The sequence below is a fragment of the Felis catus genome, chromosome D3 (assembly GCF_018350175.1).
Source record: "Felis catus isolate Fca126 chromosome D3, F.catus_Fca126_mat1.0, whole genome shotgun sequence".
Lineage (NCBI taxonomy): Eukaryota > Metazoa > Chordata > Mammalia > Carnivora > Felidae > Felis > Felis catus.
Window position 1 is genome coordinate 73649560 of NC_058379.1, and position 288358 is coordinate 73937917.

The 288358-nt window shown below is 38.9% G+C and overlaps 2 protein-coding genes and 1 long non-coding RNA gene across 9 annotated transcripts; 1 reads left to right on the forward strand and 2 right to left on the reverse strand.

Annotated features, from left to right (window-relative positions):
* Nucleotides 1-3720: 3720 nt before the first annotated feature.
* RAB27B (RAB27B, member RAS oncogene family) lies at nucleotides 3721-151472 on the forward strand. Of its 6 annotated transcripts, none has more exons than XM_011288174.3 (7): nucleotides 3721-3985; nucleotides 4118-4192; nucleotides 134754-134925; nucleotides 136541-136626; nucleotides 141100-141203; nucleotides 144004-144127; nucleotides 145225-151472. In XM_011288174.3, exons 3-7 carry the CDS (start codon nucleotides 134773-134775, stop codon nucleotides 145412-145414), a joined length of 657 nt encoding a protein of 218 aa, XP_011286476.1. In that variant the 5' UTR covers nucleotides 3721-3985; nucleotides 4118-4192; nucleotides 134754-134772; the 3' UTR covers nucleotides 145415-151472. The 6 variants fall into 6 exon arrangements, with proteins under 6 accessions (XP_011286476.1, XP_019670870.1, XP_019670868.1 ...); XM_019815309.2 differs by lacking the exons at nucleotides 3721-3985; nucleotides 4118-4192 and adding exons at nucleotides 95375-95503; nucleotides 131153-131236; XM_019815307.2 differs by lacking the exons at nucleotides 3721-3985; nucleotides 4118-4192 and adding exons at nucleotides 95385-95503; nucleotides 115394-115466.
* A 7447-nt stretch (nucleotides 151473-158919) lies between these two features.
* CCDC68 (coiled-coil domain containing 68) lies at nucleotides 158920-208437 on the reverse strand. 2 transcript variants are annotated; one of them, XM_011288173.2, is made up of 12 exons: nucleotides 208267-208437; nucleotides 196966-197061; nucleotides 193634-193764; nucleotides 192444-192530; nucleotides 188811-188951; nucleotides 187475-187600; nucleotides 185651-185779; nucleotides 180270-180352; nucleotides 173099-173204; nucleotides 171692-171775; nucleotides 162408-162484; nucleotides 158920-160111 (listed from the first exon to the last, which is right to left on the reverse strand). In XM_011288173.2, exons 3-12 carry the CDS (start codon nucleotides 193748-193750, stop codon nucleotides 160054-160056), a joined length of 1008 nt encoding a protein of 335 aa, XP_011286475.2. In that variant the 5' UTR covers nucleotides 193751-193764; nucleotides 196966-197061; nucleotides 208267-208437; the 3' UTR covers nucleotides 158920-160053. The 2 variants fall into 2 exon arrangements, with proteins under 2 accessions (XP_011286475.2, XP_006938983.2); XM_006938921.3 differs by lacking the exon at nucleotides 208267-208437 and adding an exon at nucleotides 204331-208260.
* On the reverse strand, nucleotides 169730-171028 carry LOC123381445. The gene is made up of 2 exons (XR_006588425.1): nucleotides 170966-171028; nucleotides 169730-170855 (listed from the first exon to the last, which is right to left on the reverse strand). It is a non-coding gene; the product is annotated as an uncharacterized LOC123381445 (long non-coding RNA).
* Nucleotides 208438-288358: the final 79921 nt, after the last annotated feature.

Below are 288358 nucleotides of genomic sequence, written 5' to 3' on the forward strand. Positions count from 1 at the left end.
CTCCCCTGCCTCCACACAACCACTGATCTGATTTCTGAAATCATAAACTAATGTGCATCCTCCAGTAGTTTATATAAATGAAATCATAATATGTACCCTTTCTTGTCTGCTTTTTACAAGATTCAGCATAATGATTCTGAGATTCATATATGTTGTTGCATGTAACAACAGTAAATTCCTTATTATTACGGAGTAGTATCTTGCTGTACAGATACACCACAATTTATTTCACCATTGATCTCTTGACAGACATTTGAGTTGTTTCTATTTTCCATTGGTACAACTAAAGCTCTATGAAAATTCATATGAGACTTTGTACTGTTGTTATCTTTTTTGGACAAATACCTAGGCGTGAAATGGCTGGATTATATGATAGGTGTATGTTTAACTATTTCAAAAACCAAAACACTGTTTTTTTTACATTGTTTCTTTTCTCTCTCTCTCTCTTTTTTTTTTTTTTTTGAGAGAGGGGTGGGGGATAGGGGCAGAGCAAGAGAGAGAATCTTAGGCAGGCTCTATGGCCAGCCTGACACAGGGCTTGATCCTAGGACCATGAGATCATGACTTGAGTTGAAATCAAGAGTCTGATGCTTAACCAACTGAGCCACCCAGATGTCCCATTTTTCTGAGGTGTTTCTCAATGAATTTTGTGCCTTCTCTCTTTTATCTTTAACCACTCTAGCCAAATATTTATGTTTCATTAACTTTCTGAAAAGTATCTTTTTCACTTTGTTGATTCTTCCTGTTTTCTATATTTCTCTAGTAGATTTGTTTTCTATTTAATTGATTTATTCTATAGTTTTTATTATCTTTTAATTTTCTGTCTTTTCATTTGCTCATATAAGAACTTGAGACTATAGATTTAAGTATGTTTTCATAGCCTCCCATAGGGAGTATTTTAATGATTATATGTTTCTAATTATTTTTAAATTTCTGCATTCATTTTGTCTTTGGTCAATGAATTATTTAATTCATTGTGTTTATTAATTTTTAAGAGAGAGAGAGAGAGAGAGAGACAGAGTGTGAGGAGGGAAGGAGCAGAGAGAGAGGGAGACACAGAATCCAAAGCAGGCTCCAGGCTCTGAGCTATCAGCATACAGCGTGATGTGGGGCTTGAACTCATGAACTATGAGATCATGACCTGAGCTAAAGTCAGACGCTTAACCGACTGAGCCACTCAGGCGCCCCTAAAAGTGTCGTTTTATTTGTCAACTGTATAGGAATGATTTATTTATCATTCTGTTACTGACATCAGCAATTGCACTCTGGTCAAAGAACATGGTCTGTGTGAGACTGATTTGTTAGAAGTTTTTGCAATTTGCTTTATGACCTAGTGCATGATCAATTTTGATAAATATTCTATATTTGTATAAGAAGAAGGCACATCCCCTGTTTTCCTTTGTATCCACTAGATCAAGATTGTTTATTGTGTTGTTTGCGTCATGTTGGTATATATATATATATATATATATATATATATATATATATATATATATATATATGGTGATGTGTCTCTCAGCAGCCCTAAGCTTCCCCCCGTCCACCTGTATCATGGCGCAGGTCACATGTCTGTGTATATCTGAGGCCCGGCCATGGACACGGTGCATCGCTCCCCAGGAGGCTCTCTAACATCCATAAAAATCAGTGGCTACAAGGACATCTGTGGTGAAGGTGCACTGCCCCTTCATGCCAGCCAGAGTCCCTCCTTTGCTGTGTCTAGTCCATGCAGCTAGCATACTTACCAGCATCTCGAGAGGGTACTCTGTGGTCAGTCAACTTTCTCTTTTTAAAACAGAATCTCCTTTCAGAAAACATGCTGAACTGAGAAGTGGAAAGAAATGAAACATACAAATGAATCGCAGTTTGTGGACCGAGCAAAGCAATCCTTCTTTCATTGAGACAAAATTACTCTGGCTTAACTTGACTCTCTGGATCCTTGAATCTTAAAAGGCATCAGTGCCCCTCATTGATGTTCTCAGACTACCTGCATCGATTGGACTCCACTTCTCCTATGAGAAAATCCCACCTTGAATGCTCCATGAGGGCAGTCTTATCTTGATCTTCAATCTTTCTCTCTCTCCCCCTTGATCTTCAATCTTTCTCTCTCTCTCCCCTCATGGCATCTGAATCTCTGAGCCTCAGCCTTGACAGCATATCTTCTTACCAGCCATGGTGCCTTTCCCCTGGCTTCCAGAACTCACCAATGTGGTCTAATGACACAGATCACTAAGTACGAGCAGTCCCTTGCTCCTCCAGAAGGCATCTTTAGGTGGATGCCGGACCCTGCTGCCGACTCCCTGCCAATGTGAGGCTTTGATCCCAAGCCTGAGAACCTACCTGCCTGCCTTTCTGTTCTTCACCAGTGTTAGCACCCGTATTTGCTCTGTTAACAAATCTTACTAGAGTTCACTTTCCAGATTCTGGCACATTTTCAACCAACCTGCATAAAACCAACCAAACTATAACTATATACTTGGAGAGGTGGCGGGGAGAAATCTGTTGATTTCTCAGACCCAAACCCCTGGCTCCACACCATACCCATGTCAAAGCACAGACACCCTCAGCACGTATAGCACATGCAGACTTAATATTGTTCATTCTCTTATGGCAAATAGTATATGTACACATAATTGTTTGATTATACACGTATATTAATTTCTTTTCTCTACCTTTACGTTGTAAGTTTCTTAAAGGTTAATGTATACTTAACACAGTCCTTAAATAAAATAGCTGCTCAGAGAGATATGCTAGTTGAATTTAATCAGTTAAGAGATTGACTTCTGTATTTGTGTTCTGTAATGTAATTTCTCAGTTTACTGTCTAGTTTATTGTTTCCACAAATATGTGCTGAGTAATCTCCCTGGCTACTTTTTCAAAGTAAATAGAACAGATTCCTTCATAGATGTTATGTTGCAAGGGGAGAGTTAGAGAAAAACTAAATTAAAAAGCATGAATTTGTTGGGGAAAGGTGCCACAAAGAAAAAGCAAAGGGGCAAATGAATAGAGGTGGAGGGTAGTATTTATATGGAATGGCACAGCCACACTTTGCCTCTCAGAGAATAATCTTCTGAAAGCCTTTATTTTTTTTAATTTTTGCGTGTATTTTAGTTTAAGTGTTTGAATAGAATATGCTATTGAACACGGAGCTTTTGGGCCTTAGACACTTTTTACAAATGCTAAGAAAATATATCAAACTTTAAAAAGCCCCCTGCTTCTTTATTTTTGTTTCCTTTACATTTTAAATGTGCGCAGAGGACGGGCACATGGGTGGCTCCGTTAGTTGAGCATCCAACTTCAGCTCAGGTGATGATCTCACAGTTCATGAGTTCGAGCCCCACGGCAGGCTCTGTGCTGACAGCTCAGAGCCTGGAGCCTGCTTGGGATTCTGTGTCGTCCTCTTTCTCTGTCCCTCCCCCGCTCATGCGTGCTTGCTCGCACACACTCTCTCTCTGGCTCTCTCGCTCTCTCTCTCTCAGATCTCAGAAGTAAATAAACATTAAAAAAAATTTTTTTTTAATGTGCCAGAAGAACAGGATAAAGAGATGTGGTCAATATAGTATACGTGCACACAGGTGTCTTTTAAAAAGCCCTCTCTGGCTTTAAGATTTTCAAGAGCACTGTTTATTTAACAGACAACATGATCTGTAATCCTTTCTGGTTTCAACAGCAGTGTCTGGAAATGTTGGCAGACCCCATTTGCTACTGATCACTTTTCCCAAACCCCACCTCCGCTGCCCTGATGCTTAACAAGCTGATGCCCCCGAAAGCCCTCGGTGAGACCCTCTAGGCAAATCGCAGGAAGCAGGGAAGCTCTTCAGGGTTACCTTGTGTGTAATAACCTGGAGCAGGCACTAGGACCGCCCCGACGCCGATCGGCAGCCGAGCTTCACAGCCTGTCAGAGGGACTGAGCCGCCTTTGCTGTTACACAAGAGAGCCGACAGCAGCAGTAGCTCAACATCCTCCCCCCTTCTGGCCCCTTGGAAGGTATTTACTTGCTGTTTATCATTCAGATTTTGTACACCGTCCGTGTGCCGTTAGTGTTCACTTAACCGGATGCTCTGGAAGGCTGTCCAGCACTCACTGGGTTACTATATTATTTTATGTTAATTTCCACAGCTGACGGAAGCAACAGTGCCATAAAGAAATGGGCTAGATATTTCCAGAGGCTGAAATCTGGAGACATTTGAAGGTGTAAGTACATTGGCCACAGATCTCTAACGTGCTGGCTGTGCTAGTTGTATCTCTTGACCTTCTTCTTCTTCTTCTTCTTCTTCACGGAAAGAGCTAATGTAAAATGCCATTTGCATATTCCATTCATGAAGGAAAAGCACCAAGACAGTGACAGAAACCACTAATGATGGCCCTGTAGCTCCAGTTTGGAGTGGCTGTGGTTCCCTCTCCCAGCCTGTGGGTTTGCAAGAGGAGAAGCTGGATTTGCAACAGAGTTTTGATGGGGAAGAGATTTTGCTGGGGGGGCTGCAGACTGCTTGCTGGCTTTCTGCTTTCTGTTTTCAAAGTTAAGGTTGTCCTTTCTGATCATTGCCGTGGTGCAGTGTAGGAGTCTTTTCATGCTTTCTTTATTTCTGCATTCCGAATACTCCTCCTCGATGTGGGCTACCAGAAAGCTGTTACACCATTCTGCACCTCTCAGTGCAAAGCCATTGAGGAGAAATTGAGTTTGCTTTCTTTTGACCACACTCCACTCGATACTACAATTAGCGGGTTACATGCAGAAACGTTTAAAAACTTAATTATCTAAAGTTCCCTTTCCTGTTCAACAATAAATCTGGTTATGTGTGATAAGGGAGTAGTTTGCTACTGGAAAACCCAAATGAAGGTAACCCCTCAGAGAAAATTGGACATTCTCTGTAAGTATTACAAATCAACCGCAAATGCTTTCGCTGGGCCTTGATGCCAATTTCATGCATTAAAAGCTCTTTACAAACTTTAAAGCCTTGTCACATTGTTAGGTTAGATTATTACCTTAGAAATCAGATCAGATTTAGGTGTCTTAGACCAATACGAAATACGTAAACGTATTTATAAATGAATACAATGTTGAGTCATATTAATGGTTAATTGATGGGAAATTTTAAGATAAACAATGGCATTAAACTTATTTCAGGAAAGAAAATATTAAACTGAGACCCAAAGCAAGGCATCAACATTGAAAATGTGACTTTAATGTAAAGTATTTTTTAAAGAATTTAAATATACTTTTAATAGTTCAAAAATTATTTTTTTAAAGTACTTATCTTTGATATATTGAAATACCATAAATGAGATTTAGAATTGTTTACGTATTAAGCTTCTGTAAGTATACCTATATTTCTCCTAAAACTATTCGGTATAAAAAAAGAGGAGCAGAGGATATGAGGGATGGAGGGATTAAGTCTTATTTTACTGTTCTATACTTTTTTATATTTGAACATTCTGATTGAATGTTTACTATATAAATACTACCTATATTTTTAATGTAACAGAAATTATAAATTGTTGTAATAATTAATATGTAATATCCTTAAATGCCAATGAATATAATCATGTAAAAATAACATGCTAATATTGCTCTATATTTCTTTTTTTATAAATTTTTTTTAATGTTTATTTATTTTTGAGAGAGAGAGGGAAGGAGAGGCAGAGGGGACAGAGAGAGAAGGAGACACAGAATCCGAAGCAGGCTCTAGGCTCTGAGCTGTCAGCACAGAGCCTGACGTGGGGCTCGAACTCATATAGTGCAAGATCATGACCTGAGCCGAAGTCAGAGGCTTAACTGACTGAGCTACCCAGGCGCCCCTGCTCTATAATATTTCTTTAACAGGGAATATCTTTTTTGAAAGCAATGCCTTGCTTATGGAGAAAGTTGGGGAAATAAGAATGGGGGCAGTAATAGATTTCCAAAATTTTGTGAAACAAAAGAAATGTTTTGCATTTATTTTTAATTGGTATAACAATATACTACATAACTCCATGAGCTTTATGTTTATAAATTTTCTCCCTTTCTCTTTTAAAAAAGTGTTTCTATTTTCTCAATCTGGGAAGATGACTCAAATCTTTCCAATTAAAACAACTTTGAGAATTCTTGCCCAGCATGTGATTTGTAGCCTTAAACTTTAGTTTTATGTCATATTCATCAGACACGCCTTACCATAAATAATCTAATTATATATGGGGTCTAAAGATTGATTGAATTCAATGATGAGAGGGGAAAAAAAGCCCCGAGAACATAGATCTTATTCAGAATTTGATACTCTTTTCAGAACACGAACTTTGTTGCTGAATTTAAGTCCTGAAATTAAGTGTACCAGCTAGACCTAATTGAGTCTAAGACCTAACCTAACTTGGCACAATGTTCGGCCAAAGTCCAGAATTGCTGGCAAACATGTGGGACTTAAGCTGCAGAATCCAGCGCAAAGCTAAAACTAATTTGTTAAAGTGTGAAAGTAGTGATTATCTGGTGATTTTTATCCCTGAGGATAATCTGTTCAGGCCTTGAAAAGTCTGACTACCCAGGAGATCCAAGTGGATATCAACATTATCTACATTTACTGGATAATGTTAAGGTAGACATTTCTAAAAGATTAATTTTAACATACAAGTTTTCATTTAAAAGAGGTTCAGCAAATAGCAAATCTGGTTACACCGATTTCACCCTCAGTAGTGCTTTTTTTTCTCCTAAAGGACATAAAATAATCCAAAATAAGGATTCTCATGTGAATAGGGTACTTAGTAAGACATTTAAGAAAGAGATGAAAAAAAGATAGCTTTTAGATTATGAAACCACCCGGAAGGAGCTAACGTAATGGGAGAAGGGGAGCATCGGCAAAACTTGTGTCATTTCAGTTTACTTTTCTTTTGGTTTTCTGCTTTGAGTAAGAAAAGAAGGTCTCCTAGTAGAAGCCACAGAAAATGCAAAAAATGGTCAACGCTGTGGGAAGCACTGAGTGTTTGTTGAAGGGATAAAGAAGCAGCAGAAAGAAATGACAGATAGTCCTTGATATGCCCTGAAAGGTGATTACAGTGCTAACAGGAATGTTTGCAAACCTGTTGGCCACAGTGAACAGGAATTATGTGGAACTTGGGAATTTCCTTGAAATCTAATTGTGATCTTTTTCTTATTAAATGAAAGGGTTAAAGTAAATGGAAGGAGAGTATGTTTGAAGCATGCTGTGTCCACATCATACGTGCCTGTATGAACCAGGAGGGACAACACATGTTTCGTTGGAGTTTGGCAAAAGGGAAAAGTTACTATCCATATCGTTTTGGGAATAAGCTTTTCTCAAAAGCAGAGGTTTTGTTTCCAAAACTGGTTTTACTTAGAAAGAAATAAGTTTGTAGGTACAGCAGAAAGCTTTTAAATAGGTGAGATTCAGCCTTTGGGTGTTAAAGACCAATTAGCAAAATGAAATGTGAGCCATGGATTACTGATAAGCAGTTTTATCCAAAACATTGTTTCAATTATCCCTCCTGGTTCACCCACCTATAGCTGATGTGAACAAAGGACACTCATACTCTCTTGCTTCCTTCCACTTGCGTCTTTTGTTTAATAGGGAGGAAGTTAAAACCTTCTTCTTAAGGAAACTGTTGATAAATATTAATCATGGGGTGCCTGGGTGGCTCAGTTTGGTTAAGCATCTGACTCTTGGTTTCAGCTCAGGTCACGATCTCAGGGTTCGTGAGTTCAAGCCCTGTGTCAGGCTTTGCGCTGTCAGTGTGGAGCCTGCTTAGGATTCTCTCTCCCCCTCCCCTGCTATCTTTCTCTCTCTCTGTGTCAAAATAAATAAACTTAAAAAAAATATATTAATCATGATTCTACGGAATCATGTTTAAGTTGCAAATGAGCTTTGCCATTCATACTCTGGAATTAATATAAGATTTTATGGAACAGCATTTAATTTCTTTGGATTATCTTTATTTAATAGATATTTGTCAATTTCTCACTGTATGCCAGGTATGAAAGTGAGACCAGTAAATAAGATATGTCCCACCGTTCATGGACTTCATCATTTTGTAGAGGGAAGTAGGTAACAAACATTATAAACCAAATACATTTTATTAAAATTCTTTCTAAATTGTTCTAACTTATTACAAATTAAACCAGAATATATCTAATAGGTACTAACTTGAAAATTGGAAGAGAGTAGTGATATGGGATGACTTGGTGGCTCTTTCAGATGTGGTTGTTTAGAAGACTCCCCTAAAAAGTGACAGATCATCAGGGGTCTGAGTGAGAGAGGCAGCCAACTAACGAGCAACAGTGTGCTGTTGCAGAAAGAGTGCAGACTTCATTAGGCAATTTAAATCCATTCTAGGTCATTCTTAAGTCTTCGAATCTTGAGCATTTTATCCCATTGATAAAACTTTACGGAGTTTTGAGAAAAATGAGGTAACATATGTTGAGCGTCCATGACAATATCTGGGACAAATTTAATTTCCATTCTGACTTACAAGTGTTGTTGCAACTTTATGAACTAACTTCTTTGAATACATAGTCAAATAAACAAGTCTTAGACTTGTGTCTCTCCTGAAAGTCTGTGGTGATTCTGTATCACACAGTTGTGGGAGGAGAGAGAGCTACTCCCATAGACAGCAGAAAGAGAGAGCATTGTTCCCAAATCCTCTAAAGGCCGAGTTTCAATTAGAAGCTTTTATAGGTGCAGTTGTGGTACATTTTTGATCGTCTCCTCAGAAACCACCAACACAGTGGTTGATTAATGGACGTGCTGTTCCTTCCGGGGAATGCTGGAGAGAGAGGACCAGCTCCAAGGAGATTGACACACAGCCCCTGACAGGACTGTACTTCCTGGCCTTGGCCTTCAAACACAGCTTCTGGAGAAGTTCAGTGAGGTGAACATGACACTTTACAGTGCACACCACAGGGTGCTTGCTCAAGTTTAAGAAGTGAGCTCATTGATAAAGAAGGTAGTTTAGTAATACTTGGAGTGACTGACTCATGTCTAAACACCTTGGAGCTTTATCATTTCATCAGTGCACAGCCATAAAATATATACTTGCACTCAAACAGCCACATGTATTTCAAATGTGTGTGTGTGTGTGTGTGTGTGTGTGTGTGTGTGTGTGTGTGTATGTATGTATATATTCCTACACATACATACTGGAACATATATATTTAGTGGAAAATTGTGGTGATTTTTCAGTATTTCCCCTTCATAGATATTGACAATACAAGTAGGGATAGTAGCAAAATTGGTCAACAATATGTTCACCTAGTCCTTTCAAAGGAAAACCTTAATCCTGAGTGTTATCAGCTGGATGTAGCTGAAGCGACTTTATCATCAGACAGAATCCAAAATAGAAAACTAAACTAAACTAAACGCATATGCAAGAGGCTCACATTGAAAAGAAGGGGAAGAAAGTCCCTGACATGTCAAGATTTGGTTTGGTTACATTCCTGATCTCATAGAAGGAGATGGACTCCTCTAGATTGGCCGCCACAGACAAATTTGCAAACTCAAGACTAAAATCTCTCCTTGTGCAGGACCAGTAAAAAAAGCAAACGCCGTTTGCTGAGGGTGAAGAAACAAGTTGAGAGGGTCAGGACAGGAGGTAGAATTCAAGTTCATGAGATCTTGCCCTGCTAATATTTAAATTTATCTGTAGCTCTGTCATGCTCCAATTGTGTGTCCTTGAAAATACAACTTTAACTGTTTAGGTCTTAGTTTCTTTATTGCAAATCTATTGAATTTTAGTAATAAATCAATACCACTAAATGAGGGAAGAAGGTAATACATAAATATCTAAAACACAGATACTACATAAATATCTAACAGGCAGATAATTACTAAATTACATTTTAGAGCAGAAAGCATAATTAAAATTTAAAATGGGGTGCCTGGGTGACTCAGTCGGTTAAACATCTGACTCTTGGTTTTGGCTCAGGTCATGATCTCATGGTTCATGGGTTCAAGCCCCGCATTGTGCTCTGCGCTGACTGTATGAGCCTGCTTGGGATTTTCAATCTCTCTCTGCCCATCCCCTGCTCTCTTTCTCAAAATAAATAAATAAACTTAAAAAAAACAAAAAATAAAAGGGTTGGTAACTAATGATTAAATGTACAATTCACCAGTAAGGTATATCTATCCTGAACCTATAAGCACCTAATGACAGAACCTAGAATAATATAAACAAAGTACATAAAGCTAGGAGGAATTGATGGATCCACAATCATAGTAAGATTGTGACAAAATTCTCTCACATGCTGGGCAAAAGTTAATATGAATAGAAAATATCAGCAATACGATGTATAATTTCAATCTAAGAGACATATATGAAAACTGCAACCAATAAAGTTATTCTTTTTAACATGCATAAACATTCTTTTTATGCATAAAAATTTAGTATCACAAAATACAAAGCAAGTCTCAACAAATGACAAAGATCAATGTCATGCAGTTAATGTCATTTCATCACAATTTAAAAAACGTTTTTGTTTTTGCAGCAGAAACTTATACAGTTTAATTTAGCCATATATAATACAACAGATAATATAATTCAGACTTGAAAATGCTGAAAATAATGTCCAGATTTAAAAATAGCTATTAGGGGCGCCTGGGTGGCTCAGTCGGTTAAGCGTCCGACTTCGGCTCAGGTTGATCTCACAGTCCGTGAGTTCGAGCCCCACGTCGGGCTCTGTGCTGACAGCTCGGAGCCTGTAGCCTGCTTTGGATTCTGTGTCTCCCTCTCTCTCTGACCCTCCCTCGTTCATGCTCTATCTCTGTCTCAAAAATAAATAAACATTAAAAAAAAATAAAAATAGCTATTAAATCTCATTTGACCTCATTAAAAAATTTCACTTTTATTCATGCATCTCATTGAGATTATTTCTAATTAGGCACATTTAAAAATTTTTACCTTAGGGTACTGTGTAAGGGTTTAGATAAAATAACCAGATTTCTCTGGGCATCTGGGTGATTTAAGCAGGTTAAGCATCTGACTCTTGATTTCAGCTCAGGTCCTGATCTCATGGTTTGTGAGATCGAGCCCTGCATTGGGCTCTGTGCTTTAGTACAGAGCTTGCATGGGGTTCTTTCTCTGCCAATCTCTCTCTCTCTCTCTCTCTCTCTCTCTCTCTCTCTCTCACACACACACACACACACACACACACAAAATAAATAACAAATAAATATTTAAAAAAAAAAACAGATTTCTGAACACTCTTAAGATTTTCCTGTTCAACCACATCTGCATGATGACCAAATAAATGATTGGTTTAAAATAAATCCATGATGCTGATTCTAAGGCCAAATTTCTCCTGGGCCTACTCTGATAACTATCATGTCCTATAGGTAAATCCTCATTTTCAAGGTTAGAATTAGCTCATAATTGGACTTTAGATGGTCTATATTGCAATAGCCTGTATTTTCTTAGTAGAGAAAATATTCCAAGCAAGACCATTAGTGATGAAATCCTAAAATGATTCAGCTGTCCCATGAATATTGCAGGTGTTATATTTTTACCTATGTTGTTTTAATTATTATCATGCCTTTCCCTTCTTTTACAAACTATTTTTTTAAAAGCCTTAAAATATAGCACTTTTTATGACCCTTAGACGACCATTCCGATGCCCTTTTGGAAAAGTTTCAGTTATTCACAATTTTCTACTTGTCTAAATTCAAATAAAATCAAAATTTCACTTGAGATTTATAGCAACTTCACATTCAGTATGAAAAGGGTGTGGAGACTTACTATCTGAACATTGCATATGCTCTCTGAAAAAGAATGACCCTATTTTATGCCTTGACAAGAAAAAACTCTAGGAAAGATATAAATCTTGTATCATTCTATGTGTATGTCAAAAGTTATCTATCTTAAGAACAAATAGCTCAATTAAAGAGCAATTGCTCCTGGCAAAGGGATCACTTGAATGGTGCTTTTTCATTTTGAGTGGATCCCTTTCGTTGTTACTGGAATAAAAAGCCTTAGTGTATTCCAGGTCTCTTTGAGTTCTTTTCAGAATGTTAAAATTTCTTTCTCTCAATAATATTCTGTCTCTATTGATGTATGAAAACTGTCAGTTTTAGAATATTTACAATGAAGTTTGGAAGGGACTTTCAAATTCCTTGTTCAGCCACCTCCCTTGTAGAGATGATGATCCTGAAGTTCTCAGTGTTCAGGTCATGTTGTGCCAGAGGTGGAAGGAACATCTTGTCTTATGATTTTCACCCTGGCTTTTTATATCAGCATATAGTTGTTAAAGTGTAATTTCAGAATGCAAAATCATTAGCTCCCAGGCAAATATGAAATGAACGTGTGTAAAAAATTTTCTTTAATTCATTAATTAGTGAAAGATATCAGTAAGCAGGAATGAACAGTTTGAAAAGCACTTTAAGAAACTATATATGCACATGTAGGAAATTTTCAAAAGAAGGGTTAGGATATGACTGTGGAATTAATTTTAAAAAGGGTTTATCTTTGGGGTTATCTGTTCTATCAGGCAAAAATTGTTTGCATTTCTTCAGGATGAAAGCCTGCAAGTTAACAAGTAACTTCACTAAATCTGGGACTTTTAATCAATAGTAGACAATGAGATGAACTAAATATCTTCTCTTAGACATCCTTGGATGGTCTTTGTCCCCATGTGTTACTGAAAGTACTTTCTGCCCTGTTTTTGCCTTATTTTTGCAGTCTAGATCAGGGCTTGACCAACTAAGCCTGTGTCTCAAATCCAGCCCATCACCTGTTCTGTAAGTGAAGTCTTATGGGAGCACAGGTTTGACCTGATTGTTTCCACAGGTGCATAAATTAATCAGGTAAACTCTCTGGAGTTTGCAAATCTAGGATCTTATAGTATTGATTAACTGCTACAACCACAAAATTTACGTCTGTCTGAAATTTTCATAGTCTCGAGTTGGACGTTTAAATTCTTTTAGTACCTCTCCTATCCTAAGTCTGGGAAACCAAGCCCCAAACACCTTCTCCACTAGATTTCACCTGCTTTACCTATGAATTTAGGTGAAATTTTTCCTTCCCTTCTAGAGATTCCTATCGTCCTTTTGGAAATAACCTTTGTACTACCTGAAAGGCAGGGACTTAGGTACTAGACCAATTTCCTAAAAGGGTTTCGTGGGCATCCACTCCATATATGTTCCTTACTGATGAAATGCCGTACTTTATGAAACCAGAATTTTTCCCGGAAATGACGCTCCAAGCATAGACTTGGTTGCAACACAGATTTGTGCTGTTACATCCTGGTAAAAAATGTGGACACACTGGTATTGATCCTATGCAAATAACCTATTGCCATGGAAAGTAAAGAGATGCAGTGAAATATTTGCTTTTGAATTCCTAGTGGGTCAGTGACACTCAGATATCATGACATTAATTTAATAATCTAAGGTTAGGACTAGAGATAGTTTAAGAAGAAAGAGAAAGGGGTTCCTTACACATTTATTAAAAAATAGTTAAAATAATGCCAGCCATATTCCAGACAAATAACAATTAAATATTCCTCATGAACTCATTCCATCCTGATGATAAATACTTGTTGCCCTGGACATAGGGGCCAGCATTCTGCTTTCATGTAATGTGTCTACCCCTGGACTACAGAGAGGTCAGCAAATCCCTGTCTCATTCCGCTGGTCCAGCCTGAAAGTTGTCCAAGCCTTGTTAGTTTAGAAGCTATCCCCAGGAGTCCGCTCTTTGGAGAGAACTTGGTATGTCTGTTTGATAAGGCTCTGGGGCTGTACTTTGTTAAAAACACCAATTCTGGCCTACAGTTTACAGCAGAGCTCACAGGCAGCATCAACAGAGAGCTGTTTGATGATAAAACTGGCTGTGGTTAATTTAGAACAATACCCAACGATGTCACAATTGAGGGGAGTGAAGTTTTCTAATAGGTTCTCATAATGGTTTAACCAATGTTTTCCTTGAGGGTAAGAACATATTATGGAAGGCATTGAAGAATCTCCAGGGCCTTCCCCAAAAGCCTCTAATTTCTGAAATATTTATATTAATTATGTTTTACTATGTAAATTAGCCTAAGGAAGTCTGAGCCTCTCTCCTGATTTTATAATTCTTCCCATGTAGCTCCTACAATAGTATTGAACTAATGAGTAACTATGGAGCCACCAAACCTAATTGTTTCTTGCATCTTTTCTCTGTCTCTCTCTCTTTTTTTTTTTTAATAAAGTAAAATAGAAAATCTTTGTGATTTCTCAGGCGCTGTCTGAGAAATCTCAAAAATAATTTTATGGGGAGCCTGGGTGGCTCATTCAGTTAAGGGTCCAGCTTCAGCTTAGGTCATGATCTTAAGGCTCATGAGTTCAAGCTCCGTATCAGGCTCTGTGCTGACAGTTCAGAGCCTGGACCCTTTGGATTCTGTGTCTCCCTCTCTCTCTGCCCCTCCCCTGCTTGTGCTCTGTCTCTTTGTCTCTCTCTCAAAATTAAACATTAAAATTTTTTTTGAAAAATAATTTTATGAGTTAATTTTGAGGGCTATTGGGGGTCACCTCCAAAAATGCCAAAGTCTGATTTTCAAATCATGACTCTCTGGTAAATATACAGTGCACATATGTAAACAATTTTCCATAACTTATTAATGAAGAAGGGAACTAGATGTTATGACTGCTACAGAGAAAATATGAGAAATATGTATATATAGGCAATTTAACAAAGATGTGTTTGGATAAGATCACAGATTTTAAAACTTCCTAATATCCAGCAGACCATAAATATTTAGAGATATTTGTCCCACTGGGAGAAATTTTTTTTGCGTATTTAATGGAAAAATTCTACAAATTAACAAGTAATTTTACTCAAGCTGGGATTTTTTTTTATATATGAAATTTATTGACAAATTGGTTTCCATATAACACCCAGTGCTCATCCCAAAAGGTGCCCTCCTCAATACCCATCACCCACCCTCTCCTCCCTCCCACCCCCCATCAACCCTCAGTTTGTTCTCAGTTTTTAACAGTCTCTTATGCTTTGGCTCTCTCCCACTCTAACCTCTTTTTTTTTTTTTTTCCTTCCCCTCCCCCATGGGTTCCTGTTAAGTTTCTCAGAATCCACATAAGAGTGAAACCATATGGTATCTGTCTTTCTCTGTATGGCTTATTTCACTTAGCATCACACTCTCCAGTTCCATCCACGTTGCTACAAAAGGCCATATTTCATTTTTTCTCATTGCTACGTAATATTCCATTGTGTATATAAACCACAATTTCTTTATCCATTCATCAGTTGATGGACATTTAGGCTCTTTCCATAATTTGGCTATTGTTGAGAGTGTTGCTATGAACATTGGGGTACAAGTGGCCCTATGCATCAGTACTCCTGTATCTCTTGGATAAATTCCTAGCAGTGCTATTGCTGGGTCATAGGGTAGGTCTATTTTTAATTTTCTGAGGAACCTCCACACTGCTTTCCAGAGTGGCTGCACCAATTTGCATTCCCACCAACAGTGCAAGAGGGTTCCCGTTTCTCCACATCCTCTCCAGCATCTATAGTCTCCTGATTTGTTCATTTTGGCCACTCTGACTGGCGTGAGGTGATACCTGAGTGTGGTTTTGATTTGTATTTCCCTGATAAGGAGCGACGCTGAACATCTTTTCATGTGCCTGTTGGCCATCCGGATGTCTTCTTTAGAGAAGTGTCTATTCATGTTTTCTGCCCATTTCTTCACTGGGTTATTTGTTTTTCGGGTGTGGAGTTTGGTGAGCTCTTTATAGATTTTGGATACTAGCCCTTTGTCCGATATGTCATTTGCGAATATCTTTCCCCATTCTGTTGGTTGCCTTTTAGTTTTGTTGGTTGTTTCCTTTGCTGTGCAGAAGCTTTTTATCTTCATAAGGTCCCAGTAATTCACTTTTGCTTTTAATTCCCTTGCCTTTGGGGATGTGTCGAGTAAGAGATTGCTACGGCTGAGGTCAGAGAGGTCTTTTCCTGCTTTCTCCTCTAAGGTTTTGATGGTTTCCTGTCTCACATTTAGGTCCTTTATCCATTTTGAGTTTATTTTTGTGAATGGTGTGAGAAAGTGGTCTAGTTTCAACCTTCTGCATGTTGCTGTCCAGTTCTCCCAGCACCATTTGTTAAAGAGGCTGTCTTTTTTCCATTGGATGTTCTTTCCTGCTTTGTCAAAGATGGGATTTTTAATTAATAACAAAAAATGAGGCAAACTAAGTAGTATATTTATCTGGACCTGTGCTGTCTGGTAAGGTAGCCACTAGTGATTTAAATGTGGTTATTTAAACTTAAATTAATTAAAATTAAATACAACAAAAACTTTGGTCTCTCAGTCACGCTGCCCACTTTATACATGCTCAGTGGCTACACTTGCCCAGTGGCTACCATATTGGGCAACACTTCCATCTTTGCAGAAAATTCTTCTGAACAGCGTTGTACCTACCTACACAATCCTCAGGTGGCCATTGACCCCGTACGATATTAAAGGTGTATTGCCCACATTTTTGCCTCACTTCCAAGTGGCAGAGAATTATTCTGATAGTTTTGTGATAGAATTTATAACCATCTAATAGTTAAAATTAGTAAATGCCTACTATTTGAGTAGGCTTTACATGTATCATGATCATGCCCAAATGGAAAACTATATGAGTAAAGCAAATGATGCATGGTATATTTTGGTATTATTATTTTAAAAAAGGCTTTAGAGCAAGTGCAGTTTTTTAAAAGTATAACTACCAAAATATATTATGTATCATTTAGTTTACTCAAGTTGATTCAATCAACTCCCTTAAAAAACCATAGACATTGGGATATAGTGAATGGTTTTGGTCAAACAGTAGGCTCAAAACAGAAAAGATGTGAGTCAGGGCAACCAGGGTATCTAAGGAAATTTCTATAGCTTTTTGCTTCACATAGAATTTCATTGTTCTGAGCTCAATTATAATAAATTGGAATTGAACATATTAATGTAAAAGTAACTTCCATGTTAAACAGAACCTATGTTTTATAATAACACTCAATAGTGCAGTGAGGAAATAGGACATGTATCAAATAGGATGCTATTTAAAAATTACGAGAATTAATTTTATAGTAGAGAACTACTTTATCTGGGATTTCTCATTAACAAAATGAAAGGATTATTTCCCTGGATTTACTTATTGCTTGTAAATTTCACCATTTATTAAACAAATAGCTCTGAGGTGCCTAGAATACAAACAAGTTAGAAGCAGTGTCTGCCCATATGGAGGGTGCAGACTGGAATGGAAGGCAGAAAATAAACATATAACTAATTCATTACAAGTTTTATGAAAAAGTGCTTATGACAGGAATCCTTTCCTAGTCTGTTGGGATCTAAGCTGGTGTGTTTAGGGCAGGATAGAGTCAAGAATGGCATCTCCAAGAAACTGGCATTTAAATAAGGATCTAGAAGGTATGTAGAGATTTCCTAGGTAAGGGAGGGTCATGGAGGGAGTGGGGTGGGAAACTTCGGAAAGGAAACATCATCCATCATCCAGGAAGGAGGTCTTGACAAAGGAAGCAGCACGAATGTTTGAGGTTTTTTTAAATTTTTAAAAAAAAAAATTTTTTTTTCAACGTTTATTTATTTTTGGGACAGAGAGAGACAGAGCATGAATGGGCGAGGGGCAGAGAGAGAGGGAGACACAGAATCGGAAACAGGCTCCAGGCTCCGAGCCATCAGCCCAGAGCCCGACGCGGGGCTCGAACTCACGGACCGCGAGATCGTGACCTGGCTGAAGTCGGACGCTTAACCGACTGTGCCACCCAGGCGCCCCTTGAGGTTTTGACTACATAATGCTTATACTTGAAAGAATTGTGTTTTAATGTTATCATTTCCTTTTTTTTGGCAAAAAGAAAGGGAACATATTGGCACAGGGTACTTTCTTTTATCAAACAAATTATATAAGTGAACATAATCCTAGTGCCCAAGTTCTCATTCAGAATTGCCAAACATGTTTCTGTGGGAGAAAGTTGCCCATATAGTTACCCTGACTTTCCACCAAGGTCTGAATGGAAGAGGTCAGTTTCTAATATAATTTCCTAGTTCACCTTTTAATTTTCTGGTTCACCATTACCTCTCTGGGCTGTTAATGCAAACAAAGTTTCTTTCTTGTAAACAAGAGAAAAGACGTGGATGGGTTGACTGACTTCAGGCATAGCTGCAGGTACCTAAGTAATCAGAAAGAGAGGGTTACTCTCCTTGGCTGGGAAAATCACCACAGTTTTAATGCCCAAATGACCCAACCTTTATCTATAGTATCAACTGCAGATCATCTACATTCTGACATTAATGACATTAAATCTGACTGTAAAAATTTAGATTAGCTAATGAATAGAAGGATCAAAATTTTATTTTTGAATGTTATCTGGTACTTTATCTTGGCATCATCTTTCACCCTTTCCACACCTCTCATGATGTATTTATCCTACCATTATAAATTTGTTTTGCTATATTTGATTTTCTTTCTAGAATCTGAACCTATAATAACGTCTTGTCTGCAGCACTTAACATAAACTTGGCAAAGGGAAATGTTCCTTATGTGTTCATTGAGAGACTAAGCAAGTGAATACATGAATGATCCTAGATTTATGAATGTATCAAGAGAAAGGAAAGGACCTTAAATTACCTGGCTGAATCTCTTAAATAATTCTTTTTTCATTTTATATGGAAGTAACTTGATAATATCTAAGTTATTTGACTAAATAATATTGATGAGGCAAGAAATTTTCAAAGATGAGGACATCAATATTATCAACAATATGTTGAACTTTTATCGAATGTTTCCTCTAAACAAATCAACCATTAAAAAAAGAACAGATATAATTGTTGCCTTCTAGGAATTTGAGATAAATTTAAAAAACAAGAATGTATGCTTAAAAATGCAATGACTAATACAGGAAATGTGTGCTAGGTACCAAATGGGTACAATAAAAAAATAACAAATACCAGAATTGGGAAAGTAAACCACAAGGGTATTCTAAAACCCTGGTCATATAATAAACCACAAATGAAGGAAGATTTCCATGTAATACCAGATCCCTTTCATCGTTCTTAGATGACTAAACATTGACTTCTAATTTTGTCCTTCTGTGTATATTTCTCAGATTTTTTTTTTTTTTAGCTGACTGCCTTTGAGGACATTACTTATACTTTGCACATAAGAACAACTGGAAAGACAAGAGTGAAATTAATATTGTTTTCTTTTCTTTTATTTTGTTTTTTAAATTTTTAAAATTTTTAAAATTTTTTAATTTTATTTTTTATTTTTTAAAATTTGCATCCAAATTAGTTAGCATACAGTGCAATACTGATTTCAGGAGTAGATTCCTTAGTGCCCCTTACTCATTTAGCCCATCCCCCCGCCCACAACCCCTCCAGGAACCCTCAGTTTGTTCTCCATATTTATGAGTCTCTTCTGTTTTGTCTCCCTTCCTGTTTTTATATTATTTTTGTTTCCCTTCCCTTATGTTCACCTGTTTTGTCTCTTAAAGTCCTCATATGAGTAAAGTCATATGATTTTTGTCTTTCTCTGACTAATTTCACTTAGCATAATACCCTCCAGTTCCATCCACATAGTGGCAAATGGCAAGATTTCATTCTTTTTGATTGCCGAGGAATACTCCATTGTGTGTGTGTGTGTGTGTGTGTGTGTGTATATATATATATATGTATATATATATACACACACACACACACAGATGTGGTACACACCACATCTTCTTTATTCACTCATCCATTGATGGACATTTGGGCTCTTTCCATACTTTGGCTATTGTTGATAGTGCTGCTGTAAACATTGGGGTGCATGTGCCCCTTCGAAACAGCACACCTGTATCCCCTGGATAATGCCTAGTAGTGCAATTGCTGGGTCGTAGGGTAGTTCTATTTTTAGTTTTTTGAGGAACCTCCATACTGTTTTCCAGAGTGGCTGCACCAGCTTCCATTCCCACCAACAATGCAAGAGATCCTCTTTCTCCGCATCCTCGCCAACATCTGTTGTTGCCTGAGTTGTTAATGTTAGCCATTCTGACAGGGGTAAGGTGGTATCTCATTGTGGTTTTGATTTGTATTTCCCTGATGATGAGTGATGTTGAGCATTTTTTTTCATGTGTCAGTTGGCCATCTGGTTGTTTTCTTTGGAGAAGTGTCTATTCATGTCTTTTGCCTGTTTCTTCACCGGATTATTTGTTTTTTGGGTGTTGAGTTTGGTAAGTTCTTTATAGATTTTTGGATACTAACCCTTTATCTGATATGTCATTTACAAATATCTTCTCCCATTCTGTTGGTTGCCTTTTAGTTTTGCTGATTGTTTCCTTCGCTGTGCAGAAGCTTTTTATTTTGATGAGGTCCCAGTAGTTCATTTTTGCTTTTGTTTCCCTTGCCTCTGGAGACGTGCTGAATAAGAAGTTGCTGTGGCCGAGATCAAAGAGGTTTTTGCCTGCTTTCTCCTTGAGGATTTTGATGGCTTCCTGTCTTACATTGAGGTCTTTCATCCATTTTGAGTTTATTTTTGTGTATGGTGTAAGAAAGTGGTCCAGGTTCATTCTTCTGCATGTCGCTGTCCAGTTTTCCCAGCACCACTTGCTGAAGAGATGGTCTTTATTCCATTGGATATTCTTTCCTGCTTTGTCAAAGATTAGTTGGCCATACGCTTGTGGGTCCATTTCTGGGTTCTCTATTCTGTTTTGTTGGTCTGAGTGTCTGTTTTTGTGCCAGTACCATACTGTCTTGATGATTACAGCTTTGTAGTATAGCTTGAAGTCTGGGATTGTGATGCTTCCTGCTTTGGTTTTCTTTTTCAAGATTGCTTTGGCTGTTCGGGGTCTTTTCTGGTTCCATACAAATTTTAGGATTGAAATTAATATTGTTGATCACCTACCATATCCCAGACATTAAAAGCAGATTTTACATAATGTATATATACCTTTTTATTTATTTTTTATTTTTTATTGTTTTATTTTAGAGAGAGAGCAAACTGGGGAAAGAGGCAGAGAGAGACAGAGAATCTTAAGGAAGCTCCATGCTCAGTGCAGAGCCTGAAGCGGGACTCGATCCCACAACCCTGGGATTATGACCTGAGCTGAAATCAAGAGTCAGACGCTCAACCAACTGAGCCACCCAGGCGCCACATAATGTATATATACCTTAAATACTTTTTTAGAACATGAACACATTCACGAGATTTTTAAAAATTTATATCTGCATCTTCTGCTGTTAGAGGGACAAATCTTGATCTGAATCAGAATATTTTTTCATTAAACAACCTTGTTGTGCCATACTCTGCACACAACAAACTGTGTACTCCTATATAATCATGGGTACAATCAAGATAGAGAATATTATCACCTCCAAAAAGTCCCTTGATGTCCCTTTGCAATAAACTCTAGCTTTAGGCTGCCTCCAATATGCTGTCACTGTAAATTTATTTGCCTTCTCTGGCATCACATGTAAATGGAATCATACAGTACGTACTATTTTGTGTATGGCTTCTTTCACTCAGTGTAATGTTTCTGATATTCACCCATGACCTTGCATGTATCAGTAGTTCAAGATTTTATTTTAAAAATTTGAATAGTATTCTATTTTATGGATATACTACAACTTGTTTATCCATTCTCCTACTGATAGGTAGTTTTCCATTTCTTTGGTTACTAAGAATAAAGTTGCTTTGAACCTTGATTTTTCAAGTCTTTGTGTAGAGGTATGTTTTTATTTCTCTTGGTGAATACCTAAGAGTGGAATCGTTGAGCTATGCAAGTGTACATTTAGCTTTGTAAGAAGGTGCCAAATAGTTTTCCAAAGTATTTTCTGCTTAATACTTTCCCCAGAAGAAATACAGGAGAGTTCTAATTTCTCCAGATTCTCACCTGCACCCGATATTGTTAGTGTTTTTAAGTTTGTTTCTTCCAGTGGGTGTGTAGTGGGATCTCATTATGATTTTAATTTTCATTTCTCCCAATAGACTAACGGTTTGAGCATCTTTATATGGGCTCATTACACATGCGTGTATCTTTTGAGAGGTTCAAATCTTTTGCCCACTTTTGTATTGAGTTACTTCTCATAGAATTGTGAGAGTTCTCTATATATTCTGGATACAAATCCTTGGTAAGATACTTGTATTACAAATATGTTCTCTCATTTGACAACTTGTCTTTTTTCTTAAAGCCTTTATTTTTTTAGAACAGTTTAAAATTGAGAAGAAAGTACAGAGATTTCCCATATAGCCCATGCCCTGACACATGCACAGCCTCCCCCAGGAGTGTCATCTGCCTCCAAATTAGTACGTTTGTTACAATTGATGCACCTACACTGACACATCATAATCACCCAAAGTCCCTAATTTACCTTAGGGTTTGCTCTCGGCGTGTACATTCTGTGGGCTTGGACAAATGTATAATGACATGTACCCACCACTATGGTTTCATACACAGTATTTGCCCTAAAATTCTCTGTGCTTTATCTATTCATCCCTCCCTCCTCACTCCAACCCCTGATATTTTTACTTTCTGCATAGTATCGTCTTTTCCAGAATGTCATACAGTTGGAATAAAATAGTCTGTAGACTTTTCAGATTGGCTTCTTTCACTTAGTAAAATGCATTTAAGTTTCCTCCATGTCTTTCCATCGCTTGATAGCTCTTTTTTAAAAAAATATTTTATTTATTTTTGGGAGAGCACAAGTGGGGGAGGGGCAGAGAGAGGGAGACAGAGGATCTGAAGCAGGCTCTGCACTGACAGGTTGATGGCAGTGAGCCTGATATGGGGCTTGAACTCACGAACCGTGAGATCATGACCTGAGCTGAAGTTGGACGCTCAACCGAATGAGCCACCCAGGTGCCCTGATAGCTCTTTTTTTTTTAAAGTGAATAGTATTACATTTTCTGGATGTGGCCACAGTTTATCTATTCATCTACTTGAAGGACATCTTGATTGCTTCCAGGTTTTAGCCATTATGAAGAAAGCTCCTATAAACATCCTTGTGCAGTTTTTGTGTGAACATAAAGTTTCAGTTCACAGGCATAAATACCAAGGACTACGATTGCTCAATTGTATAGAGAGAATGTGTTTAGTTTCTTTTTCATTTTTATAAGTTACTGAGAGCAATAGGCTTTGCTTTTGATATAGTCCCATTTACCTTTTGTTAGTTTGTAACCTTGAGAGTTCCCAGGTGAGATCTGAAGCCGGCTCCTGCACACAGAGGGCAATGAGACCGCAGGCGGGCCACTCCAGGTTTCTACAAGCGAGGGAACTTATACATGAGGCTTGTCCTAAAACAAGTAGGTGTCCGCACCCACCTGCCAGAATACTAGAAGTTTCCATCGAGGTCTTAACTGTGTTCAGTATGTCTAGAGAGTTTCAACAACATGTTGCTCTCGCAAGGTGGCCTCCTTGAAACTGGCTTCTAGTGTGAGAAAGGCGGATAGAACATACGTTCCCAGGACAGGGGAGGCGGTGAGGAGCCTCCAATTGCCTGGGTTCAGCTCTTGGGTCAACCAGTGGTCACATCCTCTTGACGACCATCTCCAACTTCTCTAACACTTTTTTTTTGTCTTTTATGGTTTCTGCATGGCCTGGTGACAAGTTCATGTGACTGAAGGAAGCATTCATCCTATGGCTCATATTATTAAAGTTCCATTACTTGATTGATTCTACAGAAGGCACTATTACTGAGGATCTTTATAAGAGTGATTTTATCTTATGCTTTTTATTAACTAGTCCCCTGAATAATGAAATGATTCATAGACATTGATGTCTAAATAGAAAGAATTATAGAGCCTCAGGGTTGGGAAGGAAATGATAAGACATTCTTTCCATCCATTGGATAAACATTCTAACAGATCATTTTTCTAACGCACATTTCCAGAACCTATTCTCATTATAGGCAGCAATGTAGCATAACTCATCTGGATGTTAAACAGGAAAGGAAAAAGAAACTTGTTTAATTTTTTATCTATAAGATGCCTGCCTGAATTTTCTCAGCTTAGCAGTCAAACATCTCCAGTCAATGTATTGCTTACTTTTTTTTGTTTGTTTGTTTTTAAAAAATGTTTATTTTGAGAGAGAGAGAAAGAGACAGAGAGAGAGAGAGAGAGAGAGAGAGAGAGAGAGAGAGAGAGAGAGTGGGTGGTGGCAGAGAGCGAGGGAGACCCAGAATCTGAATCAGGGTCCAGGCTCTGATCTGTCAGCACTGAGCCCGACGTGGGGCTCGAACTCATGAACTGCGAGATCATGGCCTGAGCCGAAGTCGGAACCTTAACTGACTGAGCCACCCAGGTGCCCTGAATCACTTACTTTCCATGCCTTGGGAGTGGCTAAAAAGATGCTATGGAAAGAGTGAGAGCTTTCTAATCAGGCAGAACTAGGCACATACATGATTTAGCAATGTGGGCAAGTCACTTAAATGTCCCTGGCCACATCTTACCTCATCTGTAAAGTGTAAAGGTTAGGACATATACACCAGAACATGTGCCTTTCACTAAATGGTAATTTAAAAAAAATGATTAGTGATAGAGATGATGAAATGCAGAGAGAGAAATATTATTTCTGGTGCATTTTTATTAATAGAAGAAAGAAAACTGAGAAATTCAGCAAGAAAAAAAAGTGGTAAGATTAAAACTTGGACTTTATTTTCCATAAATCCTACCTAGGGTTTTGGTCACGATAAATATCTAATTGTGGTCTACTTTCTTAAGAAGCATGTCCTTGGAAGTAATGGATATTGAATAATATCCTTGACATACAAAACCAAAGAACCAAGTGCTATTATAATTATTTTCAAAGATAAATATTAAGGGAGGCTCTATCTCCCTATGGCACCTTGTTTTGAATAAGTAATAAATTTTCATGGTTCAAAACTCAAACAATAAAGCTACACCAAGAAGACTCACCTACCTTACCCTCCTCACCTGTCAAGTTCCCCATACTTCTGCTCCCTAAAGCTAATTGATTCTATTACCTTCTTAGTATTTCTCTGTGCCAATTCAGACAAATATAAATGTAAAGTCTTTTTTCCCTTTTTGTTACACAAAAGTTTATATACTACATGCACTGCTGTCCATCTGGCGCATATATATATATATATATATATATATATATATACATACACACACACACACACACACACACACACACATATGGCTGGCATTCTGCATAGCAGCTTAGCATGGAGCCTTATGAATTAGCATATCACCTCTACAGAGTGGCCATGCTAACCTTCTATGCAGAATGCCAGCCTGAGTGAATACGCTGAAGCAAGCCCTTTTGCTAAATTAAAAAGTGACCCACCTCTCAGCCTTGATGGCTTGGTTTTCCTCTTGCCTACAGACAGAAGGTGGCAGTTGGTAAGGACTCAAGGCCTCTATAAATTTTGAAGACATATTCTAGCATTTTTAACCACTCATGAAAATAAGCTCCGGCTATTCTGACATTCTTCCTTCTGGCAAAATCAGTCTTGAGGGACTGATTTAAGCCTGAAGGTTTGTGATACAAATAAAGGTATGTTGCAACATCAAAGTTCATGTAGCTTTTCATTGAAGAGTGAATGTTTTCACATGTAAAGCTTAAAAGGACAAAGGGATCTAAAGCAGTCTTATTTTCTGAGTAGGGCAAATGACCCAGGAAGAAACCTTTGTAAGGCAATTGCTTATAAAGGTGACTTAATTGTCACCCTGGAGGAAACTATAAACTTGGAACACTACCTCCCAAGAAAGAACAGGAGAGGCCCTTCTCTGAGTCATAATGGTGGGTGGAGCACAGTGTTGGAGTCACTGTCATGAAAGCACTTTATCTTGTAGCTAAAATTTCTGGATGTAGTTTCATCTTTCTGAGTTTATAAGCATCCCAGCTTGTTTTTTTTAAAACTAAAAGAACATGTATAGAGTTATCTGAATTTATAAGAATGGAAGGCAGGAAGACATTAGGGTCAATCAAATATACAAATATTAAAAAGTATAAAGTCACTTAACTTGTTCATAATTTATTTGCTAAGAATTCACTTGCTATTTCTGCAAAAGAGGCACCTTCATTTCTGTGTTTTGCTACTGCTAATAATCAAGTGTATTTGCATTTTCTGAGTACAAAGCAAGTAATTAGGAGAACAGGTGTCCTGAAGACAGCTGAGTGGTAGGTGGAAGCCAATCTGGCTTGCCCATTTTCTGTGTTTCTAGACTGTGAGAGAGAACACAGCTAGTCCTGGAGTCAAGCCAAAGGAGGAGACTGACGACTTGAATATCAAGGCCAAAGGCTCCAGTTGTATAACATTCTGGTTTCCTCTGCAGATGGTGGCCATACCCAGGACATCAATGGTGGGTCTCATCTCAAAAATGTCCAAGACCACCCTATAAATTCTGCATCCATGCCAAATCAGATTGTGGGAAGAAGATTTCACAGGATGTTCAAACCCTGGACTACTTTTGGAAGCCTGTGAGAACGGGCTATCCTCGAAAGAGCATCTCCCAATATGGGAAGGGATTCTCAGCAATCCAGACAGAAGCAGAGAAACAGAATAATTTTCCTCCCAGGCCCTATATAACATAATTTTAAGTATGCAAAGACATCAAACTTATTTTCGATGCCAGTTATGGCACATCTGACCCTTAGTTCTACATTATTACCACATGGCATATCACTCAAGCATTGTGCTATTTAGCTTTCATATGCTATAGTTTTCAACATTTTATATCCTCTTAACATAACTGAATTGTAAGCTTTTTGGTTTTTTTAGAAGAGGTATCCCATTATTTATTCAGTAGATATTTATTGAGTGCCTACTATGGACCAGATGCTCTATTAGGGACTGGTGATAGAATCCCTGTTATCCTGGAGTTCTGGATAGAACACCAAAAGTATACAAATGCATCTATGGTATGTTGAATGGGGATAATTAAGGAAGACCAAGGGCTGAGACAGCCTGGGCTGATTTAGATCGAGTGGTGAGGGAAGGAAACTCTGACCACATGGACCTTAGGCAGAGACTTGAGTTCAATGGTTCAATGAGCCACACAGCTAACAAATGCAGAAAAGAGCATATAAAGCAGAAGAATTGTAACTGTAGATGGTAGGTGCCCTGGCCCTTGCATGGGACTGTGTTTGCCATGTTCAAGAAGAGCAAGGAGGTAACTATAGAAAAAAGAGCAAGGGGGATAATAGGAGGTGAGATCAGATACACAAGAGAGCCATAGTGGACAGCATGAATAATCTTATGGAACTCTGGTCTTTATGCCCAGGAAGATGGGAAGTCATTAGGGGAGGTGGTGAGGGCAAGGGAGTAAGAGGAGAAGCAGGGACACCAATTCCAAGGCCGTCAAGATAGTCCAGATGAGAGATTCCAGACAAGAGATTATAGTGGTTAAAATCAGTAGCTGGAGGAGTAACTTCAACCTAATTGATATGGTAAACATCTCTTGAGAGAATTTGTGCCAAGAAGTGTGCCTGAGTCTATGCTTTTAACCATTGTACTGGCTCTCTTAAAACAGTGAATGTGTGTTATGTTAATGAAATAGATTGATTTCATTCAGTTGAAGGGTTTTGAGCCATGGATACATGTACATCTTTTTGCAGCTCATATTGGACCCAGACAGGAAGATCAGTAGATATGGATCTTTAATATTCCTTTTCCTACCTCATTTCAGGGAAAAGTTTTTAGTTATTTTTATTTCAAAACGTGGTAAAGAAATCATCTAAGAGAAGATTTAAAAAACCCACTTTTTCCTTTACGATTTGAACTCTACTGATAATATTAGAGTCATGAGGTGCAGATCCTAGGTGACCCTGTATCTCATCACCCGCAATCTAGGCTTATTACTTATTTCCTTTTACTGGAAGATGTATAGAATGTCAGGGCCCATGTCCTCCGATGAAACATAATACTTCAAAAGGAGTCATTAGAGCCATTCATTCAGTTGGTTTGCAAATATTTATTGAGACACAGCGGTGAGTTGACCACCATGCTGGTGAAGACAGCTACAAAGATAGATACTGCCGTCGGCTTGGTGCAATGGCACATACTCTACCACTGTATAGAAGGACGGTGGTGCACGGTCCACAGGATGCGTATGTGCAGAACGCTACGGGAGCATAGCGAGGGGAGGTATCTCACTGTATGTGGGAAACGCGTGTCAGAAGATGTTGATGTATGAAATGAAGCTATAAGGAGATTGTTAGGTGGATGAGGAAGTCCGTTGACTAATTTTTGTCTTGGAGAAGAGTGAAATTAGTAGGGCCCATTCTAAAAAAAATATAGTCCCCAACTAGGAGAAAACTTAAAGAAATATTACACCCTGGTTATTAGGTGGCAAGAATAACTTTTATTTAGGTCCCAAGTATTAAGAATTTTTAAATTTTTTTAAATATTTATTTGTTAGAAAGAGAGAGAGTACAAGTGGGGGAGACGGACAGAGAGAGAGAGAGAGAGAGAGAGAGAGAGAGAGAGAGAAACAGGGAGAGAGAATCCTAAGCAGGCTCCACGCTCAACACAGAGCCTGACCAGGGCTCAATTTCAGGACCGTGGGATATTTACCTGAGCTGAAATCAAGAGTTGACACTTAACCAACTGAGCCACCCAGGCACCCCGTATGTAGTTAACACCCTAACATTCTTAGTTTGGGGAGGCATTCTAACGTGCAATGAAGACAGAGGGGACTGGAGAAATCAGACTTGAGTGTAAACTTTTGTTCTCTCACCGACCTGCTAGCCTTGCTTATATGAATTAGCCTTTCTTTTGACATCTGAACAACTGAGAATAACAATACCATCATCACAGGGTTATAGTGAAAGAGAAGTTAGTATATGTAAAACACTTAGCAAAATGGGTAACATATGTTGTTTACTGCATAACAGTTACTATTATACTCAATCCCCAATTTGTTTTTTGTACGTCTCTATTTCCATGATGGTTTTGTTCCAGGTAACTTATTCTCAATGTTATAAAATAAACCAACCCTTATCTAAGAATCCTGGCTTGGAGGACAGGAGGAAAATGGCTTCCTAATAGCAAAGGGAAACAGTACAGAGATTCAGTGTTTACCTAGGAGTAAAATAAAATCAGTCTCTCCTTGAGCTGCCCACTTCTCAGGTCCCCATGGAGATGAGAAATGTGTGTCTGCTTCATATTCCCATGTTACATTCTATCAGACCAGTCGAGACAGAATTTTCATGTTTGGCTATGGTGTTCCCAACCTACTTCCTATTTCATAGCACCCACCTCTCCACAATCACAAATCCTTTAAGCCTCAAGCTACGCCTGAGTTGACTCTATTTTTACTTGTAAGAGGGAGACTGCACCCTGTAGATTTGTTTTTCTAATACCAATGACCAAGGTTTGCTGGCCCAATGTCTCTCGGTCTTATTACCTTATAAACAAATGCAAATTAATATAATACCGGTAGTTAATATTCATGAATTCCTCCTTCCAGGTAATATAGTTAAAAGCAGCAAAAAGCCTTTCTAAAAATGTTTATTTATTTATTTGGAGAGAGAGAGGGGGGAAGAGGCAGAGAGAGGGGGTGGAGAGAGAATCCTAAGTGCTGAAGGCACAGAGCCCAATGTGGGGCTCAAGCCCACAAACTCTAAGATCATGACCTTAGCCAAAATCAAGAGTCAGATGCTTAACTGACTGAGCCACCCAGGTGCTCCCAGCAAAAGCCTTTTCATACATAGATTTCAGTTTTAGTCTTAAATATAGAGTAAAAATAAAAATCCTTATCAAAATGGATAAGACCAATGCCATGTTGCCATGAATGTGAACTATGTATTGAGAATGATAGCTTGTGGTGCTTTATAGATGACCACAATGGATGACACAGTCTAAAGAATGTAGGAGGATTTTTAAACAAAACTGAATGACAGTTCTTGGTGTTTCAGTGTATGTGTGTAGTGTGTATGCATACACCCATGTATGAGTTCATTTAAGTTCTTTTTGCTTCCCACACCCTGCCTACCAAATAATTGTGACATTCCAAAACAATGCATGGATTTCATAGCTAATGCTAGTTATTAGTTGTGAAATTAGAATTTCCAGCTTGACTATTTTGTATTCTCTTTATTAAGACTTTGTCAGTGGTTGACCTTATCCTCTTTAAAGTTATAATGTATTACATCCACAAAATCGTCTCCGTTCTCATAAGGATTCACATATTTTCTGTGAGGCTGGCTCGGAGGGTAAGTCTTTTGCGTGCTCTCTGGAAACGTCAGAGGAACCGTGTGGGAATCCAATGGATTCTGGGGAATCTGGATTCTCCCAGAATTTCCTGGCAGTTCTCATGTCTGTGTCTCAACACATGTTGAGATTCACTATGTGGAATGTCACAAGTAGTTTCACGTTAATAAAATGCAAAAGTTCCCAAACGCATTACCTAATGTAAGCAGATTGAAGGCTCTTGCTAAAATAATGTGGTTCTTTTCAGTGGGAGGGAAAGGGGCTGTAGGTACAGACATTTGGTAAAGGATTTGGAACAGATATTTCTAGACTCCAGCATGCCTCTGAATCTTCTGGGAAGATGAGTCAAAATCAGACTCCTGGGCCCTCCTTCCGAATAATCTAATGTCACAGGTCGGGTTGAGGCACAAATTAGCATCTTTTAAAAGCAGTCCAGGTGAATCTGACACTGGTGGGTAGAGATGACATTTTCACAAACAGCAGCTGGACTTCACCAAAGGCAGTCAGTCTCAAACAGATCTCATGACTTTCTTCCAGCCTGAGTGCCTTGTCCTAGCTCACAGTCTAAGACTTGCTGGTATGCTCTCAGTCACCAGGGTTTCCCGCTCACAGACCCTAACTTCCTATGACAGGTGCTGACAGCCGCCAATTCCTATATGAGTCACCCTCCTCCTCCAATCCACTAACAGAGATTGTAAAGGGCTTCTGTAAAGATAGTTTGCTTCCACCTACAAATAATAGCACAAAAAACTGGAAAACATTTTTTTCATTTAAAAAAAAATGGTTAATAGGTAAAATGTCACTAAATGGGTGAGATTAGAGAGTCCAAAAAAACTAAAATTAGGAGTGACTTATCTGGATGTGGAGAGAGATGACAGGGAAGGAAGAAAAGAACAAGAGTTTCTAAGTATTTATAGCATTCAACAGCAATGCTACAAACAATAATAGAAGTTTTTTTCCTGCTAGCTATAACAATGTTAGCTAGTATTTTCTTACCAACTAATACTTATTATTAATTATTCTCTTTGCTTTGAGCTTTAAAAAAAGTCGTTTGGGGCACTTGTATGGCTTAGTCGGTTAAGTGTCCAACTTCAGCTCAGGTCATAATCTCATGGTTTGTGGGTTTGTGCCCCACATCTAGCTCTCCACTGTCAGCACAGAGCCTGCTTTGGATTCTCTGTCTGTCTCTCTCTTTCTCTGCCTCTCCCATACTCTTTCTTTCTCTTAATAAATAAACATTTAAAAGTATAAAAAAAACTATTCTAAAATACCTACTGACAAGCCTTTTAAAAATACCTATTCTTCAATCCCTAATCAGTGAAGATAAATGACTGATGCTGCATTTATATACAATGGAAGTTCCATTTTTTTTCCTTAGCCATTCTTTCAAGTATGTCTCTGTCCATTTGTACATGTCCAGGGAAATATTTCCTTCAATTTTCTATCAATGAAATTGACGATCCCTTTCAGAATCTTATGATGATTTAACTCTGGAATACTATAAGACAAATATTCTATTTATAATCAGATAGGTGAAGATACTATTACTCAAAGCTTCAGGAAGATTTGTTTCATTTGTTTTAGTAGAGAAGTGAAGGATATTATCACACATTTTGCTTAGATTTTTAATGTTAAAAGCTTTCAAATTGTTTTGAATCATTACATGATTCCAAAAGAAGGATTGGACCTTCTTTTCCTTCCTCCTTTCTTTCAGTCATCACTGATTAAGCACCTATTCACATTCAGGCCATACGGTTAACACCAAAGAAATAAAGATGAATACAGAACTGTCCTTGACAACTCTCCTGGAGGTAACAGTCTGGTTGAAAAGGGAGAGGAAGAACAGAATAAATACTATACAAGATAATACAGACTGTGGAAGAGGTATATACTGAGTAACATGGAGGTATTCATAATTCACAATGTTTCTTTGAGTGCTAGACTCTGTCTAGCTGCTGATGATAGAGTACAGTCACTGAATTCAAGGAACTTACATTGTACAGAAGGAGCAGGAGGAGGATTAATTTCAGTGACAGAAAATTGCACAGAATATTATGAAAGCAAAGAAGAACCTGGGAGGCAATGCGGACAAGTGCACTTTCCTGGAAGAGCATGTAACATATGTGAGTCTTAGGTGATAGGCAGGAGTTAGCTAAACAAAAGGTAGAGGGCTAAAGGCACAGGTTACAAAGCAAGTTGGAGGGATTTATCATCTCTGGAGAGTTGAGTCCTAGACAGAGGCCAACAGAAGCTGAGTGGAGGGAGACACAGGTGCCAGTCCACGGAAGGATCCAAGGCCAGTTGAAGACACAGGACTTTATCCTGTCCTGGGGATATACTGTGAGTTACGAGGTCAATGGAATGGCCAGGTTTCCACGTTTATACTCTGGCTGTTTCTTGGTGATGCATCTGAGAAAGACAATACTAGAAGCTTCAGGCATTGTAGTAGTACTTTTCACAAGAGATAAGAACCCTTACCTGGGGCTGAGGTGGGAGCCTTGAAGAGAATGTCAGGAGAAATACAGAGGAGATGAGATCAGTAAGACTTAGTGACCAATTGATGTAGGAAGTAGTGATACTAGGAAAATCAAGAATGACGCCCAGAGTTCTAGCTTAGTTAACTGGATCGAAGGTTATGACGCTAAATGAGAATTTAGGGGGGCAGAAATAGGCATGAAGAGGAAGATGATCAACTTGGTTTTGGACACCTTGATTTTGAGGTGCCTGGATTACTCTTGGAGGAGCCACCACAGGTAATTAGATATTTGAGAGGGATCTAGGCAGGGAATATAGATTTGGGGCTCACCAGACTCTAAGGGCAGTTGAAAAATGCTGAGTTCAGTTTTGGGCACAATGAATTTAAGGACCCATTGGATTGTGGCAATGTGAGTCTAAAACTTCAGAAGTGAGACTGAGTGAGACACATGTTTTGAAACCAGCAACTTATGTGTGGATTGTATTTCTCTCTGATTACACAAAATATGATTAATGATGTGGTTAAATCTACCCAAGTGCTAAAGGGAAGATGTAAAAGATGAAAGCAAATTAACAAAGCACAGAATAAAGAAGATCCATAAAAACTGAGCATCACATCCATCAGGTTTGTGAGAAGGCAATTGGGGAAGTGGCACAGTAATTAGAGAAAATGCTGAGCTGGGAAAATCATTCCTAAAGTGGACATTTCTCTGGTTGTCACTTTCCTGGGGCTTCCAAGTAAGAGCTCAGACTAGTTGGGGGTTTTTAGTCCTCAGTGGTCCCATATGGCTCACATTCTAAAGCTTAAATTGTGAGGTTAGGATGAGAACATGGTTCTAGTCAAAGAAGTTATTATTGCTTACAACCATTCATTCAACACCTCATAACTTGCCATTGTATATTTTTCTGTGCTCAATTCATGTGTAAATGGCAGGGGAACCTAGTGAGTGATGGGCCCGCTTCTGACAATAATTCTTTAAACTTAAACCATGAACCTCTCTTCATCCAGGCTTCATAGCACCTCTGGGCCGTGGCTACCCACTGGAATCATCTGGGCAACTTTACTGACGCCAGATGCATTGACCCACTCCCTCAGACATGACGATTTAATTGTGGTGGGTGGGACCCAAGGATTCGAGTATTTTCAAAGTCCCCCAGGTGATTCTAATGTGCAGACAACATCGAGAATCACTGCCCTCAAGTAGGGAAACACCTGCTTTGCCAAATCAGAGTAGTGGGGAAGGAACCAAATAAGAGACATCATGGATCTGCATGTATAATCACATCGTAAGAGGGTGTTGAGGAAGGAACTAGCAGAGTCCTAAGAAAGCAGAATTAAATGGTTGTTTGTTTTGTTTGTTTGTTGTTTTTAACCTTAAAAGATCCCTGCGCTAGGGTAGGAAATGGCTCAGGCATAGAGATCTAGACATTTCTATGCTCCATCTAGCAGCCAGATGTCTGCGAAAGCCCTCTTGCAGACTGGAACAGAGATGCCTGCTGTACTAGACATTTTACTCAGCTCCACCCACATGGATGGAAAAGCTATGCTAGATGTGTATTTATAATCACTTCTCTTGTGATTTTTGTACTCTTTTCCTGGTTTTTCCAAGCTATCCACTTGCCTTCCTACTTTGTGTATGTATCTCCAGGCAGCACATTCCAAGACTCATCGTAACCTTGGCTACTTAATAACTACTTGGCTTTGGGTATTTTAATTCCTCTGGCAACTGTTTCTTCGTCTGTGCCCAAGTTGGTTGTGAAAGTTGAATGAGGTAATACATCTGAAGTGCTTAGCATGGTGCTAGACAGATTGTAAGCTCCTGAAAAACTGGGTAAAGCCACACTGCAGTTATTTGTAATACATTTTATTGTTTATTTATTTATCATAGCCTCCCCTAGGTTTTCCCCTAAAACAAAAAGCATTTCTATAGGCATTCACAGGTGTCTCCATCCTGCTAAGCACTTTGGCATTTACGTTCTTCAGAGCTAAGGAGAGCCCAGATAAAACAGGCCAAGGGTATGGACTGCAATCCCTCACTGAGCCATAGTTTTATTGTGCAAATGCCTGGTCTGACCCCACCTCCCCAACTTTATTAACATTTCGTTTGAGTCCTGGTAGGGAAAGCCAATAATAGCAAATGTCCCTAGTCCAACATAGCCATCAGAGTTCCATACACCAAATGAGTCTGTAAAAAATAATCTAGATGTCCATGGGTAATGGTTGAAGAGGACACTGAATGTTACATGGAAAGCAAATAACAGTGTCACTATAATCTGTTCTTTGTCCAGAGCCCTGCATGAAATAAAAAACAATGAACTCATGGAGACCTCAGTCCATGAATACAGACTTTGCTTTGGTTGGCCATTTCAAGGTGCATTTGGTAGTATTATCTATCTGCGGTTTGTCTCTATAGGAAAGTGAAAACATCTGTCATTGAGTAGTAAGAATGACAACTGAGTAGTGTTAACAATCCACTGAAAAAAGTGTGAGATGATAATTGATCTCTTGGCTAAATCTATTTAACATGACATCTATTGTACAGGATTCAACAAGAAAGATCAAGAAGTTACCAACCTCTAGTAATCTATATCTATATCTATATCTATATCTATATCTATATCTATATCTATATATTATATATATATATATATATTTAAATAGCAGAAGTATAACACGAAAGCACCATTTTGTATTTCCTTGCAGTCACTGATACTATTTCTGCTTTTTCTTTATGTCTACTGTCTGTTTTTCTGTCAGCTGAAAGTGTTTCCTTTCTATTCCACATTGCACTTGATTAGGTCTCTTACATTATTTTAAGTGACTCTACATCATATATTCTTTCAGAACACTGAATGCTGGTTCAGTTTTTCCAGACCCTAAAATGTTGCTTTTTTTTTTAAGCATGGAAATCAGCCACTCTGTTATTCAGATTTACTTGTTCAGTGTGGCAAGTAAGGAGATATGGTGGGTCTTCACTCCAGAACTGGTGCTCTGCTCCATTGTGGGCTGAATGTATTTACAAGTCTGGACAAAGGCTAGCTTCAGGCCAAACTGTGATGTAAATTTGTCCAGTTGATCTCAGCACTTTGCTAGATGCTCATGTTAGCTTGAATGAATGAGTAATGAAGGTGAAAGAGAAATTACTAAGGTCAGTTTGAGAAACTTCATTTTGCTTAAGAGAGGATCAATTTCTTGTCCTCGTCACCTTAATTTTCATAAATTTCTTTATTTCTAACTAATGATTCATACTTTGTATAAGTAAAAAATTACTAGGGTAATCCTCATTGAGACAGTTCAGCCTGGTCTACCTACAAGATATGGCCAGCTCAGGGGTGCCTGGGTGGCGCAGTGGTTAAGCTTCCGACTTCAGCCAGGTCACGATCTCGCGGTCCGTGAGTTTGAGCCCCGCGTCAGGCTCTGGGCTGATGGCTCGGAGCCTGGAGCCTGTTTCCGATTCTGTGTCTCCCTCTCTCTCTGCCCCTCCCCCGTTCATGCTCTGTCTCTCTCTGTCCCAAAATAAATAAACGTTGAAAAAAAATTAAAAAAAAAAAAAAAAAGATATGGCCAGCTCATGGTAAGGGCTTCCAATATGGTGGTTTCTGCAGTAGTCGCTAGGGGTCAGGATAGAGCCAAGAATCAGATGGGCAGAGGGCCATTAGTCTCCATGTGGCCAGCTTTGAGGGGAGCCAATACCCAGCAGTCCCAGTTTCAGAGCAGGGACAGGCAAAATCTCAGGACACATCTACAAATATCAACACATGAACCAAGAACAGAATAGGAAAGCAGGCCAGTCACAAGTATTAAAAAGGACATCAGAGTTGGAATAAAACAGAGATCCTGGAAACCCATGGATACCCAAACTAGCGTCAGGGAAGTTCGGAACCAAAATTTGGAGACAAAATTAGAACTTTGTGGGGATAGGAAAGGGGCTATTGCTCTAGCAACATCTGAGTGAGTTCTAACCACTACAACTTGTCTGTTGGTTATTAATTAAAGGATTATTTCCTTATAACATTTGTGGTTAGTCATACCTTTTGACCATAAGATTTTTCATCTTAATTTGAAAGACAGTGATGGATAGTATAATAATAAAAAAGGTAGTATGAAATTCAATCCACTTTTTCCTGAGAAAGTTGTGAATTATATAATTTTATCAATTCCAGTATCTTTTGTTGTGCATACGAAAAATCCTGATGGGACACCTGGGTGGCACAGTTAGGCGTCTGACTCTTGGTCTTGGCTCAGGTCATGATCTCCAGGTTGGTGAGGTCAAGCTCCACATGGGGCTCTTCACTGATGGTGTGGAGCCTGCTTGGGATTCTGTCTCTCCTCTCTGCCCCTCCCCAAATTATGCTCTCTCTCTCTCAAAATAAACGTAAAAAATAATTAAAAAAAAATCCTTATATATGTCCACTAAAAGCTGAATATGAACAAACTGTGTAAATTGTAGCAAGGACAATGTAACTATTACTGAGGAAGAGTGTTTTGATGGCATAGAGACTGAAAAGGGTTATGTATTTATTTTTCTTTGCAAATATATAAGAACAAGTTAGTTCTAGTTGAAATAATCCTTGTAATAAAAGAAAGTAATAGGTTTTGTGGGTCCTGAAGCTTGTAATTCTGAGGGAGAGCCTCTTTGATTTGATTATAAATTAATTAATGATGAATACAAAATTCAATACGGAAGCAAATAATTATCTGAAAAAAAAAATCACAAGAAATTACATATTCTTCTAAAATCTGAAAAATACAAGAAACAGAAAACCTGGAAATATTTTTATTAATAAATTGTTTCACATACTTCTAAAATACCTTGTTTTTCTATGAGTTTTTTTGGGCTTCATGTTCTTTACATGATAAAGATTTGTAAGATCTTTTTTTATGAAAAGAATAGAAATATAATTCATCTGTTTTAGCACAATTGGTCAGAATCTATATGTGTGCACACACTGGCATGTATATACACATGCATTTAACTTATTGATTATTCAGAAAAGGTTTTTTTCAGCTTCATACCTTTTTGGTAGCGTGATAGAAATTTACAGAATTGTAGACAAATTTGCAAAACTCTATCAGATTTCTCTTATTTATGAACTAGAGTTTTTAAGATATTTTAGGTTTTCTTGTGCAGTATCTAATCTTAAGTGCTGCTTAAATTGATGATACTCACGGGGCACCTGGGTGGCTCAGTCGGTTAAGTGTCTGACTTCGGCTCAGGTCATGATCTCACGGTCTGTGAGTTCAAGCCTTGCATCAAGCTCTGTGCTGACAGCTCGGAGCCTGGAGTCTGCTTCAGATTCCGTGTTTCCATCTCTCTGCTTCTCCCCTGCATGCGCTCTGTCTCTCTCTCTCTCTCAAAAATAAATAAAATAAAAAAAAAATAGATTGATGATACTCATTTAGCAGTTGTAATGATATACACTGCATTTTATGTTATACTTATTGTAATCCATATTTTGTATGAAATCTAAAAATGAAATTTAAATCTTTTTCCAATATTCATGGATTTATACTTCTTCATTAATTAAACTATCAAACTATGAAGAGGATTGATTCATTATTTTTCTCTAAAAGGTATTTCCTCTTAATAAGTTATTGCTTTTGGCAGATAAGTTTTTTCATTTGACATTTTGTTACAATCCTCTTCTTGATTGATTTCATCATGATCATTATCACTTTTGTTTAATTTTCAGTTAATTTTTTATCTGAATATTATCTCAGATCTTTAACAAATGTTGTGAAGGAGATAAAAGAAGCCGCTTTTCATATATATGAAATCAGGACTATGCAGATACTCAGACCATGTAAATTGTGGTTAAAATGGCCAATTTTCAACTCAACATTCCCTTATCAGGGGCCCAAAATACTCATGGCCACCTGTATATGTCTGATATAAGAGGAAATGTGACAGAGGAAAAGTCATCATGGAAATTGACAGTGTTTTTAACCAATGGCAGCTAAAATAGCATATTTTTATATATTTAGCAAAAAAATGATGTTTTGATTACCCCAGGCAAGTAAGGGGGCCTGAAATTTATGCTCCATTGGCTTTGTGGCAAGTCTTCTTTTAGATGACACTTAATATACACGTATACAGTTTGTGTATGAAATTATGAAGTATGACCCAATTATTTAATAATCTGGATGACACTAGGTAATACACACAAAAAATCCTAATTTCCAGTTGAGAAAGACATGGTCTTCTAAAATTTTTTTTGCAAGCAATTATATTTGCATTGGTGCTTATAAATATATTGATATAAGAACTAGGGAAGAAACAGTAAGATACTTGAAGAACAATGAAATAAAAGCTATTTATACCTCACATGCATATACACAGAGTGACACAGAACGGGTTTAAAATACCAATAATGTGACCTGCTTTGGAATATTATGAAGAAATACTAGCCAACCATAATTTGATGTCTCTTAACCCCAGATCTGGCATTTTTCTAAAACTTGCCATGCATGCTTACCATATTATACTTAGGAAGGTCCATTCTAATTTGGAATATGAAGCAAAAAGAGTGAATGATTATCCCTTGGGCTCTATCCCTGGCAAATAGCTATACAGATTATACCTTAAACAGAGCAGAATCTCAATAAACATTGGCTGATTTTTATTGAATTAATACTTATTTTAGGGACTACTATCTATTTTTAAGTGCAGCCAGTGTGTCATTGTTTAGCAATCTGACTCTTAGACACTCAATTTGCCCAAATCTTGTGTCCATAAACTTGACCCCTATCACTAAACTCTCAAGTTCTGGTCTTACTCTTTTTCCACACTTCTTTTTTTTTTTTTTTTTTCATTTTGTTTTTTAATGTTTATTTTTGACAGAGAGAGAGAGACAGAGCATGAGTGGGGGAGGGGCAGAAAGAGAGAGGGAAACACAGAATCTGAAGCAGGCTCCAGGCTCTGAGCTGTCAGCACAGAGCCTGAATTGGGGCTCGAACTCACAGACCGTGAGATCATGACCTGAGCCGAAGTCGGACGCTCAACCGACAGAGCCACTCAGGCGCCCCTCTTTTCCCACACTTCTAATTGAATTGCTTCCAAGTTATGTGAAATCAGTAAAGGTTATTGGTATCATCTAAAGCGAAGAATAAAGCATAAAGCACATCTGAACTGAGGAATGATTCTTTTTTATAATGTTCAGTACGTTAAAAGCTGTTGGACATTTAAATCAAATTATTGTACCTGCCAGAAAGAAATTTAAATTTTGTGTTAACTCAAATTGTTCCCCAAGGAAATGCAAAAGCTCACTAGTTTGAATGATTTGATCTAAAACAAAATTTAGTGCATTAAAAGCTCTGGTTATTTTAGTTAACCAAACGTGTATGATCCTTTAAAAATATTTTTATACTTTTGATTCATTTCTTTCCCTAACCCATCAAGTTGGTTTTTTTGAATGTTCTCACTGGAGTGTCAGTTTGATTATATACCAAATTCTCTTACTCCCTTCCCTACCCCTCCAAAGAAATAACAATGCCAATTCCTTCAGAAAAGACAGCATGCTTTAGGAAAACCAATACAAATCGAGAATTGCACTTTTCTGTAACTAATCTTGTCATTCCTTTGGAACAGAGAGAAATCCTTCTGTGAAACAAGTTGTGACTCAGTGAGTGTGGAATCTTTCCTTTCTCTGGGGAATGAGAAGGATTTGCAAGAATAGTTGTTAGGTATAAGATTAATGGATATCTTATAACCTAAGTTCTTTTCTTGTGTTTTCTAGACAATTCTTTGGCCTCTATTAGGCCACGTATTCTTAAGTCCAATTTCTAGTTGGAAGCATGACAATTAAGATTGTTATCTATTCCCTGGCCTTTGATTCAGAAACTTCCTTCACTGTAATTTATAATTTATGTGGATAATTTCTCACGAGTTCCATTCAATTTACCAAATACTTAAGAAGATCATTATATGTATGGTATTGTGTTAATAACTGTGGATGATATGAAAATAGAACAGATAAATGTTTTACTTTCAAGGAACTGACAACTCAATGAAGGAAATTAAATAAACACCCTAATAAATACAATACAAAATTCAACAAGAGAAATAACTAAAATGTGTTATAAACAAATATTAAGAGTCAAGAGGGAAAATATATGTCAAGTTTGGGAAGAATCAGGAAAGACTTCATGAATGAAGGATCATCTGAGCTGGGTCTCAAAGGTTGGGGGTTCGGTAGACCAAAGAACCTCTCTTGAGCTTGCAAATGACCAAAAACAAATAAAAAAAAAAAAACAGAGGAAGACAGTATAGCCAAGGGACCCTGTTGGATTCTAATACTAATTTTTGCCATAAGTTCACTCTATGTCACTCAGGACAAACAAATTATTCTCATTTACCTTGTCTCTAAAACAAAGATATTGGACTGATGATTCTAATGTGCTCTGTAGTGTGCTGAAGTATGGACAAATATCAAAGCAGCAAACAGGAGTTAGTGAGCGGTCACTAATTAGCTTTGTGACACTTCAACTGCTCAGGCCTTGATGCCTCATTTTGAAGTGAGTCTGAGGGGGTCAGAAGACTTCAAAATTCTCTGTATAGCTCTGGAAGTGTATAATTTAATACAAACTCAGCACCAGTTTCTATTATCATATTTTGACCAGAGGAAAGTAAACATTCCATCAATGAGTAACACGGATATTGGCACACTGTAGTTGGTCAATAAGTTCTTTATCAGACAAATTACTTATCATTAAGATTCTTCCCTAAGGTTTTATCTTTGGCTTTCATTTGAAACATATTCCTCTGTTTCCTCCTTTTGCTTAACTCTCTGGGTTTATTTGCCTATGTTATTCAAAATCACTACCTCTCTCAGTCTTGGAGAAGTGGCCTTGTGTAGGAGATGAAGCTTACAGTTCAACCTTGCCCTAGTTCCTGGTTTTCTCTCAAACATTTGTGATTATTGAATCAGCCTGATTTATTCTTGATAGATCACAGCCGTTGAAGGGTATGCCAAGACCTGCCAATATTCCAAAAGGAGGCATCTCAGTCAGCACCTAGTTTTAGGCTGATTGGAAGCCTGATCCTCCAACAGCAGCTTTTAAAGTCTGCAAATATGTACAGCCCTGTGGGACTATAATGGTAAATTCTGCTAACCCTGCTGAACTGTAAACCACCTGCTTTGGAGATGCCCTCTAGGGACAGATATGTGGAGATTTAACAACATGCCAATGGGTCAACAAAAAAATCAAAGGAGAAATAAAAACACCTTGAGACAAACGAAAATGGAAATACAACATATAAAAATGTATAGGATACAGGAGAAGCAGTTCTAATAGGGAAGATGCAGTCCTACACCAAGAAATAAGAAAAATCTCACATAAACGGTTTCACTTTAACCTAAAGGAACTAGAAAAAGAATAACAAATTAAGTTCATATTTAGTAAAAGAAAGGAAAAAAAAAGATCAGAATAGAAATAAATGAAATAGAGACTAAATAGACAATAAAAAAGACCAATGAGGGCTGCCCGGGTAGCTCAGTCGTTTAAGTGCCCGACTTCAGCTCAGGTCATGATCTTGTGGTCTGTGAGTTTGAGCCCCGCATCAGGCTCTGTGCTGACAGCTCAGAGCCTGAGCATGCTTCAGTTCCCTCTCTCTGCCCCTCCCCTGCTCACACTCTGTCTCTCTCACTCTCAAAAATGAATAAATGTTTTTTAAAAAAAAAGACCAATGAAACTAAGTACTGGTTCTTTGTGTGTTTTTGTTTTTGTTTTCCTTTTCAAATTTTTATTTAAATTCTAGTTAGCATGCAGTGCAATATTGGTTTTAGGAGTAGAATTCAGTGATTCCTCATTTATATTCAACACCCAGTAAGAGCTTGTTCTTTGAAAAGATGGACAAAATTGACAAATCTTCAGCTAGACTTACCAAGAAATAAAAAGAGGGCTCAAGTAAGTAAAACTGTAGTTAAAAGAGAAGTTACAACTAATATCACAGAAATAGAAAGGATCATAAGAGACTACTATGAACAATTATATACCAATAAATGGGACAGCCTAGAAGAAATGGATAAATTCCTAGAAATATACAATCTTCCGGGACTGAATTATAAACAAATAGAAAATCTGATTAGACTGATTGCTAATAAGGATATGAAAACACTAATCAAAAACTTCCCAACAAACAAAAGTCCTGGACTAGATGCTTTCACTGATCAATTCTGCCAATCATTCAAAAGTTACACTTTTTTTTTTTAGAAAGACAGTGCAAGTGGTGGAGGGGCAGAGAGAGAGGGAGACACAGAATCTGAAGCAGGCTCCAGGCTCTGAGCTATCAGCATACAGCCTGATGCATGGCTCGAACTCACAAACTGTGAGGTTGTGACCTGAGCTGAAGTCGGATGCTTAACCAACTGAGTCACCCAGGTGCCCCAAGAAAGATTACACTTCTAAAGTCATTTCACAAAGCCAGTATTACCCTGATACCAAGCCAGACAAGAACACCACAAAAGAAAATTATAGGCCAATATCCCTGATTAAGATAAATGTAAAAATCCTCATCGATATTTTAGCTAGCTGAATTCGGTGATACAGTACAAGGATCATACAATATGATCAAGTGGGATTTATTCGAGAGATAAAAGGATGGTTCAACATTTGCAAATTCATCAACATGATGCAGTATATTAACAAAACAAAGGATGAATTTCATATAGTCATCTTTATAGATGTGGGAAAAGGATTTGACAAAATTTAGCATCCGTTCATGATAAAAACTCTCAACAGAGGGGTATAGAGGGAATGTAACTCAACATAATAAAGGCCAGATATGACAAGCCCACAGCTAACATCACACTCAACATCATACTCATCAAAGCTGAAAGCTTTTCCTTTAAGATCAGGAACACAACCAGAATGACCACTCTTGCCACTTTTATTTAGCAAAGTATTGTAAGTCCTAGTCAGAGGAGTTAGGCAAGAAAAAGAAATAAAAATCATCCAAGTTGGAAAAGAAGAAGTAAAACTGTCACTATTTGCAGACATGATTTTATATGGAGAGAAAGCCCCTAAGACGCTGTGCAAAAATTGTTAGAACTAATAAACAAATTTACTAAGTTGCAGTGTATAAAATCAGTATACAAAATCTATTGTGCTTCTATACGCTAACAATGAACTATCAGAGAAATTAAGAGAACTATCCCATTTAGAGTTGCATAAAAATAATACATAGTAATAAAATAAACCAAGGAGATGAAAGACCTGTACACTGAAAAGTATAAAGATATTGATGAAAGAAATTGAAGACACAAAAATGGGAAGATATCCCATGGTCATGAATTGGAAGAATTCATAATGTTAAAATGTCCCTCTTACTCAAAGCAATTTACAGATTCAGTGCAATCTCTATAAAAATTCCAGTGGCATTTTCCCCAGAAATAGATCAAATAATTCTAAAATTTGAAGTCACAAAAGACCTCAAATAGCTAAAGCAACCTTGAGAAAGAATAACAAACGTAAAGGCATCATGCTCCCCGATCGCAAACCATATTACAAAGCTAAATAATCAAAACAGTATGGTATTGGCATAAAAACTGATATGTAGATCAATAGGGGTGCCTGTGTGGCTCAGTCGCTTGAGCATTCAACTTCATCTCAGGTCATGATCTCACAGCTCATGAGTTCAAGCCCCGTGTCAGGCTCTGTGCTGACAGCTTGGAGCCTAGAGCCTGCTTCGGATTCTGTGTCTCCCTCTATCTCTGCCCCTCCCTCACTCATGCTCTGTCTCTCTCTCTCTCTCAAAAATGAATAAACATTAAAAATTAAAAAAAACCAGATATATAGATCAATAGAACAGAACAGAGAGCCCTGAAATAAAGCCGTGCATATATGGCCAATTAATTTATGACAAAGTAGGCAAGATTATGCAATGGGGAAAAGGCAGTTTCTTCAATAAATTATGTTGAGAAAACTGGAGAGTCACATGCAAAGGAATGAAACTAGACTATTATTTTACACCATACACAAAAATTAAGTCAGAATGGATTAAAAACTTGAATGTAAAAACTGAGACATAAAAAGTTTAGAGGAAAACAGAAAATAATTTATTTGACATGATATTGGTGATGAATTTTTGGGTCTGACTCCAAAAGCAAAGACAACAAAAACAAAGATAAACAAGTAGGACTACATCAAACTAAAAAGCTTCTACACAGCAAAGAAAACCATCGATGAAATGAAAAGGCAATGTACTGAACGGGAGAAAATATTTGCAAATCATATATTCGATAAGGGGTTAATATCAAAAATATATAAATAACTCATACAATTCAATAGCAAAAAACAAAAAAAAGGCAGTCTGATTTAAAAATGGGTAGGGGATCTGAATAGATATTTTTTCAGAAAGGACATACAAATGTTCAGTGAGTACATGAAAGGATGTTCAATGTCACTGTCATCAGGGAGTGCAAATGAAAAACCACAATGAAGCATCACCTTATACCCGTTAGAATGGCTATTATCAAAAAGATAACAAATAATAAGTATTGGCAAGGTTGTCAATAAAAAGAACCCTTGTGGGGCGCCTGGGTGGCGCAGTCGGTTAAGCGTCCGACTTCAGCCAGGTCACGATCTCGCCGTCCGTGAGTTCGAGCCCGCATCAGGCTCTGGGCTGATGGCTCAGAGCCTGGAGCCTGTTTCCGATTCTGTGTCTCCCTTTCTCTCTGCCCCTCCCCCGTTCATGCTCTGTCTCTCTCTGTCCCCAAAATAAATAAACGTTGAAAAAAAATATTTAAAAAAAAAAAAGAAAAAGAACCCTTGTGTACTCTTGGTGGAAATGTAAATTGGTGTAGCCACTATAGAAAACAATATGGAGGTTCTCACAAAATTAAAAATAGAGCTACCATATGATCCAGAAATTCCACTTCTGGGTATTTATCTGAAGAAAAATGAAAACATGAATTCAAAAATATATATACACTCCTATGTTCATTGCACCATTATTTACAATAGCCAAAATATGGGAATAACTCAAATGCCCATTATATATATATTATATAATATATATATAATGGAATTCTACTCAGCCATAAAAAAATAACAAAATCTTGCCATTTGCAACAACATGGGTCAAACTTGAGGGTATTATGCTAAGTGAAATAAATTATACAGAGGAGACAAATACCATGATTTCACTTACATGTGGAATGTAAAAAACAAGATAAATGAACAAACAGAGCAAAACACAGATACCAAGAACAGAATGGTGGTTGCAGAGGGGATGTGGTTAGGGGAGCTAGAAAAATGGCTGAATGGGGTCAAGAGGTACAAATTCAAATTATAAAATTAGTAAGTCATGTGGTTGTAATGTACTGCATGGTGACAACAGTTAATAATATTGTAGTGCATATTTGAAAGTTGCCAAGATAGTATCTTAAACATTCTTGTTACAAGGAAAAAAAATGTTCTATGTAAGGAAATGGATTGTAACTAGACTTACGGTGATTGCTTCACAACATATGCAAATATTGAATCATTATGTTATACACCTGAAATTAATATATTGTCATAATCAATTATACTTCAATTAAAAGAAAAATACTTATAATAAAGATGTTTCCAATTAGCTACTTGCAAGCTGCTTTCAGACCAGTGTTTTTTTTAAGTGAAAGGAAGTGATATCCATACTGTAATGCCTGTAGTGAAGTATTAAGAGGATGCCATGTTTGGAGGGACATTGAATGTCTTTAACTGGAGCCCCCTGAGTTCTCTTTTGAAAAGAGGACAAAGTCTGAAAATTAGATAAGAGGTCTTTGAATGCCAATCTTAAAAAATGGAAGAATATTCCTTTGATAATAAATAACAAGAGACCATTGTTGAATCAATAGGAAAGGTCCATAGAGAGGCAATTGTTAAATAAGGGACTTGCTTGGTCTTTATTTTGTACTGAATACTGAGAAATTTGCTTGAGGATCTGATACCACAATGGGGATAATTTATAGTATTTCATTTCCTTCATTCTTCCTGCATGTCCTATCTCCCTGAGGTTATAGCTTGGGAAGTAAATCAAGATTTCAGCTGTAACTGTTACCAAAGCACTTAGAAGTTCATATTGATTCTCATTATTATTTTTCCAGCTAAGCCCAACTCCTAAGGCTCTTTTAGTTACAAGCCTGCTTTCTTAGATGGGTGGGATCAGTTTTCTTCCCTAAAGAGAAATATTTCCATGCAAATAGATGCAGTGAATCAGAATATAGAGTTGTTTTGGTTCTAGGGTTTGCATAAGAAATGTAATACATTTATCTATCCCTGCCATGTGACTGTATTTCCTGTCCTTAGAACAATTTAAGGTTAATCTTTGTCAGTTCAAACCCATGTTGTTTGAACTGTGTGCAGTCCACTTGTACATGGATCCTTTTTCAATAAATACAGTACTGTAGGTGCATCCTTCCTTATGATCTCTTCCTGATGATTTTTTAAATAATATTTTCTTTCCTCTGGCTTGCTTTATTGTAAGAATACAGTATATAATACATATAACATGGAAAATAGTGTTAGTCAACTGTTTATGTAATCAATAAGGACTTCTGGTCAACAGTAGGCTATTAATAATTTTGGGGGGAGTCAAAAGTTATACCTGGATTTTCAACTGGATAGGGATCAGCACCCCTAATCCCTGTGTTCCTTAAGAGTCAACTGTGTTTATCTTTAAAATTTTGCTTTATTTGAATTGCAACAAAATATATTGTCATAAACATACTTAATAAGAAACACGAAATAAGAAACACTGAATACTAAATCTGGAAAACTTCCTCTGCCTACATACAATTGTTTGTAAACCATAATTTGGGTTTATCCACTATTTACAGCAGACTCAAACAGGCAATAACTACTGGGCTGCCACATAACTCTTTCAATCCAAGCATCAATGTTTCTCTTATTTACAAATCAGTGAAGAAGAAAAACCCAGTAAATCATAATTCTATGTGTCAATAAATCCCATTGGCTGTATTAAAAATATATCTTCTTACCACCTCCATTCACCAACTCAAGCCACATGATCCTACAAATGGATTATTGACACCTGAATGGCCTCCCACCTGCTCTTGGTACTTCTTGCTTGCTTCCCACAATAGGTTAAATATTGTCTCCACCAATTTATGTCCACCTAGAACCTCAGAAGGTGACCTTTAAGGTCTTCACAGAATTAATTAAGGTAAGGATTGAGATGAGATTCTACTGGATTAGGGTGAATCCTAGATCCAATCCAAAGGAGAAGACAGAAACGCAGAGAAGGAAATGTGAAGATGAATGTAGACATTGGCACCATGTGTCTACAAGCTAAGGAGTGCCAAGGATTGCCACTGATCACCAGAAGCTAGGAGAGAGCCATGGGATGGTGACATCTTGATTTTGGACTTCTGATAAATCTCTGTTGTTTTAAGCCACCCAGTTTGTGATAATTGGTTATGGCTGCCCTGGGAAACTAATATACTCCCTTACAGTCTATCATTATTCCCTTCTACTGTTGCTCACTCTGCTTTAGCCTCATTGGTCTCTTTGCTCATCCTTTAACAACCAAAGGGCAGTTCTGTTTTGAGCCTTTACACTTGCTGTTCTGTTTCTTGGGAATAGTCTTCCCTCAGATATGTGCATGGCTTATCCAGTGATTTCCTTAAATACTTGAGTCAAAGATTACTTTATTGTTGAGGTCTTCCTTGATTGTCTTATTTAAAATTGCTCATTTCTGGGGCGCCTGGGTGGCACAGTCGGTTAAGCGTCCGACTTCAGCCAGGTCACGATCTCGCGGTCCGTGAGTTCGAGCCCCGCGTCGGGCTCTGGGTTGATGGCTCAGAGCCTGGAGCCTGCTTCCGATTCTGTGTCTCCCTCTCTCTCTGCCCCTCCCCCGTTCATGCTCTGTCTCTGTCTGTCTCAAAAATAAATAAATAAAAACGTTAAAAAAAATTTAAAATTGCTCATTTCCCAAGGATCTACTATGAGACCTAAAACCATAAAGATCCTAGAAGAGATCACAGGCAATAATTTCTCTAACATTGGCCATAGCAATTTTTTTTAAAGATATATTTCCTGAGGCAAGGGAAACAAAAGCAAAAATTTTTGAGACTACATCAAAATAAAAAGCTTCTGAACAGCAAAGGAAACAGTCAACAAAATTAAAAGACAACCTACTGAATGGGAAAAGATATTTGCAAATGACATATCCTTCCAATAAAGGATTAGTATCCAAAATATATAAAGAACTTGTACAACTCAGTACCAAAAAAACACATAATCCAATTAAAAATGGGCAGAAGACATGAATAGACATTTCTCCAAAGAAAACATACAGATAGCCAACAGACACATGCAAAGATACTTAACATCATTCGTCGAAAAGGAAGTATCAGTTGTAACCACAATGAGATATCACTCATACCTGTCAGAATGGCTAAAATAAAAAAAAAACTAACAACAAGTGTTGTCAAGCATGTGGAGAAAAAGGAACACTCATGCACTGTTAGTGCAAGCACTCTGAAAACTAGTGCAGCCACTCTGGGAAACAGTATGCAGGTTTCTCAAAAAATTAAAAAGAATTACCATATGATCCAGTAATCCCACTACTGGAAAGAATAAGAAAACACTAATTTGGAAAGATATACCCACCCCTATGTTTATTGCAGTATTATTTGCAAAATTATGGAAGCAGCCCACATATCCATTGATAGATGAATGGATAAAGAAGAGGTAGCGTGTGTGTGTGTGTGTGTGTGTGTGTGTGTGTGTGTGTGTGTAATGGAATATTAACTGTGAAAGGAATGAAATCTTGCCATTTGCAACAACATGGATACAGCTAGAAAGTATATTGCTAAATGAAATAAATCAGAAAGACAAGTACCTTATGATTTCACTCATATATGGGATTTAAGAAACAAAACAAACAAGCAGAGGAAACAAAAGAGAGACAAACCAAAAAACGGACTCTTACCTTCGAGAACAAATAGATGGTTACCAGAGAGGAGATGGGTGAAATAGGTAAATGGGATTAAGGGTACACTTATGATGAGCACTGAGTAGTGTACAGAATTGTTGAATCACTATATTGTACACCTGAAACTAATATGACTCTTCATGTTAACTGGAATTAAAATTAAAAAAATAAAGACCCAGAGGAGAAAGAAAACCTTAACAAAAATTAAAATTATGCATCTCCCTCTTCCCCTGTCCACTGCTTATCCTTCCTCCTTCCTTTATTATTCTTCCTAGCACTTATCACTCTTTGGCAAATATTTCACTCCTTTATTTGCATATTTTATGGCTCCTTCTTCTAGTCTGTAGGCGGTGTGGGTGGGGATTTTTACTGTTTCTCTCACACCCATGTCCCCAACACCTATAATAGTGTGTCACAGCATGTCCAGGCGTAGAAGAATAAATGCTTACACTAAAGGTTATCTTACTTCACATTTATTTTTCTGATTAACTAATTAATTAATCAAATATTTATTAAGTCTCAATGCTCAATGCTTTGATGAATATTATGATCCATCAAACTTGGCCCTTGCCATCATGGAACTTAAAACTTAAAAGGGCCGGGGCGCCTGGGTGGCGCAGTCGGTTAAGCGTCCGACTTCAGCCAGGTCACGATCTCGCGGTCCGTGAGTTCGAGCCCCGCGTCAGGCTCTGGGCTGATGGCTCGGAGCCTGGAGCCTGTTTCCGATTCTGTGTCTCCCTCTCTCTAGGCCCCTCCCCCGTTCATGCTCTCTCTCTGTCCCAAAAAATAAATAAAAAAACGTTGAAAAAAAAATTAAAAAAAAAAACTTAAAAGGGTAAATAATATATACAAAAAAAGAATAAATGAGAGTAAGGGAAAAGCTCTGAAGTGAAAGTACCATGGTTCAAATATTTATCTGCCATTATTTGGGGCATTTAAATTGTTTTCATAATTCATATTTTTATGGATGATGTTTTTCTGAAAAGTCACAGTACAGACCTGTGAGTGTCAGTTTTTTTCTAAACACAAAGAGCTAAAGAGCTCAGAAAGGCAGAGATCATTTTAGGCAAAGGTGTTCAGGGAAGGTGTCCTGGGGAAGGTAGTATTTGAACAAAACTATGAAGGTATGCCTGATTTTGGTTGATGGAGATTATCGTAATGCACTAGAATGCACTCCCAAGAGCATATAATACTGTAATACATGATGTAATGATACACTGATCATTGTGTGATGGTCACAAATGATCACAAATGTGCAGTGTGTCTGGCTTTTGTGGGAGAGAATGCTGGGAGGCAAGTGATAAGCTGGAATACCCTGCATATCATAATATTTTTATTTGATTCCTCTAATTGTGTTTGGCAGAGGGAGAAATAGGAATAGGAGGAGTCTGTCATTCAAATATATTTGAAACATTTTATGATTCAGTCTTTTGCCCTTAAATCCCTATGCATCATTTGTTTCTTCTCCCTCGGCCCCATCCGTTTTAAGTACTAAAGCCCCTTACTCATTCCAGGACTCCAGGAACAGTCTGGTCCTAGTAAAAACTGAAAACATGGACGAATAAGAGGTATTAGTTGAGCATGTTTTCCATTCTTGGTTTGCCCAAAGGGAAGAATTATTGAGAAGGGAACATTTTCTGAGTTCTCACTCCCTGGTTGTGGCACTTGTCACCTCTAATTAAACCATCCTCTTTGCCAGTACTGACATCTGAAACATGGTACTTTCTTGTTTGTACCTTCTTCTTTGGTAACTATGCCCTGTCTTTGCATGTAGTAGGTATCATGAAACAGTAGGTAACTTGGTTTCTACTTAATTTGGCTTGTTTATTGGTTCCTCTCACTTCTTCAACTTTCCTAGATGTATATTCTTGAACCTATGCTTGTCATCTTTCCATTCCCTCATTGAGGTCACAGAGCCATGCATATTCAAGGCACCCAGTTAAAGTTTATCCAATAGAACTCAGTTCTCACAGAGTAAATGCTATTTTGCTATTCCAATGCCCATATCTATGTGAGCAAATTTTAAATCTTTATCTCTGTCTGGACAGTTTCTTTCAATTCTATATCCTGAAATGTAATAGTGTAAAAGAACATGGAACATAAAATCAGGAAATAGGGATTAACGTCTTGGCTATACTCCCTGCTGAGAGTATGTTTTTAGAACAAAATCTGATGTTTCTGCTACTCATTTTTCTCATCTGCAAAATAGGGGTGGTAAGAATCATATCCACACCTCACTGGAAAATGAGCTAAGTTGGATGAGTGTGTTGCAAGCAGTTCTGTTCTCCTATGTCACTGTCATAGTGATGGGACATCTCCTGCTGGACTTTTGCCATAATGCCTCAGCACTTAATTCTTCTACAAGGTCTATTCCTCTTTGGAATTTTCCTTTGTCTATTAATGACACTGTCAATCTCTTAGGTTTAAAGTTGGCTGCTATTTTCTACTCTTTGTTTATTTAGTTGCTCTTCAGGCTTATTGATTCTTCCTTCCAAGTGCATTTCAAATTTGTCCATTCTAGGGTAGAAGTTTGTCCTAAAACTCCTGCCTTTGTCCTCTAACCGACATAGACTGTCTGTGGTATCTCACTACCCCCACTTACCCCAAACGTCACCAATCAGATTTATTTTCAAAAGCAGCTGCTTATGTCATCTTACTTTCCAAAGACAGATCCTTCAGGTGTTCTCTGTTGTACTTCTTTCCCTCGTGCACATTCGTCTGTTCTTTTAACGAACCAACATCTTTTAAATGTGTATTTCATGCCCAGGCTGTGCACAAGATGCTAATGATGAATAAGGAAAGGCATGCAACTTCAGGAAGACTCTTGAATTCTCATGAGAATAAAGATTTTTCAATTCTGCTGGTATTCTGCCACTCCAGTCTCAATTTCCTTTCTGCTTCAGCACAGTGCCCACCTCTGGCCCACTCCAGGCAACGTAGATGCTTCTTCATGACTAACATTTTACATTCCATTTGAATTTAAGGTATTGCTCGTGCTGCTTCCCAGTCCAGAAAGTCCTTCATTTGTTAAGCAAACATGTATTGATCACTTTAGTGGAAAGCACTCTCCTTTCTGTGTATGTGTGTGTGTGTACATATATACATATGTATATATCAGGGTCTAATTTAAAATGTACTTTGACCCAGTTGTGTTCCAAGTCTAAAATCCTAACACCTTCATCTGTGCTTTATGGAGATACTGGATGCTGAACTATTCACCGCCTTATGATTTTGCTTATTTGTATGTTTGTCTTATGTATACACAATGAGATTATAGACTCAAGAGGTCTAGAGTCATTGTTAGCTTCCTATACCTTCTCCCTGCCTCTCTGTTTACCTACTTCTGCCATATAATGGGCTACCTGCAGGAACATTTGTTGATACTTTCCAATAAAATGAAATATCAAAAGATGAAATATTACTCTACACCCCATTGCTCACTGTGATAAGACAACTTACTAATGTTTGTTCTGTGGAAGAGTAGTTCTGACAGAAACTGGTGTTAGGTACACACATGGAAAGAGCTTCCATATTCAAATATGTTTGATAAATAATGGGTTAAGTAAAGTTAAACTCATTTATTTACAGCAGGACTTCTCAGATCCTTTAACGTACTAGTAATAGACATTGAGTTCTTCTAGTGGGAACTGTACTCTTTGAAATTCATTTACGATAAAACTCAAATGTTTTTGTTGTGGCTCATTTTTAGAATTAGTGTTCAACAATCATACCTCTGGAATTGCCAATTTTAGACCTCAGTACATCTAAGAATGACCAGAGTTCAGCTCCAGATTTGTAATAGCTGCACAAAGTAACACGTGGCTTTATTCCATTGCACCATTTTATAATCTACGTGATGTAATTTCCAGAGAGTATCAAAAGCAGCAAATAACAAAAAGAAATGTAAAGCAAAGCAAGCATGGAACATTATAAATGTGGTCATTACTGATGAATAAAAGGGGAGTGATGACTTTATACATTTAACTTAGAGAGGGTGTTTAATGGGTTGAGTAGAAGCAGGTAGGCATATGCAAAGAGCACCAGATTAGGATTTAGGACACTAGGGTTTCATTCCTGACTTTGCCCTCAACTGCCTTATGATTTCAGTAGGTAATTTAATGTGTTCAGGTCTCATTTCACCCCCATTTATAAAATGAATTGATTAGATTAAATAAGTGCTAAAATACCTCCTAGACCTAAATGTCTATGTTGGTGTAATGCATGCTCTTTATATTTCATTTGTGTCTTACCTGTGCATAGAAATCCATGAAATACGCCAAAAGGCATCACAAAGTGCATGAAGTACTAGAGATCTATGTAAGGTAACGTGCAGGTGACTGGCTTATGTTTCACACCCTCACTGGTAGTTTGTGTGCTGGTTTCCCAGAGATAAAGTACTCAGTTTGTTGGTTTTGAAATGTCATTCCAGTTATGCATTCTGAAGTAAAGAAGCAATGACTGCCTAGGGAATTTTCAATGTAAATCACGGAGCTAAATCATCTCTAATGCATCATGATGTGACTTTTCTAATGGCTTCTTCAGAAGGTTGTTAGTAGTTCATTTTTGGCTCTTCCTTTAATTGTGCCAAATGACAAGAAAAGAAGTATTTGGCCACAGCTGACACACTTCCAATTCACTTAATTTGTGAATGAATACAAAGTTGGATGCTAGACTCAGAGAAAGTGGGAAAACTTTAGCCTATGACAAGGTTTTCCCCACTGGAAACCAGAGATTTTTTTCTTTTATCCTGTACTTTTAACATATTGCTTAAAGGAAATGAAACACTAAACTACTTTCTTCATTTCCTCTCTGAAATGTTTGCTCTAATACTCCCCAGGCAGGTTTTCACATGGGTAAATAGCCTGGAAGAGTAAATAACTCCACACATAACCAAGGTTTACTCAGTGGCTCACACTGATGTGCAGTACGTAGTATTGATTTTTCAGGAGTTGCCCAGCTGTTCCAACAGCTAAATGGTTAGAATTCATAGTATGGTGCCCTGGAAAGATAACAACCATAAGGGCATTTAACTCCAATAGTCATTTAGCTCCTTGTATTTCTGAAAGAATTTCTGAAAGTAGATGGTGACTGACTAATGGTCTTTCTTGAAAACAACATACATCTAAAAATATTTGTATCAAGGAGTCCACAAACACAATTAGGCAATCACTTTGCTTCTATATTTTAGACACTGACCCAGAATACTACAAAGTCCATGAAAATTGTTTATCTTCCTGTTTTTGTTTTATTTAATATACATTTATTTCATTTCATGTAGTTAATCCTCAAAACAGCTGAAGTCAGACCTTGGTTCTTTTGCAAATTTGTTTCCCACAGATCACCTAAGAGCACACAAGATAACCACAAGTACCACCCTCTGCATGTAGAATGTTGCTGTTATTGTCTGATTGAACTTTACTTATTGTGTGGACACAGCAAGTTCAGCCTTATCTCCAATAGAGTAATCAGATTGTAAGGGAATGTTTTGCTAGAATCATTTCAGAGAATGCCTATGTTGAGGGAGCTGGTGGGAAGATGAAATGATGATCAGGAATATAATGTTAACTAAGAGACAATCCTTTCTTCTGAGAATCCCCAGGCTGATAGAGATGTAAGACAGGTAAATAGTAATCATCATACTATTGAGTAGTGGCCTGCAGAGTGAAGACAAGGAAGGTATAGAGGGAGTGGATGGACATCCTGGAGGAGGTGACATGAGCTCATATTGAAGGATAAGTAGAAATTCAATGGGGAATTAAAGAAGAAATCCTTTTAAAAGAAAATCCAAAGAAAAGATAGGGTTAGAGAATGGAGCATATATAGGAATGGAAAAATGTTCCCTATGGAGAGAGCATGAAGGTGTTTGTGAAAATGTACAGATATGACGCTGGAATAATAGGCAATGGTGAAATAGTGAAGAGCTTTGAATGGCAAACAATTTTTAAATGTTTTTAAAAAAATTGCCTTGGGGTGCCTGGGTGACTCAGTCGGTTGAGCGTCCAACTCTTGGTTTCTGCTCAGGTCATGTTCTTGAAGCTTTGTGGTTTCCAGCCCCACCTGGGGCTCTGCACTGGCAGCACAGAACCTGCTTGGGTTTCTCTTTGTACCCCTCCCCCACTTGTGCTGTCTCTGTCTCTCTCAAAATAAATAAATAAACTTAAAAAAAAAACTGCCTGAACCAATAAAGAGCCATCGAAAACTTTAAATTCTCTTTCCTGCATTCAAAATACACATAATTTTCATCTATGCTGCAAGTGAACACATACAGTCTTTCTGTATTTGATTTTTCCTTTCCTCTTACATTCTCATCACCAAACTGTGCACTTGGGACAATCAGCGTCGACAATCTAATCTAACCTTTTTGGTTTTTCTCATGGTTCATACAGTCATATACAAATTTGTAAAAACACACAGACGTACATAGATGGGGCTGCCACTGTTTTATAAAAATTTGCTCATATCGTATACATTTTTCTGCATCTTGCTTTTCTTAATGCCTCTTTAAAATTCTTTCGAGTAAGCTTACATTTTTATGTCTTCATAAAATGTCAAGGCACCACATTCCCAAGTTATTTAATAGTTTGCCTCTTCATCTATTTGTATGTTTTTCTTTGTTTCTAGGATAGATACTCCCATACATATGCATATATATCCTTACAAACTGGTGTTTCTTCTTCTAGAGTAAAGACCTAGTTTTAATAAACTGCCAGATTACATTCCCCGAAGACTGTAACAACACACATGTCTGCTGACAGCATATGAGAGTACTTTGCTCCACAACTCTTCCAGCACTGGGCAATAGAGTTCTTTTTTGCTTTGACAATCCATTATGTACCCAACTGCATCACATTACTACATAAGAGCACTAACTCTTATATTCATCTACCTTTTAGGTTTGCCTTTTTGAAAGTAACTTCTTTCTATTCTCCTTTTTTTTTCTATTAATTTTTGAGAGTTCTTTGTCTCTCCTCTGCAATAATAATATTTATTCAAAATCTATTGTTTGTCTAGTGACTTTGTTAGTAGTATGTTTTGCCACACAAAGGATTTAACTTTTATGTAGTATCTTTTAATTTATAGCGTTGGATTTCTAGCTGTGGTTAAGAGGGTCTTTGTTTCTCCTATGTTACATATGCATTCACTGGGACATTCTTGGACGATTTTGTGGTTTTATATATTACAGTTAAGTCTTTAATCCATGTGGTATTTATTTTTGTATACAATGTGTGTTAGTGGTCAAATTTCATTTCTTTCTAGTAATCCTCATTGGGCCAACACTATGTATTAAATAAATTACTGTTTCCCTCACTGCCTTGAAATAAAATACCTTTATCATATCCTTAGTTATCCTATATTCTGGGATCTATTTTTGGATTTTCTGTTTCCTTAATCTATTTTTCTATCCTTATACCAATACCACGTGTTTTCATAGTAGCCACATGGTACTTTCTACTATTTGATTTGGTAAGGCTTATCCTTCCCTTGACACTCTTTTCCAAAGTTTTCTCTAGCATTTATTATTCCATATAAATATTGGCATCATTTGATCCAATTCAAATAATCTTATTGGGGTTCTAATGAGAATTGCATTATAATTTATAAGTTAATTTTGGGGCAGACAATATAGTTTTCCTCATTTAAGTTCTGTCCCTTTTCTGCTAAATGGAAGGATCTTCAGCAATTGCTGGACATGATCATATGGATATATATTTTTTAATGTTTATTTTTGGGAGAGAGAGAGAGAGAGAGAACAAGTGGGGGAGGGGCAGAGAGAGAGGATGAGAGAGAATCCCAAGCAGGCCTTGTGCTACCAGCACAGAGCCCAGTGTGGGGCTCAAACTCACAAACTGTGAGATCATGACCTAAGCCAAAGTCCAAAGTCAGATGCTTAACCGACTGAGCCACCCAGGTGCCCCTCACATGGATATTTTAAAGGTTTAGTGCAGAATGAAGGACAGTTCAGACTGCAGTTAGACCGGAGAAGGGGACCATTGTGTAGTGGTTGCCACCATCCAGAAAATGCTGAGTCCTGGCTAAGGCAGTGACAGTCTGGTTGGTCAATTGGGTACTGAAAAAACTTTTCTGCAGGTAAAATTCAACATTATTTTTCAATGGAACTGTTTCAGAAATTTAAGGAGACATAGGAGTATTCAATGACTCAGAATCTTAACTGGATTGAGACTAGATTCATGTGTGTACCACTCATAAAGAGAAGTCAGAGTAAGGGAAACATTTCTAACAGTAGAGAGGCGATGAGCTCAATCTTGGACACATTTCATTTTGAAGTGCCTAATAATAGATATGAATTTAGAGCTGAGGTGAGAGATCTGGGTTACAAATAGAAGAGGAGTATGATAGGGGTGAAGCTGATAGTTGAGGAGTGTGTGTGTGTGTGTGTGTGTGTGCGCGCGTGTGTGTGTTTAGGGGTGATATTGCCCAATAAGACCATGCAAAATAAGGTAAAAGTTCATTAAAGGAACTCTTCCACTCTCAATTTGAAACATCATATTTGACTTCATGCTTGGCATAGTTACAAAGGATATTTCTTTTTGTACAGGAGCCAGACTGAGGAGAAATCTTCACTCAGTTTTCCCAAAATAGTTAGAAGGAAGCATGAAAACCCAAGCAATCTTGGACACTGTGATCTGAAGGCTGCTGGCAAGAATAAATATTTGCTTTATTTATGGTGTTGGGGAGGTCTAGTCATGAATTTAGGCAATTAAGAGAAAAATATATCATCTATATTACTTGGTGAAATAAAGGCCCACATTTGCACTTAACACACATGCAAACCCACACCCTGGTTTATTTAAAAGCTCCTCTTTAATTTCTTCATGTTGCTTTTGCTTTTGATAAGCTGCCATGTTTGTTTCTAATGATGAGTTTCTTTAAGGAATGTGTCTCTTCACCTCCAATGATAATATTATCAGTATAGTCACATAGAGGTCCTGGATGGGGACTGCTTTGTTAAATGACATTTGGCAGCTGGCTGATGAGGTTTAGCCAATTGCTATGCCAGATATTTAGTAGCATAATGTATCATGGGTTGGATGCCAATGGTTCTTGGCCTATTTCCTCTCTGTGCTTACGTGCTCTGGACCCAGGGGGTGACTAACAAAGTGGCACGCTTTATTCATCTGTGAATAACAGCATGTGCAAATGAAGCCTGGGAATAAGGGCTCTCCTTCCTCTGCTGGAGAAAAGAGAATGTTTTGGTGTCTCATCCTTAATTCTGCACTGGCCTCTAGGCTTATCCGTATTGATTGCTCCCACATTTCCATGCAGCAATTTGAATCAAAATGTGAGATCTTTCATTTTAAAAGTTGTGTGCCTCCAAATTTCAAATAGACACCCAGTGTGAGAATAAGAGATATTTTGCATTGAACTAATTACACTAAAGGACAATTAAAATCCTTACTCTACACCCAGTCCCTTTCCTAGTTATTGCAAAGCAATACTTAAGATATATTTTATAATGAATTTGTTGCATATTTAACGAGCGATGCTTCTTACTCATTAACCTATTTAACACACTGTTGTTAGAGATATACTATATACGATCACCAGGCTAGATGCTATCCCACTGTATGTGCTTTATTACATTTGCTTCTCACTGCTTTCGTTTGTTTGCTCATTTCTTCATACAACTTTCCCTTTGCTGTCTGGCAGAATAACACTGGTTTTCTTCATAATTTGATTCCGTGCTCTTTTCATGCATTTTGTACTTGATTACTTTTTTATGTGCGACTGCAAATCCAATGTATTTTCAGAATTAAAAAAAAAAAATCTGTGGCCCAATTGTCATGCCTGTATCTCCTTCTTTATCTTCACCAATCCTATTTGGTTCACTTGCCAAAGATCATGTCATATTTTGTCCTGAATTTAATTGGATTGAGTAGACATTGGCTTTGAAACTTCATTCTCTAAACCACAAAAGAAAATGAATGTTTTTATGAGTCAAGCAAGCAGAGGGATCAATACTTCCCTGTCCCGAAGGCCATGATTCAGTGTAGCAATGCCCATCCTCAAATGTTCCTGGGTGGACTTTCTAAATTGAAGCTCAGCTCCCATGGCTGGCTGCGCTATAGAAGTAGCTAAAGAGGCAGGGGAGGTGGGGACCCAAAGGGGGAGATGACTTGGGCCTGATTTTCCCCAAAGGAAACATACCATGGAGGCTCTGAAGAGGAAGGAAAAGGGGGTATGGCCATGATGGTGAGCCCAGGTTCCATTCCATACAAGCGTGGCCTAGTATAATGGCCTCTGTTCTATCACTGTGGCTATTGTTTATGTATTCCTTTCCATCATGCTGCTCAAGACAAATTAACCTTATCTTCCAAGCACTTAACTCTGCTGGGCTCTAACTTAGGTGAATAAGGAAGAATCAATTAGGAAGATTTTCTTACATAAGAATGCACATTCTAGCAGGGGATACAGACACATGATGCAAGATAGATGCTACTTCCTAAGGCCAGAAAGTGCCAATTAATTGGACTTCTGAATAGTAGGAAATATATATATATTTTTCTAACATATCATTGCCTTCCAATGCTAACCAGAAATGTCTTTAAGAAATTGTGTGTGAATAGCTAAAATATACACATGGTATCTCCACCTATCTGTGCTTTCAACCAAAACTTTACTTTCCCCCCTAAAAAGTGAATGCTACAAGAAAAAACAATCATGTATTACTGTTCAGAAATAATTATAACCTCGGAAGGCTGATTTTCATGCTGGGAAAAACTTCACTGACGAGGTTGCCATATTAATAGATAACTTATACTGAACATCTATCTTATGTGACTGGCTCAGAGCTAAGCACTTTGTAAGTGTTGTCTCATTAACTCTTCCAAGGGCTAACAAGAAGGGACTTCTATTATTCCATTTTACAGACGAGAAAACAGACCTGGAGAGAGAAAGTAAGTGGCAAAGCCTATATGGACTTTGAGGAATGAAACCAAAACTGAACCAGGAAAGTTGACAGCATTCCAAATTCTAATAGAACTTAATTTCTATAATGGTCTTACCCCGCCCCCCATCGTAACATAAGCTACTGATTATTGGCTACTTGCTATATTCCAGAGTCTTTTGTAACTACATTGCATTTAATTCTTGTTACAGCCTAGAGAGATTGAGACTATTCAGTTCTAATTTACAGCAGAGAAATGCTGTTCAATAATTGCTCACGACTCTAAAATGGCATCTTTTGTTGTCATTCTCTATCTCACTAGCCTGCTTTATTATTTTTCTGATTGAACCTACTTCCATCTGACAGTTTTATATTCATTTGTATGTTGTCAGTCTCCCCTCCCTCCATCAGTGGCTCTTTGTGTTTTGTATCCTGCATCCCCAGAGCCTAGCACTGTGCTTAGAGACACTAGGCCCATACCAAATATCTGCCCAGTGGTTGAAGAAATAAATACAAAAGGCACCTATGTACCTTTCAGGCTGTCAGTTGTTGCTCTTGCATCCTGGGAGGAACTTGGCCTTTGTCCTTCCCGTTGCTTCTTCCAAAGACCTGACCTTGGAGCAGGTGGTTCAGCTTTTCACCCAGCCTCAACCTGGGAATGTGTCTGTCATTCCCCTTTTATATAGCTTTGGCCTAGAGGAGGCAATGATCACAGTGTCAACAAAAGGCAGCTCTGAAATCATGTAAAGCCCAGAAATGACGTCTGGCAAATTTTCAAGCTCCCATTAGCTAAATGATGGAACATAGCAGCTGCACTTTAGACCTTTTCCTTGAGTCTGGAATTAATGCCAAATTAACAATATTCCATCCATAACTCTTCCAGAGAACAGGCTGAATTTCTTGGCCTAATGTTTGTCATCCTGGCATCACATTGCCAAGGAAAGAGTATCTAGGGATTTGTCTCCAACAAGCTGCTGCCCCAGGCAATGATATGGTCCTTCCAGCATCCAGAAACTCTCCCCATCTCTTTCAACTGCCAAGTTTTGTATCCTGGCCTTTGGGATGCTACTAATATATGTCGGCCACATGGAGTCTGACCCCAGAATAACTGTTCTGGTGAATTGAATCTGACACAGTGTCCCCTGAAGTCTAGCCCTCGTCTATTTCTTTATCTTCATCTCCTGCCACCCCCTGATGTAGCTGCTTTGTGTTAGCCATGCTGCCTCCACTCCGCCTTTGATCATGCTGTCTCTTTCCTGAAGGCCCATACTGCCCCCCTCTTTGTGACCCAGCCAGTTCCCAGTGTTCCCAACCTCTTCCCCCACCCTCATATGAACCCCCATAGGAGCAGTGTCGTCCCTCATCATCACATACTTGGCAGAATGCCAAATACTGAGGAGCATGGTGATATTGTAAGGTAACTGTAGGAAAATGCTATGACCTTCCAGCATTTCCACAGGTGGCTTCTTGTGGAAACAATACTGGAGTTAATATACTGTGATCATAGCGCTTAAGGAAGTTACTCCAAGATTTAGGCACCCTTTCATCAGAAAATAGGCTGTATGTGGCACAAAGACAGAACAGGTAGTATTTGCAAATCTCTTGGTATAAATCCTGTTTATTTGCAAACTGAAATTACCTGACTGGAGCATTTAAAAAAAAAAAGAAAAGAAAATGGCCCTACAGTGTTTCCAATGAGGAAAGAAAGTTGCTCATAATCTCAGCTTTGAGGAAAGAAGGTTAGGACCCGTCTCCATCTTGGAATGGTTTCCTTCTCAGACAAGCCATTCCTGGCTACAGGCAGAGGCCCTCAGCCACTACTCTCCACACACCTTGTATTTCACCACAAAGAGCAAGTGAACTGGCCATTCTCAGTGGCCTGGAACATTCGTAAAATCAGGTCCCTCCCCTTCAGAGAGCAGGGGCAGCCTGGGTCCTATGTGAGAATTACTGGGCCCTGCAATTTTTAGACAATAGGAGTTGATAAAGCTCAAATGGCTGCTTTCCATCCTTAGTTTTCTGAAACCTCCATCTCCTGTGGTTGAGTGAATCACAGGAAGGACAACTCAGAAGAGAGGTGTCATTGTTCCTTTTGGGAGATTGTAAGACCAGCAATGAGCAAAACAGATGACTTCCTTACACTCCTGGAGGAAACATTCCAGTGAGTGTTGCCATGATGCTCTGTGCAGATTTCTATGTAGACGTCTTCAATATAGGTCTGCAATTGTTGATTTATATGCCTGTCTGGGACTGCGAAAGCTCTGGAGTCTTACTCATTTGTGTCCACAGTGCCTAGAATAACTCCAGCTCCCAATTAGTCACACAAGTCTATTTTTTTTAAGTTTATTTATTTATTTGGGGAGAGAGAGCACAAGAAGGGGAGAGGCAGAGAGGGAGAGAGGGAGAGAGAGAATTCCATGCAGGATCCAAGCTGTCAGCATAGAGAGAGCTCAATGTGGGGCTTCATCTCATGAATCGTGAGATCGTGACCTGAGCTGAAATCGAGTCAGACGCTCAACTGACTGAGCCACCCAGGCGGTCCACATACATGGCATATTTGATGAATGAATGAAACTGATTACCCTAACATAGATTTACATATACAAATGGGGTATTTAGAAGCATTCTTTATTCAGTTTGGAGGGAGAAGTGTTTTGGGGAGGTCTTTTTTCATACATTTTGTAAGAAGTGAGAGCATTGCTTCTATTCACAGTATTTTTCATACGGTGAAGGAGTCTTACAGCAATGAGGAATTTGAGCTTTGGTCCGTAGATGTAAAGGAGGCAAGAATGATAGACGGTGAATCAGGAGAAAGAAGAGAAATGGTGTTCAAAATACTTGCCGACCAGCTGGGGATGGGGCTGGGGGCTGGCAGCGAATGAGGAAGTGTTATAGAAATGCATTGCTGTGAAAACTGATTTTTACAAAGTGAGAAATGAGGGCAGTATTTCAGCAACCCAGCATGCCTGCACAGTCTGATTGTGCTTTAGCTACACTTAAAAGTCAGTGGAAAGTCTTCCAATAAAAACTGGAAGGATATAGGAGAAATTTCGTAAGCAGCATGGAGATAGCTTACCTATTGTTTAATTAATCAGAGAAAAGATATACTGATGTGGTTTGTGTACAAGAAGTATATTATTTGTGTTCTTAGCTCTAGTTCTTTAGGGTGACTACATTCAACATGAAGTATTACCTTTAGTTTGTTTGCTATTTGTCTTAATTTTCCCTTTTGCCTCCTTAAAGATTGATTTAAATTGCAAACTGTATTTCCTTATTTCCTTCATGATATAATAAAAAGAACAAGATTCCTCATAAATGTAATTAAGAATTGACTATTTGGTCTGAATGTACTTCTTTGGCTGTAATAGAGCGATATTTGTTCCCCTTCCTCCCCCGCCCCCTTCTCTATTGCTCCCAGCCTAGCTCTCGCTTCTATTATTGAGTCTGGCAAAAATATATAAAATAACAAGACTGTGTCAGACAAGGAAAACTTTTAAAAAGAGTCAGCTTACCACAAAAGTCAGTGTACAGGCGAGGTCCCTCTCCCGCCAGTTTGCTATGGCAACTTACAACTTTTCAGCATCATAAACTTGTGTGTAGTTTTTCTCTCAAAAACTTTCTGAACAATGTTGAAAGGTGTGGCAATTTCCCTCTGGCCAATAAGTCACACGCTCTGTCTCTAAATACCTCACAAATGCTATCATTGCCATTGCTTTTTTTCTAGGTGCTTCTAGAGTTTGCACGTGGGCATTCTGCCACCACCTAGAACCAAACACCCTGAAAGCCCTATTCATCACCTTTCTCCAAAATGGTTAGTTAGCCTGAACCCCAGCTGCCCCTGCTCAAAATCCTCACTGTTTCCCCATTTCCTGATGGATCAGAATTGAACGCTCATTAGTTTCTCTTATTTTTTAAAAGTCTTTCAACAACTTTCTTCAACATCCTTTTTTAGAAAAATTGTAGACATTAAAACATCTTCACTATAATGAACATAGATCTTTCAGCCCTTATACACACTAACTCAAAAAAAAGAAAGAAAAAATCCATTTGTGCATTGACATTTTTTCTTCACTTATTTACCATACTGATAGAGCAAATACAAATTTAGTCTAAATGTACAGACTCACAAGCAATGGCGTGTACAGCCTTTCTTCATCCTCCCTGCTAAGAGATAGAAGATGCTTTTTGCAACAGCAATTTAGTGTGTTTTAAATGCTCTAAGAAACTTCTCTTCCTACCCTTGTCCTTTCCTTCTTCTCTTATATAAAACAACACTAAGGCATAATGTCATGGCTATTCTGACATATATTTATCATTGATGGTCACATAAATTCCAATTTAATTTTCAAAATTATTATTAAATCTCCAATGATTCTTTAAATTTGATTGTAAAATATAGACTGTTAATACATGCCCTACTTTCTGAATAGTAGTGATGTTGACTCTTATGCAACTTCAGAAAACCATAGAAACAAATCAGTAAATAATAGCTAGGGAAGCATATTTTTTAAAACTGGAAACATGCCATGCGGTACTTAATGTGGTTCCATTGTTGAGGTAAGTAGAAAGTATCAGAATCCTGTATGAAAACCAGAACTAAATGTGCAGCTGACACAATGATAGGGTCATTGTGGATTTCTTAGGATAACATTGACAAGATTCTTAGGATAACATTTTAAATTGCTTCTGGGAGCACATCAAGCTGATGATTATCATTATCACAATTCCTTCAGAGTTTCAAGAATGTGTTTTATCATCTCCCCTACTGTGATTTTGCAACTCTGATATCCATTTTTAAAACGTATTTTGAATGGGGTGGCTGAATTAGTAAATATTTTGCTTTCAGCTTTAAAATGTTAATTGTGGAGCTGGTGGAGATATATAAATAGATATTTACATATTTACATATGCATATATACACACAGTGATTATTGTACTTTTAGATCTTTAGTTCTTACACCAGGTTCTTAGATTAAAATTTTTTATTACATATGGTTGTAACTGACTCTAGCTCACGGTGAGGGAAAGGTAATGTATTGTGACGATACAAAGGTGTCTAATGGAAATCAAGGAAGCTGGACTACAAAAACCTCCTGGAAGCAAGTATGCCTTCTCTCTCCGTCTCTCATTGCCTTGCTTCCCTCTGGACCTGGGTTTTCTTCTTCCTTTTCTCTTGAAACCAAATTTTCCCACTTCAAGTCTCCATGATGGAAAATGGATGCCAACAACACCTTCCAAGCCTACACCTGTACTCCTCAAGAGAACAGCCAGACTCTGTCTAAACTCTCTGAATTATACATACTCTTGGGGAGAAGCCCATTGGTCCATCTTGATCTTGTGCCTAGCCCTGAACCAGGCTTTTGTGACCAAAGGCAGAGTCACATTATCTAAATATGCTTACCCATGAAAATATGAGAAAGAAAGAAGGCAGGGGGCCAGTTCCCAGAAACCAGAGTACTGGATCAGTTATCCGTAATGGGTATAACCTATGCCAATTGGACTGACGTTTTCCAAAAACACATTCTCTTTCTACATTTGTGTGTGTGTGTGGCTCATCTGCCTCTTCCTTCTCTTCTTTTTTTTTCTTCCTTCTCTTCTTCTTCTACTTTCTCTTCTCCCTTTATATTTCCCACTTATCTTCCTCCACTTTTTCATCATTTTGTCTTCTGCAAAATAGTTCTTCCTTCCTCAGACGACATGATCTTTTCTCTCTACTTTACAAAAAAAGACAAAATTTCTTTCTTTGAGTCTTTTCAGAATTACTCCAACCAATTCAAAGTTCTTGCAAAAAAAATAGTATCAACAGCAACATGCCTTTGACAACATTTCCTCCCTCCCCAAACCTGTTCTCAATTGTCTTTCTTTGTATAAATCTCAGCTTAGTAATAACAGAAGTCTACTGAGAGCAGCCAGGACCCAACCTTCATTTCTGCCTGAATCCCTGGTGATGCTCTAACACATTACTTGGTTTTGTATACAAGTCAGCAATATGATATATCTATCTGAAGAATGTCCCAGATGAAACACCATTGAAATACCAGGTTATATTAGGGTGCCTAGGTGGCTCAGTTGGTCGAGCATCCAACTCTTGATTTCAGCTCATGTCGTGATGTCACTGTTCATGGGATTGAGCACCATGTCAAGTTCTGAGGTGACAACGAGGAGCCAGCTTGGAATTCCTTCTCTCTCTGTCCCATCCCAGCTCACATGTTCTCTCTCAAAATAAATAAATAAAAACAAAAAAAAAAGAAAAAGAAAAAGAAATACTAGCTGATATTAAATAATGTCTTTCAAAACTTGATTAAAAAACACCTAGAAACACATATCGCATCTTTAACATATGCCATGAAAGCGTGTGAGAATAGTCTTTAAGTTATTCTATAGACCAATGCCATTTGAAATATTAACGTAATAAAAGTTTGAAAGATTTAAAACTGAATATTTCAATTAATTTTTTTAACATTCTTGAAATATATTTATCTAGAAGTGAAGTACAGAAAAACCTTAGATTATGAGCCCCTTGTTCTGCAAGCGTTCTTCCACAAGGCGAGCAAGCATTTCTAATAATTTTAACTTGATAAACAAACGATGCCTTGCAACATGAGTAGTATGTGATGCCAAATGTCACATGATTACAACTGAGCCAATGGTTCTTGAAATTCGCTTTGATATACAAATGCTTTGGATTACAAGTATGTTTCTGAACGAATTATGCTTGCAAACCAAGGTTTTACTATATTTGAAGTTTGACAACAACAAGTGGAGGAAGTGTGTTCATAAGTAAATTAAATGAAGTTATTAAACTATGACAAAGTGGTCTTATGATTTATTGCAAGCTGTTTGTATGCTGAATAATGGTATTTAAGCACATCTCTCTGTATGAGCAGAGATTAGTACAATTCTGTTGTGCTCATATACATTGATTAATTAGAAATTGACTCGTTTATTTACTTTGCTTAATTTATCATGTCCATGGCAATTTAATATTTTAAGATACAATGAATATGTTCAATAGTGAAGCCCAAGGACTTGGTTCCAAAATTGAAGATGGGGTAGGAGGTATGTAAAATAAATTCTTAATAGAAAAAGAGAAGAAAAGAGGTAAAAGTTCTCTAGTCCTGTGTTAGGACACCCCAGAAAAAAATCTTCCCATTAACTTTACAATCTGAAAGTGAAAACAAGAGTTGCCTTCTTTAGATAACATCAAAATATTGCTTTAACAGTCTTGCATTTCTCACAAAAGCAAGAGTTCTGAAAGATTTGGGAACAGAGTGAGTTGCAAAGAGGATGGATTCACCATCTGAAATTGTCATTAGGGCTTCCTCAGTCTCTCTCCATATCTGCTCAGTTCTCCTAGGTTGGCTCTATTGATGAGCAGTTTTCTGGCTTGCGGGGGTGGGGGGCAAAGTGGTTGCTAGCTGTTCCAGGTTTATCACTTACTAACACAACATTATTCTAGAGCTGTCTCTCATTTCCTATAATCCTTTGGCACTGGATCATGTGCGCATTCTTGATTCTGCGTAAGGTTCTCTTTCCACAAGAGGTGCGTGCTCTAAGAGTGGGCAAAGGGTGATTCTCCAAATATAATTGCAGGGTTGTTATTTTCAGAAGGGGAGGGAACTCTGAGTAAACAAAAGCAACAGACATTCACCTTACTATCATATGGGTACTTCTAAGTAACTCCTTGGTGAGAAGAAACGGTGAGGATCACATTGCTTCCTGTTCAGAGAAAAAGCATTATCTCTTGCTTAGCAGACAGAAATTTTGACTTGCACACACACACACACACGTACACACACATACATGGAGACAGAGGTAGGATAAAAAGAAGGCAAAATCTAAGAAATAGCACTAGCAGATTAAACTTAAAGAGATACAATAAAAGGTAGAAAAGTCTATAAAGATCAGTATAAGATTCCAGAAGAAAACATCAATTGGCTAAAAAATTGCTAACAACTTGTCACTCCCTAATGAGTTGATGAAAATCAGGTTCATAACTAAGTAATGGCTTTACCCCTATATCTACATGCCTGAGTTAAGTCTTCTTAACTTGTGCCATATAACCTATCCACATTGATTCTTTAAAAATCTATTTAATTGGTCTAAAGTTCTAGTTGAAAGATTCCATTCAAGCAATGTTGAACTAAAAAGATATTAATCTAAACGTTCCCCAATTTTCACCCAGAAGTCACTACGCTAGAATTCATAAGAGACCAACTTTGAGTGTCTAGAACCAGCTGTGCACATCTGTATATTTGGTATATCTCTTCCTGGGTTAAGTGGAAGAAATGCAGATTGAGAGAGACTTTTAAACTCTCCAAATAGTTCTCCTTGTAGGCATCATTGCTGATTCTTCATAGTGTTAAAATGTGGTGGTTCAGCTGATTTTTTAAGAGCATTGAGATTATAACCATGGCCCTTCAGAATCTGTTAATTTTACCTCAGGCTATCTTTCTTATCCTTAAAACAAAATTACGAAGGAAAAAAACCCAGAAAACACAACACATTTTTTTCTTCTGGCCTCCTACCCTGACTCTTAGATGTTTCTTACTATTCTGGCAGCTGTCCACAGTTTCTTCTCTTTCCAGCTCTGATCTTTAGCATCCTCACGATTCAAAAAAAAAAATCCTATCCCAATTAGTTTTTTTCCCCCTCTTGGAATTAACAGCAAATGGAGACTAAATAAAAGGAATAAACTGCACAAGGAAATTCGCATTCAAGAGTTCAGCCACTCAATGGTATCTCCCAATGGTGTCATCTGGAAAGGAGCTATTTTTCAGTAGTGGCCTCTGTTTTATCCCCTATGTATCAGGGAGTAAAACATAGAGTTGATCAGCTTCTTGCCCCTTTGCTTGAGTTTACATCCCAAAGAACTTAGTAACACAGGAAAGGTCCCTGAAAGAGTGTGTCCTAGTTTTTCAGAGTACCTACAAGAGGTCACTGAAACTGCAAAGTATGAAATCTACAACTTTGGTTTAATTCATGTTTCTGAGTAATTGTGACTTTTTTCCTAACATTTTTTATTTTAGATATTGGCCATGATTATCGTGCCAATAGGGAAATTTTAGTTGACAAAAAAAAAATGTTGATTTTAATTCCAACTTTGAGGTTAAAGAAATATAGACCATCTGGACTAGAACTATAAGAAAATTTTCAACTCCTATTTGTGGTGATATCTGTAGCATCTTTAAAATAATATTATGGGGGGGACTGGGTGGCTCAGTTGGTTAAGCGTCTGACTGTATTTCAGCTCAGGTCATGATCTCATGGTTAGTGAGTTTGAGCCCCATATCCGTGTCTGTGCCAACAGCATGGAGCCTGCTTGGGATTCTCTGTGTCCTTCTGCCTTCTCTCTCAAAAATAAATAAACACTTAAAAAATAAATAAAATACTATTATGAACTAGAAGAGCACATCAACTTTGAAACATTTTATGTTTATATTCATACCAATTACTTTATTTCATGTTAATGTATCAATATCACTAATTTGAGCATATTTTGGTATGCTTTCAGTGAAACCCATCAATATTTTTCTATATTGAAAAATATAGCACATATACATATTCTATATTGAAAAATATAGCAATTATTTTTTAAATTATAGGTAAGTAAAATACAGGATGCCGTTTAGATATTATTGCCTCAATAATTTATAAATGATGGATATTTGAAAAGTCACAATAATTTCATTGTGCTATGTATAAATATTCATCTGATTATATTATTGCACAGATATAGTTTTCAGATATCCTATCTTGAAACTCTTTTTCTGTTTTCTACCAAGGAATGATGTTTTAGATTTGAACTTAGTAGGATGCTATAGTAAAGTTTTACATTTGAACTTAAAAACAAAACACTACAAGTGGTTTTTCATATCTTTTGCACGGATTTTTAGATCAAATAGTTTCTGTATTGTAATTAACATATCAGAAGGACTGGCCATGTTTAAATTCAAATTACCTTCTGCTTGCTTCCTATTTCATTAGCAGAATTGAAATTAAATACAACGATACAATCTGTTACTAGGATTTTTTCATGTTGACATTCCAATCCCACCCCAGTCTATTTTACGTTTACTAAGATTTGGTTTTACATTCAAGCAGTGGACCATTTTGATTAAATTTGAGATCTATTGCTGTAAATTGTTCTTCGACTAAATTGTCTAGTTGTTTTAATTGACCCATCAATTCATTCAAAGTGATGGATTTCATAGCTCTTTTTAGACATAGCTTACCGCGAGATCAACTTCTTATTGAAGGAAAAGTAATGAAGTAGAGAAATGAACCACTGACATCTGGTCATTTCATGTTTGTCAGGAAAGGAAAGACAGTATTTAAATATATCTTCACTTTGTTAAAGAAATACACTATTTGTTGGTATTATAAAGGCTTATCTCCATAAATGAACTACATTAAACTAAGTATGAAGTATGGCTTATTTAAAAGAAAAAATCAAAAGACAGGTACGTATATAAACCAGAGTGAAACTTGGCTATGGTGTTTAAAGGCAGTCTCTAAGAAACATTTGAAACTGTTTTCAAAAAAGATAAGCATATCTGTGACAAATTATTCCTTCCCAATTACTCTGAATGATCTTCATTGGCCACTGCCATTACTATGTCTGCATTTATTTTGGATGTTGACTATATAAAGACTATCAGTGATTTAATCACACGGGATGCTAGAAGACAAGCACATTAAGATTGTCTTTCATGTTAACATATAGAGGGGGAAAATGAACAGCTAGATTATCACAGAGCCGGGTAATTAGCATATATTCTTACAGGTGTATTTTTCAACAAAGAGAAAAATTCAACTTTTCTTGGAGATGTTTTTGTGTAATGTGCCCACAGTCTTAAAACGCTACCTAGAGATGGCTGTAATATTTCTTATTGCATAATAGCTATTTGTAGTATTTTTTAATTATGTTTTAAGGAGGTATATAAAGAAATTCAGAAGATGGCACACTGGAATATTCCATGCAGGTAAAGAACAGTTACAGATTCATCCTATATAATGCATCACAGGAATGCATTCCACCTGAGATTTTGCTCTAATTTTCATGGTGCACCACTACACGTGTTTGTTGCTTTTTTGGCTATTCTCTGCAGAGACTATAGGCAATTATTTCAAAATGAGGCCCTTGGCTCCTAATGGCGGCATGGCAGGCTGAGACTGTCACCAGCTTCCCAAATTTCCCATTCTTCTATCAGAGGGGAAGTTGAGCTTTAGAGTGATTTTTAATTTTCCACTTCAGGCTAATGTTGCAGAATTTGTGAAGCTGGCCATGCTGTCACTTGCTCATTACAGGCCTGAGTCAGTAAAATTGAAGTACAGCTTCAAGATCCCTTGTTCTGAGACTAATGCTTCCAAATCTGGTCCTAAATTCAAAATTGTTAATTAAATTGTTGCTTTATTACTGTTCATATCATCATCATCATCATCATCATCATCATCATCATCACCATCCAAATGTGGCCGTACTTCTAAAGGAAAAAATATGGAGATTCATTGATCTAATGATAGATGAAATGTAGTAAGTTTGAGGTCTAATCTTTTTTTCAGTTATTTTAAATAATCAGCGATTAGAACTCTGTGAGAATAAGTTATCTTCATATACTCTTCCAGGTTACACCAACAGTTTAGACAAACTGTACTCATGAAGGAAGTCCTTAGTAGATCTGAGTCCTTCCAGTAGATCTGAAATACAGAATAACCGTGTGGTGGTTGTAATAGCAGCTGCATCACAAAGAAGTTGGCTCTGAGTAGACACAGAGACAGATAATGTTCTAAAACATTAGAGGTTAAGAGGAAACGTTACAGTCTTTGCTCCATGTCAGAAATAAGGAGGTAGAGTTTTATCTATCCTGTTCATTTCTGATGTGTCTAACATTGAACTCTATTGACATCAAGAAAATACATTCCCAACCCTATCCACGTAGTGCACATGAATTGTGTATACAGAAAGGCAATCACGCATTTGAGTGTGTACGTGTGCAGGCCTTTAAGAATTCATAATGAGTTATAGGGATCCATAGCTTTTCAAAAATGCAAAAACTTTCACTCATTTCTTCTTTATTCAGAATAGTTGAGTCTAAATTATAGCCTTTCTCATTTATGGTGACAGATTAAATAACAACTCTCTGTCCCTATTTCCCAATGACCTAAGTTTCCAATGATATAATAAGGAGCACATACTAAAATATGCTCTGGTGGCTCTCCACTCTGGCTGCCCAACAGACTCATTAAAAGGAGTGATGTGTAGTTTCTTTATAAACCGAGAACAGTTAACATTTTTTAGGTTTGTAGATTAAAAAAAAAATAATTTCCATCTGCATAAGGATATTTCTGAATGTATTTATTTCCTCTCTTTCTCAAATGATACTTTCACCATCATCTTGTCTTGTGATTCTCAATTCTGTCTATGCAAAAGAAGTACCAGGAGTTTTATTATTTTAGTTCTTCTTTAAATATCCAGTCCTAGCCTGAAAGATTCTGATTTAATTGATTGCAATGAGGCTGAGTATTTTGTTCAAAACTCTGTAGGTGGCTCTAATGTGAAAATCACTGGCCTATTCTGTAACCTAATTGACTTATCTTCCCATTTCTCTCTTCTGTCTCTTCTCTTTCCCTTTAATGCTTCATACTGAGAGCTCATTTCTCCTCCTTATTGTTCAGCAATTCATCTCCTGGGAAGCCTGACTACCCACCACAGAGCAGGTGAACCTAGGGACACCTCTCCTCAAAGGCCGAGAGGCGTTGAGAGAAAAACCTAAGAAATCCAGGATTAAAGCATATTCCTTCCTGGATCTGCTTGTAGAATCATGGAGGGTTAGGGCTTGAAGGGACCTTAACTATCATGTTGCAGAGCTGTTCATTTTTCCGACAATGAAACGGAAGCATGAAGATGCTGGGATCAAAGAACTAGTGATAGCAGAGCCTAGATGAGAACTGAGGTCATGGGGCATGTAGGCTCACTCTGTCTCCACTCCATCCTGATGCCATCCCTGTTGTAGGAGAATAATGAGTACCTCCAGATAAGTGTCACAGAAGAAGAAAGTCATGTTCTAAGTCAACCTACACTTGTGAAGTTCCTCTATGTGTCAGACCTTCAAAGCAAATAGGAAAAAACATGGCCGAGAGTGGCAACATTTCAAAGTACTACTTGCTTTGAAAAGGATAGACCTGGTAAGTTTTGAAACTTCTAAGTTGCTAACCTTCAGTTATATGTTAGATCATATTCTATGATCCAAACTTATTATCAAAGAGTTACTAGTTGTTTGAATCCTAATTAATATTATTTATGACCATTGTCCTCACTCATGGTATCAGAGAGTAATGTAATGTATCTCCAAGTCTTGTAAATTAAAAAAAAAGTTAAATTCACCAAGAGGAGTAGAGATGAAAGCAAAGATCAAATTGTACAGTTTTTCAAAGTTTCATGCCATCACTCCAGGATCACTCACATAGAAAAGATCAAACATAGGCCCTATGTGAGAACCACAGCCTGAGTTTAGGGCCTCTAATCTAGACTGTTTAAAACATGTTGAAGATATGGGTTCAGGCAGCAAATGGTCACTTTACTCCATCCCTACTGAAATGATCCCCCCTTTTACTGAGTGTAGAGAATGGCTGCAGAGAATGGAGAGTCAGATTGAATCTGGGACCTGTGGGCACAAGGAGATGGAAAGTTAGTAGACTATCCTTCAGAATACATATGCCAAGAGCCGTCCATAATTGGGTGTCCTGGCCCCTCTGTCTTCCCACTAAGACACTGATCGCTGGATTTCCTCAACAGCGAAGCCTCCATTTCTGTCAGCTGCATGACCATAATGAGTAAAGCCAGGGGTCAGTTATTGAAGGTGAAGGTAAGCCAAGCCCTAGCACTGTTCACAGCAGCCTATCATTGGCTTTTCCAGCCATATCATTGGAAGAGTGTGCTTTCCCTTCGGCAATACTTACTGGTAAGTGGTAGGGAAGATATTCCCAGAGAGGTAGAACACTAAGGTTTTACTCCTGGGCTAAGTTTCTTCCTTTGTTTCTCTGCTTTGGCAGACTGAAGTTAGCTGGTGCTACGGGCATTGTCATTGTTCCCTTAGGCTTTCTGCTGGCCTTTACCCAGGGTCTCAGTGCCTGCTCTTGCATCTGGTATGTGGTAATTCAAGACTTGACTTGAAGGAAACCTCTTCATGTATGTTCCAGGTGTGTCCTTTCTTTTCTTGACTGGTTGTATAAACTGGTCAGCGTGGATCAAATTTTCTCTTGGGCCAAATCCATTATTTTAATATTCTCTTGACATTTTTCAAGTTTCTTATTGAGCTATTTTACCCTTTTCTGTTTATTCTAAGCTGCTATAGATATTTTCTTACTTTTAAATTCTTTAGTTATTTCAATGGAATATGGGGCAAAAGAAGTTTAAATATATAGGCTCAATTTGCCAGGAGAAATTCCCTGACTGGTGGGGGACAGTGGGATGCCTCCTTTGAAGATTATAAAATCTGGTTGGACTAGTATGATTCTGCAAAACTTTCATGAAGATCCTAAACCTAGCAAGAGGAATAGTCCAAGGGCTACACATCATTCAGTGTCATTCCCGTCTAAATTCTATGTTGATTGAGAATTTGCAGATTTGGAAAGGAGTTGTTGGTGGTGAGCAATCATGTGAGAAGTGGTAGCTTTACTAATTCCTCACTGGCTTACATAAATATTTTGATTTAGGGGGGCACTCACTTATTCACTTTTTCATTTATTTATTAAGTTAATATTTATTGAGTGTGTATGTTATGCCTGACACTGTAGCTGAAATACATAGATAAAAAATACAGTATTCCTTATTTTATGAACTTATACGAACAAGGGGAAAGAAACACAGAGCAAGCAAGAAACTAATTAAGTAACAACTTTACATAGTGATGATGCTTATGATGAAAATAAAGAAAGCGGTAGAGAAGTACAGAAACTGGGGAAGGAGGCTACTTCAGATAAGGCAATTGGAGGTCCTCACAATGGATGGCTTTTGAGCAGAGGTCTAATGATGGGAAGTAGCAAGCTATGCAAAGTTCAGGATGAAGCATATCCAAGGTGGAAGGACCATGGAGCTTGGCCATCAGAGAAAAAACAAAGAACCAGTATGGATGCAAGAGTGGGATGTAAAAAGTCACACAAGTCCTTGTGAACACTGAAAGGAGTGTGGATTTTGTTCCCTTACTGTGATAAGTAGACATTAGAGGTTTTTAAGCAGGGGAACCTGGCTTACATTATTTTGAAAAGATGACCCTGGTAGCTCTGCGTAGGGTGACAAGAATGCAAGCAGTGAGACCAGTTAGGAAATAACGTTAAGTGGTTCAAAGAAGAGGTGATGCATTGGGAGGAGAAGAGAAATAGAAGTGAATGTTGGAATTAGACTGGGAGCTGAGCAAGACAGAAGAATCAAGGGTGTCTCCTGGGTTTTGGAGTTCAACTATGTGACTGATAGAGCTATTCACTAAGATGGTGATCAGGAAGGTTTGGGATTCATTTAGGGATGGGGGAAATCAGTTCTGAAAGGTTCTGAAAGGTTGGGATTTCTGGTGTTGAGATAGATGCAGTGGAGCTTGGTTGGTGAGGAAGGGCAGGGGGTGGTTCTGGCAGCCTCACTTAAACCAAGAGTGCCTTCCTTCAAATCTCAGCTACTGGATGGTGAAGCCTTACCAAGTGCACAAGGCACTCTGCGGGCGTCTCACACATTTTGTTCTGAGTGATGTCACGGGCAGAGAAGGGGGAGTCTCATCAAGTCTCTGAGAGGTACCAAGACAAAAAGCTCAGGTAAACCTGGAGGTCACCATGGCCTTCAGTCCTGAAAAGGCTGTGATAAAACATCATAGAAACATTTGTAACTCTAGGTCCTTTTTTCTTCTGGTTCATTTTTTCCATCAATGAGTGTGTAATGTTCAAAACTTTACACTTGTCTCCTCCTGTACTTGTAGTAATTTATGTCTTTTTATTTAAAATTGTCAGGGTACTATGTTCATTCTGTCTCCAAAGCACAAATACAATTGTCACAACCATAAATGGTAATGATTTGGTCCGTTTACATGGAGAATCCATGAGCTGGTTTGTCTTTATCCCGAGGTTGTTGAAGTCTTCCCCTTTTGAAAAAATGGCAATCCAGTAGTGTTGACTTGAGGATCCCAGCATAGGCAATTTGTAACTTTAGAGACAGTGTGTTGTCATGCCCCGAAATGAAGGGCAGACAATTCTTAGAAAATATTAATAGAGTTGAAAGCAATCTCAAACCTGACTCAATAATCACCGAGCAGGTATCCTTAAGTTGTTTGAAACTTAAGCTCCTAAATCAAAGATCAGGTTTCAAGAGCCTGGATTTCATGTTGAGTAGTAAGTAGTAATGCTTCAGAAAACTGTTTACTTTTTTCTTTACTGGAAAATATAATAAGGTCCCTAGACCTTATATTACTCATAAGTTGGGACAGACCCATTTCCTAGGAAACCACGTGCTCATTTCCCCCAAATTGTTCTGTTATGAACCTCTGATTTCACTGCTTGATTGTGACTCATTGTAATGAAAGTGAATGTTGTATTGATTTCACTTAATTTGCTTCCAGGTTGTGGGGTTTCCTTGAGAAATATGAGACACTTTACTGCTGATTCCTCTTGTTTCTGACGCCTACATTCTGTGCTCTGTGGAGAGTCAGTTTTGAAATAGGTTGACGGCCGTCACAGATAAGCAAGGTACTTAGCCTTAGGTCAATGACTAGAAACTGTGCTGGTATCTGAATCATCTGCTTAACTCAGAACCCACCTCTTAGGGAGATGAAGCTAGGTATAACATGGAGGCTATTGTGTGTTACCCTGTGGGGGGGCTTATAAGACTTTGATTCTCTTTTTATCTCCTTGCTTTGATATTCACTTTGATATCAAGTGTATACAAGTATAAGTATCCAAAGGATAAATGAAAAACACTTCCCAACACTCCTAGATACCATTTCTTTCCCGTGCATATTTCCAAAAGCTTAAATGTTTGCCTAACTTAAAAGCTATTATTATAGGAATTATCACAATGAAAATTATCATAATAATGGTTCTTTAGTTTAAGCTCTTTCTTTTTTGTTAGGTTTAAATAATTCAGATGTGAAAAAAGCATACTTTCTTTTCATCAGTCACTTGAAATGTTTCTCACTTCCAATGTGGCCTAAGCATGGAGACAATGTGTTAGAGACAAGGTTGCATTTATCCGCACAGACCTGAGGAAGTATAAACACATCTCTGAGACTTCTATCGAAGAGGGGAAAGTTATGAGGGACCAAAGCAGTGGCTGATGGGGCATACTTTTATCACTATCTGACAGTCTCTGCTTATTCAATGTATTGTGAAAAGTAGTCAAAGTCTGTTTACCTTAACTGTTTCTAAAACTGCTTACTTAATAAAATAGCATAAAGCACCACTGGTTGTTTCTGTTTCTAGAAAACAATTTTTCTGCTGAACTAAAAGGCGTTAAAATACTTAAGAATCTGTGGTTCCTTAATGGTGGCTTAATGATAAGACTGCTGATACTAATGCAAAGTACCTGCAGATTGAAAATTCTTAAAATAAGAAATGTGTGACTCTCACATAGCCATGTCAACGTACTTCATTTTGAATACCCTTGGCTCTTAGCCACTATGAAGCAACTGTGAATATCCCTGGAGTCTGAGGGAACCATTGACAACTAATGCTGATCTGTGACTTTTTCTCAGGTTAGCTAGACCAGGCTCTTGAATCTCATGTGTCTCAAAGGAAATTCCGAGTTCCATTTTGCAGTCATTACCTCAAGAAATGGTATTCATTTAACGACTTTTTTGCTTTCATCTACTCCTCAGTTAGGAACTTGGCATTCTCCTTCCAGTCGCTAACTCTAGGGAAAACAAGAAGTCACCAGGATGGCTCTTGCAATCAATGAACCCACAAACAGTGGTGAAACCAATCTCTGTGAGTTCCCGGAGGCCTTGCCAATTATACATACTCTCTAATACAACAACAACGAAACCCAAGCATCTTTATTTTGCAGCTCATCAAGGAGTTGGTTGAATATCTCACTCTACCTGCACACCAATAATCAAGTTTACGAGGGCATACAAGTCCCCTACTCTTCTCCCAGTACCTGTTTGTAGGAATTCCCAAGTTACCTCTGTGAATATCTATATATAACCCTTCTCATGCTAGGACCTTATCTTGCTTTCGAGGACCTTACAATCTGGAAGGTGAGGAAACACGAATAAACCTGAAACAATTCAGGTATTATATGCCCAATAAATTCAATGAGATCAATCCAACATAAGGTATGTTGTTAGATATATTTTTCAGAGAAAACTATTTGAGAAGGCAGCACTTGATCTGAGGTTATAGGAATATGTGAAGGATTTGAATTAGTCAAACAAAGTGACAGGTTTGGTATTTCAGGAGGGGAAAGCAATTTGAACAAAGGCACTGAAGTGGAAAGGAATTTTCTCTAACAGACTTTGAGGAAATTGATTTGATTGGTATGAAGAACTTACATTCGAAATTACTAAATATGAAATGTTAGATTATGGAAGTGAGGCAGAAATGTATATTTAGTGCTATAGGAATTAATAAACCCAATTTTGAGAAGGGGCAGGACATGTTAGAAAACCCTCACTTACTTCTACATTAAGCTATAACTGAAAGAAACTATACTGGAAAGTTTAGACACTGTATGATTCCATTTATTTGCCATTCTTGAAAAGGCAAAACTAGAAAAAAAAACCCCTAGAAAACCAGAAAACAGATCAGTAGTTTCTGGGAGGTTGGACTCAGGGCAGGGGAGGGGGGAAGTGGAGGAATTTTTTGAGATGATGGAACTGTTCTCTAATTTACATTTTTTAAAATGTTTATTGATTCTTGAGAGACAGAGCATGAGTGGGGGAGGGGCAGAGAGAGAGGGAGACATAGAATCTGAAGCAGGCTCCAGGTTCTGAGCTGTCAGCACAGAACCCCACACGGGGCTTGAACCCATGAGCCATGAGATCATGACCTGAGCCGAAGTCAGATGCTCAACCGACTGAGCCACCCAGGTGCCCCAGGAACTGTTCTCTAATTTGATCATGATACTGATTAATGACTTTATGCATCTACCAAATTTGCAGAATTAGACACTAAAAATGGGAATTTTGCTGTCTCCACATTATTCTTTTAAAATATAGAAAAAAATCTTAAGGGCAAAGATGGGTTAAAAATGGGAACGAATGTTGACAAGAACAAATCAAAGGAAGAATTGTTAAAATGTAATGCCTCAGTATATTAATCAAAAACTTTGAAGTTTCAAACTTATCCAAGGAGATAACATATGGAATCACATGTCTGAGGACTATATAAATGTAATTTTACAGCATCTTTCAGAAGTGTAATGGCCTAGTTAGATTAGCGTTCAGGATATTCTGTTAGCTACTGTTAAGCTGGGATGGCTAGTTGGATAGGAAGCATGACTCATTAACAGCATGTTTAAACTGTTAACAATCAGCAAAAATAACTTTTGAAAAATTAAAGAATTATATCAATACCAACGTGCTCAATATCAGAAATATTCTAAATCTCTTAAAAGCAAACATGAGTAGGTTTGAGCCAGTTAGATTGATGAGAAGATACTGAGCCCATTCTGAAATGTTGGACCCTTTTATGGGGTTTGGTTAAATTAACTGACATTTAGTTTTAGTTTCGCTTTTCTTTTCCTGCTTTGAGATATCACCCATCACGGGCAGTCCCAGTATTTAGAAAAAAAGGCTCTGAATGTTTTTATGGCTACTGAATTTGAGGCTAGGCATTTCCTGAGGGCTAAACTTTTCTTGTAGGAGTTGGCAAGAGGCAGGGCTGTTGGCCAAGTTTTGTAGAAGTCCTCACCTTTTGCCTACGAACATAACCCCCTCAGGAACCTGAAGCTTTATAGGGGTGACTGCAACAACCTGACTTACCCCCTCGAAGCCCCTGACCTTTGACAAGACCAGCTAATTGTTTAACTCAATCAATACATGCATCGTTTGACAGCAGCTATGGAAACAAGCTGTCTCATTGATGGTGAACGTGTGTCAGTAGTGGTATCTTTGCTGGGTTTAAGTACCGCCTGTAATGCTTGTTGGTATGTTTTAATAGTTTTGCTCTTGAACATTCAGTGGGGAACTGACCAAGTCCATGTACACCTGTACTCACAGGTGAGTTCTGAAAATCAGATAGCTCCATGCTGGCAAAAAACCACCCATATCTTACCCAAGGGGAAAGATGTTCAGAAGATAAATGAGACCTTAAAATTTGCTTTATTACTTTCTTATCTCAGGGGTGTATCAACTGTCTCTGAATACAGGAATACATGGTACTTGATCTTGGTCTTTGAGATCTTTTTCTTGACCCCAGTCTGTTTGTATCTTTTGCACTAGTTAAGCAGTGCTAAGCAGTGATTAAAAAAAAAGTTAGCCAAAAGTCGGAGGAGTTTCCATTATAATTAAGATAGTATCTTATGATAACGAACAAAATTGGTTACATATTATGCCATTTTATATTTAAATTTAATATTTAAATTACAAAAATTTTGTTCACTGTTTACTACATAAGGTACTGTTCATCTTCTGTACACATTTGGATGAGCTCAGTAACGCTATGGCAACAAGAAATCTTATCTAAGTAGCTTATTTCCTGGTCATCTATAGTCTAGGTGACCCTGCAGGGCAGCTGTCGTCTGTGTGGGGGCCTAGGGTTCTAGCCTCCTAAAGTCTCAGACGTCTCCATTTTGACCCATGGTTCCAAGAGCACTGAGGTGAGCATGTACCAGCTCAGAAATGTTTCACTCTGGAAGTGACACACATCACTTATGTTTATATTTCATTTGCCAAGACCAGTCATCTAACCAAAGCAACTTCAGAGGATGAGAAAGTGCAAACTTTCATTGACACAGAAGTAGAGACCTGGATATTTGGGAACACGGTGGGTGCCTGGGTGGCTCTGTCAGCTAAGCATCTGACTCTTGATTTTGGCTCAGGTCATGACCTCATGGTTTGTGAGTTTGAACCCCACATCGGGCTCTGTGCTGACAGTGAGGAGCCTGCTCGGGATTCTCTCTCTCCCTCTCTCTCTGCCCTGCCCCTGCTCTCTTTCTCTCAAAACACAAACAAACAAGCAAACAAAACAAATCTCCACCAGTCATCCACAAATAATGCCATATGTCAACCTGTTCAAATACAGCCAATATACTAGTAAATTATGTTTTTAAAATATATTAATTCATGATTAATAATACAGGTCTTTACTGCCCAAACTGAATTGAAGATCAAGTGCCCACAGTGTACCCCATATTGAGTGGTTAGATTTGGAGGGGGAGGAGTTAAATAAGACAACAGGTGCATGTCTTTAAAGGATTGATAAATACGTCCAGTGTGATTTTTATGTTCCTTTTTTAGATGGCTTTATTGAATTTTAATTGACATAAAATAAGCCACATGTAATTAAAGTGCACAGTATGATATGTTTTGACATGTGAATATACTGATGAAACCATCCCCGCAGTTAAGACAGTGACCACATCTATCATCTCGAAGGCTTCCTCCTGCCCAGGTATAATCCCTTCCAGATACCCTGTTCACTTTTGGTAAAGTGAAGCTTTTAGGTTCCATTGTAAAATCTCAGGTCTCTCATTTAGTAGGTTCCCAATAAATTTGGTTAAACAATACTTAGTTCTAGGGAATACTGTGCTTTCTTACATATATATTTACCAGAAATATCTATCAAAGGTTTTTTCATGTATGCAACTCTATAAAGTGGTTACTGTTATTATTAGCCTTTTTAAAAAAAAATTTTTTTTTAATGTTTATTTTTGAGACAGAGGGAGACAGAGCACGAGTGGGGGGTGGGGCAGAGAGAGAGGGAGACACAGAATCCGAAGCAGGCTCCAGGCTCTGAGCTGTCAGCACAGAGCCTAATGTGGGGCTCGAACTCCCAGACAGTGAGATCATGACCTGAGCCAAAGTCAGATGCTTAACTGACTGAACCACCCAGGCACCCCATAGCCTTTTTATATAAAAGAGGAAATGAGGGATTGGAGAGGTTATGGAATTGGTTCTGAAATTTAAACATAAGACCTCATAAAGTTTGTTAGCGCTCACTCAATACCTCTTCAATGAATGGTTTAAAAATCAGAAAAACCTTGTGAGCCCTTTGACTGTAGTTGTTAATCCCTTAAGACCAGGAATAATGGCTTTCCTTAAATTTTGCTGTTAAGTAATCTTTGTATCCCCAGGGTCTAATCCATTGTTTTTATATAGTCAGTGCTCAATAAGTATTAGCTGAAATTAATGCATTTCCTATGAAAAAAAAATGAATCATCAGAAGAATCTAAATTGTTTTATTACTTTTCCATGAGCCTTTCTGTGCTTCATTACCCACTGAGTCACTTAGAAATAGTTATTTCCTAAAGTTTGGTGGGAGAGGAGGTACTCTACATGGAGAGTTTATTCAATCCTTATATTTCAGCTTCATAGCCACCCCCTACTCTTTTATAGTACTTCGTGTCTCCAGAGAATGGGTCACTCTTCTCCGTGTCCCCAGGCATGGTCTTTTCTTTTTTATTTTTTTAAGTTTATTTATTTATTTTGAGAGAAAGAGAGAGCATGAGTGCATGCGCAAGTGGGGGAAGGGCAGAGAGAGAGGGAGAGAGAATCCCAGGCAGGCTGTGCACAACTCAGCACAGAACCCAATGAGGGGCTCCAACTCACAATGAGATCGTGACCCGAGCCAAAGTCATACGCTTAATTAACTCAGGCACCCAGGCACCCTTCCACTCCCACCCATTTCGGGGTCTTAGTGGGTGTTTCCTCCACCCTGCTAAGGCACATTTCCATCTGTTTGTCAATGTCAGAATAACTGCTGTACCTTTGTCTTGCTGTTTTCTTTACGAATTAATGCCATTCTAATTCCTTCATTGCTGTGTTTTTGAGATTTGGGATGAAGAGGAAGTAAACATATACTCTACAGGACTTTGGGATCTAGGATAACATTTTGATCAATGGTTGGCAAACAGAAACAAATTGAAGATAGGAGTTGTGGAGTTCACTGTTTTGTCATACTCAATTACATTTCCTCATCTACAGAATGAGTGAATTAAACTAGTTGAAAACTTGCAGATGTTCTGGCAATAATACTTCTAGGAGATGTTCAATAGGAGTTTTATGAGTAAAGAAATTTTATTGCCAAATTACTTTGGATAAGACAGGCTAAATTAGACTGAAGAAGTTGCATTACTACAGAGACTTCAGTATGTTAGCACTCACTTTGTGAACTTTTTTTTTTTTTTTTTTTTAAGTAGGCTCTATACCTAACGTGGGGCTTAAACTCATGACTCTGAGATCAAGAGTTGCATGGTTCACCAGGTAAACCATCCAGGGGCCTCACTCATTGTGAATTTTAAGAGGTGGTATCAGAAGCAACATGTCCCAAAGTAGTCTGACCATGGAACCTTTCTTATGCACACATAGTTAATATCTCTAGATGTAGTGTTCCTTGGAAGAGAGTTTGGGAAATTCTGACCTAGATGACTGCTTTTAAAATTTGAGTTTCTGTGATTCTGAATTAAGTGACAAAGACATTTTAGGAATTACTTTTGTTATTAACTTTCTTATTTCTAGTGGTTTAAAAATAAAAGAAAGAAGAGTTTAACCTTTGGTATAAGGGAAAGGTGCATATACATCTATACAGATATGTATACATATATACATACACACAATAAACTCATATGAAATAATGGCAAATACAACTAAAAAATATGACATATTTATTTACCATCTTCTTGCTGCAAATGATAATTCTAAGTCTCAGCATGGGGAATAGAATGAGTAAAGAAGTCTAGGTCCTCTGTCATTCTCTGCAATTATGCCTTTAATTGGCATAATTCGGAGAAGAAACCAGATGTCATGGCATAGGAATATGCTAATACCTCGTTCTCATGTTGCTGTCAGCGGTGGCTCCTTCCTCTAAGCCTCTGTGGCCCTTGTCTGTCTCTGTGATGAGAATGGCCTTGGAAGGCTTTTCTTTAGTCCTTTCTATATCCCATCTGCTTGTTATTAAAAGATCTTAGATCCCTACGTGCAAGTTTGGGCAGTGTATTTTCTGATTGTTACAAATCCGGTTTGGCCACTCATGAGTTGAGGCAAGGCTGAGGGTGCTCCGCAATAGACAGGGCATTTCTGTGACTTATTTATCTCGTTTAATAGTAGGAGAGAGAGTTGCCAATATGTTTACCTTGAATTGTGACATAAGGTTATAGTAACTACCGTGAGAGAGTCAAAGTTTCTCATTGTAATTTTCGTTGAGGAAAAATACACACATGTATAGCATTATGCCTCAAGGAGTTTCCTTAATTAGCTACTGGCAATTTTATTGCAAAGCACATTTACTTTGAGAGTCTGGTATATAGTGCTTTGAGTCATTTTCACAAATATTTTTTCCAACTTTTAACGTTTCAATTATGAAAAATCGGATGTGCTGAAGTATACAGCACAGAATGGATAAGAGACTCCTATCCCTTTCATTGAAAAGTTCCTTGCTAAGGATGTCAAGGGAGTGAACAGATTCCTTTATTTATTGACACATTCAGCAAACATTCATTCTTTGGACACCTATAGGGATATCAGACGTGTGAAATTTTCATACGCAAAAGAAATTATTTTAAGACGCTGTGTATTCAACATGTAAGATCCAACACACCTCCATTACAAATGTCTTTTGGCAGATCTTGAAGTAAAACCTCAGCCTTTTGATTTAGAATTCTTGCTCATCTTACTCTATCCAGAACATGGGGAAAGCCCCACTTGTATAATTTTATACACAGAGACTTCCAAAATGATCCCTGTGCTCAGAAATGCCAAAGAGTCTAAGAGCACCCTATTCTCCTCCAGATAAATCTTTCACCATATAAATCCACTGGGCAGACAGGACAAGAAGCAGAAGCACTTTGTCTAAAACTGAATCAAATGGGGATCCTTGCAGGCAATTCAGTATGTAAATGACTTAGAGCCACCTGCCAAGTATACCGAGTATATTAGAGTCTGTACCCCTTTGATCAGTTGCATTAAGCAAAATGGAGGTCACCATCTGATTAAGCGTATACATGTTCATTGTCATTATTGAAGATCCATTTACCCTCTACATAAGTCAGTGTAGAGAATCAGGTGGAAATGTGATACGAATTATCTTCTTTATTTACATCATTCAAACCCATAATAGCAAAGTGACACTAATATCTGCAATTTGTTCCAAGAACAACTATCTCTTTGGATATATTCTCTAAGTTTGTGTTGCACAGTTTCAGCATCAGGAATTCAGAAATTAACCTTTCATCACATTGACCTTTAATCTAGAGGTTAAGGGAAAATTGGCAAAATAAACACAGGACGGATTTGAGATTCCTATTGAGCCTACTGTGAAGTAGAATGTGATTAAGCCATACCTGGACTCTAATCTTTGACATGCACTGACTTTTTGTTTTTCAGTCATTAGTGACACCTCAGAGTCAATGCTCTATTCCAGAAAGGTTCCTATTCCCCAGTGCCAATTATCATGGAAAATAACTACCTGATCTTTTGGGAAAATGTAGGAAAAAACCATTTCTGACCGTATTCGTAATGTTGCAGTTTCCTTCCTAGCGAGCAAGGGTGGTTCTTTGAATTAAGATAGGGCTTACTCTAGGTTTGAATTTCATCAAACTGAGAAAACAATTATAAGCCCTCTCAATCAAATTACTACATTTTATCCTGGGCATTCATATTCATCGATTTATCCTGTTCTAAAATTGTGCTGCTTCTTCTGTGGTGCCATCACCCTTAGAGTCCATTCCTATACATATTTTCTCAGTTTTTTGCTTCTATAAATTAGCAAGTTCCCCATTTCTTTTACTTGTAAGATTGCTTTTCTTCAGTTTGATATTTTGTTGCCCACTGTAGGGCAAGCTGGTTTAGGACTAGAGTTACCAGCCTAACCACATTCAGTCATGTGATTAGAATGTTACCATTAGAACCACTCTAGGCTGTTGCACACAGACCCTATATCCTGTCCTGAGTATCTGACCCCTTTGACTTTTTTGGACTCTCACCAAGACATGCACTGGTTTGAATGCCTTCTATCAAGAAGTTGACTAAATATTTACCACCATTTATAAGTGGAGAAATGCAAGAAAATGAGTTCTTATTAATTTTGTATCTTCATTCTGATTGTGTATTTATTTATTTATTGGTTCCTTTTTTTTTTTAATGTTTATTTATTTATTTTTGAGAAAGAAAAGGAGAGTAGGTGAGGGACAGAGAAACAAGGAGAGAGAGAATCTCAAGCAGGCTCTGCACTGCCAGCACATTGCCAGATGCAGGGCTCGAACCCACAAATCGTGAGATCTGACCTGAGCGGAAATCAAGAGTTGTAGACGCTTAACCGACTGAGCCACCCAGGTGCCCCCTATCGGTTCCTTTAAAACATCTTCTCTCTCAAGACATACCAAATACATGACTGTAAAAATAATTGTGTATAGTTTATTTAAGATAGGCTAAATATTTCTAACAAAGCCTGTATTTTATATGAAGTATGCACAGAGTTTCTTCCATTCTCTCAATCTGCAGTAGTAATGAAATCCTTAGTTCAAGGGGCGCCTGGGTGGCTCAGTCGGTTAAGCATCTGACTTCAGCTCGGGTCATGATCTCGCGGTCCATGAGTTCGAGCCCCACATCGGGCTCTGTGCTGGCAGCTCAGAACCTGGAGCCTGCTTCGGGTTCTGTGTCTCCCTCTCTCTCTACTCCTCCTTCACTCATGCCCTGTCTCTCTCTATGTGTCAAAAATAAATAAACATTAAAAAAATTAAAAAAAGAAATTTGTAGCTCAAAATTCCACAGAACTGGAACAACTTAGTGTTTATGGCAGTGATGCATATTTCAGGAGGTATTGTATAGCTGTGGTACTTAGCATTTTCAAGTCATTTTGGAAATAGAACATTTAAATATATATTATGAATATAATGAAAATTTGTTATGGTCTTAGAAACTTTACCCTATTGATAAAAATAGATCATGTTTCATTTAATTATAATGTAAGATTATTTCTTAAGATAGTCTGGAAAACATACTTTTGAAAAGTAATCACTTAGCAGGGGATTCTTTGCAAAGACCAAATCTTCATTTACTAATTGTTGTTTTTGGGGAATTATCTTTTAATATATATGATCAAGCATAAGGGAACATCATTTCCCAAATTATGCCTTGGAAAACATATGTTTATCTTACATTGGTGTCATTATAGGTCTCTTTTAATGGAACATTTAGGAAAGTACTTTGCTCAAAAAAGCCTTTTAGGAGGAAACACATATTTGCCTGAAATTACATCAATCAATGTTAGTCTAGAAGCTTGGGAAAATTACCTGAACATTGGTTAAAAAAAGTTAAGAAATAATTAATTACTCCTGAGTGTATGGGATCACAATTTGAAGTGTTTGCAGGTAAAAAGCAGCAGAAGTTGTGAACAAGAACACTGTTTTTTGGTAACATGTTCTGGGAAAATGAAGAAATAAGCACATCTTTGTTTACACTTACATAGTAGGCACATATAGCATTTTATTTTGTGGCTCATTATAAAGCTAGCATTAAGCAAATATATATATATATATATATATATATATATATACTTTACATGTGCTTGTATAAGACTATACTTACATTTGCACGATTGCACGTGTTGATATATGACTATATTTATGCGCATGGATATGTGTTGTTATATTCTTTCCTATCTGTTTAGTTTTATTAAAATTGATTTATTTTTCCTTAATTTGATAAACGAATTAAATGAATTAAATTAAATTTCGTAATTATGTTCATAATTATACTTACAACATTTTTTTTGTTTATAAAGGGGTTCAATACTATTTATATATAGAAACATGGCTTACTCAGCCTACTGTGGCTTCTGTGCAAGTCAGGGCTTGTGTAAAGGCTAGATGAAAACATTACACATGAAACCATTTGGTCTTTTCCCATAAAATATTCCTTTAGCATAGAAAGAAAGAATTAGATGGAGTTACAGTAATTTTCACATAAGGTCCCAGTGTATGTTCATTTCACATTCTAAGAAATTGATGCAAAATGAAGTTAGAAGTCAGAGGTTAAGAACACACCATAAAGAGGGGCACCTGGGTGGCTCAGTCGGTTGGGCGTCCGACTTCGGCTCAGGTCATGAGCTCACGGCTCATGGGTTTAAGCCCCGCATCGGGCTGTGTGCTGACAGCTCAGAGCCTGGAGCCTGCCTCTGATTCTGTGTCTCCTTCTCTCTCTGCCCCTCCCTTGCTCGCGCTGTCTCTCTGTGTCTCTCAAAAGTAAATAAATGTAAAAAATAAAAATAAAAAAAGAAAACACCATAAAGAGCAGATGCTCTATGTACAATTATGTGAACAAGTCCACTTTGATGCCTAAAATGGGTCTTGACGTGTTACATGTTTAGAGTATTTTGTGAGTAGAAAGTCACTTAAGCATATATATTTCTCGAACTTACATGTTTAAAAGTAGTTGGAAAAACTGGCATGACCTGGGTGTCCAGTCTTGTGACTTTTAGTCATGCTGCGGAATTTCCTCAAACTGGGGAGGGGTTGATTTTTATTTGTGATTAGACAGACTTAAACGAACTAAACATCAGCAGAGGTTGAAGGCAGACCCGTGCATGACTACTTGGCAAAGCCTTCCCTGTCATCCCGGGAGAAGGGTGAGTTAGGAAACCTCTGATCTCATCAGTGTGAGGTTCGAGTTGATAGACAACATGGCAATTTGTAAGAGTGTTTGGAAGGATGGGGAGGCAGTCTGTTGCCCAGAAAGTTAAATCAGTGGTTCATGTCACCAAGGATAAGAGAGATGAAACCACATATGTTTGGTGTTTACAGCTTTAAAATCATTTTCTCATAGAGCACCTTATCTTTTTCCTTTGTGGTCTCCACTTTATCCCCCCTGCCTGGCACAGTACCAGGCATACCTTATGGAATAAATGTTTGCTGAATGAATAAATGAGTGAGCAGACCTCTCACCTCCATTACCAGGCTGCACCCCAAATTCACTCTCTCCACTACTACTGGGTTATTACACAAAAATATATACAAACACTTCAATAAATTGTAATGTTTTCTCTATTAAAATATTGTTTCCCTCTCTATATTTTAAGACTACTTTAATACTAATTTTATTTTTATTGAGGTAATACATCTCATAGTTTCTAAAAAGTGGTGTTAAAATCCTTATAAACCAGCACAGATCTCCTCCTAAGTCCCGGTCTCAATCCCCATAGTAAAAATTTGACTCTTATTAATTTTCATTGTACTTATATATTTCTAAATGGTTTGCTTATTCTATTTCTTTCCTTAGCAATTTTGCACATTGTTTATTGACCATTATCATAGTTGAGGATTTAATTGCCTTACACATGTACATAGACCGCCTTTCCTTATCTCCACTCTGTACACATATTTTGGGAGAAAAGACATTATTTACCTGAATTTACATCAATCAATGTTAGTTTGGATGCTTGGAAAATTACCTGATAATTGGTTAAAAGGCAGGCAAAGAAATTCAAGAAAGATTTAATGTTTCTTTTCTAAAGTTTCTAAATTTATTTTGAGAGAGAACAAGTGGGGAAGGGGTGGTGTGGGGGGGAAGAGGGAATCCCAAGCAGGCTCCACACTCAATGCAGAGCCCAATATGGGGCACAAATGAACTATGAGATCATGACCTGAGCTGAAGTCAGATGTTTAACCAACTGAGCCACCCAGGCACCCCAAAATTTAATTGTTAATTATTATTCACATCGTGGTTCATGGTTACTCTGTTGTCACTGTTCCCATGATTCTGATCATATCTACGTTGGGACAAAGTGGTATATTATCATTATGTATCTTTCCTCTCAGAGCCGTTTCTCCCCCTGGAGTTAGTTATATTCTTTTTCCAATCTGTTTTGTAAACTTTGTATCTATTTTAAGTTATTCACGAATGGTCTTTCAAACAGTAACAGTCAGAATAGTCTAACTGCTGTTGCAAATAAGTCCAAAAATCTCAGTGGCTTTATATGGTGTAAGTGTATTTCTCGCCCCTGTCATGTCCAATGTGTGTGGTAGCTGGCTGGGGCTTCTGTGCCGTCAGGGATGGCACAGTATGGATCATTCAGAGCCATACTTTCCTTTCATCTCAGGGCTCTGTCTTCTAAGGCTGCAGAGTTCTTTACTGAGCGTTGTGTCTGGATACTAATAAGGAAAAAGGGAAGGCATGGAGGGTCTCATAGGCCAATCCTGGGAATGGCCTAGAAGTAGCATACATCACAGCTGCCCGCATACCATTGGCTAGAACTCAATTACATGCCTCTCTCCCTGAAAAGGGCTAGGAAGTGAAATCTAGTCGGGTGCTCAGCAAAAAGAGGACAAGGAATCAGATGAACACTTCCAGTCTCCACTGCACACACATTTATCAACAATGTTTCAAATACTCTTTCTGGGTACAAAGAACTCTTTTCTGGAACTCTCTGGGATTCCCATTAGTAAGAAAAATTTCCCCTTTCTCCAATTGTTCTATTTCCCTAGGCTTTTTGTTCTGTTTTCCTGAAGATTTTTCAACATAATCTTATAACCTGTCTGTCAAATTCAAAAACTTTTTGAGTGTATTTTCAATTTTGAGAGTTTTTTTCCTGTCTTGCATGTAAATTTTTTTTAATTCATCTTCTATAGGAGCAGAGTGAAAATACGTGTTCATCTGATAAACCACAAATTACTCTGGTTTACTTTCTCCAGAAAACAAACTTCTCATCTCCTGGAGGCTGGGTTGAACAGATGGAGGAGCTTATGGTTGGTTGATTGCACGGCAGTGGGGAAGGAAGCTTTGGGTCCAAGCATTCGGTATACAGACGTCTAAGCAAACCCCTGTGTTCACCCTACCACCTGGCCTCCTTCTATGGTGGTATTTCTGCCTCTTAGGCCTGAGTCGCCCAGGCTAACGCACAGAAAATTGTCCTGTTTCTTATCCATAATCTCTCCTCCAGGCAAGCAGTGTGTAAACTCTTCTCTTCCAGGTCAGTTACGAGTCTGCATCTGATTTAGGTTCTTTCAACCATCTACTGCAGTTTATTTTGTCTTTTGAGGTCTTCTCTCCCTTGTATTTGTCTTTATGACTCCATAACATTTAAAAATCCATTTATTCTCATGTTAGAGGAGTTTGGGGAAGACGGGATGAAACACATGCGATCAATTTGCCATTAAAATTTTTTTATTTTTTATTTTTTAGAGAGCAGGAGAGAGAGCACGTGTGGTAGAGGGAGTGAGATAATCCCAAGCAGGATCCACAATGTGGAGCTCAATGTGGGGCTTGATCTTACAACTGTAGATCAGGACCTGGATGGAAATCAAGAGTCAGACCCTTAACTGACTAAGCCATCCAGATGCCCTCCATTTGTAATTAAAAAAAAAATTTTTTTTAGTTTATTTATTTATTTTGAGAGACAGACCGCATGCGAGCAAGCAGGGGGAGGGGCAGAGAGAGAGGGGATCCCAAGCAGGCTCTGCACTGTCAGCACAGAGCCCGATGCAGGGCTTGAATTCATGAACTGTGACATCATGACCTGAACGGAAATCCAGAGTTGGATGCTTAACCGAATGAGCAACTCAGGCGCCCCTGCCATTTCTAACTAGAAATGTACATGTACATTATGTATCTGTTTGCCTTAGGGCTGTATTTATTGATTGATAAACCTATTGACAATTTATGTCTATATAATTTGTGGTACATAAACTTAAGGTACAGGAAGGCAATTATTTTTTAAAAATGTTTATTTATTTTTGAGACAGAGGGAGAGATGAAGGGGCAGAGAGAGAGGGAGACCCAGAATCTGAAGCAGGCTCCAGGCTCTGAACTGACAGCACAGAGCTGGATATGGGGCTCGAGTTCATTAACTGCAAGATCATGACCTGAGCTGAAGTGAGATGCTTAACCGACTGAGCCACCCACCCACCCCGGCAGTTATTTTTGATTATGACACATAATGCTGTCACTTTGTTTTCACTGGTTTTGCGTGGTCTTTTATTCTGCTCTACCTCTAGTCAAAGTGGCCTTCATGAGATGGTCCAGAATCATTTCTTTTGTTTTCCCACCACCGTCTCCTCCTTGGAACCTGTCTTCCCACAGGGAAGGAAAAGTTCCACCACTCTCAAGTGGCTGAGTAGAATCACTATGTAACACTAATGCCTCTGAGCCTCAGAGCCCAAAGACAGGACTTAAGCGGCAAGCTACTCCAGGAGGGCTGTCCCTGCAAAAGTGGACCCATCAGGCAGCTGGCACGCTTATCTGGGGAAGGGTGACAAGAAAAGCAGATGATAAATGTCTATTAGACTTTCTCACAGCAGGAACTTTTTCTAGAAATACTAGGGAGGCAGCACTGTGTGGTGACCACCGTGAACCCTGCCTTTGGGATCTGCAAACCTGAGTTCTTTCTTCTTCTTATTTTTTTAATGTTTATTTATTTTTTTGAGAGCGGGGGAGGTGCAGAGAGAGAGAAGGACAGAGGATCCGAAGGAGGCTCTATGCTGTCCGCAGACAGCCTGATGTGGGGCTTGAACTCATGAACCGGGAGATCATGACCTGAACCAAAGTTGGACACTTAACCGACTGAGCCACCCAGGCACCCCAGCAAACCTGAGTTCTACCTTTATGGATCTTCATGATTCTGGGCACATTGTTGGGACTTTCTCAGCCCTCATTTTCTTCCTTTTTAACATGGGAAAAATAAAAATAATACATGTTGTGTTGTGAAAGCAACAAAGCAGTGTTGTGCAAGTCAAATGAGATAATCTCTGGGCAAGGCTTTTATAAACTCCATATGGGAAATAATAACTATTAGGATTAATGTAAGTGAATACATAAACTGGGTGAAGAATTCATATTTTTCACTGATTAGTACAGAGAATTATTTATTTATTTAGAATCACTTTAAATTAATATGCTGCATACAATGGAATAAATTCAGACTAAAGTTCTTTCTTTTATCTCTCTCCAGGCCCAGGGACACATACTTGTTATATACTCAGATATTGCTGATGGATGGAAAACAGATTTACCATAAATATTCCCAGCATACATATTTTGAGAATGTACAACCCAAACCTCCTATACTTCCTCCTAGTAGATCAGAATAATTTTTATTAATCAGGCCTTTGGGAGAATGGAGTAAATGAGTGCTACAAAATAGCACGTACGGACAACATGTATATAAAATTTATCTTGCCAGACACTATTGTATGTGCTTTGCTGATATGATCTCATTTACTCACAATAACACTAGTCAGGCATTTTATTATCCCCATTTTCAGGATAAGAACATTGAGGCACAGGAAATAGGACTTCCACGTTTTCCTAATTGAATAGATAGAATCTTGTGCGACCCTCTAATTTCTCCCATTGTCCTCTCTCTCTCTTTTTTTTCAGTTTATTTATTTTGAGAGCGAGACAGAGACCATATACACATGTGTGCGCAGGAAGGGAAAAGAGAGGATCCCAAGCAGCCTCTGAGCTATCAGTGAGCTCAATATGGGGGCTCAATCTTACCAACCAAACTGTGAGGCCATGACCTGAGCCCAGATCAAGAGTCTGACTCTGGGGCGCCTGTGTGGCTCAGTCGGTTAAGTGTCTGACTCTTGATTTCGGCTCAGGTTCTCTGAGTTCATGCCCTGCATCGGGTTCCGGGCTCCACACTTGGAGCCTGCTTGGGATTCTCTCTCTCTCCTCCTCTCTCCCTCTCTCTGTCCCTCCCCTGCTTGTGCTCTCTCAAGAAATAAATATTAAAAAAATAAAAAGAGTCTGGACTTGCATTTGGTTTTGGTTTGGGCTCTTCCTTCACCTCCACCCACAGTACTTCTCAGCAAGATGCTCCCCAGCTGGTAATGGCTGTGCCTCCCACACCGTCCCTTAAAGCACCCTGCCAGAACTGGGTCAAACAATTAAAATTTAAATAGCATCTCATTGTTTACGAACAATGGTTCGGAACTTTGAAATTTTCTTCACAGAGGACTAATTGAGGTGCTATTATATGTATACAACCTTGGTTTCTTCACAGAGGATTAACTGAGCTGCTGTGATATGTATACAACCTTGGTTTCTCCCTCTTACCACCAGTGGGTTACCTAGGGATGTCAGAGTCTGTCTCAAATGTGACCTCAGGAGAGCCAGCCAGGAACTTTGTTGTGGACAGAAGGAGCTGGAAGTCTCTAGAGCAGGGTCTGCCACAGAGTAGGTACTTAACCCATATTGGTTCAGTGAATGGGTATGCTCTTGATTTCCTTTGACCTCACAGACATGACCTCTATAATTTACTACCCTCCTGATCTCTGAAGTGACGTTAGGAGGATGGTGCGAACTGATTAATGCCTTCACAAGAACAGGTTCTAGCTTTTAAAACACTGATTTCATTAAGTCCCCTTTTATTTCCCGGGGCCCTTCTCTGTTCTCCACCCGCAATTCCGTGCTCTCCCCGCAGCTCATGAGACTTCCCCCGGGAGGAGAAAATGCGATGCGTTGGAAGCAGTTCTCACAGTGCCCTGGGCGCTTTGAATGAGAGATTATCAGAGAAAACACGGGAACGCAGAGGAATAAAAATGAGCTCGCTGCGAGGGCCTCCAGCCTGGCAGTGTGGGGAGCGTTATCCAGAAGCCCAGAGCCTTTGAGTCACCGGCAAGATCTGCCCTAGGTGAGCTCCCGGCACATCCGCGTTAGGACCGGGAGACACGCCTTCTTCTCGCCCAGACCTTGCAGATCCCCGCGGCTCGGCCGACCCAGGGGTGGTGCTACCAGTCCTGCCACCGGCAGTCCCGACGGGCAGGGGCCGGGGACCCATCCCGAGCCACAGGCTGGAAAGCGGGGAGCCGTCCCCATGAGTGGCGCCCGGTAGAGCGGATCCCGAGCGGCCGCTGGCGTGGACAAGCCCCGGGGCTCACGGGCTTGGGGAAGGGAAAGGAGATTTCTGAAACCCGACACCCGGCCCTCTTCGCGAGGAAACTTCGCCGGCTGGTGAGTTGGGCGAGCCGGGCTGTTCTTGCAGGAATGCGATCCCACCCAGTCCGGGTGTTCTCGGCGGCGGCGGGCCGGGGAAAAGGAAGTGAGACGTGGACGGGAGGCGGCAGGCCCCGAGAGGGGCGAGCCGAGCCTGCAGGGTATGCGCCTTGCGCGCGCCGGGGCCGGGCGCCAGCGCGCGGGTCTGCAGCCGCCGCGGGGACCCGGGGTCTCGGGGACACTCGAGGGGGCTGACCCTGGCTGTTCCCGTATCCGACAGCTGGCTAGGAGTGAACAAACAGCATCCCCTCCCCAAAAAAACCCCGGGCACAGCAATGCCATTTTCTTTCCATTTGTAGCGCGAAACCAGGCAGCATAATCATAATCGTAATCGTAGTCATAACCATAATATGCTTAGAGTTTCATTGAAGGGGAAGTCATTTAGTGAGGCAAGCCAGGTAAGTGATAGGACATTTCCTTGCACTTCCTCAGGTGTAGGTGGCCGCAGAGAAATCAAAAGCAATTTCTGTCTTCCAGGTTTTGGCTCACTTATTTCCAAACCTGATCCAAGCGTGGCAGCTACTAGGGCGTGTGTGCTTGTTCAAGTGGTCACAGGACCTTGGCTTCCAAGAGTTTCCCACCCAACACAACATTATTTGATCATTCGAAAGCTGTTGAAGCAGGTGACTAGCGAAAGCTGGAGGCTGCATTCCTGGGGAAAAGCTGTGTTTGGTTAAAGTCACCACACCTGGAACATGTTTACTGGCTTTTTATTTCGAGAGCTAAAATTAAGAGTATAAGGTTCCAGGTGATTTAAATGATACATTATTAAATTAAGCCCAAATTAATAAATGTCCTTCCAAGGTCATTAGCAACAAAATTATTATCTAAGGTAACAGTAGCTATGAATTTTTATTTAGTTCTATTTTGTTAAATGTGTGCCGTTCTTAATATTTAGTTACAGTCGTGCATATTCAGTGATATAAATAAATAGATATATGCATGGTTGTATAGTGCTGAATTTGAGAAGTTAACAGAAAAGATGGACTTCAGCATTATAGCCTGGTGAATTCTCAAGTTATTATAAAGTCTACATTGTAGTATGAAGTGAGAGTCATGCTTGGCTTGTGCCGTTCCACCTAAATAGTTATTTTTCATAGTTTCTCAGCACGATCCTCTACCCGGATGGGATCAGCCCTTCTTTACGGCAAGAGGAGATTCTTATGGATGACCAAAAAAGAGTGATCTTGACAGGCAGTTTAATATTAATAAGACTTTTCTGCTTAAGAACTGACTATGGCCTGCCATAAAATGTTACCATCAGTACTTTCGAAAGGAAGACAAAACATTTCAGATGAAACTGGATGAGCCTGTTCTGATAGTTGCCAAGAAGGGATAAAGGGAATCTGTCAAATGTAAGCAAATGACAACTCGAACCGACCATTTCTGGAATAGGCATATTTGACCTGATAGGGAAGGTAACCCTCGTAAATTGGTCTCAGCTCCTTGGCGCACGGGCTTTATTCTAACATGATCTGCTGGTTTCTGAATTGCTTTTCATTTATTTAACTGTTTTTTTTTTTTTCTGGAAAAGTGGAATTTATGCCAAACTCCAGGTGGTTTAGAACAGAAATCTGCTCTTTTCCCACCCTCCTGACTCTGGGAAGTTTCACGTTAGGTTTTTGGTCTTTCAAATTAGTAGTACAGCATGAAACGTAGACCAACTTTTCACATAAAGCTCAGCTCACAATCAATCCAGTTTCTTGAGTTGATTCATCAGGGTCGGTTAACCAATTATTCAGCTGTTAAGCAAGTAATTGTAATATCGAGATGAAGGAAAACAATTATAGTAGACAGGACAAACCAGGTGTTTCCCATGAAGAGAATGTCACTTTGTAGAGTTCGTGGCTAAAGGAGAATGCTTTTTAAAAAAAAAAAAAATTAATGTTTATTTTTGAGAGAGACAGACGGACAGAATGCGAGCAGGGGAGGGGCAGAGGGAGAGGGAGACACAGAATCTAAAGCAGGCTCCAGGCTCTGAGCTGTGGGCACAGAGCCGGATGCAGGGCTCAAACCCAAAAACCATGAGATCATGACCTGAGCTGATGTCGGATGCTTACCTGACTGAGCCACTCAGGCGCCCCTAAAGGAGAATGATTTTTTACTCATTATTAGGTGTAGCTAGAGATGAAGTTCATTATATGGTAATCGGAAGTAGCAACATTACTAAGCATAATAAAAGCCTATTGTAAAACTCATAAATGGAGTTGAGAGTATTACTTAATTTGTTTCACACAATCATTATTCATGTTCTCCAAATATTAACCTTCTCTCATAGAATGAAGGAAACTTGTCTAGGTTACCAATAATGAGATTAAAGCTCTGTTTAACACATAATCAAGCAAATCTTTAATTAGTTGTCTTTTCTAACTAAAAAAACTGCTCAGTGTTTTAAGAAAAGGGATGGAAGTTTCTTATTCATTTATTCAACACATATTTCTTGATGTCTAGCACTAGTCTGGGCTCTGTGTGGACAGGGTTGGACAAAGCAGACAAAAGCATCTTTGGCCCCACAGAGCTTACCTTTCACTGGGGAAATAGAGAGTAAACACGATACACACCTGTAATATAAGATATAGTATATTATATCAAATACTATGTTGACTCTATTAGAGATAAGTGCTATTAGAGATAGTGCTAGGAGATAATCTATTAGAGATAAGTGCTAGGAGAAAATATATAAAGCAGAGGAGGCATGCAGAAAGTGTCAGTGGCATGGCCCAGTGAGTGTCGAAACTTTAGATCAGATGCCCAGGGACAGCCTTCCTGAGAAGGTGATCTTTGAATATTGGCCTGAAGGCAGTCAGCAGGTGAGCATGTGGTTATGAGCAGGAAGAGTTCTCCAGACAGAAAGGATAACTAGCAGGGGTTTGTGTGGCATCTTCCAGGAACCAAAGAAGCCTGCACACCTGGAGGAGGGGGAGGGGGCAGCAAGAGATGGGGGAGCGGCGATCACGGGGCCAGGTCACAGAGGGCTTTGAGAGTCCTAAGAGACATGTTGAGTTTTGATTTGTATTCTGGATGAGGTGAGAAGACACCATGATTTAGACATTGTCTATTGAAAATTCATTCAACAGATACTTAGCATACTCTGAGCCTTAGTATATTCTTCTAAGTCAGTGGATAATAGAGGTTAATATCATGGAAATTACATTCTTGCTTAGTGAGACAGACATGTAAGTCAATATACAAATTATCAATTATACAACTTTCAGTACTGTTTAAAAAAATTTAGTATCAAATAATGAGAATGACCTGGAGGGGTAGGAGAATGCTGTACGATTCAAAGGAAGCACCTCACAGGAGGCCATCTTTCTAAAAGATCGCCCTGGCCTCCTTGAAGAGAAGACACTGTAGGGCCAGCAGAGAAGAGAGACCAGCCAGGAGGCTATTCCAGCAGATGACAGTGGCATAGATCGGAGTTGGAACAGTGGTCCCGGAGAGAAATAGATTGAGGAACTGTTTGAACGCAGAGCTAACAGGCCTTGCTGACAAATTGGATAAGGGATGGGATGAAGAAAAGGAAGGACCAAAATGATCACCAGACACTGGAGAGATGGTGAGGATGTTTCCTAAGGTGGATAATACTAAGTGAAATAACAAAACCCGAAGGGAAATGCAGAATTCCTTTTTAGCCTTTTGAGGTATGTTTGAGGCACCCATGTGACAATGTCAGATTGGGCTTTTGGACATAGAATTTGGAGCACTTGGAGGAAGTCACAGCTGAACATAGACATTTGGCAACAAAGAATCTTTGGATGCTGGTTAGAGCCCTGGTCTTGAGCATATCACCTGAGGGCTGTGCTCTGGCTCATTCTCACACTGAGGGATCTTGAAGGAGCCAGTAAAAAACTCCCTCCTCCCCCAGAAAAGAGTATCATCATGGAACCCAAACCAGGAAGTGTTTCCAAAAAAAAGGGAATGGTCACTTGTGTCAGATGTTGCTAAAATGCAGAGTGTGATGAGGAGCAGGGAGCGATAATTGCCTGTGGCAATTTGGAATCACTGGTAACTTTGACAAAAGACAGAGTTCTTAAAAATAAGACATTCGTATAAACTAACTTTAACAAATGCTGGAAAGAGCATTTCACTTAATCCCTAAAGAGAGACCGCTAGGGAAACTTTAGTTAGTTGGCTAGGGAGTCTCTAGCCAAATCAGTTTTGAAAACTGGCTCATAGAACAGATGAACAAAGGAACATATAATTAGAAATGCTCACAAAGGTGTTGCATGAGCTGTAAACATAGTAAGAAGAAGAGTAAAAACAGAGTGGGCTGAAGCCTGGGAAAATGCTGAGGAGAGCCAAAGATTCTAGCGTAATTTAGAGCAAAGCAGTGAAGAAGGAAGCTATTGGATGTGAGTGAAAGTAGAATTACTCAGTTTCTATTGTGCTTCCCTCTTCTTTCTACATAAAAGAAAATAGTGTTCCAAAAGGGGAAGGAATGGACAACACCGAAAGAGAGTTAGAGTCAAAGGGTGTCGAGAAGTTATTGTGATCACGAGTAACTTCTTTCAATGGGAAAGAATAATACTGGGATTGGCCAGGAAAACTTGTTTGAAGAAATTGTGTTTCAGTTGAAACTGAAGGATGTCTGGATGCCAGTCAGATGGACAGTTAAGAGAAAACAATCCAGACAGAGCAAAAGCACCTGCTGAGTTCTTGACCTGGGTAAGAGTTTGGTGCATTCAGTAAGCTGATAGAGGGTTTAAATGGAAGGCAGGGGGTGGAGAGGGGCACAAGGTGAGGCTGGAGAGACCACTTGGGAAGTCATTGCAGAGACTGGATAAAACCAAAGACCAGAGAATGTGCCACTTTAAGACTTATTTGTTGCAGAGATGGCCTATACTGGGAAGTTGAGCCAAATGACATTTATTACCCCTTGTATCTTATCCTTTATTTAATCCCTTTTTCTAGTTTATTTATTATTTTGAGAGAGAGGGAGCCCTACGCAGTGCTCAAACCCATGAACCGTGATATCATGACCTGAGATGGAGCTAAGAGTCGGACGCTTAACCAACTGAACCACCCAGGCGCCCCATATCTAATACCTTTTTCTGGGGGATGAGAGCATCCCTAGATAAAAGTGAGGGTGAGATGAAAAATGGAGGATAAGGACCTGTGTGTTGTCCTCTGATGGGGAAAACTATACCAACCCCTGGACTTGGTCTCCTCTCAAGACTTGGAGAGGGCCTGGTGTGCATCTGTTTCCTGTGCAAACTGGGAGGAATTCTTTGAATTCTGTGTTGTGTTTTTTTCCTATAAAACAACTATATGATAATAACTGAGTTGGTGCAAAGATGAATTTCCTTGAATCATAATGTTCTCCTTTCTAATTTTCAGCAGTGTTTCTAACCAAGTGTGGTCTTCATGGTTCTGACTCCTTATGGTTTTTCACTCTTTCAAAGTACACTTTGACATTTAAAATAAACGCATGCATGAGGCCCAGGAAACCAGAAGCTAGTTTCCTATCAGTTCTTGGAAAGTGTTGAATTAGGATGATTTTAGTGACTAAAACCTTGAAGTCTGCTGTAATCAGTCTAAAGTTGTATCAACATTTAAGAATGTTGATTCTTAAAATCAGTATAGTAAATATCCACACACAAGGATAGTCTTGGCATCTTAAGGATGGAGAACTAATACAAAAGAGAAAAGAAACAATTTGAATTCATAAATGTTGACTATATCCTTAAAGCAAGAAGCCATGTTTGCATCATAATGTTTTATAACCAGCAGAAGCATTTTTATCTATCTTATTTTTCAGGAACTATGTTTTTTAAAAGTGTAGAAATTGGAATAGAAGGATTAAAGAAATAGTTGAGAACTCCTTTCTAATTAGTCTTTTTTATTTTTTATTTTATTATTACTGTTATTATTTTAGAGTAAACATGTTATTGTGCATGATAACTTGATCCAGAAGATGGAAATGAGAACACGAAGACAATATTATTGACGTTCTGTACCTGGATAGCATAAACTTTGGAGAAAATGCCATTAGTTAAGTCAAAGTTGACAGTGGTATTTGTTTCAATAAAGATCTGCTCACCATGTTAAAACTGATAAGAACAATTTAATCTCTGGCATAATTTTTATATATCTGAATTTTTTTTATTGAAAGAAGTCACAAAGTAGCTATTATGTGTCAGCAGCATATTTGGTATTTTGGTTGTAAAAGATGAATAAGATAATTCCTGTTCTTGAAGGACTTAGAATCTGGTATGTTAGAGAGATTCATGAACGACAAGTTTAGTGTAGCCAGGTAAGGTTTAAGCTAGTGGTTTCGATGCAATATTGTGATAACAAATAGGAAGATAAATTTAAGAGGGTTAAAACTGTAGAGAGATCAGTTAGAAGTGGGAAATAAAGAAAGACTGAAGTTAGCTCAGTAATTGTAAGGTTGGAGAAGAGACGTCAGGTTAGAGGAGTAATTAACAAGAGTCGCACTGACCAGACATTGAGAGAGAAGAGAAATTTTTATAAAGTCTCAATTGCTGGTTTTGAGGTAAGAGAAGAATGAATAGTGGTCCCCCAAACTGAAATTAAGTATAAAAAAGATGAAGCAGGTTGGGGGAGAAAGACATACTACACTTGGGGTAGCTGTGGTCGTTGAGTTTGATATGTTCAAGGAAATGGCTTCCAGAATCTGAACCTCCTGGGAGAGGTCAGGCTGCTGACAGCGGCTGGAAAATGTTGCTAATCCACAGGACCAGGTGCCATCCCTCAGGGAGAAGTAGTAGCTATAACATAGGACTCATGATTTTCTTCTGTTTCCATAAGCACTCATCAGCTTTGACTAATAAAGGTATGTGTGTTCTGAAAAGACTTAAGGGAAATGTAAGATTACATCTAATTATATATATTCATCATCATTTTTATCATTGTTAAACCGGAAGAATATATTAAATTTGCCTTTAGCTATTAGTTTATGAAGATGGCATCATTATCCCTTTTTGTCAGGCAATCGCTTCAAGTAACACTTCCTTTTTCTGTAATTCCGTCCTGTATTCTCTCCCGGCCCCACCTTGTGAAAAATGACTCCTGTCTCGTTAGGAATGTGTTCTAGTAGAGAGAATGGAAGACTTAACAGAACTCTAAAGGGATTGAATCTATTGATTTTGGCTCATTAACATCATGCTGTAATAACTGATAGCCAGCCAATAGCAATTTTAAAACAAATTATTTCCCATTTCTTTATTTTTTTCGGTAGCTTTCTTTTAGCTCAGCTGTGACTGAACTTATGACACATTTAATCTCGAGATCTACCTACCAAAACATAAAATGCATCCTGATGTTGTAAAAGAATAATTCTCTAGTTATGATTACTCTTGCAATTTGCAACAGTATGCAAAATATTGTCAAATGTAAATATATGGCAAATGATTGACCAAGTTTTAGGGAGAGTTATTCTTTCTCTCCTACCTCCCCTTTCCCATCCATCTCCAACCCCATGATAATAGGGTTTCCGGTTCACTGTTTGAAAAAGTCTTGGAATATTTTTATTACATTTAAAAACATTCTTTGTACTACCGTATGACTGCCTCTCTCCATTTCAAGTATTTCTGAGTATTAAGTAATCAGTATGACAGCATTCTTCATGCTCCCTTGTCCAGTTGAGGTGTTATCTCCATACCTTCTGGATTTCAGGTATGTAAAGCGTTCTTTGTTATGGATAACTCATTTCCGACACCAAGTTCTGGAAAAATGTGTTTTTCGTAAAAGCTGTAACTCACAATGAAGATCACTTTGCAGATCACTATCAATTATAACTCGGATACTGTCGTCGAGGGTGAAAAATTGCGTTGATAATGAGTCCTTGATTAAAGACTGACAACAACCACCATCATTTTCAGTTTGAAATATTACCACCTAAGGAATGCCTTCACTGAATGCACCAGTTATCAAATCTGGGTCACTGTGTAAGAATATCAAAAGCTTGATCATTTTCATTTTAATGGGCACAGTTTTGCAAATTCTACTTTTTTCTTACTACTGCTTTCTGTTTGGGATAATTGTTTTACATATGTTGTGTGAAGATTTCAGGCATTTAGACAGTATAGATGCCAAAATATGAAAAAGACAAAAGAAGGTTAAAGTAAACAAACATGTCTCCCATCCTAGCCATAATCTTTATGAGTCTGGTTCCTTTTAACACAATTGCCAAAATTAGCCCAAGGAATGAACGATTTAGAGACAAAATTGAACTCGATGTGGGTGACAGTGAGGTCTCCAAACCACAGGGTGCCATGGAAAAGGGTATTATAAAGGCAGAAGTGAATTTTTTTTATCTATTAAGGGTTTTTCTCCTGGCCTGATGTACTCTCTCGTGCTCCCAGATGCTAAGAACATATATCAAATCCAGCACTCATGAAGAAAAGTCTACAGAGTAGACTGGCTCTTGAATAATACCTTTTTTCAATTTTAATTTTATTTTTATTCAAATATATTTAATATACAGTGTTCTGTTAGTTTCAGGTGTATCATATAATGACCCCACAGTTCTATACATTACTCAGAGCTCATCAAGGTAAGTATATTCTTTATCCCCTTTATCTATTTCACCCATTCCCCCCCACCCGCCTCCGCTCGGCAACTGTCAGTTTAGTCGGTCTCCGTATTTAAGAATCTGTTTTCTTTGTCTCTTTTTCTTTGTTCATTAGGTTTTTTTTTCTTTTTCTTTTTTTTTTTTTCAACGTTTATTTATTTTTGGGACAGAGAGAGACAGAGCATGAACGGGGGAGGGGCAGAGAGAGAGGGAGACACAGAATCGGAAACAGGCTCCAGGCTCTGAGCCATCAGCCCAGAGCCTGACGCGGGACTCGAACTCCCGGACCGTGAGATTGTGACCTGGCTGAAGTCGGACGCTTAACCGACTGCGCCACCCAGGCGCCCCGGTTTTTTTTTTTCTTAAATTCCACATCTGAGTGAAATTATATGGTATTTGTCTTTCTCTGATTGACTTCTTTCTTTTACTTAGCATTGTACCCTCCACGCCCATCCATGTTGTCTCAAATGGCAAGATTTCATCCTTTTTAATGATGGGGTAATATTTTGTTATATATACACAGTTCATCTTCTTTAGCCATTCATCTATGATGAACATGGGGTTGCTTCCATATCTTTTTTTTTTTAAGCGGCAAATATCACTTTATTCCTGTTACTTTAAAATTATCCTGTTTAACTGGATCTGAAATGAATTGGGGCTAGAATTAAAAAGGAGAGTAAATATTTTTATCATAATCATTCCAGTGTTGAGTTGCCAGAAGTACATTTACACTATAGCAAGGTGTCTAAGGTAAATCCATAACATTCTTAAGAATAGTTGCTTTTGTCTTGAAGCTTTATTAAGAAAGAAATGAAAGATTCTTTTTTGCAGACATTTTAGAGAAATGATATATTCTCAGCTTCTCCTATATAATTGGAAATAAGGAGGCTTTTTATAAAGCCAGGTTTTCCCTATGGCCCCTAAACTCCTACCTGGACAAAAAATTTTATTACATAGTCTATTTTGTCATAGAGGTAAAATTGTCTGCTTGAGTCTTTTTTTCTTTGATACTCATTGAAAGTGGAGCAAAGAACTTTCTTTTTAGTACAAGTCAAGGGAAAATTATTCCTTGTCAGAACTTTATCTCAGAGTCCATTTTTCTCTGTATTGATAGTTTGTTGCTTCCAAGATGGGAAATTAATGGCTTGTTGACCAGTCTTTCTGCTGAATGAATTTTTGTTAATGTAGGTATGACCGAAAACAGCTAATGAATTACTCTGCCCAGTGAGCATATTTACTTTATGTAGCAAAAATCCAAAGGCAAACCTAATGTTAGAAGTTGCAGGCTTAAGAATAGTATTGTAGGAGAATAATTTGGGGCAAAAAAGAACTTTATAAATAAAAACTAATGTGGCCCAAGTGGATGGTGATGATATGGCCTAGAAATCCTGGAGCAGCTACCATTTTTTTAAATGTTTATTTATTTTTAAGAGAGAAAGAGAGAGAGGCAGAGAGAGAGGGAGACACAGAATCTAAAGCAGCCTCCAGGCTCTGAGCTGTCAGCACAGAGCCTGATGTGGGGCTCGAACTCACGAACTGTAAGATCATGACCTGAGCTGAAGTTGGACACTTAACCAACTGAGCCACCCAAGTGCCCCTAAAATCTTCCATTATTAAGGGCAGACCCTGGGTTAGATAAGTGTTCAGATCGGCAGTTCTGAAAATATAGTCAACGTCCTTTTGTAGAAATGGTCATTGGTATCCTTCTACAGAGTCTCCTAAGTCAATCCTCAGGAAGGGAACTCTTTTAATAGAGTTTGAAGCCTGCTCACCATTGCTGACCATAACACTTGAGTGTGTATTCTTTAAAAATTTGTTTGTTTATTTATTTATTTTTGAGAGAAAGAGAGAGCACAAGTGGGGGAGGACAGAGAGAAGGAGAGACAGAATCCCAATCAGGCTCTGCACCATCATCGCAGAGCCTGATGCAGGGCTTGAACTCACTAACTGTGAGATCACGATCTGAGCTGAGAATATGACCTGAGCCAAGATGCTTAGGAGTCGGATGCTGAACTGACTGCACACTCCGATTGTGTATTCTTGACAGTAAGTTCTTGGTTTCCTGTCTCATGGGTAAACATTACAAACATATGTAAGTAGACTCAGGTGGTAAGCTGGCAGACACCGTGGTTAGTCTGCAGACTAAAGTCATTGTAATTGATTAACCAGCCTAAGCATTTTTCCGTCAGGAATGATAGCATTTTTATGAGCCAAACTTAGCCAGCTGCTAGTGTAAGAGATAGGCTTGTGAACGGCTGTACAATCTCTAAACAGGTCCAGGCCCACAACTGCAAACTAAATGGCCAACGTTTTAGATACGTAATACCAAAGATCTCTCGGTTGATTGCATCTTGGTAATTTTAGAGTGACCGTTAAAACCATTACTGCCCTCTGAGTTGTTATCCACAGAAATAGATGCCAGTATACTATTCAGTCCAATTTCTAACCTGTCAGTCTAGAAAAACAGACTTATTACATAAAATAAAATGGTTCAGAATTGAAGATTTAAACAATTCACAGGAACCACAAAGATAACAGTTTGACTTTCCTTAGAGATAAAAAATATACCTATTGATTATAGGAAGCAAAACAGCGTCCCTTATTTGCCACATTAACACATTTGGAAGTGTGGTCAAGCAACAAGATAGGTCAGATGCCTGGTAGCAAAAGGCAGCTATATAAGAAATAGCCTTAAAGTAAACTAATTAGTTCATCGTGGGAAAATTTGGACCTGGTGTTCTATCCGTACTTGGCTTATCTCCAAATAATAATTTCAAGTCAGTGAAATTTAGAAAACTGACATGGAAGTTGTTGACCCACTTGTCGTAGAAAGGATTATGCCGGCAGTCTTCTATTTATTCTGCCATAAGAAAAACCTAGGTCAGTTAACTACAGGAATTTTTAGAAGGATTTTATGGGACTTTTTTTTTTTTGGCAGAGCTACTAGAACACTTTATCAAGTGCACTGAATTCATTTCCAGTCTCTTCTTAATGACATGAGTTTTTGAACTATTTTTCAGAAAAATAGGTCTATAAAACTTTACGTTTGAATGGAAATTTAGATAGCTACTTTCAACTAATTTTTAGGTATAATGTGATTTATGAGGACAGTCCAAGTCCATCTAAGCTTAGATGATAATACCAATAAAGACAAAGAAAATAACCATTGGGAACATAGAAATAGGATAGGTAGAAATTCTTTTTCCTATGGTATGGGTCCAAGCCAAAATCCAACCACTGATCACCATATAGTTTAAGATTTTTTTTTTTTTTTAGTTTAAGATATTTATCACTGTTAGGTTTTATCTTTTGCTTTTAAGAGAAAAATGCCTATTTAAAATATATTCTTAGTCTGGGGGGTTTGCTGCAACAATTTTACCTTAGATTTGCTAGTTTCAGGCAAAAATATTTGTTAAGTATCTTCAATTCATGCTTTTGTATTATATTTTAATGAACAGAAACTGTAAACCTCTATAAAGTCAATCACTGTCCCTCAGATTTACTTACACCATTTGTCCCTGGGGATTATGTCAGCAAGTAGCTTAATCTGCCCGGAATTTGTGCTACAGGTTTTTCTGATGATTGAGGTTCAGAAAGGCACTAAAATAAATTAGCACCATGTACAGTGTTTAAATATTTTATATTTTAATATTCCTATTTAGTATTTAATATATTTATTTAATATATTTAAATATTTTGTATTTCATATTTATTAAAGCTTTGTGGTAGTAGTATACCTATAATTTTAGTTTTTTAAGGAAATTTGTTTTAGTAGTGCTAAATTACCTTAATTAAATTTTTTTTAAGTTTACTTATTTATTTTTGAGAGAGAGAGAGAGTGAGCAGAGGAAAGGAAGAGAGAGAGGGAAAGAGAGAGAATATCAAGACACGGGACTTGAACTCAAGGAACCATGAGATCATGACCTGAGTCAAAATTAAGAGTAGGACGCTTAACTGACTGAGCCACCCACGTGCCTCTAAGCTACCTTATATTAAAAATGTGCTTCTGATAAGAGAACTTGCACGTGAAGTAGTTTTAAAAATAGCATCAGGGATGTAGTCATACTCACTCTCTTGTGTCCTCTCCTGGTTCTCCAGGGACTAGGTATAATGCTGAACACATTGAACAGCTAGCATGACACCTGCTGACCAGGAAGAATAATAGGAACATTGAAGCCACAGTGGTGTGCCTGCTGCATATCAGCAGAGCCAGGGGACCAATGTTAAACTACCTTGCAAAAAAGCAGAAAAAAATGGCTTATTTGGAAATCAGATGCATCCTAAGCTTCAGCTCAGTGTACTTGATTCCAACATGTTAAAATACCGTACGGTAACGACATGTCTATTATTTCCATTTCTATTATTTCTGTTCTTCTGAAATGTAAATGTTGTAAATGATGAAGTCTTCCTTGAAATGTTTCTTCAAAGTCTATAAACGTTGACCAAACTGGAGCTATCCACGTTTCTTCCTTTTCAAATAATCAAGATTAAAATAGTTTTTAAAACTGTGACTATTAGAGCAACCATCCCTCATATGCTGGAATCTGTACGTAAATTGCCCATCCAAATAGGTTTAGGGCCACAGTCCAAATGAAGGACAGGAAGTGCAAGTGCCACAGAACTAGAAGGAAAGCCGGGCGATGGCTGCAGTGTCATAATAATCAGGGCTGGGTCTGAAATAACAAGGGTGTGACTGCAAGAACCAAGCCAAGTTCATGAATAAAACCCAGGTACAAATATAGGTTTAATATATATCAATATTTTGCACAAGAAATAACCTTATAGAAAAAGACACTGACTTGGTCATAAACCATGACAGATGGCTGCAGTTGAAATATCTACAGGGCTGGCTGGTGCAAATATTCCCAGTCATTTTTTCAGTGAATGAAAGATCCAAGAGGGTTTATTACTGTTGGTGATAAGCCAAGTAGAGATGGAAAACCAGACTGAATTTTCACTTCGTGAGCTAATTAGTTTTAATTTAGAGATACTTCTAACATAGTTAATCCCTGGAGGGCCTACTGTGTGCAGCATCCTAATTGGACAGACTGATATGCTTTATTGCTAGTCCTACAAAATTCACAAGGAACTTTCCCAACCTGCCTTTCTACCAGTTTTTACCTAGTGTGTGTGTATGTGTGTGTGTGTCTTTATACTGGTATCATTGGGGAAGATGGGAGTGGCTGTTCTGAGTTTAGTATCAACTAGAAAGAGGAGTCTCCCCCTGAGAACCAGGTGTTACAACTTTAACTAACAATTTGGCCCAAATCAGCACATTATGTATTAGGCCTCTTTTCCCTCAGACATATTCACATTACAATACTTGGTCATATGGCCTGACACATTTTTCTAAGTTTGGGGTAGGAATCTATTGGGGGAGAAAAGAAGTCCCCATGACTTCCCCTGGCTAAGCAATTATGGGTATAATAAAAGGGTCACTGCGATAGGAAAAAAGTACAGTTGTGAAATAGGTTAATGCTATGTTCATTTCAGGCTCACTATGCTTCTCCTATACTTGTCTCAGGGACCTGAGTCCCTCGTGGGGCTCTCTGGCTGCTCCCCTGGGACCTGCTCCTCCTGCCTTTGCTCTAACCTTTCTCTCATTCCCACAAGATAATCAAAGTGTACCTGTCCCTGGTCCCCATTCTCTCAGGCCCCTCCTTTCTACTCCATAATCTGATATTCTAATGGTGTCTAATGCTCTAATTGGCCCAAATATAATAGTGTTAATTTGGGGAAGTCATATAACCAATCCTCACAATTTGCCAGTTGTCTATTTGTGCATTTTCCCGCTGGCTGAAATTTATTTTTAACTCCAAGATGTCAATACTCCCGGTGTTTTTTGTAGCCGTTCACAAGCATGCATAGACATGGGGAAAATTTTGAGTCTCCTGATGTGCTTGTTCCCAGCTGAGGTCAAACGAGTGGACACTCTACTTTCTTGTTTCAGTTTCCTACCTTTCAGTTTCTCATACTGTAAACAAGTGTCCTTTTCACAGTTTATTTAGTGCCATATTTTCCCCAGTTTTGTGCTTTTAGGTAGTAGTTTTTCTGTTTAAAATGTGCCCCGAGCATATTACTGAAGTGATTAGTGCTCTTAAGTGCAGGGAGGCTGTAATGTGCCTTATGAAGAAAATATATGCATCAGATAAGCTTCACCCAGGCATGAGTTATAGTGCTATTGGTCCTGAGTTCAATGTTTATGAATCAACAGTAATATTAAGTAAGGCGTCCTTAACAGAAATGCACATAAAATGAGGTTTAAATTGATCAGGTGATGAAATATTGGGACCAGAGGCTCACGGGAAGTTTATCCTGTGTTTCCCCTGGGAAAAATGGCTCAGTGTTCACTAAATCAGTATTTACGGTGACTTTATAGAATAAAACTACCATGAAGTAAGAGAATCAGCTGGGTTTACTTCCTCCCACAGAAGGAGTGCAATAGTTTAGTGCACTAAAGGAACAGTTTACTGCAGTAAAGTTTAGTGCAGTAGCTAAAGGAATAGAAAAGACAAGAACAGAGTTCTGTAGTTGACAAGTAGAGAGAGGTAAGGTAGTTTAAGCAGGGCACCTTTGATCATTTAAACATTAAGGAAAAAAAACTGAATTCTGATCTTCGAGGTAACAGAAACAAACACAAATAATGAGTACCATAGCTTTTCTTATTGGATTAAAGAAAGTGTATCAGTTTATTGGGAGAGACACATGTCTTTTTCTATCATTGTTCTAATAGTAACTTTACTGCACAAAGCCCATTATGGATAATGTTTTTAATTGTAGTTTTGTAAATAATGTAGAAATAGATTTTATATGATTGCTTTTATATTGGCAATAAAAAAGTCTGAGACACTAATCCTATCTCGTTCTCTGAAGGATTTCCCTGGGGATCGAAAGTTCTGTGTGTTACTGGGATGTGGTATTATCACACATGTTTTGCTGACATTTACATTTTTTAAGAAGTTCAGATAAAATTATTGTAGTGACAGAATTACCCAGTTTCCTAGTAAACTGGAGGAAGAGGTATGTTTGAGCAGGATGTTGTTTTTGTGCTTGTAAAATCACTGTAGAAAGAGAACAATATGTACTTATTTACCTGTGGATTAGAGAGTCAACATGGAAATGTTGAAGGCTATGGCCTCCAACCCATCCTAGACTACTCCAGCTAAGAACACGATGTTAATTAGAAATATCACGTTGATTACGAGGTTAGATATACCTGAAACTGGCCTTGTAAGCCTGTCTTTTTTAAATATCGGTGCTCACTTTTACTTACTAATTCATCTTACCACTGGTGCTAAGACTTTTCTGATAAAATTTGGAGAGAGTTATAAGGTATAGGCTCAAATAGTGAGTAAAGAAATGTTAAAATAAAACTTATTTATAAATAAACGTACATGTATTTCCCCAGACTCTAGGTAAGGACACATTTAGGTAAGAATAGGCTGTTGACTTACAGGGGGGAAAAACAAGAGGTTTGGAAAACTGAAGGAAAACATTTTTTTAACCATCATAGTTTATAAATGATGTAAACAATTCAATTTCCCTATTTTTAAAATGAAGAAGAGTAAACAAAAAAAACCCCATTGATTCAATTACATATAACAAATATAATCAAATGGAGAAACAATTTGATTTATTGGAAATAACACGAGTTTTATGCGGATTAAGTACTGGCAGTCCTTTACCAGAATGTAATGCATTCTGGAAAAGATGTACTGTATCAAATATGTATAAATGTAAAAAATAAATAAATTTCACGGTATGGTATGGGATGGTAAGGGTTGAGGAGGTGGAAAGCTGTCTGTTTCCAGGGAACTGAAAGTAATATAAAATCTTCAATTACTCATAGCTATTTAGATAAAATCGTTGATGGTGTAGATCTAGCATTTTATACACATTCTTTCATTTTGTTCTTTCAAAGAAAGTGCTCCCATTTATAGGGAATAAAGAGGAAAATTGAATATTAGATGATGGCACCAATACTGCTCTACCGAGATGGCAACCAACATTGACAAATGGAGCTATTGCCTGGCCAACAACATCTCTGGATACGGCTTTGAATGATCATTCCTGAGTTGATTTTTTCTGAATTAAGAATCATAATACTGGGTGCTCAGAAGAGTTGATGTAATATGGAAAGCGCAAAGTTTGAACATGGGGAAGTCAAGTGTTGCCTTAACCTCAGGGCGATGCTCTGGTTGCCCTTGGGCTGGAGGGGACAGTTACCTGCCTTACACCACGCCCATCCCAACCTCTGACAGAAATCCTGGCAAGTCTGTGGCTCTCATCTTAAGAAGGATAGCTTTTGGTCAACTGTTTATAAAATTACTAATTTTAAAGACTCTTGAAATATTAATTTGCCTTTGATCATCAATTCTAACAGATAAACCCTTTTCTCCCCCACTTCCTACACATTGCCATCTAAACAAGGCAGATCATGGGAACGCGTAAGATGTGTACAGAATAGATTTGAGGGAAATTTCGTAAAAACAATTCACAATAGAAAACTAAATAGTCCTCTAGCATATTCCTGTCTCTGATAAACTATGATAAAAGTACTAGTTTGATAAGTTAAGTGGCGTTCTGCTTCTCCATAATAAATATTTACTCATGCTTTTTTAAAAAAAATTTTTTAATGTTTTTATTTATTTTTGAGAAAGAGATAGAGTACAAGTGGGGGAGGGGCAGAGAGAGAGAGGGAGACACAGAATCCGAATCAGGCTCTAGGCTCTGAGCAGTCAGCACAGAGCCTGACGCAGGGCTTGATCTCGTGAACCGTGAGGTCGTGGCCTGAGCTGAAGTCGGACGTTCAACCAACTGAGCCACCCAGGCGCCCCATACTCATGCTTTCTGAACACTAAATTAGCTAACGGTAGCCTCAAGTTAGAAAGTTAATTTAACTGACTAAATCCTTTGTAATTAAGCGAAGTAGCCTCTCCACATGTAAACTGTCAGTCATGTTTTATATTAATACCACAACTCTGAAGGACGATTAGCAAACTCTTAGGCTATCCGATTTTGTGCCCTGCCCCAAAACAACGGAATTGAGTTCAGTCATATTTTACACACTTTGTTTAAAAAGCAGACTTCCAGTTTTACTCTAAATATGATTGCATTTGCATAAATCTCATTTATAAACGACCGTCCAGGACCACAAGCATTGCCTGAAGTGAGGTGTGTCTATTTACCAAAAAAAGGAAATAGTTCCCAGGGTGTTGTGTTTCATAGCTTGGTGCCTCACGCTGATATATGAGTTGTGCATTCATTGCTCTTCCTTTTTGCATTGATTTTCATGTCCAACTGCAAATTTCCTGACTTTGGGAATCAACATGCTGGAAGACAGTACAGTAATTGTCTTGTGTTTAAAAGCAACAAGCTGTGGATTCTGACCGACCTGGATTCAAACCCCAGGGCTGCCAATCATTCGTTGTGTGATTTGGGCAAATTAATTAACCTTTCTGAGTTTCAGCCTTTTCCTTTGCAAAACCCCCGAGGGTTATTCTGAGGATTAAATTAGCCAAAGTATGTAAAGTGCTTAGCGTAACAGCATCTCAACAGGAGGCTGCTAATATTAATTCCAATTATAATCTGGCAACTCAACAAGTGATTGTTACTATGAATTCTATTTATGCCTACGCTGAAAAACCAGAGTCTAATAGAATAAAGTGTTTTGACAGATTCCTATCACTTTTGTTTTCTAAGTGTATCGTATGTATTGGTTATGTCTCCCTATATTGATCCTTCGCTCCCCTTAGAAATTATTTTTAATTTTTATAATTCTATTTGTTTTAAAAATATGTAATACTTTCATATGGTTCAGAATTTAAAAGGCACAAAAAGTGTACAGTGAAAAGTATCCTTCCCTTCCTTGCCTCCTATCTAGTTCCCCCTCCCAGAAGCAAAACTTCAAAATCCATTTTATACATGTCTAATTAAACACTTGGATACATATTTTCTTCTTTCTCCTTTTTTTTTTGCACCAAATTTATCTTACGGTTCAGTTGCCGGATGAGACACATGACATCCAGTTAAATGTACAGTATTTGTGATGCACTTACACTACTAAAACATTTTTTAATTCCAAATTCCAATTTAACTGAGTGTCCTGAATTGTATTTGCTAACTCTGGCACGCTCTTTACTCGTCATGCTGTTTAGCAGCTTATTTGTCTTTTTAGTTTTTATTTATTTTTTCTCACATTAGAACCCTCTGAGATGGTTTTAGAAGTCTCTGCCCCCAAATCACACACTCCAGAATAGTTCATCAACATCATTCAGGATTGTACTCAGGCAACAGCACCTTTTTTTCCCCCCAGTGATTGTCTTCGACTGAGGGATAATTTACCCCACAGTGAAAAATGCACCCATTTCAAGTATACAGCTCAATGAGTTTTGATAAATACATACTGCATACACGTGTCTTTACCTAATATATTTTGGTGATCATTCACAAAGCAGTTCTTAAATGGTAAACTCTTTAGAACATTACATTTTATGCTATATTTTCACTTTTTCATAGGGCCCAAGGCATTCCAGAGTCCTTTACCGCAGTCACAAAATGAGAAATATTATTAATGTTTGCAATTGCCACAGTAATTACAAAGAAATGCAAAGATTCCAAAGAAATTGTTGCTGATAGTGCTTTATACCGAGATCATTTTCACCTACTCAGTGTCTCCCCATTGGCTAACCAGGTGCTTTACACATACTGTATGACCCCATTTCCACAGGAGGGATGTGAGAGCCAGGTTAAATAATTATTCAAACTACACAGCTGGTAATTAGAGGAAAGGAATTTGAGCCATGTCTGACCCCAAAGTCTTGTTAGGGTCACATCTCAATCTGACCTAACTTTGAGATTCCACTTTTCTTAACACTATTCAGAAATGCCAATTTTTAATTTGGAAAACAATTCAGAACAGCTGTTTCTGTTCCTCAGCGGACAACCATCTCCGCTAAAATGGCCGCTAGAGAGAACCAGCTGAGAGAAACTGAACAGGTAAAATTCCTTGGGGTTCAAGTTTCTTTCATCTCTGTAAATCCTTTACAAGGTAGTTCTGGATTTTGCGCTTGTTGGTTCATCTGCCTTGAGTCACCTGAGCATGAAGGGCTTATGAAAAAGACTTGAACAGACATAATTATGTGACTTAGGGGGAAAGGGAGCAGCGTTTCTTGCTAAGAAATCTTATTCTGCTTGAAGTGTGTGTATATCATACCCATGTCTTCATGTGTAAATGAAAGGACTGAATTAACACGAGGGGTGGATGTCTACTCCCGCATATCCCAAATATTTTTTCTCCCCCTTTGTAGATGTGTTTTATGGAATGCATGATGTAGAGACAGACCACAAAACCATTCTAGTTACTGTCACAGAGGACACGATGTGAGTATCTGTTTCAAGATCTTTTCCTGATAATGGTAACTTTTGAGGGACAGATCCAGGGAGGAGAGATGAAACCAAATTCTGTTCCCAGCTTAGCTACTCATGTGTGTCTCTGTGTTTACAGCACTTAGAAAAGTCTCTTGCATGTAGTTGACATTCAGCAAATGTTTGCTGTGCTGTCCTGACATTCTCTTTTAAAACTGAACATGGGGGCACCTGGGTGGCACGGTCGGTTAAGTGTCAGACTCTTGATTTCAGTTCAGGTCAAGATCTGACAGTTTGTGAGTTTGAGCCCCGCATCCAGCTCTGTGCTGATGGAGGCTGCTTGGGATTCTGTCTCTCCTTCTCACTGCCCCTCCCCTGCTTGTGTGCGCGCACGTGCTCTCTCTCTCTCTCTCTCAATAAATAAACTTAAAAAATTTAAACCTGAGTGTATGCTGGTGTGCCTGAGTGGCTCTGTCCTTTAAGTGTCAGACACTTGTTGATTTCTGCTCATGATCCCAGGGTTGTGGAATCGAGCCCCACATCAGGCTCCACGCTGAGCATGCATCCTGCTTGGGATTCTCTTTCTCTCTCTTCCCCTCTCCTCCACTAGCACTCTCTGTCTCTCAAAATAAATAAACAAACATCAAAAAAACAAAACAAAACACCTGAGCATATACTGTGTTCTGGGTAGTTGGGCAGTGCAGGGAAATCAGTGCAGCTTGACCCAAGCACAATTATCATGGACTCCAAGACTACAGAGCTGCACTGAGGTATTAAGTTCTCTGAATTTTGATCATTTCAACTCATCCAGAAGCATCTTTAGAAGACCAACCAACCTTGAAATCTTGACATTTAGCAAAAAGTAGATGAGAGAGAATTCCTTAAGGTTCAGTGAAGTTCAGAAGGCACTTGCTGCCTGACAGTCCAGGGCAAGTGCGAATGCTTAAAAAAACCAGAAGAGAAAGAAGAAGGAGGAGGAGGAGGAGAAGGAGGAGAGGAACAAGAAGAAGAAGAGGAAGAGGAGGAAGAGGAGGAGGAAAAAGGAGAAGGAGAAGGAGAAGGAGAAGAAGAAGAAGAAGAAGAAGAAGAAGAAGAAGAAGAAGAAGAAGAAGAAATCCATGAGACCATAATTTGAGTGATTCCAGTAGTTTGGAATTGGGTTTTGGCCCAGCATCCAAAGAATAATGCTGTTACAGCAACAAGGAAATTATAAGTAAAGTTTTCTACAAAGACTATAAAAGAAGGGAAGAAAATAGAAACCAGGTCAACTTTTTAATGTCTCATTAATTCTCTTAGTATTTTGGTAACTTTATGAATTGATCTGAAATATCTTGATTTTGTCTTTTTTAGAAGCATGATGATCATGTGTCCTTTGCTACATAGTGGGTTCCCTTCCTGTGCATTACTGGTAATGTGCCTGCTCTAGGTGGACAGACTAGCCTTTACTTACTTGTTTTAAAAAAAAAAATTTTTTTTAATGTTTATTTTTTTTTGAGAGAGACAGAGACAGAATGCGAGTGGGTTGGGGAAGAGAGAGGGAGGCACAGAATCTGAAGCAGGCTCCAGGCTCCGAGCTGTCAGCACAGAGCCTGATGTGGGGCTTGAACTCACGAGCTGTGAAATCATGACCTGAGCCAAAGTCGGACGCTCAACTGACTGAGCCACACAGGTGCTCCTACTTACTTGTTTTTTTTTTTTAAGTTTATTTATTTATTTTGAGGGAGACAGAGACAGCATGAGTGGGGGGAGGGGTAGAGAGAGGGAGAGAGAGAGAATCCCAAGCAGGCTCCACGCTGTCAGCACAGACCCTAATGCAGGGCTCAAACTCACTAACCATGAGAATGTGAGCTGAGCCGAAACCAAGAGTCTGATGCTTAACTGACTGAGCCACTCAGGCGCCCCTGAAGGACTAGCTTTATAACCTCAGAATGACATACAACTCTTGTTGGAGTTTCTACAATTCCCCTTTGTCCAGCCCAGCTCTTTTATTATCTCATTCTAATGTTTTCACCTCCCTTTATCTTTCTTCAGACATTCATTTGAATTTTTTGGTAGCCTTTTGCCTGTTGCTTCTTTTACATCTAGAATCCAGTAATACAAGTGTGTCATTATAAATTCTGGCTGAATAATTTGGAATTTCCCCTTACTCCTCACCATTTTATTGCATCTTGTTTCAATACGTAGCTTCAGACTTAATGTATTAGCAAAAGTACAGATTATCATTGATTCAATTAAATGCCACTGGTAAAGGGCAGAGTGGTTTTCTTTTTCAAAAATTTTTTTTCAATGTTTATTTATTTTGGGGACAGAGAGAGACAGAGCATGAACGGGGGAGGGGCAGAGAGAGAGGGAGACACAGAATCGGAAACAGGCTCCAGGCTCTGAGCCATCAGCCCAGAGCCCGACGCGGGGCTCGAACTCACAGACCGCGAGATCGTGACCTGGCTGAAGTCGGACGCTTAACCGACTGCGCCACCCAGGCGCCCCCAGAGTGGTTTTCTTAAGTTAATTATTTATAATAGCTTTTAGAATCCGAAGAGCTCAACCGTTGCAATATAGATATTTAGAATGGTTTGACATGTTTCGGGCCAGCTGGAAATAAGATTCTGAGGAGAGAGAGGAGCATGGCTTTATACCCCAGCCCTGCCCACTTGCCATCAGCCCATTGGCCTTATTTTGCTAAATTTCTTCTCTGTTTTCCCATTCAGGAATTTCATTAATACAAATATGCCTTATTCTGCCTTCACCTCCTTTTCATTAGTCATTCAACACAATATGCTGTGTCTCTTTTTACCAGGTCCTCTACTAATCAAAACTTGCCTTTGCAGGGGCCGGGGGGAATCATGCCTTGGAAGACTTAGTTTAGGTGACTGTGGAAGGCAGTGAGTTTAGTGAGTCGACCTAATGAATACTAATGAGTGAACTAGTTAATATATTACCTCCTTGGTGATTTCTTGCTCTAATACAGTTGTTAACATCCTTCCACTAGATCCTTTGGAGTATCTGTTTCCTAAGGATTTCATGAGGGCTGGATTTCATGGCTGGGCAGATGTGGGGTTCAGGAAGGCCTTTCAGTACACCTCAAAAACACTGTCTACAGATGCTACTGTTATAGAACAACTGTCACAAAATATATACGGGAAAACATAAGAGGTTTTCTGGAAGTTTGCCTTTGTACCACAGAAGGGAAGATTAACCATAACCTTTAAAAAAAAAAATGTAGAGGCAGAAAAATAAAGCCGGTGAATTGAGTAATAGACTTTGTAATCCTCCTTAAAAATCTTTATAATATAGGTTCTGAGAATTCAACACAGCTGAAATTTGTTCACAGGCAGACCTGCCTCCAGATTCCAGTTTCTTACTGAGCAATTAGTTTGTATCCTCTAAGAATCAAGTCCACGGTGGAAACAGTAGCAAACAGTTACTCAGTAGCAAACTTCCTCCTTCAGGTGACATGTAGTGTAAGGTATTTGCATTCTATAGTGATGTTTTCTTCAGGCTTCTTGAAATAGTAGCCATTTTTTTACATTTAAAATATGATTTTTTTCTCTTGAAGTACAGATTTTTTATTGTGTATCATGAACGTGTGGGATCTTAAATAATGTGTTACATCATTAAGAACTTTACAGATCAGGGGCTCCTGAGTGGTGGCTCAGTGGCTTAACCCCTGACTTTTGATTTGAGCTCAGGTAATGATCTCATGGTCTGTAGGATTGAGCCCTGTGAGTCTGGCTCAGTGCTGGGTGTGGGGCCTGCTTAAGATTTTCTCCCTTCTTCTGCCCCTCTCCTCGTGTGCATGATCTCTTTTTTGCTCTCTCTCTGCCTCTCTCTCAAAACAAGCAAGCAAACAAACAAAAAACCTTTACATATGAGATTGTAGAAATGAGGATCTGAGCCCAAATTTTCTTGCATGAGATTCTGTGATATTGTGATTTGTAAGAAATATATATATCTGATCATTCAGATGACCAAAATATATTTCTCAGATATATTTGGTCTTCCTCTGCAGTTCCTGGCTCACAGCTCCCAAACCCCTTGGACTTTCCTGAGGGATAAGAGCAATGGAGCATCTTTTGGCATAATATTTGGTCTCTACTTCTCAGTTCCTGTCCTAGTTTCAGAGCCATCAAGGTGACATGAGGGTCTTGGTATTCATAACAAACTCCCTTCCATTACAACTGGGTATATGTTAATGAAGTGACTTTGGAAAGTGTCAAGGGATGAGGGTTTATTGCCAGGGGATCAAACCATGGATAGAAGGTTGGAACTTTCAGTCTCACCTACTGATTTCAGGGTAGGGGAGAAGAGCTGGAGGCTGAATCAATCACCACTGGCCAATGAGTTAATCAATATGCCTAAGTAATGAAGCCTTCATAAAAACCCAAAAAGGAGGGGGTTCAGAGGGTTTCCAGGTTGGGGAGCCAGAACATTTCCACATGCCACCATGTCAGGCCCCAACTCCATGAGGACAGAAGCTTCTTTGCTTGCTGCTGTGCCCTATGTATCTCTTCATCCTACTATTGATGTGTAACCTTCAATAATCTTTGCAATAAATCAGTAATCTAGTGAGTAAACAAGTTTCCTGAGTTGTTTGAGCAAATTAATAAAACTTAAGGAAGGCATTGTGGGTTATAGCCACTTGGCTGGAACTACAGGTAACAATGAGAGCTTGCAATTGGCATCTGTACTGGGGAGGGGGTGGTCATTGGAACCTCTAGTTTGTAGCTGGGCAGTTAGAAGCACAGGTAACCTTGGCTTTCAGTTGGTGTTGGAAGTAGAGGAATATCTAGTGGGGCTGAGCTCTTTACCTGTGGAATCTAGGTATAATGTCAGAATCGAGTTGAATTCTCAGATACCCTACTGGTGTCAGATAATTGCTTGTTGGTATGGGGAAACCTACACACACACACACACACACACACACACACACACACACACACACGTTGGACTTGGTCCAGGATCTCAAAAGAGGTTCCCTCTTCAGTAATCTTACCCTAAAGCACTTAAATAAAGCCCTTTCTATCATCTCTTCAAAATCTTATGTATTTTAACTGGACATGGTCTGAAACCAAGGAAGCAGAGGTAGGTATTAGGCCTTTGCTATCTTAAAAACCACTATTAGTAGAGTTGGAAACTATATACTCACCCACAGGGTTCTTTAATTTTATAGCTTTGTACTTAGGAGTTTTAGATTTGTTTCTTCTTTGATTCAACATGTAAGGTAACTCTAATGGTAAAGACACTGTTTCTTATACAGAGTGTTCAGGGTTTTTATTGCACAACCCAAAGTTCTCCAAGACCAGCTGTCTTTATTACAGAACCACACAAATTAGATCTAACAGGGCATTTATTCGTGTCTCCAGCATACATTTGTTGAACACCTATTTTTAGCCAGGCTCCGAAGTGAACAAAGCATGCACAGATTCTCCCCACGCAGAGCTTGCAATCTAGATGGGAAAGTGAGTGATAATAAACAAGAAGACAGATACCAGCTGGGAAGAAGGGCTAGAAAAAAAAAATTAAAATAGAGTGATACCACAGAAAGTGAATGGGAGCCTTCTTTAGTTTTGGGGGCCCTACAAGATCCCTCTGAAGAAGCAGCATTTAAACTGAGAACCAAATGATAGTAAGAAATCGGTTTGTGAGACAGGGGTGGGGAAGGGTATAGGCAGAGGAAACAGCCAGTGCAAAGACCCTAAGACAGGATGAAATGTGGCTCCTTGAAAGAAGAGAGAATAGAGAACAGTCATCCAGGTCATACAGCATTGTAAGGCAGGAAAAAGAACTCTGGGTTTTATTTTCAGTTTGATGAATCCCATTGGAAAATGTGAAGCAGGAAAATGATGTTGTCTGACTATAATTTTGAGGGAAATTTTGCTTGTTATATGGAGAAGGATGGGGGAAAGGCAAAGCTGGAGGCGTGAAGACAAGTTAGGAGACTCTTATTAGCTGTAGTGACCATGCGGTTGGTTCAAATGGAGACCCTTTCAAGAGGGAAGGGGGCCACTGTTAACAGAATAGGAGTGGCGACTGGGCCTATGGTGAGAACATGGGGTGGCTTGATCCGTTATAGTTGTCTTGGTAACATAGCGGAGACTTGATGCCGTTTCGTTTAATTTCTGCAATAAACTCTGTGTGCCCAGCACATGATAGGTGCCCAATAAATGTTTGTTGGGCGAGTGAATGCATGAACCTGGGGGAGATGAGTATCCTTGCTTTATAAATGGAGCTGTGCTTCAAATATATGATGAAGCCAATTTTTACTATAAAACCCATATTCTTTTCTCAAATTTTCACCTCATGCCTCAGTGTTGCTTTTTAAGTGTATCTAAATCATCTTATATATATTTCCATTTTCTTCCTTTATTTCCTTCTTTCTTCTGGGTTTAGTGTTCTCCATACAGAGGTTCTGGAAATGTGTTTGCTGTCCCAGTTTTTATCAAAGGCAGGAATCAGAGAGGCCATTGACATGTCAGGTCCCCAGGCAATTTTTTGATCTTTTCTTTGAAGCGCCCTGGGTCACATTTAATGCCTGGGCTCATGAAGCCCTCACCTGGGGAATCTGTCAGGGTTGATTTAACAAGACTGATGACAGGCTGTGCCTTAATATTCCACTGGCTCCTTGTGCAAAGATCTCCCTCCTCTGTCCTCTTCTGTCCTTCCAGGAAATCAGTACCACCTTACTTCCAGGTGAGGAGACCTAGGAATCCTTTCCAAAGTATTCAGCATGCTCTTTACAGACAGAGGAGATTTTCATGTTGGATAAATTGCACCAAACTCTCAACAAAAAAGATGACTTCACTCTCCTGCTTTGAATTATGGGTATTGAAAAAATGCAAATATGTGATTTTATGTAATCTGTATTGTAAATTGTACATATTTCTGGCTTACTCCATAAACATTCAAAGCAGACGTATCTTCTGACGAGATCAGGTTAAATATAAGACTGACTTTTAGGGAGTGGTATGCACAGGACTCATGATCTTTTCACGCTTGATGAGCTTGTGTGCCTCTGTGTGTGTGTGCGCGTGCGTGCGTGCACAAGCGTGTGCATGTGTGCATGCATACCTTTGTGCTCATTATAACCCTGCTGATCCTTTATAATTAATAACGGATGCAACCCAGTCAGTGTTGTTATGCTGGAGAAAAATGTTCCAGCCTGCATTCTTATACTCATTCCTCGTATTTTATCCTACTCATTTGTTTTGCTTAAGACAATGTAAACCTATCTGCTATGAGATATAGTATATTTTTGCTAATCTTTGTGATTCTTCAATAAGTAAACCTTACCTATAGTTGGATTTATGAAACTAGTTTGTTTTAGACCCTAGGAAAAGTCTACTCTTTCACATGATGTTGAAGGATTTTAAGGTGAATAATATTCTAGTCCCACCCTTGGCTTAATTAGGGGAAAGACAATGGACTTAATGCTAGTCTGTGTTTGTCATTGTGTAAATATGAGTGAGAAGATTAGCTGCTGAGTCACATTATCAAAGAAGAGCAGAGCCAGCTTTATGCTGAAATATAAACCCCCTAATAGTCATATATAGTGGTATATTCACCTTAATGAAGTCAACAGAAATATAGAGATAGAACAAATCTGAAACTTCTCTATTTTGTTATTAAGTGTAACTAGAAGCTTTCTGAAATTTAATATGCAAAGCACTTAGCTTTCATAATTTTTCCTCTTATTGTAATAATAATAATAATACCTACCCATATAGGCTCAGAGTTCAGCAGGAAAACTTTCACGTTAGCCGTAATAATATAGCTGGCTGAAAGAAACCCTTTGCTTTTTACTGGAACCTCAGGAAACAAGACAGTAAAGAAAGATATTTGGATTTTCCTTTTTAAAATTTGGTAGAAATGTTAGAGGAAGAGCATTCTTTGATGTTATGGAAGTAGATTGATTTCCCCAAATTTCTTTGAGACACACACAGACCTTCCATACACCGGAAAGTGTCAGATATAGCAAATGTATTCTTGGTGACAGATAGCTTACTGTGATTATTTTTCCCACTAAAATGTTAACATTTTCCTTTCCGTATTTTGACTTAATGTAGTGAATTATGATATTTGTCCTTTCGTTAAAAAATACCAGAAAGTAAAATGTCAATCTGTAATGGAAAACGTGATCATGTTTTTCCTTGGGCGGGGGCGGGTGGGGGGGCACCCAGGGTGGTGATTTTGCAGAGATCACGTAACCCAATCTGTGTTCCTGCAGCTTGCTGCATGGTTTCCTCTCATCTTAGAACAAATCTGGGAAACTTAGGCAAAGCTAATTTCATAAGAACTGTCTTATAACAATTCTTAGTTTATAAAAAAAACCCTCCAACTCATGGCATTTCTTTGCTGAGGTCATGATTCTTTCTCAGTGAGAACAGTCAGTATGGATATGAACAGGCAAGAGAGGATATTCCCACATGAAAGTCCCTTTCTCGGTTAAAAAAAATGGGCAAACGCAGAATGCGGAATTCTGAGTAGCAGTCTTTTTATAAGTATAATTTTGGTAAACCACTCACACTGTTGAATATTTCATGACTTTTTTCAGCCCCAAATTGTTATTATCCAAAAAATGTTCACCAACCCTAAAGTTAAAGAGGAGTATCGAATGGAGAACTACTCTGTCCTGCTGGGCTCTGAGCAAGGCACTAAGTTGCCTGTTACTCTGCTCTGACGAGGCCTGAATATTCACCTAAATAGCAGATAGCAGGGACGGGGGTGGGGGGGGTGGGGGGGGGAAATAGCTGTAAACATCTTTGTGCTAATGATGACTTTTCTCACTGGGAGCAGCTGGGGGTGAAAGTTGTCAAAGACAAAATTATAAATGTTTTATATCGGAAAATGCTAGGTGGGTTTAAAACAGTGGTCAATTGATTAGGCTACTGCCAAGAAGTAAACAATAGGCTTATTAAAGCCGTAATTAGTCATTGTTGACATATTGTATTTTTAATCAGAGCTCCAGCAGGGGATAAAGTAGCTGAAATAATCTTGTGCTTTGTCAAGTAAAAGTAAAACCAGCTCTTTAAAATGTAGCTGTGCCTTTTTCCTGAGATTTCTACACCACCTTTGTTCTGAAAAATTTGGGGACTTCATTTTAAGTTACAAAGTAACCTACATGAATTGATGAATTACGTTGTGGTCGTGTTATACTGTGTCATTGGTCAGAATGCTTTTTTTCTTTTTGTAGTTCTCTAGTTCTTGGCAAGAGTAGAAGGGGAATTTGTGATGACTGACTGCGTTAAGCCAGGTATTTTTACATACTTAACCAACTGCAGGTACAGACCCTAACAATCCAGGGTTAAGTAATTTGCTCACGGCCACATGGTGGCTAAATGGCTGAAACTGAACTTCTAAACACAGGGCTGTGGACTCCAACAGCTGTGTCCTACATCCCATCACGGTCAACACTTGATCTGCGGATCCAACTTGATCAGCCAAGGCCCCCAGAATGCTTCTTCTGCTTCCACCTAAGCCACGTTTGCTGTATTCAGTGGCATGGGGTAAACTTGCTGCCTCCAGGACGTGAGCACCCTGCTCATCCCAGTCTTTGTCTCTTCCCTTCCCACATCAGAGTCCAGCCCACATCTCCTCTCCTCCACGAAGCCCTCCTGGTTATTTCTGTCCCCACTCCTGCATCTCTTTATGAATTTTTCTTTTTTTTTCCTCCAAATTTTTATTTAAATTCCAGTCAGTTAACATAGAGTATAATATTAGCTTTGGGTGTGGAATTTAGTGGTGCATCACTTACAGCACACACACACACACACACACACACACACACACACACACACACACACACATATACCACATCTTCTTTATCCATTCTTCAGTCGATGGACATTTGGGCTCTTTCCATAACTGGGCTCTCAGAGATAGTGCTGCTATAGAAATCGAGGTGCATGTATCCCTTCGAATTGGTATGTTTGTATCCACTGGGTAAATACCTAGTTATGCAATTTCTGGGTCATAGGGTGGTTCTATTTTTAACTTTTTGAGGAAACTGCATACTCTTTTCCAGAATGGCTGCACCAGTTTTCATTCCCAACAACAGTGTAAGAGGGCTCCTCTTTCTCTGTATCCTTGCCAATACCTGTTGTTTCCTGTGTTAATTTTAGCCATTCTGACAGGTGTCAGGTGACATCTCATTGTAGTTTTCAGTTGCATTTCCCTGATGATGAGTGATGATGAGCATCTTTTCATGTGTCTACTGGACATCTGTATGTCTTTGGAAAAATGTCTATTCATGCCTTCGCCCATTTATAACTGGATTATTTATTTTGGGGGCTATCTGAGCTTTTCACTCTCCCCTGAATACCTTTTAAATTTAGAGCCATAGATTTTCTATTGTAGAGCTCATTTCAAATAACTTACCAGATATAAAGACTTAACAGTTATTTGTTTTCTTTCCAACCACGTAAGGGTTAAGAACCACATGTAATAGCATTCTGTATTTTCTACTTTATACACATTGAAGCTTTATAGACATGGAAGTTTTATACACATTGCAGAAATAAAATTCTAATCTAGAAATTTCAATTAACATAACCAGGTACGTAATACAGAAAGAACGTTTGACATAAATAAGCACTTTCTTTGGACTAATTCCATTCTTTGTAGATATAATCTTTTTCAGCATTTATTAAGCTCATAAAAATGCTTCCTGTTAAATAGAATTTAAAACAACAACCAGCCAACATTCTTTTCCTAAAGAAGCCTTGGATTTTTTAATCTTTTTTTTTTTACTTTTGGAACTACATGGTTCTGAGTTACCTACCATTAGGTTTAAGTGAGAAAATTGTGTTAATATGAAACTCATTCTTTTTTTTTATAGATATGTGAGCCCATAGATGCTATCTAACTTGGCTTCCTCACATTTCAGAGATGCAGAATTTGTGGGTAGATATTTTGATTAGTATGCCCTTTCTCAGATAATGAAGCAAAGCAGTACAAGTTTGGCAAGACTTCATCAAATCAGCAGCCAGCTGGAAAATGATCACAATTTTGCAAGATTATTAGGCCAGTGTCTGAAAACTTAGGAAAACATCTTATTAAATGCTCATCTCTTTAGCTTAAACCCATATCTTTTTTCCATGTGCAGACATTAAGGGTTGAAGCTTCAATTTACATATATACACTCAACGTTTTCCATATGTCACATAACTTTACAAGGAAAAAAGATAGATTGACTGCTGTCATAGAGGATGGTGTGCCCTTTTTGTAATAAGGGAAAGCAACTGTCCCGTGGCTGCAGCTGGTGGGTCCACTGAGGCAGGCACCTATGGTGGGAAAGGAACCATCTTCCCAACCAGCCACTGTCTCAGGAGATGATATGTCTTCATGAATGGGGTCCACTCTGCTCTCCTGTTAGCTATAGTGTGAAACTAGGGTTTACACACGCTGTTCAAATTAGGAATCATTCACTGGCAGTGAGGAGTCTCAGTGCTAACAGATGGTGTGGTGGTTCTCAAACTTGACTGTACATTGGAATCATCTGGAGAGCATTAAAAAAATACTAATGCTTTTGTCTCACCATCAGAAGTCAGATTTACGTGAAATGGGGTGTGGTCATCATGGAGTTTTAAAGGCAGCCAAGTTTGAGAACCATTAAGTTGGGAAAACCCATTTTTGGGTCTCACTGAATGGCTTCAGGGAAGATGTCAACCTCTGTTTGTACACTTCCTAATGTGCTGTATTGCCTCGAAGGTTTTTCTCAGTCCTGGAAGAGATATAGGTCAAAGATTCTTTCCATGAAATGTCTTTGCTGAATTTTAAGAAATTTACATTTTTTCCCCCTAAAGTCCTGGGTGAAAGGACCCACAAAAGCATTTTTTTAAAAGTGGGACTCTCTAATAAAAAGTAAGCCCTATGGCTCCCTTATGAAGACAAACATAAAACCTTTTCAGGTCAAATACTAAATCTTCCAAAACATTTGTAAAGCTTAATTTACTTAATTCAAACATTTATGCATTGTCTTCAGTGCATGTAGTATATGTGTTTTGAGTGAGTAAATAATGTTTTGAGGACTCCTCCTAATTGTCAGGGGAGCAGTTTGTACAATATGTGAGGGAACAAAATGACATGTAGCTAGAAAACCATGGTAAGGGCATGTAATAGTGTGTATCAGCAGAAGAAGGAACCCGCTAGCTATGTGCCAAGCTTTACAGATGGCAATCAATAGGAGGAAATTGCTCTCAACTGTAACAAGATCAAATTAGATAAACGGACTCTTTTCTTGACCAATGGGTTTTTCTACTCTAGACTGAGTTGCTGAAGGAGGTTAAGAGTCTCAGACTTCTGGAGTAGTTTCCTGTAGGTGTACCTCAAGGTGAAAAAAGAGGGAGAAAAACAGTTTCCAAATCTGGCTGCTCTGCTGTCATACCGAAAAGGATTATGTAAATTCTGAGTTCCAGGACCTGCCCACAGAGATTCCGATTGAGCCTTTCTGGAAAGTCCTTAAGAGTTTGTACTTGTAAACACCCCAGGGAATATTGTTGCTCAGCCAGCATTGGGACCCACTGGGTTTTCTGCACACCCAACTTTTCTGTTGCGGTGCTGTTTCACAGGCTCCTGACAACCAGTCTGCCCTGCTGTGTCCCAGAGATTCTCGATTACTCATTCCTGATTTGTGAGCACATTTGCTCAGTAGATTGGCTAGCAGGACCCTGTCAAATAAGGAAGATTTTTATAAATAAGAAATTAATGTAAACGTGAGAATTAAGCTCATAGAGTGCATATCAGGCCCTTTCCATTCAGAAGGATGTTATTATCCAAATACACATGATTCTTACTAGTAAGTGACTTTATTGTAAACAAAGATTAATTAACACCCAGCTAGTGGAGCTCGGCTAAAAAAATTATTTTAAAAATAAATTAAATAAGTGTTATGTAAATAAATAAATAGATTTTAAAATAAATTAATCTTTAAAAATTTTTTTTTTTGAAAGAGAGCACGCAAGTAGGGTATAGGGGCAGAGGGGGAGAGAGAGAGAGAGAGAGAGAGAGAGAGAGCAGGCTCCACGCTCAGTGAAGAGCCCAGTGCAGGACTTGATCCCAAGATCCTGGGATCACGACTTGAGCCAAAATCAAGAGTCAGATGCTCAACCAATAGAGCCACCCAGGCGCCCCAATTTAAAATAAGATTTGTAAATTAAAATATGACATTCTTACTTTGTTGGGCTTTCAAAACAACTCCACTGAGTATAATTCATATACCATAAAATCTACCCTTTTAACATATACAATTCAGTGGTTTCTAGCACATTCACAAAGATATGCTACCACTATTATCTAAATCCAGAACATTTTCATTATCCCTTTCCCATCAGCAGTCACTCTCCATCCTTCCTCTCTATCCCCTGGCAAACACTAACTGAAATTCTGTCTCCATGAGTTTGCCTATTCTGGACATTACATATGTATTGAATCGCGGATTATGTGACCTTTTACATCTGGCTTCTTCTATCTAGCATATTGTCAAGGTTCATCCATGTCATAGCATGCGTTCATACTTCATCCTTTCTGTGACTGAGTGATATTCCACTGTGTGGCCATGCCACATTTTGTTTATGTAGTCACCCATTAATGGACATTTGGGTTGTTTCCAGTTCAGGACTATTATGAGCATTTGTGTACAAGTTTTTGTGTGGATATCTGTTTGCATTTCTTTTGGGTATAGATCTAAGAATATTGGTAATTTATAAGCTGGCTGATCAATAAATGGGGGTATACTACTATTCCCTCAAATTGTATATATGTTTGAAATTTCTTATAATAAGAAGTAAAGAAAATAAAAGGAAAAAAAAAACCCACGCAGTTTCAAAAGTTCCCACAAAATGAAGCTAACAGGCAAAAAATGTGACTTTTGAGAAAAAAAAAAACATTTAGACAAATAAAATATTTATTGCCTCAGAAGTGGGTTTAATATATGAGAATAATAAAGAATGTGAGAATAATATATCAATAGAGACAAATCAAGTTAAAGCTGACTTATGTTAGAATTTTTATCCCTTATTTTCAGGGTAAGTAAGCTGAACTTCAGAGTTCAATAGCTTCTTGGTTTATCTCTATTTCACTGAATCCCTTAATCATAAAAATGGATACTTTTATCTTTTAAAATAGATGTGATTGCTCCAAAAAACACATTGTCAGCTTAAGTAAAGGCAGTTTGATCAAGTTGATATTGATTTATATTTATAATTGGGTTTGAATTTTCCATGTAGGCTCACATCCATTAATTATAAATAGTCATTAAGAAGAATCAAAATGAAAATTAAAACCTTCCTAAAAGAACAAAATGCTAAAGAATACACTAAAGAAAACTTTCTGTTTGTTTGTTTTAAATTGCCCCTACCTTTCTTTCCTCCAGAAAATGTGTTCTGTTTTACTGATGCATAGATGCTATACATAGGTCCTTGAGTATCGTCTATAATTTAACCTGTAGGACAGGAGTGTGGTTATGAAAAGCAGAATTTCAAGGTCAGTCAATGAGAACCACCCATGGGCTATCACTCACACAATGAAATTTTTGCTATGAGAATTCCAGATCTCAAGATGTTCCTTCTGGAGCCCAATATAAGCCAGTCAAATAAAGAGGAATGAGGAAATATTAAACATCTGTCCATTTTATGTTTGACAGCATTATTTTATTTAAAGCACCTACAAAGTGATATCACTGATACTTTGTCTACTATTTTAAGCTTTCCAAAGTGTCTTAAGACTATAAAGTTGGTTTTCATTAGTAAGTTCAAATCACAGGGTCATAGGTTGTCATGGCATTTTTAAGATTGTTACATGGAGAAGTACAGAGAACAGTACACATGCAGAGAACATCAAAGTTTGCATGGGTAAGTCTGTCTGTGTGATAGTCATCCATACATCTCTGTAGCATTTGGTAAACTCCCCTCTAGAGAAAAGAGAGTATATCCTCAGAGCCACATAGACTATCATGCAAAATAAGAGGTGCCAATGGGAGTGTGTCAGATGGGTGAATGGATGCATTCACAGAGAAGCCTAGTTCTGAGCTGTGACGTCTTCAACTGACAAGTTTAGACGTTCTCTGCCAATACAAATCTCACTTCCAAAAATTACAGTCCCTGTGTATTTTCTGTTTTCCTGGGTTCTTTGAAACTGCTTCTTTGAAGATATAAATATTCTATTTTGATAAAGTTTTTATACTCTTGTGCAAGTTAAAACAGAAAAATGAGCTCAGGAAGTGAGACCCGGAAGGTACCATAGTTATTATTTAATCTAAATATTCACCTAACAGTTGAGGAAGCAGGGAGAATATGTCCTGAACTTGGAGGGACACCACGTCCACCAACTGCTCAAAGATTAATTACATTAATTATGGCATTTGCATGGCTCTGATACTCAACACATATGTATTGAGCTCCTAATACATGCCGACCATGGTACTGGACCCTGTGGCTCAAGCAGTGGACAAAGAATATTAAGTTCCTGAGCAAATGGAATTTATGTTGAACAAGAATGATGCATATTGGGGGATGGAGGGGAAGAAAGAGAGAAAGAAACTAGGGGCAGCCTCATTTGAGATAGTCTAAATCTGAAAATCATGTTCCTGTCAATAACCAGAGAAAATTCCCTTCCCCCATAGGATGAAAATATTTCTACTTTCTACCTATATAACTCACTTTTCATTTCAAATTATAACAAAAAACAGTCTTGGGTTTCCTTTTTAGAAACTGTCATCCCACAAATCATCTAACTTCTGTGCATGTGACTTCTCATCTGTAAACTGAGGACTAGACCACAGGATTACTTAGGTAGGTTTCCCTCTTCCTTTGAGACTCTTCATTAAGCAGAGCCTCACAAATGTTTTGAATTCTTTTTCCTATTCTTCTCAGCCCCTTACCATCCCACGAAGGGCTCTGAGGATGATGCCTCAGTTCCTATATCTGAAAAGACCTCCTGGTTCTTGTGGTATAGCTTGGGATATAGTGATAATGGTACAGAGTCCACATGTTTCCTGAAGCACAGCAATCTTCTGGCTTTTTCTTTCCTTTTAGATCCATAGAACCAAAAACTGACAAGACCATCAATCATTGTGCAGGAATAAATACTGCTAAACTTGTCAGCTTTTTGATCCTTCCCAGATCATTTTTTTTTTAGCTCAGTTCTTGGAAAAGGAAACCTTGCCAAGGCTTTAATTTTTCTTTGTGGTGTCATATTTGCCATGCCAAGGATAGAATATTGAGGTCATATGATTTTAAGACTCAGAAAATCACATGGTAATAAAAGAGGAACCAAACTATATATGAGTAGTGATATAAAAACGAGAAATAAAATTCATTTTCGAAAGAACCTTAAGAGGCAAACTATCTCATGCCGAGTTTACTTTGTCAGTTTCTTTAACTGGTCTGCTGGAGACACTAAATAAAGGTTTTCCATAGTGCCAAGCTTTGCACTCATTTTGGGTGGAATTTTTGTTAAATGCCACAAAATATGCACAACCCTTCACTTATAGAAAATAGCCAGTGTAGGCCACAGTGAAATTGATCCATGGTTAGCCAGTTCACTCTGGACTAGAACCTGGCTGAGAGGCAACTCCAGTATTGCCCCAAGTGAGTTTATGTACCAAAAACAGAGACAAATTGACTGCATATCAGGAATATGTGGTAGGTCATGTAGCTGGCTACTGATGATAGCCCCATTCTACAGGTGGAAAGGCATCTCCCATGCAGTGCTCTGGTATCTTCTTCCTTATATCTAGGTCCTCCCATTGTTATAAGATTAAATACAAGTTCATCTTCCTCTACAAAATCTTTGCAGACCACTGCAATCCATGAAGATTACCATTTTGTGTGAACTAAAAGCACAACTATTTGACTCATTTATCAATTAAGCATGTTCCCCATCTTGTAAAATTATGTTGTAGTTTCTTCTTTAAGTTTTAAGTATACACGTGCCTTATCAGAAACTAGATGATAAATTACATTGAAGAAGTTTTCATCTTTGGGCCTGATACTGTATATTGAATATATTTAGATAGATTTGCTCAAGATGAAGCTTGTCCTAACAGTGTCACAGAAAATATTACAAAAAAACATAGCTAACTTTAAGCAAAATTTTAAAGTATGCTGCTAAATCTTCTTGACTCTATTATTTTCATTTCTCCAGGAGCTGCAGTATCCCCCAACTTTATCTTGCATTTAGGCAGCCAGTAGCTCTAACTTGTTCCCCCTGATCAAGACTTGTGCTCAGGGAAGAATTTAGCATTGGTCACTTATATCTCAGTTAGAATAAATTTAACCTTTCCCAAGAGAATTAACCGTTTCACCCAGTAATACTGGTGAAATGATAGACTTTTTCATCCTTCAGAGGAGTTTCACATGAGCAAGTTTGGTAGAGAAAGAGAGAAGAACGCAGAGAGATGGTGGCGTTGATATTCCCAAATAGGGGGAAATTATACTACTCTGGCAGCAATCTCCTCTAGCAACCCATATGGCTCAGACTAGGAACAGCAACATCTTCAACTGTAAAGTCCTGGTAAGATATTCAGGACCATCAAAACTCAGAACTAACCCCTGCTTTATAGACCGTCACTGAAAACATTTTCCCATGAAGAATTTCATGTCAATACTTGAGATGCCCGTATCCTTTTATTAAGGAAGGCTGGCTGTTGATGGAAGCTAAGCATTTCTTCCAGAGCCATGATTATACTTTGTATAGATACTAAACAAAAGCAACAACAAAAAAGAGAGAACATTTACCATCAGCCAACATTCACCGTGAGAGTCCTATTCAGTGAAGAAAGCATATTATAGAGGAGGAGAGCTTTAGCATAGAAGTAGGTACTGGCAGCTCTCAAAACACTTTAACTCAAAAACAGTTTGTTAATTAAAGAAACATCCATCAATAATAAATTTAGCAGGATTTTGCAGCAGTAAGGTTCAAATTTTAGAAAATTCTAATGTAAAAAATTTGCCGATCTTCCAAATGATGTAACGATACTGATTTGCTAAGTACCTAATTATCATCTTTATCATTATTTATCCAAAGACATGAAACCTTTTAGTTTTGATGACTAACTAAAGTGACACCATCAAAAAATAAAGTTTTGTTTGAATCGATGAACATGTGCACTCTTTTCTTACAGGTAGGAAATGATTAGAATTATCTAGCAATTTTCAGATATGTCTGTGGGGTAACCTGTTGTTGGAAGTTAATTTTAATCACCCCATAACTGAAGAGTATGTTTTCTGGATCTGTAAAGATGGGAAAATATTCTTCTGTCTCATATAATAGGAGAGATACTTTTCTAGGAATATCTTTATAGGCCTTCCTTTACATGGGCTATAATAAACCCCTTCTGCAACTCATGAATCAGAGTTTTACCAAATGCCAAATCGTTTTGCTGACCTCAGGAGTGGAAATGTCGGTAAGTATGTGGTAGGTGGTAGTGTAATTCAAAGGTATTACCAGCACGGGTGTTCTTGGCATTTACTCATGGCATCACCCATAGCCATTGTAACAGAAGAAATTAAGACTGAGGCAAAGGAGGTTAGGGCAATAGAAAAAAATGGCAAATGACATTCCTTCAGGTATGTGAGATACTAGCAGAATTACCACAGCTATTCTTCTTCCTAGATTTTCTCCTTTTTCAAAGTCTGGAAAACATTCAGCAGATTTGCCAAATACAACAGATTTGCCATCGGAGAACAGAGGCTTTGGTATTTCAAAACAGAAGATTGTTAGATGCTGCTTTTGAAATGATTTCAAATCAATGTTTTTAAAGGTTGTCATCTCAGTTGTTAAATTTTTTAAATTAAAAAGGAATATTTTGCATGCACATAATAGAAAGCTCATTATGCATGATTAGATGCATAATGTTCCCCTAGGCTTTTCTCTTCCACTACCCATATATAATTTCAATCTCTTCCTAGCCTACCTGCATCATTTTGGGCAGGCTTTTCTGTTTCCTGTGACCTTCTTCTCTTCCTAGCACCATACTCCTGGTCCCAAAGGGCACTGGCTTTAAAACAAGGGCTGTGGCTCTTTAAGTTGTACTATCACTGGGCCAGTGGCTACTGTGGGTGTCATATAATCATATAGCCTTTTGTTCCATATTAGCTGACATGATGTAAAAAGCTTTGCACTGAGTGAGATAGTAGTAGGTGTGCTTTTCCTCCTGAAGCTGCTCTGTGCAAGCTCATTCAGAATTGGCAGAATGGAAGTAATCAACTATTTTAAGCTTGCAATGTAAATTTATGTTGTGTTTTGAAGGAAGGCAAAGGGGAACCAATTTTTCCTGTAACCTACTGTTTTTCTTCTTCTATGCAGGCCTGCCGAGTCCATCACTATGACCGATGGGGACTATGACTATCTGATCAAACTCCTGGCCCTTGGAGATTCGGGGGTGGGGAAGACGACATTTCTTTATCGATACACAGACAATAAATTCAATCCCAAGTTTATCACCACTGTAGGGATAGACTTCCGGGAAAAACGTGTGGTGAGTCTTGACCCATACTGTTATGTTAACCTTGTTGTTGATCCTTCTCGGATTAAATAGAATTAAGGAGCTATGGTTACTGCATTGCAAGGAGTCTGTCTTTTTTTGCAGGAAATTCATAACCTGTCACTTTAATTCAATTTAGAATATTTTTAATTTTGTCAACCATAAATCACATTTTTGCTAAGAAAAATGTTGAGTGACACTATCACTTGTCTCCAAAAGTATATAGGACAAATAAATATTTTATGGGTCTATATGAATTCTATGAATTCTCTAGGAATCTTTCAAAACCCGAACTATCCAGGTTGCCAAAGCATTCACTCTTGATCTGAGTTAAGTTTCTCAATAAGAACCAGTGGTGTTCATTTATCCACTCTTAAGAGAGAAGTTAATAAAAGGATGATTGGCAAATAGCTGGAATATGAGCTTTGTAAGTTCTTGCTGCATTTGTATTTATGTGTAGACTCAGCTATCAATCACTAGCTTATTATGAACAGAATGTGAGACCAGTCCATGCTATTTTACAAGATAAGGGAGTTTAAGTGAGAATTACAACTGCTTTCTGCTCCTATGCTAGACACTAATGACAGGAATAAAGATATTGTGACATGTGAGACATGTAGCATAGACACATAAGCTTAGCCAGATTTACTGCCACCCAAGGTATTTGTGATTGCCAACATGGCTGCAGCTTCCAATTGATGTCACAAGTCTACTCTTTTCTTTGAGAACTGGGGTGGGGGGAAGGAAATAGTGGTTGAGAAGTTAAATTCATGGTTCCTTATAAATCTTGTGCCTGATCTGAAAGTCAATACATTTTAGTGTAGTCTTGCCTTCTAACCTTGCTTCTAACCCCTCCCTTCCTGTGGCTTCACCGCTCCCAAATGCCTCCACTGATCTAGGTAGAAGTCCTTACAAAGTTTTCCCTTTAAACATTTTTACTAACACATACTTAGGAGAGCTGATTAGGTGTTAAAGTTGTTATGCTTTGCTTAAATAAGAAGTCAAAAGGCCATAATTTTGAAAATTTAAACATTAATAAAAAGGGCCTTTGGAAAAATGGCTACTAAAGGAAGACTTGAAATATCTTGTGTAAACTTACTAAGAAATTCTGTGCCTATTTTGTGGGTAGGTCATTTTGAAAGTCCACATCACAGTAAAAGATATTCAGGTATTTGTAAAGCATTTCACTGTTTTAGAAGTGCATTCACATCTGCTATTTAGGTTTGCAGGAACTCTGTAAAGTAGGAAGAGATTGTGGGTCTCAATTTGCCCTAAGACAATAAGATTCAAAGAAGTGAAATGAAGAGTTGATACTTGAACCTAGAACTTGGGTCCTCAATCTAATGTTTGCTGCCTCCATGAGGAAGTGACAGAAGGTGTCTAATTTAAGTTTGCAGTATGCCTAAATTGTGTTGAAAATCATACTTGTACTTGACATTTAAAAGTGAGAGTCTATGTGATACTTCTGGAAAAAAACAGAGCAAATATTTATTCTGCACTCTGAACTTTGATTATAGTAATTGAGAAAAAACATACTGCGTGAACCCAGAGAATTTGAATGTTGACAAAATCCAAAGTAATATCAACTGATGAAAATTGTATCTTTTAGGTTTATAATGCACAGGGACCCAATGGATCATCAGGGAAAGCATTTAAGGTGCATCTTCAGCTGTGGGACACTGCAGGACAAGAACGGTAATAGTAAATTACTTTGTTTCTAGCTACAAACAGCTTAGAAAACTTACTTTAAAGTGAATGCCATACGTGATCTTGAAAGTCAGATGATCTACAACTCTTCTCCTGGTTTCAAAATAGACATTTATATCACGAAATGAGAATAAATTGTTTATAGTTACTTGGCCAAAGCTAGCATTGTGTATTTGGTATGATTTCAAAAATCAGATCTTCAAAAATTTCTGAAGATCCTTGTGTTGTCTTTGTACTTTCTAACAGGAAAAAAAAAATCTTCTTTAGCATTTAATTAAATTAAGGTGGGCAATTGACATTATTATAAGTGCAACCTAAAGAGGGAATTAAGGAAAGGGGGGTAAGACCTTTCTCATTTCTTTCCATTCTTCTGCACAGCTCCTCTGTCCTGTACCACTTGACTGGCTTAGTTTTCTAAAATTTGGGTCACACCATTGCTCTCTAGCTAGAATATTTTCCTCCCTTCCCACCTTCCCTGATCCTCTCTTTTCACCAGGCCTGTCTCATGTACCACCTCCTTTGTGGGAGCCTTTCTAAACACTCACTTGAAACAAATCCCCTCTTGTTATGAACTCCTATGACACTGATCCTTTTGTCCATTAAGTTAATTAATTATACACCACCTTGTAGTAAGGTAAATCTTTTATTGATTCACCTGTGGCCTTCTTACCCCAACAAAATTGTCAGCATTACTGGGGCAGAGACCATGCTTGGCTTTCTAGCATCTTCTCTGGTACAATTTCCAAGACAAGAGAAGCTCAGTAGACAGGAGTGTTGTTTAGTTAGAGCTGAAGGTACTGTTCCGTTATTTGATGAAAATATATTTCTTTGGGACCCAAGGTTTCCACGTGGTAAAGACCACAAGCTAATGAAGCTTTTCAATATCAGATTAAATAAAAAATGGCTGTGGATTGTCAGAGAAGATATTTAGAAGGCACATACCTCCAAATCCGGCATCACATGTCTTAGAATGTTTATGCTTGTAAACACTTTCGTTTTTGAAATGCGTCCAAAGTGTTCTCGCTTTCCGTGGGTGTAAACGCCAGGAGAGGTGCTGGGCCCTCTCTGTTAGCTCTTTTGACTGTGAATTCCATTTACACACATTCTTCAACACTGCTAGTTCTTCTGAAGTCGTTCCTCACAAGAATCTCTGTTCATATGTCAGTTTTGTTGTCACAAAGATGTATGTTTTATAGACCAATTTAATTCATTTTTGAAGAAGTAATATGAGAAAATGTGGTTCCCATATGTCCTCACACATGATATGTCAGCCTCGCATGATGGTAGGCTTCTCTCCTCTGCCCCCTTAAGACAGCTGCTCCATGAGGGAAGGGAGGAATACCAGGGATAGTCTTAGTAGCACTGGGGTTTTTCATCCCTTGAATGTTGCATTCTGTATATATGTAAGGTGTAGCTACGCAACAAGATAAACAGTGTCTCACACCTCAACCCTGTGCCTAAAAACATCTGGCAGTATAATATAAGATAATGCTTATTGATAAAAGTGGTATCCTGGGAACAAGGGAAAATATCATACCCCTTATGTAAACCTCAAGGATACAGGACACAGCCTTAGTTTCCAGTGAGGGAGAGAGTAATAATGTGACTCTGGGATCGGTTTCTTTTGTTTGTTTTTTTATGTGGGTCTAGCTTTCCCCACCCTACTGACTCACTGGACAAAATGAGATTGGTGAGTAAAACTGGAAGTCAATTACCTTTCCCCTGGAGTAACCCTGGGAAGAATGGGGGGGGGGGGCGGATAACAAGGGTGCTGGGCAGAATGGTCCAGGATATGAGCCTGTGGCAGAATAACAGTGTCCTGTCCATGTTGCTGTGGATGCAGAAATGTTTGTCCCAATGAAATCTGTACAGCAAACATGTTTTAAAATTAACTTTGTCATGTGCTATGGACAATGAGAGGGGGATATGGCACAGTCTTGTCCTTAAATGAGACACACATACACAACTCTTTCTCTCTCTCTTTCTCTCTCTCAAAGAGAACAGAAAGCAGTTGTCTTAACCACACTATTGTGGCTGAGTAGGAGACAATTTTATGAATACAGCTAGTCACCAAAGAGAAAGAAAACTTTTATAAAAGCTCTATAATCTCTGAGCTTCCAGCAACTGGTAGAAGCAATTCCACAAGAAAAAAAAATGAGTAAAATTTTTGGTATTTCATAGTTATCATGATTAATGCCTTACTAAAGAAATCAAATTTGGGAATAAAGTCATTAAAATACCTATTCTCCTTGCTTTGGTATTAAAAGGATTGTTGTCTATTGAAGTCATTGAAATCGTTAATAATTTTATATCCTTTACTATTCTCTTTATTTACTTACTTTTCTCTTAATTTGACAAACATTTCATGAGCAAATACTATGTTAAAGACCAAGAAAATGTAATGGATAACAAGTTAGAAATACAACTTCTTTCCTGTTGGGGCTTACAAGGCTAGGGTAGCATTTGAATAGATAAGGAGCAATTGCAATATAGCCTTAGGGCAGTGTCAGGAAAACAAAGAGTGATAAGCAGGTGCACCAGGAGAAACCCATTAGCCAGATGTGGGTGTTAGGAAGGCTGCTTGGAAAAGGGATACGTCTTCTGATATATATATATGGATATATAGATATACAAATATAGATATATAGATATATATACATACACACACATATACATACACACACACACACATACACACACTCATACATAATGTATGAGTGAGGGAGTCTTAACAGGTTAAAGAGGCGGGAGATCGAGGAAGCATTAAGGCAAGGTTACCCACAGGAAGAACAGCGTGTGTGGGAGCCCAGGGGAGAGACTGAACTTTCTAAGGACTAAAAGAAGATTGGTATGCCTGTGGGTAGTCAGGAGATGAAGCAGGGTAGATGGGCGAGGATCAGTTCATGCAGAGCCTGACAGCTTATGAAAGAGTTCAGTCATTATCTTAAGAGCATTGCATCATTGTTTAGATGTTTTCAGCAGAGGATTTATATAACCAGGGGGAAGGAATCAGTGAAGGGGAGGGTCCCAAACAAAACTGGAGACAGGAAGCCTGTTAAGAAGGCTGTTGAAGTTATTCAGGGGAAAGATAATAGGTTCAAAACTAGGGCAGGTGGACAGAAATGAGAAGGTCAGGAGATGCTTAGTGATTGTATACAGTGGGTGAAGGAGAAAGAACAGCTGTGGCATCACCGAGGATCATGATGCATTGACAGAAGAAGAAATCAGGAGGAGGGGCCAGTTTGGGTTTAGACATGGGAAGTTAGAGTTGCCTCCGTTTCCTCCAACTGGAAACATACAACAGGTAATTGGGCATGCAGCATGAAGGGCAGGACAAATCTAGACCTATTCATTTGGGGTCCAAACATAGGTGGTAATTGAGCCAGGGAAATGGATGAGATTACTCAGTGAGTGTATGTAGAGCGGGAAGGGGTTGAGAGTGGAACTCCAGGGAAACCAAAGAATCTACAAATAGGCTAACATAGGAGTCCAAAAATTAGGAGGACATTTAGGATAGGAAGTGGTGTTCTGTATTTCAAAGTTATGTGCCTTTCTAAAACCCTATTTCCAAATTCAATTCTGTATCAATATAGCCCAAACCTTCTCTGCTCCGTCTGCGTGGTCTCTGGTTTTGCCCATTTTTAACATTGAAGCGTATCTCAGCACACCTTCAATTTCACTAAAGGCTTTGGGGTGGAGGAGGTAGGAGCCGAGGAAAAAGGTCTTTATACCGTACGTGACAGAGTATATTCTTCAAAATCCTCTACTAGAGATGAGTGTTCTTGCTTTCTGTCTCCACCTACTATGTCCCTCTGACCTTGCCTTTCTTCCCCTAATCATCTTTCTCTTTCTCCTTCCTTCAGTGGTTTTTCCCTCTTCTTCCTGAGACATGGATGTCAGACTCAAAATCAGCTCTACCCCCAGAATGCTTCTAAAAGAGTTTTCTCACCAACATTGTTTTTTCCCTGCAAGAGAACCTCATCTCCGGCTGCTAACAAGTTGTGGTTTTCTGCATGTAATCGTGGGCATTCATTTTTAGGCTACCGAGTGCCAAACTTTCTTCTAGGCGCAGACAAGGGAGATTGAAAAGTTTAAGTTAAAGTCCCCATTTGAGAGTGGCTTCTATTTTACCTGTAGACCATAAGATATCCATGAGCCAACAAGGGGCCCAACAAGTCCAAGGGGCTGTGTAAGTCAGTGTGTGATTGAATGTTACAAACTCAGTGTATGTAAGTGTTCTAGACCATAAAGCCAGGATGTGGTCCTAAAAAAATGTCTACAACCAGATGCCTTCCCCTGACCCTTTAGCATTCTTTCTACCCACTTTCTCCTTCTGTAGGAGAATCCATAAGGGATGCCTTGGAGATTTCACATTTCAAAGGAAAATAGTGTTGTGTGTATTGTCATCGTAATATGTTTGTGGGCTAACTTCCAGAACTATCCACTGTGTTTTCCTGGCAGATTCCGGAGCCTCACAACTGCATTTTTCAGAGATGCCATGGGTTTCTTATTAATGTTTGACCTCACCAGTCAACAGAGCTTCTTGAATGTCAGAAACTGGATGAGTAAGTGGGATCAACTAACTTGCATTGGCCACTTTGGGCCCCAGCTTCTTTGCTTCGCGACATGAAACCAGATTGGGTTCCACAGATTAACTTTGAGAATTCATGAGTTTAGCATTTCCTGTCTCACCTTCAAAGTGATGGCCTTAATGTGGCTCACCTAAGGTGACTTGGAATTGTATCTTAAAAGAAGCCTATGTAGCTCTATCACCACCTATATTCATGGTCATTATAATTGCAATTGAAAGACTATTAATTCCACTTATCCAATGAGTCTTAAAAGACTTCTTACAACTATGTAAGCTACCACATCGAATCTGGAAAGGAGACAGGGAAAAGCAGCCTTGTTTTCTGAGAGGGTTCACTGACACCTAAAAATGTGTGCCCTTGTGCATGGGTTAACTAATGGATTAATTAACCAATGGATGAATTTGGTGAGAAACTGCTCCAGAGCAGACCAGCCATGTGAAGATAAGATACAGTGTGTCAATCATCTCACATGGGAATTTTACATTTTTGGAAAAAATGTTCCAATGTAAGGAAGGTTTGAATAGAAAAATAGAAAGTTAGGTATAACATTAAGTTAAAAGTAGCCTAATCAGTTATTAAAGACAGATTGATATATGTCAGCCCAGGAAAATAGCATTTGATTTCCTTTTTTAAAAATTGATATAGCACTAAAGAGAATATTTCATTTGCATTTTTATTACAAACATGAATTTTGATCCTAATGTATATATATTATACATTATGTGCATATATATACATAGATATATATGTAAGATATATATGTATATATATATACATTATACATATATATACATAGATATATGTTGTCCTATGGGACTAGTGATAGTCTTATCATTTCTAGATTTGTCGGGGCCGTCTATGGCCAGAGTGATATTTTTTTAAAAATTGGATCATGTTATTTCCCTGCTCAAAGTTTTTCTGGGACCTCCCAAATCACTTAGAATAAAATCCAGACTCCTTCACTCACCTGCAAGGCCATGGATATCAGGCCTTGGATTCCTATGTAATTTACTCTCATTCTCCCCCAGCTCATTGGCCTCCAGCCAAAAGTCTCTCTTACTGACAGGGACAAAAGGCACATTCCTACCTGTGGCTTTTGAACTTTCTGATTTTTTTCTGCCTTGATTTCTCATCTCCTGTTTATGGAGTGTGCTAGCTCTCTCATCACCTTCAAGGTTTTGTTCAAACCTAATTTATCTCTTGGAGGAATCCTTCCCTGACCACCGTCTGCACTAGTACTCCTCCTTACTTTGTATCTCCCCAATGTACATTTTATTTTCTTTTGTCACTTCCACCACCTGACATTATATTATATATTTCTTTACTTGTCATTTTGACTGTCTTCCACTAGAGTGGGAGCTCTATAAAAGTGCTTCGTCTGCTCTGTTCCATTGCAGTAGTCCAAAACCTGGAATAGTGTTTGGTACAGAATAGATGCTCGAAAAATATCTATTTATTCTTATTATATATGATTTATAATTAATATATGTAACTGCTTTAAATGCAAATTTAATAATGCACTTGCTACCATGGGGGAAAATACCAACAAATTCTGACTTCGTTAATTGCTTTTCCAGTTGAGTGTTTATCTTAGAATCTGTCTCTGTTTCTGTTTATTATTGTATTTCTTTATCCAAATTTTGGTGGTATTATTAGATTCTGAGGAGATAAACAATAAGATTATTAGGTTTTTTTCAGAGAATGACTTATTCATCCCTTTTCAAGGCAGATAAAATTCTTCCTTATTTAAAAAAAAATTCCTGAAGGGTACTATTGGGATTTAAGATAATTAATTGGCATGTCTCGTAACACTTTAATTTTTAACACCCAAATAATTAGTGTTACAGGGTAAGCCTTGTCTTCTTCCTTGGCAAAGTTTCATACAGCATCTCTTGAGATAGAAATTAAAGTAATCCCTGTAATTTTAAAAACATAGGTTGATAGATTTCTTATTTCCTTCCTTCTTTCTTCCTTGTTCCCTCCCTTCCTCCCCCAACCCTCCAGTCCATCCTTTTTTCCTTCCCTCCTTCTCTCTTCTCTCTTTTGAACAGAGAAAAGAGAAAAGAGAAAAACCTGTCTTAAAATTATTTCTCCATGAACTTGAACTTGTGGTGGTTCAGAAACATTCTATTCTTACAGATCATCACCTTGGACTTCAGGAGATAGAAATGTAGTAGTCTCTTAAAGGAAAGAGTAAACTTACACATTTAAAAATCATGTTTACCTGAGTGGTTCAGTCAACTGAGTGTCCAACTCTTCATCTGGGCTCAGGCCATAATCTCACTGTGAGCGCGAGCCCCATGTCAGGTTCTGCACTGTCAGCATGGAGCCTGCTTGGGATTATCTCTCTCCCTCTCTTTCTGTCCCTCCCCACCACCCCCTCAAAATAAATAAATAAATAAACTTAAAAAAATCCTGTTCTGTTATCTCTACTTTTACTTGAGGAACAAATAGTATGAAGTGGTATGTCCATTTCCCCAGATGTAGAAGAGCACTGATACGTGATCATATAGTTGCTTCATATAAATTATTATTAATGATCACAATCTGCGATTTGTGAGACGTTATCTTCATTCATTTTACCAACGAGGAAGCTGCAGTTGAGGAGCGTTGAGTAACTTGGCTAATATAACCAGTAGGCAGCCAAGCTGGAGGTGAACAATTAGTTTAGGAATTTGAAGTATGAAAAAAAAAAGGAATTTGAAGTATGAGCAGTCATTAGACATCACTTGTTTATAACTAACGTGCTGGGTCCATCTGCTTTCTTCCTAAGGCCAACTGCAAGCAAATGCTTATTGTGAAAATCCAGATATAGTATTAATTGGCAACAAGGCAGACCTGCCAGACCAGAGGGAAGTTAATGAAAGGCAAGCCCGGGACCTGGCTGACAAATACGGGTGAGTCACTTACGTGGAGATGTCATCTAATCTTGCACACTGCTGCTTAGTAATGGAGCAGAGATATGAGGCTGATACTAGGAGGACGCCCCTTGAATCAATACCGGCACATGAATGAAAAAGATCTTTCAGGGGAATGTATGGGATCTTTCAAACCAATTACTTAATAGTAATAACAGCTAACATTTGCTGGGTAATTATTATGTGCTAACAACTGTCCCTAGACTTTAACTCATTTAACCCTTCATAACCATATGTAGGAGATCTGGAGTCATCCCATTTTAGATACAAATAATTGAGGCATGGAAAGATTAAGTAACCAATGGATGGTCCGGTAGCTGCTAAGTAGCAGAGTTTGAATTCGACTCAGGCAGTCTGAGATCAGAGCTCATGATCTTCAACACTATATTCTACTGCCTTTCAACTAATAGTTGTAAAACTCTAAGAAATAATACCTAACATGCACATAATGTAATCCTCATCGAAGCTGAGCTTAAATGGCAGATTACAAAAATGTTAAATACCCCCCTGTGATTATAAATTGAGTTCCACCACAGACTTCAAATTTAAAACAGTTTCATCTTCTCTGCCAATTTTTTACTGAAGAATTAATTCTCCTTGAGGGCTTTGAAAATATGTCTTCTTGAAACTTTTGATTCCGAATAAATATAGACTTATTTATTTACATGTATATCCTATTCAGTGCCTGCTTAATTTCTAAGTCCTATTTCCAGATAATTGATTAAAAGGGAAATGATATTTTAATGGTAATATTTACCACTAGTTTAGGTATTTCTACCCTCTTAATTTTTTTTTTTTTTGGAAACAGTGGTAATGCATTAGCTTCAAATTCCTGAGTACCTCCTGTATCCATTTCCTTGTCCATAAAATTGGTGATACCCATAGGAAAAAGCAGCCCACCAGCTTTTACTCACTGAGAAAAAACAAGGATGCTTTCCAACTCAGCCGGCAAAATCTTGATTATTTCACAGTCTCTCAGCCAGCCATGCTTTTGCATGTGTGACTCATTTGTACATCTTGTTGTGTCTTTTCTGATTTCTTCCTCTCAAAAATATTTGTCATCTCTTCTATTCAAGCATACCATATTTTGAAACAAGTGCAGCAACTGGCCAGAATGTGGAGAAAGCCGTGGAAACCCTTCTGGACTTAATAATGAAGCGAATGGAACAGTGTGTAGAGAAGACACAAGTCCCTGACACCGTCAACGGTGGAAACTCGGGAAAGCTAGATGGGGAGAAACCAGCAGAGAAGAAATGTGGCTGCTAGTCCCTGCATAGGAACTGATCATCAAAAACCCCACCCAAATATTACTTCCCAAAACAGCGGCAAACCACAAAATTGTTGTTGAGTAGACCATGCATACTGGCATATCTTGCTTTTCTGCCTGAAAAATCTATTTTAAGAAACCAGAATAGTCAACAGTGTTCAAAGGATTGACCAGTTGTCTCTGAGGCCCCTCCAGACAAGATCAGAGATTTCCTAATGTGGTCTCACTATGATGGATGCTCAATTTGTGTATGTGTGTGTGTGTTTATAAAGAAGATGAGTAGATTAGAAAGTATTCAAGATGATTATCTGTGAGTTTTAAATCAGAACAAAAATTACCATGTCACATGGGGGAAAGGGATAGGCCAGTAAAGGGAAAATATAGAAAGACAATTTTTTTCTTAAAGATTGGATTTACTTCTCATATAGAATTAGATTTGTCCTTTCACTTTTGCATTGGGGGGACATATTTAGCTAAAAATGGGTACCCAATAAAGAAATCTAAATCGATCGTTAAGAATGACATGGCTATGTACACCCAATAAGCTGTCCTAGGATGGCTTAATTGCTGATAAGTTGATGAGAGTGTGAAAGTCAGACTTCTGCTAAAATATGGGAGATTGTATGTTAATGTCCTTTTTATATTCTTAATAAATGGCAAATAGACAAGAACAGGACTGTGAATGACAAAGTACAAAAGAAATACCCTGGAAGAAAAATGAACGTATGATAACATGGCATTTGGACAAATGAAATTAAATGTGTCTGTTACAGATGTCTGGAAGAGTCATTTAGCCAAATTTCACCCAAGCCAATTAGAAGTTGACATTATCACTTGGGATTAAGAGAATCTCCAGAGGTTTCCCTTTCAAACAAAATTTTGGAAATCAGTTCATTGTTCAGTCTCACGTTTCATTTTTCTTAGCAAATGTTCATGAGGAGAAATTAAAGGTTGCCAAATTTCTTTATTTCTTTAGAAATGCAGTCAAGAAAAACTATTTAGCCTTACTTGCTTTTTTTAGATAAAATATGTCAGCAATATGAAAACAAAAAGTGACTAATAGTTGTGCGTTTCTTTTTAATTTACAAAAACAATGGAAACTTGGAATCACTTTTCTACCCTCCACACCCACCCCTGGCTTTGAATCAATTGTAAAAATACAGATGTATCACTTTGTAGAGCAACAACGTCAGAATGATGGATGGTTTTATGCTCGCTCTGAATTTTCATGTCATTCATCACATAAAAATTGATGATACCTCATGCCATAAAACAATATATTTAACATTTGTTTTCATTTCACCTCAGGCAAAATACCCACCTTTGAGGTATATTTGGGGGTAGGGAAAGAGTGGAGCTATATCTTACCTCTAAAAAGTTGGTTAATCATTTTATTTTTTCACATAAAACTGCCTTTTTTAAAAAAAAATCATCACAAGCATATTTTCCATTGTCCTATTCTTAGTATTGTGTCTAAACTGATATTACATTGGTTTTTTTTTATCTTTATGGTAAGCCTAAGGAACTCCTATTAAACGATTATTTAAATACTTGTCAGTTTTACCTATAACAAAGGCATCACGCTTCAAGTTTTCTCTTTTTATCGTGAGTATATAATTTTGATAGGATGGTTCCTCTTCCTATAAAATTTGCTAATTAAATTTCATTTTGCCATACTCTGTATATTTTTAAATTACAAACATTAGGAACCCTAAATCCAAGTCCCCCATTCTCCCCTTGAGCCTCTCTCTAAGGTCTACATCTGGTATTGACTCAGTTTTAGGAACACAGATCCAAAGGATTGTCTAAGATGTTCTTGCAAAATTCTCAGTGTTAATTGCTCAGTTCCTCTGACTTCTGCAGCATAAGGCCAGCTTCTAAGATCCATCCTGCTTGGGTGTTTCTTCCAATGGTGTTTTTCTCTACGATGCTCTTCGTGACCTCAGTGCCTGAGCCATGGGGATAGTAAGCTATTAGCCAAGCTCAAAGATGTTTTAACTGAGAGTAAAGTGAGAAGAAGCAATATAATCGTTGCTGTGGCAAAATTTGGCAAACTTCCTATGGTCATTTTATCAACTCTTCTTTGGATTCGAATTGTGATGTCCCCTGCATCTCCGTAATAGGGAACGTTTAGCCTTTATAAAATCCTAAAGGTATTCTATTTTGGATTTGGTTTTTTGTTTTTGTTTTTGTTTGCTGTTTGTTTTTGGTTTCTATTCTTTTTCCAGTTATATGATTGACTTATTTTTGCCAAGATTCTGTCATTGTCAGTTATTTCACAAGAATTTCTTCGGAGTCTATTTTAAGATCATTATTTGATAGATGTAGCATGAAGCAGAGGGTGATGATGCCCATAATTATAGAACTATGCCTATAAAAATAACAATTATTGGGTAGCATTCTCAAGAGGAAGGAAATCTAAAGAAGACAAGGAAACTAAAATAGCATCCTGCTTGTAAATAAGTACTTGATCTAAAAAAATATTTTCTCTGACAAGTTTGACATCTGATCCCAAATTATATGTCACCATTACTGGAAATTCCTTCACTTAATTATTTCAGAATTAATAATTATGTATAATCCATTTTATAATTTCAAATTGGTTTGAAATTGCTTGTTAGTATACAGACTGCTTTAAAGAATTGCATACCTCCTTTAACCCAAAACAGCATGTATTTTTAGCCCAGATGTATCCTGTTATTGTTATCTCCCAAATGCTTTGGTAAACCCCCATACTGTATTTTGGGGAAATATTTAAAATGTAGATGAAACTTCTTTCTGATATAGAAATCACTTCTGGAGTGCTTACACTAGTTTGATGTTTACATTGCTTTAACACAGTGCCTCGAATACTTCTGTGACCAAATTTGTCTCCAACCACATAGCTCACATTTCCTGTGATGTCATAAGAGGGCCTCACAGAGACACTAATACAGTGAAAGATGTCCTGGTATCTTCAGCAAAGCGTACAGGATGTTACTGGAATCTGGAGATGATTACCACCATCTCTTTCTCCTAAGCTTCTCATGGAAAGGGCATTGCTTGAGATTCAACTGTGAGTAGGTACAAGGTTACCTTCTAATACACAGAAAGAAAAATCCTTTGAAAACTGTGTCAAAAAATAGCTGAGAAAACATGTTGTCTTGGTATGACGGGTGTCACAAGTCATAAATTGGCAGAGAAAATGCGAAATGCTAGAAATTGAGCTTGTGGGTCTCTACGTAAGTTTTAGAATTCTTGAAACCGCTCTAGTGATTTGCTATCATTTCCATATTATCAGCTATACACTGCAAAAAAATTCAAAACCAGCATTTTCTAAAGCAAAGTAAACATTTCATCTGTTGTTCTGAACCAGATGGGCCAGTCCGGTCCATGTATCAGCGGATGTCTTTGTTATGCTTCTAGCATAAATTATTCTCTGCCAACCTGCACACACAAAATAAAATGAACTGGGTAAGAGTTTTAATCAGATCTTTCTTGTCTCCACTGTAAGAGGGAGAAGTTTGACCATAGGGAATTACATGACTACATTAAGAATAATTTAATAACAGCCAAAATATCCTATAAAGTGTTAATTGAATCCAGTGGAAATCAATAAGTTTGATGAAGCTCATCTACATACTCATCAGCCAGAAAGAGAAGCAATATGTGTAATAGTGAATAGGTATAGTAGGAACCTGGAACCTATGTCCATGACACAAAATTATTCACTGCTCTGTATCTCTGCTCACTTTTAAAAAGGTTACATATGCTTTCTTCAGTGTCTATTATACTAAAACACTGAAGGAAAATTCTCATCCATGAAGAATTTTGGGGTTATCATCTCCAACTCAAACTGTGAAGAGATAATATTGAAATTTCTGGTTTCCTAAGAGAATGAACTCTTTAAAAGAGAGATCTGAGAGCTGGTGTGAGCCAAAGGGATGGAAAAGTTGCCTTTCACCCTGTACCACCAAGCTTTAAAACATTAAAAGAAGGCTGGTGCCTGTGAGTATTTTAGGGAACGCTTTGTTATCTTTAAAGATGCCAAGATGCTTGAGAAAGTTGTCAGAGAATTCACCAAACACTATATTTTCTTCTTGATCCTCGACCAATATGATATAAACTTGTTTCCGGGGAGAGCGCTGAGCTCTTAGACATGGAAAGCAGAAATAGAGTATTATCTGAGATGAATGTTGTCTCAATGCTTTATAAACCCATGACGATATTTGTCTCAAAGTAGAACTGATAAAATCATTGTTAGAAATCTAAGGAGTTTTGTAAATTTGTTGCCTTAGAATTCTTAGGTGGAGACCCAAACGTGATGACATTGTTGGGGAAAAGCTGTAAAGGGAGGTTAGAGCTAAATGTTGTCTGAATAGTGTTCTTAAATATTGCAGAAGGCCATACTTTGAGTTTGATTTTTAGGTAGAAAACAAAAGGAGAATTAGTAACAGGTAGAGTTTTTGTAACTAGATCCATGGCAAATATCTAACCATCATTTTTATCTACCAAGTAGTTTATGCCTTTAGAACTAAGCTAATAAAAACATTCAAACGCCAAATGTTTCATTAGTGGCATCAAAATGTGGGAACTTTGAAACATTTTGTTTGCTCTATCCGAACTTAATTTTCTCATAAGTTGCATTTTGATTAATTTTTCAAGGAATAGAATCAAAAAGATGCTTCTCTGCAGATCTCCTTTTACCAACAGTGTATGGTTGAGATATTTTCTAGCTTCATACATAGATAGAACAAAAAACAAGCAAAAAACATTAGTAACAAAATAGTAGGGTTATTTAAAAGGGTGTCAGCTTTTGAAGAAAAAAACTTACAAAGAAATCATCTTTGAGTCGATCAAACTTGTTTAATGGCTCCTTTTCTTTCCAACAGGTCACGGAAATCATGGCTAATATCCCTCAACTAACTTAGTCTTTAAGAATCATTAGCAAATTTTGTAGAAGTGGGCATGTCTGTCCTTAACCTAATGGATCCCTTATTTAACCAAAGGCTCTTGTCCTTATATCTGTTGGAACATCAAAATAGTGTCTGTCCCTAGTAAACGTGTTCTTATAATTTTCTGTTCTCCAGGTTATTTTTTTAAATCCTCTTTGAGAGGAAACTTAGTATTGTAGAAAGGAGACTCGTCAGAAAGAACAATTTGGGGCTCATGAGTGTGCCATTAAATATCTTAGTGTGCCATATCTCCTCATATGGAACTTATAAACCCTGTGTCCCTCATAGACTTCATGTCAGTATCAAAGGAAACTACATCTAAGAAATTGGTTTGTAAATTATGTTCCCTTTCGTAAACAGGCACTATTATCATAAGCTAAGAGTAATAAAAATTACAGTAATAATTTAAACCACTTGTGAAAAGAAGTGTCATAGCAGGGACAAAACACCAATTTTACTAGTGGGTATTGGAAGGCATAAAATGTTAGCAACTTGAAGTCATTGTATTTGATTGGAAATGTTTAATATATCTCAAGTTCTTGAAAAAACTATGAGCTCTATTTCATTTTGTATGTCATCTTGTATTTGTTTCAAGGAGTCCAATTACATTCTAGATAGTATATTACAACTTGGTCAGGTCCTCCTTGTACAAATAGGGCTTTTGTGTCCATAGCCTTGCAAAAGGTACTGACTGCATCTGAAATTATCTAAGAGAAATAAGTTATCCTGCTTAATGTATTAAAAATAGATAATGTTCAACATAACACTGAAGTGCTTCACTGTATTCCGACAGTCTACCTTTAAGTGATATTATTCTCATTGTTAGGCTAAGCACTTTTGATTGTTTTGTCTGTCATCTACACAGACCACTGTTTTGTCTAGTGCTATGAATGTAAATGAAAACCTTAAACACGGTGTTTTTACTTTATGCACCCGTGAGTAGACTGTGGTGCCTGACAAACACTGTTAGATCATAATTTTGTTGTATCAAAGTTCTAGTGGCTTCAGAAATCATAGCATCCAATGATTTTGTGGTGTCTGGGTTTGAATACTATGGTGGAGAACTGTATTCAGTGATTGTTTCTGCACACTTTTTCAAATAAAAATGCATTTTTGTCAGTAATCTTGTGTACTCAAAGCAAACTTATTTCTGTGTTGCAGCTGATGAATGTGTGGTGCATGAAGAACAGTAAATCAGTATCAACATGGAACTTGTATCATATTTGAAATGGTATCCATTGGGAACTAGGAAAAAAGAAGTGATTTGGATTTAGCCAAGTGATTTTTATCCATCTCTCTAAACTTTTTCATTTACGATTTGTTTAAAGACTGGGCTTTGCAAGGGAAATTTTCTAATAATTTTGAATTATACATGTGTGAAATTAGCAGTTAACGTGTTGAAGTATTGCATGGTACGTAAGCACCTCGACATATTACAACCTTTTTCTTCCCCATAATAAAATGCTGAGGCAGGAGGTAGTGACTTCCTTAGCCCCAGACTGGTGAAAGGACCAATTCAAGACCACAACCAAAGAGCTTCCTTTTAAACGTTCATTTGCAAAGGCTGCCTTGTTCCCAGAGTTGCTCTCATTCCATATGTTACTTAGTCAGTCTTTGCCAAGATAATGATGAGTTTTTAATTTAGAGATAAACAACTCTCCCACTGCAAGCAAAATAAATCCTTGGCACTGTTCTTTCAACTTTACTCCCTGGTAGCAGTAATGCTGTTTCACATAGGCAGAATCTTTCGCCCCTGGGTTTGTCTTAAATAATTCATGACAAGTCATTAGGAACTTGCTTTCCCTAATGGCTTTATAGGATTTTTAAATAGTTATAGCATGCTCCGTATTGGGGGTGGGGTGGGGGAAGACCATCTTGACCTTCAATGTCTTTAATGCGGAAAGGGAAAAACTTTTAGAACCTGTATGTAAGGTGTTTGGATTATTCAGTGCTCTTTATACCAAGAACAATTACAATTTGACGAAGGCTGTATCATAGGGGCACTTGGGTGGCTCAGTTGGCTAGATGTCTGACTCTTGGTTTTCTTTCAGGTCACGATCTCACGGTTGGCGAGTTTGAGCCCCGCGTTGGACTCTGTACTGACAGCGTGGGGCCTGCTTGGGGTTTCTCTCTCTTTCTCTCCCTCAAAATAAATAAATTTAAAAAATTAAAGCAGCAGCAAGGTTAATAGCCAACAACTTCAATCTGTGTGCTTGATCCTCCAGAGAAATTTGTATTGTGACTCATTCACTGATGAAAAATAATGAAACAGAAAGATGATTTGGAGTCATGCTAGTTAGCATATTGGATTGTGAACACGCATCATCTGGCTTCATGGACACTCTTCTCCTCCCCTGACTTCCAAAAGCAGTTCTTCATGAGTTCCTCTAGGCAGAGTGTAAAGTCAAAATAAGACCACTCAACTGAACCTCTCAAGAGCAATTTTCCCTTCACTGCGCCTTCCAGAAAACATGGGTTTTCTCAGTATGTTAGGAAAACACAGACAACCAAGAATTAAGATACAGATTCCTAAAAACTGTTAGTTTACCACTGCTCAGAATTCAAAGAACTAGAAGGATAATCTACTTTTCAAATAAAAGGAATGATTTATACAAAGGAAACATGAAAGACTATATTGCATGGAAAATGATTGAGACAATGTTAGGACTCACTCTTGACCTGCCAGTCCAGCTGCACTGATGTCCCAGCTATTCTGGGACACACCTGGTCTGCCTGTCCTCTGGAGCTAGTGCACCTGGCTTGCCCCTTCCCGGACGCTTCTTCCACCAAATAATACCTTTTTCGGGTCACTTTCCTAGCCTTCTTCCTATCTTTGCTTACTTAAATGTTATCTTTAAAGAGGGAGGCCTTATTTAAAATTACTATCCTATTTAAATTACCAATCCATGGTTACTACATTTATTTATTTTATTTTTAATTTTTTAAAATGTTTATTTTTTTTTTAATTTTTTTTTTCAACGTTTATTTATTTTTGGGACAGAGAGAGACAGAGCATGAACGGGGGAGGGGCAGAGAGAGAGGGAGACACAGAATCGGAAACAGGCTCCGGGCTCCGAGCCATCAGCCCAGAGTCTGACGCTGGGCTCGAACTCACGGACCGCGAGATCGTGACCTGGCTGAAGTCAGACGCTTAACCGACTGCGCCACCCAGGCGCCCCTAAAATGTTTATTTTTGAGAGAGACAGAGACAGAGACAGAATGCGAGTGGGTTGGGGCAGAGAGAGAGGGAGACACAGAATCCGAAGCAGGCTCCAGGCTCTGAGCGGTCAGCACAGAGCCCCATGCGGGGCTTGAACTCACAAGCTGTAAGATCATGACCTGAGCCAAACTCGGATGCCCAACCGACTGAGCCACCCAGGCGCCCCCATGGTTACTACAAATTATCACCCAGTTTAAAAGTGTAACCACAGCCTTTCACCCCTAGTAATTCCTGATCCCTGTGTTCAGCTTTATTTTTATTCACAGTCCATGGGACATCTCTGACTTTATTATCTGTTCTTTTTTTTTTTTTTTTTTTTTTTTTTTTTGTCACTAGAATATATTTACATTAAGGTACAGATTTTTTCCTTTTTCTTTCTTCTCTGACACATTCACACCCTCCTCTTTCCCCACTGCCATAGCCCTGGCATCTAGAACAGTGCCTGGCAAATAGAAGGCATCAATATATATTTGTTGAAAGAAGAAATGAACGACTCCTACACAAGAACCTGATTGAGTAGGTGTAGAATAATGTAGCATTAACTTAAAATTTTTTATTACTTTATCGAAATTAATATTTAAATTGTACAATATATTGGTTCTGGGCATGGAAGATATCCATGAAAACATAACCATTATCTACACACTGGATATTTCTACTACCCCCATATATTTCTCTGTATTGCTATTCGCACTTTCCCTCTACTCCCTTCCCCAGGCAAATACTGATTTGCTCTCTTTCATTATGGGATCACATAGTATGTCCTCTTTTTTTCCTCTAGATTCTTTCACTAAGTATAATGATTTGAAGTTTATCCACTGTTGTATATATTTATGCTTTGTTTCTTTTTATTGTCAAGTTCTCTTCCAAGGTATGTATGTACTATGTTCTGTATCACCTGTTAATGGACATTTGTGTTTAGTTCTTGGCTATCACAACCAAAGGTGCCATGAAAATTCAGATACACATTTCTTGTGGACAGAAGCTGTTGTTTCTCTTGGGTAAAACAAAAACAAAAAACAAAGAATGGAACAGCTAGGTCATATGGCAGGTGTATATTTAACTTTTAAAGAAACAGCCTGGTTTCCAAAGTGCTGGTACCATTTTTGCATTCTTGCCTTTAGCACATGATTTTGTTTCTCCACATGCTCTATAAGGCCGGTGTTTGTATTTTAGCTGTTTTAGTGGGTGTTTGGTATTTATTTCTTAGTGGTTTTCATTGGCATTCCCCTGATAGGCAACTGATGAGGCATCTTTTCATATGTGTATTTGTAATTTGTCTATCTTGTTTTAAGAAGTGACTCTCTGAACATTTTTGTCCATGTGTTTATTAGTTTGCCTTCTCATTGTTTTAAAAGTTCTTTATATATTCTGAATACAAATCCTATATATGTGAATATTTTCACCCATTCTGTAGGTTGCTTTTTAAAATTTGTTTAGTGGTGTCTTTCAAAGAGCACAATATTTGAATTTTAATGTTCAATCATCAATTTTTTTCCTTTTATGGTTTGTGTTCTTTGTGTACTAAACACAAAGTTTGCAAAGTGTTGCAAAGAGACTGTGTTTTCTGCTAGAAATTTTAGTTTCGTTTTACATTTAGGTATAGTGTACATTTCATGTTAATTATACACTGTGAGAGATAAGAATTGATGCTAATTTTTTTTCACATATAAAACTTGCAGTAGGGGTGCCTGAGTGGCTCAGTTAAGAGTCTGACTTTGGCTCAGGTCATGATCTCGCAGTTTGTGGGTTCGAGCCCCATGTAGGGCTCTGTGCTGATGGCTCAGAGCCTGGAGTCTGCTTCGGATTCTGTGTCTTCTCCTGTCTCTGCCCCTGTCACACTCTTTCTCTCTCTCAAAAATAAACAACAGCAACAAAAAAACCCACAACAACTTGCAGTATTTTCAATGCCGTTTAGAAGACTTTCCTGTCTCCTTTCTATAGCTTTGACAGCTTTGTCAAAAATCAATCACATAAAAAAAAATCACATAGATGGGTCTATTTATGGATACTCCTTTCCATCCATTTAGATATTTGTGTATGTTTTCACCAATAGCAAACTATTAATATGTTTAATTTCAATTTCACTAATTTCAGCTTTGTAATCTGTGACCTTGTTAACTTTACTTACTAGTTCTAGTAGCTGTTTGGTAGATTCATTAAAGTTTTCTACATTAACAATTGTATGAACAACAATGGACATTTTACTTTTCCTTTCCAATTTGTATGCCTTTTCTTCCTTTTTCTTTTTCTTGACATATTCCAATGGCTAGGACTTAGAATACAATGTTTAAGAAAAGTGGTGAGGGCAAGCATCTCAATATTAGTCTTTCATCATTAGTTACATGAACTGAAGGCTTTTTTGTAAATGCTGTTTATCAGAAGGATAAAATTTCTTATTCCCAGTTTGCTGAGTTTTTATCATGAATGAGTGTTAAATTTTGTCAGATACTTTTCTTCACCTATTAAAATAATTATATAATTTTTATTCTTTATTATGTGTATATGGTTACTTACATTGATTTTTTTAAATATTTTGGGAGAGAGAGACAGAATGAGCAGGGGGAGGGGCAGAGAGCAAGGGGGGCAGAGGATCCGAAGCTGGCTCTGTGCTGACAGCAGTGAGTTCAATGTGGAGCTTGAACTCACAAACTAAGAGATCATGACCTGAGCCAAAATCAGGAGCTCAACCAACTGAGCCACCCAGGTGTCACTCATTGACTTATTTTCAAATGATAAATCAACCTTGCATGCCTAGGATAAATACCAATTTTCTGTAATTCTACTTCAATTTTTAAACACTTATAAGTATATATTTTAATAATAACACAGCAATTAAATATGATTATCTAAATCTTTACTGAATCTTAAGATTTCCCACCCCCCCAAAAAATGGAAGGAAGCAAAAAAGGAGAAAGGGAGGAATTAAAATGATTATGACATTAGTTGAAGGAATTTTCAGTTCTTGATGGAATGGGTCCTTCCATCAATATTGATGAGGATTCTACGGTTACCTCAGGCTCAGAGGAGAGGTAAAGAAAGTAAAGAAATATGAAAGAATTTGAAAAGTGTGTTCTTAATTTTATAATGCTACTATTTTTTTCATATTCAGAATAAAATATTAATAGATTACTTTTTCCCATTAATTTGGATCCAAGAAAAAATTAGCAGAAAAATTCAGGGAGTCATCTAAATACCTGTTCACTAGCAAAACCAATCCATTGATTATGGATTTTATTGTCATGAACAATCAAATAAAAATGGCTTAATTTACTTATGCATAATTATTTTATTTTATTTTATTTATTTTTTAAAAATGTTTATTTTTGAGAGACAAAGAGGCAGAGCACAAGCAGGAGAGGGGCAAAGAGGGAGGGAGACACAGAATCCAAAGCAGGCTCCAGGCTCTGAGCTGTCAGCACAGAGCTGGATGCGGCGCTCAGACTCAAGAACCATGGGATCATGACCTGAGCTGAAGTCAACACTTAATCAACTGAGCCACCCAGGCACCCCTACTTATACATCATAATTTTAATGTAAAAAGAAATAAAAACAAAAAATAAACAAAATATGATATCAACTTTATTGTAAACAATTATTCAAAAGATAGATGTATTACACCAATTATTTAAACGTTTCTCTTTGTTGTTGCTTGAACATTTCCTAATGGTAATTCGTAATGATATATGTAATCAAAGTGAAACTGTTTCTTTTCATTTCTACCTTCATATATTCACTTCAAGGTCCACTTCAGGCCTTCTTATCTAATGTATTAATTAGTATAATTATACGCACAATTATTTAGGCTACAACTGAACTGGTATTTCTTTTCCTGTATTTCTCGTGTGATACTACTTTCAGATTAATACTTTTTATTCTCCATTGTAATTGTTTGTTTTATGGCTCAGAAATATTTATTCCAAAAACATTCCAAATGATAAAAGCTGAGACAGTAAAGATATAGGAAAAATCTATATATGACAAGTAAATGATACTCTGATGCTATTAAAAAGATATTTTTGTATTTGAAGAGTCCAGATCTTTTTACACTGCTGAAACTGCTTGATCTTAGTCTCAGGAAATCCAAAGAACATTCCAAGGTGAACGTGGAGGGCACATGAGCACCTCCTATCCGTATCACGTCCAGTGGTACTTTCCGTGTTCAAAAATGTTATGCTAAGTGAAATAAGTCCTCCAGAGAAAGGCAGATACCATATGTTTTCACTCTTATGTGGATCCTGAGAAACTTAACAGAAGACCATGGGGGAGGGGAAGGGAAAAAAAAAAAGGTTAGAGAGGGAGGGAGCCAAAACATAAGAGACTCTTAAAACTGAGAACAAACTGAGGGTTGATGGGGGGTGGGAGGGAGTGGGGGGAGGGTGGGTGATGGGTATTGAGGAGGGCACCTGTTGGGATGAGCACTGGGTGTTGTATGGAAACCAATTTGACAATAAGTTTCATATTAAAAAAAAGAATAAATAAACAAAAAACAAAACAAAAATGAGCAGAGCGAGACCTCCATTAAATCCAGCAGTGTCTTCCTATTTTTGTCTTTAGAATACATTATTCTAATGGGAATCATTCTGGTTGTTAGGTCTGTTCAATGGATCCATTCCAAAATCTCGCATTTATTAACATCCAGCTTGGTGACTGAGGTGTAAGAGGAACCTAAGTGATCACCAGGTGAAAAGTGAATTCACACACTACACTGCAAATGCTTGAAGCAGAATTCATGATCCCAATCTCCCACAAATGTGCCTGAAAATACACTGCCAAAAAGTCTTCCATGTGGTATAAGGTCATGATAATAAATGTAAAATTAGAAGATTTTTAGCAAGTTCTGAACTATGTTCTTATGAGGGTAGTCCAAGTAGGTGAAAGGCCAACTTATTGCAGGAAAATATTTATGAGTAAAGGTTCTTTCTGTCACTCACAGGATGGTGCAGATAGCCAACAAGGAAGCTGTTTCATTAAAGTAGCAAAAAGAAAAAGCATTTCTATAGTGTGGGAGTATCTCAGACCATCAAGCGAGCAGGTAGAAGGAATACTGACAGCCAAATCAAGAGGTCCAAATCCTCGCTCCATAGTAGCCGCAGGGAAAATTACTGGGCCTCACAGCATCCACCCCTGTGAGATGGTAATAATAGTATGACTTGCTTTTGAGGTCTTTTGGGTAGATTAAAGCAATTAATACAGGTAAAGTACTTAGAATTGTTCCTGGCATCGGAGCCGTGTCATAAATGCTATTAAATAACTACATCTGAAAAACCAGCAAGCAACAAAAACATGATTCACGAAATGCACACATATAGTTACGCAACATTTCAAGGATTACAGTACGTCAATGAAGTTATAAATGCGTCACGTAATCTCATTTGAATGTATTTTTAAATATTTCATAGATAATACTGATATTTCACATTCCACATTTGAAAGGCTTGAAGCAGCTTTCCTGAGAAAATGTTTGCAGTCGTACACCAGAGAGGATAATCAAAAGGCTTACAAGTAATTCACCCTCCAGCAGGGCTAAGTCTGCCCATTATTCATTTAGTTCAAGTGCCTTCTATCCTGTTAGCCCGTTTGCACTTCTACAAATTAGAGTCTGGTTTTCCTCATAGCAAGCACAAACTCACCTGTGATGAATGCCTGTATCAAAATGCAAGCACACTCTCACCAAGGCACTGGACATACGATGGATGGAGAATCTTCCCAGCTATAGACAGTGTGAGCTGACGGCATTGTGTTCCTATTCTTCCCCCCAACTATTTTCTTAGCTAATACAATGAATCTTACAAAGAAAATTAGGCACCAGGTCAGAGTCACAAACTACATTTCTTCATGCTTACTTGTGGGTTATCTCTCACAACCAATTCTCAATCCCAGCTGAAGAACAATGGCTTCCAGAGGTGTGGTAAGATGCCGTGATTCTTAGCAATGGAGGGCTGCGTGGATTGGGGAATTAGCTAAAAGAACCTACTTCTCCTGCCCATAATGCCATAGAGAATAACTCTCCTACTAATGATAGGTCAGGAGATGAATTTATAAATTCATGTTAGGATATTTCTTGTTATTCAAAGTTAACTCTAAAATATATCATTTATTCACACACATGTACATACACTCTTCCATTTGTATACATAAAAACCACTATCAGAAGGTTATAGTTGACAACCTTAAACCACTCCCTTCAGCAAAAATCTGCAAAAAATATTCAGATTCTTTTTGAAGTTTAAAGCAAAATTCATCTTCCATCAAATGCCCCAGGTCTCTTCACCCATTCAGTAAATTTTGAAGGAAGAGTTCCTTGCCTTGAATATACATTTGTTTGATTTTCTGGAGTGTCCTCTTCCTGCAGAGCCGTTGACGTATAATCCCATTGAATACTGCCAGTGAGCCATTTTAACTTGCACATTTAGTCTGTGTTTCAAGGAATAAATAAGAACCACATAGTGATCTTTCTTATTGAGATCTTCAGCTAGTCAGCTCACTTCTGGAGCCTGATCAACATCAGATAGGGCGTAGTGCCTTCAGTCTTCAATTCACTATAGAAAAGATCAAATAATTATTGATAGCACATTAAACTTTAGTGATATAATTGGTGTATCACCACCATTTCCATCTCCACCACCGCTATACGACCAAATATGAACTAATTGCTTTAATCTAAGAGATCTGGTGGTTAATTGATTGACTGACTAATTCCCCATGAGACATGATAGAATCATACTGTGGAAGCATCTAACTTATGTAAATTCAGCTAGCTGTAGAGGGACAAGAGTGAGGAAGAGGGGAAGTGAGAGAGAATTAGAGACTATATCTGCCATTCCATGCAGTGAAGGCATGCATTGGAGTGACCTGGAGACAGGAAACACGAATCAACCCTCCTGCCAGGATGTTTGAGTCCTGTGGGCTTCTCAAGTCTGAACTTCTCCCCTCACTGTGTGATTCCAGTATTTACAATATATATGTATGTATATATGTGTGTATACACACACACACACAAGTTTGTATGTGCATTTTGTTGTTGCTGGTTTTGTCTAAGAACATGACCCTGAATCTCCAGCAAACACCCTTTCTGGTGTTAACATCTATATGTTTTAATGCTCAAAGACACCACCTTGCTTTTTAGTATTTACTGAGAGATACAGAATTATATTTTGTGGGTAATTAAAGAGATTTGCTTGGATTAATTTTTAAATGCATATGATTTTCCCCCTGAACAGCTACTTTTCTACTCCAATCTCTCCCTTGAGTTATAATTCCACTGCATATGGGTGAACCCAGAATTACCACATACTACCACTTATGTTCTCAAAGCAGCCAATTGGCCATATTTCATTTTGCAAACATGAGACCTACCAAGTCATAGAAAGAAAAGAAATCTTTAAAACTAAAAGATGTTTAACAATGAATTTACTACAACTAAAGAATTGGCCATAGAAGTCATTCTTTCCAGCACATTCCCTCTGTACGGGCTAGAGTCTCTGCATTCAATACTGGAGTAGTTACAATAAAGAGACAAGCAGTTGATCTCTCCTTCACTCCACTCTGGCTACGTTCCCTACAGGGTCAAAACAGCTGATGCCTCACCACCCCAAGGGGACTGGTATCTGGTAAGGGAACAAAAAAAAAATCAATTGTCTTCCTTTTCCTTGGAAAGTCATGCTTGCTCTTCTGTTCTGGACTCTTCATTTCTTCCCCCACTGAAGTGACTACTTCTCTCACTGCTTCTGAAATGTGGGTATTTCACTTCCTCCTGTAATATTTCTGGGGCTTAATTTCTTTTCTTTATTGGAAGTTTCAGGGCTACTGGCCAAAAAGTGGATAACTTCGCATCAGGGGGACTGACAATTTTAGAAGAATCTATTCAGAATGGATTCATCTCATCTCTCATTACATATATCATTAGCAAAGGGAAGCAAGGCTGCAGGGAGTTCTGCCAAGGGAGATGGACCCACCTGAATTCTTGGACTGATACTCATCACAGCGGGCCTGATTTTCTACCTCAGGCAATGAACAGAAGAGAGTTTCAGAAAACAGGCTTCTGCCCTAGAGGGATTAGACTGGGAAATTCAAAAGCTGCTAGAACAGGAAGTTTTTAATCACTTTTTAAATGATTCATGTAATTACAGACTATGTTTTCTTTTAAGTGATAATTTCATAGAGTATTATGGAAATAAGATTTGAGCCCAGAAGTCTTTTTTTTTTCTTTTTTTACAACTTGTCACTTCAGATTCTGTCACCATTAGAAAGTGACTTTGATGGTTTCAACTATCGTTTTGATTGCTGTAGTGGGTCATTATCATTGCTTGATTCAGTCATTATTAGGTAGTTATTGAAGACTCTTGCCCTTAGCAATGCAGGAAATAAAGTGAAATACAAGGAACCATTCCTGCCTTCTTGACATTTACAATCTACCTGGTTTGAGATACAGTCATGGACATTTAAATAAATACAATTTATAATTAAAGTGTTCATCAATGCTACAGAAAACAGGAGTAACAGAAAAACAAGGACAATAGGGAAGATGATGTGTACTGCTTGTAGAAAGAGTTGAAGCAGATACCTGGCTTGTTTTATGGCACAAAGCAAGAAAAGATATCTAAATTTATTCATTCATTTATTCAGTAAGTATTTATATGTTAGGCTTTGAGGATTCAATGCTGAACAAATAACATAGGTCCAGTTCTCAAGAACTGGGAAACAGACAGTAAACAAGTGATTACATAAGTATTAATAGATTGGAATATTTCTCAAGTGGGATAGATGCCAACATTCATGAATGAATGTTCAACAAAGCTGTGAGGGCAGATGGCAGTGGGGGAAGAAAAAACGTACCTTGTAGAGACACCCTTGGATACTGTTGTTCTAGGAGTTTCAGACCAAAGTGCCACCTTGGTTTTTAGTTCTTTATTCTAAAGTGAAAAAAAAAAAAAAAAGATTACATAGGTAGCACATTGATTAGCCACATGCTTAATACTTCTGATCAACCCACCACCTACATCACTCCTTGGCAGTAAGCTTGTTGTTTCAGTCACTCTATTAAAACACAGAATGTAGCCGGTTGAGAGTCACTATTATCTCTGAAATTATAAAAACAACTTGAAGAGTGCATACTTTTCCAAGGGATTAAAATAGAGTATTCTACATTAGCCTCTGAAATTCAACAGCTGAACTATGTTTGATTTTAAAGTTTCTTTTATGTAGAAAGAGTTGCAAAGAACTTCACAAAATAACTTTATTACAGAACCTTGTTAAAGACACCCACAATATTTATTACATGTTTGTCTTTCTTGTGCAATCTCTTGATTATAAACTCCATGAAAATAAGCACCATCTGTTCTTTACCATATAGTTCATGGCATTTTTAGCCTCAATTTTCTCACTGAAGCCTCCGTTCCTTCATCTCTATACTAGTGGTAAATAATACATGTCTTGCCTACCATGTTGAAGTCGTTGGAAGAAAAATCTCATATGATCATAATATTTTAAATCTGGAAACGCTCTTATAATTCTGGGAGATAATGCAATGGCTGATAATAAGGAAGGCAACAGTTTCATTTCTCAGGTACAAATCCTAGCACAGCCACTTGATTGATAGCTTTGTGACCTCACTTAGTTTGCCTAACCTCTCTGAGCCCAATGTCCTCATCTGTAAAGTGGAATCATCGTTTTTTTCTTCGCAGGTTCTGAAATGAGATATTCAATATGTACTATGCCCAGTGTCTGGCACAGATTCTTAAGACTTAAGATTTTCCAGTCCAAATACCATTTTTATAACTAAAAACTGAGGTCCAAAGAGCTTAAGTGCCTAACGTCTTGTTCCTGGCAGAACCAGGGTTCAAAGTCATGTCCTTCTGCTGCAGTGCCACTGTCTCCTCTACAGCATAGTCACACCAAGCACATTCATTCAACAGATCTGGAAAATGAGACTTAAAACAGCGAAGCATCATGCTCACGGTTGTCAGTTGGCTGCACTGGCAAGCCAGAGGTGTTTAAAGGATACACCAGTATAGTAGGGTCTGGGACTGAAGGGTGGCTCGGTGGGAGGTTGACAGGGGGTGCTATAGCTTTAAAAGAACAGTAATACACCAGCTCCAATACCTATTAGGAAACTAAGAAGTTAAAGTGTCATATAATTGAAGTTTAAAAGGTATTTCCTAAAAGTCCACCAGACGGTTTGGAGCAAGCCAACACCAAAATGCATGTTTTGGGGAAACATGTTAGAATTTTCATGGAAGCAAGAGGTTTAATAGTTATGCATGCCTAGCAAATGTCAAGACGTTTTCCAGGTGCTTTCCGTATATCTATTCTTTGATAACTTTTATTCTTATGCATATTAAAGAAATAAGGCTGGCAAAACTCAAATTGTTTAGGTAACTTGTTTCTAATAACCCACACATTGTATATGCAGGACTCTGTTCAAATGTGCGAGCTTTATGCAATCCTGTGTGACTCCAAATCCTATGCTCTTTTCCCTGAAAGCTGTTTTCTGTAACCAGAAAAATTAGCTCAGCCTCCTTATATTACAAATAAGTAAATGGTGAGCCCCAGGAGACACAGAGATTCACTGATTTCTGAAGGGATTTCAGGTCTGATAAACATGAAACAGAAGAAAGGAAACCGTCAGGAAATTAATCAATAATTAATCTGCATCCATCCACCTCTTCATCCATCTATCCAGTTAGTTTCTGCCATGTCTATGGCACCAACCCATGGGCAGAGGGAATGTGAAGACGCACAAGAAAGCATGGATCTTCCTTTCCAGTATACAGTATACACGGCATGGTGGAAGTGATAAAACAAACATGTAAACATTAAAAAATAAAAAATAAAAAGTTCAGGAGATTCCCTAGGCAGTAGGTAATTAATCACTATGTAAAAGGTATAACAGAAATCAGTGAGCAGAATAATTTATGATATTTTCATACACAAGGAGATTTCAGCTGGACCTTGAAGACAAAATGAAATGGCCTAGGTGCAAAAGAAGGGAGAAAAAGGTTCTTAAAGTGTGATCTTGGGATATCAGCAATATCAGCGTCACCTGAGAACTTACTAGAACTACATACCCTCAATCTCCAATAAGATCTACTGAGAAACCCAGGGTAGCCAAGGAATGTGTTTTAAGAAGCTCACTTCTTAAAGTTTTAAGTGTTTATGTATTTTAAGATGACTCTGACGTCTGTTCAAGTTTGAGAACCACTGGACTAAAGTGCTGGTTTTCAGTGTTGGTTGTATATTGCAATTATCTGGAGAGATTTAAAAACTAATGAATCTAGAGTCTCATCCCAGAGATTCTGTTTAACTTTGTTGCAGTCTGGGTTCAAGAGTTTTCAAGACTCCATAGATAATTCTAATGTGTTGCTAAGATGAAGAAACTAAGATAAAAACATGGAGGCAAACCATAAGAAACTCTTACACAGAGAACAAACGGAGGGTTGCTGGAGGAGTGGTGGGTGGGGGGATGGGTTAGATGGGGGATGGGCGTTAAGGAGGGCGCTTGTTGGGATGAGCACTGGGTGTTATATGTAAGTGATGAATCACTAAATTCTACTCCTGAAATCATTATTACGCTACATGTTAACTAACTTGGATTTCAATAAAATTTAAAATAACTTTTAAAAAAGATGAAGAACCATTGAAGTAAGGAAAGCTGAGACAAGATGTGGATTTTGCCCCTTCATATCCCTCAGCATCTATACTGCGTAATAACTGAAAAATGGAACAAAAGTCTTCACACACATTGATCATTCACTGTGATGTTTCAAGAGTTAAGCACTTAACTAAAGTCTCATGTAGGAAATGTACTTCAGATTTAATAAACTGATAATAAAGAGGTAAAGTTAATATACACTCCAAACAAGTGTAAGCACATATCATTGACCAAGTATTGCTGAGAAAAACTCCTCTCTATACAATACTCTGCAAGTTAGGAAGCAATTCAAATCACATCATGATGACAACAAATACTAAAATAATCCAGGCTGGACAATTATGTAGAGGCTACTGGCATTTTGTCCAAAACGAATTCCTAGTTTCTCAAGTTGCTAAGTACCAAACAGTACAAAAGCATAGGAGTTATCATATTAGACTGTCTTTATTTTCATTTATCTCAACTTCCATGCTGATTTATTTCATTGACTAGATTTAGATACTTATTTTTGATTCATGGGCTTTCATAGTTTTTCCTTTAATTAGAACAGCCATATCTACGAGTTTTATTACATCGTTACTTTACAAAACTACAAATCAATGACCAGAATATGTCTGCTTTTTTATGACTCTATCCAAGGATAGTTTATTGACATGATTTTACAAGAGAGCCTAATTTTTTGCATACTTTCTACCAACACATTCTTGTTAAATTAAATGTTAGGGATGATGTTGGTTATATAAAATAAGATAATCTTCAATGTTTAGAAAATGGTATAATTTCTGAAGACACATTTCCCTATCAGCAGGTCATTAGTGAGGAAGCTAAAAATGCATGAAATGCATGAAATGTGAGAGGAATGTCAGTGCTGAAGATTAAGATGATAAAGATATCATACAAAAGTAGAAAGAAAAACAATTTTGGTAGAGTTAAGCAGAAATTTTCCAGTGATATTAAAAAAAATTTTTAACCTTAAAGCTTTTTAATATTTATTTATTTATTTTGAGAGAGAGAGAGAGAGAGAGAGAGCGCAATCAGAAAGGAGCAGAGAGAGAGAGAGGGAGAGAGAGAATCCCATGCAGGCTCTGTCCTTTAAGCACAGAGCCCAACGAGGGGCACAATCCCATGAACCATGAGATCATGACCTGAGACGAAATCAAGAGTCTGATGCTTAACTTACTGAGCCACTCAGGCACCCCAAAGATTGTTTTTTTAAAGAACAGAGTTATATGAGTGTATATATCTCCCTTGCAGAGAGGGGGGGAAAATACCCTGCTAGAACAGAAAGAATGTCACAGAAAAAAGTATTTGTTACCAAAAAAAGTATTTGTTACCATGACTCAAAAAACTGGAAAATGGAAAACATTTTAATATAGGAAATGTGACCATGACTAAAATAAATGTAAAAGGTCTGGCAAATTTAATGACTTCATTTCTAAACACATAATGTATGTACACACATATATTTCACACATTAATATAAGCACATGCACATACACACCCCCTGAGCACATACTTAATCACTCAAATAAACAGATTTTGTGGTGGTGATGGGGGGAGGGGAGCAGGTGCTTCCAAGGCAAGAAGACTCCAATGCAGCAAAGTGACGTTGAACGAGTTTCTTAACTTCTCTGAATCTCAGTTTAATCACTTATGAAATGTAGTAATAACTTTCTCCCAGAGTAGTTTTGAGGATCAAATAAAATGAAGCATGTAAGCATGCCTAAAAAGAGATGAATGCTTTTGGTATGGATGAGAAAACTATGCTGTCTGTGTGGTTTAGACTGGTGATGTGCTTACACAGGTTGTTCAAGCTCAGGTGACCACTTTTTATAAATGGAATCAATTCATCCTGTTATATAATGGATTCTAAAATAGGCAGCGGTCTTAAATTTACAGTGAAAGCCAGCCTACCCCTGCACATCCCAGTTAAGAACTTCATAATAATCACTAACTAGGACCAGACCAGAAATAGGCTAACCATGGCTCAAGCACTCACTAAATTCAAGTACGGGTCAAATATCACAGGTCCAGAGATGCTTTTCCTGATTCCCATCACTCTCTAACATATTGTCATATTCTACACTTTTCAGAACACTTATTCTCCCCAATTGTTTATTTACTTGTTTATGTGTTATTATCTGTATTTTCAATTAAAGTACAAGCTAGATGAGGTCAGGGACAGTCTGTTCTGTGCATTACCCATATACTCAACATTTGAAACATTTCCTGGTATATCATAAAGACACATAACTATTTGATGGATAAATTAAATTCATGTGGTTTGGACTTTATAAAGCTGAAGTGGTTACTGTAAAATTCCTTGCTGTGAAGGAAAAGATTTATCTACAGAAGATAATAAATTTTGAGAATATATAAAGACATTCATCCAATAGTGCCATAGTTTGAAGCCTTTTTGTAAAAGAAAACATTAATATATAGTGGCTTGAATCAAGCTATCTACAGAGAATCTGAGACAGTATTGAGAGGTGCTTTCACATCACTGCAAAGAGTCTGTGGCCAACCAAGAAGTTTCCACGAGGGGAACAAATCTGTTGCTTTCTCATATCATACCAAGTGGCTAATCAACAATTATTTGCTGAATTTTTGAGAAAATAGAAACATAGTACATGGGAAACAAATACACTGTTCTGGTAGTACCACTGATACCTTGATCCTGTGATGACAGCTGGCACTTCATTACGTCTGACCCAGAACCCAGAACCACAATGCAGTGAAAGCCCAGAGACAGGTAATCTCTCCAATTAAAACATATTACCAAAGTGCAGTGAGTAAAGCAAGAGGGCACTGGAGCCAAAACAGGCAGATACACCATTGGAACAGATTTCCAACATGAAAGTTCAGTCTAGGATAAAAGGCATTTCAAATGCATGAAAGAAGCCCAGACTTCTCAGTAAAGTGAGACAACTAAAAAGTTAGATCCCTACCTCACACCAAACTTCATGAATTACATGAAAACTTGGATTTAAATGAGATTCCCAGTCTAAAATGGGAATCTGAGAACATGTGTTTATCATCTCCCCCTTCTTATATTTTATTAAAATAATAACAAATGATTTCTATGTATTAAAATCCCTTAGTAATGGGGGGGGGGGGGAAGACTATCAGCAGATTGGAAATATGAGGACTGAAGGACTGCTGACTGCCAGAGCAGAGGCAGCTGCAGGTGGGCCTGTGGCCACTGAGGGAGATGACTGATCCTGCAGACACCTAGAAGTCAGAGAACACATTATCAAAAACCTTAAAAATGGATATACTCTGAGTTACCAATTCCACTTCTAAAAATTTATCTTAAGGAAGGAAGTAAATATATAAATGATTAGTGATCTTTGTATAAAGATGTTGAATTCAGTGTTGTTCACAAAAGCAATACTGAGGGGTGCCTGGGTGGCTCCGTTGGTTAAGCATCCGACTTCTGCTCAGGTCATGATTTCGCAGTTCATGAGTTCAAGCCCCACATCGGGCTCTGTGCTGACAGTTTGGAACCTGGAGACTGCTTCAGATTTTGTGTCTCCCTCTCTCTCTGCCCCTCCCTGCTCATGCTCTGTCTCTCTCTCTCTCTCTCAAAAATAAATAAACATTAAAAAAATTCAAAACAAAACAAAACAACAACAACAAAAACCCCACAAATGTAATACTGAAAAACAATCTAAGGTCCAACAATAAGGAGTGAGTTAATTAAATTATTGTAGATCAATATAGTGGCCATTTAAAGATAATACAAATGAAATCTGTTTGGTAAGCATAGACTTCTTGATATGTTGCTATATAGAGAAAAAGACTCCTTGGCATGGTCTCTTCCTACTTTTCCAATGTCATTCCATGCTATTACATACCACTCTCAGATTAGAAGCAATCACAATGGCTCCCTGTCCTTCTGCCTGACCTGCCCTACCACCCAGTTTTCCACTAAGCTCAGATTAAAACTCATTTTCTTAGAGAGCTTGCTCCCACCCACCAAACTAAATCTTCTATCCAGGTGTTCTCTCTCAGAATATCTTGTTCTTTTCTGGCAGAATGCTTCCAAAATATTGCAAGTTACGTGTTCATTTATGTGTCTGTTTCCCTCTCTAGGCAGTAAAGTCCAGAGTGCAGGGCTCACTTATGTCTATTTTATTCAATATTGTTTTCCCTACCTTAGTATCTACATCATAGTAGCCACTCAATACATACTTATAGAATTAACTACAAGATTGATGATGTGAGCAAATGAGTGAAATGAATAAAAGCTTAAAAATACAATGAAATAGGGGCTCCTGGGTGGCTCAGTTGGTTACATGTACTTCAGCTCGGATCATGATCTCACAGTTCATGAGTTGGAGCCCTGCATCAGGCTCTCTGCTGTCAGCACAGAGCCTGCTTCGGATCCTCTGTCCCCGTCTCTTCCCACCCCTCCCTGTCTACCTCTCTCTCTCTCGAAAATAAATAAACATTTAAAATAAATTAAATAAATTAAATAAATAAAAATACAGTGATATAGACATTATGCCATAAATAGTCTATATGTTTAATACCTATGCACACATATGTACCAGTCACATAAGAGTCTCATAGAAAAACAGATATAAACAACTGTGCTGACTCATGGACGGCAGGTTTGCATAATTTTCTTATTATATTTGGCTATCCATATTTCTTAATTTATATAGAAACGAATGACTATTAGTTACATACAAATCACAAAAGAAAAAATATTCTCTCAAGTAACATTTGCCAAAATGTTTGCCAAAAGTACACAAAGCTGTGAGGAAATACCCTTCGATACCTTTCTTGGGAGGAAGAGGCTCAAAGGGATATGAATCCCATCATCTGAGGCCCCTTGAGACTGACCAGCCGTTACTGGGCACTGGAGGGGAAACCAGTTTTGAGCCAATTATTCCAGAAAAATCGTTGCATTTTTCAGCTGCACAGAGATGCCAGTATTTTTATCAACCAGTCACGTGTAACCTAAAGAAGGTGAAAATCTAAGAAAAGCCCAAGGCTTCGAGGCCCCAACCACCAGGACAGAGAGAACAGTGGTCCTCTGGAAAGGTCGACATGGAAAAACACGGCAATGGTTACAAAAGTTAAGATGTAAACATATTTACGGCCTCTTCACGTTATTATGATATGTTTGGGGAAAGCAGAAAGAACACGGTGGTGCGAGAAACGGTGTGGCAGTGTGCTGGGAGTATGGTGGTGCGGCTCCTCCCTGGGCTACCCTGTGGGGGGAGAAAAGCCCCCAGAGAGGAGGAGAAATCTAGTGGAAGTCAGAGCATCTCTGTGTTCCTCGGGACAGGAGTGCATGGCAGGAAGTCGGAACACAGAAGAATGAAGTAGAAAAGCTGACCCGTCCAGGCGGCGAATGATGAGTCTCTGACAGAGAAGGAAGCGGTGGCCCTGAGCACCGGCGAGAGCCCAGGTGGACGCAGCTGTGGCATCTTGGGCACTCCAGCCACCCCTGTGTGGGCTTTGCGGCACTTGCTGGGAGGTGGGGCACAGCCGAGCCTGGGTCTGTAGCCGAAAGTCTATAAAGGGCCTCCCTAGTGAAGCGGAGATGAGCGGGCGGGAAGAAAAGCACGTTTCTGATGGTAAATTATGAAGCGTTATGCTAGGCTTCAGGTTTCAAAACACTGAAAAATAAGAAAATTACAATAGGCTTCTTGAAGTGGGTGAGCCCTGATGCAAAGGGCGGAAGCCGCGATCGATGTGAAAGATAAATGAGGAGGAAAGAGAGGAGCACCTGGGTGGCTCAGTCGGTTAAGCGTCCGACGTTGGCTCAGGTCAAGATCCTGTGGTTTGTGAGTTCGAGCCCCACATCAGGCTTTGCGCTGACAGCCTGGAGCCCGCTTTGGATTCTGCGTCTCCCTCTCTCTGCCCATTGCCTGCTCAAACTCTGTTTCTCTCTCTCAAAAGTAAACATTAAAAAATTAAAAAAAAAAAAAAGAGGAGAAAAAAGGACATCTCAGGGCAGGAAAGAGACAAAGATATAAGACAGCAAAGCCAGCTACCTGGCTGGGTCTGAATTCACACAAGGTGGTCTTGACCAGGCTTCTAATTCACATCCACATGTTATTTTGTATCTCCCCAATATAGCAAGCATTCTGGAATATTTGGGTGAGCTTTCCACAGTTACTTAATAGTATTTAATGTTATAAAATAAGGTTTAATACTTTAATGTTATTAAGAGTACCTCGCCCACAAATCTATAATTTCTTATGCATAGAAGACACACATCTACCCACACTCACAAAAAGACGCTCATATATACACACAGACACAAGTACACTCACACAGAGATACTCAGGCACAATGACACACACACCCGTGCACACACAGACTCACTGTGTCACAGTGGCACACGAGCACACACGACACATCCACACACAGGCTCATGGAGACACCGAGAACCCCCACACACTCACCCGCAATCAATCATACTGAAATATACATCACATTCCCTCCTTACCTGGGCTTCAAGTATGTTAACTTTTTCTTTCAGATTTTCAATCCTTTTATCTTGTTCTTTCAAATTAGTTTTTAATCCTTCCATCTAAGAATTAGGAAACACAATTGGAAGAATCTCGTCAGACAACAGGGAAGTTACTTAAGTCAGAAATTGCACAGGTTTTTAGGGTCAACTGGCGCCCATCAAGTTAAAAAATTAAATCCCAAAGCATTAGTGGGCTCAGCAGGTTGCAGGAAATAGCAGGGCACATTGGCACCTGGGGAGGAGAGCACGTGGGCAGTCCTATTAAACACTGTCATCTTTGGAAAACCTGTTTAAACCGAATCCAGCGGGCACGCATCCTGTGGGAACCAGCTTTGGCCATCACTCTCTGTCTCCACCGCATAACGTTTTCCTACTGAGGGTACAGAGGTGGGTGGCCGTCACACAAGGCCACCGCCTGGCACGGGGAAGCTCCCCGAGGCAGAGATCTGGTCAGCCTGCGGCGGCATCACGAGCTGAGCCTGCTTTGCTTGGGAAGAAAAGCATCTGCCAAGAAACAATGCGGAACTGGGGAGGTGGGGTATGAAGACCAGAACAGAGCGGGAAGAGAAGAAACCCAGGGGTTCTAAGGCCGATTCCGCCACTGTCATTTCTGTCACTGAACTACTCTGAGCCTCAGTTTTCTCATCTGGAAAATGAGAATCTGGGATACCCTCTAAGTCCCTCCGGGCTCTCAAGTGCCATGACTCAATTCTCTGCACTTTTGGTGAGGTCCTAGCCAACTGTTTTATTTGTGTCGGGGTGGTATGAGAGGTAGTTGGGAGGATTCCTTTTGGAAACAAATATTAGGTAGTAAAAAATGATGGAAGGTCTAATTTTAAGTCTAAAGCAGAGCCCTCAAACCAGATCAATAGATATCTTGAAATAAACTGGATGCGTACACAATCCACCGTCCATCTGGCTGCTACCGCAATTACCTCTTCTCTTTCACCTGCCAGGACGTTTCCAGAGAAGAATGGCCAGGCTACACCCCTGTCCCCACACACCTACTAAGTAAATTTGCTGTTTATGAGGTTATAAAAACAGATCATCGTGTCCTCAGAAAGGGCTGAAGCTTCTAACCTCCAAAATCGTCTAAAAAAACAGTGTACATTCCCCGGCTCAGAACCCCTTTTAAAAAATCATGGAAACAACTAAAGAGCAGTTAAACGCAATTTCCCAGATATCTTCATTGAGAACGCTACAGGTGTTGACATAGAGACAAAAGAAGGCATTGAACACAGGGTCATGCTGCCTGGGAATAAAAAGGAAATGTCAGCGGGGAGAAGAATCTCACTGCTTGTAAGGTCCAGACAAGCTGCCTGTATTCGGTCTTCGCACTGTAAACATCCCATCTACCAGAGAAACACACTTGATTAATCTGACCTCCTGGATGACGCTGCGCAGGTTCTGATGTTGGGAATGAATCACAGACTGCAGATGAGAGGTCTGCTCCTGGAGAAGGGCAATCTCCATCTGAAGATCGTGGCAACTGGAAACACAAAAGGAAAAAGAAAGAGATTTGCTGAAGCACGGAGCAGCTCATTTTTACAGCTAAGCTGCCAGGCTGTCCTCACACATGACCCTGTTACTGGGCATCGCGGGGAAAGACGCTGGGGGCCCCATATGCCACACAAGACACTGAAGATAAACAGCCACAAAGCGGTCTCTGAGGAGCTCAGACACGAACTTGAATGAGAATATCCATTCATGTCAACAACTCCCTCCTGGCCATCTGTGACTTCCCTCCCTCCAGGAGGTAGTTGAGTCAACCTGTATTGAGCCAGATGAAGCACTCACATATCTAACCTATCGTGCTTATGAGCACCCACAGATCTAGAACTCAGTGGGATGCACAGATAATTATGTAAGGATAGCAGGGCTAGAATATGGGGGGCCAGGAATGCAGACTTTATATACAATGAGAAACCAATTTCTAATGATACACAGTTGGTGTGTGTTGTGGATTGACTGTGTTTGTCTTTTATTATTATCATTATCGTTATTACTATTATTATTTCGGCTTCCTACTTTGGGTATTCTACCACCTATAAATAGAGCATAAAAAAAAGGAAATTAAATTCCAGCTAATATTTTGAGTCCACATCAACCATTATGAAAAAAAGATGGATGATGTTTGAATTTAGATTATTCATACTTTTCCAAAACTCCACTTAGGTAACTGGAACTGATTATACAGCTTTTGACTTGCCAATATTTTCTTCTTGCCAATATTATTTTAGTTTTGAGGCAGCATGCATTGTGGCCAGGTCACCAAGCTTGGAAGCATTGTGACAGTCACATAGCAGACGGAATAATCCCTACTTTCATTACTTTACAGGACTATACTTAAAGAGGTTAGTGAATATGCTTTGGGAAAATAAGATTTTACACAGTAATATATTAATTTTTGTAGCTATTAAGGTTTATAGCTAGTAGCCACCACCAATGAAATTGCAATTCTGATTTTTATAGCCTCTACAAACATTGCAAAGGTCACGGACATTCATGTGACACTACAGAACATATTCTCATTTGAAAAAAAAAAAAGAGAGTTTCATTTTGTTTCACATCATGTACTAAAACATTGCTTCTCAAACTTAATATGCATTGGAGGATCTTGTTAAATCATGAGGGAATCTTGTTAAAATGCACATCTGATCCAGCAGGCTGGGGTCGGGCTTGGGATTCTGCTTTTTCAATAGGCTCCAGGTTGTTGCCAATGAGTCTGCCTGCCCATGAACCACTGAGGTTGGCTCGATATCTCCTACTGTATGATATACTCTCTCAAAGCCAAGTAACTTGCAGGCAACTTGTAATACTTAAGACAGTCTTTTAATTGTTCCCCTGTTTTGGTTTTGCATGAGAGAGCTTTAAAAATAGTTTGTTTCACTATAGAAAAAATTAATCTCTATAAAACTACAGAAGTTCTTGCATAAGTACCAATATTATATAATGTTAGCCGTTACTCTTTACTTATCCTATGGAATTAAATAATATATGCTATAAAAATACCATGCAATTACACAAAATATATGTAAAATGTAGTTCATTATTGTTCACAGCATAAAAATTGGAACGCTAAATGTTCATCAATAGAAGACTAATAAAACAAATTATGCTAGATCCATGCCATTTTTATTTTACATATACATATATGTTACAGAGATAGGCCAATAGACTTGACTTATATCAAAGATGATTCTGCAGAATTTTATAAAAAGGATGGTCTTTTCAACAAATGAAGAGACAACTTCAGTTGTTCTGAGACAACTCTACATTCATATTAAAAAAAAAAAAAAGAAAATTAATCCCGACCTCACCTCATAAGAAAAATAAATTCCATGTAGATTGTAAATAAGCTGGAGACCCCAAAGACCTTTAGAATATAATACAGAAGAACACCTTCATGAATCTGCAATAGGCAAAGGTTTTTTAAAATAGCACTCAAGACAGTATTAGCCACAAAGTTAATTTTGACTAGACGAAAATGAAAATCTTCTAATCATCAAATGAGAGGGTAGAGGATAGCCTCAGAATATTGAACTGAAATGACTAATAAAGGCACTGTACTCGGGATCTATAAGGACCACATCTACCCATAAACAAGACAGATACCCCAGTAGAAAAATTAGAAAGGGACTTGAAGAGGCACTGCCCAAAAAAGAGGAGTTTAGGACATATGGGGCAGAGAAGGCAGACAAAGGTCTGCCCAACAGCTGGTGCTAAGACTCAAAACTGCTCCGGTGAAGAGGCAAAACAGAGAGAAGAAGAAGGAAGGAGGAGTCACTCAGGACTTCCTGGGAAATAGCGAGAAAGAACTCAGGATTCCTTACAGAGGCAGGCTGGCTTTGAATATTTATAAACTGTTCACAAACCCATAAGAAAATTAAAAAATAAAATATAAACTTGTAAAAATATTGAAGACCAGTATTCAAAATGGTCTCATTGTGTCTTTCGATGATCCAGAACTCAGACCAAAGGGGAAAAAACGATGGTTTTAGAAGATGGGGCGGGGTGGACCTTACGCTCCTCAAAATATGAAGCTCAGGAAATTTCTCCACCTATTCCACGACGGCGTTACCATAGAAGTCACTGTAGATAAATAAAAATCTGAAAGAGGTCTCAAAGTGGAAGAAAATATTTCTAGCAGCATTCTTGAAAACACAGGCCTTTCATTTCAGGCTTATCTGTATTAATACATAGAACAGGGACTAATATAAATCGGAGAAATTCTCTCTTAGGATTGTCCAATAAATATGAAACCTAGTCACCCACTTAAGGTCTTTAAGTGTGGGAATATACTGAAATCAGCTGCCATTTGAGCTCCCTTTAATCTCCGCTCTTTATCTTTCAGTGAAAGCACTCAACTTTAATAAAGAGGTACTAACGCAAAACAGCAGGAAGAAAACATTACAAAGGCCAGGCCTAGAAAAGGATACCAAGCCCTAACAAATATCTGATTCACGCTCTGCCTCCCAGTGTCTCAATATAAATATAAAGTAAAGGCTGAAATTAAAATACCTTTGAAAAACTTACACTGGGAAGATGCAGGTGTATTTTTCCCTACTCTTCCCACTGAGTACAACCAAAAACACAAGACGACTCTGGAAGGTGGAGAAGAAGGCAGATCAGCTCAAGACCGGAGAATCCAAGGAACAACACAATGTTGAGTTCTTTGCGTTTTCTTTTTGCCTCATATATCCCAGACTCGGAGCTGAAAAACTCTGCAGCCTGGAAATGCCAATGGGAGCAGACAAAAAATGCCCCATCTATAAGAGAGGAAAAGCTTGGCCCTATCCTTTTGAGGAAGGGAATTGGGAATCCTCTCTGCATTCAGAGCACCAATCCTATCTTTAACTTGCAGAAATGTAAAAACGAATGGCTTAGCCTTTAGTAATATGGGACCATTATAGCCTAAGTACTTGGCGAGAAGCAAACCCTCAATCGCTTTGATGACCAATGTCTGCCAGTCACTTGGCCAAAGGAAATTGAATTAATGGAGAATTGTCTCCAGTGTGTCCATTCATCAGGATACTTTAAAACCTATCTTAGGGTTAACTTACACCATCAGAGGGCAACATTATTCAACCGCATTGCCCTCTACTCCAAACTTACAAAGGCTTTGACTGAATTGTTTTCTGACATCATGTTATTCTTTTGTAGAGGATTTTTCTGAGGTACAGCTCCTGTGTTTCTCAAAAGGATAACTCTAAAATGGACTTTTGTTATATCACAAGGCAGAGGGACAGGTTGGAAAACTGCCTTCTGCTCATAGACACACAGGGGAATTAGGAAACCAGTCCAAGGGAAAGTCTCCAGAGGTCTCCAGAAATGAAAGAAGGTCAAATATCCTCTATAGCAAAACGAGAACAGACTGCTCTAAGAATTCTAGAACCCAAGCTCCCTAGAGGCTGTGTAATCGCTTCACCAGTTAGAAACTCTGCTCTCTCCCTAAAAAGCTAAGAATGGATTAAATTAAATAAGGTACCTGGAGTTATTCTATCTGTCAACAGCAAAACATAATACATGCGGTGGTTTATTAGTGATGGTAGTAGAAATATGGACTCAACCTTGTTTTTAATGAGATGCTTCTGCCAAATCTCTTAACTCTCGTTAAAAGTAACTGTAAGGGTTAGCATAAGGTATTATAATTATATGTTCATATCCATATACAAAAAAACTGTCACTTTCTCCTGAATTATAAATACCTAAAAGTCATCTTCTTTAGAGATGCTTTTAAAAATTTTTTTATTAAAAAAAGTTTTTTAACATTTATTCATTTTAGAGAGAGAGAGAGAGCGAGCATAAGTGGGAGAGGGGCAGAGAAAGAGGGAGACACAGAATCTGAAGAAGGCTCCAGGTTCTGAGCTGTCAGCACATAGCTTGACGCAGGGCTCGAACCCACAAACTGCAAGATCACAACCCGAGCCGAATTGGGATGCTTAACAGACTAAGCTACCCAGGCACCCTGAGATGCTTTTTAATATTAAAAATACCAAGTTAGACCATAATGAATCTTTTCATCAAAATGGCAGAAAGTCATGGCACCCGTCAAACCCATCCTGCCTAAGGAAAATTTAATCACCCATACCCCCCCCTGCTCAGAGGAGCTACCACAGGCTATTTTGGGGGTAAGGGAAGACCACCCGTAGGCCTGGGAGTTGGTGCCTGCCAAAAGGCCATTGGTTAGGGGCACCTGGGTGGTTCAGTCGGTTGAGCTTCCGACTTCCGCTCAGGTCATGATCTCACAGTTCGTGGGTTCAAGCCCTGCATCGGGCTCTGCGCTGACCACTTGCTCAGAGCCTGGAGCCTGCTTCAGATTCTGTGTCTCCTTCTCTCTCTGCCCCTCCCCTGCTCACGCTTTGTCTCACTCTGTTTCTCAAAAATAGATAAATGTAAAAAAAATTTTTTTAAAAAGCCATTGGTTAGATGACAACACAGGGGATGGTTAACATGAGCAATCTGCCCAGCAGGAAGTAGTATTAGGCCGGCAGACTCTTTCCTCTGCAATGTGAAAGGAAACTACAGAGAATATAAGCCCGCTGGAGAAAACCACTGAGAAAAGTTAATAAATCATACAGGAGAAACAAAGGGCGAGGAAGAATGAAACTGCAGAACACCCATGACTGAATAGGAGCAACAACATAATCTGGTTTTTAAAAACGGAGTTGGTGCTGATGTGTGGTCCTCCTGTCTTCCCAAGAGATGCATCTTCTTTATGGCCATACCTATCCAATCTTCACCTAACAGAAATCCTCTTATTTGTGGTAGCTTAACCAAGTCTCTATTGCTTTAACCAAAAGCATCTGACACCTACTGATTTCACTTTCTTGTCATTTAGCAGAGTGAATACCTCTACACACAGACAAAGTAATAAGGAAGATAAATATTTGTGATGCCTACACTCTATGAAAATTGCATAAGCTTGGATGTTCAAACACCTCTCTAGAAACACAAAACATCCATTTCCCTCAAGATATTTCTAAAACCTCCCTAAGAGCTTTCTGAGAATTCCTTATAACAACTGCTCATATATAATAGAACAGAAAGAATAGCTCAGTTTGGTTTTCAAAATGGCTACACTTTGGGCTCAAAGACTGACAAAAACCCTATTGTCAATAAAAATCATCTTTAAAGAAAAAATATCAAACTCAGGTTGTCTGAACTCTTAATGGAAAGCACACAGTACCAGCGAGCAGTCCTGCTACACGGAAAAACTCTCGCAGAAAAAAAAAAAAAGATACTCCACAGATTTACTTAGAATTATGAGTATACGTAATTCTGAAGACCTATGGATGTCTTCCACAGTATTTCCTTCATTCTCTACGAGATGCACAGTGCTGTACTTCACTCTCTTAGAAAGTCCCCTGCTGGGGCTCTATGCCTGTACACAAAGAATATGTGTAAATTAATATTAGCGGTATTCCAGCATGTTCTGAATACGTATGTGCAATTGCCAGGGTCAGCCCAGATCTGGACTTCGGCATATGTGGTCCAATACATGGATATGAGCCAGACAGAAGGCAGAAGTTTATGAAAGATGAGAAGAGAAAGACAGTTAACTGGAAAGGAAAGAGAAAGAGAAAAAAAAAACAACAACAATAAACCAAAGACCAAGAGAAAGAGAGAGATCTTTGAGTATATATTACTGAATAAATGAGAATAAAACTTTGTACATTCTGAGGTTCATAAAAATGCCTGATATCCTAAGAAGCAACAGTTCCAGATGGGTGAAATAAGACCTTGAAATAGACTTGACTTTGAACCTTATATTAGAACATATAACGACAGTGGCAGGATTAGAATTAGAAGGGAAGGGAGGGGAGGGGAGGGGAGGGGAGGGGAGGGGAGGGGAGAGGAGGGAGGGGAGGGGAGGGGAGGGGAGGGGAGGGGAGGGGAGGGGAGGGGAGGGAAGGGAAAAAGTGTGAGGAAATTTTATAGGTAATTAGTTATCACATACATGATGTTCCAGAGGATTTTTTTAACAGCAGTGAAATAATGCAGCAGCTGGGTGATATCCATGCTCCACGTCACCCCCATACTAAGGGCTGTACCCTGTAACAGCTTGTGAATTATGAGTATTTGTAAGTCAGTCCAAAGAACTGAGAATACCTTCAGAGTAGCTCCTTCATTCTCTACAAAGCTGGGGAGCACCACAAAAGAGTCTTACAATTCCACTTGTAGGCTAGCCTACTTGATGCTGGCTATAGCAGAGACCCACTGACAAAATCAGAAGCATCAGGGGGAATGAAGGCCTCAACAGCAGCCTCTTTAGCACCCAGGGTAAACAGGGAGGGAACAGGCTCTTTCATTCTTCAGAAGGATTAACCCTGCACCAGTCTCCCTGGACCTCCAGGGAACCCTGCTGCTGATTCCCCGGGGGGGGGGGGGGGGGGGGCGGCATGTGGCTGTTAATATTAAGCAATCTCCCTTCATCCTGCACTTTCAGTCTTCCTGTCTCCTTAGAAGGTGGGAGCCTTCTGTCCACTGGCCAGTGGACCAGCAGAGAGGAAAGGGATCAGGAACTGCTTTAATAGGAGACAGATCTGCAAACCTTTTAGCATATGTAGCGTTGGATTGGAGTTGCAGCAGCTTGTTTTCCAAAGACAGTTTTTTTTCTAGCAGTGTTCTCTTTTCCTAGGAGAAAATAAGATACAATTTTATTTCTCTCTGTGTGCGTATGTGCGTGTGTGTGTGTGTTTGCTAAGTCATTCTTGCAAACTGTTCACAAAAGATGCTTCTTATACTATTAGAAACATGTTTTGAGCTACAGAGTCCATTTCAACTGTTACAACCCACCCCAGGGAGACCTGGCCAGACATTTTCCTGTGTGGTTTCCAAGTAGCTCGGTGACAGGTCAAGACAGGTTGTCTTTACGCTCCTCACTTGCCTGGAGACTTTTTGCTCCTCTTCCAGTCCATAACCGAAGTGTACCCAGCTCAGTCAAACTCCTGCCCCCCTCCAGCCCATCCCGAGTGCAAACTGCCAGCTCGTCTCTCTCTCGGCATTGGCTCTCCCTCTGTTCCACCTACTTCTCCTACGTGAGACTGAGTGGTTGGTATCCAAGGACACTACTGACCTTATCTTCATAGCCCTACCTGCTCACAGGGCATCTGTCAGAAGGTAGAAAAGTAGCAAATGAATTTATAGTGAAGGATCAAGGCCACAAGCGATAAAGTCACTTTCTAGTTAGAATGTAAGAGAAATGTTGACATTGAGAAAGAAAAATGTAAAGAAATACCTTAATGCTATTATTAAGCCAAACTCTTTCCACTCAAAAGCAATGTAACAAGTCCATGAGAAATCAAACTGGGACGGTTGTGTTCTTTTTTTATATTGAACGGTAAGAGATTGGTTGACACTTTACAATGCTGTTTAAAACCATTCCGGCTGCAATATTTACACGGGTAAAATACAAGGCAATGTTGTAGAGCAAAAATGCAAGTATCTTGTTGGACACAGACTGACCTAGTTACATTGTGACTATGTAATTTTTGCCAAGGATTTAACCTTTCTGGGCCTGATCTCTGTTAGGAAAAATTAGCCAAAACTTGGAAATCAAAACAATATATGATTTTAATGTCACACTGGGTCATTGTTTAATAACCTGACCCAATTCTCATGGAGAATTTCCCTGCATTTATGACTTCATCATTTATGATTCAGTTAGAGCCCCGACTCTGTGAAGTCGCATGTTCATTTCTAGATTTCTGCCTGGTAGAAAAGATAAGCCCACAGGTTATGGTTTAATTGCCTCAAAGCATATTAACCAGCCTTGTATCTAACTTAGTAATCCGATTCTATATTCCTTTTTTCAAAATGCCTTTGAATAGCCAGTTTCTCAAAATCTTTTAAACCAGCTTTACCATCTTATTGGTTCCTTATTAATGAATAAGTTGAGTAAAACATCTGACATATTCATTTCATATTTGTTTGAGTTATGTTTCTTTTTTTTCAGTCATGACTCTTTGAACTTCCCTGAAACTGGGATAATACTACCTATATTGAAATGTTGAGATAATTGGAGATTTATATGTGAAAAGTCCACATGCTTCTCGGACATATATTATGACCTCCGTTTATAATTTGAAGGTGCCAAACACTTAATATCTTATGTGCTATTATTTTTATTTAAAAAAATTTTTTTTTCAACGTTTATTTATTTTTGGGACAGAGAGAGACAGAGCATGAACGGGGGAGGGGCAGAGAGAGAGGGAGACACAGAATCGGAAACAGGCTCCAGGCTCTGAGCCATCAGCCCAGAGCCTGACGCGGGGCTCAAACTCACGGACCGCGAGATCGTGACCTGGCTGAAGTCAGACGCTTAACCGACTGCGCCACCCAGGCGCCCCGTGCTATTATTTTTAAAATTTGCATTAACTTTTTTGGATTTTTCCTGTAGCATTCCTGCCACATATGGAAATTTCCCTTGTGTCACCTAGTTGTGTTCAAATTATTTTTGAGGGATCACAAATATGCCTCACAATCTTATTGGGATACTTGGATCATTAAAGAAACACATCACTGATAATATATTTTGATTTTGTAGGGAGGAAAATGGTGTTTAACAAACATCCTAAAGGACTTAACTCTCAATGGATCTTCATAACCAGAGTTCAAGCAGACAAGACAACTGGACAACTAAATGTTCTGCAGTGGCCAATGCTGCAGCATGTAGTTTGGGCTCTTGATGCTTCCTCTCTAACAACACAGAAAATCATACCATACTGGCTAGCACTTTTTCTCAGTGTCCTCTGGAAAAGGAAAGGAGTTCACAGCGCCACCCAGTGGACAATCTACTCTTCTCAAAAAAACGGTACCTCTTGGGAGCTCAAGACTTCCCTCGTCCTATTGATCAAAGTGGAGTAGACACCAATTTAAATAATTGCCATATGTTAACATCTAAATGATTTAGGAACCGCGTATATCATTTTTATCTGACGCCAGAGAAGACGGGGGCATAATGGAAAGCATTTTGAACTGGTAACTGGAGGACAGTGGAAATCGTTCCTTGCTCCCACTGTCCTCGTTTATAAAATGGTGATGAGGAACTAGGTGGTCTCAAAAGCACCTCTGAGCTCTAAAATTCTAATAGAGCTAAATCAATGACACTGGAAAACAAATATGATGCAACAGAATTGCACTGCTAGCAAAAGGAACATATGCCATATTAAAATGTTCTTATTGGGCGTTTTTGCTGGCTTATCACTATGTTTATGGAATTCATTCTCACTGCATTCCTGATTAAAGTGGGGCAGATGGTGAAGGTTTTAAGTAATGTGTTCATTACCAGCCCTCATACCACTAATGGCTACTTACTGGAGCAGTGGCTTGTTCAAGTGAGTAGAAAATGAATCCTTCTCCAGGGGCCACCCACTACCAGGGCAATATTTATCAACCTTTGTTGGGGGTGTTCATTTTTAATTTTCATTTCCTTTTTCTTTTCGAACTCATGTCTTTTCCCTATTAACACAAAAGTCTAGAGTTCCGTCTCCTCTCATTCTGATACCCCCCCACCCCCCCCGAGGAACCCTTCATCACAGTCTGTTTTCTCAGTAACCTTAAATCAAGAATATGGTGCCAAGCTTTGTTTCTTATAGTTTTATTTATTCGCTTGTTTGTTTTACAAATATAACATGCCTTGAAACTAAAAATATTTTTTAAAAACTCCTGCACATTGCCCTTCTGCTCCATCCCCAACTATCTCTACCTCTCTGAGATTCCAATAGGCTCCACTCTAGGAAATCACTGAACTAGAATATTCTAGAAGGCTACTGCATGACCATGAACCATGGGCATCCTGTCCACTTACTCTGTCACAGAGGACCTAGAGACAGACCACCATTATGGTTCGATATCAAGATAAATGCTAGACTATCACTTCTCAAAAATGCCTGCCAGTATCTAAGCTAAACAACTTTATTCTGGAGTACATTCCCCTACCTTCAATAGGGGTGTCTGCCTCCCTGGGGACCCCTAGGAGAATGAATGAAGAGAGATGTGGGAAGTTCCTTGAGTCCCACACAACGCAAATGTACTACACTGCAATCTCTACAAAGAGACTATGTCTGGTTCATTCACAAATAGATATCCAGCCTCAAGCTCTGACTGTTACATGTTAAGTCTTCATATGTTTGCTGAATAAACAGTCAAGTGAATATAACCCAGAATTCTGAGATGAACTCACATCCAGTATAGATTTCACGGGGTTTTATGGAATTATATTCTGCTGTTCTTTTGTTAATTTTCTGAGACTGACAGCTGACCACTACACCTGACCCAGGGTTACTGGGTATGAGGTGATCACAAGTCCAAATTTAAATGAAAGCTGGTTAATCAGCTCTGTTTGCATTCCAGAATTGTCTTCCTTTCCTAAGTGCAAACATTCTTTGTGATTAGTTTGCTGAGCTATTTATTACAGGATAAATATTCTAACGCTACAAAGTATTCATCCAAATGTTAGTTTGTTCAAAATACCGTATCTATAAACTGTCACACTGCCAGCAAACCAGCTGCTTGAGGACATTCTAGCCCAATGTATCTGGCTACGGTAAAACATTCCGTAACCCACCCCACAACACAGATGACCTACGTATTAGTATTGCCAGATTCAGTTAAATTTGGATTTATTCAATTTTTTGTGATTGCCTCACAGGAACTTACAAGTTCAACCAAACTCAGTGTTATAAATTAAATTCTTGGGAAATACGTAGAAAAATTAATCAAATTTCCTCTGGCCAGACACCTGAATATTGAAATGTGATTCTTTTGAAGTGACATTTCAAAAGTGACACCAACTCAAGCAGACATAAAACAGAACAAGGCTGAGAAGAGAAGAGGCAAACCAGGGAATCATTATAATAAATATAAAACCTTATTGGGCAATATTTACCAGAAGTCAAAGTCTATATTCTTTTTTTTTTTTGAGATTTTATTTTTAAGTAATCTCTACACCCAGTGTGGGGCTCGAACTTACAACCTCGAGATCAAGAGTTGCATGCCCTACCAACTGAGCCATCCAGGCGCCCCCAAAACCTATATTCTTATCTACCCCAAATTCAGTTTCAGAGAGCACAATTTTCTATTGGTTTGTTTTGCTACTAAAAACCCAGTACTCCTTGGTTTGTATTTTAAATTCTAAGGAATGTATCATTAAGTTTATGTGCTCACCTTTTGTATATATTTAGAGTGCCAGCCACTCACAGGCATACTGCATAAAATTTTTAATAATTTTTGTTCTGTCACTACTCTTCCCTAAGTTGTCTTTAGGAAGTTCCAATCTCTGCAGAATGTCTTTTCTTTTGAGAGAGAGGGAGCATGGGAGAGAGACAGCAGAGAGGGAGACAGAGGATCTGAAGTGGGCTCTGCCTTAGCAGAGACCAAGATGTGGAGCTAGAACTCACGAACCGAACCCACGAGATCACAACCTCAGTGGAAGTCAGATGTTTAACCGGCTGAGCCAGTCAGGAGCCCCAGAATGTCTTTTCTTAATGTGAATTCTATCTGTCCTAATACAGCCATAGAATTTTACAATCCTAAAGTGAACTCAGATGGCCAAAAAATGGATACTTCACTGAGTCTAATACATAGAATTAGACTATAGCGATCCACTGTATTATTACAGGAATAGGCGGACTTTGCGATCATTTCCATTGCTTCCATTCACAGCCTTGCCTGCTTCCCCTGTCTAAGCCATACATACACTCAAAAGAGAAAGTAACAGTGATATGAGCAGTATCTGTAGAGGTCAATCCATCACAGTACAGACCATATTAAGTGTGTAAGGGGAAAAACCAACATTATTGGGTACTTTCTAAAGTCTCAGTAGTGGCAAAGCGTACTTTCACCTAATGCCTTACTTATTTTGGTGTTATTTTCTTACATTCTCTCCCCAGCCCTGTCAGGAAGAATCCCTTTAATTCTCCATGGGCTTACCTTTTCCATCCTCTGTACAAGGTTCTCCAACTCTGTGATTTGATTATGTTTTTCTTCAAGCTTTTCAGCAACTTGATTCAGATTTTCAACATGTTGTTTCAATTGTTGTTCCTTTTCAAGTTTGTTAACCTTTGGTCAGAAAAACAACTGTCAAATGATTGTTTTTATTTATACAGATATTATCTCCCTGTATAATTTTGAGTAGCCCCCAAAATTTAATCATTCACACATGATTCAAATTACTGTTTTGAATTTAGTGTTTTCCTTCCAAATAAACCTGATGGGCTACAACACTAAACCAACGTAGACTTAATAATATACTAGAACGTTTACATTTGTTACCATAAAGCATGCTACCAGAACTGGTATAAGAAAGAGAGATACTAATGTAAGAAAAGCGAAATTTTTGACTTTTCCTCAATGAAACTTATCTACAGCAAAAATAAATCTTACAGGGGCATCTGGGTGGCTCAGTCAGTTGAGCGTCCGACTCTTGGTTTTTTGGCTCAGGTCATGATCTCCTAGTTCGTGGGTTCGAGCCCTGTGTCGGGCTCTGTGTCGGCCAATGCAGAGCCTGCTTGGAATTCTCTCTCTCTCCCCCCTCTCTGCCTGTCTCCTGCTCATGCTCTCTCTCAAAATAAATAAGTAAACTTAAAAAAATCATGTATGTTCAAGTAAAAAATGTTTTATTTTTAATCAGAAAGTGTCATAAAAGCAGAACAGTGATTCCCCACTGTGTTGGGGGTTATTCCCCAGGCTGACAGCAGGGGTTATGTTAGAGATCATAGATGTGAAGGCTTCATCTGGCTCACTTGCCAGTGTCTCTGCTGACTCCTACAGACATGCACACACACACACACACAGAGTCACTGTTTATTCCTTTTCCAGTCCTAGAATACATTCTTCACATAAAGGTTCATTGGTCCTAGAATATATACTTCAGATTTAAAAACAAACACATATAAAAGTATGCATGTGTGTGTCAGGGGGGGGGTCTATGATATATATACACACATATATACACATATACCTATGTATGATTTTAAAATATTTTAATTTATATAAGCTCTATATTAAAATATGAAATATGTAGTGGTGCCTGGGTGGCTCAGTTGGTTAAGTGTCCAACTTCGGTTGAGGTCATGATCTCATGTTTTGTTAGCTCAAGCCCCACATCGGGATCTATGCTGACAGTGTGGAACCTGCTTGAGATCCTCTCTCTGTCCCTGCCCACTCACATGTGCTCTCTATCTCTGTCAAAATAAACATTAAAATTCTTTAAAAAAAATAAAATATGAAATATGTATTTTAAAATATAAATGTACACATACATACATTTTTTGTTTGTTTTTTTAATTTGAAGAATGTATTCTAGGGTCAAAACCATTTTGAAACCATTGATCTAGCCCAACTCGTTCATTGTGGAGACAAGGAAACCCAACTGCAGAGAGGGAGAATGACTCTTTCTAGGTCATCTAGTTAGTCAAAAGCAGAACCACGAGAGGAGTCACTGGCCAGTGTCACCTGGCACAGCCCTGATTTCCAGGCAGGGTGGCACAGCCTCCTCCCACCTGTGTTCCAGAAGGCTCTGGGCAGGGGTGGCAACATAACAGCTCAACAACATGTAGGTACCAGGCTAAGCAGGGGTGCGGGGAGACCAGCACAGAAGATGGGCATCCTGCCCAAGGCTTGCCAAAGTCATGAGGCCATTGCTTACTTCATGTCTAACCCCCCAAAAAGAGAGGCATGAACACACACACACACACACACACACACACACACTGGGGTGTTAATTCTCCAGTGAACCAGCTGCTAACTCAGTACCTTGAGGAAGTGTTTATCATCCTCATGTTTCTTTCTAACTTCTTCCGACTGTGTTTGGTAGATTTCAAATAACCTCTGTGCCACGTTTCTCAGAGCCGCCGCTCCTGCTTCTCTGGAAGCTTCCAGCTAGGAAAAGAGGTCACGGTGTATGTTTTGACATTTACAATAAAAAGGGTTAAAGGCAGAACAGTTTGGCAGGCAATTAAAAACAGAAAGGCTGGGGTCGCCTGGGTGACTCAGTCGGTTAAGCATCCGACTTTTGGTTTCGGTTCAGGTCATGATCTCCGGGTCATGAGATCGAGCCCTGAGTTGGGCTCCACACTGAGCATGAAGCCTGCTTAGATTCTCTCTCTCCTCTCTCTCTCTGCCCCTCCCATGCTCACACATGCTCTCTCTCTCTCTCTCTAAATAAATAAATAAACTTTAAAAAAAAGGTTGTAACTGTACCATTTGCACCCTCCTAGACAATGGATAGGAGTAAAGACGCTATTATCTGGTAAGAGGAAAATGTAAAATGAGAAGCAGCCTACTTAGGGAAACTGTCATGCAGAAGGATTTGCACTGGCCAGGCCAAAGCAAAGCTCCACAGCCCATGTCCCGCATTTAGAGACTGCACCCTTCCAAGAGTTCCACAGTGCCTTATCAGCTTATACACTTATTTACAGGCGTTTTATCATCGATGCCCACAACAGTACTAAAATATGCATTTCCCTAAAATAGCAGTGGGACAAGAAGGAAGTATGAAGGGCAATAAAGCTAAAGTGTCATGCATCTCTCAAGGATTTAACTTAAAGAAATAAACAGGGATGGCCACAAAGATTTACCGTCATTGCAAGGGCTGCATCCATAATAAACCAAAACAAACAAACAAGCAAATAAATAATAAATAAATAAAGCATTCAACAAAGGATTAATCAAGTAAAATAGAGAGACCTTTGACTCTGAGTGCCCTAATTAATATTTATTAAACATGAAAGCCTTTAGAAATTTATTTAGTACGAACACTTCACATGAGACCTATTTAAGGGTACGACACCATATTAACTACAAGTACAGTATTGTACAGCAGGTCTCTAGAACGGACTCATCTTGCACGGCTGAACTTTATACCCGTTGGATTTTTGTGAGATCTGATTTTCAATAGTAAAAACAGTCTCCAAAATAAACCCGTGGGATTTAACTTATGAAATGGAAAAGTGTTTCTCTACATTAGCTGAGCATACTTCTGGATCTACAGATACATAAGGATGTCTGTCCGCTCTCACACATCCATGAAACTTACTGTCTCAAAGGCCTAACACTACAAAAATTTAGAAATTTCTCCCAGCAACCATACCTTGATTTTCAAGACTTCATTCTCTTTGTTCGTTTCTAAGAGCTTCAGGTCTTTTCCTTTCATCCTTTCCACGAGCAGATGCAAACTGCAATACGAGGGATCCATTTCAGAACCAGAGCCACTGTGAATGTTTGGGCAGCGCTGAAATGAATAACATGAAAATCAGAAACCTTACTATTTCTTTCCTCTACAAACTTTGACAGCAACAATTGTCGCTCACTATTCCATACGCCAAAAAAAAGATCCAGGTTGGCACAAAATAAATCCTTTGACTTTCGAATACCAATGAAGAATTCTAGTTGAAGTGGTTGGCCTCTATATTTGCTCAAATTTGATTAGATTCTTAGATTAAAAGGAGGTAGATGTACATCTTTTATACCTTTTATATTTCCTACAGTTTTAAATTCTTTTTTGAAAGTTTATTTATTTATTTTGAGAGAGATGGACAGACAGACAGACAGATAGAGGCAAGGAGGGGCAGAATCCCAAGCCTGCACTGTCAGTGCAGAGCCCGATGTGGGGCTTGAACTCACAAACCGTGAGATCAAGAGCCAGACAACTGACTGAGCCACCCAGGCACCCCATTCCTACTGTTTTAAATATACCATAAAGTCATTTTTTAAGAGCTAAATGGTATCTACAAGGCCAGTTGTCTTTTTTTTCTTTTTTAATCTAAGTCGTAGACATAAATGCATTTTGCTTATATTGTATTACAAACTAACATAATCAGACTTAAGAGTTACAATACATAATATTCAATGTTCAATGATGCCTACTGCAATCACCACATAGTACATTTCTAGAGAGATGTCGGAACTGAATGTTACTGCCTGTGTGACTCCAAGTAAACTCTAGCCTACTGAAAATACACTTAGAACATAAAATAAATCTCATCTGGAATCAAGACATGTGGAAGTGGAAAGGGAATATGAAACCATCTAACTCAATTACATCAATGTTGCAGATATGAAAAATGAGGTACTGAGCCCAAGTTTACATAGTAAGTAAGTGGGAGAGCCCATGATACAGCTTCTTGAGTATCTATCCTACGCTTTCTGCTCTTCTAAATTATTTCAAGATGCACTAAGGAATTATACAATTCTCCATAGCCTACAATTATATAATTAAAAAATAGTAACTTCTATTTTTAGTAAGCATCTATCATGTGCCAGGTAATCTTTTAGATGTTTTGTAAATACCCCTTTGTCTGAATGCTTAAAACGCTAGAAGGCACTATGTCCACTATGTCCAGATGAGAGTTTCACTAAGAAGTCCAAGGTTCTACCTAAAATAAATACCAGAACCAGAATGAGAATCCAAGCTTGTTTAACAAAGCCAATATTCTTTCCAATACAAAATATGGGCTACATTAACAGAAATAAAAAAACAAAAAAGAAGGGGGTGGGTACCTGGGTGGCTCAGTCGGTTGAGTGACTCAGTCGGGTGACTCTTGGGTTCTGCTCAGGTCATGATCCCATGGTTTCATGAGTTCAAGCCCCACATCAGGCTCTCTGCTGACAGTGAGGAGCCTGCTTGGGATTCTCAGTCTCCCTCTCTTTCTGTTCCCCCCGACCCCACCACTCATGCTATCTTTGTCTCTCTCTAAATAAATAAATCAACAACAACAAAAAGAATATAGTGTTTTAAAACACACACACACACAAAGATACAAAACGGAAATATGGTCACCATAATTCTGTCGTGGTTTTTTTCTATTCCAGACCCTACTCTATACTCTTACTCTCTCTATATAGAGTAGGAGTTATTTTGGTTTTTACTTTGTTAAAGAATACTTGCTGGGAAGACTCTGGTAGAAGGTAGATTGTGGGCAGCAGTAGATTCCTACAAAGGTCATGGATCAGTGCATCTCAAACTTTAATGTGCATATGAATCACCTGGTGAGAGATCTGGTTAAAATGCAGATTCTAATTCAAGAGATCTGGGGTGGAGCTCCAGATGCTGCCTTTCTAAGGAGCTCACCAGGGGCACCTGAGTGGCTCAATCCCTTAAGGTTCCAAGCTCAGGTCATGATCTCATGGTTCGTGAGTTCGAGCCCCATGCCAGGCTCTGTGCTGATAGCTCAGAGTCTGGAGCCTGCTTCAGATTCTGTGTCTCCCTCTCTTTCTGCCTCCTCCCCCCCTTTCTCTCTCTCTCAAAACTAAATAAACATTTAAAAAAATTTCTAAGGAGCTTGCTGATACCGCTGCTGCTGCTGGGACTACAGCCCCCACCTTGAGAGCAACACAGCCCTAGATCATTATGGCTAAATTCCTACAGGGACACTGTTCAGATATTGCAAGGGGCGGTAGGTGGGGGGGTGGCAGGGCAGCAACTACTTAGATGCTGGTACTTGTCTGCTGACCATCTGAGATTTGAGATGACCAGGGCAGACACATTGGCAACACAATTCATGTCCATTCTTAAGAAACTACTTCTATCAAGGTCACCAACAACCTCCCCATTGTTATATCCAATGGTCAAGGTTCAGGCCTAAATTTACTTAGCTCATAGGCACCATTTGACATAGTGGCCCCTCCCCACTTTCTGAAACCTTTTTTTCACTTGTCTTCAGTGCCTCCACCCTCTCCTGCTTTTTCTTCTAATTCATTAGCTTCTTTTCCCAGCCTGATGTGATGCTTCTCCTTCTTCTTCTCCTTCTTAAGTGTTGGGTATCTCGGAACTCAGTGGTCAAATTTTCTGTTATTCCTATCTACACTCACATACTTGGTGATCTCCTCCAATGTCAGAACTTTAAATGCCATCCTTATTCCCAAAGTCTCTGCCCTATGGCCCAGACCTTCTAGCCCAGACCTCTACTTTGAAACCCAGAATCAGATACTCAGCACCCAATAGAAACCTCCACTTAGAGGTCTAATAAACAACTCAATATAACCAAAATGGAATTTTTTTATCTGTCCCATCATTCACAAACATTAACCTTTTTTTCCAATTCTGAGCACTTACTTTAAGAAAACATTTGGGGCTGGTTGTGTTAGTTTGGGAGGTGGAGAATGACGAAGGGAACTATGTTTATGCCTCATATCCTATGTTCTGCTTTCTCTGTGGCCATACTACGTAGTGAGCAACACTGACATTGACAAGGTGCACTTGGCTCAGATGAGCTCTAACCTGGCATAATCCAAACAAGGCTAATATAGATTGCTTAATGTTAGGCATATGAAGCCAGCCACAAGAGAAAGGGTGCATTTAAGCTTATCAATTGTCTAATCACTCGACCAAATGGCCTAATAGCGTCAACTCTGTGTCCACTGGTGTGACTGAGGTGAACCTAAAAGCTTGTACCTCTATCAGTTTTTTTTTGGAAATGTTGCTGCCATATATCCTGACTGGGCTGACATCCCCTCATATACTTTAGACAAGTAAGCCCCATTTAGAATATTCAAGAAAGGTCCAATCATTGCAATCTGAGGCTACTAATAACATCTGTGGTTAAATATTTCATACAAATGCCTATTAACATCTTCAGATGCCGACAAAATATTTAACACTCAACACTCAAAGCTTCAAAGAATAATTTAATAATTATCTTAAAAAGTTATTTAAATTAAGTTTATACTGTTTTATGTTTATTTACTGAAGGAATAAAGTGGTACATGTGAGTAAATTCATTACCTTTGTTTCTAGTTTGTGATTTGTGCTGTTACGTCCTACTTCGTCTTTAAAAATTTGATTTCGGATCTTTTCCAAAGTAGTTCGGATCTAGGAGAAAAAAAATATTCTATATTTTTTCAAAGGCATTTAATGCCAAACACTTTTTTCTTTATACCAGCTACAGTATACCTGATTTATCTAGAAAGTAAGACAAAAATAACTACCACCAACCTGACTTGCATTTAGGCTAATATTGTTTAGATTGCAGAAAATGAGCGTTTGGTCTTTATAATTCTTTCTCAGTCAAACCTAAAATATAGCCTAATTGAATATTATACTATAAAATAATTACTATATAGTAATTAGTATTTAATACTATTTAGTTCTATTTTTCCTATGTAGTAATTTAGTACTAATTTACTGTTTAGTAATTACTATAAAACAATTAGTATTTAGTAATCACTACAAAATAATTACAGCTTAGTAATTATTTTGTAGTAATTACTAGCTAGTAATTACTAGAGAATAATTACTATTTAGTAATTACTACAGAATAATTACTAAGAGAAGATCATACAAATTTATGCATGAAATATAAGTTCCATGTCTTATTGACCTATGGAATTGCAAGACACTCAAAGATGAATTAATTGATCTGAATAAGTTACAAACTGTCTCTTTCCAAATTTTTCCGTCTGTTCTAAGAAACAGTTCATAAAAAATATATAGTTTTGTCAGTCATTATCATTGGATGCTCATAAGATTTCACATTTTTAAGGAAGTAACATGCCAACATGTAGTCATTGGGGACAACAACCCTGAGCTGTGAAAAGGAACCAGGTCGGGAGAGACAGAGGCTCAGCAAGACACATAAACATCTACTTGGGAACATAGTATCAGCACTCATGAAACAGCTGAGAAATGATATAAAACAGTAGGAAGTGCAGAGGTGAATAGTGTGGGGCAAATTAAGTGCTGACAGGTATTCTGAACCTCTTGGCCCATTATTCAATTTTACTCCACATGTGGGAGCAGAGGTTCATATCCTCAAGAGAAGTTTACCAAACGTGTTGAAATTTCAACTATCAAGATTGTCCTTTGCCAAATGTGTCCTCACCTGTTCTATGGAGGGAGAAACAAAGCCCACCAATCCAAATTAGGTTTCATTTAAAAAAAATCATATGCTGATATGATTTCCAGCACCTACATACCTTTTTCACATATTCAGTCTCTTCAATAATCTGAGCTGATGTGGACTCATACAAGGCAGAATTATCTTCTATTTTACCCCTTGGGGGAACCTCTGTGGTCACAGTTACTGTTGTCATTGTGAATTCTGGCTCTAGGAAAACATAAATCAGTTAGACAAAACTAACTTCTTTGGTGATATGATATAATATGGTTCATAAACTAAAAGAAGTTCTATATTAGCACTGTCATGAAATATAGTACAAAATATTATAAATTATTGATATCTGTATATATCCATAAATCTAGGAATTAATATAAAAACAATACCAGCTGAAGCATTCACTGATTAGAAGCGTAAAAATCAAATTATCTGAGAAGGAAAAACGTAAAGTGTTTTTTTTTTAATTCTACATCATATTGGACTGTACGACCTCATGAGTAGGGACCACATCTTATTCATCTTTATATTCTAGCACATTGTAAGTGCTTAATAAATTACTGTAGAACTAAAATCATATATTATAACAAAATCATATGTATATATCACATATATAAGTGATATGTACATGTATAAATATATGTAAGTGATATTTACATATATACACATATATCTATATTAATGATATATACATCTATATACACATATGTATATAAGTGATATATGTGTATATACATACATACATATGTCACTTATATACAAATATATTTATGTATATATCACTTATATACAATATACATTATACTTTATTTATCTCTCAATAGCTATAAAGGTCATCTATGGGAGAACTATTTATAATAGAAAATTATTGGGAAAAGCCCAAATACCCACGAAAAGAGGACCAGTTGAATAAACTAGCTACTGCAATGGAGTCTTCCCCAGGATGCATTATTCAATAAAAAAGCATGGTTCAGAAAAGGAAATATAAAGGATACATAGCATCATAATTTCTAAAAGAAGGGAGAGGTGGATAGAAAGGGAAAACCTGTGATTTAAGTTTTGACATTGAACAATGTAATTATTCTACCTAATTATAAAATAAAACTAAATTAAAAAGAAGATGAAATCTTTCAAGATAAGAAATAAAACAAATGAATATATCCGTATATCAGGTTGGTGACATATCCACATGAATTATTTGAAGTGACTTTAAAACAAACCCAGGGACTATTTATTCCAGGTGAGCTATGCCCTAAGAATAGAAAGAATTGCAAAACAATTGGGGTGCCTGGGTGGCTCAGTCAGTTAAGCATCTGACTCTTGGTTTCAGCTCAGGTCATGATCTCATGGTTCATGAGTTCAAGCCCTGCACTGGGCTCTGTTCTGGCAGTGTGGAGCCTGCTTGGGATTCTCTCTCTCTCTCTCTCTCTCTCTCTCTCTCGCTCTCTCTCTCTCTCTTTGACCCTCCCCTCCTTTCTCAATCTCAAAAAAAGAAAATTGCAAAACAATCTTAAACTACACTCACTAATAATATTGTTAGTGGACATATTGGAGTTGCAATTTTGAAACTAGTATATGTGCATGTACACATAGATGTATAATGTAGAATAAAGCCACAAAGCCATTGTCTTAACATCATTAGGAACCAAGATTTTGAGCATAAGAGAAAAAAACCCTACAATTATAACAAAAAATGTTCTGTAAAAAACTTACAATCCAAACTGAAATTATGTGTATAAAATAATGATTTATCTTCCTTTAAAAATGTATATTCCAGGTTTGGACACTCCAAAATTTAGAAATACAAGCAATTAATACTCCCAGTGCCCAGACTGTGTTCCCAGTACCATTTTCTACAAAAAGAAACCACAGCTTCTTGAATGGTTAAACTTTGGACAAGAAACATACAAAGTGATTTCGAGATATCTTGCTATACCAGAAGGCAGAAAGTGATCAAATACTACTCAAATAAGACACAAAAATCAAGCTGACAGAGGAATGAATAAAAGATTGGAACATATAAAAAATTTTGAAGGGCCCCTGTGTGGCTCAGTCGGTTAAGCGTCTGACTATTGGTTTTGGTTCAGGTCATGATCTCACGGTTCATGGGTTCGAGCCCTGTGTTGGGCTCCGAGCTACTGGTGTGGGGCCTGCTTGGGATTCTCTCTCTCTCCCTCTCTCTCAAAATAAATAAATAAAAACTTAAAAAAAAAGAATTTCTACTAATAAATCCAAATGGACTGATGGAATTAGAAGACTACATTTTGCAATCTCTTAGGAGGTAACGGATCTAAACAATAGCTATCAACCAGTCCTAAAATCATTAGGTGAGAGGTTGATGAAGAATGCATTAACCTGGGGAACCACACTAATCAATCTTAATATAAGTAGAAAGAGACAACCAGGTACTTTGTCCTCTAGATGTGGTACAATCATAAGTAGAAAGCATCACCCACAAAGTATGCTTAAAAAAAAAAGTGAACTTGGGGCGCCTGGGTGGCTCAGTCGGTTGAGCGTCCGACTTCAGCTCAGGTCACGATCTCAGGGTCCGTGAGTTCGAGCCCCGCGTCGGGCTCTGGGCTGATGGCTCAGAGCCTGGAGCCTGTTTCCGATTCTGTGTCTCCCTCTCTCTCTGCCCCTCCCCCATTCATGCTCTGTCTCTCTCTGTCTCAAAAATAAATAAACGTTAAAAAAATTTAAAAAAAAGTGAACTTGAATCTGATCAAGCCTCTATATCTAAGGACAGTGAGTATCTGAATAAGAGGAAAATGTTCAATGACTCTACAAGGGTGAAGGTTGCGATCGGCCAAATCCCAATTATGTGAAATTTTACAGGAAAATAACTAGTTCCTTCCACAAATTAATTATATAAAGGAAGATGGAGGAGAAGAGAAGGAAAATTGCCATAAATTAAGGCTCTTAAGAAACATGTGACCAAATGCAATATCTGGATCTTCTTTGGGTCTTGATTCAAATAAACCAGTTACATAAAGTCATTTTTGAGACGACTGGGGGGATTTTAATACTGACTGGATAATAGATGATGTTAAAGAATCACTAGTTTTGCTAGGTATGATATTAGAATTATGATAGATCTTTTGAAAGATCTTTTCTGTTAGTCATAGAGACTGAAATATTTGCAGGTAAAATAATATTACATTTGCAATTGCTGTAAAATGCTCTAGTAGAGAAAAAAAGTCTGGTGGGGTGAAGATGAAAGAAGTTTGGCAAAATGCAGGGAGTTGTTGAAGTAGGCAAGGGCACACTCCTCTGTCTATTTCTGTTTGAAATTTTCATAATAAATAGTAAAGAACAAAAAAAATAAAATAAGTAAAACGAAATGCCCTGTGAGGTAAGATTATTCATATCATCTTGCTGATAAGGAAGCCAAGACTCCCGTAGGTGGTAACTTACCCAAGGTCACAGTAAAACTAACAGAGCTGTAACTCAAGCCTTTGTCTTCTGGACACCAAGTTCAAGAGTGTTTCCATCACATTAAGCCTGGCTTCCCTAGTGAGAAAAACAAACAAACAAACAAAAATATTTAAAATTTATCAATGACCTGTGCTGTTAAAGCACACGAAGAATTTTCATATTTTTTGCTAGCATCATTTTAAAACCAGATAGCTTCTGGGATAACTCAAAGTCCTGTGTTTATCCTTTAATCTTCAATGAAATTGACAGAGTATGCCAAGAATTTTCCATTTTATCATAAATCCTCTTAGCCACAATGGCTTCTATTTGTTTTGCCTGAAGTTGATTTGGCAGCTGCAATTCAGCAAGTCTTGTTTCAGTCTGTGAGTGGAGGTGCCTCTGGTACTTAGTCCTCTGACATCTCTTCTGGGATGAAGTTCTTGGTCCCAAAACAACATTTAAATGAAACTTGAAATAAAAGCAACATCTACAGAGACAATAAATAGTGTGTCTATAAACTAGAAGGGCACAGTCAGCAAACCACGTGAGCCCAGTCTGGCTTCCCACCTACTTGCAAAGCCTAGGAACTAACAATGGTTCTTACAGCTTTTAATGGAGCAACACACACACATACACACACACACACACACACACACACCCCAAAAATCAAAGCAAGAACAACATTTTGTGACACATGAAAACTATATCAAGTGAGGATTTCGTGTCCACAAATGAAGGTTTACGATAACCACAGCCATTCATTTACATATTGTCTGTGCTTTTGCTTTCGCCCTACGACAGTGGAGTCGAGTGGTTCTGACAGGGAAAATATGTGGCAAGCAACGTCTCAAATATTTACGATCTGGTCCTTTACAGCAAAAGTTTGCTGCCCCCTGGGTTAGGGTGTAGCACAATCTGTGGGAAAATACAGGCAAGCAGAATAATAGTTGGGTCTGAGTTCTGTTTTGTTCTCCAGTTCAGTCCCCCTTGATCTATGGTCCCATTTGATTGATTTGCATTCTTTTTTTCTTTTTAGTGCATTACACACTGTGTACATTAACAAATGATAAGGGGCATTTCAGAACAGGAATTAACCACTCTTCAGAAAGGGTTCTGATGGATTCTCACAGTCTTTCATAATTTGAAAATCACATTGGGCCTCATGTTATATATCCTAAATACACTCTCTTTCATGCCTTCTATTCTTTTTTTTTTAATTTTTTTTAACGTTTTATTTATTTTTGAGACAGAGAAAGACAGAGCATGAACGGGGGAGGGGCAGAGAGAGAGGGAGACACAGAATCAGAAGCAGGCTCCAGGCTCTGAGCCATCAGCCCAGAGCCCAACGCGGGGCTCGAACTCACGGACTGCGAGATCGTGACCTGAGCTGAAGTCGGACACTCAACAGACTGAGCCACCCAGGCGCCCCTCATGCCTTTTATTCTTAATATCAAGGAATTATGATCCTTAATCATTGATATTTCTCAAATTATCGTATCTCCTCCACTCACTGGTTGGGCTATCTTAAACAGGTTACATAAAATTTTAGCCTCGACTTACCTGTATCTGTAAAATAGAGGTAAAACACCTACAGTTGCAAAACTGAGGGGTTTTTTTTTGTAATTTTTTAAAAGTTTATTTATTTATTTTGAGAGAGTGAAAGCACGAGTGGAGTAGGGGCAGAAAGAGAGGGAGAGAGAATTCCAAGCAGCACAGAGCCTGACACGGGGCTCGAACTCACAAACTATGAGATCATCTCCTGAGCAGAGATCAAGAGTCAGTTACTTAACCAACTGAGCCACCCAGGCACCCCTCTGAGCATTTTTTAAAATGTCTTATTTATTTTTGAGAGAGAGAGAGACAGAGTGCGAGCAGGGGAGGGGCAGAGAGAGAGGGAGCCACAGAACCTGAAGCAGACTCCAGGCTCTGAGCTGTCAGTACAGAGCCTGACGCGGGTCTGGAACTCCTGAACTGCAAGATCATGACCTGAACTGAAGTTGGTGGCTTAATGATTGAGCTATCCAGGTGCCTCTGAGGGTTATTTTTTTTTTTCAATTTGTTGGTTGCACAAGGCACTAATGGACAGTAATGGTTAATATGGTCACTCCTATTATTTTGTATTATTAATAACCACAGAAGACGTGCAGCCTACAACAGAGGGGGTAGTTCATGCTTATCTGGTTGCAAAGTTTATATCCAACTCTATTCAAATGTTCTCTCTTTGATTCGGGAAATTTTTGCGCCCTTGATTTGTATAAAGAAGTCCAAGGGGAGCTTAATCCAGCGAAGTCCAAATTGCCATATGGCATTACCATCCTGGGGAAAATCCATCTTAGCATTTGATTTCTGCCAGGAGTAGATTAGGCAGATAAAATTTTCAAAATAAAACACAATCAGTTAATTAAAGCGAGAAAAGAATTTTATTTGTTTTATGCTAGAGTGGATTGAAGAGAGCTTCCAAGTGGCATCGTGCCAAAAGGTGTTAGTTTCTAGATCAGGGCTTTTCGAGCAGGGCTCCCAGGAGGAAGGAGTGGTGCTAAGTAGACAGGGCTTTGCCACCTCCACGTGAACCAAAGCAGTTCTGCTTTGTTCTGTCACACACTGAATTGTTCTACGAGGCTTTCTGTGAAGAAAGAACATTCTACAACTCGGCACTCAGCAGCTGTGTGACCTTGGGCAAGTTTCTTAACTTCTTTGCGCCTCGGGTTCCTTAGCAGTAAAATTCAGATAAAATTAATAATGAATAATGATAGAAATAATAAACAATATGAGGTTGTTTGTGAGTTAACATTTTCCAAGCACTTAAAACAGCACCTAGCACATAATAAATGATTTGTATGTGTTTGTCCAATGAGTAAATAAAATATGTATCCATTACCCACAATGACTGCTGATAAGCAATCTGAGTAGTAGAGAAGAAGAACCAGGTAATATTTCAAACAGTCTGCAGACTGAGCGGGCTATAAAGGAAAATCTGCCTCTGGGATTTTAAGACTGGCAAATCCACGGTATTGGTTCTTTCTCAATAACATCAATAATTCATCACCTGATTAAGCTAACATATAATGAATAGTTTACAATGTATAAAGCAATTCATAAGCATTAATTGTAATCTGTGTGATCAACCAACACATCCATGGGCGCCCAGGATAATGTAACTAAACCTACTTCTCTATTTAATGACATAAGAATGGCTTATCCATTATACAATAAGCACATCAAAGGCCCTGTTATGGAGCTGAATTTTGCTCCCTCCCCATTCCTATGTTGAAGTCTTGACCCCCAGTATCTGAGAATGTAACCTTATTAGGAAATAGGATTATTACCGATGTAATTAGTTAAACGAAGTCACACTGGAGTAGGCTGGGCCCTTCATCCATCATGACTGGTGTTTTTATAAAAATTTGGACACAGGGGTACACAGGAGAATGCCACATAAAGTTGAAGATAGAGAACAAGGTGATGCTTCTACTTGCCAAAGGATACCTAAAATGGCAAGCAAACCACCAGAAGCTGGAGGAAAAACATGGAACAGACTCTTCCTCACAGCCTCGGAAGACCCTACCCCGACCCACACCTTGACCTTGGACTTCCAGCTTCCACAACAGTGAGACAAGAAATTACTACGTTTAAGCCACTTAGCTTGTGGTACTCTGTCAGAGCAGTCCCAGGAAATGAATACAGGAACTGTTTATACTTTGAGATGCTAACAAAGGTATTTTCTTCCTCTGTGTAACCTTTGATCGATTCATTCATATATTAAATATTCATTAGAATACAGCTGTGTCGGGTGCTGTGGCCACAGAAGTGCACCAGACACCCTGCCTTCACGGGACTTTCAGTACGGAGAGGAGACAGACATTGAACAAACCAGTGAATACACAGGGAATGTAGCGAGAGGTGGGTGACAAGAGTGATGGAGGAAAGTAGCGAAGGGCAACAAAATAAAAGGAGGTGCTGTTTTGGGTCAGTGGTGAGGGAAGGCGCATCTGAAGAGGTGGCGTTCAAGCAAAAGACTTGACTAAAAAGACTGAATTTGTGTGGCCACCTGGGAGAAGAGGATGCCAGGCAAAGCGGGGAGCAAGAGAAAGGCTGGAAGTTGCTTGGAATAATGTTCTTGGAACAACAAGCTATGCAATGTAGCCTGCCACTTCTTTTTCTTTTCTTTCAATGTAGCAGGGATCTTTTTTTTTTTTTTTAATACTGAAACTTGTTAAGACTTCCAGTTGACTAGAGGAGGTGTCTCCTTAGCTACTTCAAACAGGTCTACTCCTGGCTGGTATGACTCTCTCAAGGTTGAAGGAAAGGCAGGGTGTAGCAAAGTGTGGGAGAAAGTGTGCCACAAGACATATGCAACTGACTCCAGGTCCGTGCACAGAAGGGACAATAAAATTCAGCTGACTGCACAGCGGTATCCTCAACTCACTTCTATGGGCGTTACCTGAAAGGCACCATGGTGGATACGTGCGTGTTTTGACTGTCCAGCACTTGACTCTCCTCCCCAGATTATGTGGAATCACACCTGTATGAGTCTTTGCAGGAAAGGTCCCTCACTTGTTCTTCCTCACTCCCTGGGCCTGGAGAAAGTGAGCCACTTGAGTGCTCCCATCTGGAAACAGCACTCAGGGATTGGCCCTTGGCATGTTGAAGCTGGAGGCAATGAAAGCCCCATAATTCTCCTGGGACGGGAAGGAGTCTGGCATAGAGCAGGGCTTTGTGTCCAGATGGCAGCAACACCAGTGGTGGTATCTAGGGACCAGTGGCGATGCCAGGACTCTATCTTACTCTCGTGACAGACTGATCTTTGATCAAGTACCAGCACACTGGATTCTTCCATTTCCAAACCAGTAAGCTCCTTTTCAACTTAAGTTATCTAGAATCAATTCGCTTAACTGACTGGTTTGCAACCAGGAGCCCCGACTGGTTTTAGCACAGTTTCTGAGTTGTCAGTTTCTCGGTTCTGAGCTAACAATATTGAATATTGTTTCATCATTCTTGGTCACTATTGTTTGGAGCTTAGATATTAGAAACTGAAAAAGTAAGTTGCAATAAAAGTGAACAAGGGTAATTAGGTTATGTGAGGGAAAAAAGCTAACATATCTCCAAGCCCTTGGCGAGACTGACCGTGTGCTGAATATTAAACAGCACACCTGTTCTGCAACTACGTTACACAGCACAATGGTGACATCCAGTGTCAGCTGGCTAAATCTCAGGTGACTGTGCAGTTTACCTGAACATAACAAACAGTATTTCAAAAGCCATGCATGTTAGCACTGAGCTCAAGTAATAATAACATTGTTTTCAAGTAATAATCTAAGATTTTTTAAGCAGAATTAATTTTATTCATTTGTGACACTCATATGTATACAAACATATATCTACATCCTGACCCATGCTATAGAAAGCTCTTAGATATGAAATAAAAGCTATTTCATTTTTTAAAAGGATCGAAACATTGGCACAAATACAATATACAAATAACTGCAATTGACAAACACTGTGCCATTTACTAAAAATCATTTTCCCTATATTGTCAAAATTGATCATTACGATATACTGTGCTATATCTATTATCTGTATATCTGTGGCTATATTTAAATCCACCCATATACATAGGTATAATGCAACCAAGTCACAGAAAAGTGATATAAGTTTTTCAGGGTCATAAACTGACCTCTCCACTTGAGCCCAGGTGAAGTGACCTTAAATCCAGGTATCTTTGTAATGAAATAATCTATCTTCATAGTCCATTGGCATAATTTGAAATTTTGAAAACAGCTGAAGATTTCACCTAGTGCCCAGTATAGCAGCTAAACTACAAAAGGTACAAATCACATGAATCCATTCCAATTTGGGGAAGACTAGGGAAAAGAGACCAGAGCCTGCTGAGTGCTTACTATATTCAAGCTAGAGTTTGCTGCCTTTAATAATCCTCATAAACACCCTGAGAGGTTGGTGTCATTATTCCCATTTTACAGATGAGGAAATGAGGCTGAACAAGATTAAGCAAAGACAGCTAGTTAATGATGGTCGTGGATCGCAAGCCTTAAGTCGGCTGGCTCTTTCCAACTTACTACCTTGCTTTCTGCTGAATTCTGAATGGGTTTCTAAGTCTAATTTCTTAGGCCCAAGTTAGTATAGTCGTCAGGTCACTAAGTAACAGTCAATTTACTCCTGCTGTGAGCTCCCTAGTGTGTCCTTTTGAAACATGAACAGATGTTTCTGTCTCAGTAGATTTATTCCACGAACCGAAGCAGTATGGCTTCATGGTGTAAAAAACGGTGCGTTCGGACCACGGCTTATTGAGGACATTTGATTACAGGACATCACTTGGAAGTGTCAATGTCTAAGCTCAGCTGTCCCCTCACTATCCACCCTCCACCACCCACCCCCAATCAGTCAACTATTCTTTCTGCTCTGACCTCAGTTAACAACTCAGAAGCCACTTATGACTTATCAGTGAAGAGAAAATGAAAAGCAGCACACATTAATGATATATATCGGAGTCATGGGTAAATTTACAAGGAAGGTGCCCTTTTGGAAAATTTCCGTTGTGGCTTTATAAAATATTTGAAGAGTGGAGGGCTCAGGAATCTACTGCATGTCTTTAGCTTCTGAAACTCATCTGGGAATAGTTTCGCTTCAACATAATTTCCTTCATTGAAAAAATTATCTACTGAGGGGGCAAGACAGAAAATACCAGGTTTGAATGAGGATGTAGAACAACTCGAACTCCTGTCTGTTGCTGACAGGTATGCAAAAGGGGCAGCCATGTTGGAGAGCCCTTAGGCTGTTTCTTATAAAGCTATGCACACACTGTACAACCCAGCAATCCCACTTCTAGGTATCTACCCAAGTTAAATGAAGCTCCATGTTCCATAAAGCACAAATGTTTCTATTTGCCAAACACTGGGAAAAAATCAAATATTCATCCATAGGTTGAATCTCAGTCATCAATAGGGAAGAATGAACTACTAGGGCAACTGGGTGGCTCAGTTGGTTAAGCGTCCAGCTCTTGATTTTGGCTCAGGTCATGATCTCACAGTTCGTAGTATTGAGCCCCACGTCAGGCTCTGTGCTGACAGTGTGGAGCCTGCTTGGGATTCTCTCTCTGCCCCTCCCCTGCTTGATTGCTCTCTCTTTCTCTCTCAAAAAAATAAATAAACATTAAAAAGAAAGAATGCGTGCTTGTCCCCACCAATTTCAGAGCATATAAAAGTGGGAAGGGCGATGACAGGTTCTTGTAAATGGTATATGACTCTTAGAAGACATTTGGAATGACACTGTCAGTGGAAGTCTAGAAAAATGCACTTCTTCTAGAAGTTTTTGAACCTTACCAAGTTAAAAAAAAAAAAAAGACATTACCAGTGGAGACTGATTAATTCATCCAATCACAGATCATCAAAACCACAGTGTTCTCACCCAAGGGATTTCAGCAAGTTGTTCCGGTATTTCAAGCAGAAAGAAGAAGAAGAAGAAGAATAAAAACCGAGTTCTATTCAGCACATTCAGCTTTGGAAAACTACATTATTTAATCTAAACTATCTTGCTTTCAAATTTTAGAATTTTAAAAATAAAATCCTTTGCATTCCAAGTCATCAATAAAATCAACCTTTAAATTACATTAATGCTCTTTTTTCCCCAATAGGAAAGTGTAATGTCAGCAGTCACTTCCACGCATGAAGAGACATATTGTCTTCTCTTGAGTTTCACAGAACCTGCCAACTTTGAATAGAAGGGTTTCTACTCAACCGGAGAAATCCTTCTAAGAGGATCTTTAAGCATAAATTGTCAAATGTAACCTAAGAATACATTTGCTGTAGTAGTCCGCACAAAGCAGGGTAAGTGGGGATTCTGACTGAGCTGCTGTTCAAGGTTCCTGATTCCTAAGAGAGGGAAACCAAAGGTCAATGCTTTTGCAGTGCTAGAAATTTCTGATATGCTTTACGTTAAGTGTGCCATTAAAATATGTTATTAGGAAGCACTCATATTTTTGAGAGTACTTCAGTTATCACTGTTAAGTAAAACAATCATCAAAATTCGCCCACTCTAAATGCATCATTTGTGAAGAGCAGGTAGCAAAGGAGACGTAGTCTCTTCGCAAACATTAATGTCAAGAGTGAAACATCTTCTGGGCGCCTGCGTGGCTCAAGTTGGTTAAATGTCCGACTTTGCCTCAGGTCATAATCTCACGGTTCATGGGCTGACAGCTTAGAGCCTGGAGCCTGCTTTGGATTCTGTGTCTCCCTCTCTCTCTACCCCTCCCCTGCTCACCCTCTGTCTTTCTCTCTAAAAAAATAAACATTAAAAAATTAAAAAAAAAAAGAGTGAAACATCTTCCGAGTCCAACCTAGAATACCAAATGACTCATGCTTTCTGTTCCTTGCACAGGGTTGACTATTTACTCTTTTTGTGGGAGCGTCATAGAAAGATCACAGTTATGGCAAACACAGAAACTATTGGTGCATTCCATACCATGAATATATTTTTCATAAGTATAAATAAGAGGTTGGACCCTACAATTATTTCACATTATGCTACCATGGAAGCTGGACCACAGTATCTGTCTTACCACTTAAAGGTAAATGCAGAAATACCTACCCGCTGGTGAACAAAATGTGGGCTAGCTACACCACGGAATGAATATTAGTTAGCAATAAAAAGGAACCAACTACTGATACATGCTACACCTCATGTATGAACCTCAAAAACACTGTTCTACGTGAAGGAAACTAGATGCTAAAGACTATATATATTTTGTCATCCCATTTGTGTGAAATGTCCAGAAAGTCAAATCAAAAGAGAGAGAAAATAGATCAGTGGTTGTCTGGGAATGGGGTTGAGGATAGTCATAATAAATAGGCAGGTGGAGTCTGCCTATGAGACTGTTCTAAAATTGGATGGCAGTGATGGATTGGCCTTTGGTCACAATTCCATAAATTTACTAAAATCATTGGATTACACACTTGGATATATTTTACGGTATGTAAAGTATGTCTCCAATAAGCTGTTTAAAAAAAAAAAGACAGCAACAACAACAACAAGCGAAAATACGTTGGGTAAAATAAGTCTTTTCCTCTGGGGTAAAATATAATTGCAGTCATATTTTTCTAATTTATAGGACAAAATAATCTGATAAGATAGAAGCTTCTCAACTTGACATTTCTCATTCATTGGTTTATATGCTAAATTACTGGCATCCACAGTGAAAGTTTGGTTTTTATTTAATTGGCATGAAATTGATAGTTAGCTATTTCAGGCTTAATATCTCAATTTTTCTTAATATTAAACCCAGAACACGTGATTTCCAAGTTCTTCCCCAACCTAAGCAAAAGAGAAAAACACTGACCTGAATAAAATATAAGTTCCTTTACACTTTTGAGAGTTGACTATTGAAATCCGTACAGAGTGTGTGATTTGAAGATGATCTAGTTTCAGTTACTGTCAAAATTGATGGATGACCATTGATACGGTTCTTATCTATGAGCTTCAGGTATCCTGGAGGACTCCAGCATTGTGTAAATTCCACGAGGACAGGAATGTGACTTATTTCTTACTTACACAAAGCTGTATCCACCGCCCCCTCCTGACTTGAACTCCGAACACGGTGGCCTACTCAACAGGTGTTCAAGAAATGCGTGAGTGGGCCCACATATACACCAATTATTGTCTAACACTGAATGTGCTCACACTCTTGCTTTTGTTTTCTACAAACCCATGTAGATGGCTGTTTTCACGCTTCTTAAAATGCAAATTCACTTGAACATGTTATTAAATTGATAATAACATTCTGCCATTATGAACTTTTCTATTGATAAATGGCCAATAATTTTTCTGTAAATATCCCAGTTCAAAAGATTCGAAACCACTCCTTTAAAATACTTTTAGATTCCCTTCAAAACCTTCCGCTCCTTCCTTTTTCAGTCATTATTCCAAACAAATAAATATACACCTAATTTTTCAGCGTCAGTCAGGATTTGGACGGCAACTCAAGCTCGCTGGCCAGCACATTGTAAATCAATCAGCTAACAAATAACATGACTGTTATTATTAATTCACCAAATCATAAAGGTGAATGATATAACTGAAATAGTGTCGGTATTTATTTCAAAAGTCTCTTTTTAGTTAGTGCAAGTTTATCTACCAAATTTACTTAGCAAATCACAAAGACAGGAACCTTACGAAATTTGCCAGAGTCTCAGGACGTGTAAGCTGTTTTCATTCTTTCTCTAAGTAGCTGGGCAGCCACCAGGGTATTCCCTGCCTTAGGCACAAATTCCTCTGTGTCAGGGACCTTCACTCTCAAACTCTCAGTGTTGGGGAGGGGTGGGGCTGTGAGAGAGGGAGAGGGAGACAGGCCAGTAAAGGAAACAACAGCACCAATTGTGTCTGCCAGGGTACCTGAGACTCTGGCTCAGATCATATTTCTGAAAAACCAGACTTCTGCAGAACTGAAGAGCATTAGGCAAAATCAAAAGGACAGATTATCTTTTCCCTATTACAAATGCAGAAGAATTCCCTTTGATGCTTCATTTGGTCTATGGATACCAAAAAAGTAAAGGGAGTTTTGATTCCTAAAATAACAACGATAGTATAAGGGTAACAGACACAGCTCAGTCACGTTTGGGGCTAAACGCTTCTTCTGATCTTACATATGTCTATCCCCCCCCCCCCCTTCTGAAGAAGGCTGAAAAGCTTACAGCCATGTCTTCACCCAATCCAAAAACTACTTTTGCACCACGCTGCGCTATTCTTCAGTAAGATAATACCGCTCCTTTGCACAACTACCCAGCGCTCTGTAACTTCCAGCTCCACCATCCCACGAAGGTAGCAAACTGTCAACCAGTGGGCAGTTCTCTTTTTGCTACACCGGCGGCTACAGAAGCCAGCACGAATGAACGAAGGGTAAGACAACCACCTTTATTCATTCATCTGTGCTCTTAAACGTTGTGGGCCCAGGTGACCTGTCAAAGCAACCATGCGGACGTTCCGAGGCGACAGCAAGTCTTCTGGTCCTCCCAGTCGTGGAGACCTCCTGGCAAAGGAGGTCTAACCTAAAACACTGACCTAAATAAATAACCTGTGTGCACCGGGCTAAGGAGGGTTGTTCTTTCTCCGGGGAGGGGGGTGGGGTGGAGGTGGGGGAAGGCAACTCTTTCTCTTCCAGAGCAGAAACTTCTCAGCCAAGGAATCAGAACCCAGGACACAGAGAGGTTTACAGAAAGGAATATCCTCCTCACCAAGAACGGTGTATGCCCGGGGTGCACTGAGCTGCTCCGAGGGCCCTGGGCGCCCACTCACCTGGGCGGGGGTGGCGGGGAGTGGCCTGGCGCGCGCCACAGGGGCAAGATCGCCGACCGCCGGGGCTCGCCTCCCAGGGAGCGCGCTGAGCCGGTGCGGGGTCCCGGCGCTGCTCTCCCGCCTCCGGCCTGGGTCGGCTCCGTGGGGCGCCGGTGGCTCCTCGGCGTCTAGATTGGGCTCCGCCCCGCAGGGCGCGTCCGGGGCAGAGTTCGGCGCCGGGGAGACTCCGGGGAGGAGCCTGGGCTCCCGCCGCGCCCCGGGGCACCGGCCCTGCTCTGCGCACCCGGGTGTGCGCTCCCCGCACCCCCCACCCCCTGCCGCCCCAGGTCCCGAACCCTGCACGCCTCTCCGTAGAGTGATGTGAAGGGGGTATCGCTACTGCTTTTGAGGAAGGTTCTGTTTGCACTCTCAGTTCGTAAACTTTTGTCTTCGTGGTTTATCATAAAACTTTTGATTGTGGAGTAATTTTAGATTTAAGAAAAAGTTGCAGAGCTAGGACAGACTTCCCTAAACCCCTCAGCCCGTGCCCCCTTGATATTCACACCCCACGTGTGTGTATGTTACAAGGGTGCAGGGTACATTTGTCAAAACTATGAAATTAACATTGACCTGTTGCTATGAACTGAACCCCACCTTACACAGATTTTGCAAGTTTTCCTCTGTTTCAGGATCCCCCATCCAGGATTGCACCCCGCATTTAGCGTCTTGTCTTGGTGTGTTAACAGTTTCTGCGTCTTGCTTTTCTTGACGGTTTTAAAGGATTCTGCTAAGCTATATTGTGGATAGCTCTCATTTCGTTTTGTGTGATGTTTTCCTCATGATTAAAGTGTGGTTATGGGTGTGGTGGAGGAAGACCACAGTGGGCAAGTGCCTTTCTCATCACCGCCTTCTGTCAGGATACAGCATAGCAAGGTGAGTTAACATTTATCACTTGGTTAAAGTAGTGTCTGAGAGCTCTCTCCACTGCACAGTTACTGCTTTTCTTTTTCCATACTCTTTTCTTTGGATGGGAGTCACTAAGTTCAGCCCATATCAAGACAGGAGGGTGGGGAAATCAAACTCCACCTAGAGGGTGGGAAAGCGTACCTACATATATTACTGGAATTATTCAGTAAGGAGGATTTATTCCTCCTGTCCCATTTATTAATCTAGTCAATCATATATTTATATCAGCATGGACTCATGTATGTTCACTTTATGCTTTGTGCTATAATTAAATACTGTATTATTTATTATGTTGATCAAAGTGTTCCTGCTTTGAATACTGGGAGCTCTTTGAGGCTGGCTCCTATGTCCCTTTGAAAGTTCATAAACATTTCAGGCTGGGGATAAAAACCTCACTAGTTATTGGCTCCACCCCTCTCACATTTAACAAATGTAGAAAACTGAAGCCCCAATCCCCTAATATCTAAGGGCTTTTCTGAATCTTCCTGGGAATCCTATGATTACTGGTTTCCAGCCTGGTAAAAGAAAGGCAAAAGAAATGCTTCTTGGTTTGTTTGTTTGTTTGTTTGTTTGTTTGTTTTCCTAACAGGTGAACTTGTAGATTGGGATCCATCCGGAGAAGTTAAAGTTGAGGTTTCTTTAGGTAAATTTTGGTTAACTAATCCTTGTGTTTCTATTAAATAGATATATGTATATTCACAGACAAACCATGTTCCAAAGTTAGCCATGGGTATTTATAACTGCTTTAAACATTGAAGAAATCCAGCTGCCAAAGATCCTTTGTTACATTGCTTTAGATTGCTCATGTTTGCATTTGCAAGCTGGTCCTGTAAACATGACATTTCCTCTTTCTGAGCTGGACTCTCCCTCAGCATTTGATGCTGACCTGCCTTCTGTGACCCCCACCTCTCTTTCCGCCTTTAACCTTTCTTGGAGAGAGGAATCTACCCCATTAGTCCTGGGTTTGCCAGGGAAGCACAGGATGGATTGGCCAGTGAGTAATCCAGCTCCACTGAGGGAAGAGATTTTCTACTTTTTAAGCATTTTTGACAAAGTTACTAAAAAGAATATACATAGGTATTTGTCCATTTTGGAAAACTAAAGCTTTTCCATATTGTATATAAATCCTAGCATAGCCCAGAGAAATTGACAAGATTGGTGGTGAAGGTGAGATATCTGTGCACTTTCCTGGAGAGAGAGGATTTTAACTGAAAGTAGTAATTTAAAAAAAAATTTTTTCAATGTTTATTTATTTTTGAGAGACAGAGAGACAGAACGTGAGCAGGGGAGGGGCAGAGAGAGAAGTAGACACAGAATGGGAAGCACACTCCAGGCTCTGAGCTGTCAGCACAGAGCCTGACGCGGGGCTGGGACTCTTGACCTGCAGTATCATGACCTGAGCAGAATCGGAAGTCGGACACTTAACCGACTGCGCCACCCAGCCGTCCCTGAAAGTAATAATTCTAATCGGTATCGAGTACTGACTGCATTTCATTGTTCTGCAAATGTACTATTACCTAAATAATTTTAATAACTCTGTGGGGAGGAGAGCGGGGAACCACTCAGGATTAACGAGAATGTGGAACTATAAAATATTAGTAAACTACATAGTGCTGCTCAAGAGAATTCATAAACCGCCCTTAAATTTAAAACTCTAGTGGTATGTCTTACAGGATGGAAATTGAGGGAAGGGGGCTCAATGTTTATGGGTTTCTCTTATAGCTATAGCATATGATTGCTATTTTTATGACAGAATATACATAAATCATTTTAAGTAACCAAATTTTCTGAGTCTGCTTTTCTTCACATTTTACCTACCCTTATCCACATTAAAAAAAAACAAAAGTATTGGTATTTTAGTATTATATGTTTTTTGGAAAAGCTTGGATTGGTTTGGCTGGGTAGGGACTAAAGCACCTCAAACCACCCTCACTGAATAAATATTAGGACCCTGTGTAGGGCATTCACCAAAATGGAAGGATTTAGGAGGAGAAGGAAAGTACCAGATGCCGTCTTGCCTCCCAGAGCACACGACACATTGTTGTCTGGGTTAAAAGAGGGTCTGACTGTAAATCAAGAACCCACATTCAGAGTCTGTGCCTTGTGGCATTCAGACTGGGGCTCATATTTGGAACCACTGTTGTTTGTTTCTGTTGGGGGTTATTTGCTAAAAGGAAATTTTATATGTATTTTATTTTTTTTATTAAAATTTTTTTTAATGTTTTTTATTTATTTTTGAGACAGGGAGAGAGAGCATGAACAGGGGAGGGTCAGAGAGAGAAGACACAGAGAGGGAGACACAGAATCTGAAACAGGCTCCAGGCTCTGAGCTGTCAGCACAGAGCCCAATGCGGGACTTGAACTCACGGACCGTGAGATCATGACCTGAGCCGAAGTCAGCCGCCCAACCGACTGAGCCACCCAGGTGCCCCTATATAATATATTTTAAAATGCAAGCCCTACCATGTCATTTCAGTCCCCCCCCCACACACACACACACATTACACACACACACCACCACCATTCATTAGAAAACTTTGCTGTCCCCTCGTGACCTCGGGCTTAGAGCCTAACCCTCCCCAGGGCAGAGAAGTCCTCACCTCCATCTTTCCTGCTCCCTCTCTTGCCACATTGCCGCACTGTTTGCCAGCGAGGTGCGATGGCTTATGGTGTTCCAAACCCTCTCTTGTTTCTCACTTTATTCCTTTTTGCTCTAGTTCCCCCCCCCACACACACACCCTCACCCCACAGACTAGAATGCCCTTTCCCCTCCTCTTTGCCTGGAAATTCCTGCTCACTTTATTCCGTATGTATAAGGAAATCTTCCCTTGAGATCCCCCACCGACTTTGAGCACCCCCGTAGATCTTCCCACAAAATGCTCCCTATGTTGCATGTTATTGTATTCGTTTCCCATGGCTGTAACAAATGACCACAATCTTGGTTGTGGGCGCCTGGGTGGCTCAGTCGGTTAAGAGTCCGACTTCAACCCAGGTCATGGTCTCCTGGTTCATGAGTTCAAGCCCCGCGTCGGGCTCTGTGCTGACAGCTGGGAGCCTGGAGCCTGCTTCCAATTCTGTGTCTCCCTCTCTCTCTCTGCCCTTCCCCTGCTTGCGCTCTGGCTCTGTCTTTCTCAAAAATAAAAGTAAATACTAAAAAAAAATTTAAATGCGCATTTATTATCCAACAGTCTGTGGGTCAGAAGTCTGACCTGGTGCTCACTGAGCTAAAATCAATACATCGGCAGGCTGCGCTCCTTTCGGACGCTTTAGGGGAGGATCTGTTCTCTTGCGTCTTCCATCCTTTCTAGAGGCTGCCTGCGTGTTTTGGTTTCTGGCCCCTTTCTCCAATTTCAAAACCAGCAACATTTCTCTCTCTGACTCTCCCTCTTTCACTTGCAAAATCGCTTGTGATTTCATTGCATTCAGCTGGATAATCCAGGATAATCTCTCCCATTTTAAGATCTTCATGGTAATCATAGCTGCAAAGTCCATTGTGCTATGGGAGATTACATATGCAGGGATGCACAGGTCCCAGAGGTCAGGACACGGACTTCTCTGAGGGGCCATCATTCTGCCCGCCACGCTGTACTGCTAAATCGCTTTTATATTTCAAGTTTTGTTATTAAATGTTTTATCTTGTATGGCACAAAATCAAAATGCTGGGCAAAATGATGAAGGAGTCATGCTCCCATTCCTTTTTAGTGATGCCCTGTTTGCCTTTCTCCTCCTTTCTCTCCCCTTCCCATGGCACCCCCACAATGCCACCCTAAGGGGCGAGTACCTGATGGTGGACGATTTTCCAAATGTTTTTTTCTCCGCCATACCTATAGCCTTCTTGAGCTTTCTGGGACTTGTTGAGTGGAGAAGAGAGTGTAAAGGTAGAAATTAAGGCATTTGGTCCTGACAGAATTGAACTCTGTAGGCCACTGGGAGTCTCGCAGACTGAATTCTGACCCAGGGAAAATGCACTGTACCTAAATGTGTCTCACCAGCTTGGGACAGCAATCCATCTACTCTATGCAAGCTGCTGTCCTAAGTGCTGGGGTCAATTTTTATCATTTTAAAAGTTTTTTTTAATGTTTATTTATTTTTGAGGGGGGTGGGGCAGAGAGAGAGGGGAGCAGAGGATATGAAGGCGGCTCTGTGCTGACAGCAGAGAGCCTGACATGGGGCTCGAACTCAAGAATTGTGAGATCATGACCTGAGCCGAAGCCTGATGCTTAACCAACTGAGCCACCCAGGCCCCCCAACTTTTATAATTTTAAATTTCATTGAATTTGTACTTTAAATGGGTAAGTCACATATGCGCATGGAAAATAACTACACATACAATTACATAGAAAATTAAAATATTTCCAAACAACAAACTATCACTGACCAGTAGGAGACCTAACCAGTACTAAAAGACTAAGAGAGAGAGAGAGAGAGAGAGAGAGAGAGAGAGAGTACTGACTTCAGGCAGTGCCCTAGGGAAATCCTCAATAGGAGTAGGATTGGAACTGGGTTGTAAGTATAAGTACCACGTTATATGAGAGAGCATGGGAGCCTTTTGAGCTCAGACACAAGCAGCAGCACAAAGAGGGTACATGTTCAGGCAGATTTGTGAGCTACTAAGCAGACCAGTCCAGCTGGACCACAAGAGACTAATAGGAGATAAAACAGAGAGGTGGGAGCAAACCATGTGTAAAACACAAAAGGTTCAGGTAATATATTTTTCTTGTCCATCTCTTCTAAGAAAAGACGGAAAAAATCACTGTAGGAAATGAAGCTCCGGGTATTGTTATGAGTTCGTAAGTAAAACCCTTCACAAATGTTTATGAACAATAAATCAGCATCTGCTTGTATATACAAGCCTGTCTAAACAGGTGAATCTTTTTCTAAGACTCCTTTCTCATAATGGACACAGAAACCATAACATAACCAAGGGTAATGTTCAAAATATGTGCCGATTGAGGAGTGGCACCAGCCAATCGGAAAAGCCTCCAGCCATAATGAACTGGTAATGGATGAGGCAATGGGGTTCAGCCGAAGGATATCATTATTTACAATTATTACTGCTGTCTCAGCGTAACTAGATGTTCTTTCATTTTCTTTGAAAAATTCTCTTTCAAAGCACACAGTTGGGTATGTTCCTTTGGACTTCATAAATTCTGATTGTTACATCTTTTTTTTCTGTGATGAGCTTGGTTCTCTCTGCCTCAGCAGTAGCTGGAGTAAGAAGTGTCATTTCCTGTCATAGACTCTGGGCCTGCAGTTCTCTCTTGTCCAGCAAGAGAGTGGACACAGGATTGAAATGCTAGAGAGGCTAATGTCCGGGAGGAGACCAGAGACCCAAGTAAGGGTCCTTGCTGTGTTTTTATTAGGATCGGAAGACTTACAAAGGTGATGGACATGCACAAAGAAACAATGAAACCGTGAACATGAACTCATGGGCGTGAGGGAAAGGGGGTTTTGAAGATATGTGGTTTTAGGGGGTTGGGTTAATACAAAACAAAATTCTGGTGCTGGGCAGAAGGTTGTTTACAGCAAACATGAGGCAGCACCTTTGTTTACAAGAAAGACAGAGCATGCTACCTCAGGGTCAACAAGGCACCTTTCTTTTGCTAATTAGCTCCACTCTGGGCAACTTCACCCTCCTGTGGTCTATAGCCCTGTTTACCTGTTTACTTATTCTGTTCCTTCCTTCCTGTGAAAGCTATTGTACTAAATTAGGGGGCGTTTCTGCCCTGAATACCTAATCTTGTTTACCTCATTTTGGATGCTTCTGTCCTGAGATTTCCTATTCCTATACCTTTGTCCTCCTATACTGAGGGCCTTTGCCCTGTTTACCTAATCTGTTTTACCTAATCTTGTATGTGTTCATCCTGTGGCTTTCTAATTCTTCATGCCTTGTTAAGCCATCCAAACTCAAGGAATTCCTAAGCTGATTCCCCACAATTTCCTTCTGTTTTGTAAGGATGAGAAAACCACCCAGGTTTCTAGGAAAGACAAGCCAAACTTTGGGACATATTTTTAAATCCTGGGATGATCTAGGTCCCTGCTTTAGAGTCTAATACAAGAACAGATGGCCAGACGTTTCTGGTAATCACCCGGGTTGTGGTTGGTGGATGTACCTTTTCCATATTCTTAAATGCTCCCTCAAAGGTTTGAATAGCTGGCCTTGGAACAAAAAGAGCAGGAAATACTAACCTTTCTCCAGCTATAGGCAACATATTCTGGACAGCCTCCTGATCAGCAAAACCATGGCTAAGTTAAAAAAGCTGCATATCCAAGATGAATGCCCTGTGGTCTCACATTGTTTATCGTTGGCCAAAATGGGGGGACTACAAAGAGAAAAGCAGGCCCTGTCAATAAAATGTCGCATGGTCCGATAGCTGGCTATCTCAGCGTAACTAGATGTGATGCTGGCTACTGCCAGGAGATGAGCTGACACTCAGGCAGGGAAAATGTAACAAGACTACCACAAGCGAGGACAGTGACCGGTCAGGGCCTTTCATGATCATGCATGTAAAGCTCTCAAACAAATACATCAAATTGAATCCAGCAAAGCACAAAAAGCATCCCAACCAAGTTGGGCTTCATTCCAGAATTTCAAGATTGGTTGAACTGTTAAAAATTATTCAACATAGGGACACCTGGGTGGCTCAGTCGGTTAAGCATCTGACTCTTGATTTCGGCTCAGGTCAGGATCTCGTGGCCCGTGAGTTCAAGCCCCACATCGGACTCTTGTGCTGTGTCAGCACGGAGCCTGCTTGGAAGTCTCCCTCTCTCTCTGCCCCTACCCCAAATGCTCTCGCTCCCTCTCAAAATAAATAAATAAACAATTAAAAAATTGTCAACATAAGTCTCAATGTTAAGGAACCAAAGAAGAAAAATAACTGATAATTTTAAAAACAGAGAAAAATAACTTGTTAAAATTCAACACCTGTTCACAATTTTAAAAACAAAACTCTTAGCAACTAAGAAGAAACCCTTCCTTAATTCAATGGAAGAATATCCACAGAACTTTTATAGAAAACATCACACGTGGGGCGCCTGGGTGGCGCAGTCGGTTAAGCGTCCGACTTCAGCCAGGTCACGATCTCGCGGTCCGTGAGTTCGAGCCCCGCGTCGGGCTCTGGGCTGATGGCTCAGAGCCTGGAGCCTGTTTCCGATTCTGTGTCTCCCTCTCTCTCTGCCCCTCCCCCATTCATGCTCTGTCTCTCTCTGTCCCAAAAATAAATTAAAAAAAAAAAAAATCACACGTAAGGTGGAAAATTGCAAGCTACTTATGTGAGATCAGATGTGAGATAAGGGCACGTCCATCCCAGTTTTTGTACAATATCATACTGGGGATTCCATCCAGGGAAATAAGGCAAGAAAGGGAAATAAAATATATAAAGATGAAAAAGGAAAAATTACGTCCTTACTTATAGGTAACATGTCTGTATATATAGAATGTCCACAAGAACTCTTAGAATTAAGAAGTGAATTCATTGTTTTGCTGTACTTATGTGGTCAATACATGAAAAAAGTCAATCAGTTCTATTTCAACAGAGGAGCAAATGATAGAAGCTAACCTTTTAGAACGATATCATTTAAAATAGCACCAATGAACACAAGACACTAGGGATAAATCAAACAAACAAAAAAATGCAAGTCCTCTGCACAGCAAACATAAAACACAGACTGAGCCCAACTAAAGCAGGTTTGTAGTATGGGCTATACGATGTGGACTGGTGCTATGTTCATATACTCCAGGAAGCCTTATTTGCAAAACTGAGGGTGTATCATAAAGATGTCATTGTCCTCATGGTGATCTCTCTAGATTTCATGAAATCACAACCGAAATCACATTTTAAAATTTAAGTTGACAGGTTACTTATAAAATTTATATGGAAATGTAGAAGTCCAAAAATAGTCAAGGCAAACATGAACAAAAATGAACTGTTTTGGAGGACCTGCAAACCAAATATCAATACTTAGTAAAAATCTAATAATAATTACCTTGTAAGTGTCCCAAAGACAGACAATAACATAAACTGAATAGAAGTCCAGAGGTGCATGACATACATCCAGTCACATAATTTAGGAAGTGAAAAAAAATTTAAAAACAGGTTCTTTTCTTTTCTTTTTTTTCAATATATGAAGTTCATTGTCAACTTGGTTTCCATACAACACCCAGTGCTCATCCCAAAAGGTGCCCTCCTCAATACCCATCACCCACCCTCCCCTCCCTCCCACCCCCCATCAACCCTCAGTTTGTTCTCAGTTTTTAAGAGTCTCTTATGCTTTGACTCTCTCCCACTCTAACCTCCTTTTTTTTTTCCTTCCCCTCCCCCATGGGTTTCTGTTAAGTTTCTCAGGATCCACCTAAGAGTGAAACCATATGGTATCTGTCTTTCTCTGTATGGTTTATTTCACTTAGCATAACACCCTCCAGTTCCATCCATGTTGCTACAAAGGGCCATATTTCATTCTTTCTCATTGCCACGTAGTACTCCATTGTGTATATAAACCACAGTTTTCTAATCCATTCATCAGTTGATGGAAATTTCGGCTCTTTCCATAATTTGGCTATTGTTGAGAGTGCTGCTATAAACATTGGGGTACAAGTGCCCCTATGCATCAGTACTCCTGTGTCCCTTGGGTCAATTCCTAGCAGTGCTACTGCTGGGTCATAGGGTAGGTCTATTTTTAATTTTTTTGAGGAACCTCCACACTGTTTTCCAGAGTGGCTGCACCGATTTGCATTCCCACCAACAGTGCAAGAGGGTTCCCGAAAAACAGGTTCTTTTCAATAACAGTGCCAATAATAAATCTTGTACCCTAATCACATCATATACATAAAATCAATTCCAGTGAATTATAGATCTAAATTTAAAAGACAAAGTAACAAAGCTTCTAGAAGTTACCATAAGAGAGTACCTTTATAATTTTGGCATTGGCAAACTTTCTTAAACAGGACACCCAATCACACACTGTAAAGAATAAGATTAATAGATGTCACTACTTTAAAGTTAACAAAGTCTTTTCATCAAATTATATCATTAAGAGAATGAAAAGCAAGTCATAGACTGGTATACTGTGTGGTGTAAATGCTGTGCAGAAAGGAGAATAAATGAATGAATGTGAATAAATTCCTCCTGTATGCAGTAGTCTGGATAAATCTCACAAACCTTATTGAGAGAAAGAAGCCAATCACAAAAGTGTCCACACCAAATGATTCATTTACATAAAGTTCAAAAACTGGAAAATGACTTGATGTAATCTGAAGTCAACACAGGGCTACCTGGGTTGAATGTCTGACTCTTGATTTCAGCTCAGGTCATGATTCCTGGGTCTTGGGATTGAACTCTGCATTGATTCTCTCGCTCTCTGCCCCTCTCCCCTGCTCACACACTCTCTGTCTCTAAAATAATAATAATAATAATAATAATAATAATAATAGGAATAGGAATAATAATAAAAGAAGCCAACACAGCAATTACTCTTGGGTGCATTGTGCAGGGCTGGGGCACAAGGGCATCTCTTGTGATTTGAATGGTGTTTTCTATTTTCTATTTTCTGATTTGAATGGTGTTCACCTTGTGAAAACAGTTCACAGTCTTCACTTAGAATATTTGTGCATTCATATGTTTGTTGTACTTCAAATAACACCCATAATAAAAATAAAACAAAAAAACCCTCTTGATTCCACTTCCTTTGCCAATTATATTCCATTCCTTTGTACCAACATGTAGCAAAACTCCTAAAAAGAGTTATTATCTCCAGTTTCTCTTCTTACTCTCTCTTAAACAGGTTCTCAATGCTGAACTTCCTCATCAACTTTTAGTCTTGGTTGGAACACCACCTTCTCAGTGACATCTCCCTGGCTACCTCATGGAATGATGCAAGACTCTTTCCCATGCGCCCTGATCTAATTTCCTTTTTTTATTTTTACAAAGCACTCATTACCCTCTAACACACTGGTGATTTCTTTAGGTATTTTGTTTGCTGCTTATTTTTTTCATCTCTCTCTTGTGTTCACAGATGAATCTGAGGCAATATCTGGCATATAAGATGTACTCAATAATATTTGTTGAGTAAACTGATTTGTGAAATCGGGATAATGGAAGAAAGAGCAAATTTTTGAGGGAAAAATTGAGTGATTTATTTTTCAAAATTTTATGACTAAAATGTCTGTTAGATACCGCATGGAGGGAGATGACAATTAGGTAGTTGAAAATATGAGTCTAGAATTCAAAACTGGTTATAAATATAGAAAAATAAATATATATGAATTATTAAAGGCACAGGAAAAAATATAGAACTGGCTGAAGTATCAAGGGAGTGAGTCCAGAGAAGAAATACTGAGATGACAGAAACAGGAGGAGACTGTAGCAAAGATTGAGGGAAAAAAACAAAAAACAAAAAACGGCCCAGCTGGGAGAAAAACTGGATTTACATAGCTGTGAAGTGTCAGCTTTCTTTGTAAATTTCATGATGCCATGAAAATGGACGGGATTCAATCAAAAGTCAACTTCACCTAAGAATCACTACGACTGGTGCAGAACCCTCCAAAGCTTATGTACATATGTTTCCATGATGTGGAACCGTGAAATAAAAAAATAAAATTAAAATAAGATATTCAGGACAGTTCCAACATGGGAATCAGGATAAATTCCAGAAAAAAAAAAACTAATATGTGTCTTTTTTTTGTAAATTTTTTTTCAACGTTTTTATTTATTTTTGGGACAGAGAGAGACAGAGCATGAACGGGGGAGGGGCAGAGAGAGAGGGAGACACAGAATCGGAAACAGGCTCCAGGCTCCGAGCCATCAGCCCAGAGCCCGACGTGGGGCTCGAACTCACGGACCGCGAGATCGTGACCTGGCTGAAGTCGGACGCTTAACCGACTGCGCCACCCAGGCGCCCCACTAATACGTGTCTTTTTCCTAAAAACAGTGACCAAAGGTCGCAGCTTATCTTTACTGGCGAAGAAATACTCCCTCTGTGTGCACACGATTTGTATGTAGGGTATCAGGTGGTCACAGATGCCTGGGGAGTGGCCTTTCAGCCGGCCTCAGTGACTGAAGCAGACAGGCATCCAGGCCTCAGGTGTCCCCGGCTGACAATGAAATTCTCCCTCCAGTACCTCATCTCCTCCTGTCCTGCATCACTGATTCTCCCTGGGCTTGTAGGTCCGTTGGCACGCCCACTCTTGGCTCCTAAGGAGACCCTGCTCCCCTAAGACTTTAAAGAGACTCTCAAGGAGTGATGTTTATTTAAAAACCTAGCTTAACCAAACAACTCTTAAATTACTTTGGCAAGAGATTTTTCTGCAAGCTAAAGTAAAATATAGTTCTCACAGCTGTGAAGTTCCAGTGTCTTGGGTTTTAGGTGTAGCCGGTTGCTCTGTCAGTCCTGGGATCTGTTTCCTAATCATTGTTTCCCATGGCCCTCTCTGGCCATTTCAGAGCAGAGTCAGGGCCTTTCTGCTTGCTTCCCTCTGTCCTCCTAGGGTCCCTCAGGCTGGCTCCAGCGCTTGGTGTGGAAGAAGGAGAAAGAAGATACTGTTGAGTGTTCCCTGGGCTTCTGGCCTTGTGGTAAGTTCTTGCCTCCTTTCCGGGAATGTCCTAGAACGCCTTTCTCATGGGGCCCACCTCCCATCCTGTCTCATCTCTCTGTGTGTCTCTGGGCAATACAGCTGGTCAATGCCACATACACCACTGTCCTCCTCAGGGAAGCAAGGCCCGTCTTTTGTTGTTCTGAGCCCAGTCTTTTGATGGTCTGTAAGACCGCCATGTAGCTCAGTCTTCATCGTGAGCTTCTTGATGGACACATCTCTCTCTCTGAGCCAGAGGCAGAATCCAAGCCCTTCCAGTTTCCAACCTCTGGGCTCTCTTCAGACCCTCCTAGGAAATTATTTTTGCAGGCTGAAACAAATTCCTTTTTCTTGGTTTCTTTGAAGAATGGAGATTACTGCTAAGTCATTTGACAAAGGAATGAACTCCTTTCTATGGAGTCCCTAAGACTCTAATATGTAAGGAAATGTTTCTTCAGGCTTTGACAATGGCAAAATGACTTAAGTGTGCATTGAACATGACGTTCAGATATTTCCCACTAAAAGCAAAGCAGGAGGAAAGATATTTTTCCACAGTTTTATATTCAGCTTTGTCTTCAACAATGTAGCTTAACATCCTGATGAGTACAATAGTAGAAATATGCTTTTGACATTGAAACAAGAAGAAAAGAATGTATGTATTGATACCTCACATTCTTCCAAAAATAGCTTCAGGTAGAATATCATAAATATTCCCAACTACCTAAACAGTTGGGAGCATATAATATTAACCAGGGACTGAGAATTTAAAGTGAGCTAAATATCTGAGTGAAATTAACTCAGAGAAGGAACTCCAAATATTCAAATATTGATTTTCATTGCAAAGAAATACTGTTTCTTGCCTTACAAAATTAATTAAGCTCTGTGTTAATTAATCACTACGCCTCTATAATGAGAGGCTGCCAATCACCCTGTCAGATTGTTTACAGCTGAAATCTTAGCCGAAAATTCATCTAGTTAATGATTGAAGTTAAATTTAACCCGTGTCTCAGGACCTCAAACATAATTCCAGATCACAGCAGTGATCATGATTTTAGAATCCCCTATGTGCCTCTTTGTTTCTCTATTAATGCAGGCAAGTTTCGGTTCCCACAGAGCCTCAGGCCTACAGTGGAGACTTATTTGGACCTCCTTGGCTATGAAAATAGAAATAATATATAGACAGTCTGTACATATTTCTGTCTCATAAAATAAAATGTTTGACAAATACTTTTTTTGACTTTTAAATGTAAAATTAATAAACTCTTTGACACCTTGATAGCTAAAAGAGTTTCAAATATGAGATAAATATGCCACCAACCCATGAAAAAATATAAATGATGGCTTCAATTATACCCTGTTTATTTTTTACCCAGGAACTTAAGATGTTTGGTCTATTACTTTTTGGTGATTTTTCTTCTCTTTTAATTGAGTTATTTATCTGAAGCCAATTTCCTTGCAAATGAGAGCTATATGATTCAAGCTGTACTAGAAAAATGCTAGTCTCTCTGGCACTTATGATTTTAAAACTAGATTAAACAAGGCCTCAACAGGGCTTCTTGGACTCAGACTTTGGTTAAGCCACCTGTGTGATGGAAAAACCTGTCCAAAGCCAAGGTTCAACGAACTCAGGCAACATTTCAAGCCCTTAACATTACGTTGGATGAGCAACAGGGTCCCTTTAAGCCTAGCTAGTTATTTTTGGCATTGAGATTTCCATTCATGTGGCTTCCCCTTGAGCAAGGGCTCAGGAATAAGGAGGGGAAAGGCAAAGCTAGGAATTCAGGAAAAGGCTAAATCACAGGGTGCAACTGGCCTGAGGACTAGCCCAAGCCTGTGGTCAGAGAATAGTGAGGTGTTTGAACCAGGTGATCAGTCTAAAGTTGGGCCGTGTCCTCAAGTTCAGGGTCAGACAAGAACTCTGAGCAGTACTCTTCAACGGGGCAGCCACTAGCCACATGTGCCTACCGAGCATTTGGGATGTGGCCAGCCTGAACTGAAATGTGATACAAGCATAAAGTATACACCAGATTTCAAAGACTTAGTGTGAAAAAAATCACGTAAATGGTCTCACTGATAATTGTTTGTAATGGTTACAGATTAAAATGAGATTTTGGGATATATTGAGTTAAATATGTTACTGAAATGAACTCATCTCTTTCTTTAAGTATTTTTACAGAACTCCTAACATTTTAAAACTAATGTCATTGTGTTTCTGTGAGACAGGTTTGGTTTAGAGCCTTATTCTTAGACAGAGATAAGCCAAGCTTCCAACTATCCCTGGAGGAAGGGGTACACATAGGGGCCCTGAAGTACCTGAAGCTCATTATGTCCAGTGAGGAACTTATTTTCTTACCCATGCACTTGACCTGCATATAATCCCCACCTCCATTATAAGGGTTTTTTTTTTTTTCATGTTCACTATTGCTGATGAAGATAACCATGGTCTCTACTCAGAAGGTTTCTTCCAGTCACTGATTTGTACACATTTAAGACACACATTCAGACAAGTCTAATGCTAGACCAATGGTTCTCAAATGTGGGTCCCAGAGCAACAGTTTCACCCAGAAATCTTGTCAGAAATACAAATTCTGGTGCCTCATCCTAGCTCCACTAGCTCAGGAATTTTGAGCATTGGGGCCTAGGACTTCGTGTTGATGAATCCCTTCAAGTGACTCTAATGTTTGAAAACCACTCACCGCTCTGGACTAACATTCAAGAGGGGCTTCCAGATAAAATCAAGGATGCTCAGTGAAATTAGAATTTCAGACCAGCAAAGAACTTTTTCACACTTTCAACACACTCATAGGAAAAAATTCTTTGCTGTTGGTCTGAAATTCTAATTTCACGGGGTGTTCTGCATTTCTGTTTGCTACACCTGGCAATTCTACATCAGAATAGTGGGTCCCAACCCAGACTGTAGATCAATTTGATTCATCTGGTGTGGTACCCAAGCACTGGGGATATATATTTTTAAAGTCCCCAAATTATATTAATGTGACGCTGCATAATACTGCATTAAAGTAATGCTTTTCAAACTTCTTTTTTATGTTTATTTTTGAGAGAGAGAGAGAGAGAGAGAGAGAGAGAGAGAGAAAGAGAAACAGAGTGTAAGCAGGAGAAGGGCAGAGAGAGAGGGGGACCACAGAATCCAAAGCAGGCTCCAGGCTCTGAGCTGTCAGCATAGAGCCTGAGGCAGGGCTTGAATTCACCAACCATGAGATCATGGCCTGAGCTAAAGGCAGAAGCTTAACTCACTGAGTCACCCAGGTGCCCCTGCTTTTCAAACTTCCATATGCATTCAAATCGTCTGGAAGTGTTGGTGAAGTGAAGATTCTGATTCAGTACTTTGGGGGTGGGGCCAGAGGTTTGGCATTTTTAACAAATTCCCAGGTGATGTCACTGCTTCTGGCCTGGGGACCACATTTTGGGGAATAAAGCATAGAGATCGCAGAGATGAGTGCTCTAACATCTGCCAAAATAGGCTACCCACAAGACAATGGAAAGGCAGAGAAGATATTGCAAATCTTAAGTACCATGAGACAGGTTCAAAGTACTGTGAGAACCTCCAAAAAAGGAGAAACTATCTCCGGTACATGAGGAAGTGTTCATGAAGGAGGGGGCATTTAGGGTCATTCTTTTCAATAGTTGTATTCCATTAAAAAATATGTGAGGGGCACCTGGATGGCTCAGTCAGTTAAGCATCCGACTTCAGCTCAGGTCACGATCTCACGGTTCGTGAGTTCGAGCCCTGCTTCGGGCTCTGTGCTGACAGCTGGGAGCCTGGAGCCTGCTTCAGATTCTGTGTCTCCCTCTCTCTGTCTGCCCCTCCCCCACTCACACTGTCTGTCTCTCCCTCTCAAAAATAAATACACATTAACAAAAACTAAAAAAAAAAAAATATGACTGTGATATTTTGCAAGAGACAGAGATTGGTTACACAGGTGTTGCCATAACAAAAAATGAAAACATGTGGCATTGACTTTATGCCCAGACAGCAGGCAGGGGCTAGCAGAGTGGCAAGGTGGCTGTCGGTGGGTTCTGGAAGAACAGTGGGGAAACAGCTGTCGGAAGCTGGCAGGATGCTGCCCAGACCCATGTTTTGTGGCAGTTAAACAGGTGGGCCAACCAGTGCCTGGAAGACAGCTTGGAAGATAAAACATGCGCCTAATGAACTTAGGGCTCTGATGAAGGCGAGGGGAACGATTTCTGTCTCAGTTGTCTGACAAAGTATCCTAACATTTAGTAGGTTAAAATAACAGTGACCGGTTCTCATGATTTGATTCTTTGGGTTGCTCATTGGGCTGGAGGCTTGCTGAGGCCTGGGAAAGCTGGCCTCTCTCGTGGTCGGCTTTCACCCTCAAAAAGTCTCGACCAGATTTCGTCACATGGTGGCAGCAATGTTCTAAGAGGGCAGGCCCCAGTGTACAAGCAGTTACTCAAGCTTCTGCTTCTGTCATATGTACTAATGTCCCCTTCACCAAAGGAAGTCACAAGATCGAGCCCAGATGCAAGGCGGGAGGGACTCCACAGAGGCATGGATAGATAGCAGGAGGCATGATTCACTGTCAGCCTTTACTATAATGATTTACCCCAGATGATAATTTATTGACAAGAGAGCAGGATGTAAGTAGGGAAACAGTAGGACTTAAAACTGGGGAAGTAGATTGCTGTTATACTTTGGGAGGCCTGAAACTCCATGGTGAGGAAGGTACACTTGATTCGCCAGATCGTAGGTGGCCATTGAATGTTCTGACAGTAAGTCCCCATTGTCTTGAGCCAGGATAGTCCCTTAAGCTGGAGAATCAGTCGGTGCTCTCAGCTGGCACACAACAGAACTGTGCCCCAAACAGAGCTAATTAATGAGCTGGAAAGAGATCACAGAATCAAAAGAAAAGCTAAACAAGCAGGTCTTCGGAAGAAGAGAAACCCAGAGAGCTCTACTAGGGAACAAGGAGAAAGACCCAGTAGAAGTCCTTCCAGGGCGCTGACGTTAGTGAGTCATCTACAGATGTTTTGGTTCTCTCCACTCAAGGTTCAAAGTTCCAAAAGGGAGTTTACTCTACATGATCTTTATGGATCAGTGGCCAGTGTTGAGAAGAGCATCTTGGTCAGCAGTCCAATCAAGAATGGGGGGACAGACAGCCCAGTGATAGGCAGAAGCCTCAAGAAGGTGTCTCAGCTTTGAGACTCAACCCCAATCCCAAGTCACACACCAAGTAGCTCAGAGAAAGCCAACCCTCACACTCTTTTTTGCCATTCAGGGCCTTGTTGTTACTGAGACCATATTCAAACACTCTTCTAATCCTATTTCCCTTTATGATTTTTCCCTTCAATCTCACCCTTTGGTATTCACACATAGCACAATTTTCCTAGCTCCCCCTTGACAATAGTATTGTTGTAAAAAAAACCCCAGAATTTGTTGTTGTTGTTGTTGTTGTTGTTGTCGTTAACTTAGCTGATTTAGTCTACACGATTCATTCAACTTGGCTCTGGAACCCCTCTGTGATCCTATTCCCATCACCCTCCCCCTTGCTCACCACCCCACTTTATTAAACTGACTCCTGCCAAGGCCCCACAGATCTTTAAAGTAGGAATTGAACAACCTGAACAGCACTGTACTTTAGGAAGATTAATCTGGCATCAATGTATATTGCAGACTGTATAAGGCAGTGGGCTACATGGGGGGCTTCTGCAAAATGGAGGGGCCTGAACTTGGACTAGACACAAAATGGGGAGGAAGTAGAGGGGGGAAGAGAAGACACGCCATGCAAGAGCGCCACTTGCTGTGGGGATTAGGTTGTCAGGGGAACGATTAGAGAACACTGAAGTCTTGATTCAAGGAGTTAAGGAGTAAGAAGGGTAAAGAAATGGAAGCAGGAAATGTATGACTACTCTTTAAAGAATTTTTTTGGTGAACAAAGTTGTAGTGGAGTCTGACAGGTTTGTTAAAGTGGTATCATCATAAAAAAGGATAGGTAGATTCTTGAAACATTTTACTTTAACTTAAAACGTGAAGTGTATATTTTTTCACCATTATTTTGAGGCAAGGCTCAAGTCTTTGTTAAGTGGCTGACCTCTGATGAATCATTTGGGGCACCTTGATTCTAAATAAACACACTCAAATGTACAAGTCTAAAATGTGCAAGTTCGGATCTTTTAAAGAAAAGCAAGGACTTAGGGGTGCCTGGACGGCTCAGTCAGTTCAGCACCCAACTCTTGATCTCAGCTCAGGTCTTGATATCAGGGTTGTGAGTTTAGGCCCTGCACTGGGCTCTGTGCTGGGTGTGGAGCCTACTTACGAAAAAAAAAGAAAAAAAGAAAAAAAAGAAAAAAAGAGAGAGTTAAGAAAACAAGGACTTAAAAACACTTGTGAAACAATCTCAGTGTAGGCTTTTCCTATTGCTGCTAATCCATTAGTTTCCTTACCTATGACTTTTTTGAGAGCAAAAGGTTTCTTACCTACACCTTTTTTTTTTAATTTAGCAACTCACCTGCGTCTTTTCAAAGCATTCAGCTTATTTTTCATAAAAACAACTACTCATCTTTTTTGCACTACGTCAGTGTATAAAAGTATTTAAATAAAACCAACATGTAGAATAAAACTAGCATAAATGAGTTTGGAAAAAATATATAATTGACATTTAATAAGCATGCAAGTCACTGGCAGAAGAAGTGTCTGGAGGTTCTAGACAGTTCCCTCACCAGCTGCCAGTATCCAGAGGAGCTGAGCATTACTCATAGTTTACCAATAGAATGGACGCTAGAGGTTTCATTCCATGAGTCGGTCAGGTGGGGATCAGATCAATAGTCTTTTGTAGATTCTGTGCTAACTTGAAGGATACCAACAAATTGGTAGTGCAATGGATTTAATGATTATTTAAAAGGTCGTTAATCAGTAATTAAAGAATGTGTGTTTTGTGGGGTTTTTGTTTGTTTGTTGGTTGGCTGGTTGGTTTTTATTTTACTATATAAGTCTTTTATTTAGTAGACTTAAATTCCGGTGTGTACTCTGGGAAAACTTTCTCCTTTTATTTCAGATTTACTAGCCTGCTTTCCCATCAATGCTACATGTATTAATTACACTTGTGTAGTCATTGTCTGTCTTCCTATAAGACTCTGCGAGCAATTATGAGGGCAGATATGTCTATTTGGATCACCACTGAATTCCTAGAGCCTGTATAAGGAAGTCAATACTTATTTCCTGATGTCTTGATATTTCATTGTTCATTAAACAATGATATGCTGTGTTCTTGCTAAGGCTAAATTTCCAGCTCTCAGCAATTACAACTTTAAAGAATTCTAAACCATTCATGCATTGCCAGTGTATTCTTTGCCAGGCAAACTGGTAAAACCCTACTCTGCAACACTTGAAAATATTAATATATTACCACAAATGCCTTTTAGTATAATTGGAGGCTTATGCTGGGTGACTCTTCCTCAATAACATGTATTGTAATCAATATACCTCCTTTTCCACCATGGGCCACGGCACCATCACTAAAAACAGCAAAAGTAATTTTAAAGGGTTGCTTAAAAATATGAGTTTGAGAATGCTAATTTGATAATAGACCAGAAGTTAATTTCCTTGAGGCTATAGTCCGATAATTAATGACTATTTCAATTAAAAAGAGAAGACTTAGCATAGGTATGGATCAAGAGTATATGACCATTTTATCCAGGCAGTAGGATTTCAGAAGCAATGCCCACAGGCAGCCCTTGCTCAGGAATGCCATTTGTTAATATCAACTATTTTGCATCCATAAAATGCTTTACAGTAAACATAAGTAAGCAATCCAGTGTGCTATGTTACTCTCAAACGATTCTCAGTAATGTATTCAAATATGTATTATATAAAGTAATATAACATTCCATCGTGCAAATATTTCCTACATTGTCTCCTTATCATGGTTTGGTTGTATAATTTTGTTTCACATATAAACCTAAGTCCTTCTTCAGCATGGAGTTCTTTAGTGCTAATTCTCATCAGTGGGAATGTTTTCTCCCTCATTCACAAACTCTCATTTTTGTTCACCCCTCCCTCTCTCATTGATAGCTGCTTCCAAAGCCTCATTTAGGCTTCACCAACTTCTTCCTCCCTCCTTCCTTTCCTGTGCCTCCCCAGCTAAACCCACTATAAAGAAATAGAAGAAGAAAGTAAAATTTGAGCTCATTTTAGAGAGATTACTTTGATATTTATGGACAATGCCAGCCGGTTTTATCACCCAGTCCATCCCATGTGGTATTCCTGACTTTTTGTGCCTGCATCACTACTTTGATCTAAGAACATAAAATCCACGAGAAGAACAACTTTTTCCCTTTGTCTCCCTGAGTTTTTAATGTCATGGCAGATAAACAGAAGGGCGTGCAAATGAAATTTTTTGAATCATGGAGACATCCAAATTTGTCATTCTTTGTCAGGCAACCAACAAGTTAGAACGCTTAAAACTCAAATAAATAAGCATCTAAGAATAGGAAATGGGAAAATCCTAGAGTGTAAGAGTTAACATTGTATTGCTCTTATGATACAAGGATAACCAATTCAAACATGAATTAAAAATAGGTTCTTTTTAAAACAAGAAGCCACTGATGGAGCGTTTTTCCTTCAAATAATTACTGTAGCCAGGCCATTTTTGTTTGTGGCAACATAATTCTTAATTATATAAGGTGAATATAATGGTCTCGCAGGATTTCTGTTAGAAATTTATGCAGTGAGGACAGTAAATATGACAACATGTTGCCACCTAGTGGACATTTCATAAAATTTCTAGACATCCAGCTCCCTGATGTAGCATATGTACTTTGGATCAAAGAATGTAGGACTTGTGGGGACCTTCCACCCTGTCCTATAAGCCCTCTTGTCTGACACTATTGGCTTTGACTCTAGATTCATCAGAATTTGAATTGTAAAGTCAAGAATCAAAGTCAGAAGATAGAAGTGTGTAACGTTTACTGAGCACCTACTTTGTGCAAAGCTTTACCTGATTATCTCTTATAATTCTCACAACAACCCTATGACAGTTATAAACCCCTTTGTATATATTAAGAAATCAGCACATAAAATGAGTAAGTGACTCACCCAGGGCACTTGGTCTCAAGCTGTGGAGTTGAGGTTTGAAGGCAGAACCCAGTTCTTCCTATGAACAGAGGGAACTCTAAGTTTATCATGTGCAAATGATCCGGACTGGATCTAAGTTTCTAAAGCATAACATGGGGTGGGGGGAGGGGGTGATTTCAAGCTCTTTATTGAATTTATATGATACTTGATGTAGCTTGGCTTTCAAAAAAGAAAGCAAAAGGACCCTAAGCCATGTGTCCCTTGTGCTGGAGCCACACCAGAGTGGGATCTGAGAAGCCCCGTCCCTCCCCACTCCCACCCAATAAAACATTGCCCACTGCCAGAATTCAAATTGGAGTGAATTCAAGTTCACTTTTTAAGGGTTAAAATACAGTTATCTGGAAGGATAACCCAGAAGCTGTGCATATTTGATCTAATTAATCCATTTCTGCCCATTGTTTCTGACCCCAACCAGCACCTCTTGCTGAGTTAGAAGTAAGAAAGTGTTGAATCTAAGAACTAGTAAATCAAGGAATTGTCCAAAACACTGGAGATGGAATCTGCATGGGGAAAAAGGAGAGACAATACTTCCCTCCAGCGCTTCCCAAACAACTTGTTCAAACTAATATTTATAGCATTTGGTTATGTTATATTGAATATTACAGTCTATTCGGTAACCCCTTAACTGCCTCCATCACCCCCACCTCTGCCCCATCTGTCTGAGACTCCTAAATGCAAGAAATGGCATTAAAAAAAATCTCTGGACCCCCTGGTACTTCACACATTGCCAGTCTCACAGTATTTACTCAATAAATGTTTGTTGGATAGATGATATAAATTTCAGTATATCTAAAATTAAGACCCTAGGGGCGCCTGGGTGGCGCAGTCGGTTAAGCGTCCGACTTCAGCCAGGTCACGATCTCGCGGTCCCTGAGTTCGAGCCCCGCGTCGGGCTCTGGGCTGATGGCTCGGAGCCTGGAGCCTGTTTCCGATTCTGTGTCTCCCTCTCTCTCTGCCCCTCCCCTGTTCATGCTCTGTCTCTCTCTGTCCCAAAAATAAATAAATGTTGGAAACAAAAAAAATAAAAAAAAATAAATAAAAAATAAAAATAAAATTAAGACCCTAAATGTCCAATTTGACAGTGAGCCGTTTTCTTCAACTCTGTTGTTGGTTTGCAGTTGGAATGATATAGGGGATGCTTTGCAAGATTTTGTGGTACTGGTTGGTCATTTGTGTCATCAAAAAAAAATTCATAATTTGGAAATAAATAACAAAATCCATCATGATGAGGAACAATTACACCATATACGCAGAAGTCTTGGTCAATAAAATGGAGATGTAATTTAAAAGACAAACAAAAGCAAACAGATGTTGATAATCACCATCCCTCTAGAACATCAGAAATCTATGGGTTTCCATGTTCGCTTAAGTAATTTGAGAGGAGAATCTAGTTTTTCCGCCGAATCCAGAAAGTCAGATCCTAGTTTTCCTTGGTACAGGACATCTCTACTTGAATGGCTAGCAGACGGCTCAGCCCAACATTCCAAAATGGAACTAACTCCTTGTCTTTCCTTTAAATAAACCCTGTTCCTCTCACCGTCTTCCCACCTCAAGTAAAGGAAACCCCGCCCTTGTAGTTTCTCAGGCCTAAAGCCTTGCTGTCATCCTGACTCCTCCTCCTCTAATGCACTACATCCCATCCACCAACAAATCCTTTGGGGCCTACCTTTAATCCACTCCCTTCTTCCCACGCTGTCTGGAGGCACTGTGCCAGGCCGTCACCGGGGTTCCTGCGATAGGCTCCTAACTGGTCTCCAGCGTTCCCCATGGCATCTGGCCTCGCCGGGCTGACAGCTGAGGAGATTATGAACATCTTCCTGCTCGCGACCCTCCAAGGGCTGCCATTTGCTCCCAAGGACCCAGCAAAGTTCTCCTAATGGCCTTCGCAGCTTTAATAGTGTGGCCTCCTACTACCTCTCTGACCTCTTCTTAAGGTTCCCCAACGTCCAGCTTGTTCTTCAGCCACACTGGCCTCTTGCTGCTCTTTATGCAAGAGGCAAGAGCCCAGGTCAGGCCTTTGCTGTAGCAGCTGACTTTGCTCGGACTCTCTTCTTTAGCTCTCCTCCCACCTCATCTGTCTCTCACCCTTAAGTCTCACCTTATACTGTAACTGCCCCCCAACCCTCCCTGTGGCACTTCCAACGCCCCTTACCTTACTCTGTTTTTCTCTCTTTTTCCAATGGCACGTATCCCAGTATCCCCTTTCAGCATATCTTATAAGTCACTTATTATGTCTGTTGATGACTGCACCTTCCGCTCCACAAGAACAGAAGCTCAACAAGTACAGGGAGTTTTTATGTTTTGTCCACTGATGTAGTTCCAATATGCGAAATAGCATCTGACATAAAGTGGTCGCTGAGTAAATATTTGTTGTGTAAGTGATTGGATCAGTCCATCTTTTCAAGATATTTTAATAGATACCAATGTCACCATATCTCAGATAGGAATTATAGTACATTTAGGTGATTTGTTTTTATTTCCCCCAAGTTACCTAAAAGCATAGTATAACTTGTACAGTCTACTTACAAATATACTCATATCTCTTTTATTTTTTTTTTGTTTTTGTTTTTTCTAATTGATGATTTGAGCCCTTAAAAAGACCTTGCTTTTGAGCAGGAAGTACAGTATCTCTACCTTTGTCCTTCTCAACTTGCCCCCAAAACTCTCTTATTTTTTTTTTTTAAATTTAATGTTTATTTATTTTTGAGAGAGAGAGAGAGACAGGGCGTTATCGGGGAAGGGGCAGAGAGAGGGAGACACAGAATCGGAAGCAGGTTCCAGGCTCTGAACTGACAGCTCAGAACCCACAAACCGTGAGATCATGACCTGAGCCGAAGTCAGACGCTTAACCGACTGAGCCACCCAGGTGCCCCAAAACCTCTCTCATTTTATCAGCCTAAAAGAGGCCAGTTCTGCTTCCCAGTAACAGATAGCGAGGATCCACAAGTCTGAGGAATGGAAGCCGGACAGCCCCAGTTCTGGTGTGTCAAGGGGACTACAAAGAACTACAGCTGAACACTAGTCCCTTGGTTGTAGTGAAGTCCTCTGTATTTGTTACCTATCACTACAATGCTACATAACACACAGCCTCAAACCTTAGTGGCATAAAACAATGAGCATCTGGGGGCTCACGTGTTTGCAGGGTTTGGTTGACATGGGCTAGGCTCAGCTGATCTTGGCTGAGTTTACAACACACAGTTGGAGTTGTGGGTTTAGTTTGGCTTTGGCTGGGCCGATGGGACAGCTCAGCTCTGTTCCCACATCTCAGAGTTCAGCAAGCTCACCCAGGCATGTTCTCATGGCCACAGCAGAGGAACAAGAGCAGAGCAAGTGGAAATATGCCAGGTCTCCTGAGGCCTAGACTGGGAACTGGTGCACCGTTACCTCTTCTGTGTTTAATTGGCCAAAGCAAGTCACAATGTCAGCCCAATCTTAAGGGGAGGGGAGATAGAGCTCACCTCTTTACTAAAACTGCAGAACGGCTGGGCAAAGGGCACAAGTTCAAAGAGGGATGGAAAGTATTGGGGGCCATGAAGACCATCTACCACACCCTTCCTAGCCCATACTCTGCACAGGACCTAATTGTAAGCCATACTCAAGCTCCAAGGTCAATTCCCTGAGCCATCATGTCCCCAATCTCTATACTATTCAGGGAGGACTAGATTCAATGGTACCTGCAGCCTTAGCCAATTGCTGCATCAGAATCAACTGTGCTCTGAAATTTGATACTACACTAATTTAATAAGGCAACTAACATTTTGATTATGTAAGGAAAATCAAATTTAAAGGATAAGTAGATGAAGAAACAGAAGTTTGTAAAACATCACTCTATGCCCAGATCCATAATGGAGGCTGGGGGAGAGATGCAGACACAGTTACCACTAGACTGTAATTCTCTAATGATCTCAGCATGGGATACACAAATTATGAAGAGAGGAGGAAGGATTTTAAAAGACAGCAAGCAAACAGGGCAGAAGGTGGTAGAGATAAACACAATTAAGATAAAATAAAACAACCAAAAAACCTGGGGTTCATATTTTTCAGCCCATGGCCCCAAAAGTGTGGTATATCTATGCCATAAGAGCATCTACCATTGCTGTCCTCTCCTCCCATTTTCCCTGGGTTTCTCTTCAATAATTTCCTTTCCTCGGAAACCTACCTTTGTCACGTACTTTAAGTTGAATTCAATTCTATGAAAGGAGTTTAGAAAGGGCTGACTTTCTAAAAGAGTAAATCTAAAGAGTATGATTTGCTTTGGTGTTGAACCATGGAATCACTGAGTCTAGACACAGAAATGTAGAGTAGGGGTGACTGGATAACTCAGTTACGCATCTGACTCTTGATTTTGGCTTAGGTCATGATCTCATGGTCGTGGTATGGAGCCCCTCAGCCCCTCATTGGGCTGTGTGCTGAGTGTGGAGCCTGCTTGGGATTCTCTCTCTCTCTCTCTCTCTCTCTCTCTCTCTGCTCCATCCCCACAGTCTTTAAATAAATAAATATTAAAAAAAGAAATGTAGAGTAGAGGCCAAGCTCTCAAAGAATTTACAACATAGTTGGACTAGCATGCATGAGTCCACAGTAAACAGGACAAGATAGACTGGATTTTGGAGCTAAATCCAATGGTGTAGACAAGGAGCTCTAGGGAGAAAAAGCACTATTAAGAAGACACAGTTCCTGCCCTGAAAATTAGCCACTTCCCCAATGGATTTTGGAATTAAAATGCTAATAAGTCATGTCTGAGACCCAGACGAAACCACCACTTCTTCAGGAAGCCTTGACTTGTTTCTCCAACCTCAGAAATTACTGCACATCAAATTCTAAGAACACTCAGAATCTGTACCACGTAATTGAACACCTAATTGTATTTCTTTTGAGTAATGCTTGCTGTTTTTTCAGGATGGTTAGTCTTCCCCTCCTCTCAGATTGCAAATCCGCTAAGGTCTGGGAGCATATGTGTCTGCATAGAATTGAATGAGACCTTCGAGATCATTCTGTATAATCTTTTCATCTCTACAGCTGGGAAAATCAAGGACTGACAAGTTGTGACTTGCCCAAACTTATTCAGCCAATAGTGTTTAGGAGACTCCTTAAAATTCTATTTGTTTTTATCTCCCCTTGATTGGTAAGGAAAAGATATTGGGTGGAATATTCCAGGAAATTTGTCATACAGTGTATTATTTTGTTTAGGATTTTCTCACCTTGAGAGCTAGGAGTAGTAAAAGTCAAAACCCTATACTTTGCGTGTACAAGTAATTCTTGAAATCAGGTGGTGTTAGTTCTCCAAATTTGCTCTTCCTTTTCAAAATTGTTTTAAGTATTCTAGACCCTTTGCATTTCCGTTTTTCAAAATCGACTTGCCCGTTCCTCCTAAAAAACGTTGTTGGGATTTTGGTTGGCATTGCACTGAATCTTTGGATGAAGTTAGGGTGAGTTGCAATCTTAACATTGTTGCATCTCCCAACCAATGAACATGATATATTTCTCCATTTTTTTTAGGTCTTCTTAAATTGCTCATAAAAAGATATGGTAATGCTATTTTAATCTCAATGTTTGCTTTTTCATTACTAGCATATCAAAATAGAATTAACTCTTATATTGGTTTTGTGCCCTGCCTTCTTACAGAACCTACTTACTAGTTTTAATGTCTTTTGTTTCATAAATTCCGTAGAATTTTCTACATAGATGCACATGTTATTCTGCATATAAGGTTGTCTTTCAAATCTGGATAGTTTTTGTTTTTCTTGTTGTATTGTGCTGGCTAGAACCTTTAAAACAATGTTGAAGCAGTGAAAGTGGACATCCTTGTGTTTTACTTGAAAGAAGATTCTAGTCTTTCATCTCTAAACACAGTATTACCTATAGTGCTGCTATAGATGTGCTTCATCAGTGTGAGGAAGATTATCACTTTGAGCAAGCAAGCTCTTATCCAATGCTCTGTGAATCATAAGATTTCTTTTCTGTCTGGTTGATGGAAACAGGTCCTATTCCTGACCTTGAGTGGGTTCTCAGCACTGTCCTATTAAACTGGTATAGCCTAGGGGGCATGTGAGTGGCTCAGTTGGTGCGGCATGCAACTCTCGATATAGGGGTTGTGAGTTCAAGACCCACATTGGGTGTAGAGATTATTTAAACAACAACAACAACAACAACAACAACAACAACAACAATGGGGGGCCTGGATGGCTCAGTCGGTTAAGCATCCAGCTTTGGCTCAGGTCATGATCTCGCAGTTTGTGAGTTTGAGCCCCGCGTCAGGCTCTGTGCTGACAGCTCAGAGCCTGAAGCCTGCGTCGGATTCTGTGTCTCCCTCCTTCTCTGCCCCTCCCCTGCTTGCTTTCTGCTTGCTCCCTGTCTCTCTCTCTCTCTCTCAAAATAAACATTAAAAAACAAACAAAAACATGTGTAGCCCAATATCAAGTTGAGGAAACACCATTCTATCTCTAGATTGCAGAGTTCTTGTGAGTAAATTTTGTCTAATGCTTTTTTGTAATCTCTTGTTGTGATCATGTGGTTTTTCTTGTTTGGTGTGATAATGGGGTAGATTACATTGATTAATTTTTGATGTATTCTTCTTATGAAAAGAAAGTGGCACGATTGTTAGGAAAAGATCCTGAAACCTTGTTCAGGCTCAGAAGGCAACAAGGGGACAACTGATGAATGAACGTGAACTGGGTACAGGAAATGGACTGGCTGTTCATGTGCCATGAAGTTGCCATTTTGTCCTTCAGTGGTGACGTATTCACTAAGTGGGGATGCTTTCACCAGTTTCCTTGCAGTCAACTTTGCTGGTCCCTTTTGCTTATGAAATTCTTACAAATGATGACCTGAGAGTAGCTTCTGAGCCCCCAGTGCTGTTCAAATTGAATTTCATTACATTTTAAGTTATTAAAAATAATTTACCTTCTTGTCTGTAAAAAAAAGAAAAAAAAAAAAAAGAATCTGATAGACAAACACCAGGCCGCTAAATATATTGAAGACCAGAGCTCCCATTTCTTCCGGATACATTTATCCTTTTTTTTTTTCTCAGTTTGGACCCCATGGAGTATGATTGATCTGGAGAAATGTGTTTTCTTTTGAAACTGTAGAGTGTTAACAAGATATTGGCATAGGGATCATTCCTGCCTATATCACCCATTCATTTCTAATCCCACATGCCATTCCTTATGTCCCTTGCAGAGAAACCCATGAATGTGGAGAGATGTGTTCTTGGTATCTGTAATGGAATTCAGAATGAATTTCTTATTATCATTGGTGACTAGGTGTCATTAAACTATTGCTTCAAGTGCTTTGTACTGTTGTATTACAGTTTACATTATTTTAAACTTTTCTTGGCATCTCCCTTTTAATGCTACCATTATTTCACTGGGGAGATGTGTGACATACTTCAAGCGATTAATAAAAGGATTTTTAGGATTTAACCCATTTGGAAGTTGGATACAGTCTGAATATGGTCCTAATAATTTATACTAAGACTAATCTATATATGCCCCATGTGCATTGAACAATAAGTGTGAAAGCATTTGAGAAGGCAATGAAAAAAGAAACCTAGTTTTCTTGTGCAACAAAACAAAAATTGTAGGGGAAAAAAATCTGACTGCTACTGAACTCTTTGAGACAGCTCAAGTTGAAATTGATTCTGGCAAGGCCATTACGGGGGTAATCGTCCAAGAGAATGTTTTCTTACACAGGAAATTAGAGACAGGGAAAACATTATTAAAAGTAAAAATTTGTAGATTTTTGAGTCTGCCAGAATGTGTAACAGCTATTGTATCCCCTTATGGGATTAACAACTAAATTGAATTTTACGTAGACTCAGCGTTTGAGCTGAGTTCCAAGTTGAAGAACCTTTGAGAAGGAGGGAAAAAAAGGCAGAGAGATTCAAGATGTTTTTTGATACAGTGAAACCCACCCCCACCCCCAATCACATGTTTTACAAAGTTACAAAAAAAGGTAAAATGAGGGGTTTTATTGCTTATATTAAATGAAAGATCAAAATGTTTTGATTGATGCCTTAGAAAAAAATCTGGTCATGATTCTGCACCAAAATTCACCATATGTACATGATTCTACAAGTTAGATATGACAAGATATGAAAAATATCTGTCACTAGATCTTATGATTAAACTGTATAGCAAAATGGAGAATTGATTGACTGATCCAGGAATTGGATGTGTGTTTATGAGCACGTGTATGTGTTTGTTGTGTGTGTTTGTTGTGTATGTGCTGTGTGAGCGTACGCATTTTGAAGGGGAAGGCAGTGGTAAGATGAAAAATGTTATTTAAAAAAAAGTTCTTGAATATCTGAATTACAGTAATTATCCATATTAATTATATAAATTGATATAAAAAGTAATCGGTTTACTTTTTTGGCTGACATACCTGCAGTCCTTTGGATTTTCATTTACAAACGCAGCTTTATTGATACCATAGCTTCTACCTCTCGGCAACAATTTAAAGGAATAGTGATTACATTCTGTCATGTAGATAGACGTTTTTGGACTAGACATGATGTGCATTCATTAACAACTCATTTATTTACCATTATAAGTTTTTGCATAAGTGAATTTTCCAGAAAACCAAAATTAGACCCACAAAGTTTTAATTTTAACCATTTTAATGGAAAGGTCTCAACTTTCCTCATCCCTTAAATGATGAAGATTCTGAGTGAGTGCCAGATAATTGTGAGAAAGGAATTCTGTTACTTGGTGAGCGTGAATTAGAATATAATGTGCAATTTATGTGATACTTTTGCATGACATTTCATGGTATGGAAAATGCTCCCTCTATAATGTTGAATGGCAAAAGAAAGACGTAAAGTCATACGCTGTATTATCCCAATAATGATCTACAGTTAGAGTGTATATAGAGAAAAGCATATCTTTTGATCCACTTTTTAAATATGATTTACATGTAGAGTAGTCACAGGAAAATATGAAATACCTCAAATTGGCAGCACGGTTCTCTTTGAATGGAGAATTAAAGAAGATTAAAAATTGTTTTCTTCTTTTCCTTTTTTCAGATTTTCTAGAAAGAATATTTTTTATAATCAGGTTTTTTTTAAAGGTTGTTGACAATTTTTTAATTGTATTATAGATATCCTATTTATTTCCCATTTAACAGTGATTATTACATATTAATAATGAATACATATTTTTATATAATAGGTGCTCAGAGAACATTAAAATTTTCATTCATTTTGGCATAAAAATATTCCTTCAAAAGTTCAGAGGGCATTTGCATACACAGGCTGCTCTTGAACTATTTAACTCAAGAGAAAGCTTTTTTGTGGTTTTCTTGGATGGACTAAAAATTTTGGTAAATATGTATTCATTTATCACAGAGGCTAAGGGGTTCACTAGAAGATGGAAGATGGGTAATTGAGCTTTCATCTACATTCTATGAAGCAAAGTGAGGACATATGCTATTTACAGATTTCAGTCAGAGTAAACCCTTGAGGATGTGCTGCTCCAGCCCCAAATTTCTGCCCAAAGCTAGAAGTTGCCCGATTTGCTGCTGAAGTTAATCACGAGAATAGAAAACTCAGCAATTATTTCAGTGCACCATATAATATATATGTTCTCTACTAACAGTTAAATCTCCGCTTCAATTCTCTGTAGATAATCAAAAGGTAGCAAGAAAGCAAAGGAAGTTGCCCTGGCTAATGCTGGATAGTGGTTTCTGAAGTAGTTATGCTTAACCTTGACTATCATAGAAGAATGGGTGATTTACAATGGCACTGTTGTTATTTTTTTGGTTATAGCTAGGTAAAACATATTTGAATGGCCATTTTGACTGTGGTGCCATTCACACCTGGAATCATACGTCCCAGTGTATGTGAGGCAACACAGAGCCGTGGTTATAGGAGTGGGGTTGGAGGTAGAGCACTTGGGTTCCTTTTAATGGGAGATCTTGAGCAAGATTCTTAACCTCTCTGTTCCTCAGTTTCCTCATCTATAAAATGCAACTAGTATTAGGATCAATCTCCTAGGGCCATAGAGCAAATTAAATGAGATAATTCATATACTATGCTTAACACAGTACCTAAGACATATTAAGTGTTCAAGAAATGTCTTCATCACCATCATCATCATCATCGTGAGCTTTTACTTATAGCTAAAAATTAACATAACTGGGGCACCTGGGTGGCTCAGTGGTTAAGTGTGTTACTCTTGATTTCGGCTCAAGTCATGATTTCACCATAACGGGATCGGGGCTGTGAGCATGGAGCTTGCTTAGCATTCTCTCTCTCCCCCTCTCTCTCTCTGCTCCTCACTTGCTCACGCTCTCTCTCTCTCTCGCTCTCCTTCTCTCTCTCTCAAAATAAACATTTAAAAAAATTTTTACAAAATAATTAATGTAACCATGCATGTAAATACTTATAAAATTTTAATGTACCAAAAGTGTTAGGGGATAACAGCAAGATGACAGCCTAGAGTGGGGTGTGGTAAACTGTGACCACCCCCAGACTAAATCTGACCTGCTGCCTCCTTTCATAAATAAAACTTTATTGGACCATACCTACACTCATTTGCTTAAATATTGTCCATGGTGCTTTTGTACTGCAGTGGACAAATTGAGTATTTACTACAGAGACCACATAGCCAGAAAAGCCTGAAATATACACGATCTGGTCCCATACTGAAGAAGTTTGCCATCCTCTCATCCAGACCATAAAGAGAAGACTGGAGAATCGAGGAAGAATATGTAGGAGCTATCGGACATGCAATACTTCCTGCTACAGGAAGAGACTGTCTCAGAACTACCCGGATTCACTGGTAGCAAGCAAAATAGTAGTAGTAACTGCTGTAGAAGCAAGTGATCACCTAAAGAGAACAACATCAAAGAATGAACTGTAGTTGGCTTATTTGTGGCCAAGAGGAAAGATCCCATTGAAAGGAAAGGGAAAGGGAAGAGCAAATAAACATAAAATTTCATATTATCAACGAAGGTAAGCAAGTAATGCCACCTTCATGCTTTACAGGTCTGTATTCCAAGGCAATAACAAAATACAGAAATTAATCAGGAGAGTTGCGTACTATTATTAAAAAATGTACATGTGTGCACACATCAAAGATGTTGACACTAACTGTAAGACAACTCAGGCAGAGGAAATCGAGCCTAAAGAAGCCAGCAAAATCTAGTCCTCTGATTAGCTGAAAGTAGATGTCAGCCTCTTGGGAATTATATGCAGATACACAATAACACCCAGCCTACCCGGAGATAAACATTGGAAAATGTTCTGCCCTGGGTGGCAAAGCCTTTGGGAAGATGAAGGCCACAGCACCTTCCCAAGACAAAAAGTCCTAGGAAACATCAGGCCAGAACTATTTTCATGAGGAAGAAATTCCTGACTCTGTGGGATAAAGTTGCCAAAGCTACAAAATCTCCTATCATTTCCTCTGCATAGGCTTGGCCACCCATGTATGGAGGCACCAAATGCTAACCTCTGAACAAGCATGCATAATTTGTTGGAGTCTATCATGTGTAAGTCTGTAAACCACATCGGTTATAATTAACATAAAATCTCCTCCATTCTCAAATTTAGAGTAACTTCTCTCATGCCTCAACTGGAGACGACAGAATAAGGATCAGGCTATTGAGTGACTGTCAGAACTCAGTGTCTGAGGTTTCCGGACTCCACATTCACGCAGCCACACAGCACAAACTTAACGTGGGAGCAAAGCACACAGTACACATTCACATGCAAAGGCTGCTCCTGCAGAACCTGAACTTCCCACAGGATGATCGACACTGCCCTTCATTTGGATGACACGGACTGTTCCCTCATCAATCTCTGGTAAAAGACTAAGTAGTGCAGAGAGCAACTTACACTTTAAATGAAGCTAATGGAATCAAAACAGACATATTAGCGGCTACTATCTCCAGGGAAGAAAATTCTTACCCATGTATTATGTGCTAATTTTGGAACCAATGGATACCCACTGAGACATTCAGTTCATCAGATTTATTCTGCACTGACACTCTGAATTGTGCAATTTCTTCATTGATGCTGCTTTCATGGTTCCGTCATCATTACAATGCACTTGGGAGAGAGACTAGGGAAACGGGATGGAAGCTCTGCTCCAACGCACATATGGTTGGATACATCAAAAGCAGGGAGGGATGCAAGGTTGAAATTAACTCAGTTCAGACTAAAACATCATTTCTATTGGAACCGAAGCAAGATGCATGAGCTACAGTTCCTGAAGCATTTTGTTGCTTCTTTTCAAACTGGGAGAAAATAATAATGATATTCCAAATATTTATGGAACTCTGCATAGTGTAACAGTTTGCAAAAATGTTGGTTTAAACCCATAGGTAGGTATGGGGAGAAAAAAAGACTGGAAGGAAGGGAATTCACTAAAATGGTAAGATTTGTTTACTTCGTGTGATGAAAATATTGACTTTTCTCCTCTATTTTTCTTTATTCAAAGTTTTTCTAATATGTTTAGGTATTCTTATGTCGTGAAAAAAATATGTAATAAATTACATGATATCACATGCACTTATCTAATTTCTTTTGGCATATTTGGGGAAAAAAGAAAGAAAGAGCAAATTAGCTTATTTCTTAATGTGACAAATGGATGTCTGGGAACTAGGTTTTTTAAATGGTTTTAATAAATAAGAGTAGGCAAAATAATAACATTTTTCTGGCATTTAAGTTTAATATAAATGAGTAAAAAAGGCACAGTCTTACCTTGATGAAATACATCTGCCAAAAATCATTCATTTTTATTTTTCATATGGATAAATAATGTTATTCTCCCAACTCCCTCCATTAATTCTACTTCTATTTCCTTCCTGCCATTTTACCTCCTTTTTTTCTGTCTCCCTATCTCTCCCTTTATTTATTATCATATCAAACAACAAGTGCAATTGTTCAAATACATAAAATAAAGGCATTTGTCTTTTGAGTTGAGACCTACCATTTTGTACTTTTATTTTCCATCGTGCTTCCTACTCAGAAATTACATATGTGTGAATTGTTCTATATTGGTCATTAAGATGAGGTAGATATTGTTCTAATTTAAGAAATAGGTAATAACTAGGACATATTTGCAATTAATGAGAATTTTTTTGATATGTCTATATTACAACTCAACATTTAAAAACACATTTCTCAGCACGTATACGCTAAAATGTGTATTTTAGGTCGTGATAAGTACTATAAGTACAAAAATTGCTTGTGCCTAAAACAATTTGTACTTTTGCATTTGCAATCTTCTTGGCCTATTATAAACAAACGCACATTGTGTAGAGCACATTTAAATGCATTATTTCCGTGCTTAAAAATGTACTCTTTGAAAAAGAGCATTAAAAGAAATGTTAATGTCGCCATTTTACTAATTTCACACAGGCGAAGGGTGAACCAGTTGAAGGTCGGGAATTCAAATAAAATATCCTGTGTTGACAAGATATGTGATCCCGTGTTTTCAGTACAGCAGTGAATCAATTAAGCTCTGCCTGATACTCCATAAGACAAGTACTATGAGACCAAGAAGACATTCTGCTATAGACGGCATTGTACGCTTCCAAGTCTGAGAAATCTGTGTGCAAGTTCTACCATTTATTTCTATGGTCTTGGGGATGTTTTCATTTACTCTGAGACTTAGTTTCCTCATCTGTTAAGTGGGTATCCCCCCAAAATACTACCAATCTCATAGGGCTTTGGTAAAAGAAACAATTCACATGAAACATTTCACATAATGACTCTCCTATGCAAGTGCTCAACTAAGGGCATCTGGCCGTGGTGTTGACTTTGGCTCAGCCCCACTCATTTATCCCACAAAGCAGAGCCCGGCTGTCTCCAGTCCAGAACCTGTTTAGTGGCTTATCCACAATACCAGTTTCCTTGATTTTCTGAGATGGTTCCAGTCTAGCAGCATGCATCAATATAGCTCTCACTGTATGCACAGTGTCATGACAAGCAGAGCCCCTGAAGGAAAGAAATGGACTGGGGTGAAAAATAAATACAGCAAAGACTTTAAAATTAAGAATGTTGGGGCACCTGGGTGGCTCGGTTGATTAAGCGTCCAACTTCGGCTCAGGTCATGAACTCCTGGTTTGTGAGTTTGAGCCCTGCATTGGGCTCTGTGCTAACAGCTCAGAGCCTGAAGCCTGCTTTAGATTTTGTGTCTCCCTCTCTCTCTCTGCCCCTCCCCAGCTTGCACTCTGTTTCTCTCTCTCTCTTTCAAAATATAAATAAACTTAAAAAAAATTTAAACTAATAATCTTAATGCTAAAATTCTTCCAGTACACACTGGGCTTCTAATTCTTACCCCTCTATTTCTTACCTTGTCTGCAAATTCCCAATTTGGCCTTTTCCATGGGAAATATTTAATCAGCTTACATGAAAGTTCAATTAAACACACACACACACACACACACACACACACACACACACACAATCTGCCAGACATTGAAAATTAGTAAAATACTATTCAGAATGTTCAATTTTAACTCCCTAAAAATAGCACAACTTGACCACATTATTGTTACCTGGATTTGCCCTTAGCCCAACTGGTCTCTTCCTCTCCTGCAGAGGTAGCACCCTAGAGGTATGAAACCAATCCTATATTTAGTAGGGTGTATTTAGTATGGTGAAGAAAGAGCCAAACCCCAAGACACACGGAGGGGGCTGCCAGCAGACCCTTCTGCATAGCCGTGGGGCTGCTGTGCTCTCTGAGAGCCATCTCTGGTGGGAGACATTTTCGTGAGCCTGGGTGCATGCTTCAGGACCCTGCCCAGTACCCATCCCAAGGCGAGGATCGTGGCTTATTCCTACCAGTGACCCAGGGATGGAGGCCCGTGTTGAGTCCCCTCTGGGGTTACTTTCAAAACTCCCTTACCTTGACACAGAGACTACCCTTCTGGATGTCTCTGTGGCACCTCTTCCCCAATTTCTGGGATGCTGGTACCCACCAGTTGACTTTCCTCGGCTGTCGCCCACTTCTCGCCATTCTACTCTGTGCACACCAAACTGCCCCAAGCATCACCTGAATCTGCGGGTCACCTCAATCACCATATCCCCACCCCCAACAGTGTGTCCCTTCCCTGTGTCTCAGAACCCCTTGGCCTCTTCCCGGCGCCTACTGGCTTCTGGTTCCTTCCCTGACACAGAGGATGCAAGAACGCGCTCGCAGTTACGGTTTTTGAGTCTGGAAGCGTCGCGGTTGGGAAACAGGTAGAAGTCTGATGGCTTTTGTTGTAAAGACTTCAAATTATATGGATTTTTTCCCCCTCCATTAATTTAGTTCTGAATCCGTAAATGCCATCTGGGATTCTTTAAAAGTTTTCTCAATCAGTGTTTGTTGTTTGAAAAATACTTCGACTTGCCTTATTGCTGGCTGTTGAGAGAATTGATGCCCTGCTCTTTGTTCCACTGTGCACCACCTCACAAGCACTTCTCTGCGTATTAATGCACCGAGAGTGGCATTTTTAACAGATGAGAGGATTGGGAAAGTAGCCCCGAAACAGACCCAAATCAAACAGAAAAAGGATAATATTAAGGCTGCTAGAGGTGGAGGTCCTGAGAAATGGTCATGTTCCTTCAATGCGAATTATATTTGTATATATGACCAGGAAATATATATGTGCATATATCTGCCAGGAACTGTAAGTCAGCCGCCTCTACCTTCCCATAAGAAAGGGAGCTGGAGCCTCAGCAGGGGTAAATGAGCTTCCTGCAGGTTTAAGAAGCTGTTTCCTGATCCAAACCGGGGTGCTTGAACAGTTCCGATAATGAAATGAAATGAATTTTCGACTGCTATAGAAACGCTGTTCAACCAACCCAGGCAAGCATCGCCACTGGTGCTGACACACAAAAAAACGCATTTATCACAGATGCTCCATCTCTTAAAAGTGTTCTTCCGTTTTATTTTAAGCAACTCACTCTCCGACTGGGTCCTTTGCAAAGTTATCCATCAGAACACCAGAAAGAGCGCCTTACCTGCCCGGAACATTTCCTGAAAGTGATCGCAACAAATGTATTTTAAAGCTGGCCACCAGGCTCCAGTCCTTAGAGGACGCAGGAGCCCGGTTGAGCCAGCCCCAGCGAGCTGCCACCTGTATACACAAACAGAGGCACTCCCAGGTCCAAACTATTTTAGGAATGTCCTGATTAGAAAGATTTATTTACTTATGCACTCACATTTGTGGTTCTTTCCAAGTCCCTGAGATTGGAACACATTAAAGGTCTGCCACTAAAAATGACCATAAGAAAGCCAAACATCAAACTGAGAAAAATATTTGCAATAAGTGACAAAGGTTTGTTATTTTTTTTACAGAAATAGACCCCACCAACCCAGTAAGAAACAAATAAAACCTTCCATTCTCCTCCCCACCGAACTACAGAAAGGGCAGGACCAGTCAGTTTGTGAAAGAAAATATATAATTGGCCAATCAGCACATGAAAAAAATTTTAAATCTCCAGTAATCCGAGAAATGTTTTCTAAAAATTAAAGAGGTATCAACTTTTATTTTTTCAATGAAATTAAATGGAATATTTAGCCTTGTAGATTTAAGAATAGTAAATCTTCTTTAACACTGCACATGGAAGTATGAATTTTGTTTTCTTGGTTTAGAAGTCAGTTTATTTAGACTATATGTTGATTGATCCAACTGGTGAAGAACAGTAAATAATATGATAAAATGTTCACTTTATTATGTTAATTATTCCAGGCTCTTAAAAACATATAACATATTTGCTCCTAAAATATACAGTGTTAATAAATTTATAAGAGAAAGACTAAAAAAAATAATAGATCAAAACACTGGTCATGTAAAAATTGTAGACTTTTGGGTCTCTTCATTTTCCCTTTTTGCTTTCCTATATTTCTAAACCTTCTAAAATGATAATTATTTTTAATATTTCCGAAAAAAAATTATAAAACATGGCATACATGTGTTTAGAAATATACTTACCTACCAGAGTTTTCTTGCTAAGAAGTTGAATGTCTAGTTCTCTGGACAGTTTACAACCCTTGTGTATTTAAACAGTGCATAGGCAAGAAAGATTTCTGGCAACAGAAAGTTACATCTATGTGTATAAGTTATGGAGAATGAGAGCCACATGTGGCCTATCAGCCTCATTACTCTGTAATTATATGTAACGTTGTAAATCCTAGCTTTCAGTTTTCCCCTGGTTTGTGTTTTGTTTAAAAAAGAAATCACTAACACATCTCAATATACAAGACACTGTCAGTCTACCTTTTTAGAAAATAAACTGAATTTAGAAACGTGGCTTTTGTTTTAATTTTGTGGCCCTGGTTGAACTTCCCTGCAGGGCCCAAGTGTAGAATTCCAAGCGGGGGCTTTGCTTGTCCTCGAATTATACAGAAAGCTTCGATCTACAGTGCACTGTGTAACTCCAGGATTGAGGAGTGCAGCTGGCCCAGGGGAGAGGTCCCAGCATGATGCATCCTAACGAATGCAGAAAACTCCTGTGCGTATGAGGGTGGACTCAGGGAGGGCCTGCAGTGTTTCCAGAAGGTCCGATTTGACCTTCATTTAACCAAACCTTATTACCTACACACGTGACCGCTGCAGCAGCTCTGAGGACCCGCAAACAGTACACTGTCGATCTTGGAGAAAGTAATTTTTGCCATGCATCTTGACTGCAATGAAGTTCTGTATCACTTTGCAACTAAAATAAAATAACCATGGTGCTCACCCAAGAGACTACCTAACCTAGTTTTGGTATCAATGCAAATCTTTGATTTTCATTATGTTAATATGGTGGCCATTCAGTTTTGTGTACATTTCATGTGTGTGTGTGTGTGTGTGTGTGTGTGTGTGTGTGCGTGCACACGCATATGTATGTGGTTGAATATTTTATGACATTATTTTTGTTAATTCTTTGAGCAGTCTCTGAATTGATAACTATCCCATTACATTAAAAGAGGAAACTGAGTCTTAAAAGGGGTTAAATAATTGTACACTACCACAAAGCTAGTAGAGATTAAGTGTACAAGCCTCAGAGACCTACAAAATCCTAATCCCAAATCCACCATTGACTAGCCATCTGACATTAAGAACACCTAATCTCTCTCTTTCCCTTCATGACCTTTTCTTTTTTTTTTTAATTTTTTTTTCAATGTTTATTTATTTTTTGGGGGACAGAGAGAGACAGAGCATGAACGGGGGAGGGGCAGAGAGAGAGGGAGACACAGAATCGGAAACAGGCTCCAGGCTCCGAGCCATCAGCCCAGAGCCTGATGCGGGGCTCGAACTCACGGACGGCGAGATCGTGACCTGGCTGAAGTCAGACGCTTAACCGACTGCGCCACCCAGGCGCCCCTCATGACCTTTTCTCCAAAAAGCTACCTGAACTCTCTATACGGTAAGGGCTTACAAGAGACAAAGATGAACACTGTAGGACCTCTTAGGTTCTCAGTCCAGAACTAGACAATTGTCACTTCTGCTACATTCTATTAGTCAAAGCAAGTTACAAGACCAACCCAGGTTTAAGGAGAATGAAAACAGTCTAGCTCTTGATTGGAGAAGTGCACGGACATAGAGGAATGCGAAGGATCAGTGACGGTCATCTTCACCAACAATCCACTATACCTCTTGCTAATTGTCCCTAGATTAGTGTAAGGATAAACATCTCTGTGAGCCCTCCTGTTGGGCATAGACTATGAGAAGCATAGATGAGTACTCTTCAGGCTCCTTCCATGATAGATCTGTACAGGATCTAATAGTGGTTGTGACTCTTTTCTTAATTCTTAAATGTTTATAAAAATGTAATCTCTGCTACTACTTTTGAGGGGGATGAGGCACACGTGGGGTGAGGTGAAATAGAGAAGCCAGCCTTCAAATCCATTGAGCTGACAAGCTGGCTCATGAGCAGGGGTTCAGTGTAAGATTAGAGATGGGGCCAGAAACCAGTGAGTAGATTGTGGAGAAAAATGGGTTAATGGATGTGGAGGAAGGGTTTTCAGTATTCCCTGGGAGCTTCCAGAAATACTGAGTAAAAGACTAGCTCTCGAGCTATCAAATAGGGTAAGGGTTTATTGTGATTCAGATTCTAGAAGAACATTTACCCTTACTGGTTATGGAATTCTGGGAAAAACATGCCACAGATGTAAAAGTTCCTGACATAGTGTCTGGCTCAAATTAAGTACTCAAAAAATGGTAAAAGCCAAAAGTGGGTGTGGGAGTTACAGGGTTGAACTGAAACATGGGTCCATTAAAGTCCATACTGTTAACCTTTGTGATATTGAGTGGTTATGATTACAATAACTTTGGGTGGCTTTGAAGTATTCATGGGTATGAATTCACCATTTTAGTTATTTGAGGTTCACACACTTTACTCATGAAATGACTCCTTTGCAGGGATGCCCACAAGAATGAAAAAGAGGTATAAGAAAAAAGTTACAAAGCCAACTTCCCATTTGCTCCCAGGTGGACAATAAAATTAAGAGGAACACAGAGAAATATTCACACAGTGGGAAGCAGTGTGGCTTGGAACAGCCATGGGTAATTTGTGAGAAGGCCCAGGCCCCAAACTATCTCTCATAATCTTTCTGCAAATTAGATTTAATACTTAGTGACCAGCAATCTTTGAACATGTAAGTAACCCCAAGCAGTTTCATTTGTATCTTAATATAAATCAATTTAGCCTAACTACTTGTTTATGGATTGAGAATTTTCAGTTAAAGAGAAATTGTAAAAGATGGGATCCAGACCTGGATGTGAGGGGACTTTGACCCGCCTGAGGCTGTGGAGGCCAAGCAGGAGATAGTTGAGGGATTCAGACCCGAGAGGGTGCCATAAGGACCACGTCTAACCCATATACGTCTAGCCCATATATTGATTAAGTGGATTTCCCAAGTTTATTAGTTTCATAGAAAATTACTGGATAACAGGTCTATCTTTTCCCAGACTCCTCAGAAGTTCCCTACCTTCACTCCTAGGGTCTTTCCTTGCACTCTTGGGAATACAAATCAAGTTCATTCATCACTGAACTGATATATATATATATATCAGTTATATATATATATATATATATATATATATATATATATATATATCAGTTATATATATATGATGGGTGTTCTTAACTGGATGTCAGTTATATTTCAATAAAAATAACTTAAGGGGGCACCTGGGTGGCCCAGTCGGTTGATCTCAGGGTCATGAGTTCAAGCCCTGTATTGGGCTCTGTGCTGGGTACTTAAAAAAATAATAACAACTTAAGGAAAAGTCAGCTTTTGACATTCAAAGTGTGATTTTTCTGAGTCTCCATTAAAAAATAGTTTTGAGGGTGAAATAGGTGATAGGGATTAAGGGTACACTTTTCTTTTTTTTTTTTTTTAATTTTTTTTTCAACGTTTATTTATTTTTGGGACAGAGAGAGACAGAGCATGAACGGGCGAGGGGCAGAGAGAGAGGGAGACACAGAATAGGAAACAGGCTCCAGGCTCTGAGCCATCAGCCCAGAGCCCGACGTGGGGCTCGAACTCACAGACTGAGAGATCGTGACCTGGCTGAAGTCGGACGCTTAACCGACTGCGCCACCCAGGCGCCCCAAGGGTACTCTTTTCATGATGAGCACTGAGTAATGTATAGAATTGTTGAATCGCTGTATTGTATGCCTGGAACTAATATCACATTGTATGTTAATTTTACTGGAACTTAAATTATTTTTAAAAAGAAAATAGTCTTGAAATGTAGTCTTGTCTTAAGTAGATGATGGTTTTTGTATTCCCCGAGCTCCGAAGGAGGCCTGTTGACCTAAAGAGTGAAGTTCTACTGTAAGGCAGAGGTGGGAGTGATGTGGTGGGTGTGATCAAATGACTTAGGGTACTGGAGAAGGGAAAATAATAGGTAGGCTGACTGGAATCCTGAAAGCAGGGATCTTTGGAAGAGATCTTCAAATTAGGTTTGAAGGATTTCACATAGTGGCCAAAGAAAGTAGTTTGATAGATAAGTCTGAGGAATGTTCTTGGCCCCTAGTGAACTAAGAATTAAACCTGCTTGAGAGAGGCCCAGAAAGTTCCCTGTGCCTGTTATCAAGACTTACAAGGACTTATAAAGATAGTAGGCCAACATGAGTCTGGGTCAGGACTATGCCTTGCCTTTGTGTGCAAGGATCTGGCAATTGGGAGAAAAGGCAAGAATCAGAAGCTAGAACAATGGGTGCCATCATGATGCTTCAAGAGACCAGATGAAAGTAGGGTACCCAAATAGAAACTAGTCCAAGGCGCAGACCAGATGGTCACCTATATAGATCTGTGAACATCTACAGACACTACATGACTATGGAAAGGGTGTAGAAATCTAATGACCAAGCATTTACTCAAGAGGCCAAACTATCTAATAATGATGGTCTGATCCTAAAGATGCCAAGACACAGTTAATTGCAGATATAAAGTTAAATTTTTTCTCTTGATAGACATGGAGGGATTTAAGAAAATTATGAAATCGGTTACATAAACCAAAGACTATATCACATTTGAATTGCAATGAATATAAATTTTTAAACAGCTTTATGGGTCATTTAGATTTTTCACCCTTTCTATAGCTGCACAGTGTACCCTCTGCGCGGAGGCCAGATTTCTGGTCGTTTTCAGAGTCACCAGGCAGCAGCTGGGCAGCCCTCATAAATGTTGCAGTTGTAGCAACCCTCAGAAACTCACTTCACTCCCTCAGACTCTAGAACCCTAGGAAGTTTGGGGCAGTTAGCCAGTTCTACATCACCTACTGTAGTTCAAGATATAGACTCCCATGTGGCTCCCACGGGGCTTCTAAGCTTCCAATCCTGTGGACATAAGTGAGTCACATAGAAGCAGTGTTGCAGGCACTACAGATGGCTCACTCATTCTTCTTTCTCAATCTCTTTCTGTCATATCTTCCTGTGCTCTGGCGATTAGCATCCTAAAAATTTGCTCTCCGCCTTTCTTGCAGTTAGACATAGCCTTCTAACATGGTTCTGGACCAGAAAATGCCTTGCGAGCATGCTTAAAGAAAGAGAAACTGAGAAAAATAAAAGACAAAGCCTCCATCAAAGAGAAAAAGTCCTTTGTAGTTGAGTCTTTCCCCCGCATTCCATTGTCCTATCCCCCTTTTCCCTACCCAAACCACAGATGTGATATTTATACCTGCAAGGTCATCCTGTGACCATGAGATGACATTAGTGACAAAGATTACATACTCAGGATGGCAAACAGAAACGTGGAATGACCTGGGTCCTTGCTGGCACTGGACAGCCCTGGACTTTGTGAAACAACAAAAAATCCCCATAGGTTTTCTTTGCTGTTAAGTTTTCCGTTGTGATAGCCCAGCCTATTCCAGCTAATGAAAAAGGAAGTCCTTGTCATCTGAACACATACACCAATTCATTTTGCTCTACTCATACCATTCCCTTTTACTTTTATTCATTAATCCATTTGTTCAACAAATATTTACTTATTATCTGTTACATGGCAGGAACTCTTCCGGATGCTTGGGTGACAGTGATGAACCAAACTCTCTGAACTCCTGAGGATAATATTCCACCTCCTGGAAACTCAGGCTTTGAGTAGACTCTTCCAGCTGAGTCTACAGTTTATTTAAGATGCACGTCTTTGCGAACTCCACTGATTCATGACACATAGGAGAACTTAAGTAGGGGGTCCATTTGGAGTGATTGTCTTATTTCATCAACTAAATTGTAAGCTTCTTCAGGTAAAAGGCTATAATTTGTGCTTCTTTTATGCCTCAGGATTTTGCACTTGATAGTTTTATAATAAAGTCCTTGGATTGTCTAATTTATTGGCCAAAAGGGAGAAATTGTGAATTTTGCCAAAAAAGTACCTTTCCAGCAGACTCTACCTCACTTTCATCCACCACGTGTCCTTCAACACAGTTCAGAAGACAGGATGAGGTCACTTTCATTCGTAGTCACTCTCTGCTGCCCCTCTGGTTTATATATCCTATACGGGTTACGTTTGTTTATGTTGTTCTTGGTTGAAATTTAGTTCATACCACCTTTCATTTTGGTAGAGTCCTGTAAATTTTCTCATGCTTAATGCCATTCCTTTAAGCTATATGTCAGCACAGAGCTTTCTTTGTTCACAAAAATTTCAATAGTGTCTCAACACAAGCAAACACAACTTATACAGGAAAATCCATCACTTTTCAGGGAGGTACATGCATGGTTTCCAAAGCACTGTGGCACAATGTAAATGTAGAGAAAAGTTTGTATTAAGAAGATTTTAGTTTCCTAATGCCAAGACAGCTGTAAGCCTGAGGCAGAAAACAAAAAAAATATCAAGAGGAATGTGCTTGCTTCGAGCAGGCAAAGTATACTGTTCAAAATTGATTGGCTATTAACATATTATCGCTTAACCTCATATTGCAAAGATCCTTCATGTAAATGGTTTGGAAAAATACGTAGGCAATTATTGTTAATATCAAGTAATTTACTGCATGCAGGGATCTCAAAGCCTGTTATAGAGTAGTAAACAGCTTCCTTCCAAGTTCACCATCACGAATGAGAAGCACAGAGAGATTAAGTGGCTTGACAAAGGCCCATCATAGACATAGTGAGGTTTCCAGAGGCTAAGAGTCAACGGAACCCAAACGGGAAGCACCATGTTTCCCTAAATCCCTTGCATCACAGCAATCCCATCAAATCAGATACTCTCTACTCTCTTTCATTCCACATCACCCATTCATCAGATTCTTCTCTGCAGTCCATTAACCTTCCAAGAGTTGAGCAAACATAGTCAAGGCATCACAATGGATACATGGATATGATGGGATTTGAATACCTGCATGAGGATAAGGGGCAGAAGAAGGTTGGCAGAAACCAATTTTTCCTCGAGTAACAGACTATTTTAATCAGTTTATAGACATCAGGTGACTAGATGTTGTTGACTTGGGTTCAAATGATTCTTCATATTCTCTCTTACTCTCCCTGTCCGTAGATTCCTTCTGGAATTAGTCCCAAGTTGCAGAAACAAACATAGTGAACGTAAAAATTAAAAAAAAATAATTTTAAATCTACAGAAACAAAAGAAAGAGGTTCCTGTTACCAGTCAGAGAAAATGAAAAACATCCATCAAGACAGGTACATCTGTGGTGAATGTGTGAGGGCTGTAGGCCCTACACTATGGGACGCAGAGTACCTTTTAAGGTTGACAAGACCGACAATTCCGGAAACGGATTTGTGCATACTATTTATTTGAGGAAGAGGGGAAAAAGAGCCATGTGTGAGTTTTTCTACCAGTCTTCACAAAGGGGAATTATTTACTGGGCACTACCTCCTGTTGCCATTGGGAATTATTTCCATATAACAGGAGGTAAGGCACCCTTCATAAGAGTGTCCCAAGTCTTCTGCAGGATAAGCTTGTCTGTTGAACGCTGTGGCCTCACAAGGCTGAGCTTGGACATCCTCTCATATGATTTCTTCTGACTTTTTTACTTGCCTTTGTGTCAATTCCTTTGCCATGAGGCCACTTGTATAACCTAAATAGAGGAAAGACTTTTGAGCCCACATAGCTAGCAGATGAGACTACTGCCCAGCCTCCCAGTGCTTCATAATGCATTGACTACTCAGGCCAACCAATATAATCCAATGCAGCTCAACAGAACTCTGTGGTAGGTTCTGAGGGTGAGCAAAGGAATGAGACATAAAATGTCTCACCTCCAGGAGCATGAAACCTCCTTCTGCTCTAAATATTCACTGTCCAACATATCTGTACTGTGCATGTGGCATTAAATATATATGGCCTGAGACTGATATAACACTGTATATCAATTACACTTCACTTAAACAAAAACAAAAACAAAAACAAAACAAAATACATATGTATGGTTTTCATTTTTATTTAGCTTTTCAAAGGAGGCTCGTCTTGCCTCTTCAATTATGTTGCCCATTCTCAAAGACTAGAAAATTTGCCCTTCATGATTTCCAAAGCACCTGGTATAATTCAAGGCATATTGTAATTGCTTCTCTATAGACATTTTTTCAAGCAGCCCATAAAAGGGTATCTATTGCATCTTTATAGGAAGGATTGTATTAGGCTCCTGACTCTTGACTCTAAAACTTCATCTTAGGGGTTCCTATCTAAAGAAGCAAATGTGATATCCACAAGAGATCAGTTTTGTAACCATATACCAGACATTGGAAATTACCACTGTATTATAAATTTGGAATTAATTTGGAATTGCATAGAATTTTCTAATAGCCTTTCCATTTTACTAAAATTGTCTGCAATCTTTATACGATTAATGTAACATGGCCAGAGTCAAACAAAACAGAAGTCATGGATATTTTATAACATAAAAATCACCGCTGATATATAAAAGGTTATCCGGATCTCCTTTTTCGAAAGAAGTATCATGTTGTATAGGATGTTAATAATTTACCAGGGTGAGAAATAAGGCTAAATAGGAGTCCTTATATCATGAGATGTCTCAGAGCCTTTACTTGATTAGAGTGCATTGTGAATCCTTGTGACAAGCATATTTTCTGTTAACATTTCCCAAATACAAAGAAAAATGGGACTCATGTTCTCAAAATACATGTAGGACTGGGGTTCCAACAAAATAGAAATTGGCTCATCTATGAGGTTTATAAGAGATTGGATCCATCCTTCAAAGAATGTGCAGAACGCGACTCAAGTTCTTTGTCAATGTGAACATCTTTAAAACGTATGTGCAAGTAGAAATTTGCAATAACTTTCAGTTCCACATTGATTAAAAAGTCTTTATTCTTGGGGCGCCTGGGTGGCTCAGTCTGTTAAGTGCTCGACTTCACTCACATCATGATCTCACAGTTCGTGGGTTCGGCCCCGTGTCGGGCTCTGCTGACTGCTTGGAGCCTGGAGCCTGCTTCAGATTCTGTGTCTCCCTCTCTCTGTCCGTCACCCGCTTACTCTCTCTCTCTCTCTCTCTCAAAAGTAAATAAATATTAAAAAGAATTTTTTAAATCCTTAATCTTATTACAAATTGGTACATGACTTTGCTTTTCTCTAAACACACTCAAACCATCACTCTGATCTGACTCTATACAGCAGAGTATGAACAGCACATTTTCTTACCATCTGGGTTTCCAGAGTATTTACCCATAGTAGCCTGTATCTACCATTCTTGTGATAATGATCAAAGATTAGTTATATTAATACTCCTGATATGAAAAGAACACATTTAGGCACTAAGGTCTAGGCCTTACATATCACACTCAAACACAGAATGTTTCAGAGTAAGTGTTGACAGCAAACAGAAAATCCTGGTGGCCTCTTTAGGGAGAGTTCTTTGTTTTCATGTTTTGTGTTGCTTTTGTTTCCACCTTGATCTTCATCTGCGTAAGTCCCTACTTTTTGTTGAAGAATTAACATCAAAGCAAAATATCTGGCAGGATTCTTGCTTTTAACAAATTTCTTAATGAAACTCAAAAGTCCCTTTTCTTTCTCAAGTTGAAGATTTATGTGCTCACCCGAAGGTACCAGATGCCCCTGAGTGTTAGGATTCTCAACACCACATGCTCTGATCCTTATTATTTTAAAAACTGAATACACCCCCACCTGAAATAACTACAAAGGCTCGCTCCCCATCGTGGTCACCAATCAGACCACACCGGGTCCAACCCACCACTCGTTGATCACACCCTGTGTACACAGGGGAAGGCACACACTGCTGCAGAGTTCTCTAATGACTTCCAGAACTTGACTCTTCACAACGTCATGAATCAAGGCGAGCATGTGCTTAGGTTGTAATTGGGAAGTTGCGTCTCTTAATCTTTGTTTCTTTTTAATAAGGACTCTGCAGAAAGAAATATATCCAGAGATTTTTGCCACTCAAAGCACGGCCCTCAGACCAGCAGCATCAGCATCTTGTGTGATCTTGTTAGAAATGAAAACCTTAGACTCTGGCCAAAACAACTGAGCTGGAAGCTCCATTTCAACAAGACCCTCAGACGACTTCTGTGCACAGTAAAGTTTGAGAAGCACTGAAAGCTGGTCAGATTTCCCTCTCTAGGCTTGAAACCCACTCATTGTACAACTAATGATGTTTTCCTCTCTTACAGAAATCAGACCTAATCAACAAACTGTAGTATTGTAGAAAGTGACACTAAAAAAATTCGAGAGTTTTCCCAAAGACAAATATTGGATGTTGTAACAAACAAAGCGCATGATGATTGCAAAGGTCCTTTAGAAGTATTTCTTATCCAACATTATGCTCATTTACTTTGGGTTGTAGAAGGGCCTGTTGACCTTATGTTATATAATGTAATGGGTTTCTGGCTTTCACAAAAGTCAATCATTTCTGCTTTAGGGAGGTAATAAAAAGGGTCAGAAAAACACCTTTATTTAAAGAAGCTTGCTTTGGGGGTGCCTGGGTGGCCCAGTCGGTGAAGCGTCCAACTTTGGCTCAGGTCACTGTCTCATGGTTCGTGAGTTCGAGCCCCATATCAGGCTCTATGTGGACAGCTCAGAGCCTGGAGCCTGCTTTGAATTATATGTCTCCCTTTTTCTCTGCCCTCTCTCACTCACACACACACACATACACACACACACACACTCTCTCTCTCTCAAAAATAAATAAACATTAAAAAAAATTTTAAAGCAGTTTGCTTTATGTCTACCTCCCCATTCCCATCAAATTGCTTGGATTTTGGGGAAAAGATTATTTTAAGCCAGAGACTTGAATGATTTTGGATAGTACCTAAGTGGTGTTTAGCCCTCTAGAGATAGAGACTTACAGCAGAGTAGGAAAGCTCTCTGATCTCCGTCTCCTGGTGTGACATTTTTGCTTTGCTAATTATTTTTAAAAATCCCCAAATTAGGTTTAGCTCAGAGAAGAGAGCCATCCACTGATTTGAAAAAGCGAAGGGCTAAAGAAAATGAAACACAGCTTTAAAAAAGCTTTCAATTTTTTAACAAACTTCAGATTTTGTATATTCAGTTTTGTTTGACCCCTTTCAAATTAGGCACTTTAGTAAATTAGACACACGTTTATTCCTGTGGTGTTGTCATTGCCAGAAACATATTTTTCTAACTTATCTTTGAAAACTGCCCTCAAAGAAATCTTTGGGCATCACAGGAAAATGGCATGATTTTGTTCTCATTGGTTATTTTTAGTTTTAAATATTGCTATCCAGCCTGATTTCCCATCTTATTTCCCAAAGTTAACCCCCAGTGGTCTCAAATCATTCTTCTAAAATTGAGAAACCAACTCTAAAATGCATCTTGCCCCATTTGATTTTTAAAACTTTGTGCCTGGCCACACAGAATTGCAAAGCAGTTTGGGCCCACAGCAAAATGAGGACATCAGCAACTGCCTTGGTTTCTCTCTGTGAAGATAGAAAATACTCAGAGGAAGATGCGATACTCAAGTGTCTATAGGAATTCTGGTAGGTTTTTGCAAATTCAGGCTACAGGCATGCCTCATCATGTACTGTCGCCAACAAATTTTGTATAGGTGACTTATGCGGCTGGTAAGCTCTCTTAAGATTTCTCCGTCCCTCAGAAACCCTCCCTCCCCACTCCTCTGCCCTAGCTCCCTACAGAGTCAGCCAGGAATGGAGGCCATGAAATGTCACAGAGGGAGGAGCCTACTATGTGAATAAGTGTGTGTGTGTGTGTGTGTGTGTGTGTGTGTGTGTAGAGTCAAGGCCAGGGCAGCAATGGTGATGTGCAGCAATGCAGGGCACCATGTACTAGAGGGCTGGGTTGTTCCAGTGTGTTGTGGAAAGTATAGCCCTGCTCCGGGGATGCCCAGCACCACCTCCCAGTTCCCCAAAGGCGAAAACTTGGGTGAAGATCAAGTGGGAGATCCCAGTGTTTGGAGTCTGTCAGAGGTTAGAGTCATTCCTGAGATCTCATAGACGACTTGTCCATTCCAAGCATCAGCAGAGACAAAACTCTTGAGAGTCCTTGGAGTTATCTGTGTATACTTTTCAGGTGTCTGCATGGTCTGGAGGAGAGAGAAGGGACTACCTCCAGGAAGCCTGGAGTCAGACGACCTGGATTCAGATTCTAGCCCTGCCATTTTCAAACCACATGATCTTATAAACACCACTCATTCTACACAAGGAATGCTGAATATTGTTACTCACCACTTCTCCAACAAATATTTAAGTCTCAGAGGACATAGCAATGAAGAAAATTCCTATCTTTGATAATTTTACTAGAGTGATGACAGTATGCATTCACTAGGATCTTATCTATACCCGGATCTATTAACATACTACACATACATCACACATCTTAATTAATTCTCATAAGAGTTCTATGAAACAGGTATTCATTTTATCTACTTTACATTTGAGGAAATTGGAGCTTAAAAGGTTAAACTACTAAAGTTTACAACACTAGCGAGTATCAGAGACGGAGTTTCAACCAGATTGTTTTTGTTCGCAAAGCCTGAATCCTACTGAAGCACTGACACCATTCAATAGGTAATAGGGAAAAGCAAGGTTCAAGTAACTACTGAGCAAGATAAAATCTTGAAAGCCTGTTAAAGCTACAAATACATCCTAAAAGGGTCAGAAATCACCCAAGTGCCTGAGAAGGAAGAAGTGCATCCATATTTAACTGAAGAAGTTATCCTGAAGTTATCCTGAAGAATGAGATGGCAGGGATGGATTGGAAGAGCTTTCTAGATTAAATATATATAAATATAATATATTTAAATATAATATAATAATTTAAATATTATATATATGTAAATATATATAATATAATAATAAATATAATATAAAAATATATATGTATATATATATATATATATAATGATGATCTTCCCTGCAGGAATTTATAGGAAATTGCTTATACTTTTCTCCACAGAGCTCAAATGATTGCCCCAGCTTTATTCTAATTAGCTTTCTCCCTTGTGAGGAAAGGAATAGGGTACTAATTTTGGTCTCTCATTTGCAAAAAAGGAAAATGACACTTAGTTTAAATAAATTTTCTAGATCCTATAGAACACCAATAAAACAAAACAACAACCACAGGTTTGGATCTGGGACTCCATTTTAGTCCAACTGTCTGTGAACACAATCAGCCTCTTATTTAAGCACAGGACTAAGTGTGGCCTGTGTTGTGCCCTTTGCAAAGACATTGCAAAGTCATGCACATCTTTCCTGTTCCTTTTTAGAAATGCAAAGCTTTCTCAGGAGGACTGTGGGGTCATGTTCAATTTTTGAAAATGAGGTGGAAAATTCACTGTTCCACAGTTGCCTCGGTAAAATGAGGATCACAGTATATGGTTGCAAAAGCTTATTTGGGGTTATTGCATTGGTTCATCTCATCTAGAACCTTACTGCAAGTGACTGATGTCTACAAGTATGCAGGGAAGTGACCACACGGTAAGGGTCACTTAGCTTCACTGAGCCATTTGGCCACTCAGCCAAGACAAAAAAAAAAGTTGTAACAGGAGTGTGAAAATGACCATAGTTTTCATCCATTTTCTTACCACCCTGGATGTGGGCCAGTCTGTCAAAAAAAAAAATGCATGGGCTGGTGTCCATAAATGATTATTTATGAAGTTATATGGCAGTCAGGGCCAATTGTCTTCTCCACCTTCTTCAGTACAGAAATACTTTATCTGATCATATAGCCACCCAGGGGGAACAAAGAAAGATAAAGACTTGGGGCACCTGGGTGGCTCAGTCCGTTAAGTGTACGACTCTTGACTTTCGCTCAGGTTATGATCTCACAGTTTGTAAGTTTGAGCCCCCCATCAGGCTCTGTGCTGGCACTGTGGAGCCTACTTGGGATTCTCTCTCTCTCTCTCTCTCTCTCTCAAAAATAAATAAAATTGTTTAAAAAATTGTTTAAGGGGCGCCTGGGTGGCGCAGTTGGTTAAGCGTCCGACTTCAGCCAGGTCACGATCTCGCGGTCCGGGAGTTCGAGCCCCGCATTGGGCTCTGGGCTGATGGCTCGGAGCCTGGAGCCTGTTTCCGATTCTGTGTCTCCCTCTCTCTCTGCCCCTCGCCCGTTCATGCTCTGTCTCTCTCTGTCCCAAAAATAAATAAACGTTGGGAAAAAAAATTAAAAAAAAATTGTTTAAAAAAATACAAAGACTCTATTTCCCAGCCTCTCTTGCAATCAGTTGAGTCAGGCAGCTAAGTTCTGGCCAATATGATAGAGGCAGAAACTGTTCACCTTCCAGGGAGCATCCTTAAAGGTAGGAAGCAGATCCCCTTCTCTCCTTGCCTCTCTTTGCCTTCCTAATGGCTGGAATGTGAGCATCATAGCCAGAGCTCCAGCAGCCACTTTAAGCCATAAGAATCACTGCAGTATAAAAGCCACAGATAGAACACGATAGAAGATAACTTGATACTATGTCCTGCCCTACCAGCCCTGGACCTCATGACTTCTTTCAGTCATATTACTTCTTCTATTACTCATGGCTGAACATTGCAGAAGCTGGAACAATGTCTTAGGCACTACAGTGTACTTCTCAAGCAGGCAGAATAAAATGTCTTTCTCCTGGTTTCTCTAAAGAGTTGCTACTGTAGTCATTATTAGCTAAACCGCTTAATTGGCAATTAATCAAGAACTATCTTTTGACATTTTCTGTTGTTGTCATTGTTTTAAACTCATATTTAGAGCATCGATTACAATTCAACTTGTGTACTCCATGTATTAAACCTGTTTTTTTTTCTCAACTAAATTGAAAGCTGCTTCATTGCTGAGTTTCACTCATGAATTCCAGATATTCAAGTCTCAGTGATAACTTGGGGATACATTTACCATCTGTGTTAAAATTTGAAACACACTTTTTGTTTTCAGAGATGGTCTGTATACAGAGTGTTACTGCAAAGCAAGGTAGCATGGGGTTTAAGAAATTGTTTTAAATCCCAGACATATTAGTAGGTGAGTAACTTAGCCTCACTGTGCCTCAGTTTACTTGTCTAGAAGATGAAAATAATAGCTGACAATAACATAGATAAAAAATAATCATATAAAATACGATCTGAGGAAGTGGGTGGGTGCTACAGTTAGTCTTGTTTACAGGAAAGAAACTAAGATTCAGAGAAAGCAAACTGCTTAAGGTCACAGAAGTAAGCCAGGAGTGGCAGCAAGAGTCCCATCCTGGCATCCTGTTCTTTTCAGCAAGTTCTGCTTCCATGAAGATGCTGCAATAGCAACACTGATGTTTCTGCCCCAAACCAACTCTTCTGGAATTTTCCGTTCATGCCTATTACTTCTATTATTCATTTTTCACTGCCTTGCAATTTCATTCTGGGGGAAGAATTCCATATAACATACCTTTGTCACCCAAGCCCCTTTCAAACAGTCAAGCGACAGTTTTGTTATTGATGATGTCCTTGTGTTGGAGAGCATTGCAAACTATGGATAACAAAAGGAGGCGTCAATTGTGGTGGTATTTTCTACCACAGTCCAGGCCTCCTTATAAAAACAAGAATATGGCACAAGTAACACGTTGACCAATGTAATTTGCCATGGACATTCTAAATATTAAAACAGTTAGTCACATAATCATTAAGACATTGATATTTTATTCATTATCTCTGCTCCAGTTTTAACAAGTAGAGGTTCATTTTATATGTTAAATGAATTATGTTTCCCTTGTCTAGATTGGAAGGAAATTTTTTTAAGGGAATGATCAAGAAATAAATTCCCAGTCTGAGCCACAGAAGATTTATCTAAAAATTACCTTGGGACTCCTTACACATCATATTTTAGTGACCTCAACGAGTAGTATGTAACTATTTATTAATCACTATTTAAATGGCAAGAGTATAGTCTCAGCCTCTAGCAAAATCAGTTTGAGTAGAAAGAAAATCAATATTTAATAATATGATTGTTAGGATCTATCAGTGACTACTAAAAGTGTGTACAATTTTGGAAGCAAAATAGTCAATGTGAAAAATTTAAATTAGAGAAAAATGAATTAGTAACAGGTAATTTATATTTATAAAACAGCCTTCACTATTCAAAGGCCTATCATAGATTCACTCTATAAAAATATGCACTTTAAGGGCCTATTTACAGATGCAAACTTTCTACAAGATGGAAATTGCATTCAGGTTAGTTCCTTTTTTAACCAGAGACCAGAAGAGAATAATCACAACAGGGTCTTGCAGTTACATAGCATTTTATAGTCTATAAATGACTTTGGCCTCTATTATTTTATTTAATTCTCAAATGAATTCCAAAGTTGTAGTATTATTATCCATCCCCATTTTACAAAATAAAAAAAACCAAGGATCAGAGAAGTAAAGTCTCCTTTCCAAGCTTCCATAAACAGTGAGTGGCTGGCCTGTTTATTCTGGGTCCAAATCTAATGGTCTCCCTAATAAAATATGCTTCATAATCCTAGCATAGACCAACTTTCAAGTCCCACATCTGATTTTCCTTTCCAGGAAAGGTCAAGTGAGGAATACCATAATTGGTACATTGTACGAATATTTTAAGATACAACCCATTTGTCTCCAGTCTACCAAAAAATAAATAAATAAATAAATAAATGCACATCCACCAACTCTACTCTGGAGGCATGTATATTCCTTATGGGTAGGCACAAGTCTACCTTTACCTCCGGAGGGACAAGGAGAAATAATCTGAGTTTATCTGGAAAATACAGAGTCAAGGACCTTGATATTTTGCACCAATCAAAAGAACAATCCAGAATGGGCAAGTTCTCCCTTCCGCAGACACTGGGGTGCACATTCCCTTTCATCAACACTCCCACTAGTGTCTTCTCTAAAATTAAATCCTGAGTGTGCAGCCTGTGGACATCTAGTGACTGGGCAGGCACATGGGGAGCTGTCCCAGATGATCTGGGCCCAGGTGCAGAATAAACGAATGCTTTTCCTAATGTGTTCTCCTTTTTAATAATAATAAAAAGTTACAATTACTTTTTGAATATTTTTTCCCCATTTGGATAAGTGCAGTTCATGAATGTGGATCTCCCTGGTCCAAAGCACACCATTCACGCCTGTTAATGACCGACCCCCATAGTTTAGTAATCACAAACTAATCCCACCTTGGTGGATGAATATTGACAATCATCTCACTTATAAAGACTATTTACTATCAGTTTTTCAAATTAGCAGTTGATTGGCATTAAGCATAACTTCTTTTAAGGGGCAGTGTCTTTGTATACAACTAATTAAACTAGGGAACTCATCTGTTCAAAAATTGCAAGAATTAGAATTGTGAAAAAATAACACTTTTTGCCTCAAAATTGCTATACTCATATGAACAAAGTTTCTATATAATGTGATGAAATAATTATTGTAATTAGCATCTTAATTTGAATTTAGATGCAATTTGTTTTTTTTTTTCTTTTTAGAAATCTAAATTAATTCCCTGGGAAACTGATGAGAATTTTTCAAAGTAGAAATAAATGCCTATAATAAATCAAGAGATAAGGGAACAGGCAGAGATTATTCTGCAATTAAAGTTTACTAAATTAATTCCACTTAAACTCCTTGGAGTTTAATGTGAAAGAACTCGGAAGGATGTATCTTCTAGGATTAAAAATTCACAGACTGAAAATTTAAAGGCAAAGAAGGGAAAAGAACCACATAATCAATATTTCCCTAAACACTAATCAGAAAATAAATGTTAATATTCCTCTCACAGTTTGATATTAAAAATATAAATAAAAGACACAAAACTTGAGTAAATTAAATGGAAACATGGACAGGTGATTGGAAGTTGAATGTGAATATTTGTTTTACCCAAATGAATGTAAATTTCATTAGTTGATAATTAAAAGGAAATTATACAGACATTACAATTACTGGCAATGGCATAAATTATGAAGCTGTATGGCAAAACAATTTAGGAACCCACATTGCTGTTACTATTGTCAAACTGGTTACCAGAGAAACCTAGAATAAATAATATATTCTGTGACTATGGAAATGAGGCCTTGATGTGTTGCTAGGCTGTTAAAGCTAATGTCATTGTATAAAACAATAATGTTAAACATTATTAGTTTTTTAATTATGTCAGTTAATTAGAATTGTTCCTGTTAATTGCCTATGATTCATCTCCAGATGAAAAATGTTCAAGTAAGAGCTTTGGCTTTTTCTCTCCTAACACACCATCTAAAACATGGCCTGAGTTTCGTACGCTGGGTTTTACAAATACCATTAGCCTGGGCAACAACAGTAATTATGGTCAAAGTCACCTCTGATAAAGGTACTTTAATAAAAATATATTAGTAAGGCAGGTACTCAACAATAAAGAGCCATCATTTTATTGCTATGGACAAATGTTGGTTTTATGTCTAAGATTTTCACCAGCAAATTAAAAGCAAATGTAATAAGGATACAGTAAAGACTTTCTGACATTTGTCCAGCCTACAAATATCAAAATGTTGAACTTCTATGAATCCTCAACTTCTTCCCTTATTTTTCATGACTTCAGGAAATATTTATATTTTCCTAATTTTACTCATCCAATATTCATTGAGCACTTTAGTGTATGATAAAGACCACAATTGGATATCCAACTGTGAAAATGTTCTGAGCCTGCCCTTGTGGAGCTTAGAGTTAAGGCCACAAAGGCATCAATATACCCTTTGCAATTGTAGAGACCATCAAAACTTTTCAGTCATATCATAGAGTCATGACCAGAATATCAACAAACTAACTCTGACCTCCTCAGGTTTCCTCTTATGGAATAAGAACAGGAAACTTCTTCATGAAGTTTCGTCCATTACTGCATTCTTAGTGCCTAAACAATGGTTCATGATAGATAGGTGTTCACTTAATATTTGTTGAATGGGTGAATTATCCATTGCTGAATATGAAAGCAAGATAAAACAAGCATCTCAAGACAGATTTTGTTCCCTGATTTTAAATGTTCTCAGATTTAAAATTTTCTCAGTATTACACCAAGAGAATTTGTTAGTGTTCTCAATATCACACTTTTGGAGAGTTTACACCAAAAAAAAAACCATTTAAAAATAGGTTAATTAATTTTTCAGTGACCATAGTTTAGAATTAGGTGCAAGAAAACGTTACAGAATTTGTGTTTGTGTTTTGATGAGAAGTCCATGCTTTTAAAACATCTAAAGTTTTTAGTGTGAGAAGAGATTTCAGAAAGCAATTTTCCACACTGCAATGACATGGCATCCGTGATGTGATTGCTCCCTCTTCCTGCAATATGTAGTAGCAAGGGAGACTCATTTCATCAATGAGCAGAATAATCAGGACAGGCCTTTCTACTCCACCAGCCACCTGCAAGGTACACCCGTCAAGGAGCTTCCAAAAGTGTTCACCACGCATCTGTGGGGTAGCTTGATTTATAGGAGACCCTGGTTCACCAATCCTCGCCTAGTTTTGAACAAAGCTAGTGTCCCAGCTGTTACATTTCTATTGGGCTTTAATGAGAAGAAGAATCTTCTGTTCCTAATCCACTTACTTGAATTGGTTACAGTGATTTCAATTCAGTGGCAGGAGGGTCTGACTAGGACAATGAAAAGATGCTGTAACACCTGCAAGTTTCTGGAAACCTTCACATGTCATGTGCTTTATCTGGAATCTGAACTGATGGGTAGGGATGGATTCTTGCGGAAACCCACTAATCCTGCATCACAAAGGAAGCATTAAGACGGTTTGTTTAAGGATAAAGAAAGGACTAGACAATATTAACACACAGAATACTGGACCCTATACACATTTGTACCTTTCTAGACAACTTTCCAGTTTGTTTCACATGCTATTCTGTAGTCAGGCTGCCAAACAGACTTTCTGTCCCTCCAAAGATGGCCTCATTCCTTAAAGTTTCAGTTTTCGTAATTTGGCTGATTGGAGAACTTGGCTGAGCAAAGCATCATCAGAGATGATTTCTCTTGTGAATTCAAAAGGCTGTAGCGCACTGCACAAATGATCCATTAGCGTCCATTGTCTAGAGTTCAGGAAAATACCTTCTGCAGCATTGTGCACTAATGTGTGTGGCTTTTTTCTTTCTCTTTCTTCTCCTTTGATGGGAAAGCACGCCGCCCGACATATACAATGGCCAGCTTTTCAACACGTGAACACTTTATTACGATTAACTAAAGTTGTGGGAAAACTGTCACACTTCAAAAATGCTCAGAGAATTCTGGCAATGGCAAGAACAAGCTCCAAAAAGACTGGAAAAAACTGCAGTGTTTCTAAGTTTATTGGGATAACATAAATCAGATAAAATCACAAGAGAAAAGAGAACCTACTAAGAATTTGGTGTGCATGGTAACTTATTTCCAGGTAGGTGAGATAGAATAAAACATTGCCAACTCTGTAAGCTTACAGTTCTGTCGTAAAAACAAAAACTTAAAACAATACATTAAAAAGTAGGGGCGCCTGGGTGGCGCAGTCGGTTAAGCGTCCGACTTCAGCCAGGTCACGATCTCGCGGTCCGTGAGTTCGAGCCCCGCGTCAGGCTCTGGGCTGATGGCTCAGAGCCTGGAGCCTGTTTCCGATTCTGTGTCTCCCTCTCTCTCTGCCCCTCCCCCGTTCATGCTCTGTCTCTCTCTGTCCCAAAAAAAAAAAAAAAAAAAAAGCAGTAAACCAAAACAACTTCGAAAAAGAACAAAATTGGACGATGAGTACTATATAATAATTTCAAGACTTATCATAAAGCCATAGTAATCAAGACAATGTGGCAATTGGTATAGAGATAAGTAGATTGATGGAACAGAATACTGAGCCCACAAGTAAGCTAATAGTTATATGATATGTGGACAATTGTTTTTCCACAAAGATGTAAAAGCAGTCGGTGGAGAAAGAATAGTCATTGCAACAAATGGTTAAAAAAAAAGGATTTCCAAGATGCAAACAAAACAAAAAAACCCCCAAAACTCTTCATTTCAATCTTTACCTAGTACCAATATAAAAATTAATTCAAAATGCACAATAAAACCTAAATGTAAGACCTGATCGGGGGGCACCTGTGTAGCTCAGTAGGTTAAGTGTCCGACTTCAGCTCAGGTCATGATCTCACAGTTCGTGGGTTTGAGCCCCATATCAGGCTTTGTGCTTTACAGCTTGGAGACTGGAGCCTGCTTTGGATTCTGTGTCTCCTTCTCTCTCTGTCCCTCCTCTGCTTGCACTCTGTCTCTCTCTTTCAAAAAGAATAAACATTTAAAAAATAAATAAAAGAAAACATAGGAAGAAATCTTTGTGACCTTGGGTTAGGCAAAGATATAATAGATTTGACACCTAAAGCATGGATCATAAAAGAACAAATTGATAAGTCAGACTGTCAAAATTGAAGATTTCTGCTTTTCATTAGCAAATGAAAAGACAAATCACAGAGTAGGAGAAAATATTTGCAAATCATATATTTGCTAAAAGACTCATATCTAGAATATATAAAGAATTCTCAAAATTGAATAATAAGAAAACAACCTATTTTTTAATTAAAAAAATTTTTTTAGAGACAGAGAGAGTGTAAGTGGGGGAGAGGGGCAGAGGCAGAGAGAGAGAGAGAGAGAGAGAGGGAGAGAGAGAGAAAATCCCAAGCATGCTGCGCATGGAGCCTGCAGCTTTGTGAAAGAAGGAAGACAAAAAAGAGAATGTACTTATGATTCCATTTATATAAAGTTTTAGTGAATATAAACTGATATTTAGTGACAAAAAAAAGCTGTAGTTGTTTGGGAAAGGGGGTACAAAGAGAGGCAAAGGGACACAAAGAAACTTTTGGAAGTTATGGATGACGTACTCATTATGTTGATTGTGGTAATGGTTTCCAGGGTATACAAATATGTCAAAACTTACCAAATGGTACACTTTCAATATGTACAGCCTACTGTATGTCAGTTATACTTTATTAAAGCAGTTAAAACAAAACAACAACAACAACAAAAAACCATGTATGATGAACTTGGAAGATGATGATCTGGGGACTCTGCATTGTAGGAATTCTAGCTAGATCAACATACAACACGGTCAACATGAAAGGTTTTCCAGAGGATCTGGCACCGACCTGAATGCATGAGAATTAATCACAGTACAGATCAGTTCATCGAGTAGTTTTTGAGCACCAGCTCTGTGCAAGACTCTGTGATAGGCATGGTTTCAAGGAGCCTGTTGTTTAATGGGGTAGACAGAGACATAAATACTAAACTTCAAGATTAGTTGGAGTAAGAGCTGGATAGGAGTTTGTACAGAATGTTCTGTACATGCAGGAAGATGGTTAGCCTTACCTGGAGGTTCAGGGAAGTCTTCATTTAAAAAACCTTTTGATCTAAGTCTTGTAGATGAGAATGATTAGCTAGGAAGAGAGAGAGAGGCAGAGTCAACGTTCCAAGAAGAGGGAACTGTATGAGCAAAGATTTGATGGTGACGACAGTATGGTGCATTCTGAGAACAAATCAGCCAATATCAATAGAAAATAAAAACAGGTGCAGAGTGATACTCATGCATTTATTCACTCAGTTTGTTATTCAACAAATACTTATTGAGTGGTTTCTATGAATCAGGCTACATCAGATCATAAAACAGGTGAAGTTCTAGACTTTATAAAGCTTCCATTGTGAAAAGGTGACTCATTCTGGAAGGTGCCCTTGATAAGCCCAGAAAGGCCAATGAAGGACATATTATGAAGAGCCTTTAATACCATTCCAAAGTGCTTAGGCTTTATTCTGGAAGCAAAGGAGAGCCATGAAAAATTTTAAACAGAAGAATACCACGGTCAGTTTTGTATTCTGAAGCTCATGCAGATTTAGAGGGGTGGGTGCATCTGATGAAGACAAGACCAGAAAAGGGAAAACCTGTCAGCTCACTGTTGCAAGAACCAAGATTGGAAACAGGAGAGTAAAACATCTGAGGGCTCAAACAATGTTGAGTTCAGGTAGAGACACGTTGGCTTTGGGAAAACCAGGAAGCAGAAGGATGTATTCGTCTGGGGCTCACTGGAAAGGTGAGGCTCTAGAGACAGACACATCTGCTGAGAACCTCATTCTGGAGAACTGAAGACAGAAGATACAAATCCCTGCCCCCCACCTTGGTATATCTGTTAGCCACTGGATGCTCACCTAATTTTTGCATAAAGCATCCCTGTCCTTGTTGTTATCCACTCTTATTTACTATTCTTATATAGCTACCTTCAGTGTAGTGTTCTGCCCCTAGGACATGCCAGTCTAAGGCAGTAGGCCCAAGGTTATCAAATCAAGAAATATTGGACTCAGGAATTTTAGAGATAATCACACCCACTTTCTTCCATTTACAAGATTGTAGCTTCAAAACTTTTATTTTGGTAATCTACCTAATCTTTTAACATACAACTATTGGTGCAAATATCCCACTGCATATTTAATAGTCTGCCTTAACAATAACAACAACAACAATAACAACAAGCAGACATCTAAAAAGAATGAAACGTTATTTATATGTGAATCTCTGAGTATGAGAAAGGGTATTAGCTTCATCATGGTGAATTGGAATCTAAAAAATTTAGACTAATGATGGTGTCACTTGTCCCAAAGTTCTTTAAAATGCCCAGAGATGTAAGCACTTATTCCTCCCATAAACATCAGAATTGAACTGCCTATCAAAGCCATATCTTACATATACCTTCTTGCTGAAGCAAGAAACATACTCAAGTGATCATATATGAGACTTGAAACATTGACACGGAGCTAGAGTTCTTGATACGTCAGTAAGCCAGGCTTAGTAGTATCCTGGCCACTAACATGGACAGAGAAACTTCTGGCTGGACCTTTTCATGATCTCATTTCTTTCCTTTTGACAAAAGGAACTTCAGGGTTCCCGGGTGTCAAATGTGCCTCTAATTTCTGTCCTTTGCTGAGCATGGCCTAAAAAAATCTCTGCTGGCGCAAACTTAAAATTTAATCAATAAATGTAGCAGTTATACATTTCATACTGACTGAGTGTTGGGATGGGACAGAAGATTTCTGTGTTTGTGGAAACTGTAGAAACCTAAAGGAGCCCAAGAAAAGACAGTCATGTCCATGTCTTCTATCTCCTGTGAAGGAAATTCCAGCACCCTTGATAGAAAATGGCTTAAAAAAAAACAACAACAATAGGGAAAACAAACAAAAAAATCACTCACAGCCCCGCCCCAACTTTCTGAGTTGCAGTTGTGGTTGTTTTGATTGTTACTGTTGGGTAGTGATAGTGGTACTTCTCCATCTCCTACCCCCTCCTCCTCCCCCTCCTCCTCCCCCTCCTCCCTCTCCTCCTCCTCCACCTCCTCCTCCTCTTCCTCATATGTCTCCATATGCCTCTCTCATTTAAGCGAAAACAAGGGGATGTTATTCAACCTACATTTCAGGGACCCTATGTAACTCTCAATGCGAAAAGCAACCCAAAAACAATGTAAATATCATTTTGTTTCCCTCTCACACAGTCAATTTTATTTTTCTGGACATGCATTGATATGCTAGGTGATACTTTTGATTCTCAATACCCTTCTGATGGCAAGGAGGTTTAGGATGTCTTATGGGATGCCCAACACAACAGCTTACACACAAAGCTCTCACTGACCGATAATGTGAAGGCTCCAGGTCAGAAGGTTGCTGCCTGGAGTCATAGTTTTTGCTAATGTGTGGAACCCCTTCCATCCTGTACTCTAGTACTAATGTAAGAACAAGAGTCTGGCGTTCCTCTTCACTCCTGTAAGTGGCTTTCTTAACTATAATATTTTCTAACCTCTTCTGTTGAATACTTTACAAATATAATTTATGTCAGGTTTGTTTTCTTTATTTTTGAAAGAGAGAGAGCACAAGGTAGGGAGAGGCGGAGAGAGAGAGGGAGACACAGAATCCAAAGTAGGCTCCAGGCTCTGAGCTGTCAGTGCAGAACCCTATGCAGGGCTCAAACCCACGAACCCTTGGGATCCTGACCTGAGCTGAAGGCGGACACTTAACCAACTGAGTCACCCGGGTGCCCCAAATTTGTGTCAGGTTTAGATGAGCCAAAGCATATTCACTTTTTACATTTGTCAGAAGTCTTTGACAAAATACTCACAATTCATTTCTTAGCTCAGAGCTTCATAGCAGAGAATGTTTCTAGGTACTAAAATACTGCTTTTGAACTGCCTTTAACTAGGGAGTCAGGGGAATTGTTATAGCATTTGAATCCAGAAATTATAGGTAGCAGTTCTTCTCAAAGTGTATATCCTTTCTAAATGAAGTAATCTTAGGAAATACCTTCAGCTTATACAAAAATTCAATCACCATTTTGGAAAGAGAGTCTGAAAAACTTCACAAGTACCAGTGCCGATGCCCTTTTTGGAATTACAAGGATCAGAAGGCATCCATCCACTCCAGTAAGCATATATGCTAGCTTTATTCAGCATGGCAAGGGAAACAGCACCTCTCATGTAAGCTTATTCAATGACCGAAGTCCAGGATCTGGGTCTACGGTCCGTATCAGTGAAGCCATTATACATTTCTAACATCTTCTACAGTCAGACATAAAAGGAAATGGCCTTTCATTGTTTCTCACTGATAGTTCCCGAACACAACCCAGGCAATTGAGGAAGATGAAAGATTAACCAAATGCCAAATTACAATTTCCATACTTCGATCTTGACGCTCTTCTATGGGATTGGGCTCTTTAATATTCTCCAATGCCTGTGACAACTACTCTCTGAGTGTTGGAGACGCAATTTCGATCTCTTTTTCTCTGAGTCTTTGTACCTTTTAGTCTAACAACAAAGAGGAACAAAGATCCTAATTATACCCATAATCATTATTATCTGAAGAAGTTCCTAGTAATTAAATTTTAAAGAAAATTTATTTAATGAGCTTTCTACAGTCACATCTAAGCAATACACATTCAAGTAGATAGTGATTAGTATGAAATAGCACTAATTTGAATGACTTGTTAAAAGCTCCTACTTCACTACTATGTTTTTAATAATTGTGTAATTACATAGAGAATTATTCCTGTAAATATCGCTTGTTTTATATAGCATGGAGGACATGAAGATGTGTTCTATCTGGAGCAAATTTCCAATATTTTGAAGCTGTGTCTTCTTGTGTCAGCTAAAAAGTTAATATGTACGTCTTAATTACACAAACACACACATACTCTCTTGCATGGAATATACACCTTTCATTTGCATGAGTTCAGAATAAGTGCTTAGCTTAGAAGCAGAGATGGAGGGAAAATAAATCTCTGAAGGAGTGCATGGTCATTACCAGTGAATGGAAATGAAAAGCATATTTCAGTGAACATCTCCTAATTATCCCATAAGAGAGGCGCGATAATTGGCGTAGACGATATCGATGTTGTCGCGTCTATATCATTTCCAGTGATTCATGGAGCTTTAGAAATGTTATCATGTAATATTGTACATTTGTTCCTTTTATTTCAGGGCAAAATAAAGTGCTGATCTTAAATACAACTGTAGAAAGGGGAACTGCAGCTCAAAGCGGACCTCATTCATTTGAATACTTTCTCATACCATGGGACTAAGGTAGTAAAGGATCCGTGTATACTCAAATAACCAATACAGGAGACAATGAGACCAAAGGGACATATACTGTTCAAGGACTTGGAGATTAGGTTCAAATTCCTGCTTTACCTCTAATTAGATGGTGTGATCTTTAGCAAATTACTTGCCCTCCTTTGGCCTCAGTTTCTTCATCTATAAAATGAGAAGATTAGAGATCCAATTTCTAAAGACACTTCCAACTCTCAACTGCATTTTCCCTAATATGGCTCTATAATACCTCCCACTAGATTTTATAAATAGGAAGAACTTACTAGATATATTCCCCTCTTCCTAAAGTTCAAAATAAAAGGAAGTGTTTATTACCTTCAAGAGGAAACATTTGAACGTAAAGTATCTAATGCAACTCAAGGTACCCAATATATTAATATTTTATTCAATATATCAATGATATGATGTTATATTAACTTGATAAATGGGCAATAACAGGTTACAACAAGGTTAGAATGGAAAACTAAATAAATGTGACATAAAGTTTTGATGTCATATAACTAAAATTAAAATGACCGTGATTTCCTAACTCTTACCAAACTTCCTTTCCGACCTTACACAATTTTATTCTTGGGAGAAAAAACCTGAAATCGAAAGAAAAGAGAGAAAAACTTCCAATGTAATTGGAACTCAGCTCCTTATTGGCTGGCACTTCATCAGCAATATGCTATTGGCCCTCACTGGTGCAATCTATAGCCTGCCAAGAGACACGAATCGTTTCAGCGTTCTTGGAGTGGGACGAGAAGTTGAATAACTAATAGCAATGCCCTGGGACTCAATCCCCGAAGCAAAACTACTGTGGTTCTGGCTGGTGTGACTGTCACAGGATCTCTTGGTGGAAGTGTAGCTGATCTTAATCTGGCTACGTGCAATTATGCATTGCTGAAATTCCTCCTCTGGTCAACATAAATATCCTCATCCCTGCTGATACCAACACGACACAAAGGAAGAGTTTACATCTCCTGGAAAGTCCGTGGTTTTCCAGAGCTGAAATGTGGGTTTGGGAAGAGGGGTTTTATCACTCATTTATCTAGAGAAGTAAATTTGAGTATAGAGCATCTTAACTGAAGTGTGTAATTCACTTAGACTTTCAGGAATCCAGGGGTGGGTCTTTCGCATAGGAAATAACTCCGGGTTAACTTCACTAGCAGCACAAATCCAAACTCCTGTTGGGTATTTACCTAAGTTTAGAAGAATTAAGGACCTCGTCTCAGGCACTGTCACTTTGTCCTATTTTTTATGATTCTCACTGAATAAAAATTTTTTTTTAACCCTGTAATATAAAAAACCAAATCAGCAGCCATTTTAGGATTCTGGAGATATGCATCATTCAAACCAGTCTCCTGAATGAAAGTAGGGCAAATGGCCATGGCCTAGTGAAAAGAAGACCATTAAATCATTCCCCTACACCCAGAGTCCATGGAAAAAGGCTGTCCTCCTACGTAAGCTCCCCGGTTTGGTGTGATCCTTTTGTGGAAGCCTTTTCAAGATGTGTAGAGAATCAAAACGTTGCTAGATAAAAAGACAAAAATAGAACTTCAAAATTATAGATACTAAGAATTCTGTAGAGTATCTGCCACTTAAGGTTTTCTGCTTCAAGTTCGTTTTCAAATTTATAGTTGAAAAAGATATTAACGACTTTCAATCAAAATGATATTTACAGTTGCTTTAGGTTCAGCAACTGCGACGTTTCACATCACGGCGTTCTAGTCCATGCACTAGTCTTCATTTTTAAAGTGTTTTGTGAGTCCTCAAGATGCAAAAAAAAAAAAAAAAAAAGAAAAAAAAAGAAAAAAAATTAACATATCATGAAAAGGGCAATTCAGTTGAGGATGAAATTTGGATAGGAGAATTTTCTTTAGTAAAGACATTATTTGAGCAGGCAAGATTCAGGATGAATCACCCTCAGGTTTTCCTGTTTAATTTCAAAAAATAAAGCAGGCAAATTTAAAAACAAGAAGGAACCTGAAAATGAGAGAAGTTTGACAGCAACTCATTGGCGCTGTGGCAGAGTTGCTGTTTTCCCGGCTGATTTTCTTTTCTATGCCCATGATGTGTGAGAAAAATGCCAGCGCAGAAAAAAAAAAAAAAAATCAAAAGCTGAAAAAATGGATTTTGATTAGTAAGGAAATGGTACTGATTGTGAATTTGCAGTTCATCTCATTCTTCTGGCTTTCCTTTCAAAAGCCTTTTCTTCCATGTTTTATGCTCCCGGAGCTGTTAATGTACCCTCATTTGTTGGTTCTGTTTTTAACTCCGGCATTCACTACCTATACCTGTACTTCTCCAGCTCTTTTATTACTCGACATCTTTTGATGCTCGCAGTTCTCTGGATATGCTTTTTATCAAGTCCCCAGGATTCCCTGAAAGGACGCCTTTCTTCCAGCTCATCCGCATATCTAATAGCACATTTAGCTTCATTCAGTTCAGTTCCACAGGCCTTCGCTGAGCAACCTACTATGTGCTGGGCAGCCGGGCAGCAAAGCGGGGGAGCACGGATGTCAGTACACGGACGGGTTGTCCTTACTGCCACTTTCTGCTGTTCTCATTCTGACACTTCGTTTCTCTTAAAGCAGCAGGGACCTCACATTTTGGAGAAATGGCAGCTTAGGTCATTTAGCAACAGACTATGTTTCACAGTGAACGGGAGGCTGGACTTCATACGGTGAAGCATACCCGATGACCAGAACAGTCCATTGCCAGCATTTCCGTGTCTGAATTCAGTGAAGCCGTCAGTTGGCACTTAATTAGTTAATAAACAGACCGTTTCATGGAGAGCGCGCATTAGCATCTGACACCGGCTGGCAGACGAGCCTTCTTGATTGATTAAAATATACATTTAAATATATTCCCTTAATTTATATCAGTTGCAAAGTGAGGCAGTTATCTTTATAACTGAGAGCATTAGCGTAAATTATTTAGTATCTTCATTCTAATTTGCACCATATTATAATATCTATCTTGATCTCAGAACTAAATAAATCATCCGTCCCAAATTCTAAGCACACTGCGAGTCCTGTGATTTTTATATGGCTCTCCTATCTCTGCCTCACAATTCTTCCAAAGGAAACTGGAACTCCAAGGAACGGCAGATTACTTGAGTGGAGAAAATAAGCTTTAAAAATATGCTGTGGTCATTTTCAGAAGAGTGAGGAGCTTAGATTCTGGTTTACACTTATTTAAATATTTTATCATGAATTGAAAATAAAGACTACTCTGAGCTTTCTCAAGATGTTGGGGTTTTGGTGTGGGTTTTGTTGTTGTTGTTGCTGCTGCTGCTGCTGTTTTTCGTTTGTTCGTTTCTAATATGGATAGAAAATTCTTCTATCATTTATAGTCAAGGCTTAGTTGAAGTGGAGAAGTTGAGCAAAAGGCAAGACACTAAGACAGATATCAGAAGACAGAGTAAAGAGAATGAGGTGTTCAAAGTCTTGTTGATCAACTAGGTTAGTGGAGCATAATTACCATGACAAGAGAAAAGGCTTTCATCAAGGAGGTGAGACTATCAAATGCTTCAAAAGTGTTGGAAGGGATATGGACAAAGATTACTAGATCCATGGGACAAGAGAACACTGGGGACTTCTGGAAACCATTTCAGTGAAGTTTGGGACGAGATACCAGATTGATCGTGGTGGTCATGGGCACTATAGATACTTGTTACTAGATGGAAGCGAAGAAACAAGATCACAGTTCAAGAAAGTGGTAGAGAAGTGGTTTCAACAAAAGAGTGAAAGAGACAAGAGAAGGAGGATGATGAAGACACTAGCCAGAGAGGAGATAATTTGATGGGGAAAGTCCCCAAGAAGAAGGAACAATGATGGAACATGGAGTAAACATACAAGAGCTCCTTTAGAAGGGAGGAAATTTGTCCTGAGAGAAGGGAGAGGTGAAAAAGAGGACAGAAAAGAAAGATAAATGGAAATTAAAAGATGCTAGAGATTGTATGGTGATGGGTAGGGGAAGATGAGGGATTTCAGGACCAAAAGCCATGATGTCAGTAACCGAATGAAAGAGAGTGAAAATGAAGTCTCAAGTGACTTTTAAAAATTTGAATTGTGACAATGCATTAACAAAGGAAAAACAGTGAAAACAAAGTGGCAGAATATCTTCTTCTGAAAACAGAGAGTAAAAATTAATTTAAAATTCCCAAAATGGACTTTGTTACTTTGTTCTCTGAATACTTCAGACTTGTTCAAAGTATTGCATATAACTTGAAAAAAGATACAAGTCATTCTATTCCTAGTTGATAAACCTCTCTGAGGAACAAATATTTACATTATCACAGTTGTATTTACTTGTTGGATCATTTCATTAATGTCTGTCTCCATCCAGTAAAGGCAAACTCGAAGGCAGAATCAAAGTATATTTTTTCTCACCATCAAACTCTGATTCCAGCTAAATTCCTTAGTTAGCACCAAGATTTTGTTAAATATTTGCTCAATGATTGATCTGTGCATCTTAACACATTCTTGCACCTTATCAGTCTTTTTTGAAAAGCCAAGGACAGTACCTTTCCATATGGATAGGCTACAGTCAAATCAGATTAAACCAGCAAATGAACCACTTTTCATATATACATACATGTACTCAAAACGGCGGGAGGTGCAGAGAATTGCTGTAGACACTGCCGTTAAGAAGCTTCTAATCCACTTAGGAGAAATATCCAACATACATGAAAAATTACATAACAATATAAGACTTCAATAAACTTCAAGACTAAAATATGAGCCTGATGAAGTACTGAATGATTACTTGTCAAAGATTTTTCTAGTCCAGAAATTTAAAATTTGTTTATATGCTTGATAAATTTTTGAATTGTGCATCTCCTTAGACATTTAAATATACATACACAAGTTTTATTGTATATTTATAGCTCCAAAACTGTGTTTTCCTGTATATTACATATACTGTAAGTGTTTTGAATATACTTTTATCAGTATATTTTGACCTGTCAAAATATATTGAATTGCAAATTTAGCTCACTTAATTTGTGGAAAATTGTCACATAACCACGTGGGCTGAGTCAGTCCTCATTCTCAAAGAAATCAAACTTATTCTATGCTAGAAAAATAAAATCTGACTTTATTTTTTTTAATTCAAATGAACATGCTAGTGAATGTCCTCATGGCAATCTTTTCATTTCTGAATTCTATTTTTAATTATATCTATATGGGTAGATAAATGATAGATAAATGATTGATAGAATAGATGATAGATAGATGATAGATAGATAGATAGATAGACAGATAATGAGAAGGCATAATGTTTTGCTCTGAGTTTTTCACCTTGAGGACATAAGGTACAGCATCCTTCAAGATTTCTTACAGTAGTTTTTCTTTTTTCTTTCTTTCTTTCTTTCTTTCTTTTTTTCTTTTCTTTTTTTCTTTTTTTTGTTTTTTTTTGGCTTGGATCTCAAAGAACTGTCCCTTAGGAGTGAGTCGTTTCCTAAGGAACTCTTTGTTTTATGTGACAAGTGTTTTTATATCCTTTGCAATGATTTTTATGCCCTTGAGGATTTTACATTGTGGGGCAAGAATGATGAAAGGTGTGATTTCTTTGGTAAAATGGAACAATTTTTAAACAGGAGGCTGGGACGGAGCATTGACCCACCACAGACCTCAGGCAGATTTATTGCAGGGGAAAATATGACTGAAGTTCATAATTGGGAAAACAATTCCCTTAAAGCTATCCATGCCTGGGCACCCTCTGGAAAGTCTTTGTGTATCCCCCAAATTGAAGACTGTTGTTTAGATAAGGGATCAACAAGCCTATGGACCAAAATCTGTCCTGCTGCCTGCTTTTGTAAATAAAATTTTGTTGGAATACAGCCACGTTCATTGGCTAACATATTGTCTATGACTGCATTTACACGATAACGGCAGGACTGAGTAGTTATAACAGATTGTATGGTGCTCAAATTTTAAAATATTGACTATCTGGACCTTTACAGAAAAGTTGGCTCATTCCCATTCTAGATATTATAAAACTGCTGTAAATAGTCAGATTAGAGACAGACAGACAGACAGAGTGCACACATGCTCTAAGTTTGGGCAGTCAGCCTAAAATACGCTATTTAGCTGGAAAAGGTTTAGAAAAGTGAAGACAATGAAAATTGGCAGAAAGCATGCTATCACTGTATTTAAGATAAGAGTGAGGGGTCCATCTCGTCAATAAGCAGACCCATGTTAAATTTCATAGCCAAGAGAATTATACGTGAAGGAGAAAAGCCCACAAATGATGCCTTAGTCAAACAGAATGGGCCATTACAAACACATGCTATCATCCAAACTAATATAAGGGTAGATTGCTCTCAATCACGTGGGCATCTCCCTTGGAAGTCTGAAAGTAGCAGTTGGCAGTGAATGAGATCCTTAAGCAGGTTTTAATAATGGTGGATGTCTTCACTAATGCAACTAATTGATTCAGATATGAAATCCAAGCTCAGTAATGTAATCTAAGTGGTATTTAGTTTTCTAATGTGACTCTGATTTCTCAGAAGAGGCTAGAGTGTGGAGGTGACTCCCACTAGTTTTTCTTCTGTGTGTTATTTCACCAACATTTAAAAAATATTAAATCATGCAATGCATTCGTAAAATCACCATATAAGCACTGTTAAGAATAGCATCTGCAACAACAAAGGTAACAGGCACTCCACTAATTTGAACTAGTTAACTAAGACTGAGTTATTTTTAGAGATACTGGAAATTTGACTTCTGTATAGATGTAGTAAATCCAGCTGGGAAGGCTGGGTGTATCTTAGAAGAAGATATTAGGGAAACTCTTTTAATAAACTGAAAGATTTAGTTGAATTCACCCCATCAGTTATAGCATAATCAACATTTAATAAGGGCCTACCATGTGGAAAATGGTGTATATATCGGAGTACAGAATGATACTTTAAAATTTTTATCTTTGCAGATGTGATCATGCTATTCATTTGTAATAGTGAGAAGAAATTCTTGTTAAGGGGATTTCTGAGTTATCCCCCATCTGAATTCAAAATGGAGAATGCATAAATTCATATTTTTTTATTGTTCCTGTACTGGCGTAAGTGTAAGCAGAGGCTGCGTCCAAATTCAGTATTTAAAATTTAGTATAATTAACATGAAATGTCAAATGTAGAGATAGATACCTCTACAGACTTCACTGTATTCTGACATTGAATCCAATGTTCCAAAATAAACAATTTTCCTTTCACCTTTGTTCATTTAGCACTTGATGTATCAGTGGAGGCCCCCTCAAGAAACAAAAGCCACATAGTAACTTGAACAGATTATATAGATGACAATAGAAAGAACAATTAACTTAGGGCTGGAGTAACAAGTACTGGGTTAGTTAAAGAAAACAACACAAAAATACAGAATAGCAGATATGAGGAGCAGCCTCTAGGCCTCGGCCCGAAATAGAACACCAGAGAGAGATCTTCCTCCCTAAACAGAGCTGAGATATAGACTTCATTTAAAAAGGCATGACTGTAGCTCACTGGACAGCAAGAAGCAGCTAAGGGGTCATGCAGTCAGGACATGCTGGAGATCTGTCCTCTGGGATGCTGGGGAAAGCCATCCACAGGCAGGTGCTGTGCCTCAGAACTCACTGCCAGGTCACCCAGGAGAGGAGTGGGAGAGCGTATTCATGGGCCCGTGCCTTCCTGGCAGCACTCCACTCTGAAGCCTTCCTAGGAGGTTCCGGGGAAGCTGCTGGCTGCTGTCGATCCCATTGAGCTTTCGGAACTGGGACCCACAACAGCCTTCCGAGACGGGAGCAGGTAGGTACCAGAGAAATTGTGCTCTGTAGGAACCTGGCGGGTGAAGCACACCAGAACACGGAAGAGAAATCCGTATCTCCTCCAGTGTCCCTCCAACACCCTCTAGAACGACAACATTTAATACTGTGCCAGTTGGCAAAGAAGTATTCACAAAGGCCGCCTCGATTATTACAGAGCAGCAGGCTAAGAAGGGCATATTTTGAGCTAAGAGGTAACACATCAGCACTAGCACCCTCGGTGTTTGTGAGTATGCCTTCAGTGTGCTGTGGCTCTTCATCACGGTTGCAAATTTCCTAATTGTCCATTTCTCCATACAACACCATAAATCTACCTGGAAGCCTTTTTGTAACCATTCATTCAACAAGTACTTACCCAGTGCCCTTGGTGAGTGCTGTGTTCTCAAAAATCAGGAGGAAAAGACAAAAAAATGATAATCCAAGCCATAAAAGATCGTACACTTGAAGAGTAAATGAATCAGGGGTTGGATGCAACGGGCTGAGCACTCTACCAGAGATATAGATGCCCGATGACCAAGCAGCACAGAGGAGAAGCTAAGTGTGCCCTGGAGAAGAGAGGATTGAGGGTGGTTACGGTTCTGAAGAGAAGGTGGCATCTTATTTGCATCTTGAAAGAGTTTTCCAGGAAGACAGGAAGTGAAAGGTCCTCCCTCTGAGGGTACAGAACGTGCAAAGGGTCAAGGTCCTAAAAATAATGACTTACTGACTGAAGGGCCAGTGTTTCCAGGATGCTGGAAACTGCCAAGGTAGCTAGAAGCCAGATGGAAGGCCTTCCGATAAAAAAAAAAAATTAAAACTTGACTTTAAAGGTTATCCTTTCTCCATTTCCTGAAACGGTTTTGTTGTTTAGAGAAATTACTATTTTCATTTGTCTTCGTGGGGAATTGAAGATGGTAAAATTAAATCCTTTAGATCTGTACTTCCTGAAAGAAGCAGACTGAATGCAAAAAAGAACAAACACTACTTAAAAAGAAGTGACTTGCTCTGTTTTGTGTGTGTGGTTTTTTTAAATTCAAATGTGACTCTGGAGTGCAACCAACATAATATATTGGAGGATCAGAACATCTGAGCCACATCACTGATTAGCTTCTTTTCACCCAAACTGAAGGGGAAAAAAATATTGATGAATTAAATAAATGACTCATTGAAAATGACTGAGCATGCAACATTTTGGTAAATGTGGCATGGCAACTGTTCTGAGCCATATTTTAATTTTGCACCACAGCAGAGGGCAATACAATTCCCTGGTTTTCAGTTTAGGATTTTAGAAAAGCTCATAAAGGTTTAGTGCTATATTATGGAGATCTGAGTTGCTGCCCAGCACAGAAGAAGAGGGAAGTCTCCAGATTGATTTTGATTGCTGGGGAAGATCCTGTTTTCTTGTCTTCTTGACTGCAGGAAACATGTGTGGTCTGAGCATAGTGAGACTGAGGGAGAGGTTCTTGCATCCAAAACTCTCGTTTATAACTTTAAAGAGAGGTCCTGTAGCAAATCCTGTTCTAAGTCAGGTTAAAAATCCGGTGTTAGCTCTAACACTTGTACATGGCCCTTGAGAGACCCATCAAACTAGCTATAAAAGCTGATTAAGGTTCAAGGCTAGTTTGACCCATGGGTAGAGCAGGTAATCACTTATATAACCCTCTCTGCACAAAGAATTCCCCAAAAGCCTTGAATTCCCTGCTCTGTTGCCTAGCCTTTTACCGTATTACATAATGTATTTTATAATAGCGATTAAGTGATTGGGTTAACCTATTACCATTTCCGGGAATCCCCTGCAAACAGTACGTACCTCTATGATAGATGGTAATATCTAGCATTTATTTGGTACTTACTATTTCTTCCTATGTCTACATTATTAAAAACAATATACTCGTTTAGTCTTTTACTTTGGAATAGGTTTTTTCAGTAACTCTATTTTTCAGATGAGTAAACTGAAGCACAGAGAGATTAAGTAATTTGTCAAAAGTCATACAGCTAGTACACGTTGAAGCTGATACCTGAAGGCAGGCAGCTTTCTCTATGCCAAGACCTTATATTGACCCAACACTTGCCACTAGAACCTTAATTAGGATTACATCATAGAGGAATGAGTGCTTTTATGAACTAATCACTGTTTTAAACATTTTAGATACATTATTTCACGTTCTCTTTAAATGTAATACTCCTCAAAGATGGGTAAATGTTCTATTTTGTAAAAGAGGAAACTGAGGTACAGTAAGATAAAGAGATGATCCCAAGATCACACAATTATTAAGGACAAGAGCCAGATTTAGGACCAAGGTCAGCCCGATTCCCAGTCCTGCAGCTCAAGCCAATTTCTCGGTTCTCCCAATCATTACTCACTCACTAACCCTCCCCCAATATATACTTTGGCCATACATATTCTTACTTTTACAAATTTTAGTAGGATTCTTAGAGTTATAGTTGGCAATATAAATGGAAGGGGGGGTGCTAAGAATTTTTCTTAAAGTCGTATTTGTATAGCAAACTCATTGTGTTTGGCTGAGCTGGAGGTGATTATGAAGGGTGGAGGTTAAGTGATTTGTTAGTGACACTATTTCCAGAATCTCTTTGCTTATCCTTTCTTTCCAGCTGAGGGCATTTCTCCCATGAAGCAATTTCGATTTCTCTACTCTTCCTCCTCCTCCACCATTTTGATAGCTATCATGTATGCAAAAAAAGAAGAAAGAGGGGCACCTGGGTGGCTCGGTTGAGTGTCGGACTTCGGCTCAGGTCATGGGGCTCAAGGTTTGTGTGTTCGAGCCCCACGCCAGACTTGCTGCTGTCAGCACAGAGCCTGCTTGGGATTCTCTCTCTCCCTCTCTCTGCCCCTCCCCTGCTTTGCTTGCACTTGCTCTCTCTCTCTCTCTCTCTCTCTCTCAAAAATAAAATAAACATTTAAAACAGAGGAGAAAGAACCATTATTTTAAAATCACTAAGTTTTGGTGACAGCACTGTACTCTATAGATCTGTATCTCACGGATTCTGAAACATACAATATTATTCACATATTAATGCCCCCAAAATTGGGATGCTCCTCACAATTCACTGTGTCTGATCATCACTGCTGACCAGCCAGCAGTCATGACACAATTATCATTGTTCAGTTATTATTCTTTTGTTAATATGTTTTATTTCTTTATTTTTGAGAGAGGAGAGAACATAAGCAGGAGAGGGGCAGAGAGAGAGAGGGAGACACAGAGTCTGAAGCAGACTCCAGGCTCTGAGCTATAAGCATAGACCCTGATGCGGGGCTGGAACTCACAGACAGTGAGATCATGTCCTGAGCTGAAGTCGGTTGCTTAACCAACTGAGCCACCCAGGACCCCTTGAAGGAATGACTAGACAACTCCAACCCTTTGTTGACACTTTAGTCAGCAAAACACTTAAGGACCATTTGAACATGGATGACCATTTCAGCTGGTGTTTGAAAACCTGATGCCCAGCGTCTAAGCTTGCCGTTGAGTGAGAGCATCATGGCTGAAATCCCAGATGCAAGAGTCATTCGCTCTTATAGGACATAGGCTGCATCAGCATTGCTCCTGCAGGCCCAGAGAAGGATATTGTAGGAAGAGCATAGATATAAAGGTCTCTGATTCAGAGTACCACTGAATCAACCTCTTAGTGCCTCTGTATTTCCAGAATCTCTCTGCCTATCCTTAACTACGGAAGGTCAGATGTGAAGAAGTCTAGAAATATGTAGCTCATTTATTTCTCTCATATTTCCCCTTTCATGTATGCCCAAGAGTCATATTTGATTTTTAACATTTATTTATTTATTTTGAGAGAGAGAGAGTTGAAGCAGGGGAGGGGCAGAGAGAGAGAGAGAGAGAGAGAGAGAATCCCAAGTAAGCTCCGTGCTGTCAGCGCAGAGCCCAATGTGGGGCTCGATCCCACAAACCGCAAGATCATGACCTGAGCCAAAATCCAGAGTCAGACGCTTAACCAACTGAGCCATGCAGGCGCCCCCTGCTTGATTTTTAAAAAGAAAGCCTATATCTAAATAAGCTTAAAAGAGCTCTTTGAATAAATAAATAAATAAATAAATAAATAAACAAATAAATATTCTAAGTAATAAGAAAGATTGTAGATTAATTGGCAATATTTTTCTCTTTCTTAGTGAAACATAAAATAATATTGCCATTTACAGTAAGTTATATCTTAGATTTGGGGAAATAACAATGCCCCTCCCCTATGTCTCACACTAAGCCTATGAAGTAGTTTTATTGTTCTCATTGTTCTCTTTTAGAAGCAGCAGAGACTGCTCAGCTGGAAGAAATTAGACCCCATAGTCTTGCCTTTTCGTTATCCCAAGTGGTCTTTATGGGGTTTGGGGTCTGCCACTTAGCAGTCTTGGACAAATCATTTAACTTGCACAGGTTTCTGTTTCTACTTCTGTAAAAACACCAGCTATTTCACCGACTTGCCAGGAGGATTAAATGTGGCCAGACTTCACAAGCTTCCAAATCTGTAGACATGGCAGGCATCCTCCTTGCCGTGAATTAGCCTCTTCCCCATGGCAGTTCTCGAAATGCCTGCCTTTTGTCAGAGCACAGCCGGAGATGTTTTCCGGGTTTCTGCGCACGTACAATGGCAACTAGATGGTCAGCATTTTGAGGACAGGGATTTGTCGTTGGGATCTATTTGAACATTTGTAGCATCCCGTGCACATAGCTGGCACTGAATGGGTATTTGTCTAAAGGAATAAAAAAGCATTTGAAAAGTTGTGAAGTGTTCAATGCTACTGATGTTACTCCCTGTGAACCTGTTGAAACAGAGGATAGGCTGGGAACAGCATATGTTGGTGACGATTTGGCTGCAAAAAGTGTGAGACTTTTTAATAAAACTGCACTAGACCACATTCTCTCCCATGATGATGTTTATGACATTTTAGGTAGCAGGAGAAGAAGACTCTGGAGAGAGGAAATATCGGCACATGAGACAGAACAAAGAGTTGGAAGCGCCGATTTTTTTTTTTTTTTACAGAATGCGAGGCCGTGAAAGAGTCCCACTTGCTGTGTGATACATGCCTTTTCATTGTGTACTAAGTCATATGAGACCCTGTAGAAGGAGCTTCTGTCCTTAGAAAGCAATTTCCAGTCAAGTTCCAAAATAATGTCAAATAAGTATCTTCTTAAATACATGTTTATGTATTGTAATTAACTTTAGAATCGGCGTTTCTAATCCCCAGTGCCTAAGAAATTCTCTGGTAGTAAGTTAGTTATTTAGGGAGGGGCATTCATTCTGGGCCTGTAAATTTTATTTAAAATTGAGCCGTCTTCCTGCTGTTTGCTTAACAGTCCCTGTGTTGTTTGCGGGAAAGCAATACATCTCCCTAAATGCACCTAACTCTGTACCAGCGAGTGAGTCGGACACAGGGGCCTCGATGTATGATACCGAGAAGAAATTTGTACACACGAAACATATGCCGACATTGCAGATTTTTTTTTTTATAGCCAAGATGTATGTGCTTTTTCCTGCTAGAGCCCCTCCACCCAGCTTAACACCCATTTCACAGAGAGGGTGCTTTGAAGTCTGGGTGCAGGGACGAGGATGCTGAACACCCCAGAGACTCCCCAACGGTTCCCATGTGTGGACCGCTTTGACTCAAATTCATGCATACAGAGGCAGGGAGTAAAGATTTGTTTTGTAATTCTGATGAATTGCACGTCTGGGGCCCCATGTGAAAGAGGAGAGCTGGGCATGAAATTTGATTTGGGGGATGCCCCCAAGTCCTGGGACCCCAAATCCTCTCTCTATGCTCTTGCCATGGCTTCCAAATCTCCTGCCAGGAATGTTATGCCTTTATATAAGGTCCTCTCGCCAAACACAAGGGACACAAAGGGCTGAGTGAAGATTTTATCAGTTAGTGTTAGTCCCCAGTTATCCTGAATCCGCTTCCTCTATAGTAGCCCACGGGGCTCTTTGAATCCCATACATTTGAATCCCATACATCTAAGAATCCCATACATTTTTACACCAAAGTTTAAAATCAAAAATGATGCGGGATCAGGGGGCCATGCTCAAGGAGACCAACCCAGTTGGGGACAGCATCCCACCCTGGCCGCACATCCAGCTTCTCTGTGCCCAGGTGTGCAAGGGTGGGGGGTGTGGGGGGGAGTACAACAAGAGGAAGAAAGTCAAAACAACAAAGACAATTCTATTTCTTTAACCACCGTAGCTGGCTCAGGGGGGTTCGCCTTTTAGAAAGAACGATACACCCTTCGGAGGACTGACCCATCGTATCTTAATTTGAGCGGTGCTGCAACGTACGGTGAAGTGATGGGAATTCACATCACATGGGAGTAGGAGGGTCAGCCGTGACAGCAAATAACAGCCACACACAGCCCAGCCTACCTTCCCGGGTTGCAAAGCACACTGGCAAAACCAATTACGGCGGGCGGCGCCGCATTACAGAATTCAAAAGCTATAACCAATTGTTATAAAAAGAAAATTGAGCCACATGCTACGGGTTGCTGGTTCCCCCCCCCCCCTTTCCATTAAATCATAACAGAGTATCTTTGGCCTAATGTCCCCTGTGAGACGGGTTGGGGTGATTTGTGTAGAAATTCTCACTTGACAAGCAGCTGTGAAAGCAAGCTCGCCGGGTTGACAGGCAGAGCAGAGCATCATCCACCCAATAACTCAGGAACAAAAAGCAAATCAATAGACATAATATTGCAAAACACTGCAGCAGGATAAACACAGCTCTCACATCTATTTGATTTTTCTCCCTCATCTGTCAACACAATTGAGAAGTCGCGCTTGCTAATTGTCTTCAATTGGCAGACTCCGCCGACTTTGACGGGACTGCGACACTTGGATGTCACAGTCGTTGCCGCCCGTGGTCGCCAGCCTGGCAGCCTTGCAAGCGGCCTCCATTTTGGGCGGGCTGCGTTCATCTGCACGACTTCTCTCTGTCTGGATGAGGCGCGCTCTCCATTATGCAGTTCTCATCATTAGCACCGACTGAAGAATCTGTGCCATGTTCTCTGTATCCAAAATATTTGAGGGAGGCAAAGAATCCCAGGAAGTCAATGAAAATGCGCTTCTATTGCCAGCTAGCATTTGCAACTGCCAGACTTCCTTGCATTCAAATTAGATTACCCAGCCGAGGAAGGACGGAGAGGGACCGGTTTCAAACCAGGCTTTCTTTTGTGACTAATTGGCTACGTTTGAAACGAGTACATGATTTGCGCCCTGAGAGGTCATGCCCATCGGCTTCTTCGCTCACTCCATGCAGGACGGTAAGGTCACCAGCAAACTTTTAAAGTCCCCAGAGACAGGGACGGTGATGACTGCGTCCCTCCG

Bases quoted from the DNA above. Each gene is read 5' to 3' on its own strand.
- RAB27B (XM_019815307.2), top strand. From the start codon at position 115,408: ATGCATGATGTAGAGACAGACCACAAAACCATTCTAGTTACTGTCACA. The intron at 115,467-134,753 runs GTGAGTATCTGT...TCTTCTATGCAG, and splicing joins ACTGTCACAGAGGACACGAT to GCCTGCCGAGTCCATCACTA. The intron at 136,627-141,099 runs GTAATAGTAAAT...TTTTCCTGGCAG, and splicing joins GACACTGCAGGACAAGAACG to ATTCCGGAGCCTCACAACTG.
- CCDC68 (XM_011288173.2), bottom strand. From the start codon at position 193,750: ATGACAACAGTAACTGTGACCACAGAGGTTCCCCCAAGGGGTAAAATA. The intron at 192,531-193,633 runs GTATGTAGGTGC...TTTTTCTCCTAG, and splicing joins AGACTGAATATGTGAAAAAG to ATCCGAACTACTTTGGAAAA. The intron at 162,485-171,691 runs GTAAGGAGGGAA...TTTTCACTTTAG, and splicing joins TTAACATACTTGAAGCCCAG to AATAAAGAACTAAAAACCAA.